Below are 206,811 nucleotides of genomic sequence, written 5' to 3'. Positions count from 1 at the left end.
TGCGTCGATAAGGCTAAATAGTACGGATTGTAGATAGCTCGCCAGGTAGGTATTAGGGAATAGCGCGTATACTAACGCTAAGCACCGGACTATCTAGGTATCTAGAGGATATAAAGTGCTACTTGCAGAGGTAACCATCGCGAAGCCGATAACGCGCCTAACCATATCTTAAACCAGCTTTAGCGCCGCCTCATCTAACCTAACGGTATTACGCTAGGTTGTATGCGTCGGAGCAAAAGCCGTTTAAAGTTAAGGTTAGGCCTATTATCGGCTTCGCGAAGCGGCTACCGACAAGATCTAGGTTTAGCGTTTTAGTAATACTAACTAGGTTAGATTCCGCCTTACTAACTATAGCATCCCAAATGCTATAACGCGATAGATTACTATAAATAATTACTTCTGTTAATAGCACTAAATTACCCCTAGATACCTAGATAGTCCGGTGCTTAACGTTAGTATACGCGCTAATCCCTAATACCTACCTGCCGAGCTATATACAATCCGTACTAATTAGCCTTATCGACGCCTACTTAGAAGCAACTAGACTTCTAAGATGCTTAAATTCGCAGCTATATTTCTAAACCTCGATACTATATCTATTACTAGAACTCCCGGTACTAGGCTTAGGAATAGTCCGCGGCTCTTCCGTCTTACCGATCCTACTAGTAATTATTAGTTAACTCCCGTAAAGCTATTTAGCTTCTCGGTAGGTACTAGTATAATTATAGTGCCCGGCCGTATCCTAGATACTCCTCGCGTAGGCTGTAATTCGAATTCGAAACCTAGTATACTATAGAAGGACTACTAGAACTTATAGAGCGTTAAGTTTACTAGACCTAGAAAATTTAATATATAGTCGGTCCTAGTTATTAACCGTAAGAGCAATCAAGGCAATATACTATATAGTAACCTAGGTAGTCCTAAAAAGGCCTTTATAAAGCTCTACGGTAGCAAAGAGAAGTATCCGAAGATAACCGTAATTATCGTTAGTAAGCGTTACTATACTCGTTTCTACCCGACTCGTAGGTAGGATATATATAATAACTATTAGAACCTACTCGCAGGTATAGTCGTCGACTATAGTATTGCCGATAAGATCTATATAGGGTCGGGCTATAGGCATATTTAGGACTTTAAGGTATAGTACGACCCGCTTACTACGTAGTTATTAAGGACGAAATTAAGTTTAAGGCGGATAAACTTTAGCAATTTACATACTACCTCTACTACCTCTTTAGCCGTACGATAAAGGCTATATCTATCTGCCTACTAGTATACTACGTAGACCTTCTTTACGAGCGTAGCCGTGCCTATTTGTTTAGCGTCCTAGCTAAGAGTTATAGTAGTAATTCTTTAGTCTTTAACGCCGGACAAGAGTAGCCTCGTCTAGTAGAAGAAGAAGAAGAAGAAAAAAAAGAAGAAGAAGAAGAAGAAGAAGAAGAAGAAGAAGAAGAAGAAGAAGAAGAAAAAGAAGAAGAAGAAGAAGAAGAAAAAGAATTTAATATTAGAAGAATAAACTTTAGCAATTTATATACTACTACTACTATATCTTTAGCTATACGACTAAGGCCGTATTTATCTATACTAGATATACACCTTAGCAATCTAGCGCCCGGACTCGATATAAACCTAATAATACTACAGGCTCGGATCTAGTACTAGTATATTAAAAGGGCGTATAAGGCTGCAATTATTATTAAGTAGCTAACCTCTTTGTTATAGGTAGAGCTATTTGCCTTCGCCTATAACGAAGGGATTAGCTACTTAATAATAATTGTAGCCTTATATACCCTTTTAATATACCGGTACTAGATCCGAGCCTACGGCGTTATTAGCCTCGACCTTCGTTAACTACGGTATAACTACGACGGCGACGAAAATCCTATAGTACTTCTACTAAGAATTATAACGAGGTACTATAAAAGACAAGAAACTATATAGCGGGACCTAAAGCAGTACAGAACTCGTACGAGTCGAGACTAATTAGGCTATCCGCCGCAAGTCGGTAGTAGTAATAGTAGTAATAGGATATAGATCTAGTAGCTAGGAGGCTAGATCGGATAAGGAAACTAGATAGCGGGAAGTAAAGTAGTATAGAACTTATACAACTCTAGGCCGAGTAGGGCATCCGTAGTAAGTCGATAGTAGTAATAGTAGTAATAGGATATAGATCTAGTAACCGGGAGGCTAGATCGGATAAGGAAACTAGATATCGGAAAGTTAAGCAGTACGGAACTTATACGAATCGAGGCTAAGTAGGTTATCTATAGCGAGTCGGTAGCAGTAGTAGTAGTAGTAGAATACTAGGGTAGTAGCTAGGACAATAATTTTAACTAGTAGTAGCTAAACTCTTCGGCACTGCATTAATCTATATTAAGGCCTATCGCGATAAAATATATAGGTATACGTATCTATAATTAAATTAGCCGCTATATATACCGGAATGTTTTAAGTTACTTCTAGGTAATTCGACAATCCGCGAAGGCGTAGTTACCGCTAGCATATAGGATATAGGTTAGTCTAGCGCTAACCGAGCGTCTAATACGAAGATAGTAATACTAGAAAATAGCATTATAATATAGAAGGATATAAGTTTAATATATTAATAGTATTACCGAAAAGTGTAGGCTAACTCTAAGATACCGAGTCGTAGTATTAATCTGCCCCCTAAATTATTAATCGACTCCGAACTTAGTAACTCTATATATAAATAATATATATATCTATACTAGACTAGCAATGCTCGTACGCTAACCTGCGATAGTATATAATACTGCCTTAGGCCGACTATAGCAAACGTTTATCGTACTACTTAGAGTTAGTAGTAGCTAAACATTCGAGTTATAGTAAAACGTACTTCTCTAGACACTATCGATATACTGCTTATCTACGCCGCGGACTATAGTAATAGCACGAGCCTTACTAGCGTCCTAGTCTAATATACTACCGTCTAGAAATATAATATAGTCGGCGAGCTTAGTATTAGCTAGAACTAGATTATATAGGAGGTATATAAACTAGTCTTCTAGGTACGAGCGATCGAGTAGCAAATCCTTATTAGCGAACTAGCCTATAAAATAGAAAGAGGCACTAGTAGTAGTATAATTGCTACCGACTAGAAAATAGTAGACGCGAGTATTATTACCCTCCCCGGCCTACTAGTATAGAAAGCCGATCTACTCTAGGTTATAACCTATAATATCCTATTAAGTATAGGCGAGCGAGTAGGTAATACCTAGCTAAAGTACCTATATCGATACGATTAGCTCTAGATCTCGCTACGTCGAAGATATAGTCTAGTATAAGGGCAATTCGACCCCGACTAGAAACATACCTAGCCGACCTTAATACCTAGAACCCTAAAGCGGGTTAGAGCCGCGGGCTCTAGCTAATAGAATAGTACTATTAGCTAGGGAGCGGATAACTAGCGTACTATCCCTAGAGCGATACGAGACCCGATACTTAGCTACGCTAGAGGTTGAGATATAGGTTAATATTAATAAGTCGGCGTATAGATCTATATAATAGCGTATATATAATAGCGTATGTGTAATAGCGTGTATATAATAGCGTATATATAATAGCGTGTATATAATAGCGTATATATAATAGCGTATATGTAAAAATTAAATAGAGTCGACAGAATAAGGCTTTATACTTCTATCTAATAGGCGTACCGACAGGGTAGTCGTAACTGCTACGAGTCTTAGAGGCCTTAGATTTGACATAAACCGCTTATTAGATACCGCCTTAAACGACGTCGTTACTAAGTCGGCTAAGTAATACTTACTAGTAGTTACTCGAGCGCTATTCGTTTACTTTGCTTAGAAATACAACCTAGCTATAATATAACTAGAGCAAGCCTTAGTAGTACCGGGCGAATTTAACGTAATTAATAATACTACGGGGTAGTATTAAACCGGAGCAATGCTACTCCTATATGTATATAGAATTAAATATATATAACGCATTTTACGGTATAATATATAGGCCTTAGGGCACTAGGAGTAACGTAGAAGTCTAGTCGAAGTATAGTACGGTCGTTTATATTTAGTATTAATTTTCCGATTAGTCCTAACTAGTAACTAAGTCGGACGGCGAGTCGGTATACAAATTAGTATTTAAATATTATCGCAAGAGGCGCTAGTAGAGTAACATTAAGTTAGTATAATCGAACGGGATAAATCCGAGTTTTTACCGAATCCGCGGGCTACGAATCGATATCGAGTCGGATCCCGACTTATACCTAACTTCGTAGTAGTAAGGGGGTTTGCTAAGCACTATACCTATAGTAGAGCTAAAGAGCCTTAGTAACTTCGTATACGTCGATATACGACAAACCTATAGTAGCTATAGTACTAGCGCCTATTATCGAAAGCTAGCTATATATATAGTAATATCTTACTATATCGAATGCGGGTTATATAACCGGCTACTTAAAAGCTCCTACGGCTATAAGCAATATAGAAACAAGTGCGAGAAACGCGTCGTACTAAAAGAATTTACCTAGTACGATTCTACTATAAATAATACCGCGAAGCGAGCCCGACTTAACTTATATACAATCTAAGGTAGTAACTAGAGTACCGAACAAGCCGACGATAGATCGATACTAGAAGGCATATAGTAAGACGTAAATAAAGAAGGCATAATAGAAGCTATTCTAGTAACGATTTTAACGCTAATAGTACTAGCGCTATAGGAAGATAAAGGAAGTATAGATAGTATTAAATAGGATAGATATCTTAAATTACCGGAATTCGATATATAGGATAGCCTAGCGGACGAAGACGAAATAGAAAGCATATAGGCAACTGCCGCTAGAACGACAATAACGCTAGGAAGCTAGAAGTTAATAAGATTACGGCTAATACTAAAAGGCTACCGTACCGCGGATAATATCGATATATTTACCGAATATACTAGCCGTACCGCTAGCAAGCCTATAGCTAGGTATAGTATAATTACAGTTTAGTATAGTAGAGTAAATACAAGCGCCTAATCTATAAGCAGCGTTAAAATACGAATATAAGATACTTCGGGCGAGTACGGAATATTTAAGTTACTATTCGATATAAGCTTTACGTAATTCTTAAAAAGAGAGAGAATATCCGGATATACAATTGCGAGGCTTTTCAAAGACGAGAGGCTAGTACTACTATACGATCTACTAAGCTAGAAAAGTATAAAAGCTATAACGTCGAAACTGCGAGCTAGCGGTATACTACTATCGAGGGTATTAGGTTAAATAAAGGTTCGAAAGCTATACCTTCCGACAAGTCGAATAGGTTACGGTAGTACGGAACTAGTACTACGATACCGATCTGTTAAGAAAGTAGTAATATTCTTAATAGGTTATAGTAGCTTTAGGAATAATCTAGTATATAAGCTATATCGAGCGTAGACGACTAACGACCTACTACGGCGAATCTACTCTAATATAGCGTTAGTAGACTAGTAGTAGGATACCTAGAGTAAGATAAATATAGACGGCGCAACGATTATACCTCTAATCGTATTAACCGATAAAATGTAGATAACTAACTACTAAGATAACTTAATAGTATACCCTATATACCTTACTATCGGAAACCTATACGTACGAGTACGTAACGCGAATAATAGACCCGGTACAATCTTACTAGGACTACTACCGGTCGTTAAGGATAGCGATAGCTTTACTAAAAACAGTATATATTATATATCGATAGTATATATATTTCGCTCTGCTATAAAAGCGGCCGACGGCGAGGGCTAGGATATTATATACGTAGATAGCGCGACGCGTAGGTGCTTTCTAATCTTAGTAGTAATGTTAGTAGACTATAAAGAGCAAGTTGCAATTACCGGAGTTAAGACAAATATATATTGCCTAAGTTGCCTAGTATATCTGATAGAACGAGAGTACCTCGATATTATAGTAGAATAGCGGTTATACGAATCTACGAAGTAGCGATATCTAAGGTAACGTAAAGGCGAATATATAGCAAAGGATTCGTAGAACGTCTACGATATCAATTGCTTTATATAGCGCTAGAAACACGTCGATATATACCGGTCTTTAGTAGTAGACATACTATACCAGCTACTAAAAGGAGTGCTAATATACGCAATCTAATAGACTACGGACCTACTAGTAGACAAGATAAGCTATATAAAAACGAGGAGATACCGACTAGTTGCTAACTCGACCCCGAATAGGGGCCTATCTACTAAAACAAGAAAGCTAGGGAAAACAGTAGCACAAGGGATTATCGATACGATACTAGATAGACGGTTCGCGTATATACCTATATATACTAATCTTCACAAGTTCTACTACTACTTAGCAGTTACTTAGTAGATAGGCTAAGAGTAGTAAAGCGTCCTACGAGTCTTATTAATTGTATTTATACTACTACTCGAAGAGGTCCGTTAACCGTAGGCGATAAGATTTCTACGTATACTAGTAGACTTTACCGTTCTAGCGATATATAGATACTATAACGACGAAATAGTTAAGTGTCTTAGGATAGCATTATACCGAATAAACGAATAGAAGAATGTATTTCGCCTATATAGGGTAATAAAGGCATAGAAGAGGGCCTAGCGGGAGGCGAAGGCTACTACGCGAAGAACGAACGATTTAAATAACGACGATACGGTTACAATAGACGAGGACGACGAAGCTAACGAGCTAATAATAATATAAATAGAAGGGCACTTTAATATACCAAAATTCTATAGTATAATATATACCCCGAGCTATATTAAGACGTTCGGCAATCTTCTAGACTTAAATACTAGCTATTTCGAGCATAAATACTATAAACTACTAAAGCTTGTATTTCGGCTAATAAATAAGAAGCCTAGCTAGGAAGAAAGTATACTAGATAGCGATACTAACAGATTAAATATATAGGCTAAAGACGACAAAGAATATATAGCAATCCCTATAAATGCTCGCACTATTAAGGAGTATATATAATAGCTAATAATACTAACTATAGTACGGCTAGTAGAGGATATCCTAGGATACTAGCCCGAGAAATAGAGGAATAGAAAGAAATCGGTTAAGTAGATTACGATAAGGGAGGCTATAGCTATAATAGAAGAGAACTTAGGTCGCGACTTCTAATAAGCGATTACAGTATTCGTACGGTAATAGGGTACCTACGATAAGAATAGCGCATTAAGTACCGTAGCCGACCCTAACGATATCGTAACGGACTATATATACGTCCTAGATATAGAGATCTGCTTCTACGGTAGAATCCGATACTAGAAGCCTACGGGCAAGGATATAGAATATTCTAACGTAGTAGTAGCCGACTTCGCGAGATATATACTAAACTAGGAGGGGCTCTACGGTAACAGACGTTATAATTTTATATAGGTATAGGAATACAACGTTAATTATATAGAAACACCTAATAAATTAGTAGTTCGATTCGGCGGTCGCCTACTAGCTTAACTAAAGTACGTAATCTCGATTAATATAGAAATAGGAATCAAATATAGGAAGGGGCTTAGGACGAAATAGAGGCCTATTATAGGCGTTTTTATTAAGCTTTACGACTATATTAACGATAAGAGCGAGTATAAGGATGCGTATAGTCTAACGACAATCCGGCTCTAGCGTCTTTTACCGTACTATAGTAGACTTAAAGGGCGACGGGTATATAGCCTACTACTAGTCTATTATATATTATACGCCGTACCTATAAACGAAGGCGCCCCGTATAGGACTCGCTATATTAATAGTACAGTTAATTTCGAGACGTATAATACAATTTACGACGAGGAATAGGAGGATAAGGAAATACGAGCTATAAAGGCTTATAGGCGAGTAATAAAAAGGCAACGTACTATATAGAGTATATAGAAATCGTACCTCCGAAATATAGAGGATAATAATACTAAGGCGGCGAAGAATGATTTTATAGTTAATAGAGAACGTATAAGATAGGATATAGCAATATATAGTAACGACGGTTAATATAATAGTAATACACTTAAACCTATAGTACTACTAGTATATTCTAGTTTAGACTAAGTCGACTAATACGACCGAGTCGACGAGTCGATAAGTATTAATATAGTACTATACGAATAGTATAAATATTACTAACGACTACGACTACGAGCGACCTAGAGCGATCCTATATATATAAAAATTTACTACGTCGATTCTATCGATCGCGTCGATTACGTCGATTCTATCGATTCTAAGCAATTCGGGCGCGAGTCGGGTCGCGACTCGGTCGCTTAGGATCGCTTAGGATCGATAGGATCGATAGGATCGACGCGATTAGAAAAAAAGTTTTCGTAACGTAATACTTACGGCCGACCTAGCTACCCGTATATCGAGGAGTCGTTATAGTAGACGAACTAGCTCTTAGACTATAGAGCTTATTAGAAAATCGACCCTTAGTACGGCTAGTAACTAGCTTATAAGCGTGCTATATAACGTGCCTCGTTAAGATACCGCTTACGAGTATTAATTAGATTTGCGATTAACGGCTTTCTTAGTATAACTAGCAATTCGTAATAATATCCTTTTAATTACTTTAATGTCTTTTAATACCTAACGAAGCGACTAACTATATACGGCAATTATTCGCTCTACGACCGACTATCCCGGCTTTCCTAAAGACTTAATTTACTTATAATACCTTTCTCGCTATACCTAAATTTTATTATAATAGGCTCTAATAACTTTGATATCTTCTAATATCTACTTAACGGAGAACCGAAGCCCTACTATATTTACTACGATATAGAGCGGCCTTCTATATCTACCTCTATTACCGACTATTATAGGACTGCTCGTTATTGTTTCACTTCCCTAAAGACCTAATAAGCGAGATAATACTCTTAATCTTTAAAGGAAATAGAGGTATCTACTATCTATACTAATTATTCGCTACAATATCTAGTAGCCGTATATCTCTACTTATATAACCTACTATTCTAGACTACTCGTTCCCTCGTTTCCCGAATACTTAGCTAACGTAACGATACTCTTACGGGATTAAGGAGGCCTAATCTATATAGCGCTTTAGTTGCGAGCGAAGCTCGCCTTATAATAGCAAGGAGGGTACTACTCTACGTTGCTAAATATACACTCAGCTACACGTAACGCTAAGCCAACCCCGGATTTCAGAATCCTATATACCTAATTAGTCAACTTCTATAAGTAGAGACTTTCGGAGCTAGCCCCGGTTCTAATAGAGCCTTAGGCAGGCTTCTTACGCTTTACCTCTAACTACTAAATGCGACACGATGCGTTAACACTATAGGCTAACCGTACGCGACAACAACACGATACGTACCCTATAGCGACCCCGGCAGCAGACCTTAGCAGACCCTAGCAGACCTTAGCAGACCTTAGCAGACCTTAGCAGACCTTACGAAACTGCACCTACTCTAGCGATTACACTCTAATAACAATTAAGGAGACTAAATATAAAGAGATAGATACAGCACTACTACTAGCAGCTAAGGCCAGTCTTGCAGCACTAGTAAAAAAAAGACAGAAGGAAGAAGTATAATACGCAGCGTATACCGTATACCGCATACCGTACCCGAGGCTAAAAAAAGAAGAATACTAAAAGGTAAAAAACTATAGACAGGTAACACCCGGAGTTACTCTTACGGACACGATATAGACCTCGAGTATACGACCCTTTAAGACAAGTCACGAATCAACTAAGTAAACATGCCTACTAGACTTCGACCTTATATACTTCCGAAGAAGTGCCGCTATAGAAAACTAGGCGGACTGATTTCTTTAGGGTAGCACAAGGCAGGACCCGCCGCTAGTTTATTAGGCTGCTAGCTGCCTTAGAAAAGGCCGAAGCCTAAATCCCTTAGGTTCCCTACGTAACTTAATAACTAGGCGCAAAGGATTACTACAACTCCTTACCTAGTTGCAGCTAGGCGTCGCTTCGTTATCGGTTAATTGTTATTAGTTAAAGGTCGTAAATTGCAGTGCTATTATATACCCTTATTGCTTACCCTTATTACTACTGCCTACGGTAATAGCTTAGTTAGAAGGGGGAGGCAGGTAGAAGTAAGGTTTGAATAGTATACTAGTTAAGTGTTTAATCCCCTGTCTAGAAGCTATATTATTAACATTAAGTTAACGCCGATAGTAACATTGCTACGCACCTAAACTAGTACCTAAAGTAGTACCTAAACTAGTACCTAAAGTAGTACCTAAACTAGTACCTAAACTTCTTCCCTCCGAAGCCTACTAAGTTAAGTCGATTGAGCGTGTTTCTAGTAAAACTACGCTAGCAAAAGTAATTAATACGATAACGATAGCGTCCGGAACGCTAATATCGGACGAAAAGAGGAGGGAATCAAAGTATAGGGCAAGTTAAGACCGAGCCTTAGCGAGTGTTCAACTTGTCCGGAACGCTAACGTCGGACGAAAAGATAAGGGTATTAAAGTAGAGGGCGGTTTAGTCGAGCCTTAGCGAGTACTTAACCTATCCGGAACGCTAACGTCGGACGAAAAGATAAGGGTACTAAAGTAGAGGGTAGTTTAGTCGAGCCTTAGCGAGTGCTTAACCTGTCCGGAACGCTAACGTCGGACGAAAAGATAAGGGTACTAAAGTAGAGGGCGGTTTAGTCGAGCCCTAGCGAGTACTTAACCTGTCCGGAACGCTATTATTAGTAAAGGGCTACAGAATCTAAATAACGCTTATAAAGAGCAGTACAATTATCCTTCTTTAGTACTGTATAGAAACGCGTAGATGCCGCTAACCGACGGGACCTTATATATAAAAGTAGGCATATTTACTTTCGGTAGGCTCCGTTCTTATATTACGTCGCTACTCCGCTTATATCGCTTCCGCTTTCTTCTTCCCTTTCCCCTTCCCCTTCCCTATACAAATACTACCTGCTCGCAATATACCTCGAGCTATATACGTCCTACGATCTAATAACATCTCCGTAATAGCGCTAGGAGAGAAGAATACCCCTATATCGTACTAGCCTAAAGCGAACCTATCGTTAAGCTAAGTGCGCCCTCTACCGCTACCGTCCCTTCCTACTAATATACCGCCCCTTCCTACTACTCTACCGACCCTTCCTTCCGATATGCCGCCGCCGCTATTGCCTCTATAGCAACCTCTATAGCTATTTCCGCCCGATCGATAATAGCCGCCTATAATGCGCTACGACTACTATTTAACTAACAAAGCTACGATCTAGTATATAGGCGTTAAGAAGAAGAATAGACCGCCCGTTAATCGATATATAGAATGCCGTAGATATAGTGTTTAGATTAGTAGGCTCGGCAACTAGGAGATTACTAAGCTTAATAAGCGTATAGCAAGCTATGCTAGCATTTCGAACCCGACTGCCTCTCGAGTCCCGCGTACGATTCTTCCTATAGCTCCTAATATAAATATCCGGCCCTATTATCCCTTAAGTTAACTAAGTCTAAATATATACTCTCTATAGTAGGCTTAATCGGCGGCCGTACGTTAAGCTAGATATAAAGCACGTTAGACACCGCAGACACCGCACATACCGCATATACCGTATATACTATATATACCGTATATACCGCATATACTAACATTACAGACCCTAATGCAGCAGACTTAACTGCAGGAAATTTCTAGCAAGCTATAGTTTTAGTATATAGATTGCGGTTATCCTCGCTTATAAGAAGATTAACTAGGCGAAGTAGAAGATTAGTACGTATATTGCGATATAATAACTGTAGGCGATAACTTAACGACTAAGAATAAGTAGTGCATCTTTAAGAATTACAATAGCACCTACTAGAACTTTCTTCGCCCTAATGCTCTAAAGCTAACTAATTGTTGCTACGTATACTAGCCCCGACTCTATATAATAGCTAGTATTGCAGCTACTCTAAGTGCTAGCGGTTCTAGCGGTGCTAGAGGTCCTAGTCCTACCTAGGCTTCGCTACCGTTCTTCCTCTCGACGCCTAGTTAACTACTCTAGTCGAGTCTTTACGACGCATCGTAAGCATCTAGCGAGTCTATATTACTTAGCCCTTCCTCGCAGCCGCTATCGTCTTAGCAGCCGTCGTCTTAGTAGCCGTCGTCTTAGTAGCCGTCGTCTTAGTAGCCGTCGTCTTAGTAGCCGTCGTCTCGGTAGCAATCTCTATAAGCACCTCGCGCTACGGTGTCGCGTAATATACGTTAGCGTTAAGATCGGAGAACTCGCTTCCTTAATTACTAGGAGCCTAAACTAGTCTTAGTTAATTAGTAGCAAGCTACTACCGCCCTCGACGCGTTCGATAAGTCCCTTCTAGCAGATTTCTATACTAGGATCGATAATAACACATTAGAGATATATAATCGATGCTATAAGCGCTAGTTTAGTATAAACTTAGCTAAGAACTATAGCATTTGTAGCCGGTATATTAATCGAGATTATCTAAGTAAGATATAACTAGGCGACCTATTCCTATTTACTAATGCAAACAATATAGATCCTAGTCGTATTCCGGAAGAGCTTTCGGGGCTTTCTACTGCTAAAGAACTCCTTATTGCACGTATATACGTACAGATATTAGTATTCTGTATACGAGGTTAGTAGTAGAAGTATCGTAGCTATATCTACAACTTTCTTAAAGATGTTATTACGGTCTATTACAAGCTACCTCGGATACTATAAGAGCTAGACTTGGTTGTATTACGACCGCGTTAGAAGCCGTAAACTAATTAGGACGATGCGATAGCAGCAGATCCTACGGTAGCGACTAAAGACTACGAGCGGAAGCGACGTTAATTCCGGGAAGACTTTCGTATACGTCGAGGCAAAGTCCTTAGTACGCTACAATAGTTAAAGTAGAATAACCCCTACTATCGCGATATTCTCGTTAACGATAAGGCTTTAAGTTAACTACTAGAGGATAACACTATCGAAGACTAGCTTAAATCTGCCGAGTATAACGAGTATGCCGCTATTCCTAAGGATGCTACGTACCCTCCGAGTTCGCCCCCTACCGTCTAGAGTCTAATATATAGAATTGTTATTACTAGCCCTAAGACCGACGATAGATAGTTCCCGTACTATAGTTGCGGATTCCCTCGAAGCGTTTAGTAGCGGTCTTACTACGATAGCAACCTTCCTCCGGAGTAGCGCATATAGTATAAGTATATATAGTGCGTATACGGTATTGTCGATCTAAACTACTACGCTAAACTCAAGTAGTGTATCGCTAGCGCCTATAAGGCTCCTCGTAATTAGTTCTTATACACTACCCTTAGCATCCTAGTAGATATTAATTAGTACAACGCCGCTCTATTAAATAAGGCCGAGTGTATTACATACATTCGTATACCTACGCTCCCTATTTAGCTAGCCGCTCCGAGACTACCGGCATCAATTCCTATGCCGCCTATACCTACGTTTAATCCTAGATTTGATGTTGGCCCTATATAGGGCGCTAGTAAGCCTAATGCCGATAAATATCTTAGTTATAAGTATATAGCAGTTCCTAATCTTTACCCTAAGCATCGTATACTTAGTCAGTTGTAGGACCGCCTTCGCCGCCGCTATGCCGAGCAAACTGTCGCAGGTCTATTAGAATTCCCTACGCCTTAATAGCCTCCGCAGTTGTCTTATATTACTTAGCTAGATTACGATAAGGTTCCTATTAATAAGCTCGACAGATCTTATCCGCTTATAGCTATAGCGTTTCCTACTCTATTGCTATAGGGTAAGGGCGATCCGAATTAGCCCCGACCTCGTAGTGTAATATAGGACTAGGCTATCGATTACTATATACGATACTACGACAGTCGATTTGCGAGTTACGAGCGCTAGCTATACTTTGTTTTTAACAAAGGCATGCGTTACTACGTACTTAAAGCAGCGGCATTCTTTGCTAATAAGTACTAAGACGATAGAACAGAAGTTACTATAGAGATCCTTAAGGCTGCTTTAGCCGCTAATCTAAAGGCGGATAAGGGCGCTTAGCGGCTCTTAAATTCGATCGTCCGTGTTAGTAGGCAGATCCGTAGTACTCGACTATACTAGAATAGCCGCCGCATTAACTTAGAGACCTATATTCGAGCCCTCGGGAAGCCTGATTTATTCTATACCGTTAGTGCTACTAACCTACAATAGGATTCCTTAGCTCGGCTTATACCTAGATACGACCGATAGAAACGACTAGGTCCTTACGAGCGTATTAAGATAGCTCGCTAGAATCTACGCAAGTTTCTATACATTGCTAATACTTACGTTTAGCGTCGGTTCTAGCAGCTTCTAGATAAGGTGCTTAAGCCTAAGTTTAATGTTATCGACTACTAGTACCGATTCGAATAGCAGAACCGTAGTAGCTATTACGTCTACTTCTTCTTATAGTGCGACCTCCTAAAGCCTAGTGTTAATACTACTAAAGCCCGAGAAGCGTTTGCTTAGCAATAGGGTATCTATATTACGGCACTTAATCTAGAGCCTAGTAGGGACCTTAGATAGGGCGCTACTATTTAGGCTAATACTAATAAGCTTAATAATAACTAAGCCGACCTTACTAACATTGTCAACCGAGTCTAACGATACGTCTATAGTAACTATTACTAGGCAAAACGCAAGTATAATCTAGATAGAGAAGTATCGTATCGGTTCTATTTCCCTCGTACGTACCGAGAGTTAGCTAATGTTAATTATAAGTACAACAATCGTTACCTTAGCTTTACTGCTACCTATAATAATTCCTTTATAAATCACTTTAATCGTATCGAGTCGATAGCCTAGCGTACGAATTGCGACATTACACCTTGCACTATAGTTTATATAGTAATGTAGTACATCCTTAAATACTATAGTAAGACTAAAGTAAAGAGCCGATCCTACGATAATATTATAATAGGTCTCTTACCTCTTATTAACTACTAGAAGCTATTACTATCTATAGTTGCTAAGCTACTTAATATTCTAATTACAGAACGAGATTGGCCTATATAGGAGGTTGCTTATTTGAATCTTTATTTGCCTCTATAGAAGGGTAGTCGTACCGTCGTTACTTTAGACTATCGGCCGCAAACCGAGTAGACTGCCCTACTCGACCTTTAAGACAATAATCCTAACTACGATATCGAGATTAGAGATCCTAGTATTAATACTACCGAGGAGGAATATACAGACGGCTAGCGCCGCCGAGTACCTAGCAAAACTATAATGCAGAAGTACTTAACGCGTCTAGAATTAGCCGAGGACGTCTCGCTGTTTTAGTACTTAACGGAATAGAATGTTCAACGCCGCGGCACTCCTAGTCGGCTACGTAATATCGAGAGGGACGGTCGACTAATTAACTACTTCCCTCGATATCCTTCCGATCTAGCTAAGACTAACTACGGGTAATACTAGCGTATAAAGATATAGATACATTATCCGTTCCGCGAGCTTCCGTATTGCTCCCTATAGCAACTATACTCCTTTCTAGACGATAATAATACTAAATTTTACAGTTAGGATGTAGCATTCTAGTATTACCGAGACAACTACTTATATCTATACGACTACCTATAGGAGATTAACCGTATAGACTATAACTAATTTATCGATCTATAGTTGTAGGATATCGGCGAACCTGCTAACTTCGATGCCCTTTATAGCCCCTCTCTAAGCCCCGGTGTTCGCGATAAGGATCCTAACAACCTTAGAGACCGTAAGCTTAATAGGTCCGCCTACTAGGAGCCTCGTATTAGCAAGTATATTAATAAATATCCTGAGATTCATAATACCGATTAAAACTAGTAGTAGAACTAGAAGATTGCCTATAGTGCCGTAGATCTCGATATATAGTTATAGTTAATAGCCTAGTTTAGTAAACTGAATCGTTATTAGCGACAGGGCTTCGATAAAGTAGTTAACTACTTTAAATCTACGCTTGCCGGAGATTATCCTACGCTATTACTATTAAATGTTAACGGAGTAGGTAGAACTAGCAAGTTATTCCTTATTAAGATAATCTATGCTCGTCTTCAGACTCTAGCTAAGAGCGCTAGCTATCGTAGCAATCCGGTTATCCGCCTCGCACCTACTAGTATAGCCGCTACGAATATTAACGGGTCTACGTTACATTCCGCCTTTAAGCTGCCCGTTCGAGTTAGTAAGGCTAGTATGCCGGATCTCGTAGGAGCGCGTCTTACCCGTATAGAGAATATGCTACGACCTGTACGGTATATTATTATCGACGAGAAATCAATAGTTAGCTAACCTCTCCTTTAGATACTTAATTAGCGGCTACGGCAATGTCTAGATAAACAACAACCTTACGGTAGCATAAATATAGTTATCTTTAGAGACTTTTATTAGTTAACTCCGGTGTTCTAGAAGCCCCTGTCCTATACTATACTAAAGATAGCAGAAGACATCGCAGGTCAAGCAGCCTATTATGCGTTTACTAAATCCCTTCTTCTATAGGCTAATATGCGGCAAGAGGGTAACGATCCGGATTAGGTTGCTTTCCGAGCAGCCCTCGCCTCTCTTCGTACTAGTACAGCTTAAATGCTATACTAGCAGACTCTTATATAGCGCGCTAATATCACTAATCTAGTAGAGCGTCGGAAATTCGAGGACGCTACCCGTATCTACTTTACTAATACGGATGTTAACGATCTAAACTACTAGAAGCTCCGAGATATAGGGAATCCTATTCTACTAATCTAGGCTTTATACAATCGACCGGATATCGCTAGTATTAGCTTAAAAGGTGTCTACAACCTCGAGAATATTCTTAAGGTATTAATTAGGTACAAAGTTATACTTCTTACTAATCTTTAGACTGAATTCGCTATAGTTAACGGCAAGCAGGGTATTCTATACGATATTATCTAGCCTAAGTCCGCTCGTAATAAGAACCTACGAAAGGAACTACCTCTATGTCTTTTAGTTACATTCGAGGGCCTTAAAGATAACGCACCCGCTTTGTTTAATGTTAGTTCGCGTAAGATTCTCCCTATCTTTCGAGTTCGGCGTAATGTTAATAGGTAAGACGACGACTAGCGTAAGCAATTTCCTCTAACGGTCTCGTACGCTTTAACAGTCTATAAAGCTTAGGGCATAACTCTCGATAGAGCCGTTATTAAGCTTAGTCTAAAAGACTTCTCTACTAGGCTTATATATATAGCTTTCTCCCGTATTAAGACCTTTGCCGGACTAATGCTCGAGGAACCCTTCGATCTCGAGCGTATACGAAATCTCGCCGGCAATATACAACGTATACGCCTACTCGATAAACAGCGCCGCTAGTCTTAGTTTCTTCCTAAGCTACTAGATACCCCTATACTATCTTCTCGTCTTTTTAGCAGTATTAGAAGTGCCTTCGCTAACCTGTCCGACAACTTCCGTATAGCGCTTAATTAGTAGCTACTCCCTTCCGATTACCGTAATAACGACGATAATACGCTAATCTAGACTCTATTAGACTTGCCTCTCCCTAGTAAAGATAACGATTCTATAGACGTCGATAGTAAGCCTAATACTACTAAGCTAGTCGGCTCGTAGTCAAACGACGAAGAGATTCTAAGTTAGGGCTTCCCGCTAGTATCGGGTTAGGTTTATTATCCTTTACCTAAAGCACGCCGCTAGCTATTGCCAATTCGCGAAGTTAATATAGACATAGATCGATTACTCTTTATCGAGCAAATCTAGTAAGAGGAGCGTCGTGCTTAGCTTGCGCTACGTTAATAGGTACGTTCTAGTCTATCCGATCCTGTCCGTTTAGCTCGTCTACGCGCTATTTCTATCTCGTTAACTATATCGACGTCTACGGTAGCGAGCTTGACTTTATTATCTCCCCCTACGCCTCTAGAAGCACTTATAAAAGCACCCGCAAAAGTATCTCCGAATATAGCTCCTTAGCCGATCCGTCTAGTAGACTAAGACTTAGAGCGGGAATTTAGAAAGTAGGTAAAGGTTGAGTTAGCTCTTCTACTAGTCTTCTAATACTACGAGCAAGAACTAATAGACGCTATACGCCCTCTCTAGAAGGCTTATTAGAGACGGTTTATTAACGACTTCGAGGGCGAGAGAGTATTTTAGCAAGTCTTCCGCCGTATATTTCTTACTAAAGCCGAGATTACCGCTACTGAATTACGAATCCTCTAGTACGCGAACAAGCAACAGTATCTTCTAACCGGTAGATGCCCCTACCCTTAAATAGTCCGCCTTATTAAACTTGCCTTCGAATATTAGGACACTAGTATAGGTCGTCGTATATAGGTCAATCTAGGCAACGTACGCATTTAAATAAAGGCTAGTACCGGCATCCCTCCTCGGAATTTAACGCATTTCGACAAAGTCGCATATATTCCGCGAGAGCTCGATATTAGCTCTATATCCGACGAGGTTCTAAAGTCCTAGTATAACGAGGTTGTTATAACCGACCTATTACGTCTATACGAAGAGACCTTCATTCGAGGCAGGGATCTTATTATACTAGATAAGGCTTACCCGTTCCTCTTCCTCTCTAAGGCCGGCGAAACTAACGTAATTAATATATTAAATATAGCTATTAATGCGATCGAGACCTTTAGATAGCTATCTGCGGCTAATCCTTAAGCTATCGATTATTAATAGTAGACCGATAACAGCCGCGAGGGTATTTATTAGTACTAGCAGAGCAGTAACGATCTCCTAAGTGCTTTTAACTCTCTTAACTTCTCGCCCGACGACAAGCTCCGAGCTAATGTCTTCCTATATTCGTCTAATAAGCACCTTGTTACTGCGCTTATCGACCTACGTACTACTATTATCTAGACTTAGAATTCGTAGCTAGACGTCTACTCGAATAGAGAAAGAGCAATCGGCCCTCTTAGTATACGTCTTATTCTAGCTTTTATACGCCTACTCTCGCTCTTCCCGGATACACGTACCGCTAGCTAGCTATTAGCTAATTAGTAGATACATAAAGAAGTATACTAAGTTACTCGCTAGGCAGACGCGTATAGCTACGGCACTATCGCTATTAATAACGCAGTCGCTTTTATATAGGGTTAAATTCCTCGCTAGGTCGTCGGCGACGAAGCGTAGCTTCGGGCTTACGCACTTAACCTTCGCATATAGCACCTAGATACGCTATATAATAGCATAGATTAGGACTTTCGGCCGCCGCTAGCGCGAATGCTAAACATCCCTACAATCCCTCCTATCTAGGCAAATAAGTTTAGTATAGCGTATTACTAGCAGATCCTTTACGAGTTAGAAGAGCGGCGGTCTAAGGCAAAGTAGTAGGCGGAGGCGGACAAGCAAATCTAGGAGTACCTAGCGAAGGAGGCAGTAAAGGCAGCTAGCGAGGAGGTGTCGAGTTCTAAAGCCGAAGTGCCTTTAGATTAGTTTAATTTCGAGGGAGGTAATAGCGACGCCGATATAGATATAGATAATAAGTAGCAAGGCGTACGTAGAGATACGAGATAAAGGCAAAGCCTTTATCTAGATTCAGTCGATTAAGCCTATTTCTACGAAAAGCACGCTAGTAAAAGCAATTAACGCGATAACGACCGTAGCTTCTAATTAGCTAACTATAAGGCGAAAGCTTCGCTCGCACTTCTAGGTACGCGTAGCCGCCTAGGAGCACATTTTATAGGACTTACGGGCTTTAAAGGCAAGCGTTATATACCTCGATAGGGGATTTTTACTAACGATAAGAGGCAGTTATAACTCTCGTATAGAGGAGCTTAGCTTCTACTTTTGCAAATTTCGTATAAGTAAGAAACTCTAACCCCTAAATAATCGTATATAAACGAATAAGCCCTAGGAAAAATATCGTATATATCCTAGATTATAATACTATTAGGCCGAGCCGTCTCGAGATTAGCTATATGCCGGCTTTTGCTTCTTATTACTCGACCTATCTATCTATAGTACTAAACCTATTATCCGGCTAGAAAGCACTTATAATCCGGAACTCGACTACGTTAAGCTACTCCTACGGTAGGTACTATACCGTAGTACTAGGCGCTAGTAATACAAAATATATATTATAAAATACCTATAATCCGGAGTTTAACTACGTTTAGGTACTACTGTAGTAGGGACCGTACTATATCGCTCGACGTTAGTAGGGCAATAGGGATATTATTTACCGGGTATAGGGATAAAGCGTTCGGAAACGAGTATATTAAAGCCCTCGCGCAATCTAAAGAAGTTTAATCTAATTTCTATCCTACGAGAAGTCTCTATATAATAATATAGTCTCTAGAAAACCCGGAAGCCGTCGTATATATACGAAGTATCTCGCTACGATAGTCGTATAAGAGCGATAATTCTACGGTATATTAGTAATTATACTAGCTTTAGCTTCGGACTACGGCCTTCTAAATAAGAAGTTCGAATATAGGTAGTAGAAGTCGCTAGAGCCTTTTTGGAGGTACTATTAGTTCTACGAATCTAGCGGTACTTAGCTATACCTCGCGGTCTAACTATCTAGCTATAAGGGTAATTAGAGTGCCTATATATCTTAGCTCTAATAGTATTTAGAGAGGCGTAGGCCGTCTAGCGCCTAGATACTCGATAAACGAGAATATCGCATACGCTTATATATAAAGGCTATTAACGTTAAACGGCCTTCTATAGGCCTAATAACGCTACTATCTAGCTAAGTGTTTTATAAAAATATACTACGGTATTAGTACTATAAGATATAGACATTTATAGAATATATACGAAAGATTCGCTAGCGAATTATCGCTTAAGCGGGACGATTATTGCCTATATAGGAAAAGTTTCGTATTTCGAAATATATAAGTACGAAAATTATATTATCTATAGGCGAGAAACTTCGTATATTATATCGTAGAAAGGCGAAAAATATATAGCTTATAAGCGAACAATTCGCGATACTTCTTACATTCTATAGAAGTCTTCCCTACCTGCTATATACTCCTACCTACTATATAGTAGCGTACGGCTTTACTATATATATTTAATACGGTCGTATTTACTTAATAATAGTCGGATTATAGAGATCTTTAGTATATATAAAAGCGCTAGAAGCGCTATTTAATCTAATATAGAGGCTATATCTTATATATCGTTTAAAGCTTACCAATCGCCTTGCGTTACCTCTAGCCCTTCTATACAAGCGTAACCTGAGACATCCGACAACGAGAAGCAAGCTAATGCTAAGAAGAAATTCATCTACAAAGCATGCGAGCGTACTATTCGCCGACGTTTAGGTTATTACAATGACAATGTCTTGCGTGCGGGAGGCTCTAACTATGCACGTATAGGCCTCGAAATCATCGGCAAAAACAGACCTACGACAGCTGCGAACTATTATAGACGTAGTAAAGAAATAATCGCACATTGACTCTAACTCCGGTAATAGTCTTCGAGGACATTTCGGTTAATACTATAGGTTAGATAGGAACATTATCTTACAACGCAACGTAGGCTTTGAGATTATAGGCATAAGGACTGCGAACTATAGCAAAGCTCGTTCTATATATAATTAATCGCATAATGACATCCCGTTAATAATCTTCGAGAACAACTCACTTAATACTATAGGCCTAATGCGAACATCGTCTTACAACGTAAGCTCTAGCAATATATATACAGCTTTAAGATCAACGGCATAAGGACTGCGAGCTATATAGCAAAGCTAGCTCTATAGTGCACGTTGACTTCAACTCCGTTAATAGTCTTCGAGGACATACCTATTAACACTCGGCGCGCCTAACGCGATAAGAACTAGAGTGGGAGGCAATAGCACTAAGTTTAGAGGCAACGCTTTAAGACCTTTTGTATATAGGATAGCATTACAATCTAGTTAGTTCACTATAGCATACATCTCCTACCTGTTGTGGATCAGTTAGCACTGCTAAGTGCTAAGAGCTAATTTCCTAGTAATATATATAGCATCTAGCGTAGACAGAACTTAATCCCTTCTTCTCTATACAATTCTATAGTTAATCAATCAATAACTTGTTCTACTTAGCTCAATTACAATAGGTTATAAGCCCGGCGTATACGCTCACCTGTCCTAACTAATATAGACGAATTGTTATTATAGAGATACTAGTTTGAAGCTAATTCTACTAGCTACAGATTAAGTAGTACCTCTAGAGTTAATAACCGAAATAGGGCTACCCTACACTTAGTACTAAATCAGATCCAACTAACAATTAGCACCTGCAAGCCAAGCGAGCTAAGAAAGAGCTTAGCAGTATAGCTAACAACAAAGAATCCGTGAAAAGTATTAAGGAAAATCGTATCCTTACGAGGACGATTAACTTTTTATTATAGAGACAGATCCTTTAGAAAGAGCTACTAAAGGAGAAAGTGCATAGATATGTACTTCATAACTTAAAATAGGCAAAGCTATACTATAAACCTCTCCGAATTGACTACGATAACGATCCGGATTTTAATAAAGCTCTTAAAGAGTTTATAGAGAAGGATAGCATTACTATAGGCATTCTAGTTAAGATGATCTTACTAGATCTAAGACCCAATTTTGGGAGCATAATTACGTAGAAGACTGCTAAGGACTACTACGAGACTATAGTAGCTATATACTAACCAATTATTATAGTGGATATCTATAATACCCTAAAGGATTTTGGAACAGTTACTCTTAAGCAAGCAATATCCGATAGTACCCTTAAGTACTATAAAGACTTCTAAGCATAGGTGTAGAAGCACAAAACAGCTACTAAGCAGTTTGAAAGAGTATACGGGGTCAAGCCTAAGGATATTAAAATCCTAGATATAATAATTAGGATGCTCTTCATTAATAGTCTTTAGCACTATAAATAGCTTAGAAGCTAGAGGTACAATAACAAACTAGAAGGGACTAGCTAGACTCTCGAAGCAATAATTACATCCCTTAGGAAGGAAAAGCCTCTAAGGTCACAGAACTAGCAATAAGGCAAAGCCTTTACAGTTGTCTCTAATATTAAGGTTAGGGATGACAATAAGTAGTGTTAGCACTGCAAGCACAAGTATACTAATGCAAAGTGCTAGAAACAATATCCTAACAGAAAGCTATCTAAGAATAAGGACAAGTTAAAGAAGAAGTCAAAAGATAAGGACAAGTCTAAATCAAAGGATAAGGATAAATCTAAGTCTAGGAACAAGGCTACAGCTACTAGAAAAGATAATAGCAGCGATGATAATAACGAGTATAAATCAGATTCTAACTCGGAAGGCTAGGCTTTAGGGGCATGCGTTGCACTAACCCTAGCCTAAGCATCCTTTAATTAAAGCCTAACTCCTATTGCATTAGCATCCCCTATAAACTAGGACAAAGCAATCAAAATCTGGGACACTAGTACATTATACTACATATTCAACAACAAGGACTAGTTCTATAACCTTAGATCCCTTGAATCACCTACTAAGTTTAGCCTTACTTTAGGTAAGGGAAGCTGTAGAATGATTAGGGACATTTACCTTGAATTCCTTTAGAAAGGCAAAACTACAAAGATAGTGCTTAGAGAAGTGTTGTATTTACCTAACTCTAATATAAATCTAATCTTAGTAGAGAGGATCTATAGTAAAACTGGATACTTCCTGCACAGGCTAACTATAACTATCTAAAGAAAGGATAGTAAGGTTATTAGAGAGGCAAAGATTAATAATGTTATAACAGTTCTGAAGTATATTAGGATTATTCCTCCTAAAAGCTAGCTAGCTGTTATACTAGCAGTTGCCTAACCGAAGGCAGACACTATTAGAGTGCATTAGAGACTTGGCTATATTAGAAGCAAGATACTAAATGCAACTAAAGCCTACTAAGACTGTCTTAGCATTAACTATATTAATACTACCGAATTAGGGCACTATAAAGCCTATAAGCTTGTAAGGTCTTAGAGGATAGTCTTAAGGATTGTAAGAAGGACTCTAGTTTAAGCTCTAGATGAAATCTATATTGATATTGTTAGACTAGTTATACCTCTAGACATCTATAGGAACCGCTACTTATACCTGCTAACTTGTGCAAAGATAAGGCACAGATAGGATAACGAGACCCTAGACCTGAAAAATGGTCCCGCTCTTATTAAGAAGTAGATAAGCTTATAGGCCAATCAATTTGGCAAAAGACTAAAGATCTAGTTCTTAGACAATAGGGGCTAGTTTAATAACAAGCACCTTTAAAAGGCTACTAAAATCAAGGGGTATAGGTAGGATTTCTCAAGCCCCTATATACCTAAACAAAATGGCATTGCAGAGTCATTAAACAAGACTATCCTAGCAAAGGCTAGGGCTATGCTTATTAATGCAGGTTTACTATAAGAGCTGTAGAGCTATGCTATTAAGCACTCTGTGCACTTGACTAATAGGCTAGCTAACCTAATAACTAAGGAGGTTCCTCTAGTCTATCTTAAAAGGGATCTAAAGCAAGGGGGAACTCTAGTAGATCTGTCTAGGGTTAGGAGATTTGGTTGCAAGGCATACAAGCACATTAGCAAAGAAGAGAGGCTAAGAGGTACAAAGTTCATATTAAGAGCTCTAATCTACTAGAGCATTAGATTCTAGAGTAACTCCTCGATAAACTACCTCCTCTAGCGGCCTTAGTTTAACTATAGTAAAGGACTATAGCAGCATAAAATCAAATTCTCCTGTTATGTTACCTTTAATAAAGATTAGACCTACGGGGATAAAGGCAGAAAGGTAAATCTAGCCCCTCCCTATATTTAAGTTATTAAACACTCTTAGTTAGGAATTGACCCTAGTAAATCTAGAGTGGCTTTAGGATTCCTACCTAATGTTAAGCAAGCCTAGAGCAGCTAGCAGGTGGTTAGTAGACCTGTTCCTTCTAGAAGTAGTAAAGAGCCGTTTTAAGTACCTTCGGGGGAGCTAGTACCTTCGGGGGAGCTAATACCTTTAGGGGAAACACCTCTTTAGAGGGAGCAGATTCTATTAGATCTAGAGAATCTAGAAAGCCTAGTCGAAGAGACCCGGGAGCTATAGGCCCCTAAGAACCAATACTAGCCTAAGAATAATAAGGATAAGGATACGCCGATAATATACTAACCAAACTAGTTAGTAGGTTAGAAAAGGCCGAGAGCCGCCTTACTACTAGCAGCTTAGGAAGTTGCAATTAGGCTAGTCTTATACTAGCCAAACTAGCTAGTAGGGCAGAAAAGGCTAAGAAGTGCCTTACTACTAGTAGCTCTAGGAGCTGTAACAAAGCTAAGGTACTTAGACCTTGCAGATGTACCCCCTATAATATCCTCGAGGGGTAGGTAGATAAGGAGACCTAACTATAGTAATATAGCTAGGGTCCTAAATGCTGCTCTTAGGAGATTCCTAAAGAAGAAGGCTAAGAAGCTAGGGGAGGGTAAGCTATCTATACTTTATAAAGCACTAAATAGCACAGATGCTAAGCTTTAGAGGGAAGCTGTTACTAAAGAACTTAGGTCTTTAGATAAAACAGGCACCCTTAAATGGATCTCTGCTAAAGAACTTCTAAAAGGTAGAAAACTAATGTTAAGCAAATAGGTCTAGAAGATTAAGCGCTTGCCTAATAGTTCCACTAAGAAGTTTAAGGCGAGATGTATAGCTAAAGGGTTTACCTAAAGGAAAGGTGTTAACTTTAAAGAAACCTTTGCTCCAACCCTAAGAGCTGCAATAAGCAGGTTCTACTTAGGACTTTTAGCTACTTTTAGCTAGGTTAGATGTTAAGTAGATGTTAAGGCTGCATTTCTAGAACTAGACATTAATAGACCTAACTATATAAACGCACCTAAGGGGTTACATTTGATTAGAAAAGACCTAGAGGAATTTCTATATATAATTGTATAGAAAGGCTTATATAGTATAAAGCAGTTAGCTGCTTTATAGTACTACGATACTGAAGCTATACTCAAGACCCTTAGTTTGTATAAAACTAAGAGCGATGCCTGCCTCTTTATCGGAGAAGGGATTATAGTTATCCTTTATGTTGATAACTTTCAGATCTTTAGCAAGACTTAAGCTAGGGTTAATAAGCTAATCGAAGGACTTAGGAAAACCTATACTATTAAGGTTGTCTAGACAAACCTCTTCCTAGGACTGTATATTATTAAAGACAGTATAAGTCTTAGAATCTCCTAGAAGCACTACTCTCTAGAGAAGCTAAGAAAGTATAGTCTTAACTAATACAAGGGTATAAAGTACCTACTTAAGAAACTCCTAACTGCTTTCGAGCTAGACTATAAGAAGGAGAACTATAAACTCTTCAATTAGATAATTAGGGAGCTATAGTATCTTTCCAACTAGACAAGACCTAATATTACTTATACTATTAACTACCTAGCTAGATTCCTACAAAACCCTAGACTAGAGTATGTTGCAGCAGCAAGACATGTTTAGAAATATATTGTAGGAACAGTTAATAAGTCCCTAGTATTCAAGAAGAGCAAGTCTAGCAAGGTTAATATTAAGAGCTACCTTAAGGTCTACTTAGATTCTAACTTTGCTAGTAACCTAAAGACCTCGAGGTCTATATTAGGATTCCTGCTCCTTATAGTAGGAGGACTAGTTCTCTAGAGATCCTAGCTTTAGAAAGAAGTTGTCTACTCTAGTACTAAAGCTAAGTATATAGCACTAACTAAAGCTGCAAGGGAGCTAAAGTAGCTAAGGAACCTCTCTAAGGAAATTAGTAGCTTTACTAGGTTTAGGTTTAACTATATTAAAATCAACTACGATAACTAGTTAACTATCTACCTTATAAAGAATTATACCAACTCTAGTAGATTAAGGTATGTTTCTCTAAGGAACTATTACTATAGGGAATAGTATAACAAAGGGAGGATTGATGTTTAGTACATTCCTACTAATCTCTAAATAGCAGACTAGCTTACTAAGCCTAAGTCAAACAACCCTATCCTCTAGGATCTAGACTAGTAAAGGACAAACTCTAAAGTTACTTATTTTATTCTTATTTATTACTAGAATAGGAAGTTAAACTCAATATACTTATTTTCATTTTATTACTCTCTATAGACTAACTACTCTTCTAGTTCTCTACCGGGGCATCTCGGTATCTAGAGCAATCTTTTAGCTCTTAGTATAATATCTTAAAGTAGAAACAAATATCGAAACTAGATTAGCCTAATCTATAAGGACTAGAATCTCCCTAATACTACAAATCTCAAATTATGCATTAGAAGTTTTATCTAAAGGATCTCTAACCTTCTAAGAATACTCCTATCCCTTTAAGGACTGCCTATTTCCTCGTTAGAATCACCCTTTTCTTTATCCTAACGATTAGATAGCCTACTCTAAGAAGAGTGACGATCGGACAGTCTACTCTAAGAGGAGCTAGACGGGGCTAGTATAGCCGATCTAGAAGAAAGCCGAGAGTTTGGATTGCGACTACGACTAGCTATCGCAGCAGCAGCGTAGACTCCTACCTGCTAAGCTAACGCATTCGCAATCGCCTAAGCGCCTTCCGGAGTGTTCTAATTAATCCTAGAAGGAATCGGGATATATAGGCGACGCTAATTACTGCCTACTATACTACCTAGGTTACGAGGCGGCAGCCTAATAGGACCTAGAAGACCTGCCTAGCGGTTAGTACTCGAACGAGGGCGCGATATATAGCCTGCAACCTAGTTAGTTTTTTTTCCTAATTAAGGTCTTAAGTTAAACCTAACTTACTCGACTTGTTATAATAACTATAATAGTTCGGGCTAGCACAATTAGTATAGGCACCCTTAAGGAACTTGCTCCTATTAACGGTTAGAGTAATATACTCCTTATATATACCCTTACCCTCCTAATAGGGCTTATACCTATCATTTCCCTAATAAATAGTGCGACTAGAAGCAGTATATACGAGTGCAGCCGGAAGATAGTTAACGTTAGATCTAGAGGCTAGGTTGAACTTCTTATCCGCCCTGCGCATTATAGCTACGACAGTTAAGTATAAGGGAGAGTTGCTACCCTTTTGCTTAAGGGTGCGTACGAAGATAACAACGTCGGTATTGCGTAGCTATAGAGGCATTTCGTTAAACTTCGAGTTAGCTAGAGCGGTTAGGATCTTCTATAGGAGCGCGACGGTAATCTTAATCTCCTTTAAGACTACTCTCTATTAGTATAGGAAGGCGCATCTAATTAGCAAAAGCCTTACTATTATTAATTAGCTACTACTTATTATAGCGACTAGGCAACTTCTTATTCGGATTATCTCCTCCGCTACTACTACCTATACTAGTAGCTAGGCTACCTAGACTAGGCTAAGTTGCTATAGCTATAATAGTACCTCTAATTGGAATTAGGTTAAGTTAAGCTATATTAGAAAGTATTAGTTATATATTAGTTAGTAGAAAGAAGAAGTTTAAGTTTAAACAAGAAAGCGCACTTCTTAAATATAGACTGCTAGGCTTAGGGTCTAAGTAGTAAGCGTACGGTAAGCACGACTTTATCTTTACTTTAATGTATATAAAAGGACTAGACTAATTAGCGAGCTAGGAGAAGCAACCCTATATTACTTAGATCGTTATATATAGGTTACTTGCATCTAATAAGTTACAAGGTAGTTACACTTTAACTAACAACGCGTATAGTAGCTAAGTAAGGGAAAATGGCCTTTCATTCTAATAGATTCTACCTAAGGGGGAGTGTTATAGATCAGTTAGCACTGCCAAGTACTAAGAGCTAATTTTCTAGTAATATATGTAGCATCTAGCGCAGACAGAACTTGATCCCTTCTTCTCTATACAATTCTATAGTCAATCAATCAATAACTTGTTCTACTTAGCTCAATCACAACACTACCAGATTGGGATTGGCGGAGAGTCAACAAAGTCCCGATCAGTGAAACACGCATCATCCTTCTCGACCTAAGTCTTTGCTAGATGCCGCACCGCATACAGCACGCCGAGCCAACATCACCCCCACCATTATCAGGTCCTAGATTTCTGCACGCCTCGGAAAATTGTTTCTCGAGAGCTCTGTTAGCCCAATCATTTTCCTCATCTCTCCCATCTCCGAATATTCCGCCGCAAAATCCATGTGCACAATGAAAAGGTGCCGGCTGGGGAGAAGTCCAAGGATGGTGGCAAAGTGGGCCGTCTAGTAGGAGTTGGAGTGCGTCAATCTATCATCAAGTACTGGCTCCCGGACGAAACAAGGTCGACCGCAGCAGGTTATACAAGACTTTCGAAACCTCAAGCTATCTCACGACTCACGGTCCCTAGTTCCATTACCAAAGAAAGCCACCCGTTCTAACTCTAAGCATGCCAAGGACAAAGTCAAGAGCAAGACCCAGTCGAACAGGAAGGCAGGAAGGGCAATGGACAAATGTTGCACAATCACCGAAGAAGAGCTTTTCACGTCTTGGTAATGCCAGATATGATACACTCGCTTGTTTTACAACATTCTCCGCTACACCACGGTCAGACCACAGGGTAAACCGCAAAAGAACGCTGAATCTGGGGATATGCCTGCGCTTGGTGATGACGGTAGACGACGCCTTGTCTAGCATTACGAGGGCACCTGGTTCATGGGGAACACCTCAGGACATTGACAGGCACATCACGGTCAGACCCAAGGGTATACCGCAATGGAACGCCCCATTTGGGGTCGTGTCTGCGGTTTGTCACGACGGCAGACGAGAGATGCAGATGGGATGCAGATGGGAGTCAAGTGGACGCACGCGTCTATACACCTCTTGGACGCGACATACCGACTGTGCCCAGAACTCACGACTTCCTCTGCGGTATTCAAGTTGACCAAGACGTCAATTAGCCTAGAGGATCCGACAATTCACTATCACCTGTACCAAGGATTCAAAACTTCCTCTCCGGCCCTCAAGTTGGGCGGGACGATCCCCTCTCCGGCATCAACCAAGAAGGCATTAATCAACCCAGAGAATCCAGCGGGCCACTATCACTTGTACCAAGAACCCAGGAGCTCTTCTCTAGCATTGGCCAAGACGTCAATGAATACAGAGAGTCCAGCAGGCCGCCATTACCTGTGCCTAGAATTCGAAAACTCCTCTCTGGTATTGAAGATAGCCAAATCATCAACCGATCCAGAGCATCTAGCAGGCCACTATCACCTTCACGAGATCAAAAAAAAAAGAAGCTGAGAGTGCTTAAGGAAGAATGCCTCACGAGCTGCATTAGCGTTAGGCACACACGCTGGCACTCCTCGCTAGCGCCGAAGGTCGAGCGTAGGAGCACAGAGGCGAAGAAGATTCGAACGCAGCGGAAGACCCCAAGACTAAGGCTCATGCCGAATTCAAAGATAATTGCTAGATCGAGATGTTCGTTTTCCATGTTTTTGGATTCCACCGTGAACCCAACACCTGCTTAAAGCAATCCGTTTGATGCCACTGCACGACGGCATCCTCTTTAGCATCCTTCTTAGGTCTAGCTCCTTCGAAAATCCTCAGCAGTAGCTGTTCTAGCTACGAGCTCCCTGGTCATTTGGATTCTATAACTGCTTCAAGACCAGATTGCGGCATTTCTCGGAGGCGTAGACACTCTGGTTGACTTTGCCGTCCGAGTTGTCGTCGCTGCGTGGAATTTGACCGGCTCGTAGGTCTTCGTGCTCGTCATTGCGGGGAATTTGAACAGTACCTTGACGGGCGCGTTGCGGCTGCCCGTCCTCGTCATTTCGTCGAATTCGAACAGTGCTGTAACCGGCGCGATGCTACTCTTCGTCGCCATATTGATAGGCTCGGACATATGCGTGAGAGTTGCTTGTTTTCTTCATCAGGCGAGATATTAGCAGGGGTGCTACTTTGACCTCAGATCTGGATGTGTTGGGATGGTAGCCGCGCTCAAAGCTCTTCTTGACTCTGCCTACTTCTTGACTATGACCACTGTCGCCTTATCTGCGTAAGGAACTGCCTCCGTGTCTCCTGCAGTCTCTACGACCATGTCCTTGCATATAATGGCGGCGGTGCTCTCTCGAATTGTCTTGATTCTGGCCACTTCTTGACTCTGCTGATTACTTCTTGCCTTGACCACTTCTTGACTTTCCTCGCCACTCCTTGACTCTGCTGGCCATTCCTTGACTCTGCTGGCCACGTCTTGATTCTGCTGACTACTTCTTGACTCGGCCACCTCTTGACTCTGCTAACCACTTCTTGACTTGACAGCTTCTTGGCTCCGGCCAATATCGCCTGATCTGCGTGGAAAGCCACCTCCGGGTCTCTCTCCGTGTCTCTTGCGATTTCCACAACCATAGCTTTGGATAATGGCAGTGGCGGCGCCCTCGGATTCGTGGTCGTAGGAGCCGTGGATCTGGTCAAGGCGTTCGATTCCACGTGCCAGGTTAAACAGCGCATGCTGAGCAGCGGGTTCGGGAGTGCATCTGAAGTCTTCTCGATCCACTGGCGAGTACTCACGGCCTTGTGCGGCACCTGCGTGTCTGGCAGAGTGATGCGCAGGACGAAGTGCGTTGATCGTCCTCTGCACTGTTGTTTCCGTCCTGCTGGATGTCCCCAGCCTCTGCGTTATCGTTGGCTTCAGATCCGTCACGCGCACCCAAGTGTCAAGAGGCTCTATCCATATTCTGAGTGCCAGCGTCTGTTCCAACTTCTCCGGAAGCACGGCCACTTCAACTTCTTCCACAGTCTCCTCGATCGAATATACAGCGCCTCGGCTTCGCGAAGAGCAACCAGAAGCAGAGCGACTAGGAGCGACGGATCGGCGACTGGGGGAGTGACTATGCGCTGCTGGATCTTGCTCATTGGCGCCTGGTCTTCCCACAGCGGGAGCCGGATGCAAGCTCACAGCGATGGAGGTGGTTGGGATGCATAGAGAATGGTTGACTTTAGGGTATTGATAGGAAAATTGAGCTTGAATGAGGACTGCTTTGCGCGTGGGAATGTGGTTGCCGTTCGTAAAGGTCTCGCGTGTCATATTCAGCAACTCTCTGTAGAGCCAAACATCAGCGAAGCTGTGATGTGGCCTATCAGCGCACACGGAGGCCCTGAAGTCGTGAGTCTGCGAGCCGCAAGTCCAGTGTACATTGTAAGGACAGGAACAGGTGCCTACACCGAAGCTCGAGCTTTCGTAGTTGTCGCTGTCGTTGGCCAAGATATTGAGGCATCCAAGTCGGGCGTGAAGATCGACATTGTGAGTGAGGTCGCGCTTCGTTTCGAGGCAGTGACGGAGGAGAAGAAAAGTTCGCGAGGGGAGTGAGAGAAACGCCGGTCGCCGCCAATTGAAGGACAAATGATGGGCTGCCAGCTCTTTTCGCTTATCCGAGCCGAGAATGATGAGCTGACAGCTCTTTTCGCTTATTCGAGCCGGAAGTTTCAAGGGTTTGTAGATCCTTTCGCAGCCAGTCAGTGGCTACAGATGCCTGGGTGTGCAGTGTCAACGATACTGACCTTTCAACTGCGTGGGGGTTTCGACCTACGCGAAAGGAACATCGACAACCTAGTGCACGACATCGGACAGGCACGCCGTCTGCCATGGGGTCCACCATCGGACGGGTGGGGCAGGATATGCAAAAGGCGGCCTCAGGAGTGGAGTGAGATGAAATGCGAGGCGGATTGGCTGGTAGCGTTGGAAGAAAGAAAGCTTCCTACGAAGGAAATCACAGCACGATATCTCACGCCTCCCTACTGAACTCTACAGTAGCCGCTGGTATCTGTACCATAAAATCCTGCTCTTCATTTGTCGTGCTCATGCTTTGCCTTATGCCATCCCTATCCTCCGCCTCATCCCATGCTCCGCCCCAAACCATGCCTCTTCCTGTGCCTCATGATATGCCTCATACCATGCCTCATGCCATGCCTCGCGCCATGGCTCGGGCCTGCTTTTGCATTCCCTCCTTCTCGCCTTTTTCTCAAGCCGCCTGTTGGCGTGTTCGCCGACACTTGTACCATTCCAGACAAGCACGCCATCCCCAAAGACTCCGCCACAGCGCTTGCCGTCCATGCGATCGTTATCATCGCTAATGTCCGCCATACACCGCCAGAAGTATGAAGAATGGTCGAGAGGGTGGTTTCTTGAAGGGCCAGCAGTGGCAGAGTCGTGCCGGATTGCGACAGGATAGAGTTGATGCAGACGCCAATCTCGCAGGCTACGATGTCTCTGGTGTGATGAGGCGAGGAATGTTGGTAGCGGTATCGTGAGTATATCGGTCGATTGGCGGCGTAGATATTCGTTGTCGCCACACACAGAATCGCCGGTCGCGAATGGCTTTCGACTTCCTAGGAACGGTAAGAGCTAGCTACGAGTTCAAGTCACTTACTTGGAGCGAGGTGGATTTGCAAATTGTTTGTCTCTGCTCGAGGTCTCCGGCATGATGACCTGCTGCTTGAAGTGGGAGTTGTTAGGAAACGCGTTTGCGAAGAGCAAGGGCCAGGTTCTTCGGCCGGCCGCCCCCACGCCCGCTTACATCATCAGCTGGGACGACCCGAAGCTTTCCAGGCAGGAAACAATGCTACGCTCGAAACCCTTCCGGCCGACTCCTGTTCACCATCAACTGCGCACATCTTTTGGATGGTCCATCAGCTATTGAATCCCCTGCTCGTGGCCTCCGAATGATCTACTCGAATGAGGGAAGACTCCAGCTCTGTGCATTTCCATGTCCAAAAACCCGCCTTTCTCCACTACATTCTGCACATTATCAAACTCCGTGCGAGACTTGTCCGCTTTGCTCCACCAGTGAGCCCCGGTAGTGGTCAGCATCGCTTGCTAATATCATGACCGTGCCACACGTTCTTCGACCGAGCTACGCAAAGTGGCGACAGCGAGGCATGCCAGTTGGAATTTGGTATCCTCGTTGAGCATGGAGACGAACAGGCGAACGTCTGATGTAGCAATTCCGGGTCCGACATCCCACCGATCAGTTGGGAATATTTGCTACAGCAGCACCGAAGCTTCTTGCCATTTCCGTGCTCAGTCGCCGGTTGTTGGATCTGCTTGAAGCTCAGAGAGTCAGGATCGCGCAGTCCCATCGTTCTTGGTGAAGATTGTGGCCGTGGGACGCGAGTGGAGTGAGTTTATGAGATCTCAAGTTCGAATTTTCATCTCATCGCACGGGTTACCACAGGCCGGAAGCGCCATGTCATAGCATAATTGTCCGACAACAACAGCCACCATCCCAGCACAGAAAGAGCAGATTCTGCAGCAAGAAGTCCCACAAAAGAACCCAAGACATCACATCCATCGGCGCCTGGGGAGGAATGCTTGGGAAATATTGACCCAAGTGTCCGTCATTTCTGGAAGCGGAACGCTTGATGAGAAGTTCGCCTGAGACATGGAGGGTTTGATCACCGAACACTTGAAGCAGGAACTCACCGACATCCAGGTTAGCATGCTGGCTTTGAACGACATCGCTGCAGGGCATCGTGAGGGATGATTTCTACATCTGCCGTCGCTCGACCAATGAAAGAATGTTGCTGATCCCAACCGATTGCCCTCTTCTCGAGAGCGGGAGAAGCCGTGGTAGGACGTGCGCGAGTTACCATGATGAGTGGGAATTGCTGAACTCTCGCTAGGTGGAACTCACTCCCCACCTTGTACCTGTATTGCGTTTGGGATGGACAAGTCTGTCAGCGATACATCGCCTCTGGCCAAGGAGCGAGATACCTCATGAGCAGTGCTCTCCCTTGGCTGTTCATCAGCCTTCGCGCCACTCAACACATTCAGCTTATCTCATTTCCCAATCGGCCGGCATGCCGAGCAAGCATAGCCAACCTGATGCTCTGCGTGAACAAAGGTTCGTGGGCCCAGCCTCTACTTGGTCAAGAACTCGGTGGCCTTGACCATCCTCGGTGGTGATGATCGTGCAGAGCTGAAAACTGCTCCATTCCTGTTGGCATGATTCAAATTCCCAACGAAAGCGGAAGACATGGCAAAAGGGCACCAATTGGAGAAGTTCGGCTTGGATATCTTCCAAGACCTGGATCATGTCATTATCGGCAAGTGGGGATTATCAGTTCAAAGCATACCTGCCACATTCAGCCCGAGGATTTCACAATTGGCCTTGCCACGACTGTCAGCATCATCAAGCAGCACAGTAGGACGTCGCTGGGGTGAATTTCAATCGAACGATGCTCCCAGACGTCGTAGCGTGGAGCAGAAACACTAGCAGCCCAGTGCTTCCATCAGCAGGCGTCCGTAGAGGGCTGAAGAAAGTACACTGTTCCGCCTCCGCAGCGCGACAGGCGCCGACAGAAAGGACCAGGAAATGTTTGATGACAGCCATCCAGTGATGTTGGAAATATCCATCACTGCTTCTCCAGGTCGTTGGGATGCTCATGGTTAGCAGGCTTCGGCTTCCAATCTTGCGACGCCTCCCTACGATACCGCCTTTCCCCTCGCAGAATCTCAAAATCAACTGGAGAATCAGGCGCCCGCGGCTCTGATCGGCTCAATGGAGACTTCGCAGACCGGTCGAAGTTTTCTGCCTATTCTGCCGTCAGATCCTATTGAACATCGCGGACCAGACCAGCGCAACGAGGACGGAATTTCTGCATGCAGTACTGTCACTGGGTCTCTACCGCCTTCGAACATCTGCACGTCTTTGCAGTCAGAACAGTTTACCGATGCCAGGACCGTCTCACCAATATCCTCGACCTCTGAAGCATGGAATTGTGTGCCCGGTGCAGTTCTCGAAACGTCAACGCCACCCATCTCACCGGTGGAAAAGCCGAAACAGGACCTGAGGTTGCATACAGTGAGGTGACTGGCATGGTCGCACGTGGCCAACATGGCCTGTAAAAGGGCGCCTGTATCGAGGAGACAGCAAACATCCGAGCCACACGATGGAGTTCAGTACTCTCCACGGCCAAGAGTGTCATCGAAGCTGGTGGCAGGCAGCAAGCAGTCGTGTCGGTACTTCAATCTCGCCATTTCATCCTTCATCGGAGTAATGAATGTCAAGTTCAATCCCCATGAGTCGCAGACAGCGTTGTCATTGCCGAATAATGTCTCAGTGCGAACTTCACAAACAATATTCATCTCATGAAGGACTTCATGCGATATGGCCGCTCTGAGTGCAAACCTTGATCAAGGCATGCGGGGATCTCACACGCTCTCCTGAGCCCCGAGTCACGTATTTGGCAGATGTGAGGAGTTGTTTTAAATCACGAAACTCATCGATGAGTGGAATGGGAGAGAATATGAGCGTCTGAATGATGAGGACATTTCTACACGGACACATACACCGCTTTCTGGGGGGTTTTTTTTTCGTGCACAAATTTCCAAATGCATCCACGCGCTCCAAACGGTCTTCGAGCGAATGTCATTTGCGTCTTGACCTGACCCGGCGAATGCTCATGTTGTGCTTTTGGTGTTCGAGGTTACACGCCTGTGTGCCTGCCTGGGCGAATGATGGTAGGCGGGGTGAGCTCCGAGGGTTGGTGGGTTCTTTCCTTTCGCCCTTCCTCTTGCATGCCGATCCCTGATCTTGAGGCTGGGTTCGTTCTCAAGACACTCAGCTCAGGCTCCGGCATCAGCATCAAGAATCTAATCTCGAACACTTGATCCACGAGTACAACGATATGCGACAGACCATCCAAGGTTCCTCGAACGGCCGCTCGCCCCACCTCCCCTCTCACCGCCCGCTTCTCGCGAACATTACGACGGAGTCAGAAGCGATTGAACCTCCGAAGTCCAGGGCAGATTCTGCTCAGCATACGAGTGATACACCGAGCGAAGACACGGGTGAGGCCTGCCAGCACCTTTCGCACAGACGACGAGGATGTGGCACAGGAGCCCGAGGCAACATTGGAAAGAAGAGATGTAAACTACGCAAAGGCGATTACGGTGGAATTGGCCCTGACCCTTCGCATAGGCGACGAGGATTTGGCACAGAAGCGGGAAGTAACATTGGAAAGAAGAGATGTGAATCACGCAAACGGGATATCGATCGAACCGGAGGTGACGGCAACGAAGCGACGCTGATGGCGCCCAACGACAGGCTGACAGCCGTCATAATGATGTATCAGTTCTTCTACACTCGCCATTATCGTCGAGAGGCAGGCGCAGCTGCTTCGAGGACCGATGGAGATCGTAATGCTGGTGGTGACGCACGAAAGATGTTGAGTGACGGGACCAAGACTCCCGTACTTGGACATGAAGGCCAGGCAAGAGCACAGCATCGGGCGGAATCAATGACTGCTGGTGGCAGACTCGCTTCGAGGGCGGATCAAGATCGTGAACCTGGTAGTGACACACGGAAGATGTTGAGACACGAGACCAATACTACCGTACCTGGACGCCAAGGTCGGACAAAGGCATGCCAGCGGGTAGAGTCATTCGATGCCGGTGGCAGAGTTCGGAAAAAGAAACTACAGTTTGCGGAGATAATCCAACAGGATATGGGGTAGGGAAATGGACATTTTCGGTCGTTGAGCATCCCATCTCACATCCTTTGGGGGTGCACGCGAGCAGAGAGCCGGATTTTGACACATCGGTCAGAAAGGAACACGGCAGCGGACGGAACCTATGACTTCTGGTAGCAGTGTTCGCAAAATGTAAGTATATGATTCGGAATGGATATGGAATAGTGGAATTGAAATCTTTGGTCATTGAGCATCACATCTTTCATCTTTCTGCTGCGAAATGGATATGAAACTGGGAAATGCATGCTGCTGGACAAAGATAGTGTGAAGTCAGAGCCACCATGCTGCTGCTGGTATGAAGCATGTCAACGCCGAAGATTTGCATCTCACGACTGCCGATTCTCTTCAGGAGCATTGGCGAGTTTGCAGGCTGAGCAGGCGCTAGTAGCCGAGATAGTCGATGTTACGCCAACGAGGTTACGCGCACGCCAACGAGGTTACGCGCACGCAATCGAGAAACCTTCTCTGGCATGTGACGGAACAGCAGTATTGGCAAGAAGCTCGATTCCTAGCGCCGAGGTTTCCGCTAGGAGCATGCATGTTTCAGCGCTCACATGTAGTCTTCTTACCTTCTACGTTGTCTTTTCACGGCACCGCGGGCTTCGCTGAATGCTGTGCTTCCACGTATCCTGACACTACTGCCTACGCAAAGGCTCATAATGCGGGCAATAGACCTCCTTGGATGAGTCTAGGATTGCAATCATTCATAGCCGAGTCCCGCGCCGGGTGCATGGTTTTGTTCTTTCCAGTAGCGATGAAAACTAGGATGTCACGAAACGGATGCTCTCGTCTTCAAATCCAGTACGAGTAGCTTCTTGATCAGACCTCCGGCTTTGGCGCTCACGAACGTGGGAGTCGTTAGCTTACATCGAGAAAATCTTCGAACGGCGCTTCGCCGACTAAGAATGCTTTAGCACGAGTCGGACTTGTGGTAGCGATACTTAGGTGAAGAAGATGTGCTCGGTAGATGAGAAGCGGGCATCAGATTCTGGACTCCATCGAGTATCTTCTCTTGTTGAGGATAGCAGAAGTGAACGACTCTCAAAGCGAGAAGAGAGGATGCAGCGTGTGCGAAATTCGGGCCGGGATACTCCTACTTGAGCGAACTCTCAGGTCCACAGCTCGCACTTGAGCGGCCTGCGACACGAATTCCACTGCCAGGATAAGAGGGTTGCAGCACGAACTTCTACTCGACTCCGGGTTGTAAGAGCCCAATCCAATAGCTGGCAACGAGCTTTCGTTTTAGGAGACCTCGGTAGCTGGCATAGAGGCAGATCCAGCAGTGGGACTTGGGTGTTGTTCGGGTGCTTGGACTGGATTGCGCGGGGATACTGTAGCAAGTCGATCTTCAATTGTAGATAGCGAGCCGTGATCGTTGTTAGGTACAGCGCCGTGGATCTCACAGCTTCGAGCTGCCTGTGAAGATGGCATGAGCAAAAAGATACTGGTCCTGATCCTCTGATTGAGTAGTTCACTCATTTCGGCAAGCCATAGCGCAATCCGATAGCCCAAATTCTCTCCTGCAAGGTGGTTGTTCCCTATGAAGTTTGAAAATCACCATGTTGATTATTAGTGCATCGCCAGTTCCCATTTGCTTTGTCAGAGAAGAAATGACGAAGCGCATCAGTCTTACATTCCGATGTACATCTACGTCAGTCGTGTATCCTGAACTCGGATCAAGTTTGGGTGACCACTAGGGAGATTTCTCGTGCTGTAGGGAGCGATCGTAGTCGTGCAAGCGATCCTTTTGATGTTTGATGCTTGTCATATCCTCTCTTACGATTGCCGACTCTGACCACCCACCTTTCATCATGACTCTTGAAGGATGACGGCTGTTACGCTCACGCAAAACAGAATGACGCTGCTGAGCCACAGTACTGCCGCCGTCGACTCCTAGAGGCCAATGATCTCCTCGGCGGACCACGCACAGCCATCATTCTTTTGACCCGAGCAATTGCTGTTGCAGGCAGTGCATTGAGTGCGCTGGCAGTTGGGAAGTGGTGCTTTTGGCGAGGGAGACCCACGGCCATTGGTCGATTTGTGCTTGCAGTCGACTGAGCTCACGGAACCGTTGAGTATCGAGTGGGGAAATTGTGATCATTTTGTACCAGCAAAGACGAAGTGGCAAACCGGCTGCGCTGAGTTGGGATCGTCTTGGCTGTGAGTGGCAGTCCCGCGAGTGCATCACAGCACCAAAGCTTCATGGGGAGCGATGCAGCCGGCCATTTGCGGCATCGGATATTGAGCCAGCTCAGCCTCGTTGTTTGCGTGTCGACTGTGTGTCACTTTTGTGGATCGTATTTGATGAACACAAAGCTGATCTGGGAATGCGGCATGAATTGGAGGGATACAGTACCGGAAAATGGGGAACAATCAAATAACTGCAAGCGCACAACGTTCTACGCCGACTCAATAATGCAAGCATGGAGACATGCACTCATTCTCCCTCCATGCCACATGTGGTCATACAGAAACCGCCTGGCAAAGAAGCATTAATCTTCCTGTAGACTGAATCCTGGTGTCCGGAATCAATAACTTCGCTGAGCTCATAGGCCTGTCCAGAGAATGTACCGCAGCCAAACATTGACCTCATGGGTCCTGGATCCTCGCGAGCTGCGGAGATAAGCCTCCCACGACTCCTGTAGGTAAGCGACACTGATTCCAGCCTGTATGGCAAGTCCGCTGGGTGAAAAATCAGATTGAACATTGTGTTGACTGTTGAAACGTGGAGATGAGATTGCGGGCTCAGTTTCCGGCAGGCGGTGCTCTGCAGTCGAATCAGACTTGGGTCCACAATCATGCCGTTGGTTTGCGAACTGGTTTCTCAGAAGAGAGTGGGGGACGGATGGAGCCTGGCTCGCCGCACTGTACCGGCGGAAACATGGCTCCCGGAAATCATGGCTCCGACGAGACTGCTTTTGAGATCATGTCGATCATTTCGGAGGAATGAGTAGTGGGCTTCATTTCCAGTGCGACTGTTTTTCACTGCTCCTACATGCTGCACTCTGTTATGATCATCTCTTCTGCTACGTACATCGGACTGTGGGGCTCTGTACGGGTATTCGTGGTGTGTTGGAGATCAGCGCGCAAAGATTCCGTGTTTTCGATGATGCTCTGCTGCTGTGGGTGCTGCATCTTTGTTCTGCAAGTCGTGCAGAGCTTGGGAATAGCCAGACCAGCAATTGCAAAGTGCCTCACATTCACAGGCCCACTGCAGTTTCGCCCGTGATCCACTTGACTTCGGATCCCGGAGCGCATCCTCGAAGAGACGGAAGGAACAGTTCATGTATGGGATATTGTCGGGGACCAGTAGTAGGAGAAAACTGCTTGTTTGGAGCGCCGCAGCTTCTCGCTTTCGAAACTGACCAGGCACTTCGGGAGAGAGGACAAGCCGAAGATTTGCTGAATAGTTGTACCATAGGAAACAAGAGCTGGAAACATCTCATCATGCGAGACACTTCTACTTCCACACGGCTATTTGTAGATTTCTGCTCTTTTGCGATGATAGAAGTCTCCATGTCCATCTCCATCTCAGATGCCTTCCCAAGCTCCTTGAAAGCACAATGTGGGTAGGCCTTCGCATGTGCGAACGAGGCTCTGCTCGTATTGTCGATGTCCTTCTCCTTGTCGGTGGCTTCTGTGGTAGTAAGCATCCTCGGCAGACATTTTCTCTGGGCTAGCTTGAACAGCGCATATGTCCGACATCATTGCACCCGTGGCGCTGCTCATTGCGATCTCATCCTCGCCGCGCCGTCCAGCTTCACCCTTTATTCTACCTGTAGAGGCGATACGCTCAATTGCTGGCTCACGGCATGGCAGGGGCAGCTCGGCGTATTGGAGGCATAGGAGTCTTTCATTCCGCCTATCACTTTCGCTTTGGAATCCCATCCAGTGGTGTGAAAGTTGTGGATGTGTCTGAACTCCGGCTGCGGCGGATTTTCCAGGCTTCAACGATTTTGTGGGAGGCGTGAGGTGGCTGACCGAATGAACGACTGCATCAACACAACGAGCAGGAAATACGTTGTAAGAAGTACATATTTGAACTCAGCGGACTCGAATACACCTACCCAAGTGTGTTGTAAGTCTCAAACCCCAAAAGTTGAAGATATCGTGTTGAGTGGTTGGCGATGGGGGCACGGAGAACATAACGCGCTTGCGCGAGAGTCCGGCACGGAAATGTCGCGCTTGAGCGACGAAGCGGGGTCTCAACTCAGGTCAAGCGCAAAGCGCAAAGCTTCCCAAGTCATCTCAACACTTCGCATACCTCGCACTGCTACTCTCTAGTCCACTGGCACTTACTTTGGTTCTTTGGTTGCATGAATTAATTATACATGGCGAAATTGCGATCTTCGCCGAGTTCCACAGCGTCCGCCGCGCGTCCCAAGTCGACGCGAAAGAGTAACAACAGCCTGCCACGACGACAGCGACAGCAACCCGAGGACGTGGACATTATGTCCGTGATACACGAATCCACGTCAGAAGATGACATAGCAATTGGCCGCCGATTCCGCGCAATTCTCGACGAGGCGCACGACGTCCACGCTTCCCTCGAGAAGTATCGGCGCCTTTGGCAAGACTACTGCACCGTGGAAGGGACAGACTCGGCAATTGAAGCACACACAAGTCACGAGCAGGTCGCAAATCGGATCATACACAACTTTCTTCACCAGTATGCACATGAGTCGCTCACACCGAAAGACATACGTTCACACGTTCGAGCCATTATGTCGGAGAAGTTTGAATGGCATGAGGATGTTGAAGGCCTTCGATACTACGCCATATTTGGGGCCGATGGAGTTTCGAGACGTTTCATGGTCGAGCTACGCGCGCTTGCGAGCATGCGCCAAAGCCCATGCGATGAGGCCACGGAAGGAGGCCGAGGGCTGACATTTGCTGAAGGCTTTAGCATGATGCGAGAAGCGCAGGACCAACGACGAGGCGAGACGCACCATATTCGGGGCACAAGTCTGGAGGCTCTCTGGCGGCCCAGTGACTGCGTGAGCGCCATCGAGATGGCTCGAGAGCGAATGAAAATGAGCAAGGTGGAAAGGCCGAGGCGTCGGCAGCCAAAGCGGAGTACGGAGCCTTGCGCAGAAGAGGCAGGCGAGGTAGACGCAGAAACACCTGGCGAACATGGAGATAGACAGCAGAGCAGCGCAAGAGATGGGCGAAGAGACAGCGCGATATCTGAGGGCGGCATAGAACATGGGCGAAGAGGTAGTGCCTCGCCGCTGCTGGATGGGTTGTCATTTCTTGACACAGCCAAAGACATCGAGGCGGAGGATGTCGAGGGCCAGCGCAAGGACAAGAATGGGACTGAGGAGAGCGACGAGGGCCAGGACAAGAATGATGGTGTAGCTGGGGAGATGAACGACAACCAAGACGAGAACGAGAGTGTGTTTGGGGAGCACGACGACAAGCAGGACGAGAATGACAGTGTGGTTGGTGATGTTGGTGGGGAGGATGATGGTAGGGAGGATGATGGTGGAGCTAGGGAGTACGACGGCGGCGGCCATCTCGCATTTGGTGCTGAAGACTCGAGTTCCACGGCGGAGGGCCTCGACTTTGCGGACTTCCCGCTCCCGCCCGCATTCCCGCCTCTACCTGCTGCAACTTCACAAGGACAGCGGTCTCCTGCCCGCACACCTTCACCTTCTCCGTCCTCCACCACCCAAACACAACGCACAAGTACCCATACCAGCACAGTGGCCGACACAATTACAAGCACAAGCAGAGATACGATGCGTGGCTTGAAGCGACCTGCAACTGAGGCGCTTTCATCACGCGCCCGGGAACCTCGGCTGCCAGGCGCTGTCTCGCGTTTCAAGACCAATCACCTCGACCCATACGTCCATTCTCAGTCCGGCTCTCAATATGTTCAGCTCGCTCGGCAGTTCTTATCTGGATTCGTATCGACATCGGGATGCACCATGTACGACTCAGTCACCAACGACGTAGCAATTGCCACCGCAGCCGATGGTTCTGGCAGCCACGACGAAACCCGTGCTGCGTATGTGACAGTGTACGACTACACCGCGCAGCAGGCCGCATACGTTATCCTGTTGCCGCTCCCGGCCGACGAGCTCCCGGCTGACCCAGCTTCTCGCCCTGCGCAATCTCCGGCTGTGCGTTGGCTCTGCGCTCATGTCCACTGCGACGAATCAGCTGACTCGGTCATTGTCCACTCGTTACCTGGTCCTTACTCCGCCGCCACTCTACACGCCCGTCTCAGTGCAGTGCTGTCGCATGCTGTTCCTCATGATCGGGCTGCGCGGATCCGCAGCATACCGCCCGAAGCATACAGGATCGACGAGTTTCCTGCCCCCAGTGACGCCGGCTGTCAGGATCCCACCGACTTTGTCAAGTGCATGGCTACCGCGGTGTGCTTGGTCACCGATGGCGAGCCTGGTCGGCATATCTGCGTCTGGGCTTGGATCAGCGCCATGTGTATCGTACACACCCAGTCCAGCCGCCTCACGGAGTACCAAAGTGCGATTGAGCTGCCCACGCTCAGATCAACCCTTACCGAGAACCAGAGCCATAAAAGTGACAGCGTCTTGGGCACGGCCGCTGCCGCGCTCGCTTCGTTCAGATCCGACATTAACAGCCAACGCAACGAACTCCGCGCACTGAGCCAATATTCAGAGCAGCTCGAACTCATTGGCAGATGTGTCACCATAGCACGAGACCAAGCTCCTCCCCCTGATCCTGTTGTTGTCGCCGATTGCCAAAAGAAGATCAGCATGTACAAGAGCAACCTCGACAGCCTGAGCCCTGACGACGAGGACTACGATGATACCCAGCAGAGGTATCAGAAATACATGCAGCGCTTGGAAGACGTCAAGCGAAGAGCAGAGACTCCGAAATCCCTTCGAGACCTCGGACTCTGGGTGGACATGTGTGTTCGAGAGGCTCAGAGGGAGGAGAAACTCGCTGAAAAGCGATATGACGACATGGTTGATCAACTTGAGCAGCTGCTCCAATCCGAGATAGACATGGGGAGGGCGGAGAAAGCGAGCCGGACTGCATCGGTTCACAGGTCCACTTGAATGGCTGCAGGAACATTACTTGCTGGCGTGACTAATGAAGCATCGGAGGATCCACGAACAGACTTGGAAGCAATTGCTCAGTGCAGGCATTCGGTAGACAGTGGTATCGTCCAGATATTGTAGAAGCAAGTGGGAGCAAGACCGCGAGGCGCTTTGACGGACTCGATTCATTAAGACTCGGGAATCGTAGGAAGTGGCAGATTTGAGGAGCATGTTTACGACCCATCGAGAGCAAATTTGTAGTAGAATTAACGAAACTATCACGAGGTGGCACAAAGAAATGCGGTATGGAACATGAATGAAACAGCATCTAGCGACGGAATCGCAGCAGCATCAAGGATGCTATGACAATATTAAGAATCTAGGATGTACATGAACTTTTCGAGAGAAAGCATTCAGGCATTAAGTAATCGATACCTACAAGGGGATCTCAAAAATTGGCATCCACTTCGCGCTCTATGATAGTCATCGCCATGTCATCATCTCATCCTCCAAGACAGCATCGTTACGTCGCGGTAAGAAAGGCGACAGATTGGTGGGTTACATTAGCTTTACAAAGGAAGGAAGCAACAAGCATCAATCCACGCCTTTGGGCATCATCAATGAAAGAAAACGTTCAACTTTGGTCTTTCTAGCAGTTTGACCGGTGTGGTGTCTCGGTTTCAGTGTCGTGCGGCTCTTCCTAGGCTTTCGATTCGATGAGTGCTTGCGACTGTCATCCCGAACGACATGCCTTTTGAAATATGTGGTTTTGATAGGTTGCGATGCTGCTGTTGTCGTACTCGCCTGTCTCGATCTAGACACTTTCCTCAATCTGGCGAGGCAGCCTCCGCTAAGTACTTGCATAGAGACAGGTATTCACTTTGGCGGTAGCCTGTGCCGTGCTCTCTCGCTGATTTGCCCGTAATCAAAACGACTTATGAACTCGGAAGTTCTTTATAGTTTTGTGCAGCAGCAGCTACCAGCAGGTGACCGAATAACCCCTCTAGATTCTCTGAATTGGGCAAAGTTGATGTGAAAGCGAACATTCTTGGTGTAGGATGTTAACTGTAGGTATGGTGCACGACAGCCAAGGAGCACACGCTACGTGGGTGGCACAAAAACGTGGGTTTTAAGGAAAGCAGATTTGTCAAGCCACGGCCAATGCTATGTTTGACTTACTGATGACGTGTATGTTCCTGCTACCCGACGTGCTCCTCTTGTCTACCGTGCTCGAATTTCACGGAGAGCACCTAGAGATTTCCAGACTGTTGACTTGAGCCCGTCAACAAGTGCTCGATGCAAAATGTAGACCGTCGGCGAGGGAAAGGCATTGGGCGAGTCTCTGCTCTGCACCACGTCTTGGGCAGCTCAACAGCTTTACCGGCGTTGATGGAGGCGTTCGTGCACCGCCGCGCTCATAATGGGCTTTCAGTTCTCGTGATTGTCAAGCGTCGGAAAAGCTTCAAAGGGCGGCGATTGGAACAGCCCCGGCGTGGAGATGGTGGCGTGCAGTCTTAGGGATTCATCGTGAAAAAAAAAATCATCGTGACGGGATTCATCCCAAAGGAAGTCATGCTGAAGGAAATCATCCCGAAGGAATTCATGCTGAAGGAAATCATCGTGCCGGGATTCATCGTGAAGGGTAGCATCGTAAGCAGTGTTGTCGTGAAGGATGACAATGGAAATGGGACCAGCATGACTCTAGGGATAGATACAATCACCGCGGGAGAAGGCGAGGTGGGCGAGCTTCAAGCCCTTTCACAGCCGAGCCCTTGCGTGCTCGCATCCTCGATCCATCCGATGATGGACTCAAAACCAAGGCCAATAGGGTTTTGGTTGTCGAACATGTGCTTGGCACGCTGATCTCAGCTCGAGGGCTGGCAGAGGTCTGTCTGATTGTGACTTGAGGGTAGAAGAATGGGATAATGCATAGAAAGGAAAAGGGAGGAGAGATAAAGAGTATGAGTAAGAAGCAGAAGCAGAGCGGTAACTTCCTAGGGTTTTGATGCATCTCGTTGCTGGTTTTGAGCTTTGGGAGGTTACGTGCTGAGTGACTTTCAAACAGACTTGGCTTCAATGAGTGGTGCGCTTCCTGGCGAGTATGTGGCGGAGAAGCCTCGCGGAACCGATGTGATAATGACGAGAACTTGGTCTATGGAGTGGATGGCCATGATTATGATCATGATCCTGGGCAGGATGTGTTGCAAAGATATGAGAGTGATGAAGTCGCTGAGTAGAGCAAGAAGAACAAGAAGGCCAAGGTTATGGGTGGTGGCGGGAAGACGAAGAAATCCGCTTTAATCGATTAACATGATGATGACAATGATAGCGTCCTGGCGGGATACGAGAGCGAAGAGGTCGTACCTAGTCCTGGGCAAGAAGCGGAAGCGTGGCGAGTCCTTCGAGGGGTCCGCGGCAAAGCGCAAGCGAGTTGAGCACGAAGGCTTAGAGCGTGCCTCGGTGAAGCGCAAGCGCTAGAGAGGGCTTTTTCGTTTCGGATGACGAGAGCGCTGAGGAGACTGAGTCGACGACAACAGAAGCTGGAATCAAGGGTGGAAAGCTGGAGGCTATTCGCTGCAAGATTTCGAACAAGGTGGAGAGAGCGAAGGCGAAGAAGAGACAGGATCTGACGAGGAAAACTTGATAGATTTATCTGAAGCCTCTAGGGACGTGTCGAGTATGACCTGTAGAATCTGTATTGATTGGTGTCGGTGATGGTACACGGGCATAACTTGTTTGGCGTTGAGACAGAATGTTGCTCACAGTGAGCTGTAGTCTCAGGACCAGATCCAGATAGTCGAGTCGTGTGAGTTCTCAGCGCGCACTCCTCACAAATCTCAAAACAAAAGCATTCTTGCAGATATGGATCAGGACGGCATAGAGCTTCCGACCCGAATTACTCTTGAGTGTTACGCACGGCTGTCTATTCGTATTGGCCAGGCGTGAGTTTCGCGGCCCTCTGGAATGGCGCATACAGGTTTATCTTCGGACAATGGTTGGTCATCGTTGGTTGTTGACTGAGCCCGCTGCGTTGGGAATGTCGTCGTGGAATTTCGCCTCGTTCGTGGTGGAAATGTCAGGAGGTGGCAGAGATGTGTCCCAGATCATCCAATGCCCTTCTTAGACTTGTGCACTATTGAAGATTGCTCTGAGCTCAAGCTTTCTCAAGATAGGTGGCCGGAAACCAGCTACGAACCGGAGATCCTGTACCAGGAGGTACCACAGCACGCGCATAGCCTGCAGTTTCAAGTCAGCTGTTGATTGTCTACGATCGTAGGAAGGCAGAGGAAGTTCTGCCATTCGGGCTTTGCTCGATGAGCTCAACGACCTGGGACTGTCGAAGTGGACTCTTCTCGTGGTCGCGGATTACCCGGTAGAGACGAGAGGGAGAGTCATCTCCGGTACTATCTTCCTCCTCTTGATCGTGTTCCTGTGCCTCGAAAACTCCATCATCTGCATGGTGCTTCCTGCGCTGACCACTACCGATCTCTTGCTCATCCATAAGAGGCCTGGAAGAGGGCATTTTCCTTGTCCTGCCATTCTCACTGATTTCCCTCGGAGGCGGGAAAAGCGTCTCATCCCACTCAACAACATCTCCTCCTCGTCCATTCCTCCCTTGACCACCGATTTCACGCTCTTATCCTGTAGCCACTCAACCATCACATGAACCGCCATAGCCTTCATCTCATTATGGAAGCCTACTGCACGAGGCCAAATTCGAGAAAGACCTCGACTGAACGTGTGGCATTCTCGCGTTTGGCCATATCCTGAAGAGGCTTGACGTGGAAGCCACAAGCAAGACTCGGGAGCGGATTCTTGTGCCAATTGTAGGGGTGAGTGCAGCGGAAACCGAGGCGGAGGAAGTCATCGCGTGATGTGATGGGTAGCGGCGCGCGTTTGATTTTGGTCGGGGTGTTAGTGATTCTCGTCTGCTGAGCGCGTAGAACAGTCGGTTGTTTTCACAGGGCCAAGAAGTTGTCATCATGTCTACTAGTAAATGTCTAGCAAAGAAATGGAGCAGCAGATAATAATGAGCTGCTGGATGCTGGCCGCTGTCGACAGATATCCAGCTGGATATGCCGGTGGGATGCGGTTTTGCGCAGGGTTTTGATCAAGCTCCCCGCACTCAGGCGGCAACCTGATCAATTTTGATAAACTATCATCTGCAAAGTTGCCGGTTCTGCGCACGCTTTTGATCAAGGCCCCGCACTCCGGAATCAGTTTTGATCACCAATCGCGGGCGAAGTCACAGGTTCTGCGTGGGCTTTTGATCGGGCAGCCGCACTTCGTGATCAGTTTTGATCACCAATCGCGGGCGAAGTCACAGGTTTTGCGTGGGCTTTTGATCGGGCAGCCGCGCCATCGGCACCACCAATCCACTGTGCGAGTGCCGTACGTTGGTGGACTGAGTCGGTAGAATGGTGTGTTGTCAATCTACACGAGGACGTTGCACGACAAATGCTGCTAACAGGAAGGCTACGACGATGCGCATCCGCAATCTGCTGAGCTCGCCATCCGCAATTTCTCGTAGTAAAAACGTTTTGCCGCAGTGGAGTTGCAATTCATCTGGCGTGCATGCGTGGCACTCTGATCATTTTGATCAGCTCGAGGGTTTGCCCAGGCGTTGAATCAGGACCCTGGCAGAATTTTGATCAATTTTGATCAATTGCAGCGTCCGAAGTTCCGCAGGCTGTGTGCACGCTTTTGATCAAGACCCCGCACTTGAGTGACACTCCTGTCAATCTTGATTATCTAGCTTCCTAGTCTTCTCTATGAACTGCTCAAGGAACTACTTGAAAAAATAAACACATCGCGGGGTCGTGAGAAATCTTTTGCATGCGCATTTATTTGCTGAAGTCGGCAGTATCCTTGAAGGCTTCTCGGTCATCACTCATCGCCGGAGTCTCTCTGAACCATTCCCTTGTTTACCACCGCCCCGCGCAACCTACTACGAACACAGATTAGCACGTCGTTACGATACCGACTCACGAAACACTCACCACTTCTCGTAATCGACGTTCTTCCCCTCAATTCCGCCCTAGTTCCACTCTAGAGCCTATCTTACGTTCGCCGGGAGCAAAGCATACTCCGGTAGCGATGGATCGCCCGCCGACGCGTGTGGACGAAGAACAACTTACATAACGAACTCTTTCTGTATAACGTAGCAGCGAAGCTGGACGGCATCCTCGTCGGCCTGTGTAATTGGTTGAGGGAGACCACGGACTTGACTGGCAGGTCGCAAGGCAGGAGCACGGATGGACTGGTGGCTTCGTCGAGCAGTTGAAGATACGGAAGAAGATGGCTTTTGGCGCTGCCCTTGGTCTTGAAGGACGACGTTTGACATGGCCTCGCGGACGACTTTCGACCAGCCGAGCCCAGGCGTGTCGTTTGGATCAAGATCATCTTCGAGCTGAACTTCCTTGAAAAACAATGGCCATTGGCGGCATAGGTGGACAGCAGGGCTGCTTGAGAAGATTTGAGCGCGCCGTAGGAGGGGACCTGAGTGGCTGCATCGAGGAAGATGGTGGAGATGAATAGGGTCGTGTCGGAGTGGACAGGATATGTCGAGGGACCTTCATGGAGTAGACCAGGCCAGGCAGCAGGCGAAACGTGAGAGCGGATGAATTGAGCGATGATCTTGATGGATCTGATCTCATCTTTGCGCCGGATACCTGGAGAGGCAGGCAGGGGAATGGTACACGCCAGGTCCATGAATGTGTTCAGGGAGGGCTTGACGTTAGCAGAGTATCTGAAGTCAGGGCGTGACGAAGAGCAGCGAGCTTCACTTCATCGCTGGGCTCAGCGCGGCTGCCTGGGTGATGAAAGAAGAAAGTCAGTGGAATTTCAGCAAGAGCTCCGAAGCATCAAATACCACGACGAAGTTCCGAGACGGTCAGGCTAGCGAATTCCTCAATGTTGTCTTCGTCTCGGCATCTCGATGATTCGACGCTGCCTGGTCTTAGTTGGTCTGCGTCTGATGTACAGTGATCAGCGTTTGGTGTTTGATGCACTTCCACACTCCCATCCCATGCCCATCATCCGGCATGGTCTTAGAAGTCCGCGCTCAGTACAGAGAGAGCCACACCCTGCCCTGCCCTGCCCTGGCATATGTGACGCGGTCAACGGCAAGAGCTGCGCAAAGTTGTATCCCGGCGTGCGTGTGTGTGTACATACCAAGCTCTCACAATCCTCATGGCCGGCCATTCTCGCAACATCCGTCGTTCAAAGAGTCGCACCACCATGGACGTGGATGTGTCTGCGTACATTACGCAGCCCAAGGCGGGTCTCCCTTGATGCCCATGTACTCTGCTGCACAGCCTGGCCGACTTTACGAGTAGTTCTGGAGCCTGGAAGGCATCGACACCAACAAGCAAACCTGCAACGGGCTGCCTATCGACCTTGCTTGTGAAGAGGTAGCGCAGAAGTCAGTGCATCTCCATGCTTGGGGGAAGTTGTACGATCAGTACTTCCAAAGCCACGCTCGCCGGGAGTGATGTCGAAGCTCACCAGACGCTTATTGACCGGATCTGGGAGTGGTCCGAGGACGCGCAGAGTGAGGATGAGTATGCTATGCTGTATGACCGGCTGCAGCGCTATCTCAGTAAAGACACTGTCGAGGCGGAGATCGAGAAAGCGGAGAGGTGGTTACTTGCTCCGGCTAGCTTCAGGTATCGCGATCCGACATTCTTCGACTACGAGCAGCAGCAGCAGCCCTCGTGCTCAAGATCAATCTCAGGCTCAGGCTCAGGCGCAGGCTCAGGCTCACAACCGCCGTGCTCACCGTCTAGCAAGAAGTATAAGCAGAAGACCCAGAAGAGGAAGAAGAAGGAAAAGAAGAGCGTCTGTCCAGCCTTACCTTCGCTACCTTATACACCAGCAAATGACAAGGGCTAGCGTGGCTATGACTATTCAGCTCTTCCGCCGCCATCTCATTCATCAACCGAGAACAGTAGAAAGTATCACAAGACGCCGGCCGATTTGCAACACCAGTATCATAGCTCTTGCGACTGATCTGGGAATATCATAATGTTTGCGGAGGAGTGATCCGGCGATGTAGTGCTTGCCCTCAATTTCCTTGAAGCTCATCTCAAAGGATCTTCTTCGCTATCATCTCCATCCTCTCTATCTTATTATGCCTTTGCGTTGGGTATTTCCATCTCATCTCCAATTCCTGATTCATTCTCTCCACCTCATCACATTTTCGCACATGTCTGCTTCCTCCCTTGATGCATGCATGCATGTCTCGGCCCTTTGCGACTCCTAACATCCGCTCTTACTCCGAGTCGCTATCATTACCGGAGGTGGCATTTTACAGCTCTGAAAGGTTGATTCTGAGACCGAGTTTTCAGCAGCTTTATGATGTACTCGGTGATTGAGAACCACGTTGGGCGACCTGCTGTTGTAGCGAAGGAGATAGTCGATAACGGGATGAGGACCCGCAAGGCTGATTTTGCTCTTGGGTAGCAGCACGCTCTGGCGTTCTTGGAAGTGCACAACAACAACTCGTGCAGATTTAGCTGGATACAGAATTGATCATCACATCCTCGTCTGAGGTTTCTTCCTCGCATCGCAAAGAGTGATGCTGAGGCGGCAAAAGTGCAGGTGTGTCGGGCTGGGGAGTCGAGTCGGCTTGTTGCTTGTAGCTTCCCTCGCATCATCATTCCACAACTGCTCACCCGAAGGCATTGGAGCAGCACGTAGACCACCTCCGATTGCGGGGAAAGAGGAATTGCCAGCCGATTTCAAATCATGCCTCGTTCGTATGCCGAGAGTTGGTCTGGGATAGCCTTTTGTTGTTGTTGCAGGGTCGATCAATATTGATCCCTTCACAAACTACCTCCCATTATTGCAGGTAGAGAAGCCTCGTCACACCCTTTCGGATATGTCAGAAACTTCCGAACCAGCAAGCAGCAGAGACATGGAGCTTGTTCTGGGATTGGGCGTCGGCGTAGGTGGATGGGTTGGTGCAGCGTGGTGATCCGAGTGTCGGCCGGACTTCAAATCCTCCATTCTCGGACTCCAAACCGCCTTTCCCAAAGCAATGCCATGACTCCTGGAAGTAAATCAGTAGCAGTAGCATCGGATGATCTTCTGCGTGAGTGCGAACCAACCCAAACACTTCTGGAATGTTGGGTAGAGAGGCCTTGTCAGTCTAGAAGGCATTCTGAGCTGCGGCAGAGACCTTCGAGCCGCAAAACCACCTCTACTTACTAGTACCTGGCGAAGCCAATCAAAAACCTTTTCCATAACCCAAAATACATCGTGCACTCGTCAAAATTTAAGAAATCTGGATCTATCATCCCTCGTTTGTATGGTATACCGGAAGTTGTTTTAGGATGCGTTCAGAACTGATCAAAATTGATCAGCTCTGCGGGGGTGATCGGGGTTTGATCACCGACTCCCGATCAAAATTGATCAGCTCTACAGTGCAAATCTGGATGATTAGCCTCCTCATCCTCCTCATCCTCCTCATCGATGTCACCGCCTCCGCGCTTCCGCTCCTCTCTCCGTTTCCGCTGCGCCACCACCTGCATTCCGTCGCGCATGTACAGCATACCTACCACGCTGATCCATCCCTGCACCATGGTCTTCTCGTGCGCCTTGAACGGGGTGCCAATTGCGCCGCTGGCTATCAACGCGTGTCGGTCAGGGCAAGCTGGGCGACACGAGCAGCCCATATCGTCAGTGCTGGTAGTGGAAGGCAGCATTTTTGGGTGAGAGAAGGCCAGAAGATGCATTGACGATGTCCGGACTCTACACACGGCTTCTGCGCGCCATTCTTGTACGCTGAACAGTGGAAAGGCGACGACGCCGGCGGTCAGCCAACTCCACCGGCATAGCGAATGCTTCTCGACAGATTCAGGATCAGCGTGGGCCAAATTCGAGATGCGCGATGCGATGCAAGGTGGATGTACAACACAGTAAAGCAGCATACTGCAGAAGCCCACCATTCCGGCGCAAGAAGAGGACATAACATTGTCCCACGACGCGAGCGCGGCCTTTTCGAACGATCGAGTTTGCGAGACTCAGTCTCACACAAGCCCAGCACCGTACCACACCGCACCGCAAAGAAAGAGCCTCGAGTCTCAACCAAGCACAGAACAGAACAGCACCGCACCGCACCGCGAAGAAGGAGCCCCGAGTCTTAGAACTACACCTCTTACAACGCTGCCCCACCAAGTCTTACCCAGCAGTACGGAGGTGAGCATGAATGAGCATGAGCATAAGCATGAGCATAAGCATGAGCATAAGCATGAGCATCGGCATCCCATACACACAGGCACAGATAGATCTGCGCTTCCCCGAACAAGGTCAAGTATATCTCTCCTGCAATGTAGGTACTGCCCTATTTCTTGCAAACATCACTTCCTACGCGATTGAATCCGCAATGCCTCTTGCTTTCTGAAACCCATCCGCACCGTCCTACCACTTGGATCACTTCAATCTTGACCCGCGCATCTGCGTTCGCCGCAATTCGCGATCACTCTCCTTGCGTCGTCCTCTCCTACATCATCGCCTACATCTCAGGATCTCCTGACTACCGCGCTGTTGTGCACCAGCTACAGAGCAAGAACTCTCAGCAATCAGCATCAGCACCCTCCGCCGGACTGGCAAAACACAAATCACAACGTGACTGCTTGCTGGGCAAACATATCGAGACTACGCAGCCGGGAGAGCTCTCGACATTCGGCTTCAATACCTCACACCCGGACTCATCGGCGCCGCCGACATCATACGCTCATCTGCAGCTGTCTACTCCCTTGCGACCAAACTTTGCGAGCTGTCTTGTTATTCTACCCAAAGCTCAGAGCATACTTGTCAGAGTACTCGACACGAACGGGCGACCTACATTCAGCCATAGCCGCAGTCTCCGAATCCAATCGTCTCATCGCATCGCTTCTTACTCACTACATCCCCGACTGGTTCCGCTTCCTTACTGCCTCCGGCCCGACAGAGGAAGAAATCATACAATTCTTCAAAGAGTTCATCCACGATACTGACGCTCGCCGAATCGAATCGCAAGAAACGGTCATCACACAGCAAATTCTGGCCGAGCCTGGCAATCTCGATACACTGCTTGCGAAATTAGGCTATGATTTCTCCAACTGCTGCCTCCCACGTCTCGAGGAAGTCGAGCAACGAACCACAACAGTATACTGGCTCATCCAATTCATCAAGGAGCTCCGGATCCCTTGGCTCGGCACTCCTGCTATCGCCTTCAAGACTCATCCCGTACTGGAATAATGCATGGCTTACGGCGTTGAGGGTGGAAAAGAACATGCTCGCGCACAGACCTATGCCGACCTGGTGGTCGAGTTACGCTCCAACCTCACCAAGATCCAAAAGGATGCATTCACCTATCAAAGCTTTCATCCCATGACTATGGATAAGCTGAAGGCAATCCAAGACGACATCCAACCCTGGGCAAGCAATACAGCTCGATCCCACGATGGTATTTTCCAGCAGACGAACGATGATGAAGATGACCTTGAACAGTATCGTGTGGGGCGGAGGAAGATGCAGAAGATTCATGACTGGCTAGTGCAGCTAAGGGAAGATAGGCGCGGCTCTCAACGATGCCAGCGTCTGGATGAGGATGAAGATGAATGATGAGTAGCCTTACCACTGCTGATATGATGGCGTCCGGATGAGAATGAAGACGAAGGATCAGAATTCTCACCAATGGTGTGCTTGACGGAGCTCCCTCCAGCTGGGCAACCAACGGAGTTCAGCAAGATTCGCCAAAATCGTAATCATGCGATCAGTTCTCGTCAACAGTCGTGCGCCTATGAGGAGCCTCAGTACCATGCCTGGCGGACCAAAAGTGGTCTACTTCAGCGACATAGCCCAGCGAATCCTCAGCGTGCGCACGCCGCCGCCCTGCCTCACCGCCACCTGCTGTTCTTTGACCTTCTCTTCCGCCGTGCTTTGCGCGTGCTTGTTGGTGCGATGAGTCTGCCGCTTCACAAACACCCAACCCCATTCGCGCGCCAGCTGCGCATCGCTCAATGCCTGAGTCCACATCTGGCTGTGCCAATGATGCGCTCGATCATCTCCGTCCGTGTAGCTGTTTTGGAAGCTCTTCTTCGCCATTTTCACGCTGCAGAATGAATGCAATTCACTGCATGGCATTGCACCCGCCCTGCCTTCACTACAACCGAAAATGGTATGCAGGCTTGCTTTCGGAACGCTTGCGAAGAGCACCGTCCTTGGTGAGGCAGCGGTACGCTCTGGACGGCGTGGAGTTTGGAGGGAGGGAGGATGGTGACAAACAACGAAGCTTTGCACTGCACCGACCTGCCTTTGAAGCGACCAGCACCACTGAAAACGGTATGCATGCTTGCCTTTGGAAAGCTTGCTGAGGGAACCATCCTTGGTGAGGTAGTGTACGGACTGTAGGGAGGGAGGATGGTGACAGGCGACAAACAACGAAGCACCCGACTCAGTATCGCCATCGCCTCCATCGCCAGCGACAATCGCCAGCGACAATCGCCAGCGCTATTCGCCAGCGTCGTTCGCCGCTCGACCGCCTGGCCGTTCGCACAACTTGGAGCCTAAGTCTCATTGCCAGAATTGCTGTCGTCCAAGTCTCGTCATCAGAATTCCAGTCAAAGTCTCAAGATTCATCAGAACTGCTGTAGTCAAAGTCTCGTTATCAGAATTCCCACCAACGTCTCAAGATTCACGAGAACTACCAGCGCAGCGTAGAATGGCTACGGTCGATTGGCGCCGCAGACCTGCACCTCATCTCAATAAAATTCCTCCTCCCTGAACAACAACTTCTCTCCTTCTCATCCCAACTTTCTACATCTTCCGCCATTTCCCAAACTCCCTCTAATCCTCTGCCAGCATCATCGACTTAGCAGCCATGGCCCGGAAGCACACAAAGCACAAATCCATCACGTACAAGGAAACCGACAACGACTCGGACTATGCTCATGGTTCTAACCAAGAGTTTGACGAAAGTTCTTGCGACAGCTATACAGCGACGATACCGACTATCTCGCCATCTTCTGCGGTCGCATCAAGCAAGAAATCCTGTCCAAAGGCACCAAGCTGGACTGGTCCGAACTCAAGGTAGTCGTCATCAAGGATGCAATCATCAAGTACGTGACCCGCCCGACATTTTCCATGTGTGCTTCTCAACCTTCCTTCCTCTGGGTTACTCGAAATCGTGCATGCCATCGGCCAAAGAAGTTATCAAGTTGATCGACATTATCCACTATCCTCCGTTCGCCGGTAAACGTGTAGCCAAGATCTGCATCAAAAGACTCCTAAGCCTCATCTCTGCCATCGCATCTCCAGAGAAATTTCTAAGCCTGATTCGCTTTATTAAAGAGGATTATTTCCAAGTCTCTTCTGCTCTCATCGCCACGCTAGTCGACCGCTCATGAGTCTTCGCATGACCTCCGAGAAGTTCTTGATGTAGGCCCTTACACTAGTGACTCATTCCCGTGGAACCTACGCATCTTAGCAGCAACTTGTGGCTCTGCCAGTTGAGAATCTTCGGCATATGCTCTGGCTTCATCGCGAGCTTGCCTCCTGCTTAGTGGGTCTTGCCGATGATAGTGATCTTGTCCATCCCGATCTTGACTTTGTTGAAGGTGATGCGCAGTTTCGCCCACAGCAGACGAGGGAGGAGGTGGAATATGAGGAACGCTAGTTGCCGAAAAGCTCATAGCAGTCCTGCACAGTCTGTATCAGGTCACCAGGTAGCGGCCCAAAGACATCGTAGTAGTTGAAGGTCACTCTCCACTCGCCTGTCGGCTTCTTTGTCGGTGTCGGTTGCAGTTGCGGAGGCAGGTTGGCGTGCGGCGCGGTCTGAAGGGTCATTACCTTACCGCCGCTTGAGCCGGGGTTGTGAAGTGAGGTTCCTGTAACTGAGCCTGCGTAGGTAGGCCAAGACCAACCTGGTTCGGCGCTGCGGTGGAGGTGGAGCGACTCGCTGCAACATCAAGCGTTGGCCTCATCTCGGGAGAGGGGTGGTTATTGCGCCATCTCCGCGAGGCTGGTCCGCCCGGTGGTGTTTGCGGTCGGTATTGCTGTTGCGATGGGGCTGCCGCTTGAGGACCAGCAGTGAGTTGCCTCTGCCCATGGCGCTGTGCCTGCGGCTGATACTGCCAAGCGAAGCTGACGATGGTTGGAATGGAATGCCGCGACTGACTAGACCTTGGTACTGCCTCTTAGCTCAGCATTGCCGGCAGAATTCTGGACAAAAGCTGAGACTGCTTCCTGCACGATCCATGCGGCGATTCAGCAGCAACAAGCGCGTGTGCTCTCCGATACATGGCGCCAGTGTCCAGCAGGTGTTGTAGTAGTCCTTTGTCATGCAAGCCCTCGATGAAGGAAGTGATGAAGTGTGTCATCTGGATCTTCGCCATGGTCGACAATGGGTGGTGAACAGCAGGTTCTGGCTCCACGCCACCGCATCGTCGCAGCTGTACGCTGGTACAAGTCATGGAGTGTATCGTAATGTGCGGACCTCGCTCGTCGGGTCGTTTTCCACCTGAATACCAACTGTTCGGAAGCGTGCAAGGAACTCGCGCTTGATTATTGCTACAATAGTATCAGTTGCTGCAGCCCAGACGTTCTCGTCGAGAATAGATTTCACCCGAGAATAGGCTTCACTATATCCGCCTATGCTGCCTCGCTGCCTCCTGCCATGCTGAGGTAGAAGTCTTCTACCCACATTTCTGGCGTTGCCCTCACTGCAGGTTGTGCCCTTCGAGACTTCTGCACCCATCTCCTGGTATCCAATTCGTCTCATGGCTTGCCCTCAAAGTCCTTGAGATCAGCACGCGCAGGTTCATCGCGGCCGAACGTGTCATCGGCCATCTTTGGAAAGCTCTGAAGGCTCATCGCCGATCGGCCCTCGGTTGACCAAGCAGACGACAGACGACCCTATGATCCTCATTGATGCTGTGAACGACGGCAAGGGTGGAAGCTGTGGCGATAGGCTTTGCGGACTGGTGGGGTTTCACATTCTGATGAATTCCTGTCAGAACGTCCTCCGCACTTACTGGGATACCAGCAAGGACGATGAGCTACTGGCGCATGGTCTGGAGGAGGATGATGGGTACTGGCTTGCAAATCGTCAAGGATGCCGTAAAGAAGCTGGCTCAGGATACATACCGTGAGATTGTTGAGAAGATCTAGAACCAGGTCTCAACTAAGTAGGAATGGAAGGACAACACCGGTCCTGCGTTCACCACAAAATGTCGAATGGTCAGGGAGATTGAGAACATAATGACCGTCCACACAGCTGTTGGAAAGATGGATCTCGGCCAGATACGGCGCATAGTGGTAAGCATCATCCCATCGCAAGCTTTGGCGAGACATGCAATGCTGACAGCGTCCAGAACCAGCTCATCCCGACCTTCTTTTGTGCTGTCCAGCGGAACTGTGGCGACACCTCCGCTGGTTACTTGATCCTGGATGTGACGATGTCCTTCAGAAAGCGATCTTAGCTGTTGGTGTTGTCAACACCTCCGGCAAATCGAGCAAAGCTGTTGAAATCTAGGAGAAGGGCCTTGAGATGATGCCGGCCGCAATCGACAAGGAGAACTCGAGCAGCGTACGCCGTTCTCGCGAGCTTACTCGTGCTGCAGATGATGCTGCTGATGCTGTGCTGATGGTGCTGATGGTGCTGATAGTGTCGAGGATGGTAGAGATGGCGGAGATGTTGCTGCTGCGATCGATTTAGATGACGACGTCGACATCTATGGGATAGATACGGAGAGCCTCGAAGAGATTGTTGACGTGTAAGGCGGAGGTGGATGCGGCGGAGAGGAGTTTGCGATGAGCCGCGGTCTTGGAATGGGAGAGTAATTGATTTGAGGGCCAAGAGAGGCTGGTGAGGAGTGCTGACAGTAGTTGAAATAGGGCTTCATGCCCAACTCCCAGTCCTTCGATGTGCGCTATGCTCAGCTCGCTGTCCTCGCTTCGATCATAGCGAAGGCCAACATGCTGTAGCACTGCCGACATTATGGCTCCTGTCTCTGCGCTTGAGTTGCCAGGCAGTATGTGGCGCATCCAACTATAGGCAATGGATCTTCATCTTCATCGTCATCGTCATCTCCATCGTCATCGTCAACACCTGCGTCAACACCTCCATGTCCGTAGGCTGAACTCTACCTTTCAAGGATGCGGCAAGCACTGCGAAGTGCTTCCTGCGATGGCACATGCTTACAGGTTCAGTGCTGCTGCCGTGTTACGCTTGATTGTGGTCTCATCTTCTTGGCATGCCTCGACAACTTCCACGGTCCGTCTCCCACCTCTTGCTTGATTGCTTGCTTGCTTGCTTGCTTGCTTGCTTGGGTGTCGGGTTGGTGGCATGGCTGCGTGTGCTTTCGAAGCCGTACTTGATACCGAGACCCCGGCGATGGGACACAGATTGCTGTTGTCGAAGAGAAGTGCGGTGTAAGAGGCCTGCTTGCCTGCCTCGTACGAGGGCCTGGCACTTCAACCCGATTCTTGATCATCTAGAATTCATTCCCCATGCCTGAGACACCGTCCATGTTCATAGAGCCCGCTAACAGTGAAGGCGCTGCGACGAGTGCGGTCGTCATCGTCGCCGTCGCGAAGAGATGGAGACATTCGGAGGATTTGAAGGACTTGGATGCGGTTTTGCGTGCTTGTCGTTGTCGTGTTGGACACTTTGACAAGCCCCATGCGTTGATAGTGCCTGGAATCAACTCCAATCGGTGGATTCAGTGCATTTCGAGGGTGTGGGAGGAGGAGTGTGGAAATTATTGTTGTGATGCGACGGTGAAGCCGGCTGGTGAAAGCGAATTGAAAGTTGTCTCGGTGCACAGACCACTCGCTTAGCCAGCCAATGTTTCGTTCCTGAGGCTGGCACCCGCACTTCCAAAGATCTTTGCCCTCATCTTCGCTCTGGCTCTCCAACGTCAACAACAATGTCTGAACACAGCAAATCCGAGTCTCACGCCATTGTGCGCATGCCCATACCGTCCCAAAGTCCCTTTCCCAGAAACGTCGGACTCCGAAACTCCCAGGAATACACGATGCCGACGGTGGAAGATGCGTTGCTTGGAGAAATCGTTGCTGAAACCAACGCTACCCATATCGCATGCGAATCATGCCTTGAAGCCTCCAAATGCAACAATTGGACGTGACGGGAACGCGAAGAATCTCTTCAAGCCGAAAAATGCGACGTGGCAAGCACCGATACCACCAGACACAGCGATGTAAGATTGAGACGAGTGCGGCATAAGGACAAGACAGCATCACGATCACGATCACGACCAAGATACCATTAAATGCAGCTATACCCTCCACAGTCATTGTCATCGGAGTTCATACCAAACAGCGACGACAAGCACCTCCTGATCTCTTCTGGCCAGCATCTGTCGCCAGAATGCGGCCAGCATGCAAATGGAGCGCCTTGTCTTCGTGCCACACGCCATCCCAGACAGCTTGATCAAGCGCATTCCTTCTTCTTGCGCTGAGCTTGGATCGCACACCCTTCACTCAGCTATGCCTCTTGGCATTGCATGCTTGCTTGCGGGATGTCGCCAACCTCAGTCACTCTTACTACCCTCAGAGTGCGACTTGGACTGTTCTCATGCGAGCGAGTGCCGAAGAAAAGGACACCTTCTTCAACGCGACGCGAAGGCATACGAATACGGACACGGCTTCAACCCATTCGGACGCAATAGTCAGATGGGCCTGGTTCCGGGCATTAGTTGCCTCTGCAGAAGTCATGGTAGCGTCCACTTGATCCCACAAGTCCTCTACTGCTTCTTCCCCGAGCCGGCCGGCGACATTGTGATGTTGGAGTACCCGGAGCAGCTGCGCGGGGCGTGTGCAATACATCTGGGTGCTGATTTGCAACACGCTTTCGTTGCTAATCCGAAGTATCTGCATCTGCCATCTCGACATCTCCGTCTCTGTCAAGTCCTGTCCCACGGCTACGCGAAGAGCCAGGATTATCGTCAACTGGACCGGATTCAACACCAGCTTGTAACTGTGCTTCTGAATTCTTGGCGGCTTGGATGCGCACGGCGAGCGCGGCACGCTTGTCAGTGTTGCGCTGCTTGTTCTTTGCAGTACGATGTTGTGCTGCAGTTTACGGTCTAGCCGCCCTTCCTTCTTCTTCTTCTTCTTCTTCATTTCCTTCCGCTGCTCGTGAAACTGCAGCTGAGTCTGGATCTGGATCTGGCGCTGGTATACCTTTGGCGCGATGTCCTGCGACAGATCTCTCCACGGCTGTCTCCCTGCGCCGGTCAGCACCATCATCACAATGCCAGTCACTGAATTTCTGAGGCATCTTGGTGATATCAACCTCACCTCAGAAGATTTCCAGCGATTTGTGATCCTTGAAAACCTGGCTCATCGCCCACACCAGCTGCTTGTCGATAATGCAGCTGTATGGGACACGAGAGAACAGGTTGCCGTGCCGGTATGGGTCTGGGAACAAGGTGGTTGCAGCAACAGTCCACCCCTCCTTCATGTATGGCACTGCCATGCCAGCTCTGGTGTTCAACTTCGGCGCTCTTGGTGGTTTTGCCGGCTCTCGGAATGTATGCAACACATCCAAGAACTATACCGTGGACTGTGGATGACCTAGTGGGGTAAGGGCGAAGGACGATGCGTCAACAACACTAGGTCCTGTCGCACCAACGACTCTTGCTCATAAATCAATAACAGCCGTTGGGTCCGAACACTTGCCTATCTTGCAAGTGCAGTAAGGATGCCACACCGTCTGCAGCGTATCCCGAATTGTGTCCAAGGTCTGGGAGTCCGTTTGCACCTCGTCGTGCCAGGCAAATATTCATTCGGATCGGCGAGGATAGGCAGAGTTGCAGTGACTGCAGCAGTTGTCGGTATGGAGGACCTGCTCATCTTCAGGAGCCGGATAGTCGTTCTCATCATCGCTGTAGATACACAGCAGGACTTCGCGGAAGTAGCGGGATTGGTGGAATGGTATCGCCAATTCCAGAGCAATCGCCAGTCATCGTTCACCTTATCGCGCTTCTCCATATCCTTCTCGGGAATCTTCTTGCGCGCTGGAGCATTGCCAGATCCGTAACCGGCAGATGCCTCACTAGCCGATGCGCCAGCGGGATGCGATCTGGCGTCGACAGTGTCGTACATACCCTCTTCGTCTGGCTCCTCGTCATCCTCAATCACGAACACCTCGCTTCGCACCATCTCTCCTGGAACTTGCACTTAGCTGAGACCACTACGCCTCACCGGGACATCTAGCAACTTGCTCTTATATGAATCGGTGTCAGGAGCTGGAAGAGTAGCGCTGGTATTACCTGGTCGAGTAACCGTTGACGGATGATCGGGAGCATCCTCGGGCACATACGTCTTGGAGTCATCTACCCAGTCCGGTGGGAAAATTATAGCTTTCCCGCGCACACCGTACACCAACGCACATCCAGCCCCACCGATCTTCTGCATCATGTCATCGATGTCCTTATGATCGGAAAGCCCGAAAGGACGAGGACAGAAATGATTGAACTTGTCCAATCCACCGGCGCCGACATACACGAGACTTCCAGGTGCTCGTTCGCCACGATGCTTCCGAGTTCCGCCAACAGCGTCTCCATCTCGGGCATTATGAGGCAGAACAACGAATGGTCCCAAGCCAATGGCTTTCTATCAATTTGCGTGCGATTTGCTGATCGAAGGCAAGCTGAAAGCCGTCACGGTTATTTTGCGCGAGAGGGAGAGCTTAGAGTAAGATGTGCAACGTGTGGCTGACACTGACATGGCAACAGAAGTCTGAGTATGGGCACAGATTTCCGGCTGTGTCGGCCATCATTCCGAATGATTTGCTTTGGAGTCTTACTTCCTCAGCATCTCCTGGCCATTCACAGTCAACACACGTCGCCCAGTACTCGCCCACCTTCCCGTTGACCGCATTGTTGGTGGCCGAGTAAAAAACCCTTCCTGTACCATCGACCTTGTCACCCACGAATCTCTTCATCAAGCGTACCAAGATCTGCTCAACCTGATCGGATGGAGCTGAACAGATGCCTCGACGTTCTTGCTGAGAGAAGCAGAGCTCAGATGTGTGACGTGTAGCTTAAAAGGTACCAGAAGTATGCTCGGATCACCATCAGATTCCCTGTCGACTCCAAGTCTACCATTTGCAAAGCTTTGTCTTGGAGTCTTGCTTCCTCGCAGCAGTACTCTTCCCTCGCATCTTATAGCCATTCGCAGTCTACATACGTCGCCCATCGACGCTGTTACCCACGATCCTATTCGTCAAGCGTACCAAGATTTGCTGAACCGGATAGCGGATGGAGCTGACCTTGAGATGCTCGCAGGAGATAGCGTCTCGTGCGCTAAGCCACTCGCAAAGAGCGCCGCCCGCCGTAGAGCGAGCTCAGGTCTACCTTCTTGAAAAGCTTCAACACGACCTGCTCCGTTGCGAGATCAGCCCGCAGTGATAAAAAGAATGAGGATAGTGCATCCGTAGGTTCAATATCGCCAATAGACCTCTCAAGAAGTGATCAGTACGCTAGCCACAAGCTATGGGAAGATTTCTCAGCCTTTTCGTTCTCCGCATGCGCTCTTCTCGCACCTCCGGCCTGTCCCATATTTATCTGCGGGCTGCTGTGTTTGCAATCTGGTTGGTCTTCTGTATCTTTTCCCCTACCTGGTCCTCTTGTTTTGGACTCGTCCCGTGCCAAGCCGTTATGCTCGTCGCCTGGAGAAACGCAGACGATCGGAATGCGATGCGCGAAATGGATTCCTAGACCTCTGAGGTCACCTCTCACGCGCCAGATCTCAGCTGCGGGCGGTTGGCGGAGAAGGCGGAGAAGGCGAAGGATGAGGTGGTGGTGGATTCGTCGTTGATCAGGAATTGGTCGTCAGTATCGCTGTTGAAATCATTCAAGAAGGAGCGAGGCTGGAATGTCAGAAAGCCTAGCGACCGACTTCCGCTTCTTCTGCTTACACTCGGATTCGAGTCGAGGCGTGGTAGAAGGCGGCCTTCGCTGCCATTCAGCCCATCACTGCTGGACATTCGGCCTCTCGTTGCTATTCCCATCATCCCCATGCCCATCACTCACCTACCACAAGTCCTTAGCGTATCCAACGCTGATCCTCAAAGGAGCCGCTTCGTTGATGTCGTGCCCCGCTTGTAACTGTGCCGAAGCTGGCTGCGGATTCGCAGGAACTTCGTCGCCGATGAGTGCGTATATCTTGTTAACCACGGCATTTCGGGAGTGCTGGGACCAATCATCTGCCATGGCCATGTGCTTTACCCGGCATCGACAGCAGCCGATTCACAGGTAGTGGTGTCTTAGGAAATTGGAGGAAATTTCGATCGAGCAGATGTTCTTGACTCTGCGAATTTGTATGCTCGTCCATTTTCGAACGTGGTCGTCAACGCGAGAACGGGCATTCCAAAATCGTCGGTAATGATTGGTAATGATTGGGTCTTGACGCAGATTTCGGAGATAGGTAGAGTATAAGGCTTCGCCTTAGGAATGTGTATGTGAAAGAAACAAGATGCTGCAAACCAATTCAGCATCGTACTTCGTCTCTCGCACTCTCCTTCATAGATACTTCGCCTTCGGAGGCCAGCCATCGAATCGCGTACGAGGCGTTGATCGAGATCTACCGAGCGTCGAACACCATGCTGCAGCCGGGACGGGATGCCTGGACTTTGTCGGCCTTCAGCCTCGATTTGCTAACTTCAGAGTTGTTGAGGGAAGCAGACAGAGCCTCGTTCAAATGAAAAGCGAGCTTCAGTGCGGAGTGCATCGTCCCCGGTGGATGGGGTGTATATTGCACGTAGGAACGAAAGAGAGCGACATGATTTCTTACCCTCGCATGCGGCATGATCGGCTCGCTTCCCTTTCCTCTACAATAGGCGGAAACATTGTACTGACCTGACCATTCTGCATGGGTTGGATTATTTCTGGGATCAGATGGACTTGTTCCAGCCTGCCTTTTGAAGCCACAACGCCGAATCGAGTTCTTCTTCATTCCACGAGGCGCGCGCGACACCCCACTGTTTTGTGAAAGCTTGAAGCACGAAGTCGATTGGGGCAGCGTGCGCGATTTACGATTTGCAGGAGCATGGATGGCGGTGGTATGGACGAGGACGGCGGATGCATCGTAATGGATGACTGAGTTCTGTATGCACCATGAAGGTTCCTGAATCATTCGGCTCACAGGAGTGCCAAGCGCGAAGGCGTTGTAGTGGTGGTGTTTGCAAAATTTCATCCTCATCCACCGGTGGACTCGTGCTTCGGGCTTCTTGCCCCTCAAATCTGGGCGACCACAGGTACCTGGCTTTGCATCACCAAGGCCGAAGCTGGCCGTGGGAGCTGGAAGAACACGGCGCTCGACCACGATGTCGTTCGACGCCGGTTGACAGAGACACTCTATTTCTGCAAGGCAGTGTCTTTGTCCCCAGCCGGCATGTCTACGCCGTTCTGGATGCCGGCAAGCGCGCGCTGAGGAGGCGCGGTGACTGCGATCTTGATCATGTTGGATGTCTGACGCTCGTCCATCTTGACGGCGCATGGCTGATTTTCCTTCATTCGAAGCACCCCCATCGGCAGAACAGTGTTCTTGCCGTTCCTTGGTCATCTTGATGAGAGGCGGGGCAGGCCTGAGGACTGCAGGCGGACGTTATAGATCACTGCCACTGCCCCAAGCCAATGGTTGATATCGAGATCGAGAGCGTGTTGGATGCCGGCATAGCGCGCGCTGGGGACGTGTGGTGACTGCAGACTTGTTGATCATATGAGATGTCTGACGCTGGCCCGTGGGGAAGGCGTATGATATTGCTGATTCTCTATGACCGTAATGCGAGCGGAGAATGTGGTGGAGATTGGGAGACTTGAGCTCACTGTCAAGACTCGAGACGGAGAGGCACAGCTGAGGAATCGGGCGCGGCGGGCGGCGGGCGGCGGGCGGCGGGCGGCTGCTCCCGATAACTTTCCAGGTTCAGTATCAGAATCTTGCTACTCTGCTGCTTGACATTGCACTTCAGCCTGCCCTCGCGAAGGACCTGAAAGGCGCAATGGAATGCGAACATTATTGATCTGCCATCTGCCACTTCCTCCTCATCGGCTCGCCTCGCTTCGGCACTCACTCCTCCGCTGCGCATCGAACACAGCAAGCCCGAGTCAGCACGGCCATGTGCATCTCTCTTGACGCACTTCTGAATCTGCCATTTCTTGATGTTGCAGTGGCCGAACCCGCCCGCCCTTTGGTACCGAATTTGTGCCCACTCCCATCCATACGGCGCCGAGGTAACGCCTGACCGCGTGGAGTTCAGCCGGATTCCGACAAAATATCGACAAGAACATTCCTTTGCTGCGTCCTACGCACTGCTCAACGCATCATGCTGCAACCCATCGTCAGCCGAGCCCCTTCTGCTCAGCATCGTGCTCATCGAGTCTTCCAAAACCTCCGACCCGGCGACATGGAAGTGGAGAAGACTGGCCGCGTCTTGTGGAAGACTTGGAGAGCAAGAGCTTTGCAGATTCGGGTGACGGCCGAGATGAAGGCAGCGAGAACACCGACAAGGACAAAGGCGTGAAGAACTTCGATGTGAGGGCTATGGAAAGGCTGAGCATGATGCAACCCAAAACACGCTCATGCACCACTTCGCTATGGAAAGCGAAGCGGACGTCCTCAATCTACTGACACTGCCTGGAGAGCCGCTTCACGGCACCAGGAAGTTTACATACAGACGTATACCTCGCCTGGCCAACACCATAAATCAGCAGTCTCACGATAACGAGGATAATTTCATGTGCCTTCCTACGCGCGTGTATTATCCGGTTTGCACCGATATGATCGTTGGGCACGAGCTTCTACAGCCAGGTTTGGAGGCGTTTGCCGAGTTCGACTGCGAGACTTTCCCCCCACATACCTTCTCGCCGGACACAAGACGAACAGAGTCTCAACTTACGGCTCGTAGACTTTGCAGGAGGCCGAAACTTCAACCCTGTCAGGGATCAGCAACCATGTCCACTGTCGGTGCGAGTTCAGCTGTGGGAATCCCGTGGAAAGGCGAATGAGCCTCATTGTTGCCAGCACGCTTTGCGGGAAGCTAAGCGGGTCCTGGGACTCGTACGCTGTAACACCGGAGGAGTTCACGAGTCGATTCGACCAGGCAACCTTCCTGCCAGAGAACAGCGATAAGGCCGGCCAGTATTTTCGCCAAGATCCTCACACGGCCTGGCAGCCTTCACTGTCATCGCAGCACGCGCATACCCATTCTTCGAAGAAAAGAGGAACATACAGGTAACGGGCGTGAGGCAAAATTCATGGTGGTGGATGTCTGTGGCTATCTCGATCTACACCAGGAAGACAGGTGAATCCTGACAGGTGAAAGCTGCGCAGGTGCTACCTGCCTTGTCTTTCGAGGAGGACCACCAACGTCTCCGCAACACCCAGAATTTGAACCTTTACAGTACCTGGTTCGAGTCAAAGATGGATCGCTTCCATCCATCATCCCGGACCCAGTGGATCACAGTCCCGCAACCACATCAATTCCCCACCAGCACGACGATTTGCCCAATTCAATGTTCGAAAGGGCCAATTGCTTCGCTACTCCGCGTACACTCAACCAGATTGGCTGGAAGAAATGCCGCAAGTGACGAGCCGTTCAGGTGAACATGACCGCTGACTGCATCGGCATGGCGCAGAATGCTCAAGGTGAGGCGAGCAGACGCAACCTGGAGGATGACAGCCAGATGGTCTGAATAGCCACTTTTGCAATGCAATTCGTGCTGTCGTCTTTCCTCTGCGGAGATCTGTGCTATCGCCTCAATCCTTGCTTTTTAGCGCGCTTTGAAGAACCTTCTCGCCCGACATTCACCCACACACCTCGCCTGAGACTGGTAAACGCTGCTTCCAATTCGCTGCGACACGTCCACCTCACGTATTCGGCCATCTGCTACTTCGGCGGCGATCCAAAGTTGCGACCAAAGCTTTTTTCCGCTGCACACCCACGTTCTCCTGCTGATTGAGTCTTGACATCGCAACATGCACCCAGTTGAGGATGTCAAGTTCGGCTGGATAGTGTCATTCATCATGCGTGGTTTGAGGATGATGGGGCAGCCATGCTCCTCCAGCTCCCAGATTTCTCCCTCCCAAAGGCGGACCTCCCACCCTGCAACATTTGGGTTCAAGCACGGGATGATTCACGAAAGCAATCCGAACTGGAACGCCAGCCGCGATCTCACCGAGCTCCGGACCTTTGATCATAATTATTATGCGTGGATCGAGGATGATGAGGCAGCCATGCTCCTCCAGCTCCCAGATTTCCCCCTCCCAAAGGCGGACCTCCCATCCTGCAACATCTGGGTTCAAGCACGGGATGATTCACGAAACTGATCCGAGTTGGAACGTCGTCCGCGATCTCACCGAGCTCCGGACGCGTAGCTCGAGGATATTGAGGCAGCCATCCGTAGCGTCGCTTGAAGCAGGCCACTGCTCGCACCAAGCTCCGGACCTGCGACAACGACCACCATGCGTTGCTCACGAAACCAATCCGAACTGGAATTTCATCCACGATCTCACCAAACTCCAGATCGACCATTATGCGTGGCTCAGGAGTGATGAGACAGCCATCCGTAGCGCCGCTCGAAGCAGGCGACTGCTCGCCAAGCTCCGGACCTGTGATCACGACCATCATATGTGGCTCGAGAATGATGAGACGGCCATCCGTGGGGCTGCTTGCCGCTTGAAGCAGGCGACTGCTCGCATGGGTATGACTGCTCTCGTCCATTACCACGGGAAATCATTCTGATGCGGGACATATGCTCGATTTCAGACTTGAGCTGACATCACAAGACTTCAGAGGCGCGCTGACGCCTAGTCCGAGTGATAGCACACTGGCATGGGTCAACAGTGTTCATGGCGGCAAGATTTCTCCTCGGCTTCAGTGTCGCCATTGCTTATAGAGCCTCGCCGCTCCTCATCACGGAACTCGTGCATCCGCAACATCGAGCCATCTTCACTACCATCTGTGACACCACTTGGTAAACACCACTTTGTGCACAGGCTCGATCGTTGCAGCATGGTCTTCGTCCGGCATATGGCACATCAACAACAACAACTGGTCCTGGCGTATTCTGTCGATCATCTAGGATGGCGCCCTCTGCCATCCAGCTTTCATTCGTGTGCTTCGTGCCAGAATCTTCCCGATTTCTCATCTCCAAAGGCAAGGTTGAGCAAGCCATCTTCACGATGCGCGATATCATCTGGGACAAAGTTCTCCGCGGATCATGATCATGCATGATGGGACGAACGTCCCAAACCTCCGAATTGTGAATTCCGAGTTCTGGGAATGCTCCAACAACATTGGCGACAGGCTGTGTAGCAGGTTGGTGTGAGAGCGGAGAATTCAGAAGCCTATATACAAGTGTCCAATGCCGCGTGGGCAAAGCTAGACAGTCAGTGGACAAGCAGACATTGGAGGCATTGCTGACGACGCATAGGGTACGGAGACTACCGGACAGCTGACTTCCTCGCGCGGCCCAACGTTGTCCTCGTCATGGAAGAGCCACAATCATACCCAGCCATGCTGCAAGAAAGCCTCAAGACATCTCTGGGCATCTATCATACAAGTTGACAAGCTTCTCGGAATGATGGCGACCTGCTGGAGTCCATCAAGCGCCAGGCCGCGAGGGTCGTCAGAACCATATGAGCGATCCGAGGGCTCTGATACGAGCAGTACTCGAAGCCAGGAGCGCACACGGTCTGATCCTCATCAACTACTCTCGCGCCGCGGCTATCTTCACCACGCCACACCCTGGATCCGCTCGGTTGGATTGAGAGAGCTTTGATGAAGCGGGGGAGATGCTACAACGCCGCTGCTTGAATATGAAAATTCAAATCCAATAGTTCATTGCGACTGGCATCGACCTTTTGGCTCCGGCTTTCGGGAATGTCGCGCGAGCTTTTCACGATCATCCGCAATTCCGTCGACATGCCGAAGCCATTAATGCTGAGCTGCTCTACGGCCATTTCGTGATCAAGACCTACGATGTTGCAGTCATCAGTCCTTGCACACGCCATGTAGATAAATCTTCTTCATCATGACACTCAGCTTTCCCACCCACGATTTGCAGTCAGCTGTCCTTGCACACGCCATGTGGTGAGGTCTTCTTTATCAAGACACTCGGCCTCTCGTCTCCACGATTTTCAGTCCAAGGAGTCCTTGCATACGCTATGTAGTTGGGTCTTCTTCATCAAGACATTCAGCCTCTCGTCCCCACGATTTCCAGCCAGCAGGCCTTACCCACGCCATATTATTGCTGAGTCTTGTTGGTCAGGGCACTCAGCCTTCCGTCCCCACGATCTTCCTGGCAAGGAGTCGCTCACATTGCAGGTGAAGACGTGTTTCGTCGAGTTGCCGCTGTGGAACCCAGCAACTCAGCTGCGTGCAAATTTGCACCACGAATACCACCTGAACTAATGCGAGTCTCCCTCCCACGGGACGTTCAGAAACTGCTTGCCAGATTTCCGATAGCAGTGGCGGTATCTCGAAACGAGCTTATCATTTCCTCACCTCCCTCTACTTTATGTGACGATGGAATGGGCGAAGTGGAAACAAGCCTGATAGTCGAGAGAAGCGCAGCCGTCCTGCAGTCACTTCGTTACGCAGATCATGGAGACATGAATCAGGCTGGTACTACCTCCGTCCACATCCTGGAACGATGGAGAAGGCGAAGTTAAAACAAGCCTGATGGTCGAGAGAAGCGAAGGTGTGCTGCACGGCCACTTTGTCGGGCAGAGGGAGAGGGAGAGATGAACCTGATTTATTCTACCCAACTACATCGTATTCTAATCGATACTAGCAACTCCACTCCCTTCATCTATCTCCGGACTCTCCTCCTCCTCCGAGGTCTCCGGGCCTACAAATTCAATTGAACCAAGCAGCCCACATCGTCGTTATCGTTACCGTTATTAGTGAATCTGCTCCAAATCCATCTCGTCGGTAGCAGCAATAATGGTTTGCGAAGGGAGGGGGTGAGCTGGCTTAAAAATCATCCATCTCGGTGCTAATAATGTTTCCGCGAAAGGTGATCTGAAAAAAAAAAACAGCTGCTGTCAGTTTCTAATTCTGGTTTGCAACTTCACGATAGAATAGGTGCTGGGTTAAATACTGATGCTGGCGGGAGAAGTGGGTTTGTCGTGAGTAGGAGGGAGGGGGAACGGAGGTGGTGATGAAATGTGGAGGTGGTGGTAGTAGCGAATGGCTCGTTGACCGCTTGAGCAGAATGCATGAAAGCGTAGGTATTAGCAAAGGAAGTCGTTGGTGGTAGCGAGGTACTGCCATCGTCAGGAAGAGAGATAGATGGTGACAGCGAGGCACCACCATAGCTAGGAAGAGTTAGATCGCCGTCGGTGTACAATCGAGGCCATGACTTCTTGGGAGCTGGGTCAGAATGCGGCGCCATGGGGGCGTTCTTAGCTCGACGAACATTCGCGTCAAAAGAAGTCGTTAGTGGTGGCGAGGTACTGCCATTAGCGGGAAGAGGAAGACTGTTGGCATTAGTATCGAATTGAGGCCATGAATTCTTGACAGCTTGATCACAATGCGGCATGAGGGCGTTGTTGGCATTAGTATCGAGTCGAGGCCATGAATTCTTAACAGCCTGATCACAATGCGGCATGAGGGCGTTATTGGCTCATCAACAAACCTCAGGGCCAAAAGAAGTCGTTGGTGGCAGCGAGGCACTGCCATTACCAGAAAGAACTGGATTGCCGTCGGTGTCCATGTCCAATCGAGACCACCACGAGTCCTTCTCGACTCCAGGTTATCATAAACGAGGGCGTTGACCGGTGAAGTGGTCGCTGGCAAGGCAAGGCACCGTTGCCTGCAAGAGAGGGAACCTTGTTGGTGCTGATCTTTTGAGAACCGGGTGGCTCCTGCATAGCTCCTCCGAGATCAAGTATAGCAGTACCAACATCGGCCGAGGAAGTTCTTGTTGACGATGAGATGTAGAATAGGCATGATTTGTGGTGTGAGAACAAGTTTCCGTCACATAAAACGCATTCCATGCGCACCCTATCACTACCACCACCTGGTGAAGCTTCCGGAAGGGTCGATAGCGAGATGTGGAACGGGCATGATATGCCAAGTCTCTATCACATAAGTGTATACCGTGCCCAACCCTTCATCGCCTAATTGTGAAGCTCCCGAGAAAGGTGTCTCATTAGAAAGGCTCCGTGCGCCAAAAGTCATGCCGTCGGACTCGCTAGAAATGCCTGATGCGCCATCATCAGCTGTAGGCATCGAACAGGACACCTCCAAACCCAAGTCGATGCAATTCCGGTACAGCATGGCATCCAGTTCTCTTGTGTTATGGCCGGGCCCTTCTTCGCAATGATAGCCGCAGGCACAATCCAAAACCATCTTCTTCATGATGTCCAATCTTCCTCGCGAGTCTCTCTTGGCGATGCTCTTATCCAGGTCGCGCACATGTCGCTGGAACAAGGCAGCCTTCAAACCATGGTTGTCCTTCTGGCACTTCGGCGAAACGGACTGTGGAAACAAGCAAAGTGCCCTGCAGTTGGAGGTTTGCAGTAGTTCGGCGTACTTCCCATGAATGGAGTTCTTTCAAGCATTCTTGTGGCCAGTCCTTTCTTTGACTTCCTGGTTCGGAACAGACGCTGGGGCTTCCTGTGCTTCACAATGCGATCGCGATCGGTCTTGGGTTCCTCGCTGAAGCGACTCTCGGCTTGCTTGTTTGTGCATCGTGCGCTGGGCTGAGGGTTTGTTGGCGCCATCGTCGTGACCAGTCAGCCTGCGGAGGTTGAGCTGTATGGGTAATGGAGCTTGCTTGGCTACGCAGGAAAAGAAAACTTCGAAAAAGGGAAATTTGTCCTTACATGTGCTGGCGCTGGCACATCCTGACAGAGTGCTTCTACCGTGTACACTTACACTGTCCTCGGAGGTATGCAGCCCTCCGCGTGCAAACCGCCAGGTAGCGCAGAGACAGCTTCCTGCTATTGGAAGTTCGAGCGCATGTTCAATGCAGACGTTCTGAAGCAGCGCTCTGCCGCTGGACTCTCCTGCAGCGAACTGCGCCTGGAAAAGATTTCCCGGCGGTGATCTGGCAGGGAGCTGCAGGAGACTGTTAAACCGAGCCAGTCACCCGGTGCAACTCTTTCTGTCCAGCTCCAGCAGGATGGCTTGGATGAGGAAAACTCCGCCAGGACTTCCAAATATCATACTCTTGAACCAATGGACAGGCGCGGGTCAGACGAGACGGGAGAGAGGGCGCCGGAAATGAGAAAGTGTTTCGGAGGTGAACAAACTAGAGGATATCGGGCGAAGCGGAGGTCGGCGCGGTAGGACGTTGCGCGGCAAGCATAGCTCTAGATGGATCATATCGAGCGTGTCAGAGAGGATAGCGATGGCGAAGGTGTCGGCCGTGGAGTGGGAGAAGTAGAGGTGATGGTGATGATAATGTCGGTGTTGGAGATGAGAAAGACGAGAATGTGAAGCCTCTGGGAAAGCTCGGCGCGGCGCGCCAAGAAGACGGGATAGCATGCCGCACGCTGTTGATCAAGAAAAATATTATCAAAATTGATGTGATCAAACTTGATATACCCAACACATACACCAGGTAGCACCCAGTCGTCAACGTCCACACAATTGATGCGCACTCAGAGTGCCGCGAGCATCAAGTGAACCGGTCGAAGGTGAATTTCAAATGCAACCAAGCTGGCATGGTATACTTTCCTTTAAACAGTCATGTACCTTTCTACCTACCTACCTACCCTTCCGCCTTCCGTCAAAAACTTGTTCCAAGGAACAGAGTTCTAAGCGGAAAGTGATCATACCTACCTTCTTTGGATGAGTTGGGATTGCCTGCCGTTAAGGATGGATGCTGCGATCCAGCTCGAGCGGCTTCGGTGCCGATGATTTTGAAGTTCTTGGACATGATGCAGTAGCGAATCTGGGAGGATTTTTGATGGGAGAGGGCGTTCTTTCACAGATGCCCGAGCTTGAGTTGGTCGATGAGCCTGCTGAGGAGTCCGCTGAGGGCAATGGATGCGTCGCTATGTAGGCTGGTCAAGTGCGACCTTGGAAGCACCTGGTATGGGGGTTGGACAGTGATGAATTGCGACCTGTAGGGTTGAAAGTGTTGATCATGCGTTGTCGAGATGTATATCCTGCCTACACGCCGTCAACTCCATCCACCTACTTCGTCAACTTCTCCCAGTATCGAAAAGATGTAGTAAGCTGCCGTTCTGGACGTCAGATCAGTATGCCTCGTAGTCTCCGCAATGTACCTGTCGTCTCTCACCCCATTGCCCATCGCTCTCGATACGGTCTCCAGGGAGAGCGTCATCAGTCTATTCACGGAGGAGTAGAGAGGAACAATGCACATCGGTGTTGATAAAAGCGAGGCGGATGGAAGTGAGTGCGGAAGTTGTCGCATTCGTCATGCGTTACAAACCTGCTGGACGTCGACTTTGCCGCAGCGTATCGATGAAGCGCATCAAGTTGGATGGTACACTTTCAATAGATTCGACCCCCCGAACATCTAGTGTCTCGGCATCAGAGAATCGCACAGCTGACACAAGACATTGCCATTGACATTTGTTATCGCGCAGCTACCAGCTTGTCCAACAGTATGCATGCATATCATCGACTGCAAAGAATTCGAACTCATCGTCCCTCATTGTCCCGCTGGATTGCGTTGTGCTTTGACGCCGTAACCAGAGCATGTCCTCTCGCTGCGAGAAGCCCCAGCTGCGAGAAGCCTCAGCATCGCTGAACGGCTGAGGCTGAGATGGCGGGAGTCCCTCGATGAATTTGCATAGGCCGCAAGTTCCAGTCAACCAGGATGGAGAAGAATTGGAATGCAAAATGTCGAACATTGCCAATTTCATTAGTGAAGTTCTCGCAGAGCCCAGTCGTCGTCAGAGAATCGGAATGGCGTGTCGTCAAGGTTGTGAAGTCGTTCGAGGTATCTCGGCGGACCGTTCTTGAATGCATTCCCATGATTACCGCAATCCTCTTACAGTAAGTTGCCAGGTAAAGTGCCGTCATATCCAGAGACGAGGGCGAAGGGGCGAAAGCAGTTCGTACGCTGTCCAAACAAGAAAAGAATTCAAACTGCCTCACAGCCGTCATGCCCACCGCCGTTCGCGTCATCACGTATCACATAGCATCGAACAAACCCGAGACTTCCTCCTCCACCACTCCCGCACACGCGCATACGCACACAAGCACCCAAGTGACGTCTACCAAACACAGCCGCTCGGATGACAACTCGAGCACATGCAGGCCCAGAATTTCGGAGACGCCGGATTGTTCATTTTACACTTGGTCCTCGTGATGGAAGATGAAGCGCTCGCCACGCTAGTGATCTTGATCGGCCCAGTGGGCGTTGGCTGCCTGATGGGCAGAATGTCCCGAGTCGGGATGGGAATGGCTGAAGTCGACCGGACGGGAGCAGTCGTAGTAGGTGGAGGTGCAGTTGAGTTGATGGCCATTTTCTTGGAATGCGTGGCAATGAGGTTGGCTGTCGTAGGGACGGGACGAAGATGCGTATGGCGTGGTTTGCTCACGTTGATGTCTCGTGCTGGCGCGCACCGTTCTCCTTATCTTCACGAGCCGACAAGATTGAGTAGACGAAGGTAGCGATTGAGGGGAAATCTCCTTGCTTCCAGCATGAAGTATTTCTTTGGTGCCCGCATTACTTGCTTCTCGCATGAATTGTCTCCTTCGTTTCAGCATGAGTCGCCTCCTTGCTTCCAGCATGACGGGGCAGCGTAACGGTAGCATGGGCCGCATGCATGTTGCCTTGTCGGGTGTGTGCGCGGACGACGCCATTTCGATGTGAAATGAGACGGAGGCCGATGTAGTGACTGGGTTGCCGTACTGTATTCTTGGCCGGCTCCTCCACAAGATTCAATCGTCTATGGCGATGCTGTCGACATTGGGAGAAGTCGACATGGAAGCGGTCCGCCTCTGCCTCTGCCTCTGCAACTGGCACTGCATGTGCTGGCTGTGTATGGCGGAGGAGGTGGAGGAGGTGGAGGAGAGTAGTTGAGTAGTACGAAGCTGTTGGCGTCGGCGAGGCGAGTCCAGTCTCAGTGCACCGACCACTCGCTTAGCTGGCCAATCGTCCGATCATCCTCTCCGCCCTTTGCTCTCACTCGCTTTGTGCTTGTCCATTCTGCCTCCCAAGACATTCTTCGGACACGTTCGTGCTTACTGAACAACCCATGCCCATACTCAAACCATTCTTCGGTGGGATCCGCAAAGTCATCGTCGCGCTCGAGGGACCAGATCCGACAACACCATCACGTCTTCGCGCCCGGCTCGGCCACCTCGCTGACATGGCTTGACGTCTTCCACAATCTCTGTCACATTTCCCTCTTCACTCTTGCTATCCTTCACATGCGGCAAGTGTGAGTGTGCCATTGTCTCATCCATGACTTCTCCCAGAACCTCCCAGAACCTCCCACACCACCTTGACTCTCGCCGGCAGCCGTACAGACCGCAAACGCGAAGCGATCTTCCGATCCAGGATGCCAGCACGGAATCAGCTCGCTCTTAGCAGCCAAAGCGGAAAGGAGACTCGCTAGTAAAGAGTGGGAGGCACTGGGAGAAGGCGAAGCGGAGTGGAAGAGACAGTAAAGAGTAGGAAGCACCGGGAGAAAGTCAAGCGAAGCGGAAGAGACAAGAGACAAGAGACATATTCGCAAGGTCGGTGAAGGATCAATTTTAGAGCAACGCAAGCAGCGTAGAAGTCATACGCGACGACTACCTGTCTCCTTCTCGCGTAGTAGACTTTCACGGTACTGTACAACAATACAGAAACAGAGATGTGCATACCACCGAAACCTGTCTCCTTCCCGCGTCGTAGACAGGTCCACGATGTTGCGTAAGAATACAAAAGTAACCCCCTAAAGGCCATCGATAACCTGCGCCACTACTCATTCTAAGATCGATAACGTTAGGATCATCTGTACGCGCACATATCCACATCCACATAGTAATTTATTAACTCCCCTTCCTTATGCCGTCCCATCTCCTTACCGACCCTTTTTCACTCCTCCTCCTGCTGCTCTAAAACCTCACAAACCTCCTCGGCAATTCCATACCTCGCCCCTAACACTCTTCCTGCCCTTTTTGCGCAACCTCTAGGGCGGAAGTGGGAGATCCTTAGTTGCCGAGGCGTGTGTAAGAGGCATTGGAGGAGGGAGTTTAGGTAGGAGTAGGGATTTGGGATCTTTAAGAAAGATGAAGCAGGAGAAGGAGAAGAAAGGTGGATGAAAGAGGTAGATAGAAAAGGTAGACGAAAAAGGTAGATAGAAAATGTGGATAATAAATATAGATAAAACAGGTAGATAGAAAGGATGAGGAAGAGATTGAGAATTAGTAGTAGGCATAGTGTAGCAAGCTTGTGTCCGATAGTTGTGTATCCGGGATGAACGGGCTTTCGACAGTTGGTATCATGCTCCGTAGACTAGGCGGCAAGCAGCTTTGTGAAGCTGCTTTATGTTGGTACCGTCGGTAGAAGTGTTTTGTCTTTTTTGACCGGCATTCGAAGTTATGGAGTAGGATAGCATAGCAGGTCTGACTTGGAGTTCGGAGGAGGCTTGAAGTATAGTTTAGCAGGCAGCGTCGTTGGTGAAGAGCAGGCCTTGTTTCTTGCTGCCCTATTGATGCATAAGGTAAGATGCCATTCCCTGCCTTAGCCATGTCGTACCTTCAGATCCCACGCTCGCTCAGTCATAATTTGACGTCTCCCTCCTCGTATCTATAAGGATAAGGAACGAGGTCTATCGCTTGCAGCAAGCTTGACTATGTACGCCTATCGCTTAGTGGTGTTTATCCACGTGTTGTGCTCACTTACCAAGACTCGCTCCTAGATGCCGTATGCTCTAGAATGCTTTGTGTTTCCAAAAACCTCGAAGCCGTCGCGCGACGTTGTAGAGCGCGGTAGCTGAGAACTACTGACTATTTCATCATCAACCAATTCTAGCAAATTCGGCCCCGGGACCGATCTTAATGCCACTCGCAAGTGAGGTTGCTGATCAATGCATAAGGAGCTTGAGCGAGTTCCTTTTCCTTTAAGGTAACGCAGACGAGGGCAATAGTCGTCAAAATTGCCGATACGTTTTCGTACACAATGGCCTAGACGCCATCGTCTCTTCAACGCTATAACTCCAAATCGTAGCACCTCGCAAGCTTACAGATTCCCGCCTACGCTCAACTATCTCCGGCGGGAAAGTCAACCTCGATCTGGCTGCGTATTGCTGTTTCTACGTAGAATGTCGATCCTCGCTCTCCCTAGCATATTCCATTCCCTCGTAGCAAATCATCAGACATGACCAATTGTTACTTTGCAATGCCTATAGGCTAGTGTTAGGCAAGCAGGGCTCCAAAGGAAGGCTTCAGCCGTGCATTGTAGGCAATGCCACGGTACGCACATTTGGTTAGCCAGGCAGTAAGTCTTTCCTAGATAGTCGTACAGTGGTTTCGGCGGATCTGCAGACAGTCTCGGTCTCTACATCTCGGAATCTTCCAGACTCGCTTTTCAAGTCCTCTAGCTTATGTTACGTATTAGCACACAGCTCATTATGAGTACATTGTTCTGCTACGCCTGCCATGTCTAATCGATGATTCGATAATAGTACAACCTAGTTCTGTACGGATGAGTTGCGGGGCAAATTGAGCACTGCTTCGAGGTACGCGTACGGTAATGATCTTGCCCATGCCTCCTGGAGCTGCAGTATGACCATATTGTTATCGGCTCGCCTCCGTCTACTCAAGCATCCTGAGGCCCAACTTTGAGAAACAGCAGCTGTTGAGCCCCACTGTCGGCAGTATCACAGGTTTTCGGGCATGCATTTGGTGCCCAGCCTTCCTTCAACGCAGCCAAGATGTCTCAATAAAGGCGGCCGAATCGTGGTACTCGGCCGGACGGTGCTCTTCAACATCCTTCCTTATACCATCTCTTTCTCCTGCCCGGCAAGATCTTAAGCGTTCGCAAAGTCCCGGTAAAGCTACGGGTAGCACTCCCAGAGATGTGCGAGATGGCTTTCAACCACTGATTGCGCACATATCTGGTGCAAGGCGAGCTTGTGATCCGTTCCAATCCTTTGAGCTGTGGCCGTGAGACGAGAAATCGCGCTGATGCAATCGCTTCACGGCGCGTGGCAAGGCAAAGAGGGCGTGGTGGCCTGCGTCGCAATGTCATCCTGGACGTGACCGCATTGGCACTCTCATAAGCATTTTAAGCGCACAAAGACCAGAGACCGGTGTTTGGGCGTAGACACAAGAAAGCCTTTTCTTGCCACAAACTTGATCTTTTGCCAATCTGTTAACAACTTGCTTCAGAAGTTTTGACTGGTGCATGCGACAGAGCCCCAGACAACCAGCGCGCAATTGATCAGAATTGATCGGTCGGAGCTTCAATCGCCGGCGGATGTGAGCGCGCGCTTTTGATCAGATCCCCCGCACTCTGATTACCGCCCCATCAATTTTGATCAATTTCCCCAGACTTCCTCGAGGCGCGAACAACAACACCACTTTCCGTGATAGGTCCCATCTCTCAGGCTTCCTCCGCATCATACAGCCGAGTCTCATAGTCGATGCATGCGTGCTACCTCCTAGAACTACCTCCCAACACGTTAGGTGTGCGTGCGCGATGGCCAGAACACGGAAGAGTGGCTGCATAGCTCAAGGTCGACCTACAGCAAAACCGAGACCAAAACTTGCTCCAGACAAGCAAGGAATACAAGGAGAAGGGACAGCCTCGAACGACACGCAATGCGACAACCCCGATGACATGATCATCGAAAAGATCCTCCAGACGGCGAACAGCGATCCGAAGCGGGCACTTGATATGTTCCGAAACTTGGACAAGAATGCGGTATCAACACGGCCAAGGTTCGGTCTTCTGATGGGAGAAGTGCACCAGATCTTTGATGCTATCTACAACAATACGGGTGTGACTGAGCGCAATCTCAGAACGCAGGTTCAACTGGTCCAGAAGGACACGTTTCTCTGGTGCAAAGAACTTCACGGATACAACCTCTACCTGCATTTCGGAGCGAGTGGGCTGACGAGGACCTTTCTGCGCGAGCTGCGTGAACTGGCAGAAATGCGTCATAGTCTCTTCTTAGATCAATTTCTCGCGTGGGAGCAGGCCCTCGAGCTTCTAAAACGAGCGCAGTCGCGGCGTCAGGCTGGTCAACGTACGAACGGCACGAGCATAGATCTCGAGTGGCAGCCATCAGACTGCAAGGTCGCAAGAGCGATCGCAGAGGAGGAGCTCGGCTTTGTGCAGCGACCGATTCAGACGAACAGGAAGAAAGGTAAGCGGAAAGAAGCGACACCGCCACTGCCGGACGGCGGTAAAGGAGACGGAGAGAATGCGATAGCATCACAAGGAGGCCCTGAGAATGAAGCATCCCCGCTAGAAAATGGCGACCAAGACGTAGGTGGAAGTGAGCGGAGAGGATCAAAAGAAGCGACACCGTCACTGCCAGCCGCCGGCGAAGGAGGTGGAGAGAATGCTACGACATCACAAGGAGGCTATGAGAACTCGCTACAAGATAGCAACAAAGATGGTGGTAGTGGTGCACGCAAAAGATCAGAAGAAGCGGCACCGTCACTGCCAGCCGGCGCCGAAGCAGATGGAGACAATGCGACACCAACACAAGGAGGCCCTAAGAACTCGCTAGAGGATGCCGACCAAGATGAGGGTAGAAGTGAGGGCAATAGCATCGACGATGAATCGGAGGTGGACATCGAGCAGGCACGCGCAGGTAGTGATGTTGATGCAGAGATCAATTTTGATCATACAGATGCGGGATTTGATGCAGGATTTGATGATGGATTTGATCAAGGACTTGATCAAGGAGGAGGGGTTGGACTTGGCGAAACGCGTGAACACGCCTCACCCTTGCCGAGCTTCAAGATTCCGAGCTCTCCCAGCCGCCATTCAACTCACACGCACATTCAGACTGACAACGACGAACCCCTCTTCCAACTCTCAGTAATGGTACACTCGCCGTTAAAGAGTCCCGCCTCCAAAAAGCGCCGTCTGCTCAACTGGAAGTCGTCGCCGTCGCCGCCAAAGATGAGCGACGCGAACCGCCTAGCAGCTGCCCGCGTATTTCTGTCACACTTCGCCAGCACCAGCAGCGTTGCCGTCACCTTGCAATCTCATGCTGCCGCCGTCGCCATCTCCTCTACCGCGGTAACCACTACCTCGACTCCTCCGCTGTTCCTGGCGCTTCTCGCACCACAGCCTCCCAGTAATCCGTCGCCTAGTGAGCTCGATTCAGGCTGGGTACTGGCGCGAGCCTGCGACCGCGAGCGTACCTCCTTCACCCTTCTCACCTCTCCGAGGGCCCGCGAGCCGCCTCCTGCCACTACCGCCATCACGCTCGACTATGCACGCACCGCGCTGGTAGCTGTGCTCGGCCATAGAGAAGGAGAACGGAACATTGAGCTCCGACAAGAGTCGTTCCTACACGAAATTGTAGACCTGGACCCTCACGAGGATGATGGCTTCATCAGCTCCTTGGCTGCTGCCACCTGTCTTATGACGGATACGGAGCTGCCGAGCCGTGTCTCGCTCTTTGCCTGGGAAAGTGCTCTAGCTGCCGCCAGTGAGGAGCATGTTCGGGTGTCGGAAGTCAGGAGGGCTGTCGAGCTGCCGGTGTTGCCACAACTGCCTGCGCTTGAAATGCAGAACGACTACCACGGCGACCTCCTCACAGCATGTGTCGAGAAGTACAGCAACAGGCTCGCTGCCTGCGAACTCCAAGGAGAGATACTGGACAAGTACCTTAGCCAACTGCGTCTCATCCGCGAATGCGCGACATCATCCGCTGCTTGTATCGACTCTGCACCTGCTCAAGCCAAAACGGACCGCCTTGACGAACGTATTGCGACACTTGAGAAATTGCTGGCGCTTTGCGATGCCGATGATTCAGAGGCTTCTGGATACCAGCAGAACCTCGTCAGATTGAAACAGCAAAAGGCGGCAAGTCTAGGTGAAGATCGACGCAAGAGGCTGGAGAACTTGACTTCCTGGATTGCCATGAGCATCCAAGAAGCCGACATCAAGAAGAGCGCGGCAGAGCGGAGCAAGAAGAAGGTGCACACTTCTCTACGGAACGCGCAGAGCTTACTGGCGTCGATGATTCCGAGAGCGGAGGATGATTGATCCAAGAGCAACAATGGAAGCGCATGGGCTGCAGCAGCGTTTTTAAACCGCATATCACAATGATTAACGATGCAACGATCAGATGGTTGTAAGATACCGCGACACGAGGTGGCAATGGATAGCGGACATGGAGTTCGTAGTGAGATTGGCCGCCACAAGTGTCGGCATTGCTATATGCGAGCAATGTGTAATAACAGCAATGTCTACAATCTGTAATGTTTTCGATACGTTTTATCTTGCTTACATTTTCAAACTCCCAGGCCGGTCTTGATCAAGTCCTGCTTCGTCACTTCTTCAATTCTTAGCCTCTTAGCTTCCACTTTCCATGGCCCTCAACATTGTACGAAGCATAACTGACATGAACGGACATGCACAGCAACGATGGTGGCCGTTCGCGTAGCAATAGAATCTGCACTACCAAACCATGCCATCGCCGACGACTTCGTGTTACTCGATACCAAACATTCGGTAGGTAACAGCGTCTATCAATACTGATACAATTTCTTGATCCTTCTTGGGACAACTTGCCAAGCTCAAAAGCTGTAGAACGCTAGGGCTATTGATGCCTCTTTACTGAGCTTTGAAGTCGAGGATTGTATACGAGACCAGCGGCAGATATGATGTACGAGGAGATGGAGAAAAGTTTGGCTGAAATTTTGCATGAGCTGGACTGGCTTCACCATTGCCTCTGCGCTTCTTTTGACATCAATCATACACTCGACGAAACCACCTCGAGGCTTTGCTGCAACTTGATCTCGATGGCCGGCGAAGTACTATGCGTGGCATCTTCCTAGATTGAGAGTCTGCGCGGGATAATCAGAATTGATCAGAATGCCGCTTGAATGTGGTGAGATTGATTGGAGTTGATTGAAATGCCGCTCAAGCGCGGGGGAGATTGATTAAAAGCTTGCGCAAAACCGGTCACCATCACCACCGTCGTCGCCGCCTTTGATAATGTTGAATGTACCTGTCTGGCTCGACGATATCGAGAATCGACCTCCCGAGGCCCCAGCACCGCGAAGACGCGACTTTTACAGTCACCACGACGACGTCCTCTGATCCACAACGAAGACCAAGACGAAGCGCCAGCGGCTCGGGCTCAGAGCCACGATGAATCGCAAAGAGGAGCATGGCGAACGATGATGGGAGGAGTGATGGGCGCAAAAGCCCAAGAAAGGCAAAGAAAGCCTTTGATAACAGCGCCAGCGCCAACGCCATCTGATTATAACGAACATGAACATAAACATGTACAAAGCGTGCCATCACGTAGCCGCCCTCGCTCAACGCCCCGTCTCCGTCTGCGACAATAGCAAAGAGGTCGACGTCGACGATGATGGTCTGGAATGTATACTTCAAGAGAAGACATAGACTAACGCGAGAACATCACGGAGCACGGCGACTGCGACTCGGCCTACGTAGATGGAGAAGTTCCTCAACTACATCCCTCCGCTGCAAGCAGATGTTGTCTCCCAGTCCAGCAGAAGCTCGACGCGCAGTTTCCGCTCCAAGAGCCCGGTCAGGGATGTGGTGGATCTCCTCATGGCTGATGCACCCATCCTCCACCTTATTCGCCAGGACACAGCACCTCCTCAGTGCAGGTGACCTTCGAGACATCACCGGCGGTATTGGAGTGGTGCCGGAGTCGGCTGTGGTGAGTGACTGGTCGTATCAAACAAGCTTGACATCCAACATGGCTGACAATCATAACTTGGCAGGAAGATCCGGCGCGGCATGTTGACTGACCTCGCTCGTTCTAGCAGAAGTCCCCCATCCCAGCGACGAACGAGATTCATGGGACCTGCTCGACATCTTGCAAGACGCTCAGATGCTGGATGAATACTGCCAGCCCGAATCAGCCTAGAAATCGGGAGCGCACTCTCCAATCTTGATCAAGAGTAGCCCCCAGGGATTCTAGTAGAGTCGCCTACTTCAATGTGTCCGTCCTGTTGTTCCCCATACGCTGATTGTCGATCCGAGCTGACATTTCGTTTCCAGGACCCAAGTTCGCCCTGTATTCGAGTTCCTCCCGACTCGAGGCGCCAAAACTACCGAAGCACGACTAGTGGACTACACTATCAACATCAAACCGACCCGGGACGAATTGACAGCTACCACGCAATTGATACAGACGGAGCCATATCACAGGTCGACTATCACCCAAAGCCGAGCCACGGCTCTGCGCACAATGCCATGTGCGATCTCCATCGAGACAAGGACAGAAAATGGCGGCAGCACATGCCCACTTTCAACGATTGCGGACAATGCTGGGTCTGGAGGAAGGCGTTCCACAAGGCAAGGAAAGCATGCATTATGGCTGTTCATCCCATCATTTACGTGCTCCAGCACTAGTGGAAAATGGTGATTGTGGTTGCTCGCAAAAATGGCAGTGAGTTCGCGGTGATTGACCTCAAAACTCCAACAGGAGGCACTGGTACGCTCTCGAAGCTTTGGAAGCTAAGAGCTTCGCTCAGGCGGTTGGCAAAGTGGGCGGAGGATGAGTATTGGCCTGCTCTGTATCGAAGGATCTTATCACAAGACGCTCAACCTGAGTGCAGGGTTCCAAAGACACGAGAGCATACTTGACCAACCACAAGGTATCTGTGCTGATCCCAACCTACAGTATCCCATTCAGACTTCTCTTCCGCTTAATGCTGCATCATTCAGGTCCATCTGATCCGCGCAAAAAGTCTGCTCATTCGCCTCGCCTCGTATACCAAGAACGCCTGGAGCTTTCCCCGACGATCGCTCCACGCCTCTGGGCCAGCGCCAGCCTCTGATGGAGAATATAATGAAGCTCAATCTTCCAGAGTCCATCAGCGCTATCCATCCTGCGTTCCACACCACGATGCTCCGCGCTGCCGCCGACGACCGATTCACTCCCAGGATAGGAACTTGTCAACGATCCACCACCTCAGAAACCCCGATGAAGAGCGGGATTTGGAAAATATCTACAACTCTCGGAAAGAATCCGGATGATGGGGGCGCGCTGAAAGGATGGGGAACAGCGATGAGATGACTTCTTGCCTGCTGCGGAAGGACTGGTCGTCGAATGCCACCAACGATACCGAGCAGATATTTCAACACATCCATTTTGGCATAAACTCAACCGCATGCGGGTAGACTGTACAGCTCTACGTTGAAATCATACGCCGATTATGGATCAAGGTGAGTGGGATATGCTTTGCCGAAGAAAGTCATAACGATACACTCAGCGAAAACAGTCATGATGACCAACCAAGATTCGCAGAGTGGGACAATTTCCCGCATCCTCGACGCCGAGAGGAGAGGAGGGGGGAGGGAGGGAGCAATGGTGCTTAGGCATGTACTCGGACTCTGAAATATCCACCATCACACGCCTGTCCGTGCAGGAGCTGTGGATATTTCTCAAGCACCGATGCGATCAGCGCGTTCGGGTTCAATGCCGCCCGCCAGGCCGTGATCCTCCGCATCGACGTGGAAGGCACCTTCAAAAGAGGTACGGTATCGAGGAGGGTGCCGATTGACCGGCCAGCCTTGAGGAGCGCGTTGGATATAGAGTCGTTCTTGCGAATCTGGGCTGGGCGTGCGAAAAGGAAGGATCTACCAGCTGATTGTATGTATGCGGATATCAGTCGCGGCGATCCGGCCGACAATCATCACTTCCAACAAGAAAGAAATCGCATTGGTGCGGACGTGAACGATTCCCTAGGGACTGTGGCCGACGTTCGGGTGTTTTCGCTTTCGCCAGCAGGGCGGACTCGGCCTCGATTCATCAGGTTGTCGCCACGATGCACCACCACCGGGCGGACGCCACAGGGCAGTGGATGGGCATGAAAACCAAAGCAAGAGAGATAGGGAATAGAAAGGACTGGATGGAATCTTGTCATCTGGTGATATCATATGTACAAGCGCACGATTGCCAGACAAGACGGTGGACGTTGACTCAAGTACCTGGCGCTTGTGCACGCTCTTGCCACACAGCACAACCGCGGCCAGCCACGAGCGTACTAGAGATAACGCCTACTACAAATGCCACTGATAAGATAATCCTGCTGCCAGCTGTAGTGATGTTTGTGAATATAGGAACCACAGGATTGCGTTGGTAATTAAGTCGATGCCAAGATGAATTTCCCAAGCGCCAAAGGCTACCAGTAAAATACGGCGTACTGGCAGGAAGGAAGCCAGCAGGCCCGACTCCTGGAACAAGATGATGTGTCAGCACCCTCTTGCCATCCATGGATATCAGTGAGAGTTCGCCGGTTGCTACCAGGGCAAGCTCTTTCCTGCTTCTTACACACCGTCGCTACCAACACTTGGAGCAGCAGCAGCAGCGTTCAGAGACATGTTCACCTGACATAATGCAGCTCTGACTCCCGTGCTGTCTTCCACACTGCCCGCACGATCGTCGTCACTGATTTTCTATCCCTCTCCTTATCCTTACCCAGCACCAACACAATCACTCGACCATTCTCCCACCTCCGCCAAATCCCTCGCTTGTCCCTTCTTAGCCTGGCTATTGGCGTGATCGAGACCGTAGTGACTGCCATAGGGCGTGCTGCATTGGCAAAACGTTGTTTTCGTCTTCACCGTGACGCCTAGTCGTGACTCCAATCGAACACACTCCACCCCCAACCGACTGGTTTCAACAGAGCTACGTAGCTTCTCTAGCTAGCTGGCTGGATGGATGAGGAGACTGCCAAGGTAAAGAATGGTGATCTGGCGATGGAATCGGGAGCAATGCTTTCGACAGGATATGGGTCGGCCTTCAGCAGGTCAGTATCAAAGCAAGATCAGTTTCCTTTCTTTTTCCATGAAGACGTAAAGCCGCGAAGGAGCGCTCAACGTAAGCAGGCCAATTTTGGCGCCGAAGATGCCGGCGGCTTAGAGCAGAATCGCGAGGATCCGAGCAACGACGATGTCGCTGCAGTGCTCCATTGGACCGTGTTCGCTACGAACTAGTGTAACATGGAGAAGATTCACAGTGTGACGACTGTCGTGAACGTTAATATGGTCGTGGAGGACCTTGACGAGGTTGCGATGGCCTGCGTGGGAACACCGAGAGCAGTGTGCTTCCCGATCGTTCGTCCAAACGGCGTGAGCGCGGGTGGTTATTACGACCGTGATGTGAATCGCGGCTGTCCAGAATCTCGCGGACGCGGGGATAGAGGCGGCAAAGATGTTCTTTGCTGCTCAGATGGGAGAATGAAGGTGCCTGTAGTCGTTACTCCTCCAGCATCCCAGGCACTTCCGCGCTCTTCACAAATCGACATGCACTCGCTCGCTGATCAATCTTCAGCATAGATGGCATCCAACACGCCAGCAATGCCTTCACGCGGCCCGTCGGCGGTGGGCGTACCAGCGACGCCAGATTGCGATGAGGAATATACGCTGCATTATGGTCCGTTGTTCGCATCGCTACATTCGAACAGCAGCTGATGCATTCGCAGTGCCTCGCTATCGGCAGCGGGCTTGTCAGCAGCACTCCTGCACCGTTCAAGAGCAAGTCACAGCCTTCCTATCCCGTCCCATGCACAACGCAATACTGACAGCTGCTGGCGAGTCTCTCACCCCGAGAGTTGGTGGTATACATGCCAGAAACCCACTACTGTCAGCGCATTGCTCGCGGCAAGTTGGAAGTTACCACTTGTCCCTTCACTCTCCGACCTTTTCCTCTGGCTGATCCTCTTCAAGCAGCCCATCCGCTCCCAACGATTGCCGACACGAGGCAGAAAGAGTCCAACTGCAGCCTGAACACCGCCGAGGGAAGCCACCTCTCCACCATCCAAGGCTTTCAAATCTGCTAATCACTTTCTTCTGCAGTTTCTCTTGACCATAGTCCTGTTGGGTTGGCTTCTTCGGAACGTTCGAGCATCTTGCTATTGGCTTGAAAGTGTCCCGATGCTGGCTCTATGCGTTGTAAGAGTTGGTAATAACAGCCTAGAGATTGACTTGCAATATTCGGTACTGGGAGCGCAGGCCAACGGCGAGGAAGTTCTACATTCGCGACAGAATTATTCGGGAGTGCCAGATTCGCCGCAGATTCCAAGGGCCCTTCGGACTTCCTTCGGCACTGAAAGCGGGAAGGAGCCGAGCCTCCAACCCCCGGCTCTCAAAAGATGACCGAGTCCACGCAGCTGTGAGATGGATCTGATGGAAGATCCCAAGTATGCCCACAGCCAATATTGTCCACAGCACAGCTTCCTTACGTCTACACGTCCTTGCGCTCGTCGAGTATGCGTGCATCCCCCTCTGCTCGTAGCTGATTTCCATTCAACATGCCGCGAAGGACGACTCCCCTGCCAACCACCAAGTCCTCCAAGTCGCACAGCATGCGTGGATACGCACCACGCGTGCATGAGCACAGTGGCCGCAGAAATTGCACGAAGCAGCAGAGACATGGACTCCTTCGTCTGCTTCACCAATATCCGCTATGGCAGGCAGCGAGCCACTGGCCAGCCTGGACGGCTCCGAAGAAGATGTTGACAGCCTTTCCAGCTACACCGTATACTCGTCCGCCGACTCCGACGACGACTCTCCTGCCGCCGACGAAAAGCGCAGAATCCGAAAAGAACTTGATGATGCCGCTTTTGCTAAACTCGCGGATCAAAGGGGCGAGGGGGAAAGGACTTTGAAGGAAAGGGCCAAGGAGCGAGAGCAGCGCCGTAGAGAGATGCTCAGTGTCCTCGGGCAATAGCTGCATGTAGTTGCCACGGCCTTCCCGTCCACGGTCATACCAGACAGAGAACAACAAGCATCTCAGAGAGACCGAGTCGAAGTGCTCGAGGAGTACTACTACGATGCTGAGACTCATAAAGCCCGCCAGCGCCCTTTGCTTCAGGACCACACAGCGCCTATAAAGGCTGGCCAAGAGCCTCAAGCATCTGTGCTATCCATTGAACCTTGGAATTCATCGGCACAACCTGATCCAAGGCCAGTCGATGACCCTTCTATGGGAATGGATAAGGATCAAGTGATGGCACGCTGCGGGTCATGCTCCTCTACACCAATCTGTTCAATCCATGGGAAAGGCAAACGGAGCATCTAAGGAGGGGCAAGTTATGCATGGCTCAAGATGGCGGAGCAGGACAAGTAAGTGAAGACGTGAGAACGTTTTTTACATCCCCAATTCATCTAATCTTTGCTGTTCTGAAAGACAATTATCCCTATACATCATCACAAGCAGTGTATTCTCATTAGTATCGATCTTGACCGCCTTCGCCTTCACCTCCACCTCCACCTCCACATAACATACGGCCGACGCGTGACTTCGCGGCAGCGTCGCGGATGCAACGGCCATGCGACGCGGCCGCGCGGAAGACGCCGAAACCGATCAAACAATATCAAACCTCCATTCGGAATAACACTTAACATTCAACATCAATATCTCAGCGGCTGCAATCATGTCTGCTACGACGGACACTGTCAGCAAGAAGGTTGCTGCAAGCATAAGAACATGGCTCGAGAGGTCGCCACCTGAACTCACCTGCTTAACCACGGAAGTTGAAGTGGTCACCAAGCACAGCTTCATTCCGACTGCACTGGCCGTGTTCCTCTTCGGAACCACCATCGTCGCACTGTTGGTGTCCTTGCGTAAGATTTCAGCATCTGTTTCGAATCTCGACTCTCGTTCTGACAAGCATTCAGCGACCCAGAAGTATACACCATCGCAGATCTACGACGGACTTCGTTCTTCACCGTTACCCAAAGCAACTGTTACGCCAGCTTCAACGCTACGAAGAAGTGCATCAAAGTCGTCATTGAAGCAAGCGCCAATTACCTCTACGCCGGCTTCAGCTTCATCTCAGACCGCGCGGCAGATTCATACGCCTTCACAGAGACCGGTATAGAGTCAGAAATGCTGTTGACGTACAGGTGGGATGAGAGGTTGAATTGCAGAAGTACTCTTTCGGCCATGAATGTACGTGAGATGCTGTACAAATTCGCAGCAATCGCAGAAGAATTTCCATGGGCTCTGACCGAAGGGAGATAGTAGGCGGTTGGCGCGACGTACCAGCACGCTACCAGTTTCATGAAGGCAAGGAAGAGGGGAAAGATTGTCCTGAAGATGGGGTTGAAGCCGAGAGAGAGCTCTTGCGTTTGGTCTGGGAGGTTCCTTTATGCGCGCGCTGATGACCGCCCTATTGACCATCAACTCACGCACATACGTGCTGGCAACAGCCTTCTCCAGCTTTTGTGGTATCCCTTTGAGATTCCCTTGCTCTGCGCACTCGTTCGGTTTCCGCTTCTTCTAAGATTTCATCGCGATCGAACTTGGTTGACTCGCCTGTTCTCGCCAGTGTTCGCCCATGTCGGAATGATATCCCATGGCCACCGAAAGGCCAGCCCATGCAGTAATCTCGTGAGTATGCACGTCTGCTTCACGAACAGGTCTGCGCCTTTCGGATCAACTCACTCTCATACCAGTTTGAGACAGCGTTTCCAGCTATCAAGAGCTTATTCGGTATGTTCAAAGTTCCTCAATATCCGATCGGCACCTCATCGCCACGACGAAGAGAAGGGATTGGCCTGCGATAGAATGGCGCTCGTGTGAAGGCAGGATGGAGCGGGGTTCTCGCGCACGCTGGTCTGGTTTGGCTTTCCCACTGCTGAATCCAGCTTTGAAATCGCGGCCTGCCATGCTAAATGCCTCCGGAAAGAAGAGGAGAGAAGGGTGGGTGTAGAATCGCAGTTGCGCTTACGATGCTTCGGATGACGCTGCCGAAGACCCTGATCCCTGCACCGACAGCCTGATCCTGGTCGAGCGGTAGATACAACATCTTTGGGAGGTGTACTTGTCAATGCTGTCCCGCCCACGCCACCGACCTTGCGAGACAGCAGTATGCCACTCACAGTACCAACAGTCCGCCGTGTGGATCCTGTGTACACCACATATGTACGCCCGTACAGATGCACAACACGATCGTCGCGCAGATGGCTGCGAGCACTGAATGGTGGCCTTGGCCGACTAACACCGCAGGATACGAGCGAGTGCGAGGGCTAGCAAGCAGACGAAGACATGGCGAAGGGCACGCACGGTGTGGTACCTATGTCTGAGGATGTCTGAGGTGTAATGTGTGGAGATCAGGGAGGACAGAGGGCCACGGTGTCGCCGGCATATACATCTCTGCATATACCCATCCACGCCGGAACAGACCACGCTTATTCATGCCATCGGATCTGGAAACATCAAGGTGCACACCAAGCTTGAACGAACCAGGCCAGGTGCAAGAGTCGATCAGTGGGTGAATAGCATGCGAACGCGTTGCAGAACGCCCAAAATACATCTTTCCCAACGCCAGCGGCAAGCCTTTCACCGCCAAGACCGTATACTGCGCGAAAGTAGCACTGCGGATATCATAGCTGCTTTCAGGAGAAGCCCAAGGGCTCCACCTCTCCAGACCTTGCACGACAAGTTGAAAAGCGGCCTGTTATCAAGCAGATGGGTGAACATTGGCTCCGATGGAAACTTCTCGCACCGAACCATCGCATCACACGCAGTGTGATCGCCACACTCGTTCTCCCCTTGGGCAGAGAAGCTGTCTGTAGTCCAGAGAAAATTGCCGATTCAGAGTTTACCTGGGACAACCCTCGTTGCCTCCGTCTCACCTTTTCACCTTTCAATAAAGATCATCATCAACCATTCTCCGCGTAGCGAGGTTCCGGGTGGGTTGGCTGTATGGCTGTGGAGCCAAGAGCACCTGGATGAGCACATTAGCCGGCGATTTGCACTGCCGGCCTACCAGCTTGTTCTTTCGTGTAGTGAAAGAGCAGCCGAAGATCCACTGAACCGTTCGCCGTGCATTCCATATCTTGTTGTGGGAGTAGGTACGTACATCAAGGCAAGCGATTGCTTTACAGCTGACTACCGCGATGATTTGGTGTCGCGAAAGAGGGCGTCCATTTGGGGCTTGGGGTGGCCTGACGAGATGGAAAGTAGATATCCTACCGCTGCGCTCAATGTAATTAATTTTGCTCTAGTGCGATCAAAGTTCTTCTTCTAACATCCGATCTCAGGAGCTTTTCGGAACTGGCGAGGTTTTTGGGATTGGCACTACCTCCTCGACTTGCTACTTGGCTGTATGAGATCTGAGAAGTACCTGCACTGAATACAAGAAGCTTGCATCTGGCCAAGCTTCTTGTCTGGCGGCTTTCAACATTGAAGCGCTCTCAATATCCGCGATACGAACAGGATGCTGAAGCATGCGTAAAGAAAGCCAGCCTCAACGTTCGACTCACGCCCAAATCCGTTGAGCGTTCGAAAGCAAGAAAGGAGCGCACCACTACCGCGAGAGCATTCGTAGAGCTGGACTTCAATCCTTCGATCCCAACTTTGACATAGCACCAGGCCAATGCCAACCGACTTTTTCAAATAAGAACTTAGTCCTTCTACCTTTTGAAATCACAGCGGCGAGAGTTTGCGCAAACCAAATCAGCGAGCAGACGCATTCCGAACGTAGAAGAGTCTGGCTACGAGTTCTATCCGTACGTACAGGCTTCCCAAATCCCTTCCAATCTCACTCAGTCAATCTTTTGAACCTGATTCCAATCATTTCGTGAAGAAAAATTACTACAATGCAGTTGGATCCCGCATCTGCTTTCCATGCCAGGTCTATACAGCCCGACGCCTTAGTACCACAACCCATGTCCGTCCTCGCTGCCAGAAATACAATCTCAAAGAATCATCCCCGCTATCCATTCTCCCCGCTTAAATCCAACTCCTTATCCCTTCTTCTGCAAACTCGAATCACTGAAGCCCCGCTTATGACTCGGAGTTTTCGGGGCAGGAGTACTCGGTTGTTGCATAGACGAAGGTCTCTTAGCTAATTTGGGGCTTAAGAGGGAGTCTTTTGCTGCTGGTGTAGACTGCGATTGTGATTTGGACTGCAATTTTGGTATTCGGGTAGGTGTTGGGGTTGGTGTGCTTGGTTCTTTCTTGTCCTTGTCCCTAGCTTGTTGACCGGGAGTCTTGATATAGAGGGTTTTTTGGGTGAGGGGAGTTGAGGGCATTGTCTAAAAATTTTCTTGGTTAGGGGAGAAGATTTGAATTTTAGTTGTAGATTTTGGGAATTTCGTACGAGGTTGGATAGATGGGAGGGATACGATAATAGGATTTCGAGGAATGTTGTAGAGTGGAAGCGTTGTGCTTGAAGCCTGGGGGGTAAGGAGTTGACGTGAAGGGTACGGACGAGCTTCGTTGTACTGCTACTGATTCTAGTAGGAGGCTCGAAATTTCCGTATTTCCAAGGCACTTATACAATGTGGCCGGGGATCGCGAACATCATTCACCACCGCCTGAAGCGCCTAGTGATGCGTGCTAGACATTCACAAACATGTGCCAAATGACGGACGAGCAAGCAAGACGTTGTGGAAAGACCGCCTAATCATTGCTCACAGGGCCGCATTTCGCATGGCAGACGCGCATGACTTCGTGTCGAGTTTGGGATGGGCAAACGATGCTTTGCGAAAGAGATTGCCAGCATTATTCACGATAGATTCCAGGGCCGCATAGCGCTGGGAGGCGCTTATGACTTCGTTCCGAGTTCGGGATGGGCAAACAATGCTTTGCGAGGAGAGATCGCCAGCATCATTCACGATAACTTTCAGGGCCGTATAGCGCATAGCAGACGCTCATGACTTCGTGTCAAGTTTTGGATTGGGTGAATGATGCTTTACGAAGAGAGATTGCTAGCATCATTCACGATCAGGTCGAGTCGCCTTCAACCACTGCCAATGCGGACAAGATAGCAGTATTGTGTCTGCGCAGAAACGGGGTAGAGGTTAGATTCTTTCTAGATGCCGCAGGCGCTACTAGTTCGGCGGTTCGCCTTCTTGGTCTTAGTCCTGCGGTGCTGGCCAAAGAAAGCAGAGCGAAAGCCAGGTATGCCGTAGATTCTTCTTCATCGTAGAACAGCCTCAGACTCTTGACAAAGAGAATCCTGAAGGCCGAGCATTTGCTTGACCATGCGTTGAGATTCTCTCACGGCAGCGCCTTTGCAGAGAAGTACGTCTACCAGTTCTCAGAGTTTGATGAACAGAAGCGAGTGGTTCTTCAGACTGGCAGCGTGGACCAAGTTTCAACTTGTTTTCGCCGGGCAACGTGAAGATGAAGACGAGGCCTGGCTTCCTGCAGCCTTATGACGGTTCGCGAAACGTGGGACCGATCTATGTCGTGGCGCATGGGTCCGAGATTTCGCTTCTGGGCGCATGTGTCGCGGTAGGTCGATGAAAAATTGAGCTCTGCATGTCAGGAGGTACAGTGCCATGTCGTTTCGTGATGAATCGTGAGAAGGGGTTTGACTTTCGGATTTGCTGACTCAGCAAAGCTCACGACTCCAACCTTTGCTCGCTCGGTTCTAATGTGGTAAGGGAATCATTGGCCTACACGCTGTCGCACACTTCACCAAGCGCTGGGACGACCGCCATCAGTCTCGATTGTTATGGCCCATAGCGATATACACGGAGCATGGCCGAGAATAGCACCAACAGAAGACTGACAAACCCGCCATACCACCCAATACCACGAGACGAAGGCCACAGCACGGCTTGATGAGCAAGGACGTGCATAAATACGACCTCAAGGTCTCAAGACATCTGGCACTGTCAGCACTAGCATCAAATACACTTGCTTTCTCGAAAGCAACATTTGATTGTGCGCTCGATTCTTAAGAAGACACAGACAATACGGCAAAAGTTTTGCGCAGATCGGGAAAGGTCTGCTCGGCGGCACCAGATACATACAATGTCTTGTATGCTGTCTCATTCTCGGTTGGGGCACCTCCAAGAGCGTCCAAAATCATACCGATCTGCTTCGGCAAAGGTGTCGTGGGTTGTCTCCATCTTTGACAGGGTTGGATGGCGCATGTTTGGTCAGAGTATGCCAATTCGTCTCCTTCTTCTGCTATCTCCCCTTGCTCTGCAACTCTCTACAGCATTTCCTCCTCTATCTAGCTTCCTCCTTCCTCAACCACAGCCACCGAACCTACACTACTTTCAATCTGTGCTTCAGTCCTTGATCATCGAATGGTTGATATGCGCCAGAGTCGAACGATGCGGTGTTCGCACCTGGCTACGGATCGTACTGGCTCGGGATTGATAGCTGTAGCAGCGAAGATGGGCCCAAGTTGGACTCAAGGTTCAAGCGGAACAGGTGAAGGATCACGATGTCGTCGATGTATCACTTAAATCGATGTAGTGTCGTGCAGCTCGCTTTCTTGTGGGTGCCGCATGCCACGCCATAGGCAAGCTCCAAGATTCTCTGCCTAAGCTGATCATGTTTCCCATCTCCCACAGTCCAGCGGATATCGACACAATAGGCATTCACAATGTCTCCGCCAAGGGTGCTTGGATGCAGCAATGAGTCTTAGACACCTAGGCAAGCTGCATCACTCGCACGGGCGAACTCACCTGAACTGTGCTGGCACTGCCGCATCTCATACTTCTTGTTGAGTGCTCCTTGCTTGCCAGAAGACCTGTTGGATGGAATGATGCGGTTTGACCTATTCTCTACGCTAAGGAGCTGGCGGTAGTCATTGCGCTTCGGACGGATCCCGAAACAATGTCTTTCCGTTCTGAGCAGATCGCGTTCTGAGCAGGTTCGGCCGGTCTGGAGATACAAGACATTGGCGGAATATCGTCAGCTGGCGAGTTCAGATCCGCGATTGTGTTGATGGGCCTTAGAATGAGAGACTGAGAGGAACGGGCTTTGAGTGTTTTTCACAGGCGTTCGCTTGGGATGACTGCTGTATAAACACTGGTGTGCATCGCCGCGAAATCCGCCATCACCCTCGGAGCCTTGCATGTGCGCCGCCGTGAAGGCATTCAACCGGGTGTAGTGCATGTGGATAAGGGGAAGTTGAGCTTTAGGAGTTGAGGCGCGTGGTGCAATGCAGACTTTGCTTACTAATGACGCTTCACCCTTCTGCTTCGATCCATCCCATCCTAGCACTTTCGCTTCATGCACTATGAATTCTGCGTCGCCTTTACCTTGCGCCGCATCGTGTGCTATCCCCCGTCGACCTTCACACTGAATCAGGAGCAGATGCTTTCTTCCACTCCGTCGTCCGCTCCGCCTTGCCTACTGCGCTCCGCCGCGCCCCTCGATCTCTCTCGCGAGAATGCGGCACCCTGCTGCCTCTGAGTACGACATAGCATTGATACCTGTGACGTTTGTTGTGTCGGTAGACTCAAGACGGGGCTGAACTAGGAGAAGGATGTGCTCACCACCATGGTAGTACGGATAGTGATGAGATGGGATGGATGCAGCAGCCACATTTGCAGCGCAAAGTCCGGCGACGTGCTTCTCCTGGGTGTTTGGAACGAGTGGAACATGATACCATGCATTCTATATCATCAATCATTGAGATACCCTTCATCTTCGAGAATGATGATGGTAACGCCAACCACAAAGCAGTGTTCTCTCTTCCTTCACATTCATTCTCACAACATGGAATGTGGGCGGCTGATCAGTGACTACCAACATGAACAACTGACAAAAACAAGCCTATCTGACCTCCTCTAATATATACCTCCACGTTCCGACATCACACCTCAAACCTCCGCGGACCAAGTCCATCTCCGCAACCGAAGCACTCAGACTGACCAAAGGTTTCCCCGGCAAGCGCCGACGACAAGTTCGAAATAGAGAAACCACATGTACTTCATTGTTGCAGCAACGCCTGTGACATGCACCGCTTTGCTCGGACCTGGGGCACTGCTCTATTGGATTGCTCAAGCTGGGATGGATTGGCATGACACTTGCAGTGCGGCAGTCATCACGAGCACAGGAGAGGGAAAGGATTGGAGTAGACGGCCAAGCAAAAGAGGAGGCGCCATTACGACGATTGATCGGAGAGCTCTGCTCAGACTTCTGGCTCAGATTTTCGCAGCTGGGATCGCAACTTTCATAATCGGGCTTCTTGGCATCGTGTTTGCTGTTGGGGTGTGATCGTGGTACGTTTTGCTTGTGCATGCGTGCATCTCTGTGGTGGCCATGCTTGGCGCTGGTCTTGTTGTTGCTGGGGCCGGGTGGCTTACATTTCGCATCTCACCACTGAGCGAAGCCCGGAGTGGGAGGGCTCACAGGCATAGGCGAGGGAATCATGGGCGTTGATGAAAGTGATCCGCAACGACTCCAGCGCACCAGCCAAAGATGGGCTTGGTCATGACACCCACTCTACGTCTTGGCAACGTAAACGGGCATAGGTGTGTTAGGAGATGGTGCTTGGACCTGTTTGTCCTTACCACCGAGGCCGGAGATGATCGGTAAGAGGAATGCAGCGTTCATGTGTCATCCGCTATCTTATTCCAAGAGTTCCTCTGACAGAAAACCCAGGTTTGCCCGCATGTCACTCCCCACACTTTGCTCCAGCATGTCTCAGCTGGAATATGAGGTTAATCAGCACAACTGTGAGCCGAGATGACCTGTAACCTCGCTCATACAAAACCAACGACAACTTCCTACCACACCTGCCACTATGGTACTCAAGCCTCCAGAACCGGCAGAGCTTACCGCACTTCTGTGGGCCCACCAACTCAGGCGAGTCCGGCTTGCTCCTCCGAAGGATGGTCGATGTCAAGCAGGACATGGACGAACTCTCCAAGCAAGTATAAGCACAACTACTTGTCGAAGATGCGGGAAAGATTCAATCTATCACGATGGCGTAGCATGAAGTAGTGGAGGCGCTATAACAGCTTCAATCCCAAACCGTAGCTGTGCGAGGAATCAGTGCCAAGGTCGAGCGGCAGCTACGAAGGGGCGAGAATACAAGTCAAAAATTGAAATGGCATTTCTGAAACGAGCGGGCTGACTCTAGCAGCAAAAATCCCCAAATCCTCTTCAAGTTTTATACGCATCTACCTGCAGATACAACTGCAGTACTTCAGTTCAAATACCTTCGAACCACCCGCAGTTTCGACACCGACCTTATTACAGCAAAGCAAAGCAAGCACCAGGTCCCTTCGCGGCGTGAGTGAGGACTGGTTGGTAGGATTCTTGGGGGTGGGGGAATAGGTGGGGGAGGAGATGGATTGAATGTCGGAAGTTAGTTGAGATTGGAGAGGAGTAGGAGGGAATTTTTTTTGTACACGCTTATCAGGTCAAGGTCCGATTGTGGTGGTTGTTAGTTATGATCTTTCTCGTGTACGTCGGCAGATTGCAAGATGGCTTTTTTTAGTATTGTGGAGGAGGAGGAGTAGTGATAAATTTGGATATGTGGGGTTGGTAGCTTCTTCTTCGGGGGTGATCGGGCCAGTTTGCGATACTCTGAGTATCACTGTCGTTATCTGATTCGGCAGTAGTACCGTGGTCGGCGTGATGGTGGTCGTGAGCAAGGTCCTGCTAACGGCGGCTCCTAGTCTTGTCCGCATCTGGGTGACGATAATGAAGGTCGGCAACAAGAGCGGGAGCGTGCTTGATGGTGAGATGTGCGGGCTCCTAAGTAGTCGCATTATCGTTTTGCCATTGAGCGAGGTTCTGCAAGCGGAAAGCGCTTGTGGTTCTAGAATCCAAGATACTGGCAATCTCGTCCTGCTACGAAATCGGGATGGTCGCTGAGCTATAGCCTCGGTGGTCAGGCTCGAGACGTGATGCATAGAGTCTTCCAGCAAAGCCTTGGTCTGCATGTTTTGATAGGGGTGTTTGAAGACTTAGTATTTGCGAAGAATCCAGGCGAGGAGACGTTTCTTGTGGTACAGCTCTTGGGCTTCGTCGTCGGCAGAATTGAGCCTGTGGAGAGTGCTGAATTCGGTTGACGTCAGATGTACAGGAAAGGACAGTTTGAGTTCTTCAAAGAATAGATGATGGGCTTGGCGGCTTTGTAGTCGAGAACGGGTGGAGCTATGTCGAGAGTGGAAGTGTATTGGAATGTAGAGGGATGTGGAATGTGGGTGAGAAGTATGCTTGATTTAATCGATGACTTAGAGATAAGTTATCAATTCTGCAGGAGTGGAAAGTTCGTAATGGAAAGCGGGAATGAAAAAAGAGGAATACTCCTTTTTACGCAAGATACGCGCTATATCGGCGTGATGTGATGTTTGGGTTGTTTGGTCGGTTTCGTGTGTCGAAGGCATACGCTCGCGTGTTGTTAGATGCGTAGGTAGAACGTTTGAATTGGATATGAAGAATCGGCATACGAAAGCGGATTCTACTAAGGTAGTAATGCTGGTATAGATGTAGAGTTGCTCTTGCTACTGCTTTCGCCTCAATCATCTTCACATGTGATGAGTGTATGCTTGGCTTTGGGGAGGAGGAGGAGGAGATAGCCTCGCTATTTCGCTACGCATCGCGCTGGTATCGTGTGTCGCGCCGCGTTGTCGGATAGCGTCGCGCCGCGTTGTCGGATAGCGTCGCGCCCAGAATGATCGCAGCTGAGTGTGGTGCTCGGTGGAGATCATCTCCGTCGCCGTCGCCGTCGCCGTCGCCGTCTGCTTGCAAGCCGTCGTTGTATTTTGGAGGTTGAGATGGACCCTGCAGGGTCCTGCCAGATTGACTTTGTACGTGCGCCCCACAAGCCCCGCTGGTTCCCGGGGGTGAGAGCGGAGTTCATCATCTCCAGCCTCACGTCACCCTTCCTCTTCCTCGATCATCATCCTCATCCTCCCATCGCATCTTCTACTCTTCATTCATTCACTCATTTGCCAACTCTTCCGCAACACCTCACTAGCGCTCGCTGCTTCATGTCCACCATGCCGTCTCCTCAAACCAATCTCCGCACCATCTCGTCGCCCTGTCCTTCAACGCCAACTCGGTATTGCTTTCATCACTCCCATTTGCAGTCTTCAACAGGAAGGCCTTCTCATTAGCTCATTACAGACTTGGCCAGAGATGTGATTGGCAACCCATCAGCATCGAGCTCTCGAGCCAGGCAAATAGACGTCATCCTGGATACCAAAGGTCCGGCAACAACTCTTCTACATTGATCTGTTCATATCAACCTCCTCTCAGCAACAACTCTTCTGTGTTGATCAGATCTGTTCATTTCAACTTCCTCTCAACAACAACTCCTCTGTGTGGATTCGTTCATCAACTTCCTCTCTCTCGTATCGAGCCTCCTCTTTCGTTCCTTCTTTTCCACCCAGCTCACTCGCTCTTACATACCACGCCTGCTTACCACTACCCATCATTCAGCAAGAATCACTTCTCCGAGTATGTATTTCTCTCGTCTCGCCCACATTCAGGCGGCCTTGCTGCTGGCTGCTCACTGCTGACTGCTGACAGCTGACTTCAACTCTGCCAGGCGAACCTTGGAAGTGGATTGAATATGTGTCTTGCGGTTCTTCTCTTGCTGACAGTCTTGCCATGAAGCTCGGCTTCTACTCCGGCCCGGTTGATGCGGATCTGGGCTGTCCATCCAAGCTCTCGTACAACGACCCTGCTTCCAAGCCTTTTGTGATCAACACAGCTGCTGATTATCGCACCTACGCCTGCGCATGTTCTCGCTGCCTTTCTCAATCAGCTGAACATTCCAACCTGCTATGGCCCTCAAGTCTAGAGCGACATTGCAAAGCGTATTGCTGCCACCATTGACATGTTCGGACTTGCTGGTCCCTCCGTCCGCTCAGTCAAGACCAATGTCAATGGTCGTACAATAGGGTGGACAAACATAGTCAATGCCTCCATCTCAACTCTTGCAGCTACTGGCGCCTTTGAAGCCTCATTTCCGGAAGCTGGTTGGACCATCTCGGGCTCGCCTATCCAGGTATTGCCGCGCACCCTAGTTTTGCAACGCTCTGAGATGCGTTCTACCACACCGGTTGAGACTTTACCTCTACGACAGCATTAAACACCTCCAGCTCTGGTCCCCATCACGTCGACACTTATGAAATCCGCCTTGACGGTCACGACGGCATTCTCGACGCCTATAGTAGCCGCCTCATCACCCACGAGAGCCGTCACGACAACACCCTTGAGACTAATGGCAGCCGCCTCAACACCCACGAGTCTCGCCTGAACACCCAGAACCGCCGCCTCAACACTTCCGAATCTCGCCTCAACACCCGCAGCAGCCGCCTCCATACCCATGAGTCTCGTCTGCATAACTAGTGCTGTGACATTGCTCACAATACCTACGAAATCTACACGATCAAGTCTGATGCCAAGAAATCTGTCGGCAATCTCGTTGCCAACTTCAAGCGCCTCGCCGAGAAGACGTCAGGTATTGACCTGCACTTAGCACAGCAGTCCGCTAAGCTCAATTCTTATGGGAAGGCCATGGATCGCATGAAGGATGTCACAACCTCCCTTGCTCGTAACTCATCCATTCGTAACGATCACATTCTCGGTCAGCAGAAGTCGATTGATCAGAACCAGGTGGCATCTCTGGCCCTGGCAAAAGACATCACAGACCGTGACCAGACTCGGGAGAAATACATCACCGATAGTGAGCGGGCCATACAATCCTTGACTAAGAACATCAACCAAAACAAGCTTGCTATCCTCTCTACTTGGCCAAGGGCGTCCAGGACCGCGACTAGATTCTCCAGGACTCCACCAAATCCCTCTCCAAGCACGACTCCGCCATCGAACTCAACAAGAAAGTTACGCAATCCTTGGGCCGAAGGCAACAAGAACTTCTCCAAGTGCCTCTCCGCCCACTCCTCCGCCATCGACCTCAGCAAGAAAGCCACGCCATCCTTGGCTCAAGGCACCAAGGACTTCTCCAAATTCCTCTCCACCCACTCCTCCGCTATCAACCTCAACAAGAAAGCTACCCAATCCTTGGCTTAAGGCATCGAAAACTTCTCTAAATTCCTCTCCGCCCACTCCTCCGCTATCGCCCTTAACAGGAAAGCAACGCAATCCTTGGGCCAAGGCTTTAAGGCTTTTACCACCTCCCTCTCTACCTACTCCTCCGCTATCGCCCTTAACAAGAAAGCAACGCAATCCTTAGGCCAAGGCATTAAGGCTTTCACTACCTCCCTCTCTACCTACTCCTCCGCTATCAACCTTAACAAGCGCTACTCTCTCCCTCTCCTAAGGCCTTAAATCTTACGACACCCTCCTCGAATCTCTTTAGTAAGGCAGCTACAACGTCGCCACTGTCAGCTCCAAAGTCGATGCCATGTCGGAAGCTTTCGCTCGGCGTGATGATGTTCCAACGGCGCACGAATCGGCTTGCGTTGCCGGGGAGTTGAATGCGTGCTTGGGGGAGGCAGAGGGAGGTTGTAGGTGAGAATTGAGAATAAGAGAATGCGAGAATGCGAGAGGATTTGGGATTATGGGGTTTTTTTTGGTTCTAGGTACGTGCTAGTTTGTGGCAAAGGTAGATAGAGCTTGGGTAACGCCTCGCGTTGGAGTTGTATCGTTTTGCGGTATACCTCCGCGCCGAGTCAACGGCTTTTCGTCTACTTGAACGTTATTAACTTGGTCGGGTGAAATCTCTCGCAGGATGAGAATTGTCACGAGATCTGAACTTGCCGCTTCCCCTCGTCTAGTTTACAATTCAGCTAGAGAGAGTGTGTCGTCTCGGATTCCTGGTATGGTGGATTGCTCGTTCGCATTTCGTTTCGGAACTTCCTATCTCGTTTCACTGGTATTCCGTCTAGTATGTGTTGGATGCCAGACTTCTGTTCGGATGAGAAGTGTCTGGTTTGCCTAGTCAGCTCACGATTCAGCCAGAATGCCGTCTCGTATTCTTGGCATGATTGATTGCTCGTTCGCGTTCGTTTCACAATTCGGCCGGAATGTGGGATAAGAGTTCCTGGCAGATCGAGTGATCGTTCTATCTAGTATGACTTGGATGCAGGTGTGGATGTGGTTGAAGCTAAGCTGAGTGTTGGCGTGGAGCAGAGCTTTAGATGCTGGCATTCAATCGTCGGCGCTTGCGGTTCTCGCCTGGCTTGAGTAGTTGCCCGCATGCAACTGAGCCTTTCACCTGGTTTGATGTAGTTTGACTTGATGCTAGCGTAGAGGTGAGCTTTGGCTGCTAGCATTCGTTTTGCGCTTAGCGTTCCATCGAGTATGAGTTGGATGCAGGTGTAGGTATGGGGTGTTCGCTTGGTCCAAGCGAGTTGAGCGCTTGCGTGAAGTTGAAATTTGGCTGCTAGCGTACGATCGGCGCTTGGCGTTATGTCTAGTACGAGTTGGGATCAGCAGGTGTGGTGTGGATGCTGAGCTTTTCACCTAGTTTGACTTGATGTTGGCTGGCGTGGAGTTGAGCTGCTTTGACTGCTGGCGTACGATCGGCGCTTGCGATTCTCGCGAGCCAGGCATAAGTGGTGCTGGCATAAGTGGTTGCTGGCATTAGTAGTTGCTACTATGAAACTTAGCTTTTGACTTTGGTTAACTTGGTTCGGCGTAGAGTTGAGCAGTTCCCTACCGACGGCTATGCTGATATTATAGACGATTTGAAAGAAGAGGCTCTAATAACTTCGCAAAGGTTGGAGACGTTAATCATCTTTGTGATTGAGTGCGCTAACTTGATCAATTGTGAAGGCAGGCAGGCGGGTTTGAGACTATCAATTTGATAATGCTATATAAGCAGCGTTGTTAGACGCCAGATATGGGATGCACGATCGACTCAGCAGAAGATTGGTATGAATTAGGTGCTGTCTAAGCAGCCTTGTCAAACGTCGGATGTGCGATCCACTCAGCAGAAGAGCGGTATTGATTGGGTGTAGAAGTAGGAGAGCGGTGCCAATTGAATCGGGAGTGCGGCGTCGTGAGGCCATGTTTCTTGTTGTTTGTGATCCCTCACTGCCAAGTTATCGATAGAATCAGGCTAGAAGCTGAAAGCAAGCTGTACAAAGACGCCAAGTGATGTCTCTTGAGACTGAGTGCTATTGGATTGGTCGGAGGAAGTTCAAGTTGCAGCGGGCTCGCATTCGCTTTTGCTGAGAAAGATACATGAGCAAGGCCGAGTGACGTGTAGGCATTCACCTATCGCCACGTTGTTGCTTATACTTCTTTTGGCTGCCGCAATGAGTGAAAGTTGAAGTTGTGCCCGGTTTGCATTCGGTTTTGCTGGGAAAGATGCATGAGCAAAGCAAGGCTGAGAGATGTGCAGGCATTCACCTATTGCCACGTCGTTGCTTGTGCTTCTCTTGGCTGCTGCGCTCGGGAAAAGTTGAATTTGCACCGGGTTCGCATTCATTCTGCTAAGAAGGATACACGGGCAAGGCTGAGTGATGTGTAGGCATCCACCTACAGGGTCTCCTATGCATTGGAGAAGCCGCTCAGTAGTGCTTCCTTCCCGACTGAGGTACTCGTTGAGGGCAGATTTGCTGTGATCTTCGCGCAAATCCGTCCGCAATACGGAGTGCGTTGAAATGACCAGGAGACGATGGCACAGTCCCCATCCTGGTATCCGCCTGGCTTCGCAAATGCATAAGACAGCCTGTATTGCCACGTTGTTGATTGTGCTTCTCTTGCTAGGCGTATTGGCACTGCCGCGGGAGGCGGTCGCTCGGAGAAAGCAGCTTTGCTCCAACTTCTTTCCAGGTCTATACACATGCCAGGTCCTCAGACGGTTCGGGGGTGATGGGCGAGGCTGAATGATATGCAGGCATTCATCTATTGCTTCGTTGTTGATTGTGCTGTGCTTGGATGGCGTATTGGCACTTCCGCGGGAAAGTACATTTCCTCCAACTTCTTTCCAGATTCATACACATCATGCCAGGTCCTTGGACTGTTCGGGAATGATGAGCAGGTCAGGATCGGTATTCACCTATTTCCACGTTGTTGGTTGTGCTTCCGCGCTCGGAGAAAGTAGCTTCTCCCCAACATCTTCCTAGATCTACACAGATCATACCCAGGTGCCTTTTACGTAGCGGCACCAGCATTGCCACTGGTGTTCGAGATAGTGATGTATTCTTTTGGGCTTGAGTTTTCCATCTCTTGCCCTCTTCCAAGATCCTTGATTAAAGACGAGACAGATTCAAGACCAGTGACTGTTACGGTCTTGACGCACAATAGGTGTAGGAGCTGGGGGCTGATTGTTGTGTTCGTATCAGTTTCTGGAATCCCGCAATCCCCGATTGGCGATCCATACCGTCCAGCGTCGGGGAAGGACAGCGAGATATGAGAACGAAATCCTGCAGCTCCAACAGTGCCCAAAAAGTGCCGGGATATGGTTGCCAGTAAGTGCCGTTCCCACAATTCCAGGACGTGCAATGCCGAATACTCCTCGTATTTGGAAAGGAATGTGAGGCAGAAGTCTCGTCATCACCACATCGATATCATACCGTTCGTGCTGGGATATAGTTACCAAGAAGTGCTGTTCACGACATTCCAGGACGTGCAATGCCGAATACTCCTCGTATTTGGAAAAGAATGTGAGGCAGTCTGATCATCACATCCATAGCATGCCGTTCGTGCTGGGACATGGTTGTCAATAAGTGCTGAATACGCCTTGTATATGGGAAGAAATCTGAGGCAGAAGTCTCGTCATCGCATCGATGGCATGTTATTCGTGCTTGTGGCGATACATATACTGCTCCCTCGCAACTCATCAGCGAGTGTGAGACCGGGCATTTCGATGGTGAAAATTCGTGAGAAGTCTCGTCATGACATCTATAGCATGCTGTTCGTGCTTGTGGAGCTACACATACTGCACCCTCGCAACTCATCGGCCAGTGTGAGACCGGGCATTTGGATGGAGCCTGGGCCGGACATGGTTATCGAGAAGTGCCATTCCCACCATTCCGGAATATGCTCTGCCGGATACTCCCTGAACCCGAGAAGAAATGGGAGGCAGAAGTCCAGTCATCATGTCAATAGCATGCCATTCGTGCTGGAACATGGTTGTCAAGAAGTGCCATTCACACCATTGGTGCCGAATCCCCCTCACATTCCTCAAGAAACGTAACCCACTTTTCCCCATCATCACATCGACCCTACCCCATTCGCACTCATACCACTACAAACACTCCTCTCTCTCCCTCTCATCTCCTCAGCGAGTGTGCGAACGCCGGGCATTTCCATCTCCATGTCGAGATTGCTATTGCCATTCTCAACAAAATACTGCTGGAAAATTCCGACGTCCTGGAGAACTGAATGAGCAATATCCGAATTCGAGCGAGCAACCTTGAAAAGTTCGCCGCGGTGTTCGTTCAAGAGGTGTGTGGTGTGTTGGCGCCAATGGGCGAGGGTGCGGAGGTAAAGGTGAAGCCAGGGTAGGAGATCGTCGTTCGTTGCCTGCGGACTCGCTTTCTCCATGCCATGGTCCTGATCATGATCCTGATCCTCATGCCGCCTTGCTAACATCTCTTTCTCTTTCTCTTCCTCCTTCAGATGTTGCGCCGCCGCCGCATCCCATGGTTTCCACCCATCGGTGAGCTTTCGTTGGCTCTGTACCAGTTTCATCCAGCCTTGCTGTAGAGCTTACTCTTGTTGGCGGAGCTTTTCGAGAAGTTGTTCCGCAAGCTCCTTTCGTTGGATCGCATATTCGATTTCGCTTTCGCGTCTCTTGAGTAAGCGTTCCTGTTCATTCAATCCCGCGCTTCGTGAGGTTCCCCCATCGTGAACATGGGGATGTGCACTGATAGCGCTGCTGTGAGCGCGAGCGCCTGCCGCGAGTTTTGGGGTTCTCGTTCGTGTCTGCGCACCTTTCGCGCGACCAGGAGGCTTGCGCTGCGCTGCTGCGCGTCGTTGAGAGTAGTAAGATCGAGCAGTCCAAGCCGCCGGGGAGTGTCACGGCGTGGGGATTGCCTGGAAATTGCCCACTGATCGGCAGAACTGTAGGTGACTGGACTTGTGGTTGATCAGATTGTTTCTGATAGTTCGAGATGTGGGTTTGGAGGTCTGCCTTGTCGGACTGGAGGTGTTCGATTTCGCGGAGGTGGTATTCGGTGAGTCTCGATTGGGCGGCATGCTCGATTTTGAGCCATAGCAGATGTTGTTCGAGTTCGGCGGCGCGGCAGCAGTTGTGAGAATATGGCTGAGCTTCTTCCTCTTGCATTCGCACTTGTACTCGCACTTCTCCGTCTCCGCCTCCTTGTACTCGTGCCTCTAAGTCCTCTCCGTCTTGACCTCCGCCTTCGCCTTCACCTTGCACTCGTCCCTCCACGTCCTCTCCGTCTCTACATTCGCCGTGCACTCGTCCCTCCACAACCTCCCCGCCTTCGCCTTCGCCTTCGCCCTGCGCCCGTCCCTCCACATCCTCTCCACCTTCACCTTCACCTTATTCGACGGCAGTGACGGCGGCAGTGGCAGTGGAATCGACTTGAAGGCTGTCGAGCCGGGCAACCAGGCTTTCTTGACCATTGAAGCGATCGGCGGGGCGGTCGAGAGCGGGAACGGCCGATTGGTCGCGGGCAGCGCAGGCTTCGACTCGGCCTTCATCTTCGTGCCCGAGCCTACCTCAATATCAGGCGCTCCACTAAAGACTTCTTTCCTTACGTGAATTAGACTACTGGTATGTGCGTACGGAGATTGAACATCCGATATACTATGCTCTATTTGGTATAGTGTAGTTGCGAAGTCTTTAGCGGAGCGCCTAAGAGATAATATCGCTAAGACGTAGGGTTTCCCTATAGAGGTAGTATACCTAAGTCCACTATATCGATTATAACAATGTAGGCCTATATCGCACGGCTTAACAATGTATAAACTAGCTCTACGAAATTTCGCGAATATTTTAAATATATATATTAGATATAGGTAGCGTAAAAGATGCGGATTTAATTCTCGGTAAACTATAACTCGGGTTTCCCTTTAACTCGTTTAACTACCCTCTTCGCGTCTGTTCGAGCAAACGACATATAAAGACTTACCTAATAAAGAATACGCGCTTTATCTCCGCGACGCGCTCTATAACCTCTAAGTGTCCGCTTTTCCGATTTGTATTAACTTACATTATTTCTAGCTAAGGTAGGCTACTAAAGCCAAAATTCTATTAAAGTATCAAACTAACCTACCTACTAACACCTATATACTAACAACCTTCGCAATATATCTTAATACCCTCCGCGACCCTTAAGTATATTAAATTCGTACCCTCGAGTGTTTAGTAGCTATAGCCGACGACTAGCTATAGTAGCGCTAGATTTAGCGCGGCGATCCTGCCTTACGTATCGATCTAGAAGGCAGCGATATCGATAGCGTATAATATAAGAGCGATAATGCCGACGGTTTCTAGATCTAAGTCGAGCGCGAGTCCGCTCGCCGCGATATATAGTCTATACGCTAGGAGCGCGGCCTAATATATGCTAACATCTGCCGCCGCTTAAAGGCACACCGCCGCGAGTCTATTGCCTCTGTTAGCCGCCGTCTATATATTTAGTAGCAGCGCCTTAAGGAATTATATCGGGTACTATACGAAGAAGATAAGTACGAGGATAACGAGTACGAAGATAATAGGCTAAACTTTCCGTACGAGGAAGAGTCGGATACTAAGTCGGATACTAAGTCGGATACTAAGTCGGTCGATAAAGATAGTATTCCAATCGCGCGCCTACCTATATACAATCTACCTCGCTTCTTCGGTAGTAGCAAGCTCTAGGCTCTACTAGACCCTTCGATAGAGACCGACCGATCTAAGATATCTAAGAAGAAACGCAAGCAATTCGATATCGAGCAGAAGAATGCGCGAACAGCTACGAAGAAGGCGGCCTCTACTACTGCTACGGCTGCAGCTAGTCCGTTATTTACACTAGGTATGCTATAGAAGTAGGCCTTTATACGCGCTTAACCGAATTATAGACTTCTAGAGATTCTACTGCTACCTAATAAGGCCTATTAGCGAGCCTACTTTCGTACTCGATATAGGGAGATTAATAGTGCTAACCCCTATACACTAAAGCAAATCTAGCAACTTGTATAGGACGTTAGTTACTACCCGGAGGTTAGCAATAACATTTAGCGTAGTATAGTAAAGGAGGCTCTCCGCTAGTGTCTAAAGCGGCTGCATCTAAATAAGACACTTAATCTACGAGAGTTACAGGTTGATATTGTTAATACTCTAATCTTCGCTTAGTTAGATATACTCTAGATCGCACGTACTAGTAAGGGCAAGAGTCTTAGATTCTAGGCTTTTACTATAATAACTAGATTAATAACACTATAGATCGTCCCTCTTAATCGTCTAGGTAAAGAGTAGATAGATAATGTTAACCGTATAAATATATAAGGCACTACGACTACTAGCTTGATCCGATTATACTATATCGATATAGAGGTAAAGAAGTTGGATCCGTAGATCCTCGAGAAGATCCGCAACGGCGATTACGACTATATTGTCCTTAGTCTAGAGTAGGTATACTCCCTAGAGTTCAAGGCCCTACTACGAGACCTAGCTATACGCGATCGTATTAGGGCCTTTATTATCGACGAATGCTACCTAGTTAAGAAGTAGGGAGAGAAGTTTCGACTAGAGTATATCTAGGTTAAGCAGCTCCGAAGCTTACTACGTCGAGATACGGTCTGCCTTTATACCTCCGCGACTTTGTCTAATAATACGGAAGCCTTTATACTTACGTACTACGGTCTTCGTCCGAAGGGATTGGAACTGTATTAGACTAAGGTTATCCGTAGTAGCATCGATCGATACGATACTATATACATCCTAAAGACTATCCCGTTTAACTATCTCTCCGACTACGACTACTAGTACTTCCTTGTCGATAAGGCGATCGGTACTAACGGGTAGGCAACGCTATATCTAATCCCGAAGACATTGGCATTTGTCGATAGTCGGAAGCATATCTAGAACTTCATTAATATCGTACGCTAGTAGCTAGTAGACAAGAGCACTACTGCTAAACTCGAGAACCTAGATCTCGACCCTAAGATAATATATACCTAGGATAATAAGGGCATTAACGTTAAGAAGACCGTATCTTAGTATACTAGCACTGTCTTAGTATACGATTAGGCTAAGCGATACAAGGAGTATACTAAGCGCGATAAGTCGGATATAGACTATACTTAGATTCGTATTATAGGTGCTACGACCTCTATAAGTACTAGCATTAATATCGGTAATATCGAATATGCGATCTAAGTTAAGATAGCTATTACTAAGGATATTAAGGATGTTAACTAGCGCTTAGGTCGTATCGGTCGTTCCTTACTAGAGGGCAAGCGAGTATATACGTTCCTCTTCTTGCTATACTATATCGACGATACGGTAAAGACGGCAAAGGACGGCACTATCGGTATCGTCGAGAGCTCAACTATAGCCGCGTAGCGTCGTAGGAATCGTCGTCGTCGTCGCTGCGCGAATACTAGACCGAGTATATTAAGCCGCGAGATGCCCGGTAAAGATGTCGGTAGTATTAGTAACTTTAATAATATATCCGACCTAGAGTCGCTCTTCGGCTCTAATACTAGTAATAGCCTAGATACGAGCACCGCCCCTATAGCAGCGGGTCCTAAGGAGTCTCTATTCGGTAGATACGATGTGCCTATTAATAACAAAGGCAAGAAGAGCAGAAAGAAGAAGGATAATAGCTAGAACAATACCGAGCTTAGGTAGCGTAAGGAGATCCCTAACATCTTCCTCTCTATATATAACGACTACCTGCGCGACAATAGCTACTGCCCTCGCGTAGTAATAAATAACTTCCTCGGAGAAGCTCGCAGCCTGTACCTACTAGAAGGCCGAGCTAGTAAGAAGGAGTGTTGCAACATCTGCAACCCTAAGTTGTTTAAGATCCTACCTATAGTACTAAAGCAACTAAAGCTAGTTTCAAAGCTAAGCAGACTAGGATCTCGTATATACTACGGCTTGCTACCGATAGTTAAGTAGTGCTCGGTGTAAGCAAACAAGTTGCTAGAGTATACCGGCATACGCTCCTTCAATATGCCTACCTAATACTTTATACCTAACACTCTCTAGTAGCAGCTTATAGAAGTCTTTACTCTAGCTAAGAATCTAGATAATTAGGATACTAATATTAAAGGCTACCTCGCAGATACAGACCTAGATACTACCGAAGGCAATCTAGTACGTATAGCGAACGCACTAGTATATACTAAGGTCCTATTGCTAAAGGATTAGAGTCGATAGGACAGGATTCCTAATCTTATTGTCGCACTTAAGGGCATAGCTACTAAGGTCTTTAAGGATGTATCGACGGCTTAGGCTAAGTATACAAAGCGGAGTTAGGAGCGGAAGGAGGCAGAGGCTAATAAGAAGAAGGTAGAGGAAGAGGCCGCAAAGGCTACTAAAGAGTAGGCTGCTGCTAGTCTACTAAAGCTATTAACTCTAGAAGAGTAGCGAGAGCTCCGAGGCTAGATGTAGAAGAGCATCTCGGAGGTAGCAAAGACTAAGTCGTATCGCAAGTAGGTAGCTATTAGTTCCCTCTTACGTAGGCACGTCTAGAGCTAGCAAGGCGGAGCTGCTCCTAGACCTTCTATACCTAGACCTTCTATACCTAGACCTTCTGTACCTAGACCTTCTGCACCTAGACTAGCTCCTAGACTAGCTTTTAGATTATCTGCCGCTGCTAGATTATCTCGACAAGCTCGTAAGCTAAAGCGTAAGGCAAGCAAGCTATTAGAGGTTCTCCGAAATGCCTTCGCTACCGAAGCAGCTACTTCTATTAGCATAACAACTGTACAAAGCTCGGACACGGAGGATGCTTCTACTATCAGTTCTACTATACCGCGTCTACGCTTGTTCTCTCTAGACCGTAACACTCCCGTCGACCCGGTAGTAGTATAGGAGATGCTTAACCTAACTAATCGCGAGCAGCGCAACTTAGTGTCCCGGAGCAGTCGTATTAGAAAGGTAACCGCTAGGGGTAAGCAGGTTTAGGGAGCTAGTAGTCGTAAGAGAAGCCTAAGTCTTGCTAGTCTTACTAGCTAGGGAAGTTAATCCGATATAGGCTAGGATTAAGGGTCGGGCATATTCCCTACTACTCTTCTATTGTGTTATTGCAAGCTCGCTACTATATAGAAGCTGCTATATAGAATTAGCGCTAGAATTGGCGCTAGAATTAGCATTGGAATTAGCATTGGAATTGGTATTAGCACTAGAATCGGCATTGGAATTGGTGTTAGAATTGGCATTTAATAAGGTCCTTTATTACTACCCTTCTATTATGTCCTTATAGGCTCGCTATGTAGGCTCTTCTATTATGTCCTTATAGGCTCGCTAAGTATGCCCTCGTAGTCGAGTATATTGCCTTAGCTATTAACGCGCTTGTCGGTAGTCTTAGTCGTACGTCGATAGCTAAATAGTATACTAGCTCCTCGCTACCTTCTATTATGTCCTTATAAGCTCGCTAAGTAGGTTTGCCCTCGTAGTCGACTCGTAGTCGAGTATATTGCCTTAGCTATTAATGCGCCTCGTAGTCTGTCTTATATAATAGTCGATAGTTAATAGTCGTAAAAATCGTATATAGGAGCTAGTCGAGAAGCGTAAATTCGAGGAAGCGATAAGGATACCGAGTCCCGCTAAGACCCCGGATTTAATAGAGTAGAGCGCTTAATTAGTAGGATTAAACGTTATAACTGCTTCCTTCCGCGTATTAATAACACCGACTTTTACGACTTTTACGACTTTCACGACTTTTACGACTTTTATAATAGTATATTACTAATGTAGCGAGATACGTCGATTAAGCGCATTTCTAGCAAATGGCGCTAACAAAAGTGTCTAATACGATAACGACGGCCGCCTTAGGTACTAAGAACCGCCTCTGAAACTCGAGAAGTTACTAACACTACTAACACTAACACTATACTTATTGCACCGCAGCTATTAGCACTACAATATATACGGTAAGGATAGATACGTAGAGCGATAACATGCATCGAGCGCTCGTAAAAGCACCCTTCGAGAAGCTACGACAGCCCTCTTACGTTAACGCCCTCTATTGCTTAGACTCTCCCTAGAACGATCATTCCGATAACTAGTTACTATATAAGGTAGAGAAAAAACGAACAGTAGCGTCCGGGGATCTGTTTAACTAGCGGCACTAAGCGGCTATAGAAGCACACGCCTAGAAGCACACTAGAATTACACATAGCCTATATGCTACGCGCAATGCGCAACAATTAACGCATTCTATTACTAACTATAGTACGTATAACCGAAGACAAGGTATATAGGACGGGACTTATTAAGCGAAACACGACAGCGATTGCTAAAGCGACACTTATTAGTACCTAGATAACAATAGAGTGTAACCGCGCCCTTAGTATCTCTAAGAGACACCGTAGAAAAAGGTTGTCGAGCGCAATGTTAATACGCTTACGCACTACAGTCGGATAGTAGTCTTAATACGCTCGGTTCGGTTCGGTACGTACTATAGTCGAATAGCAGTCTTGATGCGCTAAGCGGCGTACTTAAAGGACTGCAGTCGTATAGCAGTAAAGACTAAGACTAAGCGCCTTCGGGCTTAAGTATATAGAGGCCCTTACGCAACGACTAAGGTTATATCTAATAGTCCTAACGAAGGCGTTACGCCGACTTAACTAGATACGTTCTCGAGAGCTATTATCCTATAAAGAATCCAAACGTAGGAAGCCTATAGCAATGCTACGAACCTATCAACTACTTAGTAGGAGAGTCGCTATCGAGCCGCTACTTAAGGTATACCTTACTAAAGAGTTTTTACCGAGTTAGACCGTCGGCCGTATTATAGGTATACCTTACTAAAGAGTTTTTACCTCCGCCAATCTATCTAAGACCTCTATAGTTTGCTGTACTAAGACAAGACTGCGATCTAACAATAATAATAACTATGCTCTTTTAGTTAAATACGCAGTCGGCGCCTGCTAAAGCTATAGAAAACAACCTACTCGCTAGGAGAGTCGCGTTCGTAACGTCTTGCTTAGTAAAGCCTATCGGAGACCAACCTCGAAGGAAGGACTAAATAAACTACCTACCGAGGAACCTTAACTATTAGATAAGCGGCTCTGTCGGTAGTAAGCCGCAGAACTAGCAAGGAATAGTGTTAATCGCTATAGAGCTACCTATATGCGACAAAGAGGTATCGACACTATTGCTAAGAAGCCGATAGCTAGTGTATTGCTAGGGGTGTTAGTGTGTTAGTGTGTGTATATATAGAAGAAGAAGAAGTTAAACTAGAAAGCGGAGGTCTATATACGCCTCGTAGGTAAGGTCTGCCTCTACTAATAGCAGCGCGACAATAGTAAGGCAATAATAACGGCTATCCTTCGCTATACTCTCGAGGCAAGAGCGGCGAGCAGTTCACTATATTAGTGCCTAAGGTTATAAGGCTAAAGAGGATATGGATCCGAGACAGTATGTATTCGATCTACGTATTCGATATAGTAACCTAGTAACCCTCTACTCTACGCTTTACTCGAAAATCCTTTACCTCCGCTAGTACCCGAAACACCTCCGCTAGCACCCGCACTAGCACCGTTATCTCCTATTAGATCGAGCATAGCATTAGTAGCTGCATTAGCCTATATATCGTCGTATCCCTCTATCGTAGCATTCTCTAATAGACTACGATCGACTCTAGTACGGTTAAGCGCATTAGTAGACCTATAAGCTGTGTCTTCTATTATAGACGGCCTACTATCGGCGTAGCGCTTATAGATAGCATTAATCTTAGCTACTTTATCTAGCAGTATGTTAATACCAATCTAGTGGATATCGATAGATAGGACACTATTAGTACTATCCTTCTTAGTTAGGCTATCCGTAACGAGTTTGTCTGCTAGACTAAATACATTATTAGTTGCATCCTTACTGCGGTGCGCACTATTCGGCTTGATATTGCTTAGACTAGTCTCGAAGATAGCTTTTACAACCCGAGACGACTCCCGATTCAATGCTACTTTCTTAAAGGTCGCTATAATATCGTATATCGAGTTTCCGAAGTACTTATAGTCCTTAGAGTAGTCTAGGTTATGCAATTCTAGCTGCTTATCTATAGCGATAGCCTTGCCTCGAATACCGGAAGGATTGATTATACTGTATATAAGGATAGCGGTTTGTAGTTTCTTATTAGTTGCTTCGCTAAGCAGCTAGCGAAAGTATAGTATCTCCCGGCTATAGTTAAGCTAATAAGCTCCGAAGAAATAGATAACGAGATAGTCGACTAGTCGACGAATGTAGCTAATATCCTGCATCCGTATAGCCTTCTTAAGAGTATAGAAGAGCTCGGCCTCCTAGAGTATACGGTATATAGTAGTATACGATAGGTTTAGACTAACTAGATTCTCGATCGTATTACTATCCTTATCCTTAGTGCGACGGCTAACCTAAGCCTCGGCGGTAAATGCCTACTAGTAGATGTTATTAATTATAGTAATATATTGCTCTAGCGTTAGCTTAGCGATTGCTTTTAGGTATATCTCCTTACGAGACTTATTACCTTTAGCCTAGCTATTATCTAGATAACCGTAGTTAATTAGCTACTGCTTCGCCTGTCTATTTACTCTACTCCGTATACCGCGAGAAATAACATCCTAGGATGCAAAGAACTTCGGCTTCCGGTTAGTAATGCCTTTTAGAGTCTAGAATAGAGCATTATCGAACACACAATAATCGAGGTGTTCCTTATCGCCGTTACTCGCCTAGTACGTCTTCAATATAGTGTAGTAGTAGTTTATAAAGTAGTAGAACAAGGCAGGGCATAGCAGAGCCTAGTCTTTACGGTTATATGCCTTCTAAGCTTTAACACTCTCGAACATAATGCTTAGTATACGCACTAGTATTATATTGTCGCTAGCAACAAGTCGTAAGCGGGTCTCGAAATCCTTATCGCGATCTAGACTAAGATGTCTAGGCTAGATATCCTCTTGAATAGCGATTATACCCTTAATAGAGGCCTCATTATTGAACGACACTAGTATAGATAGGACTAGTATACGATTATGCTTTATTTCCTATATTAGGATCTATACTAGACGATAGAAATCTGTCTTATTGTTCTTAAAGATCGACTTAAGCTAATTACCTGCTATATACTCGATTGCTTCGTCGATAAAGTACTTACTAGTTATCTCCTTATATATATCCTTTACGATGTTAGCGATAATGTCGTTAGCATCTAATAGCTTAGACTAGTCGATTATATCCTTAGTTAGGCCCTCTCGCGGGATTATATCGCATTTAGCGATTAAAGAGGTTGTTATAGTATATTGCTTATTAGAATCTCTAGTAACCTAATTACGACGGGTGTCCGCTCGATTGAAGTTGTCGATAGCTTCGAAGGTCTACGGGTCCTTAGCCTACTTCTTTACCTCTGCCTCCTAAACCTTCGCATTCTAACCTATAATCGTGCTAATAGTAGAGGGGCTTGCGACAAGACCGACAGCGTTTAGTATATTTATAACTTTGGTCTTTATGCTATTTGCGATATAGAACACACCTAACGCATTAGCTATCTAGTTAGAGTTCTTTAAGGCGATAGAGTAGGTAACAATAGCGGTAATTATAGTAATACGCTTCTTACGTAGGCCGCGCTTGTCCTTGAACTATTGCTAGTATTGCTTCTGTTTACTCTTCTAGTTAGGAAGCAGCTTGTCGTATAGGAGACTATACTACTCTAGCGCCTCGTTATAGATAATATTATCTATCTCGGTAATATCGAGCTGTTCTATACTCTACTAAGGGTTGTATTCGCCGAAGAACTTCTTGCTAATAAGGCCCTTTAATTCCTTACACAATATACGACTAGATAAGAACTCTTCGTAACCGAGTGCCCTACGGATCTTCTCGATATAGCGGCGATACTTAGGCTTGCTAGGTCTGCCGGCGTACTTGTTTACTACCTCCGGCAACGTTATATTACACTCGTCGATGAACTTTATAATCTCTTTATACTTCTAGTTCTTGTCTCTTCGAGCAGCTCGACGTACGCGCTTAGGCTTATCTATAACTACGTCTAGGCCTTAGTCTTTATCGTCTTTATCGCTAGCATTCGACGGCGTGTAATTATTATCGGAGACCTCTCTATTAGGAAGGCCTCGCTCGAGTCGGAGGTCTTCGTCGTCGCTAAGACCGCTAGTATCGAAGTTATCTTTATCTTTATCTTTATCTTTATCCTCCTCTTCCTCTTCCTCCTCCTTATCCTTATCCTTATCCTCGTCTTCTTCTTAGCCGGCCGGATTTGTACCGCCTACGCCGTTATTACGAGCAAGCTCCTCGAGGGTTATACTACCGAATTAGCTAGTCGGTAGGACAGAACTTAGCGCATTATTAGAAGTCTCTATAATAGCTAGCTTAAGAAGAGATCGGTCGGTTTGTAGGTAATAGTAATACAAGAGATAGTCGCGTATATAGGCGTAGATACGAATACAGATACGGTTGCGATTACGGTAGACGTAGCGGCGGCGAAGTTAAAGGTAGAAGAACGCTTAAGTCGTGTTTGCTAGCTAAGAGTAGATCGCGTCGTTACGTTATATCGTATATACGTACGCACGGACCGAGATACGGGTAGGAATATACACTAGAAGCCGCTAGAAACTTGTTACTTCTTGTTACCGCTCTTCTATATACTCGACTAGGTATATATTCTCTTCCTAATACTCGCGCGCTTCGATTGCAATATCGATATTATAATATCGATATTACAATACCGCGTCTAATAACTATAGCCGCCTCCGACGAGAATCTCGTATAGAATAAGCTTCTTTCCGATATTGCTATACGCGTCGATCGTATTAACCTACCGAAGAAGAACCCCTTTAAGATCGACTATTGCTACGACGGCTTCTAACGCCCGAGCCGCGAGTCTATATATATAGTACTACGCCTTAGGTACTAGGAGCTACTATAGCTTATCGCGGATATTAAGGCAGAGCCTACTACTAATTAGCTCCTAAAGCGCACTATTGTTAACAATGTCCTTTAGCGTATCTTAAAGGACTTTATAGAGTTTAACGAGCGTAATAAGCAACTAAATAAGCAATAGATCGATACGCTCTAAGACCTAATCTTCGGAGATAGCGAGGATACTAAGCTCGCTAATAAGACCGACGGAAAGAACTCTATACTATCTAAGGCATTCGCCTTGATAACTAGTACGTACGCCGAGGAAGTAAGATATAAGATGCGATATACGATATACTAATTCTACTATAGGAGATCTCGGTCAAGTCGCTCTACTATATTAGCTAGGTTTGAATACGCCTATCTTCTACGGATAGGTTATTAGCGACGCTTCTACTACCGAGTAGAAGGTATTGCATATAACTACTAGTATAGATAAAGTCGATTAGGTAAAGGCTTAGCACCTAAATCTAGCCTAAGGCAGTACTTTAGTAGGATTTTCTATATAATAGTTGTTTCTTAACTATACTACATCTCGTAAAGGTCGGACTAGCGCTAAATGAATCGCAAGGTTAGACTCTACGGTAGTATATAGGAAAATAGGTAGGTTAAAAAACGCGATTTTAGGTAGTTACCGTAGCGGCTAGCTATAGTTCGACTAGTATCCGGATTTAGTGTATTTCTTAATAGCACTACGTCGTATACATATGATTTTTAGATTATTAAATTCAGAATTGCACGCGCTACAATCTCTACGTATTAGAATGTTGTATTTCGCGTTATATATTAACCTCGTATTTTGGTAGAGGGCTATATACCGAATCTAGGACAATTAGTCTCAGACCCGTAGGCGAAGAATTAGTCTCCAGTGCTCCTATTAGCTGTTCTAAAAGGGTAAATCTGTTCCGAGAAGCCGCAAAGTCTAATTAATACACGTAATTGCAAGCTGATTCTTCGTCTATAGGTCTGACATTGAGGTAGGCCCGAGCATCAGCATCACCATCACCATCAACATCATCAGCATCGGCATCAGCATCAGCCATACCTCCACTGCCTCCGCTGCCTCCACTGCCTCCGCTGCCTCCTCCTTCTGTTGGCCATCTTGCGCATCAACACCATGCGCCCAATCAAATCGGCAATCATGTCCAGCCAAGACCCAACATGCCACTCCCCCAGGAGCCTCTACCTTCACCATACGCCTATCCTCGGGGTCAAGAGCGTATGATAAGCGATGATTTTCAGTCACCACCCTTCGCGAAACAGTATTCCATTGATCCGTTCCAAGAGACTCGCAGAAACCACCACTCCTACCCGAAGGCAGACCAGCATGGCGCTCCGCTACAACATTCAACTGAGCCTACTGAATGCGACCAGATTCGGCGGAATCTATTCCTCCAAGGCGCTCATATCAGACCCGCTCGTGAGCGAAATCTTCATGCACCGCAGGAGAACCTGAGTTTGTTCGTGCAATCACTGTCGAATCCATTAGGCCCTCTGGCATCACATTCAATTCCTGCCTCGCCACCTCATCTGGAACAATCTTCAACATCACAGGAGCTACTGGCCAAGCAACAAATCGACCCACTAGTGCATGCTTCCGCCACGTTTCCTCCTCCAGTCCGTAGGCAGTCGTTCAACCTGCTTCCCTATTCTCCTCCGCCGCCTCCTCTCTCAAAGCCTTGGCAAGAGAAACAACCTCAGCAGCTATTATCACCAAGGCGACGTATCACGGATCGGCAGTGGTCATCACGAGCGGAGCAATCAACGGTAATTGACCTGCCTTTAAGAACCAATGTCTCTCCTCTACCTCCTACTCCTCGAGTTCATCGCAATAGCGGGAGTGACTTTGGACATTGTTCTCGAAAGTCATTCCAACTGGTCTCGGCCCTCGAGTTTATCGCAATAGCGGAGGGCACTTTGGACATTCGTCTCGGAAAGTCGCTCCTCCTCCTCCCGGTCCTCGAGTTGATCGCAATGGCGGGAGTGACTTTGGACATGCTTCTCGAAAAGTCACTGCTCCACCGCAAGGATTCTTCGTTCCGGATATCTACCCAGTGACAGCAATCGCCGTCATCGATTTCAAAGATCAGTGAAGCCATTCTGCCCGGAGAATACCCTCTTTCCAGCCTACCAGATACCACAGAGCGAACTCGGTCTGGCCAAGAATACCATGTTTCCTCCCCACCAGATAGCACACAGCGAGCTCCATTTGGCCGAGAACACCCTATTTCCTGCCCACCAGATACCATACAGCGAACTCGATCTGGCACAGAATACTCCCTTTCCAGCCTACCAGATATCACACCGCGAATTCGATCTAGCCCTCCTCCAGCTTCAGCCATTCTGCCAGGCGAATACCCTCTTTCTAGCCCACCAGTTACACCGCGAACTCGATCTGGGCCTCCTCTTTCGACCAATGCACTAGAAGATATGAGCGATCGAGTCACTCGCTTGTCCGTGTCGGCGCAAAACAACACGGATAGCATTCCCGCGATGCCAGAGGTAGAACCACCACCGCCATCACCGACACTGCCAGAACCACGACAGTCTTGTCGACCCAGCATTCCGGCAGTTGTGAGCAAAATCACTGCTGGTCAAAGCAGCTGGAGAAAGTGGAATGTGAAAGAGACGTGGAAAGATGGAACCGCTACTGCTGCTGCATCGTATGATCTGGGATGCGGAGATTTTCAGCAAAGCGGAGGCGGAGGGCAGCGACAAACGTTTGGAATCAAATGCTTGGCGAGGTAATGTGCATGCCGTAGTGGCCTTCTCGCTTTCGTTTCGCTTGGCAATTTTTGTGGATCGGAGAAGTATTTGGGTGCTGGAGAGGAATCGTCTCCTATTCTGATCTGGTTTATAGTTCTCGCTCTCGCCAGACTGAATCGAAGGACACCCCACAATGTAAAGAAGCATTGCGAGATGCGCAAGTTGTGGACGGGCGCACGTTGCTCATAACATTTCTCATCAGGACAACTTGCTGGCCTCCAAAAACAGCAGCAATTTGATCGAAACGCGCGCGTTGTCGGCGAAGCAGCGTAACTTGGCGAAATCATCATGATACAGTAATTCTTTACCGACAATATTTACAATCTTTCTCCGCAAGCCTCGAATGCCTCACGCAAGATTATCCCGCTCGGGACCTCGACGACGGAATGCTCAATCGCCATCTGCACGTCGTCGCCGGCGGCCTGATGATGGTGCACCGCGATCCTGGCTCGTGCCATTTCTTCTCTTCCTTCTTGGCCTCTTCATGGTTCTCAGACCACGCGTAGACTGGCCTCTGGCGCCGCCATGCCATGTCAAAGGGTGCGCACAGACGATGAAAGTGGATGGTTTGATGGGTCATGTAGTGTTCCAGAAATCCAAACTTCATCACTCCATGCATATATCGACATACCTTTGACAGCCTAGCCGGAGGAGCTGAATCAGGTGTGAATGTCATCTGGATCTTCTCCAACAACTGGTCCATGCCACTTCACGAGCCACGCGACAAGTTAATGCGCAACCTGTAGCAAATGCAGGATGGGGTCGTCTCGTACGCCATGCAGACAAGTACTCAAGCCGAGCGCCATATGCAACGAACCGAGATTCTGAAGTCCAGGTTGGTTGGGCTCGCCACTCCCCAGTCATCGAGTGGTATGATCGATGTGCTCCGTTCGAGCAAGACCGTACCGCGAGTCTGATACATCAGTGGAAACTTTACATCTGGTGCAAGCTCTTCCCTCCCCCACAGCAAGAGCAGCGTGTACGCCATCCCACTCGCCGCATAATCGATCTGTACTGACTATGCGAGCAGATGGAAGTCCAAGATGTGCCTCTGGATCTATACCTCCTCCTGCTCGGAGCCTGGCAATCAGATCTGCAGTCGCTCGTAGCATCCGCTAAAATCTCCGAGCTGGAGACTCCGAGTCTGCAAATACACATCGACACAGCCCTCTCTCAGCTCTACAACGTCCTCGAAAACATTACCTATGCAGTCGACCCCGACTCCCGACACATCAACTACAGAGAAAACCCCATCCTTCACACCAAAACCCTCGCCTTCCTCATCCACGTCGAAGCACGCCTCGTCGTCTACGACCTCGCAACAACCACATGCCCCTAACCAGGACCAAAGCCACCCTCGCCATCACTAACACCCTCACCGAAATCATCCTCTCCGACATAATCCAAACCCTCGGATCCGACTGTCCCGCCATCAATACCCATACCCTCCATCCAACTCGCCACCACTCAAAACTCTCACGACAATCATTACCAACCTCTCTCAAAATCTGCCAAACCCTGCTTCCAAACCCTTCTTCTTCTTCTTCTCTGCCGTCTCGCTCTCCAAATCTGGGCGGGATACCTCACTACTCTATCTTCTTTCCTCCGCGCCGTCTCCCGCTCAACATCTCGACGCTTGGTCTTGCAACACTTCGAACATTGTCTCCATGACCACGAATCCGGGTTGGGCTGCTCAACTCATCCTTCTCCCCTTTTACGCCAATGGTTCACCTTCTCTGGAAACGAAACAGCTACCGAGGAAGATGATGCAGGTTTTTTTTGATGCGATTTTGGCTTCGAGACCGGATTCTCGGGCTACGAAGACGAGGGAGGAGAGTTTGTTGAGGGGGGATGTTGCGGCTTGGGTTGGGGGTTTTGGATGTGAGGCGATTGGGAGAGGGTTTAGAGGAGATATTGGTGAAGTGGAAGGGGGAGGAGTGTTTTGTTTGGGGGAGGTTGTTGAAGAAAGTACGGGAGGGGAGGAGGAGTGTTTTTTTTTGTTGTTTGAGAGGAAGGGAAGGGAGGGAGGGAGGGATGGAGTGGGATGGGGAGTGAAAAAGTGATATACATTTATTTGGCATGCGGTCACCCAGGGACACAATGTGAAGCGGTGGAAGTTCTAGCAAACATCAACATGCATGGGACCATGGGGACTCGCAGAAGGCTTAACAAATATCAATGTTCATAGGATCTTGGAGACCTGCACAAGGTTCAGCGAACACCGATATGCACAGAATCTTGGTCCTGCGCGCTGAATGTTGTCAATTCGCAGACAGAAATCACTGTCACTTCTTAAGCAGAGCCAGTACTTAGTCGTCTCAGCTTCTCGTTTTCAGTGCCTCTCATGTTATGTTCAGCAGCATGAGAAGTCAATGCATCGTGATGACGTCGAGGGCTTCCAGAATGAATTTGACCCGCTGATTCTGTCGATTCTGCAATTGGAAGGCTCGCGAGGAGGTCATCTTGGAATGGCTTTTGACGCTTGTAAGCATATTTTCCGGCCGATACTCGCGTGAGGTCGGAAGTCGTCGTCGTATTCTTGGATACATAGAATAAGCTGGCTGGTAGTAGATACAGTGATAACAGTCTCGTGCCTAGCGAAAGGGATCAGCTGTCGATATCTCTCCGCTGATGGGTGAAGAGATGCGTCTCAAGATAGCGGAAGACTTCCAGTCCATCCTTCAAAAGCACAAGAAGAAGAAGAAGGATGGGTCTAGGTTACGGCTTGCAGAGCGGTTTGGGACAGATGGCGGTGGCCTGGGAATGAATAATTTTTTTTCAATGAGTTTTGAAGCATGTGGGAAATGAATCGCGGATTTCGATGATCGCGACGAAACTGGACTGCCAAAAAGGTTTAGTGTTCATTTCCTTACATGTGCGCGTCTTTCCTCCAGCTTCTATGAGCATTGCCATTCGATCCCATCGTTCTTTCTCTTCGTGAAGTGGCGTGATACATCCGAAGTCATTCTTCAACGACGCCGACTTTGACCTCTTCTCCAACATGGTGCCCACTGCCCAATGCTCATCCTTCAACACCATTTTCATTCCGCAATATCTATGCTCCTTCATTCCATAAATGCCCGTTTCGTGAGCTCCTTCATGTCAACTTCTTCTTTCCTGGCTTCACCGCTACTCATTTAATACCTGCTTCCAGGCCTGGCCCAGAATCGGAGCATCGGCCGGCGCCTCATCAATCTCAGCAGGGACTTCGGGAATCTCAGGAGGACTGGGAGGATTGTCGCGAATGTTGTACGCGGCGTCCGAGATTCCTTGAAGTCGAGTTGCAGAGTCACGGTATATGGAGGACATGTCTGGTGGTGAAGATGGGGAGTCGTAGGCGGGTCGAGGGCGGCGCTGTGGATGGAGTGGAGGGGTCTGAGATGTGTGGCCAAGTTCACGCCGTGATCCGTTGCGGTCGTTTTCTTCGTCGTCGGAGCTGGACTCTTGGTTTGTGGTCATTCCAGTTCTTGGGACCGAGGATCGACGTGGCTGGTCGGTGTGCAGTGATGTGAGGCTTTGCAGAGCATGGCGTGCTCGCCCTGCATCCGGTCGACGAGGAGTCTTCTCGCCTTTGGACACAGGGCCAGGTCGCTGAGGCTTTGGAGAATATGCTGGCTCCGAAGGTGGGCTTTCTCCAACTTGTGGGACATGCTGCTGTTCCACTCCCCATGTCGGCAAGTGGTGTTCCAGAACATGTTGCCGGCGAGATTCCCCAATCGAAGACAGGCCACATTCTCCAACGTGTGGTCCGTGCTGCTGTTCCACTCCTCGTGTCGGCAAGTGGTGTTCGAGGACATGTTGCTGGCGAGATTCCCCAATCGAAGACGGGTCATGGAGAAGCCTATATCTGCGCGGTCGACGAGGTGTCTCTTCACGCTCAGGCATCTCGCTAGACTTTGGAAGCTGTGGAGGAGACGATGGTGACTGCTGATCAAGGAAAGGATCCGGCCTCTGATATCGAGGCACTGATCCTTCCTCAGCCTGTCTGTATTGGAGAGCAGTTCGGCGCTGATCCATTGTCTGGCCGGCACTGTAGTCGCGACCGACTACTTCTTGGGCTGGTGGTTGAAAAGGGTTCGGCCGAGAAGGTGGAGTTGCGAAGAGCTGTGAATGAGGAGTTGCGAGATGCTGCGAATACCACTGGCTGTATGGTTGCTGAGGCTGTGCGCGATGGCCTTGTGTGTATGGGTGGCTCTCGTCATGGGTGTAATCAGTGTGGCGTAGGAATGTCGTGTCTGGGTACTGGTCATATCCACGTTGATCGGCATCGCTGAAGGCCACCTGTTGTAGCGGGCCCAGTGAGGACTGCTGGTGAGGAGACAGAGACAGCGCGGTGGGTGGTGGCGGTGGTGGTGGTGGTGATGAAGAACTTGGTCCACGTTGATTGGCGTCGCCGGGCTGACTGAGTGCCGACATCAAGGCCGCCAGCCGGGCGTCGGTTCTCCGGTTGATCTCGTCACCCTTTGGTATGCGAGACATGGCTGTTCTCCACCCTCTTCGTGACAGCAGAGAAGTGGCGAGGAAGGATGAGTGTGAGAGAGGGCGGAGAAGCGTGTGTGACGCAAACGGCGAAGGCTGAGGAAAGATTGTGGGAAGGCTGAGGGAAGATTCTGGGAGAGAGCAGAGCGTTCTGGGAGGGAAGATTCTCCGTCTCCGGCCTGCAGCAAACAGCAGTCAAGGCATATACTTGCATGGAAATGGACGTAGCACAGCACAGCAGAAGCACAGCACAGCACCGCACCGCCCAGCGCAAGTCGACATGTCCAAGGCCAACTCCACCGCCTACGACTGGGCGAGCATCTTTGACTTCTATTGCCAGCACAGCCTTTGGGGCGGCCAAGAGTTGACGGATGGCCAGTGGGAGGCGCTTTTGCGCTCGAATCCATGCCATCCCGACAAGAGGCAGATGGAGCGTGCCAATTTCCATTATGCAGTCAAGAATCACATTGTGCCCGAGCACTTGCCTGGCCTTCTGGTCGTCAATGAGGGACGCGCCACATGGAACGTGCCGCCCCGATTCCCGCCTGCCGTGCCTGTCCCTGTCCCTGTCGATCGCTTCAAGCCCGCGGCGGTCAAAAAAGCTTGGCTTGAATTGGCCGTTCAGAATGCCGCAGCAGCATCACCACCTCCGCCGCCAGCATCACCACTACCTTCAAATCCTTCCCCACACCGCATCAAGGAGGCGCGCCAAGGCAAAGGAGCAGCCCACGACAGCGACCATGGCCATCACACCCAGAACCACGCCAGCGCACTCTCCCCGAGCCGCCATCGCCTTCGCCATCGCGACCACCGCATACAATCCCTCGAACAACAGCTCGCTCGCATGACCCGAGACGACCACGAGAAAGCGCGCCACATATCACGCCTGACTCAAGAACTCCAACACCTCCAAATCTCCAACCGCAAGAAAGACGAAGCCGTCACCGCTCTCGAGACCTCTTTCGACAACGCCATCGCTTGGGGCAAAAGAGAAATCGCGAGGCTAGAGGTCCAGAACTCAGAAACTCTCGCCCGGTTCGATGATGCGATTGCATGGGGAGAGGGTCAGCTTGCTAAAGAGAAGCACTACAATTCTCAGTTGAGACGATCTTTGCAGCGCTATTCTTCTGGCTCCGCGAGTGCGGCGGGGAGGGAAAGTTGTAGTGTTGGGAGTGAAGATGGTTTAGGTGGGAGTATTGGTAGCGTCGGTGAAGTTGAGTTGAATCGGAGTATGGGAGGCCAGGGCCAGGGTGGTCTGGATCGAAGTTTTGGCGGCCACATGCATCGGCAGTGACGGTGGCTCGAGAGGGAGTATCGGGAGTGACGTTGGCTGCAACAGAAACATTGGCAGCCAAGCTGGCCTACGTTGAAGCATGCATTGACAGTGACGGTGGCTTGAGAGAGAGCGTTTGGAGTGAGGCCGGCTCAAGAGGAGGCATTGGCATTGGCACTAGCAACGATGCTGGAATTCTGAATGTTGATGCGGGCGCGCGTGCATAGTGATTTGACCTCATCCCTTGCCAAAAACTTCGAAACTCTCCCCTCTGTTCTCCTCCGCTACGCAGGGAAATGCTGGTTTGACCAAGCCCGTGGTGTACCAAGGCATCAACAACCACAATTGGAACTCACGCATTGCCCAAACCCTAGAACAACAACTCTATAAAAACCAATTAAAAAAAACCTTGCATGTTTTGTTTTACAATCTATCTAAAATCTACGATCCCCTACGAACATTGATTTACTTTTTCTTTTCTTAATAATTCGATATTTCCTTGCTATAATCGACTTTCAACGTCCAGCGTCAAAGACCAAAAAAAAAACCCCTTGCCAGCCAGCCAGTCAGTCAGTTAGTCAGTCAGCATTCCTTGAGATTTCGTCGTCACCTCTTTTTGTGCCCTTTTTCGCCTTTTTTTTCCCCCGTTGTCCGTCTTTCTTGTTTATCCCAACCCCCCGAACCCACAAAAGAAAGAAATGAAAAAAAAAACGAAAGAAGTTCCTTCTTTCATATCTTACAATCTCCGCCCCTCTTGACGTCAACTCGAGGATCCAAATATCCAAAAAAAAGTCATGAATCTCTCTACTCCATCACACTACCACTAGCCATCTTCAACCGCTCAACGACATCCACCAGCTTGGAAACCCGCTCCGCATTCTCGAAATCCCTCACCTCGCCATTCCGAATCAAGCCATCGCGCAGCGCAAAAGCATTCTTCGTACCCGCAGCTAGAGCATCCACGGCATTCATCGCGTCTTGGGCCAGAGTGGTGGCGGTATTGACCTTGCCGGAAAGAACGTTCATACCCTTGGCGAGAGTCTTGGCGGACTTGGATGTGTTTTCTTGGAGAGTGGTGATGTCTTTGGAGGCGGTGGCCATGTCGGATTGCTGGATGGATATGCCTTTTGCGAGGGCTTTGACGGTGTTGAGGGTGTTGTTGCGGAGGGCGGTGACGTCTTTGGAGGTGTCTTGGGCAAGGGAGGTGGTGGTGTTGGTTTGGGTTTGGAGAGCATTCAGGCCTTTGGTGAGGGCTTTGACGATGTCGGATGTGTCTTTGACATCCTTGGAAGCGGATTGAGCGAGGGAAGTGGCTGTGGCGGCCTGGTCTCCCACCATAGTGATACCCTTGGTGAGAGCTTTGGTAGCATCGAGTGTGCCTTGACGGAGATTGTTGACGGCTTTGGAAGTGTCTTGAGCACGAGAGGCGTGATCGGAAATGGCTTCGTCGTGGGTGCAGAGGAGGGACTCGGCGCTGCGGAGACGATCAGAGGTAGTGTTGATTTGCTGGGTGGTGCCATTCACACGAGAGTCCAGAGCTGCAAGGCGGCTCTCGGAGGTGCTGAGACGGCCATGATTGGTGTCGATCGCACGGCGATGACGCTCAAGACGTGAGTCCACGCCGTTAAGACGACCTTCGTGGGTATTAACACGGCGAGTATTGGTGTCGATGTTGTGGCGGTGACGGTCCAGACGAGTCTCATGGGTATCGAGCCGGCCTTCGTGGGTATCAAGACGACTGGTGTTGGTGTTGATTTGTTGTCGGTGCCGGTTCAGACGAGTATCATGATCGTCGATGCGGGAGGCGGTGCCGGCATGTGCAGGAGCAGAAGGTGTCTGCAAGAAGACCGGAGACTGTGACCGACGAGGTGTTGCTGGCGGCGTCAGAATGTTGCTGCCCGGAGCTGGTACCATCACAGGACGGCCTGAGCTTGTCGGAGTAGCAGCGATTTGACTGGGAATAGCCTCAAAACTCCAGCCCGCATTGGGGAACGGAGCACTGAAGGCGTCACGGCCGGCAAGGATAGCATTGGCACTGTTGATAATGCTTGTCCAGCCGATCTTCTGGCCACGGGAATTCACCTGGGTTGGATGTGGTGATGAGCCATCTGGCCCAAATCTATCCATGGCCCCAGTGACACGCTTCATAATGTCGACCCAGATGTGCGGGCCGTAGCATGTCTGGATGCCGAGATCGTTGGCGAAGGTGATCAGGGTAGAGGATGGTGGCTTGGCGCCACTCTTGTAGATACCATGCTTCGCAGCAGTGGCAATGAGGAAGTTCTTGAAGGATGGATCGGTATAGGAGATCTTGGAAGGGCAGCCGAGTGCAGCGTCGGCCTGTGCAGCGTAGAAGCCAAGCTTCAAGGCCAGGCTGCCGACTGCAGAGGAGCCGAAGACAACCAGTTGGATGTATTTTGGCTATGCCATAGAGTCAGCACGATGATATGAAGAGATTGGAGAGGCAGAGCGTACCTTGAGGAGCGGGATGGCCTCGTTCTCTGGCGCTGAATCATCGTTCAGCAACACAATACCAGACTCTTGGTGACGGCGAGCGAGAGTGGAGGGCTCGCACCAGGCAGCTGGCACGCGAACAAGCATGTTGGTAGTAGATTGGGCTTTGGGCAAGTAAGGAAGCTAGGCAGTAAGTGAAGAGATGCAAAGAGAAGCGGGATCAGAGGCAGTACGTCGAAAGATAGACGGATGAAGAGAGGAGCGACGGATGGGCAGAAGGCGAGCTTTTGAACCTCTCCGCGCGTCTGTTGTAGCGCAGTGCGTGTTGACTGGAGGCCCAGAGTGGCATTCTTGCATGGCATATCATGCTTGCTGTATCAGGCTACGACGATGCGTTGTGCCGTTCGTGGAGATATCCGCAGGCAGGTCGCTGAGCATGGGAGGATGTGATCTCAGCCTGGTTCCCGCGTGCGGAGACATTCCTCTGCATGGAACTTCCGATCTTGATGCCCTCGAGAGGCGTAGGCCCGATCAAAACTCAACATGATCGTTGGTTGCTGTATAGAGCAATCACGTTAACGGGAAAGGAAGGATGAAAGAAATTGACGCTTTCGACCTCCGCATTCAGGCCGCCAAGAAATCTCGAATTTTAGCCCAGATTGCCAAAGTCGGCCGGCCTCACCGGATACAATCCACTTCTTCGACAACATCTTCGCAATTTGGCGTGTTTTCCTATTCTGATGCGAAGGCGACCTTGTTCGTGCGACCCAATGAAGAAAAGGTGCTTGAATTGATGGGTACAGTGTGATTGGTGTACGCCTCCTTTCCAACTCCAGCCACCTCCGAGATCCATCCATCTCCATACCAAAACACCCCTTTCCCATCACCTCGATGTCGCGACACGGAATGCCCGATCGAGGCAGCCTGACTGCACACTTCTCGTCCAAACGCGCTTCCTCCGCTCCTTCATCGGCCTCCACACGCTCTGCCGACCTCAGGCACCCGAGTGGACGTGGCCTCCCACGATTCCGCCAACCATACCGATCTTCACCATACCGATCTTCATGACAACTCGAAAGCCAACGCCAAGGTCAATGCCCATGTGGACGAGAATGCCTCTTCATTCGTGCAAAGTGGCGTGGCATGAAAGAAGAAGCAATACATGACTTGGGCAAAAAGAATTCCATTCCATTCTCGGCGTTGAACTTCCATGACTTCCACTCCCCACGAGTGTTGACAAGAACAAGCACAGTGTAGAACATGCACAGTTCTGATTCACTTTTCCCTTTGTGTCTGAAACAGTTTGCTCAGTTGACTGCAGCAGCAAACTCTTCCCCAGTCTTTGAAGAAAAAGAAAAGAATCTTTCCTTTCGCCTCTTCTTCGCAACCACCCAACCTCTCCCACAAAGCAAAGCAGCGCTCGAACTCCACCTCACGAATCATGAACATCAAAACCCATCGCCAATCCAACGCCAACACCCACAACCCAACCCCAAACATGACAGGAGCACCACAGCAGCCAACAATCCGCCTCAAACCCTTCTACCGCAACTTCTTCATCCCCATCCTCACTCTCCTCTTCTCTTTCCGCTATACCGACGAAGACATCCTTTCGAAATTGAGGAAAATCTCCAAGAAACGATACTGCTGGGGTTTGTGGCAAGGCTTCGAAGTCGAAGAACAGCTCTGTTTGGCGGGAAATCGGCACGGTTGTAGGCGGTGGAGGAGTTTGGACATGTTCTCGCCGCCGCTGCAGAAGTGTGATGAGTGTCGGAAGGTGGTGAGGGCGAAGAGGAGGCTGGGAGGGAGGAAGAAGATGGTTATGGTTATCGTCATGCTCATTCTGGTTTTGGGGGCGACTTGGTGGATGATGAGTTGGCGGGAAGATGTGGTCCTCCGATTGGAGAAGGAAGGAGAGAAAGAGGTGCTAGAAAAAGGAAAGGAAATGTGCAAGGGAAAGGGCTGTGAGAAGGAAAGGGAGTGGGAGGCGGTGACGAGAACAGCCACGGACACGAATTGGGCGACGACAAGATGTGATGGCACTGATTCGGCGGGTCGGCGCACTTCGACGATTTGTGTGAGTGCTCTTTCGACTACGACTGTGGAGTCGTTTTACATTTGATAGACGGAAGTGGCGGAGATCCAGAATTCGGCACGCCGACTTTTATACCATCCCGCAAGCCTTCCCCCTGGATGTCATATACCTCTCTCATGACACTCCATTATAGAAAGACATGGCACATGGCCGCCATGACCTGATCCACCCCTCAAATACCCCTTCGAGTAAACTCTCCCCAGAGATTGATCAGAAGGTCATCGGCGGGAGCATGACACTCCATCATAGAAAAGCCACGGCGCATAGCCGCCATGACCTGACCCACTCCTCAAATGCCTACCCGTTCCCAGGAAGCGGAGTAAGTTCTTCCTAGAGATCGATTATTTCCCCAAGACCAATCCGGCCGGCACGCCTTCTTCGCCAACAGCCCTTTCGGCCAAAGAACTCCGTTAAGACTTCTTCTTGAATTGGGGTTGCAGAGCGAGCTTGTTCCATTCCCGGGAACCGGAGAAATTTCATCCCAGAGATTGAGACCATTTTTCCCAAGCCCAATACGACGCCTAGCACGCCTTCTCGCTCAAAGCTCTTTCGGCCCACGAAGAGAGACGTATCCTCTCTTAAGGCTTTCTTTCTCGAATCAAATAAAGCCTCGCAGTGACGACTAGAAGTATACGGAACATCCTGAGTCCCCCCTCCCTTCCATTCCCACGAAGCAGAGAATGTCCTTCCTATATTATTTCTAAACCCAAATGCAGCCTACATACGAGAAAAAATGTTGGTTGACCTTCTTCGCCAAAAAAAAAAAACAAAAAAACCTTGCAGCTGAATTCATCTCCGAGACATGTGTACTCACTTTTGAGAGGCTTCTTCTCGAATTGCAAGTCTCGGATAGTAGAAGTAAAGGGGGAAGAACATTCTGATGAATGCGCCTATCCGTTCTTTCTCCTCAAGTCATTTTTTTTCCAAAAACCCAATACGGCCAGTCACGCTTTTTTTCTTCGCCCTAATACCCCTTTCGGCCTATGAAGAAAGAGATGATAGATAGCTGTATAGTCTTTCTCGAATGGAAGGCCAAAAGCCGAAGGACAGAGATCGTATTGCAATGTACATACTTCTTCACCCAAAAAAATTCTGGAACATGCTACAAAGTAGCCGAAGTACAGGGATCGGTCGGTACGCCCCAATCAGCCGGAATTGAATTGACGACGATCGATCTTCGGACTCGTTGTCTCTGCGACATGCCAACAAGCGCAACTTCACTCTGCCTTGGATTGTGAGAAGTGAAGAAGGCATGACAATAGTTTGCCTCGAAGACCTGTGTGGGAAAAAAAAAGAAGCATGGAGCTTCGGCGGAATGATATGAAAGCGACAAGTAAGATTGAGATAGAACTAGGCACTGCAGTTTGTGGGTCTACGGAAATCCTGCGTACAACACGCCATTGCATCCTTATCATGACTTTGCCATTTCATCGACCATCCATAGCTGTAGTGTGTCCTCTACACGCGAGGTGAAGGAGACTTGTTCAACAGCTGCTCCGATGACCGACCACTACTCACTCTCTTTCTTGACCACCGCCTTCGGGATGACGGCTTGGACGAGAGTCAAGTTGACCTTTTCGAAGATGTCATCCGTCTGCAACTCCGCAGCTTTGGAGCGAACCCTCAGCACGTCGTTGGCAGTGAGCTCGAGCGGGTTGGGGCGAAAGTTGTGCAGAACATCGCCAAGAAGGGTGCCGCGGTCGTGGCTCAGAGCTACTGCAAACGCCTGGATGGCATCGGCGACAGTGGTGAAGGAGTAGTAAGGTTTCGTCCGATCTTGTTGAACTGGTGTACTGTCTGATGAAGGAGAGAGGGACATGTCAGTAGTCGAGCAGCAAGCATTGCGAACGATGGCCACTACTTACTCATCACCGGCTTCTTACTGTCCTTCCGGCTCTCAGACTTTGGACGAACAACCTGCTTGGGACTGGCGTCCTCCAGCTTGATGCGAACCTTCTTCGTTGGGGTGGTTGGCTTGTCTGGTTCGTAGAGGTCGTACTCTGTTGCGAACAGGAATCAATCGGTGCCACGCAGTCACAAGCATCTGAAGAAGCTTACCTTGAGCCTTTCCTGGATTGGAATCTGAAGGTTCTCGTGAGCAAACATAGCTGGGACCGGGCATAGACTTTTGATATGTACCTTTGACGCTCAGTTTCTTCACCTCCTTCTCGATGGTAGCTACCCAGTCCTCGGAGCTTTGATCTGAGTGTGAGTCCCCCATGGCCGATGGTCACTTTGCTTGCTGGGCACGGGATGCGAATGCTAGGCGGCTGGAAAGAGAAAGAGAGAGTGAGAATTGGCGTAGAGGAAGCGATGATATGATTGTGCGCGTGCGCGGTGCAATGCGCTTCATGGGTGGAGCGTTTGCTGGCTGGTGGAGAGCTTGAGCTACTGCCATGCACCAGTAGTAAAAGCGGTGTACGGCGGAAGCTCCGATGAATTGAGCGGCGTTATGTCTCGTTGGTAAATGCACACGGCCATGCAGACTGCTCACGTCCGCTATGGCAGAGAAAACCGTAACTATCCGCAGTCAATCATCTGGCCGACTCGCCACTGGGACCTCTCGCTGGCGCCTTAGATCTCACCGCTGAGGATGAGGCCCGTGCAAGTTGTCACTATCCGAAGCCAAGTAATTCACCATCCCAGAACGAAAACCTTTTGCCGTTACTTCAGAGGTCCGCGATGTGTATAGTGGTCATGTGAGTGGGAGAGAAGAAGCTGTCATTCGGCGGAAGCCAACTACATGTACTCTGCCGCTCGGCATTGACATCTTTTGCAAACGCTTCGGAGGTCCGCGATGAGCATGGTGGCTATATGAGTGGCAGGGAGGAAGCTGTCATTTGGCGGAAGCCGACCACATGTACTCTACCGCCCGGCATTGACATCTTCTGCAAACGCTCCGGAGGTGACCGCTGGGTATGCCCGGCGCTGAGAGGTGAAAGGAGAAGGCCTTCCGCTTCCGATGTTTCACGATCGACTTGTCCGTGTCCTGCCATAGTGGCCCAAATCAAGGTGACAGCTGCTGTGACTCGTTCACCAGAATGCACGTCCACTATCCAAACGCAGCTCCTCTCTCCCGCGATCTGGTCCGATTGTGTCGCACATTCGGCATAGTGTTCCCAGCGACGCCAGCAACATCTTCGGCGATTTGTGCGGTCTCGATTGCGCGCGGTATGCTGCAGATGCAACAGCTCAAGGCCGATCGGGTCACGATTGGTTGCCAGTCACCGCTCCCGCTTCGAAGGCGGCGCTGCGCATACAGTGTCCGCGATCAGCGTTTGCACCGGATGCGCTTCTGAAGCAGAGGTAGCAGCGTCGCATTCATTGAGCGGTGGGAGGGTAAGGCGGGCGGGGAGGCGTGTATAGATCTTGAGGCGTGAAGGTCGATGGAGATGAGATGGAGAGGCTGCAGGTCTTGTCATGAGCTGCGAGCTGGATGCGTGGGGTAAGTATCCCTGCACAACCAGCCCAATGAGCCCAAGCTACGGACTTGTCCCCGACTCCGAGCCTTGTGCGGCAGGGCATGGTTGGTCGATCAAGTGAATCGGGAACCGTAGTTGGATGCTGAGTAGAGGGCTTTCCAAGCAATCACCACATCTTATGCACACTCTGAAGTCGTCATGCCAGCCCACGACTTCCAACGAGTTCCCAAAACGAATCCAGCACCAAGGCCATTGAAAATCTTCGAAGCTCGGCGATCTGGCAGGTCAGGCGGAGCCCAATTGAGACCACTATGAAAAAGCTATGAACTTCATCTCGGCCTGGGTTGATCATGCTATGGAGCAATGTATGCTACAAGTTGTGGCCCGATATGTTTCTATTCTCTGGGTATAAGATGCTTCACAAACGGCGTGATGCGGGCGTGATAGATGAACTTGATGGCTGTTTGTTCTACATCAGAAATGGCCATCTGCGTGGGCTGCTCTGGAGGAGTTTTCTTTCGCCAGATGACTCTTACACTTCTGCCGTTGCTCCACAAGTCTTCGAGAATTTCTGTTTCCTTGGAGATTCCAGTTTGCTTCGCCGGAACAGATGAGCGTCGACAGCTTCCGCTTACGCTTTTCCGTGTCGCCATGCAACTGCCACACTATCATTGACTGAACCCCTCTGCCAAACGGTCCAAGTGCTTGTCAAATGGGGTGTTGCGTTGGAGTGAAAGCGCATTTGGCGAGGCAGTCGTCATGATTCGATGGCCCAAAGGCAGAAGAGTAGTCGTGCGATGGAAGGCAGGCTTGTACGAGCGTCTACGCTGGTACACTTTCCCAGACCCGGCTTGTAGGTAGCTGAGGTCCCTAACGACTGTCGCTTGGTTCCAGGAAGCTCAGTCGCACCAGAAAGACTCGTGACCCATCAAGTTGCATTACTGCCCTAGAACTCAGACATATGTCCATGGTCTGAGGACGCACACGTCGCATCAAGCAGCCAATGTCAAGAAACTGCCCCAGCAGCTTGAGCAACCACCTCTCTGGCAAGTGAGAATTGAAATGCCCTTCAGCAGGTCGTCGTGGTGAGCCCGGGATGGCTTTGCGAAATTCTCGGGATATATGCTCACAAGAGAGAATTGAAACATCCTTCAGCAGGTGGTCGTGGTGAGCCCGCGATGGTTTTGCGAAATGTCCAAGATACATTCTCACTAGTGCGAATTGACGTGCCATCCAGCAGGTGGTCGTGGTGAGCCCGCGATGGTTTTGCGAAATGTCCAAGATACATTCTCACCAGTGCGAATTGATGTGCCATCTAGCAGGTGGTCGTGGTGAGCCCGCGATGGTTTTGCGAAATGTCCAAGATACATTCTCACTAGTGCGAATTGATGTGCCATCCACCAGGTGGTCGTGGTGAGCCCGCGATGGCTTTGCGAGATTCCCAAGATACTCTGTGATCTCATACGCTTTCGTGCTTCTTTGCTCCGGTCTGGTAGTGTATGACAAACTTCACGCCATTACGAGCTTTTGTTGCATTGCTCAGTGCTGGGGAATCGAGCTAGCGAGCGGGAGGGCTGAGTCGGCCCAGAAAGCTCCGGTGACGATCATTGCGATGTCTGCCCAGGTGGATTCGGTGTCGAGGTGACTGCTTGAGTGCGGAGGAGGATGGTTGTGATTTTTGGCCTGACATGTAGGTCGTTGCCTGGGAGAGCTGCAGCAACTCCTGTGCCTGAGGATTCAACGGTAGCTGCGAGCGAGGCTCTTCTCCAGATCCGAATTTTGGCTAATCGTGCCTGGGGCTGCTGGAAAACGAGCTCGGAGTTGTATTCGCGGGTGTGCTGTTTGGCTAAATGCTGATCTCGCCACGCCGTTCGCAAGTATGTACCTGGACTTATGATCCGCCGCGTCCAGGCTCGTCAGAGGTCGACTTCAGACGAGTTGCATGGGCCACATATGCTTGGGACCTAGATTGCCCCAGAAGACGGTTGGACTTGCAAAAATTCCACCAGTTCTTCGCCGGTCATGCTGGTTGAACCTGCTGTTGGCCCTCCTTCAGAAGGCTGCATGTTTGCGAAATGATTGTTGAAGCTTCGCCATGCAATTGATGCGATCTTTATCTGCAGAGGATTTGATCCTACCTTTGGACATGCCAGGCCTGTCAGTGTAACTGACGTAAACTGACCGACACATTGGTCTCCAAGGCATCTGATGAACAGTTCGGGCTTGCCAAGGAGAGCTGATGTGGTGGAAGGGTTGGATTTCGGCAGGAAATGACCAGTACTCTACATGTGCGCGATCTCTCTATGAGGTCTGCTATACCGCGGCGACTTGCTGAAGCAGCTCATGAATGGAAATTTGGACCGGGGCGTCGGTCTGCTTGTTTCTGCACTGAATAGCTCTCGCAATCAGATCCAGTGCTGGGGCATCATTCTTGAGACTTGCTGGATCAATCACTTATGCCGCAATGTTGTGGACACAGCCAGTTTTCTGCTGTACGTGAGCAGTCAAAAATTTGAAACCGAGGCGGCCATCCAACTGGCCAAGTCGCTGCAAGAGAGGTGGATTTCGCGCCAAAGCGACAGGTTCTCTTCATGCGTCTCTTCATGCGTCTCTTCATGCGTCTCTTCATGCGTCCCTTCATGCGTCCCTTCATGCGTCCCTTCATGCGTCTCTTCATGCGTCTCTTCATGCGTCCCTTCATGCGTCTCTTCATGCGTCTCTTCATGCGTCTCTTCATGCAGTTTCCTTCATGCAGTTCTCTTCATGTTGATTTTGTCGTGGGGCACTGTTGACCATTTGTAGGAGATGGGGTATGACGAGAGGCCACGGGTGCCGATGAGTCGTTGCATGGCCCTCCTCAGTAGACGTCTGCGAATCTGGCCACCAGTCTTCTCCACAGGCTCGACGAACGTTCCTGTGGGAGAAACATGGGTCGAGTACTTGTTCGGCGGAAAGATGTCCCGTCATGTCTTCATATGGAGGATGAACCAGACATTTCACACGAGGCTCGATGTGCTTGAGTGGTTCAAAACACGTATGCAGGCAGGCTTGCAGCATCTTAGCGAGGCTCTCTGGACTTTGCAGCACTGTACCCTGATCATAATTGAGTGTCATAGTGTCGTGCATGATCAGGCCATGATCTCGTTGGTCGTCGTCGGATTCTCGTCCGGCAGCTCAAGTCTCGAGCTGTGACAGTCGCTTCGCCAACAGCTTCGCCGCCGCCAGCAGTGCCAAGGAGGCCTTGATTTTCGATGCTGGAATGCACTCCGGGAATATGGGGAGCCTGTCTGGTTTGCGAGTGCGACGACCTTGCTGTTGCTCGAGGATTTGGGAGTCGAGAGTCGGCGGAGGCCACCAACGCCTGGACAAGGGGCGTGTTTTGCTGCCACAACTTCTGACGGCGCGATTGCCAGAAGTTCTGGCGGGCCATCAGTCATCAATAACAGTAAAGGTAGGCACAACCAACATTCGCTGCATTTCTCCCCGTGCGCCTTCCTTTCCACTTATGCGCCACTGCTGTTCTTGTCCCCAGGTCGAGACTGCTTGCCCGCTTCATGCCGATGAGGATGTGACAACGTTGTCGATCGCGCATTGATCGTGCCTTCCCCGCCTTGCTCTCATCAGCTTCAGCTGATGCGAGTGTGCCAGGTCTGCGCCGACTCATGAATCAGCACGCCTCCTCTACAGGTACAAATTCCATCGCAAGCGTCCCACCTTTCATTCCAAGTTGCGAGGGAAGAGCCAGTGCAGTCCGCTCATCCGCACCACCAACAATGTCCACAGTCACGCCCCCACCACAATTCCTCCTCAAAATCCCCCAACACCTGGACATTCGTCCATTTGCAGCCACAATCGACCGCACCCAGCATATCGTCGACTACTTCGGTCCGCTGGGTCAAGAAGCACAGGACGCCTATTGGCGGCAGAAACAGCAGAGTATTCGCGTACATGCCCACGCACTCGAGCAAGCGGATCTGCTTGCGCAGATAGAAGATCAGAAAGACGATGTGCATGACTTGCTGCTGTAGAGAGCACGCGAGATGCTGACCTGATCTCTGTTTTCCTGGAAATTTGGAGCTGCTGGATATGATTCTATCTCTTCTTTTCTACGCCACCGTGTTCCCGGTAGCAGCCTGCGAAGTGAGCATCTGGATCCGAATCTGCAACTCCTTGCGAGGAATTCGGCTGTAAGGGGGCTTCTGCCCTGTGCAGATGAATGCGCCGAGATCATTTTCGGTTCTCGTGCTACCTGGACGACGTACATGGCAGCTCATGAGTGGCGAGCATACTTTCCGTGGCGCTTACGCATCTCCACACTCGTTACAAGATTGAATTGAGGTACTCTATGGTCACGGCTTGGTCTTGTCGTGAAGATGCAACATCAAGGAGCAAAGGATCTATGAGCATGACGTACATTTGAACACTTCCACGCTTTCTGGGCAAGCTTGAAGATCAGGACTTGGCTGTGAAGAACGATGTCAAGGAGCAAAGGACCTATGAGTATAAATACAATCGAACGCTTCTACGCTTTCTGGGCAAGCGTGACATGAGGCATACTGAGATGACAACTTGGCTGCGAAGATCAATATCCAGAAACACGAAATACATTTGACACCTCTGCTCTTCCCCGCCTTCCCGGCCTGCTTTCATCTTTGGCACTCCAATCCTCATATCTACCAAATCTCGAGTGGCTTTCTCTCCTGGACAAACTCGCTTCGATATAGAAGCATCTTACAACTCCGGCCGTCTTGCGCTTTCCCAGTCCACTCCCATTGGGTGCAGTGATTGCCTTCTACGTCTCACACCACACCACCTTCCTCAGCCAGACGCATCAGTCGACTCACGCATATTTCCACACGGGACATCTCGAGCCGACAGCTAGGACACTTGACAGGCAAAGTGTGATCGCCTGGATCAAAGTCCTCCGCAGTCAGCTGCACAGGGCTGAAGAACGCATGTTGGCTGATGCAGAGGCTGACGAAGCACTGTGTATGAAGGCTGTTCTTGCACTGAAGGCAGGTGATCTTCTGGTATGTGTTGGGATTGCTCTCGCATTGGCAGATGACACACATTTCCGCTTCCGTCTGCGCTTCTGGTTGCTCCTCTTGTGCATTGTTGGAGATGCCGTCTTCCACTTCGGTTCCAGGTGCTGTCAGATGTGGTTGAGATTGATCGATATCCTCAGTCAGGTCGATGGGGCTGAGCCGACTGTTCTGGATGTTGGTCGTCGAGCTTGCGGCACTGAGGCGAGAGCCATCGCCATCGCCAGTTAAATCGAAGGGGTGGAGGCGAGAGCCATCGCCATCGCCAGTCAAATCGAAAGGGTAGAGGCGAGAGCCATCGCCACCGTCAGTCTGAGAGCCACCTCCGCAATATTCCTTCTGTGTTCTTTCCTTAGTTCTGCATCTCGAAGGACTGACGAAATTCCATACCATGGTCAGCTGGGGAGTTGGGACGCCTAATGCATTGGAGACGTCGTTCAATCTTCGAGGACTTAGGTGGCTGAGTGCCATATCGACATTGAGGAGCGGCGAGCGGCGAGCGGCGCAGACTCTAGCAGAAAGATTGTCAGGACTCGGAGAGGAAAGATGCCAGATAAATAGACTGGGTGAAGCAACATCAACTTTCCTTCCAGAAGTGGCAGGTCATCTTAGGCAAAGCACTAAGCACAAATCTTTCAAAGCAATGGGTCATCGCTTGCCCTTTCCCGGCAAGGTCATGCAAAATCAGCGGAAGAGGAGATTGATATGATCGAGCAAGAATTTGGAGTCTCCATCCGTGAGACATTCGTAGCAATGGGAGCACAATTCTGGAAGACGTCAGCGAAACCTCCATTCCAATTGGCGCTGCGGAAGAGGATCTTTTACCTGTGCTCTCGCTCATGACTTCCCAAGCGAGACTGGTTCAAGAGCGGCGACTTCTAAAAACGTTTGTTGATGGACAGCACTCTGAGTCGGTCTGCCGTCCAATCATCGCGAGCGTTTCGGCTTGAGGTCTGTCGGGCCCAGCATCTTGGCATGGCTACCGAACCGACCGCTTCTGCTTTTTGTTTCCCGGCCCAACTTTACCACACCACAGTTGTAGCAAAAGCCAGACGTCCTGCCAAACCTCCGTGTGATGTGGGCACTACATCTTGCGGTATTTCTATCTTCGTGGCCATTTCTCTCAGCGGAGACCGTACTGCGCCACATCGCTTCATCAAAGTCCTTGCCGAAACTGAAACCAAACCAAAGCGCTCCGTCACCATGCAAACGTAGCCTCGACACTGCTCAGTGGCATTCGGTTTCCATCTCACGCCATGTTCTACTCTCCTCCAGCTTGTTCCAATTCAACTCCTTGATCTGGCTGGCTGTGGTTGATTCCGACACAGCGGGAACTTGGCGCTGATGGATCGATCTCACGTTGCTGCGAACAGGTGTTCGCGTATCTCTCCACGGCACGGGAGCAGGGCCCATGTTCTATTCGCGAATTCGAGAGCATCTCCTTCTTGAATTATATTACAGCAAGACAACGTCTCTCATGTCGTAGTCGTCGTCCAGATGCCAATTACCGCAAAGAGATGGGTCAACTTTATCCAATAAGCAAGCTCCTCCCTCATGTCTACAAAGTACAGGACCCTCGGCATCATCTCGTTCTCCGCCTGGATGTAATGCTCCTTCGACTCTGTCGCCCAGCGAACCTTTGGGCCCACGGAAATCGCTTCTGTGATCTTCTTGGGAAATCTGCCCTACAAGGCGTGACACCATGAACAGTACAGACCGGCTGTTCTACTGTCACAAGGTTCAATCATGGTGCTTCCACAAAGCTCACGGAGGCTCATACACATGGCAAGAGGACGACCAGGAAATGTTCGCACAGGCTGAGGTTCGCCATTTGCCCTTTGATGACTGTGCCGTATTGACATCCTATCCAGGTCCGGCGCTTGCTTCAAGCACAATTCCGTACTCCTCTCTCCCAGAGCGCTACCCTGGAGTACGAGACGTCGAGGCAGGAATGGACATGGAGGAGCTCATCCAGAAGCGCTCGAACTGTGCACAGATCACGAGAGCTCACGTTGCTGCTGGATGATACTGTATGCCTGGCCTTCTCGATTCTGGCTTCGTGCTGTCCGGGCCGCGGCGACCTCGCTGACATTTTTCCCAGGTCCTCCAACACCTTCGTTCGACCTTGGCTTCCGACTCTAATCACCTTTCCGAAGAAATCACTGCAAGTGATCCTGCCCTCGCCGACTTTTTTGAGGAGAACTATCCCGAAACAACAGCACCATCGACACCTCTCCATTTCCCACCAACATCCACACTCGGAGGCGCTGAAGATACCACTGCAAGTGATCCCGCCCTCGCCGACCTGTTTGAAGAGAGTGCAGCAAGTGCTCAGCACGTCCTGAACTATGCCCAAACACCAGGACCATCGACCCCTCTGCCTTTCCTACCAACATCCACACTCAGAAGCGTCCATACACCACCACCGCCTCATTTCTTTAAAGCCATGGACCTTGCCGAGAACACGACAGACTCTCCCAGCAACATGTATGAACAGCTGTCAACGTCATCCTCGTCGCTGGACCAGATACCCACACCGTGCCCAAAGAGGTCGACCAACAGGATTTCCAAGCCAGGTCGGATGCAGTTGGACCCTCATCACCATCCTTACCGTCGTCAAAGAGGAGGCAGGGGAAGAGGAGGTTCGCAATTCTTGGTCTACACCCAAGAGAGTTTCCCAAAGAAATCACAGAAGATGTAAAATGGTGTGTTGGGTTTCGTATGTCCGGGGTTGAGAAGGATGGAGTTTTCTTTTCATGGGGTGCCGCAAATGATACTGTACTTCGATGATTGATCATGCCATGCCATGCCATGCTCCGCCTGTTCTTTCCTTTGTCGTGGCCAATGTCCATGATCAACATCCAGTCGCGACATCCGGCACAGTCCTCACCAATGCGTCTCCCACAGCAAGATCAATGCCCGCATGATGTCCATGTCCCCAGCAATCAGTATCGCTCCGAAAATCCAGCAGCAGTCCAGTCATCCCTACGAGCTCTGCTCACACGCAATCACCTCCGCACCAGAAATGATCTTCGTACCAGAAATGATCTTCGCACCAGAAATCACCTCCGCACCAGAAAACATCTTCTCGCCCTCGTCCTCGCTCGCTATCGGCCGCGCTTCTCACCTTCGACCTCGCAGCTCACCCCCAACCTCATCAATCTGGCTTCATCCTCCTCTACGTGCCTGCACTCCTGCTCTTTCTCCTCTTCCTCTCTAATCAACTCTTGCAGATCCCGCGCTACCGTCTTCCTGCCAGCGCACAATCATCTCCGCACTAGAAATGCTCTTCTCGCCCTTACGCTCGCCATCATACCAACCTCATCGGTCTCATCGTCCTCCGCTATGCCTACATTCATACTCTTTCTCCTCTTCCTCTTTGATTAACTCTTGCAAATCGCGGCGCTGCCGTCATCCTGCCAGCGCTGCACGAGAAATGTTCTTCTCGCCCTCGCCGTTACCCCAACATCATCGGTCTGGCCACCAACATCCTCCCTCCTCCGCTATGCTTGCATTCGTGGTCTTTCTCCTCTTTAACCAACTCTGACAAATCGCGGCGCTGCCGTCATCCTGCCAGCGCCGCACGAGAAATGTTCTTCTCGCCCTCGCCGTCACCCCAACATCGTCGATCTGGCCTCGTCCTCCTCCTCCACTGTGCCTGCTTTCCCGCTCTTTCCCCTCTCCCTCTTTGGTGGCTTTGGAATTAGTATGACGGCAGACTTGTGTGCACCTACCTTCATTCAGGCTTGTGGTGCGCTGTCATCCTCCTGCCAGCGCGCAAGTCCCATCGAACGCGCGAACCACGCCGTCTGCGAGCGCTGCAGAAGAATCGGCTGGACTGGACGGGGACTTGACAAGCAGCGCATACGATCCAATGCCGCGGACCAGCTGAGCTTTGCGGCATGAGCTGTTCAATGCGACATCATTCTGCAGGTATGTGTTTGATGTGTTGACAGTCTTTGCTTCGCTTCGCAGACCCGGAGTGTCGGTGTCTGTCTCAACAGTCGGACTTTGTGCATGTCTGTGAAGCGAGTCGAGGACTTCGGGACGGGACGGGACGCGGTGGGAACCTTGTCGGCGACAGCCCACCTCCGCCGGGATGCCTTTCGCCAGCAACTGCGACCATATCACACCCGATCGTAATCTACTTTGCCCCCATGTGACTCGGAATTTGCCTACAAGCCCCCCCCCCGTTCGTCGTTGTTGCAAATCACCCAATCGCGAATGCTTTGGCCGGGCAGTTCGAGGAGCCTCTTGGCACAAGACCGGAATTCCAAGTCGAATATGGCTTCGTGGGAGCTCGAGAGCCAGCCGTCTCCAGATCTGTGGGTTGCACGCAAGATTCTTCATGCGCATACCGCGCTTGGAGTTGCGTTCCCGATATCATGGAAGGCGAAGTGGGTTGAGCCAAAGATACCGGCAGTACAGCCAGCATGAGAAGAGGGTGGTTCGGTGTGAGCGAGTGCTTGAGCGCACAGGCGCATGATCAGCCAGGAAAGGTCACGACATGCTTTCGACCTGGATGACAGCGAGAGCATTGGGAGTTGCCAATTCGACGTCCGCGGGCCAGGACACGATTGGGTTGACGGCTGCATGATGGGCTTTGAGAATAACAGGTGGGTGAAGAGAGGATTGGATTCACGGCGGAATGATGACTTCTGAGAATGAGAGGTTGACACGATTGAATTGATCGCTGGATGATGACTTTTGAGATTGATACACAGGTACGTGAACTGCTAAGCATCCAAACACCAAATGCCGAATTCAAACTCAAGTTCATCCCACAACCGGACCTCGAGAACTCACTAGTCTGGAACGATCTTCATCCGTCCTTCCATAATCACGCCTGGGTTTGGTGTGCGGTGCATGTGGATTTCCTTCTTTTCAGCAGGCCATGCGCCATTGCGTGCACGTATGGGACCACAGACTTTGGTGCTCCTTCTCGTGCCACCAGCTGCTGTTCTATCTATCCACCTCTTCTCTTCTGCTGTGGGCTGTTCCGGATCGTCCTTTTCGCTCTCATCTTAGTGTATGGGAGCTCTAGTCTTCGAATCACAACACTATGTTCCGCCCACCGCAACTCTGACTCCGCTGATCAACTACGTAACCAGCAGGCCTCGTACAAGAAGATCCCTCCGCCTACTACCACGATCAAAGCACTGCAACTCAACCCAAACTCTCTTGTCTTTGCCGTCCGCTCTTCGAATACCTCATCGCTCTCAAGCCTACATCAATTCAGGCTGGCAAGAGAGTATGCGGAGATGAGATCTTGCTCCGGCTGAATCCATGCCATGCTTTGCCCGAGAAAGCCTGCTGAGATTATGACTTCAACCCTATGCGTACTTTCCGCGCTGAATTCGCGACCCATTCGGCAAGAGGAGATTCATTCGTGCACAATCGCCGTCCAAGGCTCACCTCATTTGTCCACAATGAGCGATTTCGTCAATCAGCATGCTTCAATGGAACTCAAAAGTCGGCCTTCTTGACCAACAAACATCCAGAAGACAGCCTTGGACTTCATCGACCGATCGAATTCGAGGAGCCACGGTGCATAATCTGCGCGTGCACACATTCAAAAAATCGGATCCCAGCTTCACGTGGCATGAGCATTCATAAGCTTAAGACAGTTTACCTTTACTCCCGAGAGAGACATATGGTATTGAGATGAAGACAACTTCCCGAAATCTGGTGTCCAAGTAGGAGTCTTTGGCAAGAACTGGCCACCGCCCGGAATCGTTGCGGCTTGATGCAACATGTCTGACCAGATCAGGTCAGTGAGGAGCTCGTCCTCTATGCATCCATGTGCCTGAAAAATGGCGGAGGAGCAACTCCAAACCCAACCTTTGCAACCAATTCTCGAACACACATGTTCGCAGCTCTGCTGGCTGGGATTCTGTATGATCGATCGGCTTTTCTTCTTCGGTGCTGCTCGAAAGTTTGTGCAAGACCAGGACAGGACTTGGGGTTTCTACCGCTCGCTTCTTAGTTATGATCTGCTGCCAACTTCCCTGTCCCTGGACACCGAACGCTCATACACATCCTCGGCGCAAATCTCGAGTGGCTCGCTCAAGTCAATGGAGTGGAAAGCGTAATGGGGATGAGGTATGTATCTCCTGGGCCTGCTTTCCTTGCGTCCTCGAATCCAACTTCTCATTTCATTATCAAATACAGAGCTGAAAGTCCCATCCCATCCCGTCTTTCCAACCCCAAAACTCTCAAGCCTCAAAAAAACACTCGCCACCACCACCCTCTTGACTTCTCCAACCCCGACTCCCACCAAGCCAAACGAAGCATTCACTCCTTCTCCATTTCTCAAAAACCCGTTCCCGCCTCAATTTGATCTTCTTAGACCTTCCCATGCCCGTCCCGTATCTTCTCGGATCCAAAACGCCAACCCAGGCAGGCACGTCAGGTTTCAGCAAAGCTTCCACCCTCGTGTGAGTGGCTCTGGTGTCGGGCTCGGAAGAAATGATGGATTTGGAGACGTGTGTTGCGAAGAAGGTGTAGAGGTCGTTCATTTCGCTGTCCGTTTCGAGAGGCGATGTGCTGGACGATGATGATGAGAATGTGAACCACGCTCGCAGAAATTTGGTGGGATGGGTTGGACAGCCTTGGCCTCCAGCGTCAGCAACTCCGTCAGTGCAACGCTCGAATTTTCCCAATGCCCAACGACGGGATATGGTTCGGGAAACTTGTCGGAGGAATGGCGCAAGAGTCAGGAAGGTTGCGTGCCATTTGCCATCGACAGCGAGGTGGTAGAGCGCAGTTGGATTTTCGAAGCATGATTGATTGGCGGTGGTGTTGGAGGCAAGGTTGGATGTGATGGTTGCGAGGGCGTCGAGTGGTGGTGTTTGCGATGAAATGTCGGCCGTTGCAGGGCATTCCCGCCCCAAGGTTCGCAGGACGTCGGAGAGACACTCATGTGCAAACTCGTCGACGAAAGCAACGGCTGCCTGGAGACGAGCGAGCAGGATGGCAGCCGCCACATCGTAGACCAGGAGCCGGCCTTCGATCTGCTGGAGGCGGGCGAGAGTGTCGACGAAGGGCTCGAGCTTTGTTGTGTGTGGAACGCTGGTGTGGTTGTTGTCGACTGTCTGCGCGATGCTTTCCAGAATGCCGTACAGATGAAGGAGTGAGGCGGCGATTCGTTGCTGAAAGAGCGTCACACCGCTGACTTCGAGGAAGCTCATCCCACGGAGATCCGCTTCCCATGACCGGAGGAGCAGCATGGACAGTTGCAATGAGACATCGGGGAGCGGTCGTGAGAGCCAACACTGGAGTTCGGATTTCCACCGATAGAGTCGCCCAGGATCTTCTTGCTCCGGCATACCACAGGTCCGGAACCACTCGATGACAGGAAAATGGGGAAGATGCTGGACATCTCGTTCAGGCTCGGCCACGCGCTGTAAGTGGCGTTGGACATGAGGTGCGAGGACAGTCTTTGCGAAGTCGGCGATGATGTCGAAGTCATTGCCCAGCTGCAGCAGTGCAGGGTCGGTAGAGGAAGTGTTCGTCAGAGACGGCAGGGGGATGAACCACGTATCGGTGAAGACGTCGACGAGGCCTGTCTCAGCGCCTCGGGCCAGGCTGCCGATTGTGTGTTGGTAGACACATGGCGCGATGAGGTTTGGGTTCCTGTGCGCGATCGGGATCAGCACGGTGACTTGTCGCAATGGGGTTCAAAGGGATGTGCGTACCCATGGACGTGGCATGGAGGCGCCGTCTGCAGACATTGCGAAAGCCAGACGAGGAGTGGAACGGCAACGGCCGCGCAGGAAAGGACCACGACCGGTGGGAGATTGAAGAATCCGCCGCGACCTCCGTTATCCGCGTCGGCGTCGTCAGAATCCGCATCGACGTCAGCATCATCATCATCATCAGCACTGGCATCGGCATCGGCAGCGGCATCGGCAGTGGTGTCGGCAGCAGCTCCGTCAGGTGCGTCGTCATTGGCGCGGGCTGAGGCGACGGCGGCGGCAGCATCGGCAGCCGCGGCAGCAGCCCTCGTCTGTGCGCGCGTGGTGGGGGCCATTTGCATCGACAACACAATGATTCAAGGACTGTCAGGGCAAAGGACGGCGAGATGTGGAGGAAACATGTCCACATGCTCCTTGCGGAATTGCAAACAGCACGAAGCCGGAAGCCGCTCTGTTGTTGTTCTGCATTCCGCACACGCCAGCAACGACAATAGGAAGCGCTGCCTTGGCGCACACCCCACGCACACGACCCCACGATCCCACGATCCCACGAATTTCATTTGCGCACCGCGAGCATTTGCACTTAACATACTGTACACTCGCACTTATGAACGGCAGGCAAGACGTGGGAACGTATGAAAAGGCCAAATGTCAACCAAACATCTTGAGTATCGTCGCTCTCCTACTGTACTGCGAGTTCTTTTCGAATACTTGCGGCGACGATTTCGCGGTCGTCGCCCTCGAATGATACCCAACTCCACACTTGACCTAACCTGCACCAGCAATGAACGAAACAACCCCGGGACTTGGCCTGAAGCAAAGTCGGCATTTGGATGGTCTTCGTTGTCCTGCCGTTGCAGAAGAGGTAAGTGAAACTACTATTTCATCGCAGTGCTCTCCGACTGGCCCACCTCGCATGCGGACATCACGAATGCTTCCTTCAACTCGACCTCTTTGAACGGATCTTCGACTCCAGCACACGCGATGGCCTCGCATGCCTTGGCCACATTATTGGCTGTGAGCTCGAGCGGAGACGTCTTTTTGTCGTAGAGTGGATGCGCCTCATCCAGCCCGCTTGATACGACTGCCAGGGCACGCACGGCATCGCCGATAGTGGCGAATGCGAAGAATCTCGAAGCACGAGCATCTGCATGCTTGGCCAAAGATGATGGTCGCCCCGAATCGGAAGCTGGTGCAGCTTCATTGAGACACCAATCGTCAGTCGCCAGAATCTTCCCATGAACATCGAATGCCTGTGGGAGGGGAGAGCAGTGCTGGGAGATGTGCGCTGAAGGTAAGCTTACCTTCCTCTTTGATCTCGACACCAGCAACAGCGACCTTTTCATCCTTTGCCTTTGCCTTCTTGACAGACAGGTAAGTCCCTGGCTCGTATAGGTCGAGATCCTCGCTGCCGTCCTTACAACCTGTGGGTCTTGGTCAGAAGTGAGAATCACGTGGGCCAAGATTGTCCCATACTGCCCGAAAGCTGGATGCGTTCCATATCTTTGACGAGCTCCTCTGGCTGCGTTGACTCTCGGCCTCTCCCGCCGTATCTGAGAGACTCTTGGAGATCCCGTGGCAGCGCAAACGCCTTCTCCAGTGCTTTCTGGTCCATGTTGGAATGGATGGGTATGGCGACGGACACTTGGGGCGTCGGAGGACGATGTGCTGGGTTGGAGGACTCTGGTGAATGGTGGAATGAGAACGTGAAGGACAGCACAATGTTTCTGGAGCAGCCGGCAGAGTGCGGTGATCGTGATGAAGGGCCAATCTCGGTGGATGTCGAGCGGAGATGACGAGGAAGAAGGATGTCAAGAAGAGGGAAATTCCTTCCTTTCCATCGTTTGGGAGAAGTGGATCGCGGAAGAGCGGTGTTCAAGAATCAAGATATGCGAGCGATGACGAGCTGCGGCTATCGGAGGGCCTTCAAGAGCGGTGAGAGCAAAACACGTTGATCATGATGGATAGCCGTGCAAGTAGGAGTATTGAGCTGCGGCTGTCCGAAGCGGCGAGGCGAAGCTCAGAGACAAAACCTGGTTCGTTGTCAGGTATGCGAGTGGGGAAGCAATACATATGGAGTGTGGAGATATGGGAGGTGCCTCGTCCAAGCCGTTATCAGAGGTGCAAGTCCAGCAGGCTGATGAAGTTGGCTGATTCAGAAAAGGTTCGTTGCACGACCATCGTCATGAAGCCTTTCGGAGTTCGGAATCAGGAGCGACATGTGGACCGACCCCAGAGTCTTGGAAGCTTGGAAGCTGACACAGCTCGGATGTTTGGTAGATGGCAGACGACCTCCCTCCCAATCTGCAAATCCGCCCGCCAACCAGCCAGCCTGCCATTTTGCTGCTTGACCCTGCATCATGCATCAGATACGGGTCACGATGTGCAACGACTGATTGCAGGGCAGCAAAATGACACCAAACACAGCACGTCTGGTCCGCAGCACGCATACTGCGTGTCATGACCTGCAACTATCCGCTCCATGCATGTCGTTCATGTAGTTGCGATGGCAAATGGCGTTCCATGGGTCTGTGCCGATGCAAAGAAGACTGGCAGGGTTCCACATTCGAAGCAAACGTGCCTCCTTTCACCCAGACCTTTGACTGCTTGACTTATTCACTCACTGGATTATTGAATTGAACAGCAGCCACACGCCACTTCGCACAATCGCTGTCCCACGCAGGACTTGTCGCTTGCCACAAGGAATCCTTGACTGCTTGACATCAGTGGTTCATCCATCATTCAGTCCGCCACTTCTCATCATCGCCGTCGAGACACAGTGCAGGACGTCTCGCTTGCCTCAAGAAATTCTTGGCTGCTTGACTGATCCATCCACCATTGAGTCCGCCACTTTTCACAGTCGCTGTCAAGACCAACACTGCGCAGGAGTTGCAGCTTGCCAAGGACTGGAGGAGGAACATCATCTGAAAGCCCATTCGCATCTTCGAGCATGCTCTGATTCCGTGGAAGTATGGACGACTCAAGAAGCATACGATGGCTTGTCGATTGCTGGGCAGATGTCTCATGCCTCCGCCTCTTATACTGCGCTTACATTCTGGCCTGGATTGCTGTTGGCTTTGCGCTGGGCTATCATCAATACTACTATGCCGGGCGGGCAAAGTGGAGATGGACGCCATATGCAATATCCGCAGCTGTCTGGTTGATCAGAGCCGCTCCCTTCATGTTGTTCAGCAAACTATGCACAGAGCGATGGGCCACTGCCGTTTTGCTTCTCTACGTGCTCTCGCCATGGCTCCTCAGATTTCGTCCTCGCCTTCCTATATACATCATCATCATGCTGTGTAGCTTCATCGGTGGCACAATCATATCGATGCTTCTGGATCCTGGCATGCTGGAAAACAATCTCCACGACGTCAAAAGCCTTGACCGACTTCGTGCATCCTACCGTCAGGGAGAAGACTTGAACGCGCTCTCCACAAGCGTCCTTCTGACACCAGATGCTTCGCTCCTCCCGGTTTTGGACTTTCTTGCCCGCTGCGCGCCTTTGTATCACAGACACAATTTGCACACTCTGGCATACTGCGAGGTCGATCAGATGGTGTCATATCTGAATCTCCCCACGAATGTCGTGGAAGCATACTCGCGGCTGTGGCCAGGATTCTGCCACGGTTCCCGCCCAGCATCAACGTCGTCCGTCTCCTCCTCCAAAGAAGTTTCCCAGCTTGGCGCCCAACTCTTGTACGTCCGCTCCGCCCTCGCGGCTACCATCAACTCCTTCCAATACGAGCTCCTCCCACTCCTCGATCTGCTCAGCTCCAACGCATTATCCCTTCGCCGATCAACCAACGCCATCGACCCGGAAGATCTCAACTTCCTGGATGCAGCATTCACGTTTTCCTGTCCTCAAGGTCTTCATTCATCCTCGCTTGTCCCGCACTATCACCCTTGGCGGGCTCACCTCTACTGCAACCTGTTACGAAAGTGGGTTTATCCTTCCCACGCTTTCTCCTGGGTCCAATTCCTCGGAGCCCGCGCAACTCCTCAACTCCGCCGCGTCCACCGCCAAGCAACCAAATTCCGCTCATCCATCGCTACAGTCACAACTCGACTCAGCCCTGCTATGCTCCACTCTATCGGTCTCTCCGAGCATGTCTACAGCATCATCAGCACAATCTCACCTATCCCAACCCTCGTCCCGTACGATCCCAATCTGGGCAAAGAGATCAATCTGCAAGCGAATCGCGCGGCACAGCAGCGGTTGGATGCCGTGGGATTGCAAGCCGATGATGCGAGAGCGTTGGAGCACGGCAGACAGAATTTACTCAAACTCCTCGACCAAATGCTCCACATTCTCCCCGAAGCTGAATCAGATCCACAATCCTGGCATACTGAAGGGCAAAATAACTTAACCTCCCTCGCAACATCCACCCTCCAACTCGCATTGAACGACCGAGTTGGAGAGAAGCAAGGACTTCTACTACAAGCCACCATCCTTCACGACGCATGGCTCGCACGCGGAAACCCTGTGAGAGACGTCTCGCGGGGATGGGATACGAGGAATTGGGAGAAGTTCGGGGAAGGCATGGCGGAGAGGGCGGTAGAGGGTATGAAAGTAGGCAGAGAGGAGCCGGCTTTACTTCCCGAGAAGGTGTACAGGGAGGAGGAGGGAAGAAGAGACGGTTTTTCGTGGAAGACTCGGGTGAGAAGTGCTTTGTTCAGTTGATTCCTGGGAATGCGAAGGGCATATCCATAGTGGTTTGTGGAGACTGGAGCTTTCAATCTACGTACCGTACCGCATATGAGAACGCCAGTCGACGTCTCATCAAGGAAGGAATTCATCAACTTTCAAATGCGTATCATCTCACTCGAAGGCGTGTTTGTACCGAGATAGTTCGCAATGGATGGCGACCGAAGATCTCCAAGAGGCTGCTTCGAATGCTTAAATGAAATTTCATTGAATTTACTTATCAAGCTCAACCCCGCCGCCGTCCTTCAGCACTTCCATCAATTCTACGCCGCGTCCTCCGTACCGTATTCTACCTACAGAACGTCTTTACACCTTATTCGCGCCCATTCTATCCATGATTATCCCAAGGATGCGCCCATAATATGGCTTCTTACCACGACCTGCCTATTGCCGTGCGTGCGGTTGTCGTTGCTTACCACTTCGACCAGCGCATGCAGCCCACAGACATTGCTCGTGCCGTAGACTGCCCCAAATCCGCCATACACTCACTGCTGCAACACGTCAAGCTGCAGCGCCAGCGCCGCGTAGAGTCTCAATCCGCCGAACCTGCGCCTCTCAATACCGACCTCGACCTCGACCTCCCGTCTCTCCTTCAGCTCATCTCAAGTGACGGCAGCGCCCTGTCCCATTCGGCTTCCGGCGAGCATGGCCGATTGTTGAGCACAAGGGAGCTTTTGCGGCGTGAACAAGATGCAGAGGAGACTATGCAGATGGCTGAACAACGCTTGGCCGAGGCGCAAGATCTGAAAGACAAGCTTGATGAACGTGAGCGCGACTTGGCCCAGCGCGCGTCCAGGTTGGAGCTGAAGGAACGACTGTACAGCTCCGAGATCCAGCTCTGGCAAGAAGCTCAGGCCAAGGAGAAGGAGGAGGGAAAGGAGGAGGAAGAGAGGACAGAGTTGCAGCGCCGTCGCAGTAGCCCACATGCGCAGCCAGGTGCGAACACTGATGATGGTCATGACCGGAAGATGGGAGTAGAACACCACCGAGCACAGCGTGCCCAACACATCTCCTTGCTCAATCAGTGGCGCCACGATGTCTCGGCCGCGCTGACTTCATGGCAGTCCCAGCTACAGATCATGGCATCCAACATTGCACGTCTGGCCGAAGCTTTGATCCAGGAAGTCGAGCTCTTGCAACACCATGCCGCCGGCCATAGCAGGCGCAGAATTAGCAGCAGCTTGGGCAGTGCGGCCTATCACCTATACGACCTCTCACTGGCAGCCGAACTCGAACGCTGCGGCGAAATATGGAGCCGCGTCAACAGTCTTCAAGCAAGCCTGCCTGCGAGCGTTGCGCCGGGAACTCCTAGTCACGCGCATGCAAGAAAAGGCACTGTCGATACGCTCGCGAGCAGAGGTACCCAAGAAAGTCCTACGAGAAGCAGAAGCATTGCCAACAGCGCTGCAAGCGGAGCTTCGCCAACTGCACAAGATGGAGAGACAGGACATGGACAAGCCGAGAGATGATCGCCAGCGAGACTTCTTGGTCGACAGACTTCTACTTCGACATTGGCGCTGAAGCATGTCCGAAGCATGTGTACTGCAGGCAGTGCCATATACTACGCAATGCCGATGTCTGCCGCAATGGGCGGAATTATGGCCGCTTCGAAGATCTCCATCGATGGATTTGTGCAGAATACGGACATTTCGCTGGCTTTGGTGAAAACTGGGAAGGAATTTGAGTGATACTTACCGAAAAGCAGGTACTGCAGCCGAGGGTACTGCCCACAATTGAGCAGTTTGGTAAGACTCATTTCGACGCCGTGCTCCTTCCACCAGGCTATCGGGGCACAGGTGCGGCCTCTTTAGGAAACCCACGAGATCAACACTTCCATATTCCTTTCTCAGGAGACTCTGTAGAGACACTGGGGGCGCTGTGACGACCATGGAAAGCAGAAATGCCACAATCGGCCTGTACATGTACGAATCTCCAAATTCATGGAAGGACCAACAAAGTCGGAGATTCATGATTTGGTAGGTATTTCCGTTTCCACTCCCATTTTCCATCTCAGGACACTGAGTGCCATACTCATGCTGAGAGCGCTATGCTTCGAATGAACGTCGGGAGCAGACATGCCAGAATTGGTCCAAGCCTGGAATAGGCTCCAGTTTCACGAAGAAACCGAGAAGGCCGGTGACCCACAATTTCCTCATATCTTCCTTTTCAGGCAATGCCTTTCTTTTCAGGAAAGTCATTTACTTACGTCTTCCGTTTTCAGGAACATTGGACCAGAGTGGAAGAACACCGTGTGGTTGCGATTGTCTATTCTCATCTCTCTTTCATGATTTCTACGCCCAACTTTCCACCTTTCCTCCCAAGCTTGCACACCTCAGCACAAAAGTCACTACACAGTCACAATTTGTCCCTGCCAGCCCTGCCATATCCACCACCGAAGACATGGCTGCCAGAGATCAACTTCGAACCATCTTCGGCTTCAACAACATGATCTTCGGCGGAGGAAGCTGTCCAACATCATCGCCAATACCAGCAGTCTTCGCCAGCCTCAGCGTTGCCTCGCATACCAAGCAACCTCGAACACCAATGGAAGAAGAAGAAGAGGAGGAGGAGGAGGATGAGGGAGACTCATCAAGCCAAGAATGCTCACCTTCCCCGATCTTCTTCCGCCAGCTCGCGGATCCCTTCTCGTCTGAAGCCACCACAGTCCGCAAAGCCGAACATACCTCCAATACCAATCGCTACGGCGTCAGCATTCTCAACTGGTCTCAACCACCATCTTCCGCGTACTCTGCAACTTCGCCAATCTCATCTCATCCATCACCTGAAGCATCCATATTGAACTCTTCCATCAAGCTACAAGAAGCTCTTGGCTTCATCACATCGCCACTACACCGAAGGAAGAGAGTTCATGTAGAGAAGGAGGATGGGGAGATTTTTGGGAATCGGGCTCGGGGTAGGAGTTTAGAGGATTCTCCTTGTAAGGACAAGTTGAGGAAGGTGAGGGGGGGAGGGGTTGGGAAGGGTTTGAAGAAGATGGATGGAAGGAAGGTGGGAGGGAGGAAGGTTTGAGTCATGGGGAGGGTTTGAGGGAGAGGATCTCGGGAGGGAGGTGGTTTCTGATGGGAGGTGGGCTCTGGAAGGAGGGCTGGGAGGAGAGAGAGGAGAACGTAGAGAGAAGATGGATGTGTGTGTGTATCATACATATACTTGATCAATCAGTGCAGGCTACGCAAAACTTTCCTTTCTGTTCATATCGAGAGAGTGACAACGTCCCGACGGGCCTGTCCCTGGGGAAAGTTTGGCGTGGGCGGAGATGTTGCCGTGCGTGATGAAATGAATCGGTGAGCCGAACAGTGTCAGCGACAAGAAGTCTCTATGTCCACCGCTATGCAACCTCAAGAATTCCCAACTTTAGCTCCTGATCTTCTCGAGGAACATCCTTACAAGAGACCCCACTGCAAGGAGATGTCGTGGAGAAGACGATGTGCACGATCAGCGTATATAAGATTCCCGTCGTCTCGTGGGAGCGCCGCTCTCCTCCTGAGTTCAGCAGCAGAGACAAGCACGGCAGGAAGCCCAGCTTCGGCGCATGCATTCTAAGGCTATATCCAACATCGACAACAATCGTCGCGTCGTATCATAAGTGGTCATTCTCGAACGGGGTGCAGTGAATCCATGGATTTGGATACAGATCGGCCTAGACGCGATGCGGATGCGCCTAGGGAGCAGTGTAAGGGCCGAGATCCGCTTTGCCTTCCTAGGTCAGAGCAGGCTTCGTTTGAGATGTCGTAGAAATCAGTGTTGAGATGTGTAAGCGCTTCTCCGACCTCAATCTGAAGCGGGCCCGGAACTGGTCGCGCGCTCGAGACTAGGGTGCTGCGACACTCTGAAGTTGTCGTGTTACTTCCAGCACCTTCAACACCCTCGCCTAATGCATCTCGCGGTGGCCGATTGACTAGAGGCTTCGAGATAACGGCTCATGCGGTGTCGGTGTCGGTATCTCGGAAGATCTCGTCAAGTTGTTGTTCCAGAAGAAGTCGCTAGCTCAAACGAAGTCATGTTCGGATTGGAGTGACGAGGTAACGGAATGGCCATGTCGGAAGTAGGTGAACAATCCTGCCAGGCCATCGGGTCTCGTTTTTTCTTTCCGCGTTGCCGATATGTGCGGTATAGTGTGTAGCAGATGGTCATCGAGCATCGTCGCGAGCGTTGCGCATAATTGATTGTGCGCCAGGCTGGGGATGAGATGTGGAAATGTCGATGCATATGATCAGGAAGTGTTAGGCTCTTCGGCGTCGGAAACGTGTGTGGTGCTCGAGGAAATTTCACCTGGCATCTTTAGTTGAAAAGCCGGGATTAGTCAAATTCTCATTCAAGTTTGACTGGACATCAGTAGTGAGAAGCTGAATGGGGAAGACTCCGATCCGCCGACTGCCTCCGCAATCTCCAACGCGCACTCACTTTCCACTTGACCTTTAGCACGCTCTCCGCGACACTACGAGCACACCCAGCACTACATACCACACCTCGGAAATGATCACCAACGATCACAACACCCCCAACGCGCCGATCGACGACAACACCTTAGACCACTTCGCGCCATGAAACGGCGGCTGGTTTACGGTGCCTCTCCAAAATGGAAGTTTCTCGATACAAAGTCGACCGACTGATCAGCTCAGGGAGCCACACCAATCCGTTGAATCAGAGCAACTGGCTGAGCTGAATGGTGGCACCATCATGCAGCTGTGCGGCCTGGGCTGAGCGTCCACCACGACCCATCAACATTGGAATCGCACGGATACAACGACAACATCCTCACCACGCCTCAGACTCTCGACTCACGCCGAATAGCGAGCATTCGCCCACTGCTGGCGCTACATGTATGCGGCGCGACAGTACATACATCGGCTAGCCGGCGCGGACGCGATCCACGACGCGAATGGAATTGGAAGGCACATGAGTTTTGCGAGCACAAGATATGTCAGTAGTCTTGACAAGATCGCCATTGGATGTCGTTGGAATGAAAGAGCGTAGCATCAACCGAGCCTACAACAGAGGAAGCTGAGGCTGACCTGACGATGGCCGCCGATCAACCTGGATCTGTGTGGTAGGTAATCTGTTTGGTGAGGAATCTGTGCGGCGAGGAATCTGAGGGAAGAAGAATCTGAGGGAACTGAGCCCGAGAGCTTGCTGAAAGGCCTTCCTGGCGAAGATCTCGTAGTGCGATACGCTCGGCGGCGGCATGGAGAACATTCCAATCACCATGGCAGACTCCGAAATCTTGTCCAGCAGAAGACTCCGTGTGCTGGGTTGCCCTCCATCAAGCCGGCGGAGGATGGGAAAGGAGAATCGAAATGCGATCGCTGTCATCATGATGGTGGAAGTTACAGGTGAGGGAAAGCCGACTCACACCAAGCGAACCTCTCTGACTGTAATCTTGCAACATCGCGGAGATGTGGCGACCTCGAAACACATACTCGACATGATGGTGACGATGAACGCCGACTGGAACATGTCTATCACCTGCAGCAACATGTCATGGCTCAAGAAGGATGGCTCTCCTGGACCAGGACTGCGGCGCTGTTATGTGAGCGATGGCTTACAGTCTCCCAGGTCATCCATTCCCCGGCAACATGTCCCAGCCCGCTCCGTTCATGAGAAACATGACATTGATTGGAGCTCCAACGTATCATCTGCTGCAACACAGGGCCATCCATGATGATGATCGCTTTGCCATTACGAGAAACATGCCCGCGGTGTTCTGAAAACCAGTTCCATACTGGAACAACTGCTCGACCTCACACTCGGTTCATGTTATCGGCAAACCACTGGCGCTATGCCCCACCAGCATGCGCATCACAACTGTACAGAACTGCTTCATGTGCCAGGTGCCAGACAAATCAGACGTTGGTGCGGCATGGCCAAGGCTGGTGTTGGACGGGCCTCGATCGAGAGCTGTTGGACAGCAATATTTGTCGCCAATGACCAGCACAAGCACAGCACGATCCTCACGAATGATCAATGCGACTAAACAGTACATCAGGCTAGCCCAAGAACCGACGAGGCACGAAGCCATGCACTAAATGAGGACGTCGTACCCTGCGAATTCTCCGATGTCATATGCACGTTGCCAAGCATGCCCTTCATCAATCTTTCTATAGCAGTCTTGATCAAAATGCCATCGGGGCTGGTCAACCATCCTGATTTTGCATTGCCCTGCCCATTTCAGCGCCGTCATGTTGAGGATCTCAACTATGGCAACGTTCATCATCCCGCTCAAAATCAGCACCCCAGCCGATGTAGGCCGGCAACCCAGACAACTGCTTGGAGCCCTTCCTGATGAGTTCGAGCGAGCGGTTGCCCTTGAGGCAGAGAAAGGGCCGGATGATCAATCTTGGCCGACTTCCGGTGCATCGTCGACATGATCTGAGCGCCGATGCTCTTCCCATGAGCATGAGAACCACTAGCTGTCATCTACTCCGAGAAAACCATCTGCGCTTTCCTCCACAGCCTCCGACTCCCAGCCCAGCATCACCACCGGTGGTTTTGGCTCCCTGGAGATCATCTCCTTGGCTGGGTCATACCTGAAATTGCCAAACATGCCCCCAAAGATGATCATGATCATGACGAGTGCGTTGCCATCAGCTGCCCGCATTGTCCGTTGATAATCCACCAGGTCATCATGACCGTTACGAAAGCCAACGAGGAAGACTCCCTCGACTGGCGAGGTGTCGATGATGCTCCCTTCGGTTCTGGACAAAAGAGCTGGTTCTGCAAGTTGTGCAACCACATAGCCAGAGAGATGATCAATGGCTACGGTCACAAGACCGCTGGAGGAAATCACTGCGAATGCCGAGAAGCGCCGAAGAGATCGATGCTCTTATGAATACGGCATTGCAAGTCATCCTGGTCAGCAGATCTAACGAATGCTATTCCAAATACTTTTCCTCAAAATGGCCGATGCGTTCTCAAGGGCGCGCACGAGTTGCTCATCTTGCCGCCATTGTGTCGTGTTCACGATGGCTACTGTCAAGCACAAATCTCTCACTAAGCCCTTGTTCCTAACCATGACACGCCTCGTGATAGTGAAGTGCAATTCCTCGATGATTATGATGACGAGAGTTTGGTGACGACTAACAAGACTCGCAGCATGCTCAACACGGCGGTAAGTTTATGGTGTTGAGCTCTGTGAACTGCACAGATCTGCACACCAGTATTGAACCTCAGCTCCTTGGCTCGGGAAGGCCAGCCGTACTCTGATTGGAAGTCCGCGATACAGACATGATCAATTTCAAGACGACTGACACTGCGACACGGGACCACGATCGAGCCGACCACCCATCGGTAACAGCCACAGCAGAGACGTGCAATGGGATAAGGCCTGTGGAGAACCCTATCAGACAGCACGACATAATCCGCGAGATGATCCCATTGTCGAACAGCACCCCATCTGTGGGCGGGATTACTGAATGATCACTGCCCCGACGACATCATAGGCTGTAAGAGACCAGGCGATTATTGGTTGACGACTACGATTGCGTCTATATCAACAGGATCCGACCGATGAACAACATCATCATGTGCTACGATTTCAGTCTGATTCTCGTGCCCATAATCGACATGGCAAGAGTGCAGAAGGACCATGGCCAGGAAGATGACCATAACGAGCATCCTGACACATGGGTGGTATCCCGAGTTCCTGCTCACAAGTGATGCCGGGAAGATGATCATGACGAGCATCCTGATTCATGGTGGTATCCCGAGTTCCCCCAAAAGCGGTGATCGCAGCCCAACAGACATTGACTCTCTGGCACTCTATGCGCTGTGGAGAATGCCGGCGCTTGATCCGCAATGACGATCTTGGTCACCCAGCCGCGCAGGCCCTTGAAGGTGTCCATTCTCTAGATTGCCATGGGTTCGAAAATGCCGGAAAGATGATCATGGTGAGCAACCCGATACGTGGATGGGATTCCGAGCTCCCCCAAGAGCGGAGCGGTGATCGCACTCTCAACAGACACTGACTTTCGGGCACTCCAAGCGCCGTGAAGACTGCCGACGCTTGATCCACAGTGGCGGTCTTAGTTGCCTAGCCGCGCAGACTCTTGAAGGAGGTCATCCTCTGGCTCGCCATGGTTTCAAAAATGACGTTATGGCTATAATTGACATGTACTCATTGGCCTCTGGGTCAATCACGATCGTCTTCGCCAACCAGTCAGCGAAATGAAACCCGCGCTCGGCTTTCTCGAGGGGATGAAAAGCATAGACCGGCACCGCATTCATCAAGGCAACCCTAGCTGCACAGCAAAGGTACAGGGACCTCGTCATTGTGACAAACTTCTACGTGAGCTTGATGACAGTCGGAACCGCTATGCTCAGTCTTTCTGACGCTGTTCTCGACCTCATGATGACCATCTTCCCGAGGGCTGTCATCGCAATGGACTCAGCCAAAACCTGCACACCTGGAGTGCATCGAAGGCCGGATCCTGGATCATAAGCTGGTGCTGAGGCAACGGGAGGAGTGAACGATCCGGGGGTCATGAAAAGCACTGCTGGGGATAGGGAGATGCTCGATGTTGAAGGCAGACTAGTCAAGGGACTCAAAAAAGAAGAGTGCGAATGGGCATGAGGCGACGGAAACCGATGCAAGCCAGCTACACTTCACCACCTCTAGACGTGGTCAAGTGCTCGGAGCAAAATGAGGTAGGGATATGCTCGATGTCGCGAACGCCGGAGGCAGACCAATCAAGGGACTCAAGAAGAGAGTGAGAATGGGCATGAAGCGACGGAATCCGATGCAAACCAGTCAACGATGTGTGGCATTCACCACATCTAGAGATGGCTAAGTTCTCGGAGCAAAGTGAGAATGAACAGCTCCGGGGGACTCGCAATGCTTAGAGCGATAGGTTGCAGTGTCCAAGATGTTGGTGGAAGACGACAGCAGTATAGTTAAATCTCAGCCAGACTTCAGGAACAACTTCATCTACCAGAGGCTCTATAGAGCTCCTGACTATAGTGACCAAATGGACGAGGAGCTCGATTGGGATCGCCGTCGTGCCTAAGAAACACCGCTGTCCAGATCCGCATCTCTTCTCCTTCTGCGCATTGGGCTTCGATACACTGCGAAAGTCAGCCAGTGTCTGCTTCAGGACGTAGGCGGCGCAGCAAGCAGCAGACATGATTGGCCTCCTGTCTAGCTAGGCAGCGCTTCTGCGTGGCACATTGTCTTAGGTGTCCGGTGGAAGTTGATGTCGATGCTAAAGAAAAGCTAATCACAGGCACTTCAAATCAAGCCATACGAATTACAAAGATGGTTCAAGTTGATACCTGATGAAGAGACTGAATGTGGGCTTTACCCGGGCACTTATCGAGCCACTGTTAGATGTTCCCCATTCGTGCCAGGTCTGTTCGGCAGCGATTCCGCCTGCAAGTCTCAATGCCAATGCTGATCCTGCGACTACTCGTAGGGAACGCATACGAGAGACCTCCTCCAGCAGTTGTAGCAATGTGGCTGCCCCTCGTCACATTTCTTCTTGCGTATCCTGCATGTCCTGCAGCCAGTCTTCAATCCTCTCAGATGTAGCTTGATGCGTAGGTGGTCGAATTCGTCTTGAGATTGGTTGGATTGCTCCTGCGAGTGTGCGATGCCATTGTTTGCCTGGGAGACTTCGGAGCGTGCAGGACTCTCGCGGTGTTCGGCAGCTGTGCCTAAATGTCCTACAGCATTAGCATTGGCTCGTGTCTCCGTATCATCGCGCGCTTGATGATGAGACGCGGCAGCACGCTCTTGTTTGGTTTCAGCAAGTTGGGTTGCGCATGATGGCTGCAATATGTCGGTCATTCGGTTGGGGTTTGCTGCGATGTCGTCGTCGGTCGTTAGGGAGAAAGCCGCAGGTGTCGCGACGCTCTCGGCTGCCGCCGAGTGGATGTCTGTGGCTGGCGGTCTAGCGGTCTGGCGGCGCAGAGGTGAAGGCTACGCGTGTCCTATTGATAGCGGGTGGGTCTAGCTATGGGCGTAGGACGTTTGGAGCGCGTCGCTAAGAGACATCCGCATAGCGTATAAAGTTGGTAGGAAAGCCAAAGAGGAGCGAGCCGCTAGCCATGACTTGGTGCGGCATGATTGCTCGGGTGTGTCGTGTTTCGAGTGTGCAGCTGTTGTGCTACCTAAACACCTTTCGCCGTAGACGTCTTTCCCGGTTAGGACTATTGGCACTAGTGTTAAGAATATTAGCAGCTACGCGCTAAGGGCCAAACTCTGAACGCTAGACTTAGAGCTTCCTAAATCTTTAACTAAGAGAATCTCGCGAACGTAGTACGATCTCTTATAATAAAGAAAGTAAGAGTAGAATAGCTTCGGATAATAGTAAACTCTCTATATCTATGCTTTAGTATATTTAATAAATAGCGCTGCTATACTATACCTCTCCTTACCGAACTAACCTACGAATTCCGCTAGACCTATATAGGAAGGACGTTCCTAATACTATAGTAGGCGCGGATATTCTATAGCCGAGGAGCTAAGCCTTTAGATATACCGAGACTAATTAATACTATTAGGTCGAGAAGAGTATAGGCATCGTACGACGTACTTAACTAGCCGAATACCTAGCGGATCTAAGTAGAGGCGTACTAAATCTATTTCCGAGCTAGTTAATATTTCTATTCCTAAAGCTTAAGTATATCTAATATTATATATAAACTACTTTGTCGTTATCGAGGAGGTATTAAAAGTCCTTAGTGCCTCCGCTATAGATCCTCGGCGTAGTTCTTTACTACGGATTACGCCTTAGCTAATAGAATAAAGGTAGTAAGAACTAGGAAGTAGATTACTAGGAAATAATTCGTAGATAGTAAGTAACGAAGGTTTTAGGCTATTATAGACCCTAAGATCCCCGTTAGATAATCGTTAAAGGTAGAAAAGACCTAGGCCCTATAACGACTTTAGCGATCTAAGCTAAGATAAAGAAACTAGTAAGTACGACTACGATATACTATAGCGACTATTAGCTATTTCTTCTCCGACTACGCGCTTACGTCGTAGCTCTAATACTTTCCTAAGAGAATTATTAGTAACCTCGCCTATTAAATTACTTACTATAATATAGAACTTAGTTAGGTCCTACTTAAGCAAAGATTTGTCTTTCTATTATTCGCCTCTATTATAGCTATACTAGGTATATTAAGTCGTTCGATAAAGTATCTAGAACTAGAGTCTCGTCTCTTCTATTCTACGCTAGAGGCTATCGTAACTAGGTAGCTATAGCCTTAGCCGGCTACTCCTATATACGTTACTACTAGTACCTTCTCGATAAAAGTAAATCTATCGCTATCTATTACGATTAGCGTCTTAACCGGTTTAGCTAAGCTTAGTTTAGGAACTAGAGACTACCCTAGCGACGATAAGGGCCTAAATAGCTAGACTTAGCAGGTTAAACTGCTACCGACTTTAATAGCTAATCCCGTAGCGACCTAGAAGATAGTATACGAATCGCGTAGGTTTTTAAAAATTTTATAGCCGCCTAGAGATATAGCCTACGAATTTTTTTGCCGCCTAGATAATATAGTTATAAGAATAATTAAGTTAGGATTAGGACTTGCTACTAATAAGTAATAAAGCAAGTAGACGGAACGGAAAGAGTGCCCTATTCTCCTATTCGATATAAAGAATCGAGTTAAATTTAAAAACTTACTAAGATTAGGCTTCTCTTATAGTAGCTATAGGCGTGTATCTTTAGTATTCTTTCCGATACTCTCTAAGTCGATAGATAAGATCTCGATATAATATCTAGAGTTTATTTTCGATTATCTAGAGGTCGATATCGCGGATAGGTTAATATAAAAGACTAAGGCGCTTAGACGCTAAATCGTAGTCTACGAAGGGATACGAACGTTAAACTAGGAGCTATACGTACTATATAAAGGCGAGTGCCCTTATCGATTTACTACGAGAGAGCTACGTAGATCGGTAGTATATATCTTACCTTTTAGAACGAGACCGTAACCTAGATCGAACCCTTATGTTTTTAAGTCGTAGCGTTTAAATATATTTAACTAGTCTAGGAACGGTAACTACTATTATATCTCTAACTTTATATTTGCTCTCTATAGTATAGGTACCGCTATAGTCCTATTTTACCTACGTACTATAATATCGATTTCGGAGACTATAGGCCTTACGTATATAAAAGACAAGTTACTATTCTAGAGTCGGCGCTTGCTTATTATAATAATTTAGTAATAGAGGAATCGAAGCGCGACGGAAATATATAGAGCTACCTATTAGTTATTATTACTATTACTACTACTAGTAAGCGAAATCCCCTAAACGATTCGTTCGAATTTAGTACTCTTTACGTTCGATATATATATCTCCCGTTTTACGAAACTCGTTATTCTAGATATTATCTTCGTACTAGGTATAAATTTAAGAGTTATCCTAGTTCGAAAGCTCGCTCTCTAACTACCGATTCTCTACGAGTACTTACTACTTAAGTAGATATAAAAAGTATATAATAGTCGAACTCCTTCGTAACCTAATCGCTATAGTAGAGCTTAGGAATAGCGATTTAATAAGTCGTCGGTCCTAGAGAATAGCGCTTGCGAGAACTCTAGGGCAGTCGAACTATAGCTTTAACGTATTGTATATAGATTGCTTTAAGCGACCTTTTTAGGAACGCTACTACTCTAGTTACTCGGCTCTCCTTTACTCCTACGTTAGTTCTAGACCTTGTTATCTTACTTCGTATATATCGTTACTACTAATATAGACTAGTAGATAATTATTATAGATATTAGTTATACTAGAAATCTTTACCCGAGGATTTACTAACCTTAATATTATTAACCGCTATACGCTTACGCGTACTATACCTACCCGCTTTCGAGAGCTCTTAGCTAAGTTAGCGGCTTTGCCGCCGTCCGCCTCTATATCTGCCTACTATATCTACTCCCCCTCTTCTAGCCTTAATATATCCCTAACGCGATTACTTACCGCCGCGAATAAAGTCTTGTCTATTACGTAAGACTAGTTAGAATACCTGCTGTTCGTATAGTAATTAGCGCGTAATCCTTTCCCTATTCTTATTACCGTAGTATATCTACATCTTTTATATCTATTATCTTCGGTTCTATTATATTCTATTATCTCGGTAGCACTTGTACCGTTACTTCCCCGTACCGAAGCAAACGGATTAGCAGACTCCGTCGGCTTCTAATCTATTACTTAGAAACTACTCTATAGTATAGGTAGTCTAATATCGTTTTTCTTAGGTAGGGCCTCCGCCTCTACTAACTTATCTATCGTATTGTCGCCGGCTTTAAGTTGTTTACTTAATTGTTGCCCGGTAGACGCTTTAGGACCTATCGATTATATTAGTATATAAGAGAAATACGGCGCTCGTAGACTACTCTTACTATAGCGCTCGATCGATTCGCCTTTATCGTCGGAATCTAAAACGACGTCGATTGCTATAAGTATATCGAGGTCGTTACGTACGCTCTCGAAGTTATTTATTAATAATTTAGGGGTATCCTATACTCTACCTATATACCGTACGTATATCTTCTACGCTTTCGATAACCGAAGGTTACGAGTAGCTTAATCCGTCGCATTCTACGTAGTTATCCGATCTAGGAACGGCTAGTATATTAACTTATAATCTAAGGCTAGCTAGATCGCTTTACCTCTAACTTTAGTTAAATGCGACTCTATCGACTATCTAGTTAGTACTCTACTAAGTACCGTAGCGGTAGACAATATTATAAAAGGGGTAACTTTATAGTAGTACTATTTAATATATGTCTTCTAGCCTCGCCGATCCTACTAGAGTAGTATATCCGCTAGACATTTATATATAAGCTTACTAAGGTAGCGCGTAGTATATATCGACCGTTAGCTATTATCTAGTAACTATACTATTTTAGAGAGGGTCTTACTAGTTTCTCGTCGTAGTACTCGAAGATTTAGTTATCGAGTATCCTCTTAGCGTATACTATCCTTTTTAGAGTATCGGTTATTGCAATCGGTGCTTAGTTTATTAATGTCGATCGGATATAGGTATTAATATAGCCTCGCTCCTTTCGTATAGCCGCTTCTCGCAACTATTCTAATATTAGTCTCGATACTATTATATTAGGATCTCTACCGACTACTTAGATTACGTCTCTCGACGGTATATAGCTACCCGGCTATAGTACTATTGTACGTAAAGCTAGTAATCGATCGTAGTTTTTACTATATACCTCCTTAATTGTTTCGTCTACCTATACTAGGGTTTAAGTAGTAGGAAACATCGTCTTATATCCTCTAGCCCTAGTTAACGTAATAGCGAATAGTTTACGACGCGTCTCGTTATATATAATTTGCTCCCTTACTTCGAGTAAGTCCTTCTTTCGATTTAAACGTTCTTTACTAGAAGTTATTAAGCCTTTATCTCGTTTCTTACGTCGTTTTAATACCTTTATATCGTCGCTCCGATCCGCCCTATTGTCTCTCTACTTCCGTTTTAGCCTTACTAGATCTTTACTATTCCTACCCTTATACTAGTTACGTTAGTCCTCTATCGTCGTGCTCTAGTATACGTTACCTTTATAAATTTCGATCTAATACTAGTCGCTATATATAAACAAGTCTCCTCCCTATTTTCTTCTTCGAATCTAGTATCCCTATCTAACTCTATCGAGTTAGATAACGATTAAGTTCTATATTTATCTTCTTCGTAGTTGCGACCTATCCTAAGTATACTATAATAAATAGTAGTATTATTGCGAATCTAACGTAGTATATATTAGACTATACGCGTCTTCGTACTTATTTACTCTATAAAAAGGGGAGTATTAAATTACGGTTTTATTCTCTACTCTAGTATAGACTGCCCGAGTCGCCGTCTATAATCGCTTATTAGTCCTATCGGATATACCCTACTAACGCTAAAGCATAATCGTAGCCTATAGACTATTCGCTATTTTTGTACCTTATCGACGCTAGCCTGATTCGGTCGCGAGTCGGATTCGGGAACTATTAATCTAGCGCTATTATTAGTCTAGCGGTAATTATTACAGTCTAGGCCGACGGTATATAGTAACACTATCGACATTGTACTAAAGCAATCGGCGTATTTAGACTATTTATTCCTCGCTCGGTCGCTACTACGGTATATATAGATATATATTCTTTATCGGTAAATTAATCGGCGTTAGCTAATCCGCTAGGTTGAATATATACCTTCGAAGCCGCCTCGTAGCATTACGGGTTAGTTAGAACTATCTCTATCGGCGTATTTAGCTAATTCGAGGTTAATAATACTATAGAGGCCCTATACTCGACAGATATAATTCGAAATAGATTAGCTAGATACATGCAATCTACCCTAGCCTAACGACTGCTAGTTATAGCCGATTTAGCCTTTCCTTAATTATTGCGCTACCCCGAGTCTACTATCGCTATAGCGCGATTAGGGTGCTTAAATATAGGCCGAGATTAAATAGATAAAGGAAGAGATCGCGGCGCTTAAGACTACTATACGTAATATGCTTACTATATATTAGCATGTGTCTAAGATTAAAGCGTAGTATTTATCGTAGCTAGGGTATCTTACCTTCCGTTTAATAAATAGATTAGTGCCTATTACTATTAGAGTAGGACTTCTATATCGGACTTAGTAAAATTAATTATTTATCTTGCTTTTCTACGTTTACGTTTACGCTCGTTCTGCCTCCTTAATTTGCCTATAGATTGCAAATCGCAGCTATAGGCCTCTGCCTAATATATCGGATAGACTAGCCCTCTACTATCGCTTGTTGTTAATTCGAACGTGTCTATATTAGTCGCTTATCTAATATAAGGCGTCGACTCTAGCTTCGAAACTATAATCTACCTATAGTATCTTAACTAATCGTTCGAGGTCTATATTATCGACTCCGACTAACGCGCGGCCTTTAACTATAGGCTAGCGATAATCGAGTTTACATAGTCGATATATAGGTTTTACCTTCCCGTTCTACTCTTATACTATAACTATACTCTGCTATATATTATTTAGTACGCGGTACGGCGGTACCGCTCTAGATCCTTCTAGTATCGCTAGTCTAGTATCCGTAGATATAGCAATTTCTGCGTAATTGCTAGTATCGCTAACTCTACGCGTTATTACGCGTACTGTTTTTCGTCTCGTCTATCGGCGATAATTAGAACAAATCCTATATACTAGGTACCTAAACGCAGTCTATCCCTCTACCGTACAGATCTGCTTTACTACCTTAGGGAACTCTTCTTCGTATTTCTCGTCTATTAATACTAAGTCGTATAGGTAACCTTGCGTCCTTCGGCGTTCTAGTAATAATAGTAATCGGAACGTGCTACTAATCCAACTAGACTCCTAAATTAACCTCTCGATACTAGCGTAAAATACGTAGTATATCGACGGCGATAGGCTAAGGCTATAGGTAATACCGCCTATTAAATATTAATCGCGAGGTAGTTAAGTACGTAGCATTCTCGAAGGCGGTAGTTATATATATAGCGTAGTAGAAAGTCGACGTTAGTTAGTAGTAGAAACTAGAACTACTCTAGTCGCGGGGTTTGCTAATACTAACTCGGGCCCTAATTCGGTATCGAATCGGGTACTAAGCCTACTAGACAACTTCTATATCCTCTATTACTAACTTCGGTAGCGGGTTCGGCAAATTACGTTATTTATTATCTCGCTTCTTAACCTTACGCCTAGTGTATTATATTGCTACGGATTTATATACGGTTGTTTATTCGGCCTCCTACTTAGACTACTACTCTAGTATACGATTTATAGAATATTTCGATCGTTTTATGCCTTTGTTTACTACTCGTTATAGCTAAACATATGCCTTTTCGCCGCCGATAGAGTTAGGAGTATCTATAGAAAACACGCTATCTTAATCGTTAGCTCGAACTATCTATATGCCCTACTCTCGGGTCCTAAGACTAACCGCCTTACTAGCCTATACCCTCGGACTATAGCGGGTCTAGTCTACTCGCTATCGTATAATAATTGTTAGTTACTATAACGATATAGATCGGTTAATTTAGCTGTATTACGTAGCTTATTAGCACTCGCGTCCCGCGCCGGCGATCGTAGTCGCAACTCTACTATAGATAGGCTTATATTTATATTACTAACTTTCGATTACTTGTTACGTAGTACTATATTTACTGCGACTTGTTAGTCCTATATCTAGAACCGTCTATCGTATAGGGGTTTATACTATAACGATTATCTATAGCCTTATTACTTCGGTTACTAGTTGCGTAACTAAACTATTATATACTTAAGCGCTAGATGCCTTACTTCGTCGATTTATTAGCTAGTTAGGCCCGACTCGCTAACCGACCCGGTTACGAGGTAGGCATTTAAGGTCGTTACCTTTCCTAATTACTACCTTCTTTAATATTTACTATTAACTTGCACTAATATACCTGTTCTATATATATATACCCCCTTACCCTCTCTATCGTATATATAGTATGTTATTTCCTTCGCTAATACCCTATTCTAACTTGTATATAGGCCGCACTATGTAACTTAGCCGTCGTGCTTAACTAGCGTTAAGCTAGTATATATAGACACTTATTATATAACGCAACTCTAACGGCTCGCGTTAGGGTCGGCGGGTATAAGTAGCTCTCCGCTCCTATTCTTACCTCCGCCGACTCTAATATATAGCGAATTTTACTACCTCTATTAGTTTCTCTACTACTCTCGGATAGTGTACGTCGTTATCGATCTATAGTCTCTAACCTCTACTATATAAGTATTACTAATTAGTATAACCTGTTATATACTAATGCTATATACTAGTTACAAACTCGTCGCCTACTACCTTTACTAAGATAGTAGTCTCTACGAATATCGAGGACTAGCTAAATAATAACGAGCTACTTATTAAAGCCTTAAATAGCGGTAAAGACGTCCCTAAATATATTATACTAAACCTATATAGCATCGACAAGCCTCTTCTTATATTAGTAATAAAAAGGCTCTTTCCGTATCTAGAGAAACATTTTTTATTTAACTAGTCAAACGGGAAGTAGCTTCGCTAGCCCGTTAAGGGGCATTATAAGGAGGAGAAAGACATAGTATACGCTATTACTAGCAACCTTAACTATCCTACTAAACCTAGACGTAGGCTGTTAATACCCGAATAGTACTTCAAAGATCCTAAATAGGCTCCGAAGTAGTACGTTAGGGGAATGCTTCTGTAGGATAATACAAATAGTCCGAATAATAAAATTTAGAGGTCTATAGTCTACTTAGTATGCCGCCTTATATAGAAGGTTATAAGGGACAAGTTTACCCCGCCGGCCGGTAATAGTGCTAAAAAGGAAGACGTATCTAAGAGCGAGACTAATAGATCCCGACAAACTACGCCCTCTATATCTAAGCGTAGAGCAAGTTCTGCCTCTACTAGTAAGACTAGTAGAGCTAGTCGGGTATTTAAGAGGATAACGCTAGGAGATTCGTACGGTAGTAAGGATACTAATCTAGTAATATCCGACGCGCTACGCCCTATTAAGCCGGACCGGGCTAAGATTACGTTATAGTTTAGTATTGTCGACTAGCGGTTACCTTTAACGGTAGACTATAAGGTGTTTAGCTTAAATTAGTCTATCCTATAATCGAAGACTTCTAGTAATATTAGCATAAAGGATTTGTTACGGCTCTAGCTCGTACGAGAGTTATTACTATCGCCCGAATAGTAGAAGTACGAATTCTTCGTAGTAATCGATCTAGCTCGCGGCCCTAAAGGTCTTTCTAAATGCAAGACTAATCCGATATTCTACTCCCTAGCTATAGAGATATATAATAGCTTAGATACTAGCATTTCTACTAGACTCGATTTCCTCGTTAGTAAAAATATAATAGACTATACTAGGATACCTTCTATATATTGTCGACCGTCCCTACTAAAGGCTTCTAGAACTATCGACCTAACTTAGTATAGTACTTCTATAGCCGGTAATCCTACCGAGATTAATATCGGTTAGGGTCCGTAGTCGCCTACGAAAGTAGCTATTAAGCAAGCTAAGGACGACCGACTCGCTCGTAAGGATCGCGCCGATTACGAGCGCTATAAATAGGTTATCGCGGATAGATTCCGGAGGATATAGGAAGAGTAAGAGGTAGCCCGGTAGGCAGCTACGCGAAAAGCTATAGCCGACGTCGCTACGGATATAATAGCGATTTAGTAGGCTATCGATAAGGTAGTTAATAAGGTGCTCTACGACAACGGTTATAATAGGAACACTGCTTTACTTCTAGTCGCCCTTAACGATTTAGTTTAAACGGCCGTCCGTTCCGTATAGCCCGATACGATAGAGTATACGGTACTAGTAAAGGCCTATATTGCTTCTACTCTACCTAAGATATAGCTACCTTTAAATAGACTAGCACTATCCCTAGTATAACCTCCGGCGTAGACAAATGCTAGTAATAATACTAAGGACGATAGAAAAATTGAATCGAGTATAGCCGATAATACTAATAGTAAGAAGGCTAGAGATATAATCGACTTAAAGCGAGATCGAATTCGCTAGAAATAGATCGAGTCTTTACCGAGTTAGATCGTATCGCTACTAGATCCGAATAAGCCCGAACTCGCTATACGACTACTAGGTACGTAAGTAGAAGTCTAAGCCGACCCTCTACCGATCTAGACGTTAGTAGATTTTGTCGATTAGATCTCGTCGGCGGTACCTAGCTAGTCGATAGATTTAGATATAGAAACCGACGTCGAGAAGCAGTTGTCTAGTAACGTATACTCCTACCTCGACGCTAAGAACTTTAAGTTAATATACGATTTTAGACTACTCGATCCCTCTTAGACTTCGCCGCGTATAGGCGTTATTCTGCCTAATTGGAGATCGACTCGTCCGTTAAAGTCTTACTAATTCTATATAATTACCTAGACGCTTCTAGCTTCCGTTGCTAGCGCAAACTTCTATATCGGCGGTATAGACGTAGGTATAGGTAAGACGGTATATGCGTTAGGGTACGTCGCTATAACCTCGATATAGTAGAGAGTATAGAGTAATAATAGGCTATTAACTGCTAACGCCTATCCTTTTCGGCTATCTAATTCGTCGGTTAACCTAGGACTTCGGCTAAATAAGAAAATTGCGTTCGATTCGTAGGTATTAGCTAGCGGTATAAAGCCGGTTATCCGCCCTAGCGTTTACGTTGTCTGTGTTCCGAAGTAGCTAGCCAAAAACTAGATATATAAGATCGATAACTTTATACTACCTAGAGCTATATTCGTATGTCTTATAAAAGACTCTAGTAAGCTAACGAAAGATAAGAGACGCAATAGAGCTAGTCCGTAGAACTATAACTAGGTCGTATATATCGATAACGTTCTTTATCTCGATTATATAGCGCTCCCGACTCGGCTAGAACTAGAATAGGTATTCGGTATAGAGGTTATAGATAGGTAGTAGTTAAAAAAAGGCGTCCCGGTACGCTTATTACTTAAATACGAGGATATAGAAGTACCTCCTTGTCTATAGTACTATAGATAGATTGTCCTTACTACCTCGACTATAATATCTAACGTACTAGATTTTATAACGTACGAACGAGCTAAGAAATAGAAGTCCTAGATACGGTCGGATAAATCTAATTCGAAACCGCTACTACTTTGTATACTAGCTGCGACTATTATCGTTAATAAGTTTTATATTACTAAGATATATAGCGCTAAAGAGTAGACTGCCGTCGCTAGTCTTATAGGCTATCCTTTCGTTCTCGGCCTAAGTAGCACCCCGTTTAGTAAACTATCTAATTTAGCGATTATCGCAACTGCCTCGGTATAGAGATACGTTAAGGCCTACGATATAAAGGGTTACCTCTGCCCTATTTAGTCGCCTTCTATAGTACAGTTTACTTTCGTCGACTAATCGCTATCGACTAAAGAGACGCGCGATATAGAACGTAACTTCTAGTTTAGCGATAATAGTAATATCTCCGACTCGGCTAGGTATATTAGTAATTAGGGTTCTAAGTACTTACAATCCGAATACTCTAACGCGACCGTAGGTTAAATAGAACTAAGTATTACGGATAAAGATACTCGGGCGCTCGACAAGTTTCGCCCCTAGTTACTAACGAAAATAGTTCGCCTTAAGAAGACGCTAATATAGCAACCTATACCTAATACCCTATATATACTAGCTATCGATTGTCTACTATATTCCTATTTTAATATCGGCTTGCAATTTAAATCTATAGAAGATATAGTATTAAGCGAGTAGGTCGAAGAATAGAAGGTAGCGGAAAATATTAAATTTATATACGTATCTAAGATAATGCGGGTCTTTACTATGTTTCTATCGCTACTTCTTATACTATAGGGGGGCGATAAGGAATTAATTAAGGAACTTAGTACTTTTATACTATAGGACATTAAAAATATACTTCCTAGAATACGCGACTACGGTTTATCGGATACCTACCTCTAGGACTATATACTAACACTATATAACGAGCCGGTTATAGTGTTGCTGCGGTATATAATCCGAATAAAGCGTAGCAAGTAGCGCTAGCATAGGCATAGAAGTAAGATTGTGCTAGCTAGCTTTAAGCCGTAGAATGTCTTCGTAGTAGACTTAGTACGTATCTATCTGCCCCCTATCTACTAAGTATATAAGACTAACATTGTTATAGTATCTTTAGTAGCTAGCTATATAGAGAGAAGGTACCTAGTATTACGATAACATCCTAAGTACTAGCAATATAGCGTATAGAATCCTTATCGATACTTAGAGTAGCTAGACCGATACTACTAGGGCCGACCTTATTAAAGAGTTCGTATCTACGAGGAACAAGGTAAATAGATATAGCGACAAGAAGTAGCTTATAGTAGTATATATAAGCTAGATTATAACTAGTATAAACCTCCCCCCTACGGATACCGTTATTATTATCGACAATTACTAGACTCCGGAGGCTAACATTTAAATAGGTAGAAGAGTATCTCGTACGGCCGGCGTTTAGAGGGCAGATTTTACGGAGTCGTACCAATTTATAATAGTATCGGCTGTAATTATATAGGTAGTATAGGTTATAAGCAGATAGGTATAAGCTTAGGATATATAATAATCGCTCGGCTTCGAGAAGGAAAAAAAGAGGAAAAAGGGTAAAGTATAATAGGATATAGCTATAGCGTACGTCGGCGCTAGTATTACGAGCGGGGGAAGTAGTATATAGAGTCGACGTCGATATAGTAGATACGCTATAAAATGTTAATATAAGCAAAGCAAGCCCTAACTTTGTATTTATCTACGCCTAATATTAATAACTACTGCTATAGGTACAAATTAGCGATGCGACTCTATAACCGACTTAGGGTACGAGTCGGCAAGCCTATATATTAGAAAGCGACCTAGACTACCGCTCTGCCCTTTAAATTAGTAATACTACTCGACAACCGACTAGCTATCCGACTTAGCCTAACTTAGGTTACTAATCGGCAAACCGACGCATTAGGAAGCTACCTAAACTACCGCCCTATCCTTTAAATTAGCGATGCGACTCGACAACTAACTAGCTATCCGACTTAGCCTAGCTTAGGTTGCTAATCGGCAAACCGACGCATTAGGAAGCTACCTAAACTACCGCCCTACCCTTTCTATCCCCTCTTACTATATATCTATATAGTATATTTCCCTATATTCCGTTACTACCTTTACGTATCGAGCGTAAGGTTATTATATACCTATTGTTTTCGTAATAGAAACGCAACCTGTTTACGTAATTGCTCTAACTCTAGTACTAACCGCTCTACCTCGTCTTATAGTTCTTTATTCGTCTTCTATCGTATAAATAGCGCCGGTCTATTCTTGCGAATATATAGCGCTACCCTGCCCGAGATTCGAATGCTTCGTTTAATCTATCTATCCGGGTCCTCTATATTAGGAAAGGCTAACTAGCTACTACGTTTGTCGACTCGGTTAAGTGCTAACGACTTAACCGCGTACTACGACTCTTAACTGTCCTTTACTTTATCTATATTAGACCCCGCAGTAGTTCGGTTTCCGAACTACTAAACGTATATAGCTTAGTTTCTTAGCGGCGAACTAGCTCCCTAGTTCCGGTTTAGTTTTTTCGAACTATATAGATTCCTAGTTTAAACTAGAGACTATATTAGTTTTACTATAAGGACACTCTTATTCGACTGCCGGCTACGATTGCCGGCTATATTAGTAACTATATTACATTTACTACGCTCTTTTGCCGTTACTAGGGCGTAGTTTTACTATAAGGACACTCTTATTCGACTGCCGGCTACGATTGCCGGCTATAATAGTTACTAGGTTATATTTACTATACTCTATTGCCGTTACTAGGGCGTAGTTACCGTTACTAGGGCGTAGTTGCCGTTGCTAGGGCGTAGTTGCCGTTACTAGGGCGTAGTTACTATTACCGGGGCGTAGTTGCTATAGTTACGAAAGCTTACCTATATAACGTTACGTAGGCGGTAATAATTAAGGCTTCGCGATATTCTTATACCTTTTAACTTCTTCCTCTATACCTATACCGATAACAACTACTATACGCTACGCCCCCGCCCCTTTTCCTTATAATAGTAAGAGAGAAGCGCGCCGCGCGCTAAACAGAAGATAGAACTAAAGACCGCGAGTTTGTTTTACCTAAGTATCTAACTAAAAAGCGTAAGACTAAAAAGGAGTACTCTACGAAGAAGAATTCCGTACGAAACCGCGAGAGAAAGGAGAAGATAGATAAGGATAAAAGAGCTAAGGATAAGAGAAAAAAGGCGCGGAATAAGGCATTCTATTAATAGCTAGCGCCTATAGAAAAAAGTAAAGGTTAGAATAAGAAAACAACCTAAGAGAAGGCTAAGAGGAGGAAAGAATTACAGCTAGTTTTCGAGCGCGAAGTTCTAGTGGCGTAAGATAATCTAGCTAGCGGCCGTAGCTAGTAGCTATAGCTAGTAGCTATAGCCGGCAGCTATAGCCGGCATATTTTTCTTTAAGACGTTAACTAATAGTATTTAGACCTATAGCCTCTACCTCTATCGATACGACCGATAGTAACGGAGATATTTAGATAGCCGATAACAACAATGCTAGAGTTTAGGATACCGAGACAGAGCTTAATACTACGAATAAAGGGACTAAAAAAGCGAGGAGATACTATACGTAGATCTAGTAATAGGTATAGTCTTAGGGCCTAACGCTATAGACGATAAGCGCTAGGAGTAGATCGAGTATAGTTAAAGAGACGAGATACTAGTAAAGGGCTAAGGTATAAGTCCTATTAGTTTAGAAAATCATAGTTAAAGCTACTACAAAAAGCTAGTAAGGATTAGAATCGAGGCTAGTCGTCTTTATATCCTCGATATAGAGTAGAAGTTTCTTCTTAGTATTAGAGCGAAGCCTTTACGTATATAAAGGCAAAGTAGCTTACGATTAATACGATTAGGGCTAGGTATCTAGGGACGGTAGAAGTGTTACTAAAGGAGGAAGGGGTATAGGTAATTATTCTATACTCGGTATATATAGCCGGCGTTCGTAGCCGGTAGATACTAATAGTTAAATAGAAAGCGTTTCTTAAGGGTAGAGTGCTACTACTATATAAAATCTTTACTAAGGCAGAGAGGGCTTATATCCGGAATCTAAGCTACTAGTAAGATAGGTTAGCGTTAGAATTCTCTAAATCTCTATTTAAGCCTCCGAAGGATTATCTATTTTAGCGATACGGCTTTATCTCGACTACTCCGTAGGTATCCGACGAAGCTCGAGCGCTCTTTAAGGTCTTTACTAAGAAGCGGAAGGAGTTCGAGGATTAGGATTAGTTAATAGAGCTATTAGTTAGTCTTAGGTTTCGTAGTTAGACTCGGCCTAAGCATTTGCTTATCGAGTGTCTTACGCCGAAAGAGGATAGATTAAGACTAAAAACGAGCTTAGATTCGTTAGGTATAGTAGCTCGGTTCCGTTAGTAGGAGAGAGCTACCGTATAGAAGGCAAAATTTAGGTAGTTAGGGTAGCTAGGAAAGAAATTCTAGTAGTTAGGTAGCTAGGAAACAAAAAAAAAGGTAGCTAGCTATTTACTGCCTAGCTATTCCTAACGATACGATACTATAAAAGAAAGGGTATTTCCCTATAGCTACTAGTATATATCTACTACTCCTAAGTCCTTACCTTACTATACGAAACTTTAAAACATACCGACCGACATTGTATATATACTAGGCGCTATACGAGGAAGGGTAATAACGAGACGATAGTCGAAATAGTCTAGAATACGAGCGAGATTGCGATAACGCCGAGAGGAGGTCGTATATTTACCTTCGAGCCTATCGAGTCCTAGACGACGATTAGGGCTAGATTTATCCTCTCCGAATCCTAGTAGTAGGAATTTATTATAGGGTACTACTACCTAGTTCTTACCTTTACGGAGTCTAAGTAGAAGGTTGTTCGGAGATATAAGAATATCGAGTATTAACCCGGATATTTTCGAAAAGGCTAGCTAGGCGTATCTTTAGAAACCCGAGTATACCGAGCAGTTTAATTAATAGGTCTATAAGATATAGTTCCCTTTATACTTATACGTTACGAAAACTTCTTTTCCGATCGCGACGATCCTATCGATCCTAGCGATCGCGAGCGATCGCGAGCGATCCCGAGCGATCCCGAGCGATCCTAAGCTATCCTAGAACGATAAATAGGTAACTTATAAAAGTTAGACTTTTGCCTAATACTATACTAAAAATAGAACATTTTTGTTATATATTACTAAGCCGTAAACCTTCTAGATAAAAAGATATAAAGGAAAGAAAATCGCTTTTCTAGACATTTTGCTTCTAATTTATCTTTTTTTCTAGTAGGTTTATAGCTTAGTAATATAGTAAAAAGATACTCTATTTTTAGTATATTATTATAAAAAAATATAAAATTTATAGATTTTCTACGAAACTAAAGCTAGGGAACAGAAATAAGCAATATAGTATTTTGGCTTTTCTAAGTTATACTTTACTATTTTTAGAAATTTCAAAAATAGAACTTAAAGTTCTACCTACTAATAAGAGTATTATAAATTTTTAAGTCTTAATACCTAGTAGTTATCTTAGAATCTAGAAAAGAATCTCGAGTGTTTCGAGTGTACTTTTTTTCAAAGTTCTGCTTATTAAGCGTCGGCTTTTAAAAGAAACCTTAACGAAATATCGGCTGCATCTAACGAAACCTTAACGAAAAAAATTTATTTATAAAAAAAACCTACGAAACCGCTAAATTTAACCTATATAAGTACGTAATACCCCGAAATACCTCCGAGTCGTCGTACTAGTAGTAGAAGTATACGGTATAGTAGTAGTCGGGCTTTGACTTGTCCTAGTATAGCGGGCTAACTTATCCCGCGTCCTTTATATTCCTTGCCTTCGAATTTCGGGACGGCCTATTCCGAAATTTCGATCGCGAGGATCCTATCGATAGGATCGCGGCCCCGCGATCCCGAGCGATCCTATCCGACAAGATCTTTAACGTACGATCCCGAGGATCCTAAGGATCCTAAGGATCCTAAGCGATCCTATCGATAGGATCGTCGCGATCGGAAAAAAAGTTTTCGTAACGTATTCGAAAGAGTATAAACTCCGGAAGTACTCGATACGATAGGGTAGTAAGGAGCGAACGGATATATTCTAGAAGTTCTTTATAGAGGGGGCATTGCACTATTATACGACTTCTCGACTTAAAGGTTAACTAGTAATTATCTATAACTTCTATAGTTTAATCTTAAAATACCCGAAACTAGGGGATAGGAAGTTATTACCTACAATTTATCTCTATTCTAAACGGTATCGGGAATCTTAACGAGAGAGGAGGGTTAATATAGATCTAGCGTTCTAGAAAGAGGTACGTCTTCTAAAATGCCGGCTATAGCTGCCGGCTATAGATTCCGGCTACTTTAATCAACCGTAGAGATCTAGCTAATTATTATAGGCTACGCTTAAGGAAGCTCTAGGATTAAAGGCTACCGATTTCTCCCCCGAAGACTTTAAGCAACTAGTAAACGAAATGCTAGCTATAAACGGTCTTCCGGAAGACTTCTACGAAAGGGAGTCTATATAGAAGATATACCTATATCTTATAAACTACCCTCCCCTATTTCTCGGCGCGACAACCTAGCGTATTATGTTCGAAAAGAATAAAGAGGCTACGTTAGACGATATTCGGGAGATCCTCCGTAATACTCGCCGAGTAGCTATTACTATCGATAGCTAGTTAAGCCGGACTATAAGAGCCTCCTTCCTCTCGATTATACTATACTTTATTAATTCGGATTAGAAACTCTAGGAACTTATAATCGGATTGCCTAAAATTCTAGGTTCCTATACTAGTAAGGATATAGCGAAGCTTGTCTATACGGCAATAGATAGGGTTAGCGTAATAACGAAACTAATCTCGATTACTACGGACAACGCTAGTAATAATCGAATATTATATAAGGCGTTATATATACAATTTACTCGCATATGTCTTTGAAATTACTAATTATATCGATAGGGTCGAGTACGTAGAGGAGATTATACGGTCTATAATCTAGCTTAATCTTCCGAATATTAAGCTCGCTACGATTCCGGATACGTACGATAATACGTTCGACGATAACGATAAAGAGGAGCCTAGTAATAGCCCTAGCCCTATTAAATTAGAGCCGACGTCGTTGCTAGTTGTATCCCTATAGAAGTTTCCCTACCTCGCTTATATAGTTTAAATCGCGATCCGAGCCCTCTTTAAGACGCTTAAAATTGCACTATTAAACAACGACTAATAGAAGATCCTAGATAAGGATAAGGCAAAGTCGAAAGTCGAGAAACTCGTTATAGTAATAAGATAGGATAAGGTAGAGAGCCTCGCTCTCGTTTTATATAAGGTATAACTTTTGTCCGTAGCCGGCACCTATAGCCGGTAACCTAGTATAGTTCTAACTCTTTTTCTCTAGCTTCGTCGTCTAGTAATATATACGAACTCGAGCTTATAGAGATATAACCGATTCGAGGCTATTTAAAAGAACCTAATCGAGCGCCCTAAAACTAATGCCTAGAATATCGTATAGAATAAGCGATAGTAAAAGCGGCCTCCTTAGCGCCTACTCCGTTTTACCTAAGACGTTAAGACCTAGTTCGATTCGACTTTCTATATAGTTATAAGGGGATATACTTTATATACTACTATAAGAAGGGTTATATTAGCAGGTAGATAGGGTAGTAGTAGGTATAGGTAGTATTCGATAAGGAGCTAGAAGGAGAGGGAGGAAGGTAGGCAAGTTAGCCTATTACTAAGCGCTAAGCCCTGCCTAAGGCATTAAGACTCTAGCTTTACTCGAGCCCGGTTACATACCAATTACGTATAACCTCTTTAGTCCTAATATACGCTTCCCTTCTAAAGGCCGCGCCCTCGTAGCCGGTCTTTATTCTAGTCTCAACCCCTATTACTACTAACTTAGCAGGTCTAATAAGCCGCTTAGTCCGCGCTAAATTAAACATATAACTACCGATTATGTAACTATGTTAAACCTTACCTTTAATACAATGTCTAACTCCGACTGCGCTATCCTTATATATAATAAAGTAATATATATCTATAAGAATTAAGGACTATCGACTAATTACGATATAAGCGCGTCTTCCCTACTATAATAGGTAGACGTACGAGGTATTGCAGCCCTACCTCTGTTCTAAGTAATGTCGTACCGAGTTCTTTGCGTCTACTCTTAAAAGACCTAGAAATGTCCGCTTCTAAGGGTTGTCCGCTTCTAAGGGTTCGTTCTTATTATTACGAGGACTATTATTTACTATCGTAGTTTCGCTAGCCCTAATTAGTTAGGTTTGGTAGCCTTTAATTGTTAATCTTATCTTATCTTTTTAGAAAAAATACAGCTCGTCTAGTTTCTATAGGTAAAGGCTATTATAAGTGTAATAGTTAAGGTTCGCTTCGCTTAAAGGGTCGGAAAGATTAAGGAGTAACCTATTGTCCGCAAGATCGACCCCGGCTAACTTAGCTCTATAGATTTGCCCTTAGTTAGTCTATTAGTCGCTTAACCTTTTTGGTCTCTAAGCCCCTCGAACGGCTTTACCCTTTTAACCTAGTTAGTATAGGTAAGGTTGTTTTCGTAGGTATAGTAACGATATTAGGTAAGGGTAGTAATAGTAGCGAATAGGTAATATTAATAATAGCGGCGCTAGTCGTCTTAGCGCTATCTTTACCTTGCTTTCGATTTCCTTCTTCGACTAATAATACACTCCGTAATACCGTTACTAATATAGCCGCGCCGGCCGTATCGCCCTTTAGTATAAGCGTAACGCTGTCGTTATTATTATTATTACTAACACCCTTCGCCTACGAGCGCGCACCGCCTCTACCGACCGCCTAGGCCTTAGGGCCCCGATAGGACGTAGAAACAAGAGGGGCGCTAAGAGGAGGGTCTTATAGGGTACGCTAGTAAAGAGATAGATTCTTTAAAAGAGTAGGCGATTAGTTAATAGTTATAGCGCGTTTGTTAATGCTCGGTGCGCATCTACTATAGTAGTATAGTCTTATTATCCTTCGTTACTAACAATTGCTTGCCTCTAATTAGTTAGCTAATAGCACCCTAGGGGTAGCATTAATCCTAGGCCCTAATAGTAACATTATAGCCTCTTAGCCTTCTTCCTATCCTTTATACTAGCCTAATACTCGTCTAACAACTTAGTTATATCCTTAAAAGAGTCTCTAGCCTCCTACGAGTCCTATTTAGGTAAATAGCCTTACTATCTTAGGAGGTACTCCTTCTTGCCTTATCTAGTCTAATGCTTTAGTATGCGCTCTATAGACTATAGCTCTTTACTATCGGCTAAGACTTCTTCTAACTTAGTAGGCGCTTTATTACCTTCGCGCTAATAGTATAGTTTAAGGAGGGATATATAGAAGGTATTATAGATAGTATAATAAGGTAGAAGCTATAACTAATAGGCCTATACGGAAGAGCCCTTAACTTCTCGAATGCGGAATAGGCTAATGTATCTCGGTGCGAGCTTAGGCCTTGTTTTGCTATTAGGTAATAGGTGTTTGCGGATACGGAGGTTCTTAGTACTTAGTATAACTATATCGCCTTGCTTGAAGGTTATTAGCGTATAGTGTTTGTTATAGTAGGCCTTCTAATATGCCTAGGCCTTTGCTAGGTTGTTAGCTAACTTAGCGTAAATTTCCCGTATCTTTTAAACCCTCTTAATAGCCGCTAGTATCTTAGGTGTTAGTACTTAACGCGCTTCCCTTTCCTTACGCGCGGCCTCGAGCGGTAGGGGGTCTTATAGTATAGTAGCGTTTTAGCCTATTATAGCTATATATAGTAACACCTTAGTTAATAAGTAGACACTATTACTGTATACGAATTTAGCTAGTTGTAGGAGGTTAACCTAGTCGTCGGGGTTCTCGTTAATATAACTGCGTAGATACTACTATAGGGTAGCATTCTGCCTCTCTATTTAACCGTTAGTCTATAGATAGAAGGCTATTAATAGCCGATGCTTCAATCTTAGCTATAGGTATATTTCGCTCTAATAGTACGATATTAGTGTCGACCTACGATTAGATACTATCCCCTTAGGGGTTCCCTAATAGGTATAGAAGATATTGTTCTATAGCGCCTCTACTATATTAATAGCAGTCTAATCCTTCCGCGCCGGGATATATCGAGCGCCCTTAGTAAATCGATCTACTATAATAAGGATAGTATTATACACATCCTTGCTGCCCCTACGCTTAGTAGGAGGAAGGCCTATAATAAAGTCTATTATAAGCTCTGCGAACGGCTTCCTAGGAACAGGAAGTAAAGACAACTCGCTAAATAGTAGGTACTTTAGTGCTTTAATACGCTAGTATACTGCATAGGTCTATATATATTCTTTTATATGCCGCTTACTATTTAGCTAGTAGTATATACGCGATAGTAGCTCGTGCGACCTCTCTATACTATAGTAACTAGCGAGCTTACTATTATAGTGCCTCTTTAAAAGCTCTTGTCTAATCGATTATTTAGCGGGGATATAGTATCTGCCCCTAAACTTTAAGTAACCTTTGTCGTCGATCGACTAATTACTCTTACTAGATCGAGTCGTTCGCCTACTTACAAGCCTATTAATACGTTTAATAGCAAAGGCGTCCCTCTACTAAGCCCGTAATAGCTTATCTATAAACGATTAACTATCCCTATTTGTAAGGTTATTTAATAGCACCCTCGCTATTAAACGAGGTACGCATTATATATATCTAATAGCACTAGTAGCCGGAACTACTATAACCTCTTCCGTAGTACTATTACTATATAGGCTATTACTATAGATAGCAATATCTTTAAGCGAGTTATTATAGCTCGAGCGATCTACGTCCTTTCTAACGCGTACTAGAAGAACGACAACTCCGCTATAGTATTTGTTACCGCCGCGGGGCCCGGAAGTCCGCTTATCCTACGCTTGCTTATTAATAATACGGGCTATAGCAATCTTATGCTATAGGGTTAGAAACAATAAATTAATAGATTGCTAAGTCTCGCTATCGTAATTAGGCCGCCTCGATAGGCTATTAGCAGGGTTATTTACGCCTAACCGATATAATATATTAAAATCGAACCCGGTAAGATAGACGGCCTATCTAGCCTATCGACCTATAACCCTTATAACCTTCGTAATTCTACGGAGGTTGTTATAGTCCGTATAGACCTAAATAGTGTACTATGCACTATCGAGATAGTAGCGCTAGTACTTAAAGGCTTCTACGATTGCTAAGAGTTCTTACTCGTAGGTCTCGTAACGACGCTCTATATCGATTATCTTTTGTAAGAAGAAGGCAATTAGGTGCTAGTAGGTATTATTAGCCTGCTATAACATAATAGCGGATATAGCGAACTAGGAAGCGTTAGTTTTAATACGGATCTACCTGCTTAGTACGAAATAGTATAATAAGGGGACTTTAGTAAATCGCTTCTTTAAACCGTTAAAAGCGGCTTATACTCTATTAGTCTATCTAAACTCTCTAGTCGGGTTAGCCTTAGTTTTAGTAAGTTCGGTTAGGGGCATTACGTATCGCGAATAGCCTTTAATAAAGCGGCGATAGAAATTAGCGAAGCTAAGGAACGACTATAGCTCCTTAATACTAGTAGGGGTTGGCTATTTAGTAATAGTTTTAATCCGATTAGGGTCAGCCTTTATACTATTAGTTAATACGAGGAAGCTAAGGAAGGCTACCTCTTTAGTAGCAAAGGTGCATTTAGAAGGCTTATAGTATAGCCTATAGGTCCTAGTGCGATCGAGTACCTTACGGACTACAACCTAGTGTTCCGTAATGTTAGGTAAGTGTATATAAACTAGGATGTCGTCTAGGTAAACTATACAGAGGTGGTCTAATAGGCCTAATAGGGCCCGATTAATATAGGACTAGAATATAGTAGGGGCATTAGCTAACCTAAATAGTATAACTAAGTACTCGAAATAGCTATAACGGATACGGAAGGCTGTTTTCTATTTATCGCCCTTACGAATACGGATACGATAGTACGCATCCTTAATGTCTAATATAGTATAGAATAGGCGCTAGAAAGGCGATCCGGGGTCTCGTTAGTAACCGGAAGTAGATACCGGTCTTTAATAGTAACAGCATTAAGCCCTCTATAATTAATATATAAACGTAGGCTACTATCCTTTTTTAGCACGAATAGGATAGGTATACTAGTAGGGCTGTTGCTATACTAAATTCGACTATTAGCTAGGTTCTTATCTAGGTACTTACGTAGTATAGTAAGCTCGCGTTTACTAAGGTTATAGAGGGGCCTAAAGGGGACCTCTTTGCCCTATATAATATCGATCTTATAGTCCGTCTCTTTAAACATAGGCAATGTCGATACTAGGTAGTGTTTAAATACATTAATATAGGTCTCTCGAATAGGCTAAGGTATACGAGCAAGCTGTTTAGGGTCTATACTATTAGGGGGTATAGGTTTATCGTTATTACCTAATAGGTCGACTATTAGGTTAGCTACGGCAGGTATTAGGTTGCCGATAAATAGGACCCTAATATTATTAGGGCACTCGCTAGCGTCGATATACTTAATATCCTCTTTCCTAGCGATTCTAAATCGCTACTATTAGCTGCCTAAGTCTATAACTATAGCATAGTGCTTAAGAACAGGGTTGCTAATAACAATATTAGATAGAAGGTTGTCTATATCTACTACGTAGTATTAGCTAGTAACCGGCCCTATATACCTAGGCTAAGTTTTGAGCCTATATAAGAGGCCTCCTTCTACATTGTAGATAGAGCACTAACCTCGTATAGCACATTGTTTATATTACACTTCTATAATGCCTATATTGCAGGGCTCTAGTTATTAGCCTAAGCAACCGTCTTATTATCCTATTATACTAAATATAGCTGCCTATATTGCTATAGGTTATATTACCCTCGGTAGCCTATACTATTACTACTAGTAGTAGTAGTAGTGTTAGTTTCCGTCCTTTATTAGAGCCGAAGGTAGGGCTATCTCTTTATATCTAACAGGTTCGGGTATATTAAAGGTAGTCTCTAGGCACGAATAGCTATAACTAAAGCGAGGGTACGATAAGAGCCTACGATACGGACGATACCGAAGTATCTTAAGAGGCTATTACGACAAGTAGAGAAACCTCTTAACGAGGGCATCGCTTTAACCCCGAAAAGCTACAAACCCTTAGGACTATTACAGCTTAGGGCCTAGTCTATAGCTATAGCTAGCTTCTAAGGACTCGGCTCCGGGTCGAAGACCTATTTAGTACCGCTTACTCGAGATAAGCCCCGCCTAAGGAGGAGATAGACTAATTACCTATCGGCCTTGCTTAGTTTGCTAAGTGTTAGACCGCTATACTAGTGCGCCCGTTTACTAGCGTCTTACGCCGCGACAAAAGATCGGAAGTATCCGCGCTTAATAAGCACAGATCTCGGGCGCACTTATAGGCTAGAAGTTACGTAAGTCTTAGCGCCAAGCCTCAGCCTGTACCTCTAGACTCTAATACGCGCTTCCCTCTTCTTAGCTACAGCCCCCGTAGCCTATAACGTTATACCTCGTATCCGAATATGCAGCCGGGCAACGTCTTCTTAGTATACCCTGCACCCGAACATGTAGCTAGGTAACGCCTTAGCATACCCTATACTCGAGGCAGCTAATTAAACAACTATCGCAATCTAGTATAGCGACGTTTTTTAACTACTTATAAGTCGACCCCTCTAAGGCAGGTACGCCTATAGCAGAGTCGCGCGCCTAAGGCAATTAGGCGCCTCTAAAGCCGCGTCTACCGAGGATTAGCCTAGTCGGCTAATAAGCGTACGCCGACTCGCCGAGAATCGAACGCGCGACCTTAACCTACAGACCGTAAAGCGCGGACACTATACTAGACCGCTATACTAGTGCGCCTGTTTACTAGCGTCTTACGCCGCGACAAAAGATCGGAAGTATCCGCGCTTAATAAGCACAGATCTCGGGCGCACTTATAGGCTAGAAGTTACGTAAGTCTTAGCGCTAAGCCTTAGCCTGCACCTTTAGACTCTAATACTAGGACTATTAACTAATAGCAAATACGGCTTGTAGGTCGGATAGCCGGGGAGTCCCCTATTAATCGGGTAGAGCGTTTCTAGATTCGTAGCCTCGCTTAGATAGTACTTAGCCTTCTACTAGAAAAAAGAAGGCTACCGCCCCCCTCCCGCCTAGCTAAAGGAGATACGAGCTAGTTTCTAGGATCTAGGTATAAATAGAGATTGTAGTCTCTCCCTCTAAGCGGCTTTCGTCCGATACTAAACTAAGCTCCTAGAGGTAGTTAGGCGACCCCTAGGAGGCTAAATCCTAATACTACCCCGGGGGTAATACTAGGAGAAATAGCCTAATATACTATTCTCTCGCGTAGCAATATTACAATAAACTAAACAAACTAAAGACACTAAAAACACTTTTATATAGCATTTTATTTTAATATAGCGTTTTATTTCAACTATTTTATAATAATCGAATAAGCTCTAGCTCTAGCGAAAACGAGCATTAAGAATTAGCGGAATCCTCTAAATCCGAAAACGCCCCTAATCCTATTAACGAAGAAATTAGGCGGCGACCGGTTAATATAAGTAAGCCTCCTACGCCTTCTACGCTAGAGGCGCTCTATAATGTTATTATAAAGATAATAGAGAAGCAAACTAAACTTCTCCGTTAAAACAAGCGTCGCCCGCTAGAACTAGGGAGTACTACAAACCCCTTATTCGAAGGGTAGAACGCTATAGTATATATAGAGCGTTTTAAGGAAGGCCTAATTAAGTACGAGCTCGATAGAGAGTCCGACTAGTACAAGATCCGGTCCCTTACGAGGACTACTAGCACTAAGCTTTACCGAACCCTTAGAACCCTAGTTAGCTACTTAGAAAAGGACGACAAGTCTAATACTAACTAGGAGATCTTTAAGTTAGCCTTTCTAAGGGAGTATCGGGAGCGCGATAGCCGTCGTATTAAAGGCAGTCGCGCGTAGCTCGAGACCCTCTACTTAGTAAGGCGTACTAAGGATAACGACCTAAAAGGGTATGTCCGCGAATTTGTCGAGTTAGCGGACGGCATCGAGTAGAGTAACCTCGAGAACTCTTAGAGAACGAGGCTACTCCTTTAGGGATTGCCGTAGCCTATAGCTTAGCGTATCTTCCGTCGCTATAAGCTTAGCGAGGCCGATCCTAAGAGCTTTAGGAAGTACAAAGAGGTCCTAGTATATATTAAGGCCGATATTAATAGTATAGCCGATGCGAGGAAGTTTATCTATAGCGAAGACCGGAATAACCTAGCGTAGGTTAGGAAAGAAGCCTTAGGAAACAAGGGACCTAAGTTCCTTCCTAAATCGCAAAGTAGTCCTAAGACCGTAACTCCTACTGTTACTAAGCACTCTTAAGACGTTACGGACTTAGCTAAATCCCTAGCCTAGCTAAACCTAAATGCGAAAGCATTATAGCGAGTTAGGGAGGTTATTAATACTACTATACTAGGCGATATACTACTAGTCTACTAGGTTTTAGATCCCAACTACCCTAAAGCCCCTTTAGTAGATGTCTATACTATATAGAAGATCTATTCTAACTTAGATAGCAAGTGCTAGATGTGTAGCGGGTTTAAATATATTTAATCGTCCTACCCTATCTAGAAAGAGCTTCTTAAAAGGAAGCTTATTATGCAAGTAAATAGCCGATTCTACTATATAGACACCGGCGACAAGATTGATTTCGAATAGGATCGGAGAGCCCCGAAGCTGCCTTAGCTAAAGACCCTTCTAGAAAAGAAGTATAGCGGCAAGATCGAGTTTAAGGATACTAGGAATAGTACCCTCGCCGCTATTACTAAACGAGAAACTTAGAAGGTTAGGGCAAAACAGGTTAAGGAGCGGAGTAGTAATAGTACTACTAAGCCTATTAAGGTTAACTTTGTTTCTTAGGATCCGGACGCAGTTACTAATGTTTACGCGGTTACTAAGAATAGTATAGATATCTACGCTGCTATACGGTCTTAGACTTAGTCCTAAAACAAGGGTAAGAGCCCTTAGAACCCTACTCGCCTTAGTGCGGCAGCCTCTACTAGGGTACTAAAGAATAAGGCGGCCGACAAGGCTAAGCAATAGCGAGAGTTAACCGCTAAAACTAAGACTCTCTAGACAGCTATAGACCGTGCTATCCGATCTAGTACCGTACCTAGCACCGTACCTAGCACCCTACCTATAGAAAGCCTAGTCGTCCTAGAGACTCTAGAGGTCGATATAGAGGATATTGCTACCGACATTAGTAGTACTCTAGGTCTAGCTAACCTACCGGCCTATAAGCGAAAGTCATCCGATCTAAAGAGCTTTCGCTTTAATAGGTATATAAAAAAGTATAGTACTAGCCTAGCTAACTCCTTAGACACAAAGGCAAACGCTCTCTTCTAGGCTTTATAGTTCCTAGACCTTAAGTCTAATATGTCTATAGGAGAGCTGCTAGTATACGGTTTGCCTACTAACCTGTTCTAGAGCCGAATCCCTAACGATACTACCTTTATAAAAGACCTCGCTACCCTCCGAAGGAAACAGGGACGAGAAGACTATATCGACGTCTCTTCCCTATAGTTCCTTCCTAAATTTTTAGGTACCTAAGAGTTAGTAGAAGGCGAATCGGTAACCTACGAGAACTAAGAGACTATCGATAATGCTAACGAAGAGGGAGTTAAGGAGATAGGCCGAGGGGATAGTAATAATCCCGACCCTACTCTAGTTTTAGTCTCTATTAAGGCTGTCCGGTTTACTAGCTAATAAATCGGTCGAGTAGGACCTCCTCGACCTAAGGAACTTTATTCTATCCCTAATAATGTAGACCTTTCCGCAGTTACCCGTTCCTTCGCCGTCGTTCCCGCTATCTATATTTAAGTTACTATCGGGAGCTATAGTTAACAGATGCTAGCAATGCTTAATAATAGTTCGGAGTTACTTATTATAAGTAAGCGTTAGGCTAAACAACTTAGGCTGCTAATAAATAGAGACATTTCCCTCGGTATATAGGGAGTAAATAGGGAGGTTGCGCTAGTAGGTGCTTACTATAATGTTATAGTAGACGCCTTCGGTATATGCTTTTCCTTTACCTTCTAGATCGCCGCCGACCTAAATACGCCAATTATTCTAGGTCGACTATAGTCTCGTATAACCCGAGGTGTTTAGCGTAACTGCGACGATAGCTCCTAGGAGGGAACTATTGCTAACTAGAAGGGCAACCGAGTCGTGTTTACTAGTTATATCGGCAACACTAGCTACAAGTCCTACGAGGATATCCTTGCTACTTCTAGACGGTCTTCGGGAAACGCTACGGCGCGGTTATAAGACCGGCAATCTGCGCTATAAGTTAGTATAGCTTAAATAGGTTATTTCTAGAAGTGCGCCGCTCCGTACGTTAAGGCAAGTCTCTAGGTTCTATACTAAGAAGACGAGTGCTCGAAGCGATAGCGAGTATAATATAACGACTACCTATACCTGCTATACGAGTTAAGGTAATAATGCTATCTTATACGTCGTCGCCGGAGGCATTACTACTAGACGCGGGTCTACCCGAACTAACTAATTAGAGCGCGAGTCTAATGCTACCCCGGGGGTATTATTACGAATCTAACGTTTTCGCCGGTATTATAAATTAGGACTACTAGTTACACACCTATTAACTTAAGGAAACTTCTAAAGAGGTTTACGCGCTATTTTGTTACGCTAATCTCTAGGCCTAGCGACAAAGAGAGAGAGCTCGGGTTCGATAATCGATTAGTATATACACCCTATATAAAAGGGTAGCCGACAAGATTAAGCCCGTAAAGGGTAGCGTATATATTACCGATAGGTCTAATCCTAGCGGAAATCCTAACTAGCGACAAAAGTGCCTTAATTAGGAGGCGACACTACTACCTAGGGATAGTCCGTACGATTAGAAGTATATTACTAAAAAGTTTTCTACTATCCCTAGGGGGTTAAGGCTAATAGAGGAGAGGCTTGCGAAAATCAGACCTAGTATCGAGCTTTCGGATCGTAAACTAGAGTTGCTATACGAGCTTCTATACAATCGCGAGGCCGTATTAGTATATAACTTTACTTACCTAGGCAGAATAAATCCGGAGGTTGCTCCTCCGTAGAGGATCCGAACGATCGAATATAAGCCTTAGGCCTACCTAGGTTTTAAGCTAAACCTAAGCCTACGAGGTATAGTTAAGGATATAATACGACAGCGTATAAAGGCTAGTACCTTAGAACCTTCCTATGCCTCGTATCGCAATCTATACTTCCTAGTTTAGAAGAAGACAGCTCCTAGGGAACTAAAGAAGTACCGCCTAATTAACGCTATATAAAAGTTTAATACGGTTACGATTAGAGATACTAACCTTCCTCCGGAGACTAATAGGTTCTCGGAAGCCTTTACTAACTATATTGTAGCCTCGCTAGTTAACGTTTTCTCGGGTTACGACTAAATTCCTCTCTACCCTAATAGTCGGGACCTTACTAGTTTCGAGATACCTCTTAGGCTATATAGACAAACTATCCTTCCCTAAGGGGCAACTAACTCCGTAGCCTAGTTCGTTCGTATTATAAACCAAGTCCTCGCGGCCTATATCTCCTATATAGCGATGCCTTTCCTCGACGATATCGGTATTAAGGGCCCTAAAACTAGGTACGATAATAAAGAAGTAGAGCCTAGTATCCGTAGGTTCTTTCTCGAATATATTTAGAACCTCGATAGTGTCCTCTACGACCTAGAGCGAGCTAACCTAACGGTGTATAGGGAGAAGCTTTAGCTCCTATATAAACGAATAAACATTGTCGGGTTTGTAACTAATAAGAACGGCCGCTATCCTAATAATGTACGGGTCCTAAAGATAGTATCCTAGCCGGATCCTACCTATTAGAAGGATGTCCGAACCTAGCTTAGAGTAGTCTCCTACTTCTGTATCTAAGTCGAGAACTTTATATTAGTATATAAGCCCTTATACGCCTTACTTAAGGAGGATGCTAAATTCGAATAGACCTCCGTTTACTAAGCGGCTAAGGATACAGTAACTAAGGCACTCGTTAGCGCACCTGCACTAACATCTATTAACTACTCCGAGGGTGCGGGTTTAATAATTGTTACTATTAACTCGAGCGGGGAAGGCTATAGCGAGATACTAATGCAGTATAATCGTAAAGAACTATCTTTACGACACCCTATCCGGTACGACTTAGGGCTATAGAAACCGATCGAGGCCCGGTACGATACTAGCAAGCGAGAATGCCTTAGAGTCTACAAGGCTCTAAAGAAGTTCCGACTATAGCTCTTTAGTGTATTCTTTCGCTTAGAAATCGATACTTAGACGCTAGTCTATTAGCTTAACCGTATAGCCTCCGACCTACTAAACTCTACGATAGCTCGGTAGGTTGCCTAGATCTATTTGTTTGACTTCGACGTCTTCTACGTTCCTAGCAAGAAGTATACTAGACTAGATAGCCTTTCTAGAAGGCCCGCTATAGAAGAGGATATCGCCGAGATAATAGAAGAAGAGGATATCGATACGGTAATTAACCGCACTTTCTTCGCTACCTTCTATATTAATGCTATACTAGCGATTACTAGGCCTACTACCGACGACTAACCTAGTAACTAGCCCGACGAGAGCCCTACTACTAACGATAACGACTAGGCTAAAGCTAAGGCGGATAAACTAGAGAGGGACGATATCCTTAATAGGGTCTACTCCGACGACTCCTATTATATCGCCTACTTCCTAACCTATACGAAGAAAGCGCCTAGCCTATTAAAGAGTTAATACCGTCGGGTTATTCGCTATTATCGACGATTCCTAGTTAAAGATCGAATCCTTTAGCGATAAGCGATAGTTAATATACCTCTCTAGCGTATTATTAACGACCTAGTAGCCCGATAAGAGATCCTTCGTTCCGTTTACGATAAGCTCGGCTACCGGGCGGCGGAGGGTATCTTCGATGTCCTTCGTCGGCGCTACTAGTAGGACGGCGTATAGGCTAATATCTCCCGCTACTATAAGAGCTGTCCTAAGTGCAATTTTAGGAATAGCTACCGACGTCTAGGGGAGCTACGTATTCCTACTACCTAATTAGTCGGAGAGCGATAGTATAGCGATAGGGTCTATCTTAGTCGCAATAATAGCTTATATATTATTCGAGAGGGTCTTTCTCGATAGCCGGAGGCCTATTATTTCTACAAGGGCTACGGCGCTATTAATGCTCGTAATATAGCTACCTTCCTGTTTAAGGATCTGTTTTGCCGCTAGGGAACACCTTATAAGATTATCTTAGACAACGCTACGAATAATATAGCTAAAGAAGTTTAAGCGCTACTTGTTTCGTATAGGGCGAGATACGTTCGCATCTCCCCGTACTATCCCTAGTCGAATGCTATTATTAAGCGTAGCTATCGGTCTTTAATTAATGCCCTATCTAAGATAACTAATAGAGGGGATAGGTCCGTTCCTATCTCTACCCGCGTTCTAGCCCTTCTCTAGGCGGATCGAACTACTATTGTCGATACGACTAGACTTACGCTAGTAGAGCTTATAATTAGGAGGGACGCCGTTCTTCCTATTAAGTTGTCCTATCGCACGTATAGCGTTTACGATTAGGGGTCTATTCGTATAAGGGTAGATCTTCTTACCCTACGGGCTAAGGCTTTTAAGGATATAACTACGACTTCTTAGGAGGGTCTTACTCGATAACGGCGCCTTCGTAAAGAGGCTAAGTAGTATTTCGATAACTATAATGCTATTAATTAGGAACCTCTAAAGGTTAGCGATATAGTCCTCCTATACCGGTCGGAGCTAGAATATAGTTACTTCTATAAGCTAGCCTTTAAATAGAAAGGGCCTTATAGAGTATAGAAGGTCCTTTACGATAGTTCTACGTACCGTCTTTAAGAGCTTAATAGTGCTACCTTAAAGCACTCGCACCCCCGGGCTAACCTAAAGAAGGTCGTCGAATTAAGAGAGCCTACCCGCCCTCCCCCGACCGAGGAGGAAGTTAATACCTCTATAGACCCTCTACCTACCTTAGATGCCTATCGAGAGGAGGATCCTACCGCGATTATAGATCCTGTTCTGCCCGACAACTATACACATCCCTAGATACGTCTTAGTAAGCTATTAGGAATAACTTATAAACAAAGGGAGGGTTATATACGTATTAATTGCGCGTAGAGCATTTCCGATATTAATTCCGATAGTAAACTAGACTTCTAGCTATCTAACTCTAACTCCGAGAAGGAGCTCGACTAGTCTAGCGACGAAGACCGCCTAGAATTATAGCTAGATCCCGAGACTAAATAATTGCCTGTCTTTCCCTACCTCTACTACGTTGTTTTCCTTGCCTTCTCCGCGCTATTAATATAGTGCCGCCCTATAGCTTTAGTCCTTACTGCTTGTTCCTACGGTATTAATGCTTATAGTTGTTGCCCTCTTTTACTTTTACTTTGTCTATTGTTTTGCTCTTTAGCCTTCGAGATATTGCTATAACTTTATTCCTTTGCTCTTGTTTCCTTAGATAGAACTATACGAGGCGTGTTTTCCTAATAATACCCCGGGGGTAGCATTAGGAAAACGGCCGAACCTAACCCTCTACCCTTCTAGGACTACTTCCCTCTAGATTTCTAGACTCTAGCGACTACCCTTAAGTAACAACGATAATAAGATACTCTACTAGAGGATGTTCCTACTATAATTAGCACTAGTTACGTAGGACACTAAGAAAGGGAGGATCCCTCTCCCTTCCTAGCTCTTAGATAGATATAGCAACCTAGGCCGATAGCCTCTAAGAATAGGGACCTTAGGCTATTAAGCTTAGCGTTTAGAAGAAGGAAGAAGGTAAACGTATAGACTACCTTTACGTGCTTGCTAATATAAAAGGTAATGCTACATCTACAATAGTAGTGCTATAGGCTAACGCACTAACGAATTAGCTACGCTAGGCCTAGGCGACTTGCTCCTCGTTACCGAGTATCTCTAGAGAAAAGCTAATACTACCCCGGGGGTATTATTAGTCCCGCTAGCCTTACTACTATAGATTTCTACTAGGAACTCGAACTAACTAGTTACATTTCGAGTACGCGAGAGTCTACGATAGCTAAAGTTTAATAAAAGGCGCGTAGTCGCTACTAGTAATTAGCTAGATCGATTATTAAACTTTAGCCTACCCTAATAATAAAGAAGTCTCGTATATAGCTTTACCTTTATATATAGCCGTTATCCGTTTGCTTTACTAGCGCGGAATATACGGACTACGTTACCTTCGTACTATATTCAAAGCGAGCTTCTTAAGCTCCTTCTTCTACTCGATTACTAACTAACTCGCTACTGCCTAACTACCCCCCCCCCCCCACCCCCCCTTTTTTTTTAACCCTTTAATTTTTATTGTTAAGCCACGAACACACTTACAAACTCGTTTACACCTTACTTCCGCTTCGGTCGACTATGTCTTCCGGCGCCCCGAATCCGCTAGGCGCTAGTAGTAGCAACGACCTACCTATCCCTATTAACCTAAGCCTAGCCGCCCTAGTTCCGATCGAAGCCCTATCCGACAGCGCCTTAGCTGCTACAACTAGCCTCGAGCACTGCTTCTAGATCGTTACCGCCCTTAAAGACCCTTAAGAGAAGATCTAGAACGCTCGTACCCTACTACGCGTTATTAATAGGAACATTAAGAAGGCCGCTATCTTAGTTACGTACGGTATAAACAACTTGCGTTAGTCTATCGGTAAGCGTATCTTTAAGCGCGAGGTTCTTAACGATATAGATATCGAACAAGCCTTTCCTATCGTCTATAGCCTCGAGATAGCCGGCACCTAGATTCGCTTACGCTTTAAGACCCTCGACTAGGCCTTCGAATACTAGGGAGGACTAAGTAGTCTTCCTAAGAGCCTTATTAACTTCGCCTACGGTAGACAAGAGCGTACTAAGCAGGTCTCTTCGTTCGTTAATAAGTATAAGGTCCGTCGTTAAGGCGCCGAGTATCTTTCCCGTACTATAATCTATCGCGTATCTACCGCTAGCAAGAAGGTAGGCAAGCAGTTACTTAACTTATCCTTTGCGCTTAACGACTTTACGACAGCCTACTAGAATTAGCACTACGATACGATTGTCTAGGTCGATCTTAACGTATAGACAACTAAGGATCTACTAAAAGAGAAGGGCTATCGCATTAATAGTATAGGCTTTATTATTAAAGGTTAAGAGGCTCCTATCGTTAATGTCCTTAAACGTAAGGCTCTTCGCCTAGAAACCGAGGCCGATACGGCTGCTAGTTTTGCGCTCGCTATAGAAATGTAGGCTAAAGATCGTCGCTCGATCCGCAACCGTAAGGTCCCTTAAGAAGTTTAAGACGAGCGCGCTAAGGCCGAAGCAGCGCGCAAGAAGGTATTGTATACTCGCTAGGCCCTCCGCAAGGCTACTAAGAAGTATAGCACTCCTTCTAGTACCGACTATAGTACTAACTATAGTACTAACTATAGTAACTCGGATATTAATATACTAGATATACTACTAGAAGATGTCTCCTCCGAAGGCTCCTTTAGCGAGCGTAGAGATAGAGGCCTCTCGCCGATCCTATTAACTAAGAACATCTATAGTTCTTATAAGGGCGACTCTATTGCGTACCTTATTACTAATATCGATATAGTTCCTAAAGCCGATATAGGCAAAGCTCCTACCGCCCTATCTATCTATTAATAGCTCGACGACCTTAGCAAGCTAGGTAAAGAGCAGTTTACTATATATGCTGACTATATTAAGAAGGCCGCTAAGGTCTATAGTCTTTACACTAGTGCTAAGACGAGTGTTCTTATCGGTCGCCTATTAAAGATTAGTCGCGAGGTTGCTAATTAGGATGCCTTTACTGCCCTTAAGACTAGTTATACTAACTGGTTTCCTAGACGTCCTGCTACCGCCCCGACCTCCCTAGGACTCTACGTATTCAACCCTACTAGTACTATTACTCGCGATCTTACGCTAACTAAGCGTTAGTACAAGTTAATTACTAGCATTCTCGGCTAAGGCACTTCCTTCGACCGCTTTCGTTAGACTAGTAATGCTATCTTCCCTTGAGTCTTCGGTTAGATATAGTCGCCTCGTAGAGCGCACCTTCCTCTTATTATCGACCTAGTATAGGAGGAGTTTCGTATATTCTTTTAGTATATGCGTAAACTGCCTAAGTCTAAGTAGGAAGGCCGCAATGCTCTTTAAACCTATAGAGTAGGCAACTAAATCGTCCGTTAGCATCCCGCCTTGTAGCTCTTAGCCGTTGCCCTTCGACCTAATTACGTATACGAGCTTATCTCTGTCCCTAAGCCTACTAAGTACTTTAAGGTAGGTAATAGCGGTTATAAGAACTGCCCTACTAAGGAGACTTCTCGTCTCGGATAAGATATAGCTAAGCTCGCAGCTAGTAAGGGTGCTAGCTATCTACGTATTAAGGTTTCTCTTATATCTAAAGATAAGACCGCCTATTTAACTATTATCGAGGGCATATACGAACTAGAGGTCTTCGAGAACTAGGTTAAGAAGCTTAATGCCTGTAGCCTAGTTCTACTAAACAAGATTAGCAAGCTTACTAATAAGCACCTTACTAACTACGACCTCGGTTATATGTTCGATAGTTAGCCTAACGAAGGCGAGGTAGCTTAGTAGATCCTTAACCCTCTAAAAGAATACGAAGTCTCTATTTAGATGCTATACCTTCCGTATAGCGATCTAAAGCCCGAGAGCGACCGTATATTAATCGACCTAGGCTACTCTCGTATTATTAACGGTACTAAGATTAAGGGCTACGACAACTTAACCGTCGCTAAGGTTGCTAAGGCATACCGCAATCTAACCGCCCTTCTAGGTTCTAACACCTTCGTACCGTTCGCCTTCCCTACCGCTATCTTAGTCGAAGGCCTTAGTTGCATTTCCGATGCCCTAGTCGGTAGAATTCCTTAGTTAAGTTACGTTGTTTAGAACGAAGTTAAACAAATCCTCTAGTTTAGTAAGGAGGAGCTTAAGGACTATCTACGCGAGTAGGAGAAGGCTATATAGGACAAGGCTACTAACCTCCTCGTTAATTAAGCTCACTTCGAGGTAGAGTACTTTAGCGCTAATAGCTTTAATACCTACGGAGGAGTTTAGGAGAATCGACTAGCTAATAAGGTTATTGCTAGTAAGGATTACGGTACATTAAAGCAGTAGTAAGTTAGCGTAGTAGATTGGTTGCTTAGGAAGTTGTTTTTGTATATTAATAGAATCTAGGAACAATGCTACCCCGGGGGTGTTATTGCGGAGTTTCTAAAAAATGGCCTTAGCTAAGATGCCTAAGGTGCCCTATATAACTGTTTGTTTGTTTTAAGCGCGCAATGTAAAGCGTGTCTAGTTAGACACGAAGAAAGGGAGGGATATTAGCTAGTAACCGGCCCTATACACCTAGGCTAAGTTTTAAGCCTATATAAGAGGCCTCCTTCTACATTATAGATAGAGCACTAACCTCGTATAGCACATTGTTTATGTTACACTTCTACAATGCCTATATTGCAGGGCTCTAGTTATTAGCCTAAGCAACCGTCTTGTTATCCTATTATGCTAAATATAGCTGCCTATATTGCTATAGGTTATGTTACCCTCGGTAGCCTATACTATTACTACTAGTAGTAGTGGTAGTATTAGTTTCCGTCCTTTAGTAGGCAGTGAAATCTAGTAAGCGTTTATTGCCGAGGTCGTCTTTTAGAACTATAGGAATATAGTAGGCCCTATAGGTTAAGTGCCGAGCGTTATTAAACTAAGCAAGGGTTAGTATATTAGTTCTAGGCAATTGTCGGAGGTCTAATTGCTTAGCTAGGCGGTAATTAATAAGGGCACTAACTAAATTTCCTAGATCTAGTATAACCTTAGTTTAATAGTTAGTTCTATGCGTATCCTATATAAGACAGGTACGTATAATAGCTAGCACAATGTTAATAGTTTTACGCCGTATAAGGCTAATAGTTAGTGCGGCGCTTATTCTTTTTTCGACTAATTAAAAGAGCCGATAGGGATAGCATTAGCGGCTAAAAGGTGTTTCCTATACTTAGCGGAAGTACGGTTAATTCGGGCCTAGTCCTTAGGTTTGTTATATTGGCCTAGTAGATAGCTAGTACTGTTATAGTTAAAGCACTTCAATCCGGTTAGGGGGTTGCTATAACTATTGTTGCTACTATTGTTGTTAGTCGAGCGGTTAGTATTATAGGGATACGAGCCCCTTCTACGGCCCCTATTACGGCCTCCTCTATATAGCCGCCGGCTACGGCCTCTTCTACGGTTATTGTTACTATTCCTATTATTAGCACTATTATTCTAGTAGGAACCTTAGTTTCCTCCGCGGGCACTACGGTTGCTACGGTTAGTACTAGCTAGTCGGATCCTTAATTCTAGTCGTTACTAGAGCTAGACAGCTCGTTTAGCCGTTTCTACCTCGACTATAAATTAAATACGTATTAGCTTAGCTTGTTCGAGAATACGGCGACGGTTCAATTCGAGGATTAGTTCCTATCTAAGTTTTAGGCGTATTTCCGAGATCTATATAGAATTAGTCTTAGCCGGAAGGTCGTCTTCTAGGGTCTTTAAATAGGCCTAGAATAAACGAGCCGATTGATTAGTCTTTTGTTTAGCTCGAAGGTACTAGTCCTAAGTATGTTATTGCCTTAGTATAGGGTTTCTAAGGGTATCTAGTATAATAGTTTTATAGGTTTGCTACTAAATAGCGGTCTAGTTATCGAGGGAGTTAAAATAGTTATTCTAGGTACGTTTTAGGTCGCTATTAATGTACTATATAGCGTAAATAACTAAGGAATAGTTATCTAGTAGCGCTCTCGGTATATTTCGTTAGTTAAGCTTACAATCGCGTATATAATTATTATACTACTTGCGGCTAGAGCCGTTAAATACGGTGCAGTCCTTAAGCTTAGCGTCCTTCTTCTTAGCTAATAGCGAGGAAGGTCCTACTATTGGTTCAGTAGTAGTTATCGGGGCTTCCTAAAGGCAACGAAGCTCGAGGAGGTTATCCTTTAGCTATTATTCTTAGCGTAAAGCAGCGAGCCTGTTTTAGGTAGCTTCTTAAAGTCTCGCTACTAGCTAGGGTCTAAAGGCTAGTTAGCTATATCGTCGATTAACAATATTGTTAAGTATATCGTTAATAGGCAACTCTAGGTCGTTACCTAGAACTATAGGTTCTTCGGTAGGCCTAGTAGTAGGCTCTTTAGCAGGTGCTTTAGTAGGCACTTTAGTAGGTGCTATACTACTAGTATTGTTATTGCTAGCGCTACTAGCGGCGCCGCGGTTGTTATTGTTATTTCGTAATAAGCCGGCTATTGTAATAAGGGGTAGCACTAATAATCTATTATAGCCCCCTATAGTACGGATATAGCGGAATTAGTAGGTATCGGCCTAATATGCTTAACTTAGTGTAATAGGCCGTATAGAAGGCATTGCTTAATAATTAGCACGCTTGTTTTTAGTAGAATAGTACGTATAGGTCCCGTTCTTCGGGCGTAATATAGTTAAATCGATAGTTTTCGTAGCTATACCGCTAAAAGCTTAAAATAAGGACTATCTAGCTACTACCCTTAAAGGGTAGATCGAATACTATATAAGAAGGGTTATATTAGCAGGTAGATAGGGTAGTAGTAGGTATAGGTAGTATTCGATAAGGAGCTAGGAGGAGAGGGAGGAAGGTAGGCAAGTTAGCCTATTACTAAGCGCTAAGCCCTACCTAAGGCATTAAGACCCTAGCTTTACTCGAGCCCGGTTATATACTAATCACGTATAACCTCTTTAGTCCTAACAACTACTCTCGAGATCTATTAGAGTTCTAAGGATATTAAGTAGCTCGGCCTTACCGCCGCCGAATAGCGCTAAGTAGAGTATCTCGTCGATATTAGCAAGTATTATGCGAAGGTTACTGCTACGATTAGAAGAACCCGAGGACCGACGATCTACCTTATCTTTACGTACTATAACTAGCTCTTTAACGAACTCGAGGAAACCGTAGCTAAGCTAGCTAAGAAGAGCGTTCCCTAGAAAGTAGCTATAACGAAAGCTATAGACTCCTCCTATACTAAGTTATATAAATATTATAGTACTACCTTTTAGTCGTTCGGGGATATCTATAGCGTTACGTACTTGCTTAACCCGGTAGAAAAGAATATATACTAGTAGAGGCTAGAATAGAAGGCGGACGAGGTATAGCCGAAGTATTACTAGACTATTCTAGAAAAGATATTCTACGAGCGTCGGAAAGAAACTAGTTAAAATATAGCTTCTATAAAGAAAAAGAAGGTTTAGAAGGCTCCGATATTATACCTATTTCGTAGGTAGGAAGTAGAGGCAGAAGAGGAAGCAACTACTAAAGTAAATAAAGAAGAGTTCGATCTCTATCGGCGCGCGAGTAAGTATAAACCCGTAGGCTCGGAAAGAGGGCTAATAATCTCTAGATCTTACTAGTCTTCTAGACGAATTTAGAGACGATATTCTCGCTATATAGTAGCGGTTAGAGCCTAAGTTTCTAACGATAGCGTCGGTCGCTCGGGACGTCCTCGCTATACTAAGCGTAGGTATAGGCTAGAAAAGGTCTTTTAGTATCGCTCGTTACTAGGGCCGCTTTAATCGAATATACTCGCCTACTACCTTCGAATCTATTATAGTATTCCGATACTATCTCCTCTACTAGAGTCGCTAAGGCAGGTTACTAAAGATTATACTAAAGGAGTTAATCGAGGAATTAGAAAACCTTAAGATCGAAGAAACCTAGGAGCGCGAAGAGAATACGAAATTTAGTCTAAGTAAAACCCTAATTAGCGATAACGAAGAGGAAGAGGGCGGAGGTAGAAGGCGATACCGGATCGAGAAGCGGAAACGTATATAGGCTTCGAGTAGCTTTAAGGAGACGAAGCGTTTACGTATAAGGTAATATAGCCGGCGTATATAGCTAGTATATATCCGAAATATATTTCGAATTCCTAGAACCTAAATAGACTAGTTACTATAGAAACCTACCCCGCTTACCTACGGACTATTTCTAATTCTCTATTCGCTCTTCCCCTCCTTCTTCCCTTTCCCTATATTCTTAAAGACAAATATACCTTAAGGATTCGGCTCTTCGGGCCTTTCTAAGCCGGCTATCTCCCCTACCTTAAGCGACTATCTTTTATACAAATCTAACGATAACCTACTAAGGCGGTTTAATAGAAGACTATTTATTCTAGAAGGTAATAAGTACAAATATCTCCTTACGATTATAGGCTTATTAATTTTCTAGGTCCTACCGATATAGCCTTATCGCCTAAACGCGTAGATAAATATCTTTAGAGCCTAAAGGGCAAGGGTAAAGCAAGCTAAGTATAGGGAGACCGTAGCGAGAACGAGATATTAGAAGAGTAAGATTCTCTATAGTATATACGAAAGAAAGGGGTTCCTCGGAAAATAGTACCGAAAAACAAGAAGGCTTTAGGTAGATAGGAGACGGCTAAAAAGAGTAGACGGACGAAGGCTATTACGAAGAAAAGTTATCTTTCTATTAAAAAAAAGCGAACAAAGTAGGACTCGACGATAAAAAAGCGGCGCTTTAAACTAGGTACTATTACCCTTCGCTAGATCCGGCTTTTCTAAAACAAAAGAGGGACCGAGCTTTTAATCTCTAAGACTCCCTTCTAGCGACTCGTCCGAGAAATTATATTAGATTTTCGGTCTAGTATACGATTTACGGCTAAGGCGATTAGTACTTTTTAGGAAGCTACGGAGGTATTTCTCGTAATCGAGCTTAAGCTTTTAAACCTACTTACTATCTATACGAAGCGGGTTACTCTTTAAAATAAAGATATATAGCTTCTAGCTAAAATTCGGTATCGGTTTATAGCGGATTAGTTAGAAATTGTATTTAGTCGGTAGATTAACCTAGGAGGAGGCCTATTTTCGTATCCTTTTACCGGCTATAGGTGCCGGCTATATTTCTAATTTTATCTCCGCGCCGTCCCTAAATCTAAGGTACGAAGTAGAAACCTAGCGCTCTATATTTACCCGGCTATTATAGAGACGAGCTATATTTAGATTAGTTTCTTCGTATATCGCGACCTAGCGGATAGTAAGCGAAAAGGCGATAGAACGTTTATAATACGTCTCTATTTAGACCTAAAATACAAAGGTCCTAAGGAGCCCTAGTATCCTAACTATAAGGAGATTCTTTAGTATTAGCACTTTAATCCTTTATACTACGAGGTAGATAGCAAGCCTACGAGAGAGAAACTTTAACGAGAAATTCTCTATAATACGTAGCGCTATTATATAGCTATAGATACGCACTAAGTCTAGCAAGTTTTAACTCGAAGAAGAATTAAGATAGTATATTAGCGACCGAGGAGGAGATCGATAGTATACTAGTAGAGTCGAGGTCTTATAAGCGAAGTATAAGATAATATAGGCTCCTAGTTATTTAGAGTAATATACTATATAAATAACTAGGCGTATTACTCTTATTTACTTACGACCTATATCCTAGGATACTCTTCTCGTACTTTTTATACTCTTTTCTAATACCTTACCTATAATCGCTCTACGATAACCGAGTAAATATAAGCTATAGGATTTCCGCTCGGTACCTTAGCGTTCGAGATACGGCGGAGTTAATTCTCTATAATACGTAGCGCTATTGTATAGCGATAGATACGTACTAAGTCCGGCAACTCGAAGAAGAATTAAGACAGCGACCGAGTAGGAGATTAATAGTATATTAGTAGAGTCGAGGTCTTATAAGCGAAGTACGAGATAATATAGGCTCTTAGTCGTATAGAGTAACGTACTATATAAATAACTAGGCGTACTACTCTTATTTATTTACGACCTATATCCTAGGATACTCTTCTCGTACTTTTTATACTCTTTTCTAATACCTTACCTATAAGCGCTCCGCGACAACCGAGTAAATATTAGCTATAGGGTTTCCGCTCGGTACCTTAGCCTCCGAGATAGGGCGGAGTTGAATTTAGAGCGATAGCCGGCACTCGTAGCTAGTATATAGAGACGGTAGTAGGCCTTTTCCTACTAAATAACTAGCTTATTTAGTATAGCCTACCTAATATTTCTTATATTTCCTAGTAATAGGCCTAGGTTACTTATAAGATTACTATAGCTAGTAAGGGCATTACTAAAGAATATCTATACTATAGTAGGATACTATTATTACGCCGGCTATTTATTAAAAGGAGGCTTTCGCCTAGTACTATACCGGCTATATATACCGGCTATATTTTAAAGTTTGCCGTACCTGCCTTTTTTAGCCGTACCTGCCTTCTTTCCTTGCTCTAACGTTACTATAATATAGGCTTACGCGACGCTTACTCTATTGCCTAGCGATGCCGCGATACTACCTCTCTCGCTATATTTAACCTTCGTATCGATACCTATATCTCCTCGCTCTATATCTACTATCTCCGTAATACCCTCGCTCCGCGTACGCTTTCGTATACCTTCGTAACGTACTTTTTTCCTTAATTCGACGACTTTTATAATACCGAGTCTACTTAACTAAGTTACGACGCCTCGTAAGAAGGGACCTACTGCTTCTACGGGTCGTAATAAGACCGGAAATAGTAGAACGAGTATAGTATATTAACGCAAGAAGGCTGCTACTACTACCGCTAGATCCGGTACTAGAAAGGGCGTCGCGAGTAAGGCTTCGCGTAAGATAACGGCGGGTAAGGCTCTACGTAAGACGACGACTAGCGCTTCTACTACTAGTAGCAATAATCGTACGAAGCGTCGATAGCGCCTAGGAAGTAAGTCCTATTTATAGCCGGTAGCGTAGCCGGTAGCGTAGCCGGTATTCTTACTGTCTTTTTACTAATCCTTCTTTAGCCGGAGCCCTCCGTAAGATTCGGAAGTATTAGAAGAGTTCTAATCTCCTAATCTATAAAGCTCCTTTCTAACGACTTATTTACGAAATTGCCTAGGATTATAGAACGGACCTTCGCTTCTAAGCCTCCGCGATAGGCGCCCTTTAAGAGGCTATAGAAGCCTACCTAGTTCGTATCTTCGAATGTATATTTCTCTCCTACCTCTTTTCCGACTATACTAATACTATTTTAGCGGTTAACCTTATAGCTATCTACGCGAAGCGTATAATAATTATAGATAAGGATTTTAAAGCACTCGATTAGATTCTAAAAGGCTAGAATGTCTATATTCGAGATAGTACTAGGTAGGATAGATATTCTAGTAGGAAGGATGTTCGTAGTGTCGTCTATAAGCTTTTCTATATACGAAATAAGCCGCTATTATACGGCGCTATATACCGCGCTCTAAATACTCTCTAAGTATATATATATAGTATAGTATACTTTATTAGCCGTACGGAATAGAAGTCTTCGAAAATCCCGTTAGTTCTAAGGAGTAAAAAGGCCGGCTACGCTACCGGCTACGCTACCGGCTACGCTACTAGGTTTTTAAAAAACTAAAAGAAGATATATATTCCGGTTGATTTGTATTAGTTTAGATTTTTATAAAAAGAAAACAGGGAAAAATAAGGAAGGTTAAAGAGCCTAATACTTATAGTTATAGGCATTATCCCTCTAGACTATATTATATACCTGCCTTCGTAACTCTACCTAATACTCCCTCTAAATATCCTTATACTCTACCTACTAGAAATTCAACTAGGTACCTAGACCTACAGCTGCCTCTATATCTTTTACTATCTTCTATAGGTTAAAGGACTCCTCTATAGCAGCCTCTACCTCCTTATATAATACGAAGTTACTACCTACCCTATCCTTAATATCTCCTAAATAACTAAGAGTTCTAAGCAACGAACTAGCATTCGGCCTTAGTATAGCGAGTAACTAGTAGAACGTTCTATAGAGCTGCCTTATAGCTCTTTTATATACTATACCGATACCGAGGGAGGAGCTATCCTAGTACTTAATATTAGAGAATAGTTTAGTTAGAAAGTGTTCGAACTTCTTAAGGAGGGCTTCTAGGGAAATTAATAAGTTCTACCTAGATCTAGATAATAACATTCTACCGAGCGGTTAGGGAATTAAACAGCGAGCGAAAGGATAAAATTTATACCTAATAAGTGTAGTTTCTAAACTAAACTATAATAGCTTGTATATATATATATGCTTTTAATTAGTTAGTGCCCTTAGCTAATTGTCTATAGATTTAGGGTTATATAAGTACCTTCCTATAACTAAAAAATGCCGGCTACGCTGCCGGCTATACTCTCGTATCTTATAAAGGGCTTACTTCGAGTTACGTAGACATTCTTATACTTCTTAGAAACCGATAAATTCTATAGTTCGAACTAGCTAATCCTATAGTTGCTTAGCAAGCTAATCTAAACTAAACTAGATCTTCGGCTTAGCAAACTAAACTAAACTAACCCGAACTACTACGGGGTCTAATCTATATTATCGAAGTTCCCTATCGTTCTAGTATTAAGTAGAATATATATAGTATAGACCCTAGGCTAGGAAATCGAATATAGTCGACTAGGTTATATAGTATAGGCGATCGGTTAAACAACCCCGTAACCGTAGCTAGAGCGATTAGGAACTAGCGCGCTAGCTAAAACTATACTCGGCGCTACGACACTATTTACTATATAGCGCCGCTATTATACGTACGGAGCTAGACTATAGTTAGGGCAAAGGTATAGATAAGGTTAAGCTCGAGATAAGGACTATACCGGCGATAAGGAGTATCGCGAGAAGGACGCTACGGCTACGGCTATCGCGGGCCTCTAGTAGAATAAGAGGCTAAACCCTATCTACTACGCGGCGCCGCTATTATACTATAGAGCAAAATTATAGCTAGGGCAAATACGTAGGTAAAGTTAAGCTCGAGATACGAACTATACCGGCGGCAAGAGCGGACCTCTAGTAGAATAAGAAGCTAAACCCTATCTACTACGTAGCGCCGCTATTATACTATAGAGCGAGATTATAGCTAGGGCAAAGGCGTAGGTAAAGTTAAGCTCGAGATACGAACTACGCTAGCGGCAAGAGCGGGCCTCTAGCAGAATAAGAAGCTAAACCCTATCTACTACGCGGCGCCGCTATTATACTACGGAGCTAGATTATAGCTAGGGCAAAGGCGGTAAGAGCATCGTAGAAGGACGACCGAGTCGCTTTACTTACTCTCGAAGTATCCTATAACTATACCTTTGTTATTCTTACTATATATTGCTCCGACGTATACAAACTAGTATAATGCCGTTAGGTTAGAGAATAAGGGACCGTT

General features: G+C 47.5%; 33 protein-coding genes across 33 annotated transcripts; 18 read left to right on the top strand and 15 right to left on the bottom strand.

The window, feature by feature from the left end:
• Positions 1–21,176: 21,176 nt before the first annotated feature.
• Positions 21,177–30,251, top strand: MYCFIDRAFT_180265 (uncharacterized protein; the record flags this gene model as incomplete). The annotated part of the gene is made up of 11 exons (XM_007934141.1): positions 21,177–21,185; positions 28,699–28,734; positions 28,766–28,827; positions 28,870–28,932; positions 28,966–28,975; positions 29,000–29,141; positions 29,177–29,222; positions 29,246–29,501; positions 29,531–29,658; positions 29,706–30,216; positions 30,240–30,251. 11 exons carry the CDS (start codon positions 21,177–21,179, stop codon positions 30,249–30,251), a joined length of 1,275 nt encoding a protein of 424 aa, XP_007932332.1.
• A 42-nt stretch (positions 30,252–30,293) lies between these two features.
• On the bottom strand, positions 30,294–32,568 carry MYCFIDRAFT_180264 (uncharacterized protein; the record flags this gene model as incomplete). The annotated part of the gene is made up of 10 exons (XM_007934140.1): positions 30,294–30,338; positions 30,376–30,559; positions 30,581–30,625; positions 30,673–30,705; positions 30,733–30,999; positions 31,026–31,080; positions 31,109–32,228; positions 32,258–32,266; positions 32,325–32,463; positions 32,495–32,568. 10 exons carry the CDS (start codon positions 32,566–32,568, stop codon positions 30,294–30,296), a joined length of 1,971 nt encoding a protein of 656 aa, XP_007932331.1.
• Positions 32,569–32,606: 38 nt separating this feature from the next.
• On the top strand, positions 32,607–35,819 carry MYCFIDRAFT_180263 (uncharacterized protein; the record flags this gene model as incomplete). The annotated part of the gene is made up of 23 exons (XM_007934139.1): positions 32,607–32,744; positions 32,773–32,904; positions 32,933–32,980; positions 33,006–33,012; positions 33,042–33,145; positions 33,178–33,206; positions 33,250–33,416; positions 33,446–33,522; positions 33,566–33,627; positions 33,651–33,788; positions 33,816–33,953; positions 33,983–34,101; positions 34,145–34,197; positions 34,232–34,362; positions 34,388–34,644; positions 34,684–34,800; positions 34,829–34,924; positions 34,953–34,987; positions 35,014–35,152; positions 35,216–35,532; positions 35,559–35,585; positions 35,616–35,760; positions 35,791–35,819. 23 exons carry the CDS (start codon positions 32,607–32,609, stop codon positions 35,817–35,819), a joined length of 2,505 nt encoding a protein of 834 aa, XP_007932330.1.
• Positions 35,820–35,865: 46 nt separating this feature from the next.
• Positions 35,866–36,352, bottom strand: MYCFIDRAFT_180262 (uncharacterized protein; the record flags this gene model as incomplete). The annotated part of the gene is made up of 3 exons (XM_007934138.1): positions 35,866–36,021; positions 36,053–36,166; positions 36,200–36,352. 3 exons carry the CDS (start codon positions 36,350–36,352, stop codon positions 35,866–35,868), a joined length of 423 nt encoding a protein of 140 aa, XP_007932329.1.
• Positions 36,353–36,394: 42 nt separating this feature from the next.
• MYCFIDRAFT_180261 (uncharacterized protein) lies at positions 36,395–38,002 on the top strand (the record flags this gene model as incomplete). Its single annotated transcript, XM_007934137.1, has 8 exons — positions 36,395–36,557; positions 36,586–36,596; positions 36,629–37,160; positions 37,190–37,272; positions 37,314–37,369; positions 37,429–37,756; positions 37,785–37,963; positions 37,987–38,002. 8 exons carry the CDS (start codon positions 36,395–36,397, stop codon positions 38,000–38,002), a joined length of 1,368 nt encoding a protein of 455 aa, XP_007932328.1.
• Positions 38,003–38,056: 54 nt separating this feature from the next.
• On the bottom strand, positions 38,057–41,383 carry MYCFIDRAFT_180260 (uncharacterized protein; the record flags this gene model as incomplete). The annotated part of the gene is made up of 22 exons (XM_007934136.1): positions 38,057–38,076; positions 38,105–38,115; positions 38,155–38,330; positions 38,357–38,391; positions 38,418–38,460; positions 38,489–38,752; positions 38,796–38,907; positions 38,932–39,130; positions 39,162–39,220; positions 39,262–39,390; positions 39,426–39,512; positions 39,550–39,618; positions 39,647–39,683; positions 39,713–39,919; positions 39,954–40,089; positions 40,119–40,212; positions 40,242–40,448; positions 40,477–40,678; positions 40,710–40,913; positions 40,951–41,213; positions 41,240–41,300; positions 41,329–41,383. The coding sequence occupies 22 exons, from the start codon at positions 41,381–41,383 to the stop codon at positions 38,057–38,059; spliced, it is 2,670 nt and encodes an 889-aa protein (XP_007932327.1).
• A 30-nt stretch (positions 41,384–41,413) lies between these two features.
• On the top strand, positions 41,414–49,073 carry MYCFIDRAFT_180259 (uncharacterized protein; the record flags this gene model as incomplete). Its single annotated transcript, XM_007934135.1, has 47 exons — positions 41,414–41,439; positions 41,465–41,621; positions 41,662–44,268; positions 44,297–44,313; positions 44,335–44,366; positions 44,401–44,479; positions 44,519–44,553; positions 44,601–44,654; positions 44,694–44,821; positions 44,850–44,911; positions 44,953–45,189; positions 45,229–45,254; positions 45,296–45,319; positions 45,361–45,390; positions 45,421–45,487; positions 45,514–45,549; positions 45,578–45,669; positions 45,701–45,711; positions 45,737–45,760; positions 45,787–46,005; positions 46,038–46,154; positions 46,182–46,254; positions 46,298–46,485; positions 46,506–46,539; positions 46,598–46,728; positions 46,775–46,820; positions 46,862–46,979; positions 47,020–47,032; positions 47,062–47,174; positions 47,209–47,343; positions 47,372–47,396; positions 47,422–47,517; positions 47,546–47,912; positions 47,946–48,009; positions 48,044–48,086; positions 48,123–48,139; positions 48,188–48,208; positions 48,234–48,253; positions 48,287–48,350; positions 48,385–48,488; positions 48,515–48,556; positions 48,590–48,714; positions 48,740–48,795; positions 48,819–48,847; positions 48,873–48,941; positions 48,982–48,994; positions 49,025–49,073. The coding sequence occupies 47 exons, from the start codon at positions 41,414–41,416 to the stop codon at positions 49,071–49,073; spliced, it is 6,135 nt and encodes a 2,044-aa protein (XP_007932326.1).
• Positions 49,074–50,706: 1,633 nt separating this feature from the next.
• Positions 50,707–54,513, top strand: MYCFIDRAFT_84608 (uncharacterized protein; the record flags this gene model as incomplete). The annotated part of the gene is made up of 4 exons (XM_007934134.1): positions 50,707–51,108; positions 53,194–53,469; positions 53,607–53,898; positions 54,131–54,513. The coding sequence occupies 4 exons, from the start codon at positions 50,707–50,709 to the stop codon at positions 54,511–54,513; spliced, it is 1,353 nt and encodes a 450-aa protein (XP_007932325.1).
• Positions 54,514–56,137: 1,624 nt separating this feature from the next.
• On the top strand, positions 56,138–56,586 carry MYCFIDRAFT_180255 (uncharacterized protein; the record flags this gene model as incomplete). Its single annotated transcript, XM_007934133.1, has 4 exons — positions 56,138–56,223; positions 56,256–56,443; positions 56,467–56,514; positions 56,549–56,586. The coding sequence occupies 4 exons, from the start codon at positions 56,138–56,140 to the stop codon at positions 56,584–56,586; spliced, it is 360 nt and encodes a 119-aa protein (XP_007932324.1).
• A 48-nt stretch (positions 56,587–56,634) lies between these two features.
• Positions 56,635–66,572, bottom strand: MYCFIDRAFT_180254 (uncharacterized protein; the record flags this gene model as incomplete). The annotated part of the gene is made up of 56 exons (XM_007934132.1): positions 56,635–56,676; positions 56,709–56,862; positions 56,895–56,943; positions 56,979–57,143; positions 57,176–57,399; positions 57,434–57,451; positions 57,484–57,786; positions 57,810–57,977; positions 58,009–58,123; positions 58,151–58,264; positions 58,290–58,433; positions 58,464–58,594; positions 58,620–58,681; positions 58,712–58,731; positions 58,756–58,957; positions 58,987–59,265; positions 59,307–59,397; positions 59,426–59,453; positions 59,484–59,504; positions 59,530–59,741; positions 59,780–60,189; positions 60,216–60,317; positions 60,341–60,379; positions 60,406–60,561; positions 60,592–60,733; positions 60,760–60,785; positions 60,818–60,850; positions 60,883–61,549; positions 61,579–61,639; positions 61,669–61,784; positions 61,823–61,854; positions 61,894–61,959; positions 61,989–62,099; positions 62,126–62,165; positions 62,186–62,447; positions 62,475–62,846; positions 62,872–62,970; positions 63,004–63,304; positions 63,357–63,445; positions 63,472–63,562; positions 63,597–63,741; positions 63,772–63,858; positions 63,902–63,920; positions 63,969–63,997; positions 64,023–64,311; positions 64,344–64,423; positions 64,461–64,505; positions 64,537–64,593; positions 64,626–64,761; positions 64,800–64,866; positions 64,902–64,913; positions 64,945–65,869; positions 65,901–65,991; positions 66,018–66,105; positions 66,137–66,362; positions 66,397–66,572. 56 exons carry the CDS (start codon positions 66,570–66,572, stop codon positions 56,635–56,637), a joined length of 8,229 nt encoding a protein of 2,742 aa, XP_007932323.1.
• Positions 66,573–66,607: 35 nt separating this feature from the next.
• On the top strand, positions 66,608–67,900 carry MYCFIDRAFT_180253 (uncharacterized protein; the record flags this gene model as incomplete). The annotated part of the gene is made up of 7 exons (XM_007934131.1): positions 66,608–66,754; positions 66,781–66,801; positions 66,834–67,273; positions 67,306–67,370; positions 67,415–67,585; positions 67,615–67,746; positions 67,776–67,900. 7 exons carry the CDS (start codon positions 66,608–66,610, stop codon positions 67,898–67,900), a joined length of 1,101 nt encoding a protein of 366 aa, XP_007932322.1.
• A 24-nt stretch (positions 67,901–67,924) lies between these two features.
• MYCFIDRAFT_180252 (uncharacterized protein) lies at positions 67,925–77,350 on the bottom strand (the record flags this gene model as incomplete). Its single annotated transcript, XM_007934130.1, has 57 exons — positions 67,925–68,032; positions 68,093–68,170; positions 68,200–68,245; positions 68,266–68,378; positions 68,410–68,559; positions 68,591–68,728; positions 68,759–68,948; positions 68,974–69,021; positions 69,067–69,172; positions 69,201–69,242; positions 69,269–69,702; positions 69,743–69,826; positions 69,852–69,984; positions 70,020–70,039; positions 70,085–70,259; positions 70,290–70,309; positions 70,337–70,385; positions 70,418–70,464; positions 70,497–70,541; positions 70,577–70,652; positions 70,679–70,687; positions 70,720–70,773; positions 70,810–70,912; positions 70,937–71,034; positions 71,088–71,127; positions 71,154–71,259; positions 71,362–71,879; positions 71,925–72,034; positions 72,065–72,078; positions 72,118–72,317; positions 72,350–72,841; positions 72,878–73,361; positions 73,393–73,544; positions 73,586–73,788; positions 73,832–73,895; positions 73,924–73,967; positions 74,033–74,189; positions 74,227–74,292; positions 74,328–74,410; positions 74,435–74,505; positions 74,541–74,567; positions 74,598–74,752; positions 74,779–74,810; positions 74,855–74,914; positions 74,949–75,042; positions 75,080–75,224; positions 75,262–75,329; positions 75,357–75,483; positions 75,521–75,805; positions 75,854–75,965; positions 76,007–76,334; positions 76,402–76,521; positions 76,547–76,798; positions 76,851–77,092; positions 77,125–77,183; positions 77,227–77,292; positions 77,325–77,350. 57 exons carry the CDS (start codon positions 77,348–77,350, stop codon positions 67,925–67,927), a joined length of 7,368 nt encoding a protein of 2,455 aa, XP_007932321.1.
• Positions 77,351–77,491: 141 nt separating this feature from the next.
• Positions 77,492–82,652, top strand: MYCFIDRAFT_180251 (uncharacterized protein; the record flags this gene model as incomplete). Its single annotated transcript, XM_007934129.1, has 26 exons — positions 77,492–77,516; positions 77,625–77,641; positions 77,666–77,712; positions 77,743–77,772; positions 77,802–77,808; positions 77,839–77,881; positions 77,926–77,995; positions 78,047–78,193; positions 78,237–78,275; positions 78,301–78,312; positions 78,393–78,504; positions 78,569–78,591; positions 78,632–78,654; positions 78,699–78,705; positions 78,749–78,795; positions 78,840–78,864; positions 78,931–78,999; positions 79,037–79,089; positions 79,117–79,323; positions 79,362–79,461; positions 79,510–79,576; positions 79,622–79,684; positions 79,707–82,405; positions 82,443–82,474; positions 82,519–82,594; positions 82,634–82,652. 26 exons carry the CDS (start codon positions 77,492–77,494, stop codon positions 82,650–82,652), a joined length of 4,059 nt encoding a protein of 1,352 aa, XP_007932320.1.
• A 32-nt stretch (positions 82,653–82,684) lies between these two features.
• On the bottom strand, positions 82,685–85,548 carry MYCFIDRAFT_180250 (uncharacterized protein; the record flags this gene model as incomplete). The annotated part of the gene is made up of 21 exons (XM_007934128.1): positions 82,685–82,717; positions 82,757–82,767; positions 82,795–82,850; positions 82,888–82,959; positions 83,011–83,132; positions 83,167–83,173; positions 83,211–83,314; positions 83,362–83,407; positions 83,452–83,786; positions 83,824–83,847; positions 83,874–84,024; positions 84,054–84,320; positions 84,365–84,466; positions 84,497–84,612; positions 84,648–84,750; positions 84,783–84,942; positions 84,975–85,050; positions 85,071–85,284; positions 85,314–85,327; positions 85,356–85,474; positions 85,521–85,548. The coding sequence occupies 21 exons, from the start codon at positions 85,546–85,548 to the stop codon at positions 82,685–82,687; spliced, it is 2,160 nt and encodes a 719-aa protein (XP_007932319.1).
• A 43-nt stretch (positions 85,549–85,591) lies between these two features.
• MYCFIDRAFT_180249 (uncharacterized protein) lies at positions 85,592–94,772 on the top strand (the record flags this gene model as incomplete). The annotated part of the gene is given in 55 exon segments (XM_007934127.1): positions 85,592–85,605; positions 85,631–85,684; positions 85,717–85,809; positions 85,841–86,129; positions 86,164–86,235; positions 86,278–86,419; positions 86,459–86,488; positions 86,527–86,566; positions 86,597–86,660; positions 86,692–86,747; positions 86,780–86,936; positions 86,965–87,054; positions 87,105–87,356; positions 87,390–87,534; positions 87,559–87,623; positions 87,649–87,861; positions 87,892–87,918; positions 87,965–88,149; positions 88,178–88,436; positions 88,493–88,551; positions 88,581–88,652; positions 88,702–88,748; positions 88,775–89,092; positions 89,120–89,402; positions 89,444–89,558; positions 89,596–89,817; positions 89,846–89,983; positions 90,011–90,111; positions 90,138–90,263; positions 90,288–90,404; positions 90,441–90,960; positions 90,980–91,090; positions 91,162–91,403; positions 91,441–91,473; positions 91,501–91,657; positions 91,684–91,739; positions 91,776–91,953; positions 91,985–92,403; positions 92,430–92,492; positions 92,529–92,668; positions 92,689–92,968; positions 93,023–93,186; positions 93,221–93,333; positions 93,365–93,378; positions 93,418–93,440; positions 93,473–93,536; positions 93,566–93,586; positions 93,631–93,719; positions 93,767–93,850; positions 93,883–94,023; positions 94,062–94,293; positions 94,333–94,486; positions 94,519–94,621; positions 94,651–94,696; positions 94,739–94,772. The coding sequence occupies 55 exon segments, from the start codon at positions 85,592–85,594 to the stop codon at positions 94,770–94,772; spliced, it is 7,326 nt and encodes a 2,441-aa protein (XP_007932318.1).
• Positions 94,773–94,812: 40 nt separating this feature from the next.
• On the bottom strand, positions 94,813–97,698 carry MYCFIDRAFT_180248 (uncharacterized protein; the record flags this gene model as incomplete). Its single annotated transcript, XM_007934126.1, has 18 exons — positions 94,813–94,957; positions 94,989–95,044; positions 95,090–95,338; positions 95,384–95,415; positions 95,462–95,541; positions 95,575–95,621; positions 95,647–95,774; positions 95,802–95,884; positions 95,923–96,101; positions 96,133–96,438; positions 96,468–96,548; positions 96,580–96,717; positions 96,749–96,829; positions 96,856–96,900; positions 96,925–97,070; positions 97,098–97,457; positions 97,495–97,568; positions 97,592–97,698. The coding sequence occupies 18 exons, from the start codon at positions 97,696–97,698 to the stop codon at positions 94,813–94,815; spliced, it is 2,337 nt and encodes a 778-aa protein (XP_007932317.1).
• Positions 97,699–97,756: 58 nt separating this feature from the next.
• MYCFIDRAFT_180247 (uncharacterized protein) lies at positions 97,757–100,331 on the top strand (the record flags this gene model as incomplete). Its single annotated transcript, XM_007934125.1, has 19 exons — positions 97,757–97,804; positions 97,831–98,087; positions 98,125–98,181; positions 98,214–98,412; positions 98,460–98,509; positions 98,538–98,591; positions 98,639–98,652; positions 98,682–98,715; positions 98,742–98,837; positions 98,884–98,937; positions 98,969–99,159; positions 99,195–99,299; positions 99,334–99,439; positions 99,479–99,490; positions 99,589–99,707; positions 99,734–99,744; positions 99,780–100,159; positions 100,188–100,238; positions 100,265–100,331. The coding sequence occupies 19 exons, from the start codon at positions 97,757–97,759 to the stop codon at positions 100,329–100,331; spliced, it is 1,905 nt and encodes a 634-aa protein (XP_007932316.1).
• A 60-nt stretch (positions 100,332–100,391) lies between these two features.
• On the bottom strand, positions 100,392–101,448 carry MYCFIDRAFT_180246 (uncharacterized protein; the record flags this gene model as incomplete). The annotated part of the gene is made up of 9 exons (XM_007934124.1): positions 100,392–100,524; positions 100,550–100,629; positions 100,655–100,696; positions 100,729–100,795; positions 100,830–100,899; positions 100,933–100,948; positions 100,981–101,102; positions 101,139–101,171; positions 101,199–101,448. The coding sequence occupies 9 exons, from the start codon at positions 101,446–101,448 to the stop codon at positions 100,392–100,394; spliced, it is 813 nt and encodes a 270-aa protein (XP_007932315.1).
• A 55-nt stretch (positions 101,449–101,503) lies between these two features.
• MYCFIDRAFT_180245 (uncharacterized protein) lies at positions 101,504–102,138 on the top strand (the record flags this gene model as incomplete). Its single annotated transcript, XM_007934123.1, has 2 exons — positions 101,504–101,566; positions 101,590–102,138. 2 exons carry the CDS (start codon positions 101,504–101,506, stop codon positions 102,136–102,138), a joined length of 612 nt encoding a protein of 203 aa, XP_007932314.1.
• Positions 102,139–102,435: 297 nt separating this feature from the next.
• MYCFIDRAFT_180244 (uncharacterized protein) lies at positions 102,436–107,789 on the bottom strand (the record flags this gene model as incomplete). Its single annotated transcript, XM_007934122.1, has 28 exons — positions 102,436–102,657; positions 102,694–102,823; positions 102,851–102,900; positions 102,942–102,996; positions 103,019–103,111; positions 103,147–103,428; positions 103,491–103,647; positions 103,688–103,725; positions 103,755–103,865; positions 103,906–104,085; positions 104,108–104,289; positions 104,314–104,401; positions 104,435–104,460; positions 104,489–104,633; positions 104,666–104,724; positions 104,759–104,945; positions 104,971–105,037; positions 105,077–105,145; positions 105,186–105,566; positions 105,594–105,601; positions 105,634–106,010; positions 106,049–106,141; positions 106,176–106,220; positions 106,249–106,696; positions 106,736–106,980; positions 107,045–107,429; positions 107,459–107,709; positions 107,763–107,789. 28 exons carry the CDS (start codon positions 107,787–107,789, stop codon positions 102,436–102,438), a joined length of 4,401 nt encoding a protein of 1,466 aa, XP_007932313.1.
• Positions 107,790–114,551: 6,762 nt separating this feature from the next.
• On the top strand, positions 114,552–121,109 carry MYCFIDRAFT_180243 (uncharacterized protein; the record flags this gene model as incomplete). Its single annotated transcript, XM_007934121.1, has 7 exons — positions 114,552–114,569; positions 119,033–119,891; positions 119,918–120,105; positions 120,137–120,771; positions 120,814–120,885; positions 120,912–120,981; positions 121,020–121,109. The coding sequence occupies 7 exons, from the start codon at positions 114,552–114,554 to the stop codon at positions 121,107–121,109; spliced, it is 1,932 nt and encodes a 643-aa protein (XP_007932312.1).
• Positions 121,110–121,175: 66 nt separating this feature from the next.
• Positions 121,176–125,296, bottom strand: MYCFIDRAFT_180242 (uncharacterized protein; the record flags this gene model as incomplete). The annotated part of the gene is made up of 24 exons (XM_007934120.1): positions 121,176–121,191; positions 121,225–121,418; positions 121,449–121,524; positions 121,558–121,606; positions 121,631–121,748; positions 121,783–121,910; positions 121,955–122,125; positions 122,158–122,263; positions 122,298–122,317; positions 122,348–122,408; positions 122,444–122,467; positions 122,493–122,509; positions 122,549–122,611; positions 122,643–122,936; positions 122,963–122,981; positions 123,024–123,068; positions 123,092–123,099; positions 123,127–123,263; positions 123,298–123,445; positions 123,485–123,496; positions 123,540–123,653; positions 123,691–123,912; positions 123,962–124,003; positions 124,045–125,296. 24 exons carry the CDS (start codon positions 125,294–125,296, stop codon positions 121,176–121,178), a joined length of 3,336 nt encoding a protein of 1,111 aa, XP_007932311.1.
• Positions 125,297–125,343: 47 nt separating this feature from the next.
• MYCFIDRAFT_180241 (uncharacterized protein) lies at positions 125,344–126,770 on the top strand (the record flags this gene model as incomplete). The annotated part of the gene is made up of 5 exons (XM_007934119.1): positions 125,344–125,369; positions 125,398–125,490; positions 125,525–126,561; positions 126,588–126,710; positions 126,751–126,770. The coding sequence occupies 5 exons, from the start codon at positions 125,344–125,346 to the stop codon at positions 126,768–126,770; spliced, it is 1,299 nt and encodes a 432-aa protein (XP_007932310.1).
• Positions 126,771–127,084: 314 nt separating this feature from the next.
• MYCFIDRAFT_180239 (uncharacterized protein) lies at positions 127,085–129,385 on the bottom strand (the record flags this gene model as incomplete). The annotated part of the gene is made up of 5 exons (XM_007934118.1): positions 127,085–127,119; positions 127,180–127,371; positions 127,394–128,943; positions 128,973–129,076; positions 129,104–129,385. 5 exons carry the CDS (start codon positions 129,383–129,385, stop codon positions 127,085–127,087), a joined length of 2,163 nt encoding a protein of 720 aa, XP_007932309.1.
• A 348-nt stretch (positions 129,386–129,733) lies between these two features.
• Positions 129,734–131,200, top strand: MYCFIDRAFT_205514 (uncharacterized protein). The gene is made up of 2 exons (XM_007934117.1): positions 129,734–129,779; positions 129,827–131,200. Exon 2 carries the CDS (start codon positions 130,465–130,467, stop codon positions 131,143–131,145), a length of 681 nt encoding a protein of 226 aa, XP_007932308.1. The 5' UTR covers positions 129,734–129,779; positions 129,827–130,464; the 3' UTR covers positions 131,146–131,200.
• Positions 131,201–132,628: 1,428 nt separating this feature from the next.
• MYCFIDRAFT_84621 (uncharacterized protein) lies at positions 132,629–133,339 on the bottom strand (the record flags this gene model as incomplete). Its single annotated transcript, XM_007934116.1, has 3 exons — positions 132,629–132,894; positions 132,984–133,118; positions 133,177–133,339. The coding sequence occupies 3 exons, from the start codon at positions 133,337–133,339 to the stop codon at positions 132,629–132,631; spliced, it is 564 nt and encodes a 187-aa protein (XP_007932307.1).
• Positions 133,340–133,800: 461 nt separating this feature from the next.
• MYCFIDRAFT_180236 (uncharacterized protein) lies at positions 133,801–136,043 on the top strand (the record flags this gene model as incomplete). Its single annotated transcript, XM_007934115.1, has 18 exons — positions 133,801–133,817; positions 133,854–134,130; positions 134,159–134,424; positions 134,448–134,476; positions 134,516–134,558; positions 134,586–134,657; positions 134,693–134,762; positions 134,809–134,824; positions 134,846–134,919; positions 134,954–135,131; positions 135,165–135,270; positions 135,295–135,370; positions 135,402–135,460; positions 135,491–135,590; positions 135,614–135,786; positions 135,823–135,836; positions 135,860–135,918; positions 135,945–136,043. 18 exons carry the CDS (start codon positions 133,801–133,803, stop codon positions 136,041–136,043), a joined length of 1,728 nt encoding a protein of 575 aa, XP_007932306.1.
• A 36-nt stretch (positions 136,044–136,079) lies between these two features.
• MYCFIDRAFT_180235 (uncharacterized protein) lies at positions 136,080–147,614 on the bottom strand (the record flags this gene model as incomplete). Its single annotated transcript, XM_007934114.1, has 57 exons — positions 136,080–136,223; positions 136,262–136,452; positions 136,492–136,504; positions 136,532–136,822; positions 136,869–136,981; positions 137,016–137,297; positions 137,327–137,713; positions 137,749–137,901; positions 137,930–137,958; positions 138,000–138,011; positions 138,044–138,199; positions 138,255–138,294; positions 138,322–138,603; positions 138,656–138,744; positions 138,790–138,840; positions 138,865–138,975; positions 139,000–139,034; positions 139,059–139,240; positions 139,279–139,306; positions 139,346–140,163; positions 140,204–140,439; positions 140,483–140,582; positions 140,617–140,746; positions 140,785–140,798; positions 140,836–140,945; positions 140,976–140,998; positions 141,050–141,267; positions 141,318–141,548; positions 141,584–141,784; positions 141,814–141,912; positions 141,943–142,011; positions 142,047–142,467; positions 142,488–142,579; positions 142,603–142,704; positions 142,729–142,748; positions 142,775–142,796; positions 142,828–142,902; positions 142,936–142,987; positions 143,014–143,085; positions 143,121–143,141; positions 143,168–143,338; positions 143,387–143,905; positions 143,941–144,275; positions 144,305–144,351; positions 144,389–144,523; positions 144,557–144,600; positions 144,644–144,681; positions 144,732–144,781; positions 144,812–144,876; positions 144,909–144,933; positions 144,998–145,036; positions 145,070–145,138; positions 145,180–145,423; positions 145,449–145,575; positions 145,605–145,852; positions 145,881–147,217; positions 147,241–147,614. 57 exons carry the CDS (start codon positions 147,612–147,614, stop codon positions 136,080–136,082), a joined length of 9,582 nt encoding a protein of 3,193 aa, XP_007932305.1.
• A 21-nt stretch (positions 147,615–147,635) lies between these two features.
• MYCFIDRAFT_180234 (uncharacterized protein) lies at positions 147,636–150,373 on the bottom strand (the record flags this gene model as incomplete). Its single annotated transcript, XM_007934113.1, has 21 exons — positions 147,636–147,692; positions 147,715–147,730; positions 147,757–147,861; positions 147,885–147,961; positions 148,001–148,047; positions 148,078–148,154; positions 148,183–148,567; positions 148,605–148,711; positions 148,734–149,112; positions 149,183–149,203; positions 149,230–149,269; positions 149,313–149,416; positions 149,455–149,625; positions 149,660–149,671; positions 149,698–149,730; positions 149,752–149,828; positions 149,857–149,890; positions 149,922–149,995; positions 150,034–150,102; positions 150,131–150,288; positions 150,332–150,373. 21 exons carry the CDS (start codon positions 150,371–150,373, stop codon positions 147,636–147,638), a joined length of 2,085 nt encoding a protein of 694 aa, XP_007932304.1.
• A 2,728-nt stretch (positions 150,374–153,101) lies between these two features.
• On the top strand, positions 153,102–153,822 carry MYCFIDRAFT_205513 (uncharacterized protein). The gene has a single exon (XM_007934112.1). The coding sequence runs from the start codon at positions 153,131–153,133 to the stop codon at positions 153,506–153,508; it is 378 nt and encodes a 125-aa protein (XP_007932303.1). The 5' UTR covers positions 153,102–153,130; the 3' UTR covers positions 153,509–153,822.
• A 565-nt stretch (positions 153,823–154,387) lies between these two features.
• MYCFIDRAFT_200777 (uncharacterized protein) lies at positions 154,388–155,017 on the top strand (the record flags this gene model as incomplete). Its single annotated transcript, XM_007934111.1, has 1 exon — positions 154,388–155,017. The coding sequence occupies one exon, from the start codon at positions 154,388–154,390 to the stop codon at positions 155,015–155,017; it is 630 nt and encodes a 209-aa protein (XP_007932302.1).
• Positions 155,018–156,584: 1,567 nt separating this feature from the next.
• Positions 156,585–161,194, top strand: MYCFIDRAFT_180232 (uncharacterized protein; the record flags this gene model as incomplete). The annotated part of the gene is made up of 35 exons (XM_007934110.1): positions 156,585–156,605; positions 156,628–156,643; positions 156,668–156,908; positions 156,934–156,959; positions 156,983–157,052; positions 157,093–157,168; positions 157,197–157,598; positions 157,628–157,829; positions 157,853–157,982; positions 158,021–158,247; positions 158,279–158,291; positions 158,317–158,525; positions 158,560–158,716; positions 158,743–158,976; positions 159,035–159,074; positions 159,098–159,124; positions 159,150–159,214; positions 159,245–159,292; positions 159,328–159,400; positions 159,455–159,657; positions 159,686–159,699; positions 159,737–159,838; positions 159,897–159,990; positions 160,019–160,159; positions 160,207–160,274; positions 160,306–160,412; positions 160,444–160,466; positions 160,493–160,535; positions 160,576–160,621; positions 160,649–160,750; positions 160,782–160,805; positions 160,859–160,996; positions 161,025–161,081; positions 161,111–161,136; positions 161,177–161,194. 35 exons carry the CDS (start codon positions 156,585–156,587, stop codon positions 161,192–161,194), a joined length of 3,483 nt encoding a protein of 1,160 aa, XP_007932301.1.
• A 48-nt stretch (positions 161,195–161,242) lies between these two features.
• MYCFIDRAFT_212713 (uncharacterized protein) lies at positions 161,243–162,065 on the bottom strand. The gene has a single exon (XM_007934109.1). The coding sequence runs from the start codon at positions 161,784–161,786 to the stop codon at positions 161,403–161,405; it is 384 nt and encodes a 127-aa protein (XP_007932300.1). The 5' UTR covers positions 161,787–162,065; the 3' UTR covers positions 161,243–161,402.
• Between the last annotated feature and the right edge of the window lie 44,746 nt (positions 162,066–206,811).

The sequence above is a fragment of the Pseudocercospora fijiensis genome (genome assembly GCF_000340215.1).
Source record: "Pseudocercospora fijiensis CIRAD86 unplaced genomic scaffold MYCFIscaffold_15, whole genome shotgun sequence".
NCBI classification, from domain to species: domain Eukaryota; kingdom Fungi; phylum Ascomycota; class Dothideomycetes; order Mycosphaerellales; family Mycosphaerellaceae; genus Pseudocercospora; species Pseudocercospora fijiensis.
Note: the sequence above shows the minus strand (reverse complement) of the source record. Positions and strands in the feature narration are given on the sequence as shown.

What these genes read in the sequence shown, in the direction of transcription:
- MYCFIDRAFT_205514 (XM_007934117.1), top strand. Translation starts at nt 130,465, where the DNA reads ATGAACATCAAAACCCATCGCCAATCCAACGCCAACACCCACAACCCA.
- MYCFIDRAFT_205513 (XM_007934112.1), top strand. Translation starts at nt 153,131, where the DNA reads ATGCCGCCGGCCATAGCAGGCGCAGAATTAGCAGCAGCTTGGGCAGTG.
- MYCFIDRAFT_212713 (XM_007934109.1), bottom strand. Translation starts at nt 161,786, where the DNA reads ATGACCGACATATTGCAGCCATCATGCGCAACCCAACTTGCTGAAACC.